The sequence below is a fragment of the Hyaena hyaena genome, unplaced genomic scaffold, assembly GCF_003009895.1.
Source record: "Hyaena hyaena isolate Hyena2069 unplaced genomic scaffold, ASM300989v1 scaffold_209, whole genome shotgun sequence".
NCBI classification, from domain to species: Eukaryota; Metazoa; Chordata; class Mammalia; order Carnivora; family Hyaenidae; genus Hyaena; species Hyaena hyaena.
Window position 1 is genome coordinate 63,052 of NW_024080844.1, and position 288,358 is coordinate 351,409.

Sequence of the window (288,358 nt, forward strand, 5' to 3'; positions counted from 1 at the left end):
AGCAGACTCCATGCTCAGCCTGAAGCCTGATGCAGGGCTCTATCCCATGACCCTAGCTAGGATCATAACCTGAGTGCAAATCAAGAGTTGGCTGCTAGACCGACTGAGCTACCCAATGACCCTAAGAAAATACTCTTATACTCCTTAGATCTCTGGAGGTTTTCCTGTAGTGTCTTCCTTTCTGCAGCCCTACCCTGAAAACTCTAGCCACTGGATTCTCAGCTACTTCTTAGACTCCTACTTCCATTTCCTCGACTGTGAAAGACCATCTGGTGCTGCCTGGGTCCCCTCTCCCTATAGAGTAGCCTGGAGATATTCCTCAAGAAGTAAGCTGGGGTAATGTTAGGGCTTACCTCATTTCTTTCCCATTTCTTGGGGACTACTGTTCTGTGCTACTTGACATCCAATGTCTAAAAGCATTGTTTCAGGGACGCCTGGATGGCTCAGTCAGGTGTGTCCGACTTCAGCTCAGGTTATAATCTCATAGTTCGTGAGTTTGAGCCCTGCGTTGGGCTCTTCTGCCGTCAGCATGGAGCCTAACTCAGATCCTATGTCCCCTCTTTCTCTGCACCTCCCCACTCATCCTCCCTCTCAAAAATAAAAAAAATAAACATTAAAAATGATAAAAGCATTGTTTCACACAGTAAGCCTAATTTTTTAGCGGTTTTATGTGAGAGGGTAAATTTAGTCCATGTTACTCCATTTTGGTCAGAAGTGGAAGGCCCTTGGATTTTTTTTTTTTTTAAGTTCAATTATTTATTTTGAAAGACAGAGTGCACATGCAGAGGAGAGACAGAGAGAGAGAATCCCAAGCAGGCTCTGCACTGTCAGTACAGAGCCTGACCCAGGGCTGGATCCGTGACCTGAGCCAAAATCAAGAGTCAGACGCCTAACCAACTGAGACATCCAGGTGCCCCAGATAGAGTTCATTCTTAAGCAATCTTTTCTGGGGAATGTGTACGACCTTAGCTTGTGTTCTCTAGAAGCAGTGCCTGAAACGGGAATTCTTCTGAAAATGATTCATTTTTTTTCTTTTTTCTAAATGTTTTATTTGTTTCTGAGAGAGAGAGAGAGAAAGAGAGACAGCATGAGCAGGGGAGGGTCAGAGAGACACACACAGAATCTGAAGTTCTAGCTTCCGAAGTTCAGATTCTGAAGCTAGCTCCAGGCTCTGAGCTAGCTGTCAGCACCTGGGTGGCTCAGTCAGTAAAGTGTCCGACATCAGCTCAGGTCATGATCTCACGGTTTGTGGGTTTGAGCCCCATGCCCCACGAAGGGCTCTGTGAAAATGATTCAAAGACTTTTTTTTCTCAGGAGGAGGGGAGGGAGGAAAGCAGGGCAGACCAGGGGAAGACAATGAGGCGAGAATGAGACTTCAACTGGCAATTCAGTTCAGTCTAGGGTTCTGGAGGCGTGGGAGGCAGGTGGAAGGATCGAGGCAGGTTAGGGGTCCAGCTGCAGCACACACAAGGCACCCTCCAGAAAACAAGGCTGTGTTCACGGTCATCACTCGGCAGCCAGGCCACCTGGCCGGGTAAAAGGAATTGGGTTGGGCACCATCAGTATCCACTACAGGTAGTAAGTGTTTCAGCACTTTTGTGTCTGAAAATATCTTTATTTTGCCCTCACGCTTGATTTATACATTGGTTTTAAAATTTTAGGCTAAAAATAGTTTTCCCTCAGAATGTGGTAGGCGTTTTTTCTAATAGTCTCTGGAGTTCCTTACATCACATCGTTCTTAGCCAGCTTGGGCTGCAACATTTGCCTATTTTTTCCCTAGTTACCCAAAATCTATTCCTTAAACCTCTGAAAATTTATTTCATTTTTTAAAAATTTCAATTTGGGGCACCTGGGTGGCTCAGTTGGTTAAGCATCTGACTTCGTTTCGGGTCATGATCTCATGGTTAGTGAGTTTGAGTTTGAGCCCGATGTTGGGCTCTGTGCTGACAGCTTGGAGTCTGGAGCCTGAGCTTTCTTAAAAATAAATAAATGTTAAAATATAAAAATTAAAAATAAATTAAAAATAAATAAAAATAAATACATGAAGATTAAAAATGAAATAATATGTTCAATAACATGAACTTAAACATTTTTTTAATGTTTATTTAATTTTGAGAGAGAGAGAGACAGAGCACAAGCAGGGGAGGGCCAGAGTTAGGGGGAGAGAGAACACGAAGCAGGCTCTGGGCTCTGAGCTGTTAACACAGAGCCCAATATGGGGCTCAAAATCACAGACTGTGAGATCATGGCCTGAGCCGAAGTTAGATGCTTAACCAACTGAGCCATCCAGGCGCCCCTATTTTTAAAAAATTGATAGACTTCGTTGTTTAGAGCGGTTTTAGGTTTACAGGAACACTGAGCAGAGAGGACATAGAACTTCCCTATCTCCCCTCCCTGCCAACAGTTTCTCCTACTTATTAACATACAGCATTAGTGTGGTACATTTGTCATGTTGATGAATGGAGTATTGACACACTGCTGGGAGCCGCACTGGCCTCGCTGGATGACAGTCACGGCAAGGTAATGGCAGCGTTTGCACAGCTCCTGCCATGAGAAATGAAAAACTGGTATCTCCTTCTGCCACTGCTGGAAATGAGCCTGCTGGTATTGACCAGGCCTCACAATATTCCAAATCAGAGCAATATTCCCCATACAGATTCCTCGTAAGGAAAAGCATATTCCTGCCTCTTCAACTGAGATTTTAGATGAAAGCTCTGTGGATGATTGTTGAAACGCTCTTCCTATGGGCCTTGCAGATCCAAGACTTAGATAATAAAGGGGGTCAAGAACACAAGAGTTACAACTGAGCCTGGCCTGGAGACAAAGAGCCAATTTGAGAGTTAAGGAACTTAAGTTAATACTTATACCTTTTCTAACTGGTGATGTATGGCAATCCCTTCCCTAAGGCCTACTTTCCACAAACACCCTCCCTTACACTGGCAGCTGGGATGAGGATCGATAAGAGTAGCTAAAACATAAACCCCAAAACAAAGGCTGACACATTTAGGGCCTCCATGGTGTTTACACATTCAGCATCAGGTCAAAAAGGTTTCCACAAACAACTTATTAACCTGCTCAAAAACATTCATCCTCTTGAGAGCCAGACAGAATGCCTCCTAGCCTATCTGCACACAACTTAACCTATGTCCTAATGTTAGCGTTATTAACTTAGAACAAATAATGTATGTCATCCTGTTTTTCACTAAGAACATCCTGTTGTTTCCTTAGTTGTAAGATTTACTCAACATCACTATGATTGGGGTAATTCTGCAAGAATACTTCCATAAAACCTGTTTCTGTACCCTTTTCAAAGCATCTTATCACAAAGAGTTTCCCATTGTAAAAATTCCTTTTTCTGATGCCATGTTATCGTTTGACCTGTAAATAAAGACACCAAAACCGGAAGTGCAGAGATGCCTGCCTGGTGGTCAGAAAGAATGTCGGGGCTCTCTCACTCTCTCTCGTCGACACCGTCCATCCTTCAGGGACCACTGGACCAGCTGGAGCAGACCTCCAGCAATATACTATTATTAAGTAAAGCCTATAGTTTACATTAGGGCCCCATCTTAGTGTTGTACAGTTCTGTGGGTTTGATATAGGTATAATGCCATGTGTCAACCATTATAGTATTACTTAGAATAGTTGCACTGCCTTAGAAATCCTTATGGGGCTCCACCTATTTATCCCTCCTTCCCTTTTCCCTGAATTCCTGGAAATCACTTATATGTTTACTGTCTCTATATTTTGCTTTTTCCCAAATGTCATATTGTTAGAAAGATACAGTATGTAGCCTTTTAGACTGGCTTCTGACACTTAGCAATAAGCTATCCCCTCAGGGTGTACGGACGTGGAAGGAAGCATGGCTAGCTGGGCACCTCCACAAGTGCTGAAGAAAGGAGGCCTTCATTCCTGAGAGTACTGCGTGAGTGTTGAGTACTTCCCATCGTCCCCCTTCTCCCCACTTCTGCCTTGTCCATTATGCGATTCTGCGTTATCTAAAGTTTTATTCAGCCTTTCTCTCAACTGTATGCTTTACCTATATTAGGAGCCCTGCTTTTCTAGAGGATGCACTTTCTTTGAGAGCTTTTCCTGGTCTTTTGCCTAGAGGCAAATCTTATCATTGCTAGGCTTTTTAGGTATAGCTGAATGGGGCAGGGCTTAATCACAGAGGTCCTGGTTTTGATCTGATAAATGAATACACCTCTGTTCAAGGGGGTTGGGGGGGGGGTGTCAGTGCCCACCTGCCACTGGCATGTATTAGTTCTAGAATTATCATAGTTATTCAAGCAGGAGAGGAGGGAAGAGCCAAAGGAAACATAACTGATTTAATGAGCCATTTATAGTTTTGCTGTACCATCTGTATGTACTTAGACCAACTGTTCCACAGGTAGTTATTTAATTAATTATCATAACTAATGCTAGAAGGCTTCATCATGCTTGGGGCTCTATTGGGGAAAAAAAGGCTTTGTTGCTCTCTGGTAACTTTATCCTTAATATACTTTGTACGTGACCTTGTCTACTCTAGATCTTCATTAGTATGATACACACGTATATCATAAGATCTATATTATAAATATATCCTGGTATAGTATATGCTGCATATATTAGTTAGTTACTATATGTAATATCTAGTGTACACATATGTACATATAGATACAGATATACATATATATTTTAGAAACTCCCCCAATTTTCTTGTTGACTATTGGTCTTCCATTCCGTTGTGTGGTGCTGTTAAGGATTTTTTCCTTTAGGGATTTCATTCATTTCCTTTTCAAGGCATTTGCATCAAGAGAAGAGGTAAATGGGGGCACCTGGGTGGCTTAGTTGGTTGAGCGTCCGACTTTCGCTTAGGTCATGATCTCTTAGTTCGTGGGTTCGAGCCCCACGTGGGGCTCTGTGCTGACTGTCAGCTCAGAGCCTGGAACCTATTTCAGAGTCTGTGTCTCCCTCTCTCTGACCCTCCCCTGCTCACGCTGTCTCTCTCTCTCTCTCTCTCTCTGTCCCTCTCCTAGAAATAAATTAAAAAAAAAGAGAGAGAAGAGGTAAATGTGTGATTTCAGTCTGCCGTCTTGAACTAGCAATCACAAGTTTTTCATTTTAGTCATAAGTTCTGTATTCATTTGTAGAGTAGAATAGGAGGAATAAATGACATGCTGGCTCAACAAACCAAATTTCAAAGCTCCCCAGATTTTCCTGGGTATTTCTCAGGTGAAAGAATCTCTTGGAATATATTATGCTTTAAGTATAAAAAGAATAATGGAAAGAAATTCCTATCAAGGAAACAAGTGCGTTGTTCTGTCATGATATACAAAGAAACGTTCAGTAATGATGTCTAGAGGTGGGTACTTAAATTTACCAGTCAATAGACATTTGTATTGATATGTTATTAAATCAATCAATATTTAATAAGTGTACTAAATGAAGGCAACTGGTCCACTTAATGTCAGAGGCTGAGATGATTCCTACAAGGAAAGAAACATATTTTCTCAGTATCCTGTTTCTCTAAAGACACCATTCAAAGGAATGATTCTATTATAACTGGTTCTTTGGAAGAAGGAAATTCTAATCTGTGTAGATAAGCCAGGTTTACTTCATGTCACCTAATCAACCAAGAAGTAGTCATTTAGCAATATGTAGTCTATACTGCATATGGTAGGCAGATTAAAGCCCTGCCAAAGATGTCCATGCCCAGATCCCTGGAACTGGGTCAATATTATGTTATAAGGCAACGAGGCTTTGCAGATGGAATTTGCTGACTCTTAGAGAGATTACCCTGGATTAGTTGGGTTGGTCCAATTTAATAACATTGGCCCTTAAAATATGGAGAAGGAAGGCAGAAGAGTCAGAGAGATACAGGGTGAGGAGGACTTGATCCACTGTTGCTGGTAAGAAAGGTAAGGGGCCATGTGCCAAGGAATGCAGGTGAATAGAAGCGGAGAATAGTTTTGAGCTGACAGCCAGGAAGGAAACAGACCTGTGACCTCAGTCCTATGACCACATAAAATTCAATTCTGCCAACCACTTGAAGGAGTTAGAGGCAGATTATCCCCCAGAGCTTCCAAAAAGGAAAGCGACTCTGCTGATAACCTTGATTTCAGTCTTGTGAGACTTGGCAGTGAAATCAGCAAGCGTAAATTTTGTGGTTTTGAGCTGCTAAATTTGTGGTAATTTGTTACGGCAGCAACGGAAAGGTAGTATACTTCTATTGACACGGCAGTGGATACCAAGACTGAATTCAGTTTTTAGTATGGGATTCAGCTTATAATGTCCTCAGGTATATTATCAACATTGGTTACATTTTGGTACAAACCAAGTATTTGAGAATGATGTAGTATCATATGATGAAGGAAGGAAGAACAAAGAATGGTGTAGGATACTCAGTTTTTACTTATGACTTTGGTTTAATGATTCAAAACTAATATATGTTCTTATATCAGTTGAACTATTGTCAGAGATCACCCAGATTGAGCAACCCTCAATTTTTGAACATAGGGTGGGGTACCAGCATTTGGGCCAGCAGCTTTACTGCTGGCTTAATTTTTTTCCAACTGAAGGTGAGTTTCTACTATCTCACAATAAATTGATAAGTGCAAATACAGTTGATGAACTGCTGTGATGGTGGATGCCCGAGTCTCAGTATGGGAGGGCTCAACAGGGTGAGAAAAGAAAGACACATTGTTATCTGAGTAAAACAAATTAAAAATAGAAGAATTATCGTATGGACTCAGGAAATAAAAGGAAACATGTCAGAAGGAATCCTTGTTGGGGCACCTGGGGGCTCAGTTGGTTAAGCGTCTGACTCTTGATTTTGGGCCAGGTCACCATCTCACGGTTTGTGAGGTGGAGCCTCTATTTGGGCTCTGTACTGACAGCAAGGAGCCTGCTTGGGATTCTCTCTCCACCATCCACTCTTTTTGCCCCTCACTCCTTTGCTTTCTCCTCTCGCTCCCAGAAAAAAAAAATAAAAAAGAAGAAGGAATCCTTGTTTTATTTGACATCACCTTCAAGGGTTAAAAAGCTCCCAAAGTAATTTCTTTTGTGACCTGATATAAATCCAATTATAATTATCATTACCAAATATTATTCACTCTTGGGGTGCCTGGGTGGCTCAGTCAGTTAAGCGTCCAACTTCGGCTCAGGTCGTGATCTCATGGTTCATGGGTTTGAGCCCCGCGTCGGGCTCTGTGCTGACAGCTAGCTTGGAGACTGAAGCCTGCTTCAGATTCTGTGTCTCCCTCTCTCTCTGACCCTCCCCTGCTCACGCTGTCTCTCTCTCTCAGAAATAAATAAAACATTTAGAGAAAGTTAAAAAACACTATTCACTCTTCATTCATTCTAGATTGTTTGCACAAATTCACTATTCAGTGCTACTTTAGCATTCTCAGTGTCTTTCTTTCTTTCTTTCTTTCTTTCTTTCTTTCTTTCTTTCTTTCTTTTTCTTTCTTTCTTTCTTTCTTTCTTTCTTTCTTTCTTTCTTTCTTTCTTTCTTTCTTTCTCTCTTTCTTTCTTTCTTTCTTTCTTGAGCATTCCCAGTTTCTTAACAGAATTTAGTAACTAATAGGAGTGAGCACTACAGAAGGAGTCTCGGTAGGACTTGCCGGCGATTACATCAGAATGCTCAGGGCACTAGGCAGGAAGAAATATCACACACCAGGAAGGAGTCTTGTTGCAAATTGTAATGAACAATTTACTGTTTTAACCATTTCTTGATTCTAGCTATCTACACTTTCCCAAACTGTTTAGTTATGCTACATTGCATGCATGGTTGGTCAAATCCATGGAGGAAAAGATTTGCAAGGTCTGCTTCCATTTCAACTGGAGGTGTCTTTTTTTTTTTTTTTTTAATCCTTATTACCTGGGTTTCACTTAATGATGACACCAATTGTTCTCTTTAGAATTCATTAGAATTCATTAGATGTCAGTTTGTTTTGGTTTATTACATTTGAGCGCATCTAAACCTACCCATATATTCATAAAATACCTACATATTGCCATACATAGAATGAGCAAATGTTTTTCTAGTCAATGTTGTTTTTTCCCAGACTTTGCATTTTTGTTTGAAACTGACTAACCCTATTCAGTAACTTGCATTTACATTCAAAGCTCCACATAAAATCTTTCACTGTTAAAATACCTCTTGGCGTCTTTGACAACTGCTTTGACTAAAATTGCTAGCAGTAGCTTGTCAAAGAAGTGCTTTAATAAAGAAAATTAACTTCTTTTTTAAAAAGTTTTTTTTAATGTTTATTTATTTTTGAGAGAGAGAGAAACAGAGTGCAGCAGGCGGGAGTGAGGGAGGTACAGAGGGAGAGTGAGACAGATTCCGAAGCAGGCTGTCAGCACAGAGCCTGACATGGGGCTCAAACTCACGAACTGAGAGATCATGACCTGAGCTGAAGTCAGACGCTTAACCCAACTGAGCCACCCAGGCGCCCCAGACATTAACTTACCAAGATATTAGCACTATTAGTTTGCCTTCTTTGAGCAGTGCTTATGATTTTACATAGGAACACTGGGAGAAGAGGATAAAAGCTAAAAATGCAATTCTAGCAATGAAAACCATGTGGTAGACATTTCTGGAAAGGAGATTGTCTACAAACAGTAACTCTTGAGAAATTACAGTTCACCATAGGTAACCATCTACCTCTGATTTTTAATGTCTACATTGGAGCTTTTCATTTTACCGGTAGTTTATAGATTATTATCTCCCAGATGCATTATCATGCTATTACATTACAGAAACTTTTCTCTTTCCTGTCCATTCACACTGACAAAACAATATATTTTCTCCTTTCCCCCCTTCACTTTAGCTTTTTAATACCATGTTTATTTCATACCTTTTTTTAATAAACAGGACAACATCATTAAATTAAAAAATAAACGTAACAGGACGCTGTTATCACTCAGAGATTTGGTTGGACAGCAAACAGGGCTAACAAGTAGCAAAGTCTTCAGGTGACTCAGGCAGAGAAAGCATTTTAGAAAGGATCTTTTTGAGAGATTGGTTACCAAAGGGGAGGACCAGCTAGAGGCAGAAACCAGCGGCCTTATTTCCGTATCATATTTGGATAAGTCACTTTACAAATGTGTCTGGGAAGTTCAATCTTCTTGGTCATTTCATTCCATTGAAACTCCATTACATTTTACTTCAGGATTTTTACAAAAGACTTTGGATATTGTCTTGTCATTTTTGACAATATTAATATTTAACAACACGATGGAATTCTTTCAATGATTAGGGCTTAGTTTTTATTTTACATTTACTTTCATTTTTTTTTTTCTATGTGTTTCTTTTCCTGAGTTGTCTAGCTTCCTGGGTGTGTGTGTGTGTGTGTGTGTGTGTGTGTGTGTGTGTTCTGCCATGCTTCCTCTTTTCTCTTCTGCTTTTCCAGAGCAACTTGCCAGTAGACACTACTAAGGACTGTGTACTTTCAGAATAGTTTTTATACATTTAACTGATAAAGAAGGGAAATTCTATTGCATCACATCCTCTGTCCTCTCAGTTTCCTTTTGCATGTTTAGATTTTACTAAAGCGAGGTTCCAAAGAGGTAATACTAAGCATGGATGATTTCTTCCTAGCAATACCACTATTGTCCCCTCAATAAGCTGCCTGGAAGGAAGAAGCCATTTTACATATTTCTCTTACATTCCTTACAATATCAATCATAGTGTTTCTCAAAGGGTTTGGTTTACTGGGGTGCTGGTAATATTCAGATTCATAGGCCTTGCCCTAGACCTATAAGAAGAACTTCTGGAACCTGAAGTTTCAGTTTTCATGTCCTAAACTTTCTCCTGGGCCTTTCCCTGAATTTTTGGTCACTGCCTGGATATGCATACTTGAATATATTTTCATCCCACTTAATTAATACATCTGAAACTAAAGCACTCACTGGCCATTTCCAAGGCTGACATCATCATGCTATTATGCCTGGATGCATCTTTAGAGTCATTTGTCTTTGTATCCCATCATTTTTTACTTAATCAACTTATGGGCCTTTGTGCGAAGCACTGGGAAAGACAGTGATGAGCAAGACCATGGGTTATGCCCTCAGGGATCTAAAGATTCTTTTACAGAGAGTAATTTAATCCCATAGATATTTTCTCAGAATACTCCCTTATTTTCCTCGCCAGCACCTTCATCTATAATTTCATCACTTATGTTTGAATGCCATCATTTTTTCCCAATTAGTTTCTTTGCTCCGAATCTCCCACCTCTTTTGAAAGATTAATGTGCTGAAAACTTAATCTTTAAAGCAACACTTGGAATATATTTTACCCCTTTGTAATGCTTTCATTGTTTGCAGGTGCTTATAGGTTATTTTCCAAAGTGGGCTGCGAATGCATTTCTGCTGAATAACCATTCCCCCCTATGAAGTAGATGTCTGAATTTGATATAAGCATTTTTACTTATTTTCTGAGCTTATGACTTTAATTACACTTTCTGATTGAGCAAGCCATACTTTTCTCTTAAAGTCCTATCCCTCCCACCCCCCAACATGAAAGACCCTTAGCATTTGCTCTTGTTTCTGTTCAAATAGGTTATTCTATTGCTTTACTCATTAAGCATTTAGTGTGTGTTCTTTGGTAACATTAATTATCTTCCCCTTCCCACCTCAGACCCTCCCCTCCAATATTACTTATCTTTCAATGTACTTTTCTAATTCTTCAATTATTCCTTAAGCTTCCTGAATGCAGGGGCAACGCTTTATGTACTTCTTTATCTCTTCCTTGCCTAGTCCAGGCCAATGTATAGAAAATATTCAATAAATATTCATCAGATTCTTTTCATTCTTTTTTTATTAAAAATTTTTTTAAATGTTTATTTCTGAGAGAGAGAGAGAGAGGGAGAGAGACACAGTGTGAGCAGGGGAGGGTCAGAGAGAGAGGGAGACACAGAATCTGAAACAGGCTCCAGGTTCTGAGCTGTCAGCACAGAGCCCGACGTGGGGCTCAAACCCACAAACCGTGAGATCATGACCTGAGCCGAAGTCGGATGCTCAACTGACTGAGCCACCCAGGTGCCCCAAGAAATATTTCTTAAAATATTTATTTGCTGGAGTCCAGCTCTGGCCAGGTCCAGGGGGCCCTGAAGGATGGACGGTGTCAGTGAGGGAGGGATGGGAGAGGCACGAGATTCTTTCTGGTCACCAGACAGGCCTCTCCGCACTGTATGAGACTCAACTCTATTTTCTGATTTAGTGTTTGGGTGAGGGCACAGAAGTGGCATTCTGATGATAAATTCCTTGATCAGTAAATACTTTCCAGAACATTGATATGCATAGGTGTATGGGGAACAGCCCAGAAGTGGCATTAGCTTAGTAAAGGTAAAAGTTAGCTCTTTGTGAGCAGGGCTCAATAGCCTGTTTATCCCTGAAATGGGAGGTATTAAGAAAAACAGGTCTTTCAGGAACGCAATGTTACTCCCATAACCAGAAAAGAAGTTCCTATGGTAAGTTCCTTCACAAAGTGCAATCAGCATATCAAGGTCAGAATGAATCACTCCAAATACCAATCAACAAGGTGCCTTGGGGGGTTGATGCTCAAACAGAAACAATTAGGTGGGGGTGGATATTGGTCACGATCTGACAGTAAGAGTCTGTGCAATTTACCTTAATCTCACAAGGAGTTTTTTTCTCAACTTATGAATTCAGAAATGGCTCCCAACATTTATTAATGGGGGCACCTGGGTGGCTCAGTCAGCTGAGTGTCTGACTTTAGCTCAGGTCATGATCTCACAGTTTGTGGGTTCAAGCCCCATGTCGGGCTCTGTGCTGATAGCTCAGAGCCTGTAACCTGCTTCAGGTTCTATATCTCCCCCCCACCTCTCTTTCTCTCAAAAATAAATAAATAAATAAAAATTAAAAAAATTTATTAATAAATAAACATTTTGAGACAGCGCATGTGAGTGAGTGGAGGAGGGACAGAGAGAGAGGGAACAGAATCCCAAGCAGGGTCAGCTGTCAGTAAAGACCCTAGTTGGGGCTCCATCTCACCAACTCTGAGATCATGACTGGAGCCAAAATCAAGTTGGATGCTCAACTGACTGAGCCACCCCACAAAATATTTAATAGACACCTATCATGGGCTAGGTATGTTACATGCTGGGAATACAAAGCTGAAGCTTCTAGTCTAATAGAGGAGAATTCTATATAAACCACTAAAATACAATGTTATACATGCAAACATCCTGGGAGCACAAATTAGGGTGTAAATATCTGTGCCCAGGAGTAAGTCTTCACATTTCAGTTGGGTGTTCTGAGTCAAGTTAAACAAGGGGTTGGGTATCGTATTGCTCATACAAGAAGGGTGATCCTTGGAAATCTGATAAGTTTATTTGTTTATCATTATTCTGAGTTAGGAATAGGATGGTAAGCAGCTAAGGCAGAGCTGAGGAGGACAACAGCCTTACGATGGAACACTGCTGGGGTGAATGGCTAGGTCTTACTGCTGGGCTTTCATCCAGGCCCTTCGTTAGTTCTGTCCCTACAGCATGGATAAAGGTACTCAGGGAAAGGCCCCAGCTGTCCGTATGGTCTTCAATACACAGGACAGAATTTTATCTGGGATCTTTCCCTCCAAGAACCATAGGATGACAGAGTTGGAAAGGATACTGAAAATCACCCAGTTGTTTCTAATTTGCATGCCCAGAAATCTTGGGGGTGCTCAAAGTAGCAAGTGAAAATCCGTAATTAAGTTTCGATATTCCCAAAATCTTCCAGAAGCTGCACATTTTTTCGTGGTATTAACTGCCAGGTTTCCTTGGTTTGTGAGAATTATATCAGATACACACTAAATAGAGGTTCCAACTGAGATGTGTTCAGATTAAATTTCTTTTCCCATCATTGTTATGCTTAATTTGGTAAATAATTTTCCAAAATACAAGAGAGCATTGTCGAATAAAATTGGTAACATTTGGCACAACGTTTGTAATTTACAAAGCACCGTTCACCGACTTCATGTTAATTTATTCCTCACGATACTGTGACATAGCTTAACAGCAGAACCCGGACTCCTGGACTCTCGCAGTCCAGTGCTCTTTTCAACAGCTCAGGGCTTCTGGGGTTTTTTCCTTGCGTCCCAGTCTACGGAGCCTTGAAACCGCGACTCTGGAAGCACCTACCGGGCCCCCGCCACTGGGTCACACCCCGGCGACCGCTCCCTCTTCAGGCTGGGAATGCGGCTCGCCCCCAGCTGGCGTGGTGCAGGACTCCGCGCCAGGCCGTCGCCGTTCCCGTGTGGAGCGGAGACCCCAGGCCACCAAGACGGTCAGCACCCAGAGCGCGTGCGCAGAAGCTTCGCGAGCACTTCTCTCTCCCCCTCGCTCGCAAACCATTTGGCCCCCCTGCCATCCGTTCCTCTATCCGCAGCCCTTTCACCCTTTAGGACAGCCTGCCCCCCATTCGTCAGGAGCCGCAGTAGCTGCCGTGGAGCGCGGCCGGCGTTGCTAGGCCGCCGGCGGCGGCGCGCTGCGCGGGTCTGGGCGGCCCGCGGAGTCGTCTCCGCCGCCGCTCCCGCCCCTTCCGCCTCGCGTGTGCGCGCACGGCCGGCCCCCGGCGCGCCCGGGTTGGCTGCGGCGGGGCCCGCGGCGGCGGCGGCGGCGGCGGCGGCGGTCTCGACAGCGGTAGTGGTTTCTCCTCCGCTTTTAGGTTCCTCCGCCCCCTCCCGTCGGACGCTGCCGGGTGCCAGCCTTGAAAAAGCCAACTTTATTGTTCCTCAGCCCCACCTCCCGGCGCGGCGCGCGGCCTCAGGATGCACTGAGGCTGAGCGGAGGGAGGCGGCGGCGGCTCGCGGTCCCTCTCCTCTGAGCGCCCGGCCGGAGGTGGGGGGGAGTCACGATGTCTGGGAGCCGCCAGGCCGGGTCGGGCTCTGCCGGGACCAGCCCTGGCTCCTCGGCGGCCTCCTCGGTGACTTCCGCCTCCTCGTCCTTGTCCTCCTCCCCGTCGCCCCCTTCCGCGGCGGCCGCGGCGGCGGCGTCTGGCGGGGCGGCCCAGGCCGCGGGCTCGGGCGGCCTCGGGGGCCCGGCGCGGCCTGTGCTGGTGGCGGCCGCCGTGTCCGGCAGCGGCGGCGGGGCGGTGTCCGCCGGCCAGTCTCGGCTCAGCTGCGCCGCCAGGCCCAGCGCCGGCGTAGGAGGGAGCAGCTCCAGCCTCGGCAGCGGCAGCAGGAAGCGACCTCTGCTTCCCCCGCTGTGCAACGGGCTCATCAACTCCTACGAGGACAAAAGCAACGACTTCGTGTGGTGAGTTGGAAGAGCATCGCCCTCCCCTGCGCTGAATGGGGAGTTTCTCTTGCTCAGGCTGGTGGGCTCCGGTGGGAGGGTGGTCTGCTTGGTGCCTTGGCGGTGCCTTGGCGGTGCCTGCGGACATCGAGGCTGGTGGTTGATGGGGGAAGATGGGGAGCCCCGAGCCTGAGAGGGTACGGGTCATAAAGGGGACGGTGCTGGAGAGGAGGAAGTGAGGGGAGTCGAGGGAATAATTAAATGAGAGGGGGCGAGAAGGAAGGTCAGACAGATGGTTGTGCGTAAAAGGAGAAAGTTGGGCCTTGGATTTTTCTGGCTATCTGGTGAGTTAGACACCTATAGGTCCAGATTGCTTGTTGAAGTGAATTAAACTTGTAAAGGGAGAGGATTAAGCTTCCCATGGTGGAGTTGGTCAGAGTTTGCTTATTGAAAGTCTGGTAGATGGTGCGCTAGACATGGGTTATAAGCATTTTAAGAAGTAGTAATTCTTGTAAATCTCTCTCCCTGCGTATGTCTGTAAATATCCTCCCACTTCGAAGGGTAGGCCACTTACTTTTAAATCTGCAGTTAAGGCTACTGTAGTCTTAGAATCTGTTCACAAAAAAATTCCACTTGCCACTGGATGTCTTGAAAAAGGGAACCACCACGTGTATTAAATATTCTCCATGTGTCAGAGGTAACTATTAGATTTGCATAACACTATTTGATTTGGAACTTCTGGTTTGAGAAACGCCAGGTATTACACATTTGGCATCATAGTTAGCATCTCGAATGAAACAGTAGTATTCAGTTACGATATTTGGCATAGATGGGTTTTCCTTATTAAGTGCGAGATGGAGTTGATTGTTTTACTGAAAGTGTTTGGGATGTTCATTGAGTTTTGTATCCAGAACCCGATCCAAATGGTAGGATTATGAGAAGGGAATTACTTTTAGCCAAGTGAGAACTGGCAGGATTTTACGCTTTTCCTCTGGAGGAAATTGTTGATGGACTTAGTGTGTTAGTGATGTAGGAAGTTGGCCTGCACTGTCATTATAGGGGAAGTTGATTTACTTCAGGGTGAGGATGACGTGAATTGGCGTCGTTAAGTAAGATAGGGCTAGAAGTTGGAACTGTAGGAAATACATTGATTAGATTTATGTCTAGTTCTTTTTTTTTAAAACATATTTTCTTAAAAAAAATTATTTATTTTGCGAGAGAGAGAATTCCAGGCAGGTTCTGCGCTGTCAGCACAGACCCTGATGTGGGGCTCCAGCTCACAAATGGTGAGATTGTGACCTGAGCTGATATCAAGAGTCAGCTGTCAACCATCTGAGCCACTCAGGCGCTCCTTTTTTTTTAAATGTTTGTTTATTCTGTGAGAGACTCAGCACATGTAGGGGGAGGGTGGTGGGTGGGGGTGGGGGCGGGGAGTGGATCCAGAGTGGATCTCATGCTGATAGCAGAGAGCCTAATGGTGGGCTTGAACTCATGAACCTAGAACTCACTGAGATCGTGACCTGAGGCAAATTTGGTTGTTTAACGACTGACCCACCCAGACATCCTGAAGAATGAAGAAATTCATATTTTTGCTTTGGTCTTAAATTATTCTGGATTCAGAATTAATTCATTTTTCATTGAAATTTGGCCAGAATTGTGACTTATTTATACATCATTTAACCAGTTTATGGTTGAATGGGTCTGAGAGGTGTTTGTGCTCGTATCCAGTTGAGAGTGCCATATGAAGTAGAACCTAATGAAACGAAATAAGCATTTTCAGAATTTGTCTTTTTAGCCACCATTTGCATTTTAATTTTCAGAAGGCTGAGAGAAAACAAATATGCCAGCATTCATCTGGGTATCCTGAAGTAGTGTAGAAGATGTGAGAAGTAAGGGGATCCATCATTCATTGAACAGATACTTGTTTGGTTCACATTGTGTGCGAGGCACCACATGGGTTGCGTTGTACTTACTATTGGCCGTTTTGTAGGGAGTTGGAGAACCACAGAGTAATATAAACAGCTGGCATTGATTTTTTTTTTTTTTTTTTGCAGGGGTTAGGAGAGGTAAGATTATTAAAATTTTTGTTAGTCTGTCACCTACTTTTTAACAATTTGAGTCTATTCCCCCCAAGTCCTAACCTGGAAGTGCCCAGTGAAAGTCTTTAGTTAAAAATTGTGAATATTTCTCTTTCCAAGAATCTCATTAGTCCATTATTTCTCTTTTGGTGAGGTTGAATATTCAGAAGAATTCATTAATAGGAATCTATCTTCCCCATTCTCAAACTAGATTTGTCGTGGCCATCCTTTTGGGGGAAGAAAGGGATTAGGATTAGGCGGAGCCCAAGGAATCTTTTGTCATTTCTAATTGGCTTTGGGTGGTGGTTCTTGTCCTGTATACTTCCAAGGTCAAACTGAACCAACAGAAATTGCTTGATGCTTTTACATGTAAATGAAGCTAATGTTTGAATAATGGTGATAATTCCTTATTCGTCACATTTTAAACATATGTTTACATTTCATTTTGTCCTTAGAACAGTTCTGTGAAGTTATAGAGAACTTCCAACTTTTTTTTTTTTTAATGTTTTATTTATTTCTGAGAGAGAGACAGCGTGAGCAGGGGAGGGTCAGAGAGAGAGGGAGATACAGAATCTGAAGCAGGATCCAGGCTCTGAGCTAGCTGTCCGCACAGAGCCTGATGCAGGGCTGGAATCCATGAACCATGAGATTATGACCTGAGCTGAACCCGCTGAGCCTCCCAGGCGCTCAGAACTTCCAATTTTGATATGATACAAATATAATTGTATTCCTATGGATGCACAGATAAGTAATTTTGTTTCAGATTGGACAGCTAAGGGCAAAATGAGAACTCAGATCTCCCAGTTCTCAATTTAGTGCTTTATTTGTATTTTTTAGCCTATTGCGCTCCCCCTTTTTAAAAAAAGATTTTATTATGGGGCGCCTGGGTCGTTCAGTCGGTTAAGCATCCCGACTTTGGCTCAGGTCATGATACCGTGATGGTTCGTGGATTCGAGCCCTTGGGTCGGGCTCTGTGCTGACAGCTCAGAGCCTGGAGCCTGTTTCAGATTCTATATCTCCCTCACTCTGACCCTCCTCTGCTCACGCTGTTTCTCTCTCTCTCTCTCTCTCTCTCTCTCTCTCTCAGAAATAAATAAAACATTAAAAAAATTTAAAAAGATTTTGTTTTTATGTAATCTCTGCACCCAACTCAGGGTTTGAATGTTCAGTCCCAAAATTTAAGAGTTGCAAGGTCTACCAAGAGTTGCATGGTCCACCAGTTGAGCCAGCCAGGCACCCTTAGCCTGGTGGTTCTTAAATGTGGTAGGTTGGAGGGAAACAGCTGTTTCATAATCACATGAGATATACTGTTTATCCCTGACCACTCCCTGCCACATCCTAAGAGGATATACCGGAATTGGAGGCTTGAGTTGTAGTGTCATTTGCAAAAGCTACCTAGGTGATAATGACCTGTCTTTTCCCTTTTTTGAGAATAGTAAAATCAAATGCCTGATTTTCAGTAACACACATTGGCTTCTCTTGATTTCTATCATATTTGTAAGTAAGTTTATATTTAATTGCGTAATTGATTTTATGGATTTATGGTTTTCACTTAAATATTGTTTTCAAACAAAAGAACTGAAAGTATTAAGTTGCAGATAATCCTTTTTAAAAGTTAGTTATTGTGAGATTAAAGAGCACAAGAGAGAAAGAGAGTTTCAAGCAGGTTCCGCACTGGAACTACACGTAGAGCCTGATTTTGGTCTCGAACTCAAAGACCATGAGATTGTGACCTGAGCCAAAATCAGGAGTCAGACACTTAACCATCTGAGCCACCCAGGTGCCCCAGGTTGCAGATAATTCTGTGTTATAGTTGGAGAATCTGTACTACAGGAGAGAGTAGTATTTAGCTTGAAGTTGGATAAATCTTTAATATTCAAAGGAAAGTCTTTGTTACTTTGATTTTTCTAATTTTTCTTATATGATCTGTTTAACTAAATTAATGAGTCTAAGATGACTTTTTTCTATCACATTAGTCAGACACTCATCCGACTGAGCCACCCAGGTGCCCCAAGTATTTTCTTATTTATTTTTTTAATGTTTATTTTTGACAGAGAGCTAGCCAGCATGAGTGGGGTAGGGGCAGAAAGAGAGAGAGAGACAGAGAGACAGACAGACAGAATCTGAAAGTGGCTCCAGGCTTGGAGCTGTCAGTACAGAACTGGATGCAGGGCTCCAACTCAGGAATGGTGAGATCATAATCTAGACCAAAGTCAGATGCTTAACTGACTAAGCCACCCAGGCGCCCCAGAAATAAGTATTTTCAAGTAGATAGTAAGCCCCCTTGTGGGAAAGTTAATTCTGATCACCTGCCTAATACAGACTAGGTAGGATGTACATTGAATAGATCTGTTAAATAAATATGTGACACTCTTTCTTGTGTCATATTATTGATAATAGACTATCCTGAAGGAACTCACGATTTAATGCAGAGACAGAGACTCATATAATTATAGTACCATATGCTGGCATCGTTCCTTCTGTTAGTACCATGGCAGACGTTATTCTTCTGAATTGACATGTATGTCTGAGTCCTCAACACAGCACTCTAGGAAGCCATTACCTACTAATCACATCTAGCACTAAAGATGAAACCTATCGATCATCCTTGCTATTGTGTTTTCCTAGCTGTCAAAAAGTGAAATAAAATAGGAAAAGTCACATAACATGTCATGAAAAAGACAACTTTGTTTGAACTTTTGGTTACATACTTATATACAGTGTATGTGCAATGTATGTTTTACTGGGTATCAGGGTGAAAAATTTTTGAAAGTCCCTGAATTATGGTGTATAATTTCCCTTGCAACCAAAAAGTAAATGGAAAATTGAGGTGAACTTTTGAAACCATAGTGATATTTTAAAGAGCTGTTAAAGTGTATTCCAACTACAGAAATAAACTGTAGAATTCATTATGTTGTTATTGTAGTAGCATCAGGCAAGAACTTCCTTGAATCTGCAGAACTGAAACTTGATGAATCTTTTGCTTTATAATGCATGAACCATTTGGATGACAGTGATGGCGAATGATATTAAATCATAGAAGTTCATCCTGCTCCTTCTGGCTGTCAGATGGTATGTCATCAGCATCATTGTCAGCAGAAGACTTATTAGGTCAATCAGATGGTAGAGCAAATGAAAGAGAAGATTATGCATATGAAAGACTGATCAACTTGAATTCTGGTCTGTAAATTGAAAGGAAGGTACTGGTGCAGTTCATTACTAAAGAATGTGTTGATTAATAGCTACCTTTTCCTTTTTACAGATCTTCTTTCTTTTTTAAGTTTATTTTTGAGAGAGAGAGAGCGCAAGTGAGCAGGGGAGGGAGAGAGACCATCCTAAGCAGGCTCTGAGCTGTCAGCATGGAGCCCAGGCAGGGCTCAAACCCAGGAACCGTGAAATCATGGCCCCCAAACCTTTTCTGATAATAAACTGACATTACTTATTCTAAAAATTGCTTTCTTTTTTTTTTAAAAAGATTTTATTTTTGTAAGTAATCTCTACACCCAGTGTGGGGTTGGAATCCATGACCTGGAGATCAAGAGTCACATGCCCTAACTACTAAGCCAACTAGGAGCCCCTAAAAATTGTTATTGATGAAAGTAACTGAAGCCTTAAACCTTGTTGCTCATTTTTTCTCCTTGAATGTATATATTGTTACTGGTGTTTTCTTTTTGTTTTGAATACTTACTTTAGCCCGCAGTCCTTTTCCTCAAAGCTGCCGTAGCTTGGGAGAAAAGCTTTAACGGTGGAATTATTCAGTCTTTTCTTTCCTGTTAAAATTTGTACTATATAAAATAAAATGCTTCTTAAATTCTTAACTTGTTTTAATAAGTGGCGTTTCCCCATCTTTGCCCTTCACTTTGCTTGTTCTTTGCCTTCTTTCTTCATACATGTATGTGCCACTTTCTAGATGTATAGGTTCCTACCATCTCACCTAATAGTTTCATTGAGAGTAACGTTTTCTCTTCATATAAGTTAATTGTTCTTCCATTTTTCATAAGTAAGTTTCATGAACTGTTTTTGTCTCTGATTCTATGTAGAGAGAAAGTAGGGTTGTAAAATAGGTGGTCTGATTTCTTTCATTTTAATTCTGGTATTAACTGTGGAAGTCCATCTTTCTGTCTTCCCAGTCTGTGCGGTTTGGGGTGGGTGCTGTTCTTCACCAAATCCCGAGTTGCAACACATGATGCCAGGCCCAAGTGATCTCGTGTATTGAATTCCGTGGCTTCAGTATTACTTCATAGATGGGCATTTTGGCTTTGATGGACGTGTTGAGGCAAAGTGGGTTAAGTAAAAATTACAGATAACTATTTTGGGGACTCTTTTATATACTTCAAATTCAGAGTTAATAAATGCCAAGTCCGCTCTAAAGTGCTTGCTGTACTAACCATTGGCTTGGTATACATACTCCTGATAAAATACATGCTCTACCATAAGCTGTTACTATTTGCAAGGCATTGTTCTTTTTTTTTTTCTTTAATGTTTATTTACTTGGGGGAGGGAGGGGCAGAGAGAGAGGAGGAACTCCAAGTGGGCTGACAGCACAGAGCCCAACATAGGGCTTGAACTCAAACTGTGAGATCATGACCTGAGCTGAAGTTGGATGCTTAATGGACAGAGCCACCCAGGTGTCCCTGCAAGGCATTGTTCTAATGGCTTAACATTACCTATTTAATCTTCAGGATGATTGCTTGATACAGATACTTTCATAATTTCCATTTTATAGATGTGGAAATGAAGATCAGAGAGGTTTTGAAATTGGTTGCAGTTCATATAGTTAATAGTGGTGCTATCAATATTTATATCCAGACATTTTGGCTCAGAGCTGAAGTTAACCACTGTATTACCTTGCCTTTAATTCAGAGGCTGGAGATTTTGTTAAATTTTTTTTTTAATGTTTATTTTTGAGAGACAGACAGAATGTGAGTGGGGGAGGGGCAGAGAGCAAGATGGAGACACAGAATCTGAAGAGGCTCCAGGCTCTGAGCTGTCAGCAGAGAGCCTGATACGGGGCTTGAACTGCAAGATCATGACCTGAGCAGAAGTCAGATGCTTAACCAAATGAGCCACCCAGGCACCCCTGGAGATTTTATTTTTATTTATTTAAAAAAATGTTTTTTAATGCTTTATTTATTTCTAAGAGAGAGAGAGAGAGACAGCGTGAGCAGGGGAGGGTCAGAGAGAGAAGGAGATACAGAATCTGAAACAGGCTCCAGCCTCTGAGCTAGCTGTCAGCACAGAACCCGACATGGGGCTCGAACCCACAAAGTATGAGACCATGACCTGAGCTGAAGTCGGATGCTTAACCGCCTGAGCCACCCAGGCGCCCCTGGAGATTTTGCTTAAAATCAGCTTTATTAAGGTATACTTTGTATACAATAGAAATAACTAGTTTTAATTGTATAGTTTAGTGAGTTTTGATAAGTGAATACATGTGTGTGATCACCACCCTAATCAAGACCTAGAACATTTAATATCACTCTAGAAAGTTCACTTGTGCCAACACTTTGCACTGTATCCTCTCCCCCCACTTCAACGCCTGGCAACCAGTGATTTTTCTAGCACTATAGTTTTGCTTTTCCTACGATTTTGTATTAAGGGAGCTTTCATTCAATATGTAGTCTTTTGTGTAGTCTTTTTTAAAAAAAATCTTTTATTTATTTTTGAGGGGGGAGGGGCAGAAAGAAAGACAGACAGAGGCTCTGAATCTGGCTTTGTGCTGACAGCAGAGAGCCTGATGCAGGGCTTAAACTCACAAATCATGACCTTAGCTGAAGTCAGACATTCAACCTACTGAGCCACCCAGGTGCCCCATAATTTGGGTTAATTTAAATCTATGACTCAATTTGGGAAGATAATGACATTTTAACAATTTTGAATCTTTATCCATGAACATAGTGTATTTCTTCAAATATTTAGGTCTTTAATTTTTCTCAGCAGCGTTTTTATGATTTTGTAGTTTTCAGTGTTTGGAACTTGCATGTAATTTGTTAAACTTAGCCCAAAGTGTTTCATTTATTGATGATGTTGTAAATGTTATTTTAATGTCAACTTCTAATTGTTGCTAATATATAGAAATAACAATTTTATTTATTTTTGAGAGAGATCATGAGAGGGGCATAGAGAGAGGGAGAGAGAGAATCCCAAGCAGGCTCCATGCTGTCGGTTCAGAGCCTGACACGGAACTTGAACTCATGAACCATGCGATCTTGACCTCAGCCAGAATCAAGAGTTGGACACTCAACTGACTGAGCCATGTAGGTGCCCCAATAAAATTTATTTTTGTATGTTACCATTGTATCCCATGATTGATAAATTTACTTAAACAGTTTTTTTTCCAATTTGCATGCCCCACTTACTAATTTTTAAAGCGGTTTTTTTTTGTTTGTTTTTTTTTGGCATTTTCATGAGTGATAACTGGTCTGTGGTGTTCTTGTAAAAAATATATATGTATATATATGTGTGTTTATGTATGTATGTGAAGTTTATCTTATGTATATAAAGGATTTGGTTTTGATATCAGGTGTATTAATTTGCTAGGTTTGCCATAACATAATGGACAGACTGGGTGGTGTAAATAACAGAAATATATTTTCTTACAGTTTGAGGCTAGGAGTCTAAGGTCAGGTATTCGTAGGTTTGGGTTCTTCGGAGACCTCCCTCCTTGTCTTACAGACAGCCACCTTGCTCTGTCTTCACATGGTCACCCCCATGATCTGTGTTGTCTGTATTCTAGTCTCTCTTTTTTTTTTTTTTTTACTGATTTTTAAAAGTTTTATTTATTTGGGGGGTGGGCAGAGAGAGAGGAAGAGAGAGAGATTACCTAAGCAAGCTTTGCACTGCCAGTACAGAGCCCCATGCGGGGCTCAAAACCAAGATCATGACCTGAGCCAGCTGACTGCAACTGAGCCACTCAAGCACCTCTCTAATTTCTTCCTCTCCTTCCTCTTCCTCCTTCTCCTCCATTTTGGTTCTTCCTTTTAATTTTTTAAAAAATTTATTTTGAGAGAAAGTGCAAGTCGGGGAGGAGCAGACACAGAGGGAGAGAGAGAATTCCAAGTAGGCTCCATGCTGTCATTCCAGAGCCTGATGTGGGGCTTGAACACATGAACTATGAAGTGTGATCATGACCTGAGCTGTAATCAAGAGTCACTTAACCGACTGAACCACCTTTTCTATATCTGTTTTAATTAAAGTAGGTTTCTTGTAGATTACATATATTTGAGTTTCCCTTTTTAATTTAATAAGAGGATTTGCCCATTAATTGGTTAGGTAGTTTATATTTTAACAATATTATGATATGGTTGGTTTTGTCTTGCTATTTGCTTTCTGTTTTTCTCTTCTTTTCCTTTTTTGTCTCTTCTTTCTTTCCTTCTTTTGGATTAATTTGGTATTTTTAAGATTTCTATTTTATTTCCACTATTGACTTATTAGTGATAATTGTGTGGGGTGTGCATGTATGTGTGTGTTTGGCATGGAATGCTTGCTCTAGGGTTTACAGTACTCATTTTTTTGGTAATATTTATTTAAAAAATGTTTTTAATGTTTTATTTATTTCTGAGAGAGAAAGAGAGACAGCGTGAGCAGGGGAGGACCAGAGAGAGAGGGAGATAACAGAATCTGAAACAGGCTCCAGGCTCTGAGCTGGCTGTCAGCACAGAGCGCGATGCAGGGCTCGAACCCACGAACTACAGGATCATGACCTGAGCTGAAGTCGGACGCCCAACCAACTGAGCCACCCAGGCTCCCCTATTTAAAAAAAAAAATTTAATGTTTATTTTTGAGAGAGACAGAATGTGAGCAGGGGAGGGGCAGAGAGAGGGAGACACAGAATCTGAAGCAGGCTCCAGGTTCTTAGCTGTCAGCACAGAGCCCGATGCTGGGCTTGAACCCACAAATGGCGAGATCGTGACCTGAAGTCAAGTGCTTAATGGACTGAGCCACCCAAGTGCCCCTAAAATTTTTTTGATTATATTCAATGTAGTGCATGTCCTGTATCTCATTGTGGCTTGGTTTGTTTTCTTATATTGACTAGTGATATTGAACATCTTTTTATGGACTTACTGGCTATTCTGTTACTACTTTTTGAAGGTTGTGTTTTGATCTTCAATAATTAACTTGAGTCAGTCAACAATATACCTTTTCATAGCCAAAGCAAAGTTCAGAGAAAAGTCATTGTCCAGATTTTCACCTTTTGGTTGAATGCAATTTCTGTGCAGGTATGTGTTATTTATAGTTTTGGGCTTTTCATTCAAGAATGGGAGGCTGGGGGTGCCTGGGGGCTCAGGCGGTTAAGTGTCCAACTTTGGCTCAAGTCATGATCTCACAGTTTGTGAGCCCGCATTGGGCTCTGTGCTGACAGTTTGGAGCCTGCTTCAGGTCCTCCATTTCCCTCCCACCTCTGTACTTCCACGATAGGTGCATGTGCACGTGCACTCTCAAAAATAAACATAAAAAAAAAGGAACAGAAAGCTAATTTAATTGGATTATGATTTAAATTCAGTACTGTATTTATAAAATAAAACTTAATCATTAAAACAATTTTTTAAGTAAGTTACTTTAAAAAATGCACATAGGGATACAAAGGATACATCTTGCATGCAGTTTAGAGCTGTCTTTTACCCCTGGATAGTGGGCTAGAGGTGTTGTCCATATAAGATATGGACACCTCACCTGTCTGTACTTCCTTATGATAGAGATTTCTGTTTCTGTGGCCCCTCTTCTGTAGGCATCTGTGTTTTTATTTTGTGTGAACTTGGTATCTTATTCTTCAGCCTATTGGTCTGTGATTGGCCTCTTCTGAAGTGTGATTAAAATAGAGCAATTACGTCATCTTGGAATTGGCTTGAAAGGATGTTTTGGGTCAATCAAGTTTTAGGAATTTGAAATAAGTAAACACCTGAAAGGACTATTTTGATTAAAGTTCTTGATACAGTATTGTTGGAAGGACAGTATTTTGCAAACTAATATCCTTGAGAAGCAGAAGATAGCAGCTGTTAGTCACGTTAATGGTAGAGCACTAGTGAAGATCTGTATTGCTGTGCTGAAGCCTGTAGATCCACTTTGAATCCACCCCTCTAGATCTTATGAGGCCTAGTCCTGGTGTTCCCCAACAAGGCCTTTGTCTTAATTCCTCCACCTATGTTAAATGTATACAAACCGAATGAAAATTTTCCAATTCTAAGCCTTTGATGGTAGTTAGAACTGATGCTCTGCTTGAGGAGGAGTCTTGGCAATGTGTGAAAGGAAAGCGTCCAGGACAAGACTGAGAGTGTATTAGGTAATTTCATGCTGGAGGAATAGTGACACTTCTTGGTCATGTTTGATTTCCTGATCGCAGCTACTTTTTATTTTTTATTTTTCTGGTGAATACCAGAGGTTGGCTCTCCTTTATCTTTTCATGCCTGTTACTTGTATTTTTTGAAAGTTTTAATTAATTAATTTATTTAGAGAGAGATTGCACATGTGTGAGTGTGGGGGAAGGCAGAGAGGGAGAGGGAAGAGTGAATCCCAGGCAGCTCTGTGCTGTCCGCTCGGGGCTTGATTCAGGAACCCTGACCTGGCCCAGCCATGACCTGAGCTGAAATCAAGAGTCAGATGCCTAAGTGACTGAACCACCCAGGTGCCCCACCTGTTAGTGGTTTTAATAATCATGGTCCTTTCTATCCTGGCCCATTGTGGTCTTACCCTTTTAAAATCTCTGCCCCTCAAAATAAATAAACCAACATTTAGGAGAAGAAAGTTGTTTTGAGGCTCCCTTGTCCCCTTTATTTATTTTTGAGAGAGTGGGAAAGCTTGACTAGGGGAGGGGCAGGGAGAGAGAAAAAGAATCCCAAGCAGGCTCTGCACTGCCAGCCTGGAGCTTGACACGGGGCTCGAACCCACGGACCATGAGATCATGACCTGAGTGAGCCCAAGCTGTACGCTTAACTGACTGGGCCACTACTTTTTTTTTTTTTTTTTTTAAGTTTTTAAGTTTGTGTGTCTGTATGTGAACTCTATACCCAGCGTGGGGCTTGAACTCATGACTCTGAGATCAAGAGTTGCATGTTCTGCTTTTATTCGTAGAATATGTGACGTAAGATGTTAAACCCAGGTCTTAATGGAGATAGGTTAGGTAGAAATACCAAATAAATTTAATCTCTACTTTTGAAAAAAATATTTAGTTGTTTCTTTGGGGCATTTTATCCTACCAAGTGAAAGTAGGAAGGTGTGGTGATGGGACAGAGGCTGGAACTGCATGGCCCTCTCTGAAGGTTGCTGTGGAAGATCGCACGCTACTGGTTGAAAGGAGGATTTGCCGTTTATTTTCTCCTTTTCACTCATTTCCTTGTCTTTGAAGGAAATTCTCTGGGGCCAGCTGAAAATAGAGGATGGCTTGGGGATGCTTACATGGCTACTGGTAAAGGGGAAGGAGGAAGCTAGAGAAATTGGAAGTTTTGGATATTTTGAGAGGAAGAAAGAAATATTCCTGTGGCTACTGACTTTTTGCTTGGATGTCTTATTCTCAAAGGATGAACATAAGATTTTGTTTATTTGAAATAATTTTCCTTCTAAGGTTTTCTATGTGCTGATAGTTTCCACATAGTGCTGCATATTGTTTGTTTCCCTTATCTTCTGAGATGGTAGCGTGATGCAAGTGCACTGACTTAGAAACCCTGAAATTTAACTTTAGGCAAATATATGATTGACTTAGAGTCTGTTTTCTTCATAAATTAAGATACAGTAATATTCTATTATAGGATTATGAAGTTTAGATTATAGAATACATGTACAAATATATTGTGAATTATAAAATTACTGAAAAGAATTGTTAAAGTTTGGCATTTGGTACCCAACTATGAAAGTGGTTCTTTGGTTTAGAGAGGATGTAACCACTCTTTATTTTTTTAAACGACTCTAGATTGTACCTTGCTCTGATTATCTTGGTAATGGTATGTTTTTAGTACCTAACCTTTGAAACATTTGAATGGTTTGTTAGTTAGAACCAGAACTGATATGAGGCATTTGAAACATTTTGTTGCAGCATAATGGAGTTCATGTCAGTACCATGATCTACATGGATTGAACAGTGTACTTACTGTTTTATTGAAGAGTTTTGAGACTATATTGTGTACTAGTCAATAAATTTGGATGCTGTTTTTGAAGCAGGGAGATAGAATCCCAAGCAGGCTCCATGCCCAGTGTTGAGGGGGGGCTCGGTCCCATAACCATGACGTCATTCATGACCTGAACCATAACCAAGAGTTGGACCGTTAACCAAATAAGCCACCCAGTACACCCTGCAGTGGTGGTTTTTACATGCAGTTAAATGACATGGATAACCTTTTGGCAACCTTAAGGCTGTGCAGTATAATAATATCTGCCTTTAGTTTTTGTAGGTGGATATGGAAATGTCTTCATAAGAGCTCTTGGATGCTCCATCTTTTTCTTTTAAAGTTAAAAAATTTTTTTAATGTTTATTTTTGAGTGAGAGAGAGAGTGGCAGGGGAATGGTAGAGGGGGAGACACAGAATCCAAAGTGGGCTCCAGGCTCTGAGCTGTCAGCATAGAGCCTGACATGGGGCTTGAACAATGACCTGAGCTCAGCTGGACACTTAACCAACTGAGCTATCCAGGCGTTCTGGATGCTCTGTCTTTTTTTTTTTTTTTTTCCTTTCTATGTTTTAATTTAGATAATATCTGTTGGCCGATCTTTATACATTCATACCTTCTTTCCTTACGTTTCATGTATTGATGAGCCCATGGAAGTAATCCTTTGTGTTTGATGTGTTTCTAAAATTTCTAGCAATTATATTTTACTCTCTAATGAATGCACGTCTTTTGCTATATTTTTAAGCATTGTATTTTTAAGCTATAGGCTTTTAATTGGTCCTTTGTATATCTTCTGTTTTCCTCATTATACTTTTGTGATCCTTTAAATCATTGAGCATATTTGTAATATATGTTTTTAAGTCTTTTCTGCTAATTCTGTTTACTGTCTTTTTGTTTCTCTTGACTGGTTTTCCTCCTTTTTATGGGTCACATTTTCCTGCTGTTGTACATGTCTAGTAATTTTTTTCATTGGCGTGTGGACATTATAAACTTATCATTACTGAATGCTGGATTTTGTTTTCTTCCTCTGCACAGAGTATTGGACTTTGTTCTGGCAGGAAGTAAAGTTCCTTGCAGATCAGTTTGATCCTTTTGAGTATTATATTTTTTAATTAAGTTAATTTTTTGTAATTAAAGTTTTGGTTTTCAGAAAATTATAGATTCACATTCATTTGTTATGAATAAAGTTAAACATTTTTTGAGGGTGGGTTATGAGGAGCCATTTTTCTAGAACTAGTTTAGTTCCACGCTAATGACTCTTCCAGGTTTTCTATTAAATACCCTGTATTTTATTGTTTCTTAGTCATTTTTAACTGATCTTGTTGAGTTTTACCCTGGGCACATATGATTTATTTTCAACAGCAGACTTGAGAACCCTTTGTAGATTTCTAGAATTCTTTGTCTTTGGTGTCCTGCCCTGTAAAGTCTTTTGCCTTTATCTTTACTAGACTCAGTGAGATTGTGGTGCTGTTTGGTTTCTCCCTTCTTCGGCCTGTGAAGGTTTCTGTGAAGGCAAAAAGCTGGGTCTGTGAGATAGTGTTTTCTTCATTTGTTCCCCTTCGCTCAGATCACAGTACCGTGCTGCCTACTGCCCCATCCCTCCTCCCCTTCTTGTTTTCTAAGTGTACACAGCAAGAGGGTGAGTCTGCTTACAGTTAGGTTTTTACCTCAAGCACAGAGTGAGGGGTTTGTGTTTCTCAGTGCCCTTTGGCCCGTTCAAGGCTTTGTTTTGTTTGCTTTGTTTTACTTTGTCATACTTCTTTGATTCTAAACTGAACTTTTTTTTTCTTCTTTTACACTTTGACATATCTGAAGCTTGGATTATGTTTTATAGGTTTTATAATTAAAAAAAATTCCTGTTTGGTAGGTGGTAGTTGTATGTAGCTTCATGTCATTTCATGTGGTTGTGTGAACAGAGAAAAATGCCTGCCTCAAAACTTGAGTTTAGGTTGCAGCAGATTGGGAGAAATTCTCTGAGACAGTTGTGAATTATTGTTTTATTCCCTGTGAACGAAATACTTGTATGTGGGAGTGAAGGGTGGAGGAGGTTCTGGGATGTGGTGAATTAGACATGTTTAGCAACATTCCTAAAGCTGGAGTCAGATGTAGGTTAGCTGGCTAAATGTAAACCTGGCTTAAGATCCCAGTACCAATAAATGTTACCTCACCAAAGTCATGGAGAATATTGTGTGGAAAATCTGGATATCTATAACTTAGTCAAAAGTGATTCAGAAAAGATAGACTTTGAAGAATGAGAATTTTGTAGGAAAATTCTAATTATATGCATGTGCGTATTTTTTTCACAACAGAGGTATATGATAAAACTTGTTTAAAAGAGTGTTTTAGAGAAACATAAAGTTACTATTCATTAGCAGAGTTGTTTCTTTTTTGGTGGTGTAATGTTACACCTTGCTGTGGATGACATTCTTTTTTTTTTTTTTTCCCAATTTTTTGACATTCTTAGATCCTATTGAATAAGAGATTTTCTTCCTTTCCCCATTTCATTTTTTACTCTCTGGACTTCTTGTTGATTTATATATGTCCTTGAATACATGTAACCCTGTGAAATATATTTTCTGGATGTTTTACATTTATATAAGTTGCATTATGCCACAGATCTTTTCATTTCTATTTTCACTTGACAAAGCGTTTAGTCATGTCTCCATGTACCTTTGGTTCATTCCTTCTGACTATTGCATGAAATTTTATAGTGTATATTCAATTCAAGCACATTTTGCTTCTTCATTCCAGTAATTATGAGCATTAGGGCTCCTTCTAATTCCCTGTTGTCCTAAGTGTGTGGTTTGTTGCAGGTATCGTCATGCATGGCTCCACACAAACACACATACACACAAATGCGCAGCTGCGTATGTATATATAAGTACCTATGTACATATGCGTTTATACATTTAAATACATGTGTTACATACATACGTATAATCAAGTATGTGCAGATGTATATATCTTTAGCTATTTACATGTAATCTCAGGAGTGGGATTACTGGGTCGTAAATATATGAATAGTCAATGTAGGTTGCTTGCTAAAATATCTGTTTTTCGTATCTTACCTTACATGTGATATTCCAGTGTTCTAATACCTAATGGCAATAAATTGTTATTTTGTTGTGTTTTATATATTTAAATTTTTTTAGGTTTATTTATTTTGAGTGAGAGAGAGAGCAGGGGAGGGGCAGAGAGACAGGATGAGAGAGAATCCGAAGCAGGCTCTGTATTGTCAGTGTAGAGAGTGATGTGGGCTCGAACTCAGGAACCATGAAATCATGACCTGAGCTGAAATCAAGACTTGGACTCTGCTTAACCGACTGAGCCACCCAGGCACCTCTTTAAAAAAAAATTTTTTTAAATATTTAATTTTGAGAGAGAGAGAGAAAGAGAGACAGAGTGTGAGCAGGGGAGGGGCAGAGAGAGAGAGGGAGACAGAATCTGAAACAGGCTCCAGGCTCCAAGCTGTCAACACAGAGCTTGACACAAGGCTCAAACCCATGAACCGCAAGGTGTGATCAGAGCCAAAGTCGGATGCTTAACTGACTGAGCCACCCAGGTGCCACTCCCCCTTTTTGTTTTTTGCATTTTTTGATTACTACTGAGTTGGAATATTTTTTTCATACACTTGAAAGGCGATGTATTGTCCCCTTCTGTGAATTAGGAATTCACATTTCCCCCTTCTTTTTTTCTTTTAAGATTTTATTTATTTACTATTTGTCTATTTGGGAGAGAGAGAGAGAGCTTGTGAGTGGGGGGGTGAGGGGCAGAGGGAGAGAGAGAATCTTAAGCAGGCTCCACACCTGATGTGGGGGCTCTATCCCATGATCCCTGGGATCGTGACTAGAACTGAAATCAAGAGTCAGATCCTCAACAGACTAAGCCACCCAGGTGCCCCTAAAGATTTTATTATTTTATTGTTTTTAAGTTGTTTTAAAACTTATTTATTTTATTTATTTTGGCAGAGACAGCGTAAGTGGGGGAGAGGTAGAGAGAAGGGGAGAGAGTTGCCAGTGCAGAGCCCGACACAGGGTTCAAACTCACGAAACTGTGAGATCATGACCTGAGCTGAAACCAAGAGTCAGACGCTTAACTGACTGAGCCACCCAGGTGCCCCTAAAGATTTTATTTTTAGGTAATCTCCACACCCAACATGGGGCTCAAGCTCTCAACCCTGAGATGAAGAGTCACGAGCTCCACCAACTGAGCCTGCCAGGTGACCTGGCTGTTGGATTTTCTTTCGTTCTCTTTTTAGGAGTCCTTTGTGTTACATGAACAGTCCCAGTAGGTCTGTAAGCCATTTGTTATTTTTCCCTCTTGTTATGTGATGCCATTGTGTCAGGAGTCCATAAAGAGTTTGAGGGATCTATAAACATTTTTTTTGAGGCATCTGTATAAAGTTTTTGAGGTTGTGTAAAATTTCACGTATCTGTAATGTCTGGCCTGGCTGCCAATTCACATACATGCTGTGCCTGTACTTGGGTTTAGGGCTTCGAGCTCATCTTCCTTGATTGCCGTGGACTGGCGGAGTGGAAGGGTTTCTAAATGGATTGTTTACAGTTTTGCCCAGATCCTACTTTGGATATGTTCTTGCCCCTCAAAATTGGGAAGAGTCAGTGGTGTTTTGTTAGAGTCTTCTGTGTTTTCTATATTTCCTGTGATATTGCATCCCTTTCTTGGGAAGGGGAATGGTTGGTCAGTCCTCATCTTCCTTTGCTCTACCTTTTGCTAGTAGGAATTCCTTAAAGTTTTTAGTTTGGGTGGGTACCACTCTTCCCAAGTTTCTATCACTGGTACAGATTTTTCCATAATCTCTTTCAGTCTATTCTGCTGTTTATTGAATGTTGCATACTGGGAATTGTACTGAGTACTTCACAGATATTTTGTTAATCAGTACAGTGATTGTATGATGTAACTATCATTCCAGTGATACAAATGAGAAAACGGATTAGATTTAACACTTGGCTCAAAGTCAGAAAGTTGTAGGTGGTATAGCTAGGATTAATTTCAGTTGAATTCCCCGTGTTTTTTTTTTTTCCTCACCCCCCTGGAGGTCTTGATCTTTAACCGGGATAAAAAGTTAGTTTTGGTAGGGGTACCTGGTGGGTCAGTCGGTTAAGCATCCAAATTTGGCTCAGGTTATGATCTCACAGTTCCATGAGTTCTATCCCTGCATTGGGCTTTCTGCTGTCAGCGCAGAGCCAGCTTCAGATTCTCTATTATCCCTTTCTCTGCACCTTCCCCCCTCACTCTAACTCAAAAATAAATAAACATTAAAAAAGTTAGCTTTGGTGAAAAGAATGGAAATTTTCTTCTCAGTTTACACGTTACTCAGAAGCCATTCTTTAAATATTTGTTTAAACTGATCTGATGCTAATTTTTAGATACTGCATGCACCTTTTGGTATTAAAGGAACACTGATATGACATGTATGTAGTCCTCTCTCTTTTTTAAATAAACTAATGAGTGCTAGAGTTCTCTGTGAAGTAAACTTATTGTCATTTCTTCCAGTTTACAGGTTAAAAAATATGATTCATTTTCCTGATACCTAATATCTAATCCCTAGCAAACCAAAGATCTGCCTTCAGATTATACCAGAATTTGATCACTTTTCATCAACCCCACTGCCACTACCGTTGTTTAATCCAGCACCATTTCTCAGCTAAATTATTGTAAAAGCTTTTATTTTTACAATTGCTTCCCTTTTGTCGTCTTTTAGTATATATAAGGTAGAGTGATCTGGTTTGTCACTTTGTCAAATTGGACCATTTTTCTGTTTTAAATTGCCCAGCAAATTCTTGTTTTATTCACTGTAAAAGCCAAAGTCCTTAACATGTTTTAAGAGAGGTGTATTTTTTTTTTTTTTTTTTTTTAATATGGCCGTCTATCTATCTCTGGCCTGATCGTTGCTAGTTTCCTACTTGGTTATTCTACTCTACACTGACCACCTGGAGAGTCTGACCATATCAAGAATACTCCTGCCCTGCCTCAGGGCACTTGTACTTGCATTTACTTTTTGGTTGCTATTTTTCCAGATTTCTGCACAGATCATTTCCCTACTACTTTGAAATAGTTCCTCAGATGTCAGCTTCTCATCGAGGCTTCTCTTCCTATTCTGTCTAACCCAATCTAACACTTCCTATCCTCCTCCCTTCCTTAATTTTTTCCTTATCGTTTGTCTCTATCTAACCTTATAGAAGGCCTCTTTATTTATCTTGTTTATTGTCTGTCTTTTCCACTAGATTATAGAACCACGAAGCAATTTTTGTTATTCACTTCTTTGTCTTTGGTATCCATACCAGCGTCTAGTATGTAGTCTCTAACTAATATATAGTTTGTTGAATGTATGAATGTTTAAAAAATTTTGGAATTTCTGAGACAGTATTGATAGATATTTACAGTTGATTTCTTCTAAGTGCTGGGGCCAACCTTAAAATGTTCATTGGTGGCACTAGTAGAAGTCTGGACTAGGAGTCAGTCTCTTAAGACATTTTGCATCTTGCTTCTGAGCCTCAGTTAATACAGCATAACAGAGAGATATGTGGTATTATTACTTAAATTTATAAACATATTTACTTTGGAACAGACAGATCTTTTTCCCCAAACCTTTTTTTTGGTGGTTATTTATTTTTAGAGGGAGTACATGCACGAGTGGGGAGGGGCAGAAAGAGAGAGAGAGAGAGAGAGAGAGAGAAGGAAAGAGAAACCCCAAGCAGGCTCCATGCTGTCAGCACAGCACCTGATGACGCAGGGCTCCATCTCATGAATCCTGAGATTATGATTTGAACTGAAATCAAGAGTCAGATGCTTAACTGACTGAGCTACCCAGGCACCCCTTTTTGCCCCAAATTTTAAACATGCTTTATTAGAAGAGATGTTTAAAAGGTTGGTATGCGGGGTGGGACTCTCGTTTTCGGGTAGGTTATGATCTCATGGTTCTTGGGATCAAACCTTGTGTCAGGCTCTATGCTGATGGAGCACAGAGCCTGCCTGTGATTTTCTGTCTCCTCCCTCGGCTACTTCCCCACTTGTGTGCGCTTGCTCACTTTCTTTCTCTCTCAAAGTAAGTAAATAGCATTTAAAAAAATGCTGCTCTGTGAGACACACTGTTAAGAGAATGGATATATTAGTCACAGATCGGAAGAATATATTTGTAAAAGACATATCTCATAAAGAAGTTTTATCTAAAATATACAAAGAACTCTTAAAACTCAATAAAAAATGGACGAAAGATCTCAACTGACACCTTTCCAGAAAAGATACACAGATGGCAAATAAGCATATGAAAAGATGCTCTACACCATATGTCATCAGGGAAACATAAATCAAAACAACAAGATATCATTATATGCCTGTTAGAACGGCTAGAATTGAGAGGACTGACAACACCAGATGCGAGGAGGATGTGGAGCAACAGGAGCTCTTATTCTTTGCTGGTAGAAATGAAAAAGTGGTATGGCCCCTTTGGAAGACAGTTTGGTGATCTCTTATAAAATGAAACATATTCTTACCGTATAATTTAACTGGGCACCCATTGATATGTACTCGAAGGAGTTGAAAGCTTAAATATACACAGAAACCTGCACTTGGATACTTATACCAGCTTTACTTGTAATTACCAAATCTTGGATGCAACCAAGATGTCCTTCAGTAGATGAATGGATAAATAAACTGTGATACGTTCAGACAGTAGAATATTATTCAGCGTTAAAAAGAAATAAGCGATCAAACCTTGAAAAGACATGGAGAAATCTTAAAAGCTATATTACAAAGTGGAAGAAGCCATTCTGAAAGGGCTGCATACTGTATGATCCCAACTATATGACATTCTGGAACAGACAAAACTATGGAGACAGGACAAAAATCAGTGGTTGTGGGTGAGGAGAGAGAGATGAATAGGCAGAGCAAAGAGGATTTTTATGAGAGTGAGAAATAATCTGTATATTATAATGATGACTATATGTCATTATACTTGTGTTCAAACCCGTAGAATGTACAACATGAAGAGTGAACCATAAGGTAAAGTGTGGAGTTGTTGATTTTGATGTGTCAGTTTAAATTCATCCCTGGGGGAGAGGAGCGGGGAGGTGTACCATTCTGGTGAGTGATGTTGATAATGGCAAAGGCAATGCATGTGTTTGGGTCAGAGAATACACGGGAAATCTCTGTACCTTCCTTTCAGTTTTGTTGTAAACTTAAAACTGCTCTAAAAAACAAAGTTTTTTTTTAAAAAAAGAAGAGGGCATAAACGTTCCTTCCACTCTGGAAGGACATCTGCTTCAGCAGCCAGTGACCAACTGGACCTGTGAAGTAAAACCTTCCTTTCCACATTTGCTCTTCAAAATCCTTCAGCCACAAACGGGGATCACAGAGCCGCCTGCATAGCTCATCCACGTGCTCTAGGAGGGACCCTCAGCCCTGCTTTCTTAACTCCATCAAACAGGAGCAAGATGGGCTTTGTTTCGAAAGAGAAATTACCAAATGCTCGTATTTAGGAGAGCTCTTTTTTCTCATTCCAGCAGAGAGAACTTTTTTTTAATGACTTCACATTTATTTATTTATGCATTCATTCATTCATTTATTATTATTATTTTTTTAAATTTATTTCTGAGAGAGAGAGAGGGACAGACAGACAGACAGACAGCATGAGCAGGGGACGATCAGAGAGAGAAGGAGACACAGAATCCGAAATAGGCTCCAGCCTCTGAGCTAGCTGTCAGCACAGAGCCCGACATGGGGCTCGAACCTACGAACCGTGGGATCATGACCTGAGCTGAAGTTGGTGCTTAACCAACTGAGCCACCCAGTTGCCCCTTATTTATTTTTAATGTTTATTTTTGAGAGAGAGTATGAGCAGGGGAGAGGCAGGCAGACACACACACACACACACACACACACACACACACACACACACACACAATCCAAAGTAGGCTCCATGTTGCAAGCTGCCAGCAGCACAGAGCCTGACATGGGGCTTGAACCCATGAACTGTGAGATTATGACCTGAGCTGAAGTTGGATGCTCAGCCGACTGAGCCACCCAGGTGCCCGTATGATTTCACATTCTAAGATAGTAGTTATGCCCAGGTAATTTTTCTTGAAGAAGTGGGTAGATTTTCATTTCATAATTTAAGTGTCATGTATTATCGGTAGGGATTGGATTTGAATGCCAGTAGCTGAAAACATGATAAATACTGCCTTAAACAAGTGAGGCTTTACTTTTCTTACGTAATGAGAAGTCCAGAGGTAGGCAGTCCATAGTTGATGAAATTGCTCAAGGATGTCATCAAGGAAATAGTAGCCTATTTTCCTAGCTTACCATTTTTGTCTTCTTGGTCAGAAGATGACCGCTGTATCTCTGGAGACTTCATCAGAGGTTTTGGAGGGAAAAAGAGGCAAGGATAAAGGGAGATCTCTTTTTACAAGACTTCTCATTTTTCTGGTAGATAGTGGCCTCTCAGAGACTGATAACAACCTTTTGTTGGCCAGAGCTATGTTGTTATGTTGGTATGACATGGTGTTTAACTTGCAGTATCTGGAATTAGTATAGAATGGTTGTTAAGAGCATGGACCTAAGTTTGAAAATTGGTTGTTACTGCCTAACTATATGACTTTAGCATCTTTGTGCCTCAATTTCCTCATTAAATAGGTCTAGTAATACGTACCTACCAGCACTTTGTTGTTGCAAAGATTAAATGAGCTAGTATTCTTTTTAATGGATACTATTTGTACTCTTTCAAGTATTAGCTATAATTACCATCTTACTTATCTAGAAGAGTTATTGATAATGGAATTGTAAGTTTGTTACTCAGGGAACAAGTTTTTTTTTTTTTTGAAATAGGAAATAAAACAACAGTTGAATTAGGTGCTTTTGAATACAGGGATGGTTGTAAAAGGTGGTAGAACTCTTAAGGAGTCTCGTGACTTGCGTTCTTTAAAATTATAGGTGAGTTAAAGTATTGGAGCCATTTTAATTTACTCATTTAATCAATCTTAGAACTTGATTGCTTAGAACAAATTGTCTAAGTAATTTTGAACAAATTGCCATTTTACCACCAATCCCCTAAAGTACCTTCAACTCAATAGAAATTCTGTTTCATTGATATGATGTTTTGAGGCTTAACCACATATTGAAGTATGATTTTGTTGGTATTGTTACCAGCCTTGCCAATTTATAATCACTCTACTGGAAAAAATGTATCAATTACTTTTCTATTTTCTTTTTAGCCCTATCTGCTTTGATATGATTGAGGAAGCATACATGACGAAATGTGGCCACAGCTTTTGGTAAGATGATTTTATTTAGCAAAATTGTCTTGATTTTTAGCTTGTGTATAAATGTAGCCAGCAAGAAGTTATGTTTTTAAAATAATTTTGGTTATTTTATAATTTATTTGATTGATATATTTTTACAGGTTCAACAGCTCAAGTCAGTAAGCATATGGTTGGTGGGTAATTTCTGTGAAATTTTTTACCATTGCTCTTGCAGATGGATTTTAAGACTTTTGGGTTGATGGTTAGAGAGCTTCGATTACTGTTTTTAGAAAATTGGGGTTGTTGGATAATTAGGTTCAGCATGAAGCACCTTTAACTCTCTTGTGGGGATAGGTGTGAGGCCCAGGAATGGAGTTTAGAAAGTCATTGGAAAAGGATCTAGGGGATTAAAAAGAACTGTTTTCTTCTTTAAGATTTTGCTCAGTATTATCTTTAGTTGTTTAGTCTTACGTATATGCCACATTAATCTGTATATTGAAAAAATGTTGGTAAAATACACATAAATTTTACCATCTCAACCATTTTGAAGTTAAATAACGTTAAGTTTGTTCACACTGTTGTTCAGTTAATCTTCAGAACTTTTTTATCTTGCAAAACTTAAACTATACCCTTACTTGAAGGCTCCTCCCTTTCCCCCTAGCCTCTGTCAGTCACCATTTTACTTTGTTTCTGTGAGTTTGACTGTTGTAGATATTTCATATAAGTGGCATCAATTAGTATTTGTATTTTTGTGACTGGTTTATTTCACCTAGCATCATGTGGCATATGTCAGTTTTCTCCCTTTTTGAGGCTGAATAGTATTCCACTGTGTGTATTATATTTTGTTTATTCATCTATCTGTTAATGAACACTTGGATTGCCTTCACTTCCTAACTCTTGTTAAGAATGGTGCTTTGAGCACTGGTATATAAATGTCTCCTTGAGATCCTTGTTTCAGTTCTTTTGGGTATATACCCAGGAGCAGAATTGCTGTATCATCAGGTAGTTCTATGTTTAATTTTTTGAGGAACCTCCATACTGGTTTCCATAGGTGTTGTACCATTTCATGTTTCCCTGGCAGTACCCAAGAGTTCCAGTTTTCCCACATTCTAGCCAACACTTGTTGGTTGAAGTCAGATACTTAACTGATTGAGCCACCCAGGTCCCCCTCATTTTACTGGGGGGGGGGGCGGAGGGGACAGAAGGAGAGTTAGAATCTTAAGCAGGCTCCATGCTAAGTGTGGAGCCTGACCTGGGGCTTAATCCCCATGACCTTTGGAATATGACCTGAGCTGAAATTAAGAGTCAGATGCTCCACTGACTGAGCCATGCAGGTGCCCCTAGTCTTTCTTTATACCTGGTTGTTGTATATGACCACTGGTCCTGATTTGCCCTTGCTGTTGTTATAGTCTCTTCTTTTTCAAGAATTTTCTGATTATTCACAGAATAATCAGAATTATTCCAAAAATTATTCGATTTTTTTTCTATATGTACTCATCCCTATTTTCAGAGACAGAAAAAGATATTTATGATAAAGGCTCTGTTTATCCTGGTATCTACAGTTACTTATAGAAAAATGAAGAGAAATCAGAAAGTTTGTGTGTGTTGGGGGTAGGTGAATAGAGGGTTTCAGAAAACATTTGAAGAGGTATTTGGATGGTTAAAGTGGCATAGTTTTCTATACATTAGAGGCAGTTCTCAAAAAAATTATGCTTTCAAAGTTAAAAAAAAAAAAGAAAAATATATTTAAACCTTATAAATAGGCATGTACTTAATAGAAGAAATAGCTATCATACATAGAGAAATACTCATTTTTAAAAATTATTAAAGTATAGTTGACATTGTTTTATTAGTTTCTTGTGTGCAACATAGTGATTCAATAATTCTCTACATTACTCAGTACTCACAACAATAAGTGTAGTTACCAGCTGTCATTGCACAATGTTATTATAATATTATGACAGCATTCCCTGTGCTGTTCTTTTCATCTCCATAACTTATTTCATTACTGGAGGTTTGTACCTGTTAGTTCCCTTCACCTGTTTGCCTATCTCCCCCTCCCTCTGGCAACTACCAGTTTGTTCTTTGTATTTATATGAGTCTGTTTCTGTTTGTTTGTTTGTTCATTGGTTTTGTTTTTTAGATTCCACATATAAGTGCAGTCATGGTGTAATTGCCTTTCTTTTGATTTGCTTCACTTAGTATAAAACCCTCTGGGTCCATCCCGTTGCATCCCGTTGTTGCAAAGGGCAAAACTTCAAAATATTCATTCTTCATTAATCAGATATACACTTAGTAGAGGACGTAGGCACCCATTTATGTCAGTACACTCTGGCACAGAATTAATTATAGTTTATTTATATATTTTTTAAATGTTTATTTTTGAGAGAGAGATAGAATGAGAGAGAGAGATGGAGCGTGGGCAGAAGAGGGGCAGAGAGAGGGGGAGACAGAATCCCAAGCAGGCTCCAGGCTCTGAGCTGTCAGCACAGACCCAGGCTTGAGGCTCGACCCTATGAACTGCAAGATGAAGGTGGGCAGTTAACTTACGGAGCCACGCAGGTGCCTGTATTTATATTTAGAGAGAAAGCACGAGAGGGGCAGAGGGAGAGGGAGAGAGAGAGGGAGAATATCTCAAGCAGGCTACCCACTCAGTGCGGGTTCCATCCCACGATTGGATGTCCATGAGTTGGACGCTCAACCGACTGAGTCCCCCAGGTACCCTCTGATTAATAATGATAATAATAATAATTATTATTTTGTTTTTGAGAGAGAGAGTGGGGGAGGAGCAGAGAGAGAGAGGGGGACAGAGGATCTGAAGTGGATTCTGTGCTGATGGCAGAGAGTCCAATATGGGGCTTGAACTCACGAACCATGATAATACCATTAGATTATGACCTGAGCTAGAGTCGGATGCTTAATTGACTGGCCACCCATGCACCCCCTGAATTCTTAACTTTTAATGGCTGGTGTGTGAGTAGCTTTTGAAAACTTCTCAGGTAGACCCAGATATATATCTTTTTATCCTCCCTATTTTGGACACTAGTCTAGATACTTATGCTCCTTTTAGATTCCAAAATATTGCATCTGGGCTGATGATGGTCAAGTAGAGTTAATTTTTTCATGCATTTGATATATTTATTTAGTTCCAATTCTAAGAGGATATTGTGCTAGACATTGAAGGTACAGAGATGAATTAAAACAAAATTTTGCTTTCAATGAACAAATAGAACAGGGGATGACAGACACACAGATCAGTACAAAATAAGATAGTTCCTGTTTCTTAGACTAGGGCAGGTCTGCCCTGGGGTGATAGTGAGGTAGTATCTGCTATAAGATAAACTTGATTCATCTTGTCGTCATGTCAGCTTATACAGTGGTATGTAACTGATGCATTTTCATTTTATAGCATAGACGGATATTGTCAGTGCTGTGTGGAAACATCAGTTGAACTTTTGTTCCTGAGGACAGTTTCTTGCGACTGTGTCCTAGGCTGTTTTTTCTTCTAGGAGTGTGGTAGTAAGCCTACCAACAAGGGACGGGATTAAGATGCTGAAGATAGGAGAGGAGAACATTCTATTGGATTCTGGGATAATTTTGGGAATATTGACAAACTCTCACTGGGTTAACAGCTTAGCTTGTTCTCCTTGTCATATTTGCCTATTTCTAGCTATTATTTCTTTATAAAACCCATTTGGTAAAACTCAAAATGGCCTGCTTATCTGTCAGCCCCTTCTCTCACATTTAATGAGGTTCTCTACTTCATGACTCAGGTTCCCAGTTACTCTACTTCATGACTTGGGTTTTTTCAACTTGCAGATTCTTTTAACGGTTAAATCTTGTCATGTGGGCATATTTTCTGGTAATATTAACTCATTTGTTTTCCCTAAGCAGACTATAAATGTTTTCATGTTGGGAACATGGAATCTTAATATATTGTAATTGTATATCTGCTTTATGCTTCTAAAAGTTTAGTGTATTATTTCCTTCATTGAAATTTCCATGTAGGAAACTTTCTAGCAGATATACAGCCTATCTTGTGGGAATATGGGAATCCTAGCCTTGTCATAGTTGCAAGAGGTGATGTTATTTCTAGAATGCTGTGCAGATTATTTAATATATATTTGAGTGCCTATTATGTGCCAGCCATTTACTCTGATCTTTATGTCCTTGTGCTGTGCCAGAGACCACTGCTACGTTCTCTGTGATGTCTTCTTTTTATTATCTTTAAAGAAACAAATGTGAGGTGAGAAAGCAGTTGATAATTAGAACAGAGAAACCTAATGGATGTAGGTTTCTGTTTTGATAAGGTAGAGTGAAGTAAGTAGATGCACAAATTAAACATTTATAGTAATTTGAATACAGAATAAGAGAGGTGCTATCTTTTTAGGAATCATCTTTATAATCACCCTTGTAAATTCTTACAAATAATTTTTTTTTCTGATTGTAGGAGCAGTACTATTTAACTATAGATACTTGTAGATATCTACAAAGAACAAATTTCCTATAATTATACCATCCAGAGGCATACATTATTAACATAAGGATGAATGTCTTTTTTTGGTTTATTTTAAATGTACACATATGCAGTTTTTTAAAAATAGAAATGAGATTGTACTGTATGCACTATGTTAGAGATGTTTAGTCAGTAGAAACTAATAGTGACTTTTTAAAATGTCAGTTTGATATTTCTCTGTGGTTTAGTAGAACAGTATTTAAGAAGTTTATAATAAGACAATTGTGAAAAGTCACACATTACAGAAACATATAAAGAAGGAAAAATTTCTTGTAATCTTACTTCTCTAGCTATAACTATTAATTAGGTTATTTTTCATGACATATTATGTATTGCAATATGATTTTTTTTCATATATATTGCATTGGATTGATGTTTACAAATTAGTCAATTTAGTCCTAGTGTTTTGGTTGCTTCTAATGGCTATTTACAGATAATCTTGGATACTTTTCTACGTATACATCTCTGCTCATTTCCTTAGGATACATTCCTAGAAATAAAATCATTACATCAAAGGGAATGTGGTAGTTACATTTCCTTCATCAGTACATGAAGTTGTTTATACTAACATGTGCTCCTTAACTTTGACAGTATTTTCTTTATTTTTCCATTCTGTTTGGTAAAAACTACTATATAATTTAAAATCAGTTTTTTTATTCTACTGAAGGTGATGATTTTCTCATGCTTATTGACTAATGTTTCTTATTGATTTTTATATTTTTCTCTTTTCTTTTTTTATTTGAATGTGCTCTTTTTGTATTAATATCAGCACTCCAAGAACATGAATGGTCTGTTTGCTTAACTAAATCATAGGCATTTGCTTTTTTTGGTGTTGTTTGTTATATAATATTTAAATTACATAAACTTAAAAGTTAGTACATTTTTAAACATTCTATATCCAGTTGACTTACTATTCAAGTTCATTTTTAAACAACTTTTGTATACTATTATGTAATAAATGCCTTAGGTGTTCTTCATTATGAAAAAATAGAAGCTGAAATAAATTTGATAACATTACTTGTTTTAAATGAGAAATAGAAGACTGATAGGCATTGTTTTGTGACCAATTTATTTAATTCTTCACTGATTTAATAAAATCTATTTTTTTTTCTTGCTAATAGCTACAAGTGTATTCATCAGAGTTTGGAGGATAATAATAGATGTCCCAAGTGTAACTATGTTGTGGATAATATTGACCATCTGTATCCTAATTTCTTGGGTGAGTCTTTGGAATGATTCTTTATAAAAATATTTGAGCCCCAAAGTGTTTGTTGGCACTAATTTATCCAGAAAACATACTTTAGAGGTAAAGTGAGTCTCTCCCTCCTATTCACCGGGGTGCTCTCCCCAGTCTTTCTTGGGTTCTGGTGTATTTTCCATACCATGTGTTGTTAGTACTATATTTTATTTTTAATTTTCATAAAAAAGAAAAATTGGCAAAACTCTATTTCTTACATAGATGGCTGGACAGAATGTGAGGCTGAAGGGGAATGCAGAGGTCCAGAACACCTGTGTCATGCATTCCTGATGTTTGAGATTCTGGGGCCGAAGTGAGAGTCTGGGGAGGAAAGAGCTTGCAGAAGGAACTTAGGAGAAGGAGAATGCTGAGTGGTAGGATGCTCTGCAGGACTGGATCCAGTGGGCGAGGTTAGACAGAAGGGAGATGAAAGTCCTACAAAGCAGAACCTTTTGTCCCTGAACCTGGAAACATGGATTGATGCTGCTGTGTGGGCTTCTAGAATCACTTTCCTATCAGTTGTTCTAGCTTTGGGAAACTTCTTTTGGAATGGTTAAATACAGAAAGAAATCTAATGTTCTGACAGTTTTGGTGTTTAGTAAGATTTTCAGACAGGATTCTTCAATGAGTTCAAAAGTTAAGTGAATTTCTAAATAGAGCACTGTATACTAGTACGTACTAGTACTAGTACGGAAGAAATTTTAACATGGAGTAAGTACTATATTAGTAGAAAGTGATTTCACACAATAAGTATATATTCTCACATATGTACAGTGAATAGTGAAGTCACAATTACTGATTTTCTAGGTTAGAAATTATCTTGGTGATGATCTAGTTTTTAGCCTTTTTTTATGGATAAAAATTTTTAGTATGGATAATAGGAGTATTTGTTTTGTTTTATTTTAGAGAGAGAGAGAGCACAAGTTGGGGGAGAGGAGCAGAGGCAGAGAGAGAATCTTTTTTTTCTAAATGTTTATTTTGAGAGACAGTTGGGGGAGGGTCAGAGAGAGAGAGTGAGAGCGAGAGCAAGAGGGAGAGGGGGAGAGAGAGAGAGAGAGAGAGAGAGAGGTAGAGAGAGAGAATCCCAAGCAGGGTCTGTGCTTTCAGCGCTGAGCCCAACACAGGGCTCGATCCCATGAAGCATGAGATCATGACGTGAGAGCCAAAAATCAAGTGTCAAAGCTTAACCAGCTGAGCCACCCAGGCACCCAGAGAGTGAAAGGGAGAGGCAGGGAGAGCATGGAGCCTGACTTGGGCCTTGATCCCACAACCCTGGGATAATGACCTGAGCTGAAATCAGGAGTTGGTCGCTCAACTGACTGGGCCACCCAGGCACATCTTGCACCTTTTTAACTGATAGGTTAGGACCCTTTATTTATTATTATTATTTTATTATTATTTTTAAATGTTTATTTTTGAGAGAGAGACAGTGCGAGTGGGGGCGGGGGGCACAGTGAGAGGGAGACAGAATCTGAAGCAGGTTCTAGGCTCTGAGCTGACAGTACAGAGCCTGATGTGGGGCTTGAACCCATGAACTGTGAGATGGTGACCTGAGCTGAAGTTGGTATTATAAATCTGGTTATTTAAAAATAAAACTCTTACCTCTTTTATTCATTCATTTACTTATTTATTTATAAAAGTTTATTATTTAATATGAGAGAAAGACAGAACACACCAGTGGGGGAGGGGCAGAGAGAGAGGGAAACTGAATCCCAAGCAGGCTCTGTGCTGTCAGCACAGAGTCTGACGTGGGGCTTAATCTCATGAATGGTGAGATCATGACCTGAACTGAAATCAAGAGTCACATGCTTAACTGGCTGAGCCACTCAGGTGCCCGAGGATCATAGTTTTTAAAAATATACGTATATAATGGACATATAACATGATGTAAGTTTAAGATTTTTTTCTTTTTCTTTTTAAAGTGTAAGTATTGAGAAGCTTTGCTTATGTAAATAAGTTGACGGGGATTGAAGGAATTTTGTTAACAGTAATGTCACTCAGTTTTGGTTTTTTTTTTAATGTTTTTAAAAATTTATTTCAGAGAGAAAGAGAGAGACAGTGTGAGCAGGGGAGGGTCAGAGAGAGAGGGAGACACAGAATCTGAAACAGGCTCCAGGCTCTGAGCTGTCAGCACAGAGCCCGATGCGGGGCTCGAACCCACGAACCATGGGACCATGACCTGAGCCGAAGTTGGACGCTTAGCCAACTGAGCCACCCAGGTGTCCCAGTGTCACTCAGTTTTTTGACCTCATTCTGAATTAAGAACTTAAGGAAAAAAGCATTTATTGATTTATCCTCTAAAAGAATCTTAATGCTCTCTTAGTTAAAAAGTCAAGTCCTTTTTTCAATTTTAATGAAAGCAAAGCACTGGAAGCCAAACACTAAAGAAAGATTTGCTTTTCTAGTCATTATTATTATACACTTTTTTGTCAAGACAAGTACTTTGATTTTTTCCTTTCCTGACCTAAACACTGCACTATTAGAACCTTTTTCTTCTGACTTTCTCCCATCTCTTCTACCTTTCATAGCATTCTGTTTAGTTCACTCTTCCTGACTTTCCCCCTCCAACACATTCACGATTCTTTCCATCCTACTTGCTTTTGAGAGCTTTCTTTCTTTCTCCTGTTACTGAAAGGCTCATGCGAGGTGAAGTCTCCCTGTCCCTGTCCCCATCGATTATCCCCATTGATTGCTGTCTTCCGCTCCTGCCAAGACTTGCTCCCTAGCTCTCCCTGTCCCTCCATGATGGGAAAGCCCCCTCCAGCTTCCTGCCTCCATCTCTCTCCCTCTCTCAGTCTGTACTTCTCTGTGTATAAAATTTGTAAATTGAATTTTCTTATCTCCCTTATGAATGACTTTATGATTTTGTGAGGGACAACATGAATGGTACGTTTAAAATCCTTTGTGGGCAACGGACGAATGGATCAAGAAGATGTGGTTTATCTATACCATGGAATACTACATGGCAATGAGAAACAATGAAATCTGGCCATGTGTAGCAACATGGATGGACCTTGAGGGTGTTATGCTGAGCGAAATAAGTCAGGCAGAGAAGGACAGATATCATATGTGTGCATGTATAGGAGGATTAGGAGGAACTTAACAGAGGACCAACCGGGAGAAGAAGGGGGGAAATGGTGGGGGAAAGGGAGAGAGGCAAACCATGAGAGACTCTTGAATGCTGACAAAAACTGAGGACTGATGGATGTGGGGGGGAGGGGGGATGGGCATGGAGGAGGGCACTTGTGGGGATGAGCACTGGGTGTTATGTGGAAACTAATTTGACAATAAACTATTTGTAAAAAAAAAAAAAAAAAAATCCTTCTTTGTGGGGCGCCTGGGTGGCTCAGTCAGTTGAGTTTTGGACTTCGGCTCAGGTCATGATCTCACAGTGCATGGGTTCGAGCCCCGTGTCAGGCTCTGTGCTGATGGCTCAGAGCCTAGAGGCTGCTTCAGATTCTGTGCCTCCCTCTCTCTCTGCCCCTCCCCTGCTTGCTCTCTGTCTCTCAAAATAAAGACATAAAAATAAAATAAAATAAAATCCTTATTTGTAAAGCAAGTAAATAACTAAGAATAGGGCACTTGTGATGAGCATCGGGTGTTGTAAGTAAGTGATGAATCACTAGATTCTGCTCCTGATACCAATATTGCAGTGTATGTTAACTAACTAAAATCTAAATTTAAAAAAAGGGAAAAAAAGTAAATTATGTAACATTCTACTGCTAAGCAGTGTCCTAAGTGCTTTGTGTAAACCAACTCATTTAATTTTCAGTCCTATGAAATAGGTACTGTTGTTGCCATACTCATTCTTCAGGTGAGGAAACTAATGCAAAGAAAAGTTGAGTAACTCGTGTAAAGTTATACGGCTTTTATTGGAATTGGAATTTGGTCCCAAGTCGTTGGTCTTAAGAGTATGTGCTTTAGGGGCGCCTGGGTGGTTCAGTCAGTTAAGCGTCCGACTTTGGCTCAGGTCATGATCTCATGGTTTGTGGGTTCGAGCCCCGCGTTGGACTCTGTGCTGACAGCCAGCTCAGAGCCTGGAGTCTGCTTCCAATTCTGTGTCTCCCTTTCTCTCTGACCCTCCCCTGCTCACTCTGTCTCTCCCTCTCTCTCTCTCTCTCTCTCTCTCTCAGAAGTAAATAAAACATTAAAAAAAAAAAGAGTATGTGCTTTAACTATACTGTCTTGCTTTAAAAAGATAGTTGCTAGAATGGAAGTGTTAGCAGTTGAAATGCATAGTTTGTTCTTAGTACTGTGGCTGTTTTAAGGATCCAGGGATTTATAATTATGGATATAGAATGTCCTTAAAGTTCAGTGGTACACAAAATTTCTCAGTAGAATGCAGTGTAGTATACACACAAAGTATTAAAATTTAAGTCAGTTTATATTCAAATGGAGAATTCTGTTACTGAAACATTAAACTTTTATTCGTGTACTTCTCTTTATTCCCACTATGTCATTTCAGGCTCTCCTTTCTCTTCCCTGGATTATAATAGTAGCTTTGTGAGATACATACTAGGCTTCCATCTGTCTACATTTCTAGCCTTAGTTGGTAGGCCATTAATCATTAACGGAATCACCATGACCCTGTGTTTCAACATAAAGATTTTAAGTCATTTTATCTCCTGCTCTTTTATGACATTCCCTCCTCTTTCTCACACCCTTATCTGAAATTTTTTCCACTACTTTTTCTGCCTAGTGAGTCTCTGTGTGCATGTTGTGACCTAATTCTCTTGTCACCTTCTACGTGTAGCCTACTCATTCACACTTTGATTGCTCCTTGTCCTGTGTCCTGTGTAAGGCTGTTTCAGTGATAGTAGTGATTATCACATTATGTTACAATTTCTGCCCCATATATATTTGTCTTCCTACTCAGAGTTGCTTGAGGTTTAGTAGATTGAATGTTATTTATCATTAAAGTGTGGATTCTTAGTGTGGGCTTGATACCTCTCTGGTTGGCTAAGAAATATTAATATTTAATATTAATAGTTGGATTGTGGTATAGTGGGAAATATTATATGGGATTTAATATTTATTAAATTTATTTATTAAATAAATGTATTTTATAATTTATATTAGGTGGGATTTATATCCTAGTTCTCTTATATTCTATGTTACCATGAGTGAGTTCCTGATGCTGTATTTTTCTCATCTCTGAAATGGAGAGGATAACCCATAGGATAATGTCTATAAATTAAGGTGCTAGACTAGTGCTAAACTGGCTTAGTGCTAGCTTCTTTTTCTTTGTCCAGTTCTTGTTGTTTTTGTTTGTTGTTATTAGTTGGCTGTTAAAGAGAGAAGAAAAGAATTTGTAGAATTGGTTAATTTAGTGGTTCAGTGAGAGTATCAAGTTCTCTTTCTGTTCCTCCGTCTCCAGCATATGCGTTGGCTCTTTGACTAGCTCCCCGCAAGACAGCAGCATGGCTCTAAGCGGTCCAGATAGCCAGGCACACCATTGGGCTGGGGCGGGACCTGGCTTTTCTGAAAGCATGCGGCCGCCTGACACTTGGGAGAAAATTATGGTGTTATTTACAAAAAGAGGGGGGAGGATGTTTTTGATAGGTAACTGACAGTGTCTGCCTATAAAATTGGTATATATAGGACAGTAACAAACAAAAAGAACAAATAAAAACGATTAGTGCCTACTTTATAGAATCAGCCAGGTACCATGTGGAGGATGGGGCAGTGTCACACTGTGAAGAATTGTCTCCCTCCAGGTGCTGATCGTGTCACTGAGATACGTACACGAAAACGCACGTTCTACACAATTCTCCTGTGGTAGTGGTGGGAGTGCTAATAGCCGTTGTGGTAGTAGCTGTGGTAAGACGGTTTCAAATTGGATATAAAGTGAAAACCTAGCATTTTCTGCTTAGCATCTTTTAAACTTGGGGGTTTTTAAATTGAAAATCGAACCCATTTAAGCAGAACAATTAGGTGATGCATTTAACAATAATTCAAATTATATGTGCTTTTTGTTTTGTTTCTCTTTTTAGTGAATGAGCTCATTCTCAAACAGAACCAAAGATTTGAGGAAAAGAGGTTCAAATTGGACCACTCAGTGAGTAGCACCGTATGTTTCAACTCTTATTACTATTTTTAATAAATTTCAATTTGTTGTTTTTATTGTTTTAATATTAATTTAAACATTTGTTTTTTGGGGGGGCACCTGGGTGGCTCAGTCAGTTGAGCGTCTGACTTCGGCTCAGGTCATGATCTCACTGCTCATGGGTTTGAGTCCCCCATTGGGCTCTTTGCTGACAGCTCCGAGCCTGGACCCTGTTTGGGATTCTGTATGTTTCCCTCTCTCTGCCCCTCCCATGCTCATGCGCTGTCTCTCTGTTTCTCAATAATAAATGTTAACAAAAATTTTTAAAAAAATGTAATTTTGAGAGAGAGAGCACACAAGTGAGCAAGTGGCAGAGAGAGAACCTCAAGAGGGTCAGAGGGAGAGAAGGAGGGGGGTGGAGAGAGAGCGAGAGAGAGCGAGAGAGCAAAGCAGGGCTCACTTGAAGCAGAGCTTGAGCTCACCTGAAGTGAGACTTCATCTCAAGAACCCTGTGAGATTATGACCTGAGCAGAAGTCAGGTGCTTAATGAATGAGCCACCCAGCTATCAAAGCTTAGTATGTCACTGATTTCTTTTTCAAAGGAAATTTGTTTTAAGTTTATTCTATTTAGTAAAGACTTTGTTAACTACATTGTCCAAAATTTAGTGACCATCTTTTGAAAGGTCTTGTGGGATCCACATTGAATCATTATTGGCTTGTAACACATGACATTTGGAGGATTATATGGCAGTGTGAAACTATGGTTGGTAATTTGGAAAAACTATTGGAAGATTCTGAATTAAGAGAATCAGACCCGAATTATTGAGGGAAATGAGCTTAAATTAATGCCTTACTAAGTACAAAGTTGGCTAGACAAATAATTAAAATGTAAGCACTTATTTATGTATTTATTTATAAAAGTTTATCTTACTTACTTTGAGGAGGGGGAGGGGCAGAGATTGGGAGAGAGAATCCCAAGCAGGGTCCATGCTCTAAGCACAGAACCCAACATGGGGCTTTATCGTGACCAGGGCAGAAATCAAGAGTTGGACACCCAGTTGAGAGAACCACCCAGGCACCTCAAAATCCAAGCACTTATTTTGAAGGGAATTCTACGTTTAACCTTGCTCACTTAATATTTGTCTTGAATATGACTTTTGTATCTGTTACCTAAATTCATTTAAGGGAGAAATAGTGTTTAATTTATCATTAGAAGGCTAGGAGCCACTAGTTAGGAAGGATTAGGTTAGAATATCAAAGTATATTTTTTATATCTGTGTCATAACATATTAGGAAGTAGCAGTTAAGCATTTGTTTTAGACTCTCTGAAACAATCTTCTGGATGTTTCATGTTTCTTCTTTTCTTTATTTTTAGAATGGCCACAGGTGGCAAATATTTCAGGATTTGTTGGGAACTGACCAAGATAACCTTGATTTGGCTAATGTCAACCTTATGTTGGAATTACTAGTGCAAAAGAAGAAACAACTGGAAGCAGTAAGTGGTAGCTGAACTTTAAAAAATATTAAGTGGTGTTTTTTTATTGCACTGAGAAAGATCTAGAAATCCTTAAAAATAATAGGGTAGTGTCTGTTACTCAGTTCATCCAATTTTATTCTGCAAGAAAGAGCATGTGCAAGGTATCACTTCTAACAAATTCCCCATTCCAAGTAAGAGAAAAGACAAATGTTGTTTTTTTTCTTTTTCTTTTTAAAAATATTTTGAGAGAGAATGAGAATGAGTGGGGAAGACAGGCAGAGGGAGAATCCCAAGCAGGCCCTGTGCTCAGTGCAGAGCTTGATGTGGGGCTGGATCCTATGACCGTGAGATCATGATCTGAACCAAAATCAAGAGTCAGACGCCTAACTGACTGAGCCACCTAGATGCCCCTTTTCTTTTTTAAAAAATTTATTTGTTTTGGGAGAGACAGCCAAGCAGGGGAGGGTCAGAGAAAAAGGAAGAGAGAAAATCTTAAGTAGGCCCCTCGCTGTCCGTGCAGAGCCCAGCATGGGGCTCAATCTCAAGAACTGTGAGATCATGACCTGCACAGAAAGCAACAGTCAGATACTTACTGACTGAGCCACCCAGGTGCCCCAACTTAGATTTCTTATATACAACTTACTTGCACTGTCCAGTTTATATTAAGAAAAACTGAGTGATAGGCAAGACATGAGAAAGTGCAGTTTCGTTTTAATGGGAACAATTATATTGGTCATTTTTTTTTATTACTTTCTTTTCTTTTACTTTCATATTACTTGCCATATCTTCCTTTCTTCACATAAGAGATTTAGAAGAGAAAATTGATACTGTTATTTTTATCTACATAAAATACTTTCAGCAAGTGTCCGTTGGTGGCAGCTGTAGTCTGTGGCTTAAATAAAGGAATTTATAGAAAGATGGGAACTAGGACTAAATATATCCTGTTTCATCTAATGAAAGTAAATAAATGTAAAATTGCATTTATTTCATGTAAAAACAGTGTAAAATATGAATTTGCATGTATTAGTCAAGAATGGAATATAATCCATTAGGAGCAACTCCCATCTTAGCACCAGCAGAGTCCCCGTGACCTGGCTTAAAATGAAAAGGAGGGGGTAAAGTAAGTGAGTAGCTGACATACATGAAAAGGAGGAGTTTAACAACCAAACAGCGAGAAGATTAGAAGGATAGCTTCTCTGGAGACTGAGGAAATGAGATCAGGCACTTGAATGTTGTTGGGTCTTTGGTGCCTCTCATGTCTCTTTCTTTGGGACAGGTCTGATTTCCTTTTCTCTGATTTTTATCACATGGTGGATAATATAGTCACTCACACTTTCTTCATTTATATTTATGTTTTGAAAGAAAAAAGGGGGCCTTCCTTTCCAGTTTCAGTTTAAAAATTTCTGTGGCGGATTGTTTATTAACATAGCTTAGATCTGGAGCGCATCTGATAGAATGGGAGTCTTTTCAGTAGGACAAGGGAATAGCTGAGGTGGTGCTTACCAGAATGATTCTCCCATGCTGTGTCTTTTTAAGGGGCAGGGCTGGCAGGAATTTCTCCTGTGTTTTTGGAAGAAGGAGCTTTATTTTTATTTATTTTCTTTTAGTTTTATTGAGATATGATTGACACATAGCACTGTAAGCTTAAGGTATATAGTATAATGCCTTGACATATATGTATTGTGCAGTGATTACCATAGTAAGTTTAGTAACATCCATTATCTCATATAACATCCTTTATCTCATATAGATACAAGAGAAACAAAAAAGGGAAAAAATGTGTTTTTCTTTGTGCTGAAAATTTTTAGGATTTATACTCTTGAGCGGTTTTCAAATATACCATACGGTGGTGTTGACTGTAGTCATCGTGTTGTATATTACATCCTCAGTACTTATTTATCTTATACCTGGAAGTTTGTACCTATTGATCACCTTTGTCCAATCCCCCCATCACCCCCGTTTCTAGTTAGCACAAATCTGATCTCTATGAGTATGGTGGGTTTTGTTTTTAAGATTCCACGTGTAAGTGAGATCAATGTCAGTCAGACTTTCTTCTCTTAGCATAATGCCCTCAAGGCCCATCCATGTTGTTGCAAGTGTAAGATCTACTTTATTCTCATGGCTGAAGAGTATTCCATTGTGTATACACATGCCATGTCTTTATCCATTCATGGTGGTGGACCCTCAGGATGTTTCTGTGTCTTGGTTATTTTGTAAATAATACTGTAGTGTACACAGGGGCTCACGTGTCTCTTCACCACAGTGACTCAGTTGTTTGGATAAAGACTGAGAAGTAGGATTACTGGATCATATGGTAGTACTGTTTTCAGTTTTTATTTTCCTTAAGAAGGCCCAGAAGTTTGATTCAAGGTTCAGAGATGGTGGCCAGGTTGCCCTCCTCGTTGCCCAGCACCTCCTTCTCAGGCATTGGCTGTGTTTTTTTTTGAAAAGTGAGTAAAGTTTCTTTTGTTTTTGTTTATAATTTTTTTTAGTGTTTATTTATTTTGAGAGAGAAAGAGAAAGAGGGAGAGAGAGAACGAGCGAGCAGGGGAGGGCAGAGAGGAGACGGAATCCAAAGCAGGCTCTGAGCTGTCAGCATGGAGCCCGACATGGGGCTTGAACTCATAAACTGTAAGATCACGACCTGAGCCGAAGTCAGATGCTTAACTGACTGAGCCACCCAGGTGCCCTGAGTGAGAGAAGATTCTTAATGTGAACTTCTTTTCAGAATTGCTGTCCCACGGGTTTCCTTATGCCTCTAGCAATAGGGCGTTTGATTTGGTCCTTCTGGTGCTTGTCAGCCACCTTGTGCAGTGAGGGTTTCAGTAGCTTGTATTCAGACTGGTCCTTCTGTATTTCAGGGGTCTGCTCCATCACAGCTCTTATCTCCAGGTACATGGGACCCACCGCCTTGTATACCTGGAAGGCCAGGTGGACCAGAGAAGCCACGCAGCCATTGTGCTTCCTGTGTACCTAGAAGCCTTCCAGCAGTTTTGTGGTGAAAAGCCACAGAACTATTTTCAGTTTTTGAGAAACCTCCATACTGTTGTTTCCCACAGTAGTTTACATTCCCACCACTAGTGCACAGGGGTTCCCTTTTCTCCACATCCTCACCACCATTTGTTAGCTTGTCTCCTTTAGAAAATAGCCATTGTAACAGGTATAAGGTGATATCTTACAGTGGTTTTGATTTGCATTTCCCTAATGATTTGTCGATTATTGGCTGTCAGTGCAGAGTCTGATGTGGGGCTCGATCCAGATCATGACCTGGGCCAAAATCCAGTGTTGGACACTTAACTCCCAGCCACCCTTACTTATTAATTTTTTGATTGGATTCCAGGAATTGTAAATTTTATTTTCTTTAGTGCTGTTTTTTTTTTTTTTTTTACTTTATACATTCCTGAGCTTTGTTCTCGCACAATAAATTACTTGGAAATAGTTGGATTCTCTTGAATCTTTTTTTTTTTTTTAAAGCTTTATTAGGTGGTAACAGAGGAGATTTTTATATAGGCTAATTTTGCCCCACTACCAAAGCAAACTTTCTGAGTATTCATATACATATGTATATGTATGTACATGTATATACATATATATATTTATCTTTGTAATCAGTATATTAAGGAAACATTCACATGTTTCCAGAATTGCTTAATTCTGATATCTAGATTTAAGCTTGTGAACATGATTTTTAAACCTACAATTAAAGTTATTCATCATAATTTGCTATACTAGAAACATTAGATTACAATTACTGCAGAGTATTAGTCAAATGGTTTAAAGTAACACCTTCCTATCTCCTACATGCAAATTAACTTCTCCTCACTGTAAGTTCCCCTGCTCCTGAACTCACTATTCTGAAGCTTATCATGGTCCAAAGAGAAGAGGGGAAAAAAAAGGTGTAATTTGAACTGATGTATATATATTTAAGGAAAAAAAAAAAAAGTGGCGCCGTAGAGGGGAATGCCACTCTATGAGTGCAAGCCCTCTGCTTTAGAAAGGTGTCCCTTCTATCTCTGATACCAGAGGCCAGATTATATAACACACCTTCTTCAAGTAGCTGTTCAGGCAATAGAATAAATGCCAAGGCGGCACGATGAATCCCACTTAATACAACTACAGACCAACACTTCTACAAATTAAGTTCTTTGATGGCCGGTTAAGTACAAGTCTTAACTTCATAGCTTAACAATTAAGGGTTGTACACTGAAATCAGTACATACACTTAGCATTTTAGTCTAGCTGTCTCATGTACATAGCAGTGAAATCAGTTACAAGGTGTGGCCTAACAAATGCTAGGGGAAATTTTTTAAGAAGTAGTTTTATCAACTGTGAAATAGATTGATCACGTACGCTGAAGTCATCATACAGGACAAAGAGCTTTTATATTTGAGTTTAGTCTTCATGTATCAGACACTACTGTAATTGAGTATTCACAACAGTAGGAAGTAGTGAGCTATGATTGTGGTCCTTCACTTACTCACTCCTGCATATAGAAGGCCAGCAGTGTTATTCACTGGCCCTGGTAAGAGGTCTGACACCGAGCACCACCTCCAGGATGACGTTCATCATTCTTATGTGCTTCTCCGTTGTCATGGTGCTGTCTTCCCTAATTTGGATCAAAGTCCACCAGTTCTTCCTGGGCCAATTCATCAGTCTCTTCTACTTCCTCTCAGGTAGGAGTTTTTCCAGCAGAGAGAGTTTGTCAGGAGACAGAAAACCATTCTCAGGAAAGTTTACCTTAAATTCCATGATTAGGTGACCTTTTTCGTATGGTCTACAATTAATTAGCGTGCCTTCATTTAGCACACACACTTGATATCTCCATGCTTGACAGTCTTGCCTGGGATGAGAGGTAATGACGGTGGTTCCATTGTGAAGAGTAGATACTGTCTTTTGAAAGGCACACAGTGCTTCTACCAGCTGTATATCCATACATCTGAAAAGATCTCCTTGCGAGTAAAAACAGCATGGTCCTTCTGATCTAAAACAGTGATAATATGTTCTGGCTCCAGTCCTCATTCTTGGTCTCCTTCACCATGGAATGTTACCTCTGGCCATCTTTAGTGCCTTCGTCAGTATGAACTAGCAGTTGTTTTCTTGAACTGTCATCCTCCCATTGCTGCTTTTATGTCTGCCTGTAGGACTGGCACCCCATGCACAGAGATTGAATTTGTTGAACCATTCCAGGTCCCATCTGGTGGGAAAAGTTTTTTTTTAATTCTTTCTTTTTATAAATGTTTATTTTAAGAGAGAGAACAAGCATGAATGAGCAGGGGAGGGGCAGAGAAAGAGGGAGAGAGCAAATCCCAAGCAGGTGCTATGCTGTCAGTGTAGAGCCCAACCTGGGCTCAATCCCAGGAACCCTGAGATCGTGACCTGAGCCCCTTGAGATCATAAGCTGAGCCACCCAGGTGCCCCTATCTCGTGGATTCTTACTCGAATTCTGGTACCTTGGTAATTGGGACAGCATGTGCCACTCCTTTCCTACCACCTCAGCCTTCATATTTGTTGCAAGTCACATTCTCTTGCAGAGCTAGTTTTCTTGTTGCACCGTTATATAAATTTTGTAAGGTTACAGAGAGCTGATGCACAACGTTTTTACCTCTCCTTTCTCTCAGCATCCTTCCTCCTCCTCCAAAACACATATCAAAGAGGTCCATGGGGGAGCCTAACCGCTACCTGCTCCACCTTCTTTAATGGCCTGTTCTCCTCCTTTGTCATATAATTCCCTTTTCTTTGCATCAGCACTTCATAAGCTTGAAAACTCTGTTTAAGCTTTTCTCCATTTGGATTCTTATCAGGGTGGTACTTCAAAGCCAGTTTCCTGTAAGCTTTTTTCAGTTATTCTTGCGTCAATTATTTGACCCCCCCCCAAAAAAAATCATAGTAAGATAGTAAGTGGTTTTTTCACCATTTTCTTTCTTATTTTTTTATTATTTGTTTATCTTGAGAAAGAGACAGAGTGAGCACGGGAGGGGCAGAGATAGACAAGGAGAGACAAAATCTCAAGCAGGCTCCATGCTGTCAGAGTATATCCCCTAACACGGTACCCAGTCTCATGAACTGTGAGATTATGACTTGAGCCCAAATCAAGAGTCAGATGCTCAATCTACTGAGCTACCCAGGTGCCCCTCTTTTTACCATGATGGGGAGTAGGAAGGAGCACATTGCTGGGCACAGCTCAAGCAGTTGCCACTCCTCCACTTCTCAGTGAGCATTCTGGAAAGTTCCACCCTTTCTTGAGTACTCTGCCTGATGTTTGTGTATTTCAAATTTTTTCTGCCCTGGCTCTTGGGAAAATGTAATATTTCTGGTCTTTCTTTCTTGTCTTCCTTCCTTCCCTCCCTCCCTCCTTCCTTCCTTCCTTCCTTCCTTCCTTCCTTCCTTCCTTCCTTCCTTCCGTTAGCTAACATACAATGTAGTCTTTTAAGCGTTCTCTTTTAAAATTATTTTTTCATGTTTGTTAACATGTCAAGTTAGCTAACATACAGTGTAGTCTTTTAAGTGTTCTCTCTTTTTTAAAATTAGTTTTTCATGTTTGTTAATTTATTTTGAGAAAGATAGAGCATGAGCAGGGGATGGGCAGAGAGGGAGGGGGAGAGAAAGAGAAAGAATTCCAACTGGGCTCTGCGCTGCCAGCGCAGAGCTGGATGCAGAGCTCGAAGTCATGAACTGTGAAATCATGACCTGAGCCAAAATTGAGTCAGATGCTTAACCTACTGAGCCACCTAGGTACCTCTATTCTTCACATTTAAGCACTCTTTTTAATTTTCTGTTTCCTTTATGTATTTTATATTTACATATGAAGTTATAGTTTCAGAAATTTGCCATTTATCTCCTTTCTTGATATTATACTTTGATTTTAATGTTTATTTTATTTTTGAGAGAGAGAGAGAGCGAGCGCTAACGGGAGAGGGGCAGAGAGAGACACACACACAGGATCCGAAGCATGCTCCAGGCTCTGAGCCCTCAGCACATAGCCCGGTGTTGGGCTCAAGCTTGTGAACCGTGACATCATGACCTGAGCTGAAATCAGAAGCTTAACCGACTGAGCCAAGCAGCTGCCCCAAATTATACTTTTAAAGACGAATAAATTGCAGAAGAGGTGCCATTTACTGAATTGAATTCCTATTGTTCTTAGTTGATCCCAGTGTTCCTTTGACCTTGAGGCTTTGGGGGATTTTTTCCCCTCTTTTTCTACAGATCAGTTTTTTCTTAGCTTAGTTACATGTTCTAGTTGATAGACTGAAGCAAAGTATTCAGACTTCGTATTTGGAGGTTAGTTTGTACACATCCTTTGCAAATGAATCAACAGTGTTGGCTGTGTGTGTTGTTTTTGTGTGAAGATGCGGTGTTAGCTCTTTAGCCAAATATTCCGTCGACCATTACAGAGAACCTGTGTAAAAAGTCCTAAGAAAGATGCAGAAGTATATTTGTCATCATTGTTGGGGCACAGAGCCCTGAGGAGTTTATTCTGTGTGATAGTTCAACTTACCTTTCAAGAATGTGCCTAAGCTCCAGTACATACCACTTTTTGGTTAATACCACTTTTGGTTTTGCAGGAAAACAATTCACTTTAAAATTTTCATGATACTATGCTTTAAAAATTGGTTCACTTGTGAAACATTAATTCTGTTAATTGGAATATCCTAATGTGATTGTCTCTTTGATTTGTTCTCCCTTGTCCTTATTATCTTGACTTAAACATTTCATTGATCTATTTTGCCTTTTAAATACGCAAAATATGAAGAGTCCTTCTCTCTCCTCATAGGGATAGACTCTGGGAGTGGGTGGCCATATATTTTCGTGGAATGTGTAATATTCAGGGATTTGTCAAATTTTGACTGGCTTATTCTTATCATCTGGGGATTTTTTTTTTTTTTTTTTTTTTTAAGAGAGGTGGGGAGGGGCAGAGGGAGAGAGAATCTTAAGCAGGCTCCACACTCAATGCAGAGCCAGTTGCAGGGCTCAGTCCCACAACCCTGGGATCATGGCCTGAGCCAAAATCAAGCAGGTTACCTTACTGACTGAGCCACCCAGATGCCCCTGGACACTTGTGAAACAGAGGTTCTTGGAATCTTTTCTAGAGTAACAGAATCAAATATAATTGTCCCTATTTGTTTTTAACAAATGCCCCTAGACAATTCCGTTGCATAACAAGGTAAATGAAAGTTTTATTATTTTTTATTTATTTACTTATTTTTGATTTGGAAGTGATATACTGGTCTTTCTTCTTCTTCTTTTGGAATATATAAGAAATTAGAATTACCTCGGTTAATAAACCATCTCATCTTATTCGATTTTTAGCTTTTGATGCTCTTTTTACATATTCATCAGTTTCACCTGAAATTCCTTGGTTCTTTGTGTGAATTTTAACAGTAACACAAATATTTACAGTTTTATATTTTATACCCAGAAAATGTCAAGCTTATAATTATCTTTTATCTGCTATGTTTGCTCCACTTAACAATTTTTACCAATTTTTACCACTAAGCAATACTTACCTCTCCCCCACTTGATTATATTAAAATATTTGTTTTTAAATGTTTGATTCTGACTGAAATTTTCTATGGAAATATATTTAGTCTCATATCTGTGGGAGTAGGTGATAGCCACAAATAGCAAGTTTCATTTCTAACAGGTATGGATTCCATCCCGTTTATTATGCTGCTTTTGGAGAAAGCGATTTTAGTGTCTAGAAAGTATGTTGATTCCACTATGATTTTTTTTTTATCTTGGTGATTGGAGGAGAAAGCTAGGGCAGATAACAGAATTGCCATTTTCCACAAGTAGTTTTTTTCATATGGTAGATGAGGAATGTAATTTTAAACACCTGTTTCTTAAAATGAGTTTTAGTTTTGGGGAAAATGGCTTAAGTAGAAGTAACAGCCTAATTTAAGTGGATGCATGAAGTTCCACTTAAGTGGAAGTGCATGAAGTGTGGTGTTAAAGAAACTTTGAACTCATAGTCATGTTTTTAAAAGAACAATTATAATTTTCTATTATAGGAATCACATGCAGCCCAACTACAGATCCTTATGGAATTCCTCAAGGTTGCAAGAAGAAATAAGAGAGAGGTATATTACTTTGTGTGTTTTACAAATGTTTTCTTTACTGTTGTTGACTAGTCCCATTTCTCCCCATTTTTGTAAAGGCATTTCATGCTCAGAAGTTTGTTTAAACATTTAAAAAAAACTTTTGAATTGTAGGCAGTTTTCTTATGCTTTGTTATTTTAACTTCTTTTGCCTTTAGAACTTAGTACTTTATTATGATTTTATTTTTATTCTTTATTTTATACTTTTTTGGATACTTAATTACTATTATTTTTAATGTTTACTTATTTATTTTGAGAGAGAGCATGAGCAGGAGAGGTGCATAGATGGGGGGCGGTGGGGAGAGTGACAGAGAGTCCTGAGCAGGCTTTGTGGGGTTTGATCCCATAGGCCTTGAGGTTGTGACCTGGGCCGAGACCAAGACTCAGATGCTTTTTTTTTTTTTTTTTAAATATTTTTTATTTATTTCTAGGGGGGAGAGAGAGAGAGACAGCGTGAGCAGGGAAGGGCCAGAGAGAGAGGGAGACACAGACTCTGAAATAGGCGACTCTGAAATAGGCTCCAGGCTCTGAGCTGGCAGTCAGCACAGAGCCTGACACGGGACTTGAACCCACGAACCGCGAGATCATGACCTAAGTGAAAGTCGGATGCTCAACCGACTAAGCCACCCAGGTGCCCCTGAGATGCTTAACTGACCGAGCCATCCAGGTGCCCCTGCAAATTGGTACTTTAGGGGCGCCTGGGTGGCTCAGTCAGTTAAGTGTCTGACTTCGGCTCAGGTCATGATCTCGTGGTTTGTGGGTTCAAGCCCCGTGTCAGGCTCTGTGCTGACAACTAGCTCGGAGCCTGTTTCAGAGTGTGTATCCCCCTCTCTCTTTCTGACCCTCCCTTGTTCATGCCATCTCTCTCTCTCTCAGAAATAAATAAAACATTAAAATAAATTAAAAAAAAAAGGTACTTTAAAATCCCTTTTTGGATGTATACCGAAAAGTTTTTTGTAGGATTGAATAGAATGACTTAACCTCAAAGCTCTAAAGAATAGAAAATAGGATTACCAAATGACACCCTGGAAAGAGAACTTTGGAAATTTAGATAATAAAGTCTTATGTATTTGTCTTATGGCAAAAATGTATGCTGTGGGGACAAATAGGCGAGAACATAGCTACCTGTTTAGAACTTGGAAATATATCATGCAGGAGAGCTAAAAGGTAATTTTTTATCAACAGTCTAATCAGGATTTTTTCATTTTACATTTATAAAATTCTTCAATCGTTTAACACTTGTACAAAATATGGGAAAATCAAAGGCAAAAATCCTATGCTGTGGGAAGAATGCCAATAAAACTTCAAAAAGCAGTTTTTTCATTTAAATTCTGAACTGTCTTCAAATTTCTTATATTTTTATTTTAAGTTTTCTAAGTAAGATTTTTTTATTCATTTAAAAAATACATGTAATGTCTATTATGTGCCAAGCTCTGGGCCATCTATTTTTGAAAATAAAAAGCTGAGAGATGCTTTTATTTTGATGAAGTACGGTTAGTATGCGTTGTCAGAACCTTATGTTATCTTAGAGTGTTATTTCCTCTTTTTTTGATTATTCATGATATCTATTTTTAACTTTTTCTTACTTTGTTCAAATTGGATTTTTCTGTATTGTTGATACTATTGATAGCTAAATATTCTTTGTCTGGTTTCTGACTTTTTTTTCCCTTAAACTTAAGCTTTGCTGAGCTAATAATTGTGATTTTAATATGTCTATTAACAAAAACATCTTCATGATTAATTTAAAATTTATTCCTCTCTTTTTTGGTGGCTACTTCTTAAACTTTGGTTTGCATAAGAATCACCTGAAGACCTGATAGAATCCAAGTTCTGATTAAGGGGGTGTGTTTTGGAGCCCCATAGTCTGTGTTTCTGGGAAGCTTCAGGTGATAATGTTGTTGGTCCTTGGACCACACTTTGCGTAGCAAAGCTGAAAATTTTGTAATATATGGGAGTAAAATTATTAATTTAATATGTACGCTCAGCATCTTTTTGCTATAGAAAATTCTTTGGAAAAGTGATAGTTTTTCATATTCCATACATACCTCCCAACTTTTTAAGACAGAACATGAAATTGTTTTGCAGTAGTTTCGTATGCTTCTTTCCGCTAAAGTGGAATCATTTAAAATCATTGAATGTGGGATTAAGTACATGAGAAATTACGTGATAATGAATGAGTAAATGATTCAGTTAAGTGTATAGTCCAAACATGAGGGTGTCTGAGGGTTAAATTAAATGGCTGTTCATTATCTGTGTCCTGAATTATTATTAAAAAAATTTTTTTAACGTTTGTTTATTGTGAGACAAAGAGAGACAGAGTGTGAGCGAGGGAGGAGCAGAGAGAGAGAGAGAGAGGGAGGGAGACACAGAATCCAAAGCAGGCTCCAGGCTCTGAGCTGTCAGCACAGAGCCTGATGCAGGGCTTGAACTCCCGGACCGCAGGATCATGACCTGAGCCGAAGTCAGAGGCTTAACCGAGTGAGCCACTCAGGCTTCCATCTGTCCTGAATTATTTAAGGTTTTAATTGGACCCTGAGGTTTTTCACTGCTTTTCTAGAGGTCTATTAATGCTTGCAACAAAATTGTTTGATTTTAAAATGTCTCAGGTAATGACAGGATACAACATATAACTCTAAGAACAACTGTGAAGATTCTGAGACTGTTACCCTACTAGCAAGCTTCCAAGTTAGCCTGGCACACTTTCATTTGTGCGGTCAGTAACGTGGCACTTCTGGACTGGAGATAGAGGGTTTTATTATGGGCACATTTGGTGTGCCTGCTTCATATTTGCATGTTTTCTCTGAACCTCAAGTTTCACCAGGGTGATGTAGAGATGGGCTCAGGCCAAACCTGCACACAGTGCATTTATGTAACAGTTAAGGAACCCAGAGTTTAAGAAATCCCAGTCTTTTAAAGGGTCTGCTGGCAAACCTTTCTAGCCTTTGCCCTGCAGGGAGCTACTATTTTTATCATATTGATTAGAAAACAAATCTGCCTCTGTCCTGGACAAAGTCACTATTTCTTTTCTTTTTTTTTAAATGTTTTATTTATTTCTGAGAGAGGGAGAGAGACAGCATGAGCAGGGGAGGGTCAGAGAGAGATAAGGGGATACAGAATCCAAAACAGGATCCAGGCTCTGAGCTGGCTGTCAGCACAGAGCCTGACGTGGGGCTTGAACCCATGACCATGAGATCATGAACTGAGCTGAAGTCGGACGCTTAACCGACTGAGCCACCCGGGCACCCCCAAAGTCACTATTTCTGTGTTCATGGTAGAAACATCGTTGAAAAGATAATTTGGAACGAATGCTATGACAGGGTGTTCAGAAATGGGAGAGATCAATAGAAAATTATTTTCTAGTAAGTAACTCATCCTTGTGATTTTAATTTTTCCTGTCTCTGATGTGGTGACTAAGGGCCTCTAATAATCTTCTAGGATACTGCTTTTGATCACATAGCTCTTGGCATCAATGTTTTTATATTTTTGTAGTTAAATGTCTGGGTTAATTGTACTGTAGAATTTTACAGCTTGACTTTAGATTGATCCTTGTGATTGAATGATTTCTTTTTCCATTTTGTGCCATATTTTCCTATGGTGGATGATTTAACTGAGAAGTGCACTAGTTCTAAGTACTTCTGGATACTGATGCCTCTTTTGTGCATTGATTATATTGTTGTTTGTACATTCTGGTTTTCTTCCTGTTTGTTTCTTATTGTTGTGCCCATGACTGAGTGATTTTGAGTGTTTCAGGTTTAATTATGTAAGAGACACTGAGGAGTGAGGTTAAAGAAGTTTTAAACATTTGAAAATTTAGTGTTATGTCAGTAGACTTTAAAAATGTATCCGTTACTTTGGTTTAATTTCATAAATTTCTCCATAATTAGAGTCAAGTACAGTAGTGATATGTAATCATAATAAACTTCAGTCTTGGAATTTAGTTGATTAATACCTCATAATTTTGTACAGACAGAATGAAATGAGCAGTTATTTTTCACATCTATTATAAAGTATATTTGCATACCTAATCCTCAGAATGAATATTTGTTAGAGGTCTTATGTCCTGTTGTGTAATTTCTGCTTGAACTTATTCAATCAAAGTATAGGCTCACCAGGAGGCAAACTACTGCTTTTGAATTTATTTTCCTAAGATTAACATTCAGACTTTGAAAATTAACTTTGTGATCTTATACTTCACTTTTATTGGGGTTATGATATGTGTTGGTTTAGATATTGATATATAGCAATCTGAGAAGTTAAATCTGCTTTTCAGATTTAACATATTTATTTACTCCAATATCACATCTTGCTAGTACTTTAGGGCTGTTAGAATCCTACATTTAATTTTCTGTTTTTGAGTTATTTTTCCATACTGACTCTTTTCCACATATTGAGAGAAAGACATAGTAGGCATTTGCATTTGTTATCTATTGCTGTGTAACAAGTTACCATCAAATTGAATGGCTTGAAACATTAAACATTTAATATCTTGGGTCAGGAATTATGGGGGCAATGTAGCTGAGTGCCTTGGCTCAGAGTTTCTAGCAAGCTACTGTCAAGGTGTTGGCCAGGGTAGCAGTTACCTCAGAGTTCGCTTGGAATAGGAATCCTTCCAAGCTCATCCATTGGCTCTTGGAAAGGGATACCAGTATCTTCGCTCATGGGCTTCTCCATTGGTTGCTTACTTACATTGGCTGCTAGCTTCTCTCAGAGGGAGTGAGTGAAAAAGAAAACAGTTTGAAGACAGCAGTTATATAATTTTTAAACTTAAATTTGGAAGTTACAGTATTCTAGCACGTGTGCTATTTTTTGGTCAGTGGAAGCAAATTGTCAGGTCCAGCCCGCCCCAGGAGAGGAAATTATACAAGGGTGTGAATACTAAGTGGGAATCTTTGGAGGCATTCTTAGATTCTGCCTTACACTGAATTGAGTAAATATAAATATTTAAAGTTTTTATTTATTTTTAGAGAGAGGAGTGTGAATGCATGTGAGTGGGGGAGCAGCAGAGAGAAAGGGAGAAAATCCCAAGCAGGGTTCTGTTCTGTCAGCAAAGACTGGAGGTGGAGCTCGACCTCACAAAATGTGAGATCATGACCTGAACAGAAGTCAGAAGTTGGATGCTTACCTGACTGAGCGACCCGGATGCCCCAGTAACTTAATATATTTAAATGAACTAGTTATTCTTTCGTCATGGTTAAGTAGAACAAAAGGGCTCTGGGTTTAATGTAAAAACCAAATTTGTATTAGCATTTAAATAATTGCCTTATATTTCATTTGATTTAGTTTTAAAATATACTTTTGGGGGTGTTTAGGTGGCTCAGTTGGTTGAGTGTCCGACTTAAGCTCAAGTCATTATTTCATGGTTAATGGGTTTGAGCCCTGCGTTGGGCTTCCTGCTGTCAGGGCAGAGTCTGCTGTGGATCCTCTGTTACCTTTTCTCTCTGCCCCTCCCCTGCTCACACATGTGAGCATGCACTCTCTCTTTCTCTCAAAAATAAATAAACATTAAAAATACAAAAAAAATTTCAGAATGTATTTCTGGACATTTATGGTACCTGTTTAATTTACTGTATCAGGACAGCTTTTTAAAAATTCTTTGTTTTTAATGTTTATTTTTTTTGACAGAGAGCGAGAGAGAGCGTGCGCGCGAGCGAGCAGGGGAGGGATAGAGAGGGAGAATCCCAAGCAGGCTCTGCTCTGCCAGTGCAGAGCCCAGTGTGAGGCTTGACCCCATAAACCTTGAGATCATGACCTGAGCCGAAATCAAGTGTTGGACACTTAACCAACGGAGCCACTCAGTTGTGCCAGGTGATTTGTTTTGTTTTGTTTTGTTTTTATTTAGATTCAAGTTAGTTAACAAAATGTGGTATTGGTTTCAGGAGTAGACAGTTTTGATAAGTAAGTGTTAGTTTCCTTTTGGTTTTGTTTGGAATTCCAGTGAATTAATTTTATAGTGTTTTTATATGAATTAAAAAATCCATGAACAAATTTTATAGTTTAAAGATTTATAGAATGGCCATCCACGTAACCACTGTCCTGATTAAACTGTCAGATTATTGCTGGGACTCCGAGAGCTTCTGCCTACCTTTCCAGATTGTAGCTGTCAGTATTCTGATAATGAATCACCTCCCTGTTTTTCTTTATCATTTTGATGCCTAAGTATTTATAAGTCTCTCTTTTTTTTTTTGAACTCTAAAAGATTTACTTCTGCAGCTTGTAATGATTTTTCTGTTCTTGTCTTTGACTCAGTTTTAAGGTTCATCCATATTATATATGGCTGTAGTTGATTAGTTTTGTTGCATAGTATTTTAGTAATTGAATATACCGCATTTTTGTGGTTGATGGGCTTTGGAGTTGTTTTCAGTTTTGGGCTATTCACAGACATGGCTACTATTTTGTGTGTATGCCCAGGCATTTATGCATGCATATCTGTTTGGTATGTATGTAGGAGTGGAGTTGATGAGTTATAGGACATAATATATCTTCAAATTTAGTAGATAACAGACTTCCTAAGTAGTTGTATTAGTTACTCTTCCTACAGATGTTTCATGTGTGTTCTTATTGCACTGTATTCTTGCCAATACTTGGTATCACGATAGACTTTTTTCAGTTTAGCTTATTTTGGGTGTATGTATTGCTATCTCTTTGTAGTTTTAATTGTCATTTCCCTAATGACTAATGAGGTTGGGCACCAGTTAAAGTATGTTTTTTATTGGCTGATTAGATGTTTTGTGTATGTGTAAAGTACTTGTTTAAAGATTTTTTTGCATCTTTTCTATTTGATATTCCTACATTTGTTGTTTATGTATTCTAGATAAAAATTCTTTGGATTATCTATTTATCTCTATCTTTAGTAGATATTTTCTCCCATATAATTGGGCTGCTTATTTCATTACTTTAATGATGTCATTTGACTAACAAGTTTCTATTTTTTTTTGTTTCTTAGAGAGAGAGAGAGAGAGAGAGAGAGTGGCAGCAGGGGAGGGGAGAGAGAGAGAGAGAGAGAGAGAGAGAGAATGCCAAGTAGGCTCTGGGCCATCTCTGCCTGGGGCTTGATCCCAGGAACCTTGAGATCAAGGCCTGAGCCAAAATCAAGAGTCCAGGAGTCAGATGCCTAAACAACTGAGCCACCCAGTGCCCCTGTTTTTAATAGAGTTAAATTTATTGGTCTTTCCTGCCTTTGGAGTTAGATAAAGGAATTTCCCACCTGTAGTCATGAAAACATTTTGCCATATTAAGTATTTAATGCTTTATTTTTTTTATTTTTGACATTCCGATTATAATCTACTGGGGAGTTTGTTATTATGTATAATGGGAAAGATAGGCAACTTTTCATATGGGTATCCACTTGTCCAAGCATCTTTAATTGAAAAGTCCATCTTTCTCCTATTGCTGTAAAGCACGACCTTTGTCATGTATAATGTGTCCCATATATGTGAGAGTCCATATCTAGGCTCGCTTTTCTGCTTCACTGGTCTATTTGTCTGTCTTTTTGCAGAACTATGTTGTGTTAAATACTAGAGTTTTAAATTACTGTTCTTTAGGAAATTCTCAGCTATCTGTGCCTCTTGTTATTTCTATATAAATTTTAAAACTAGCCGGTACATTTACGTGGTAAATCTGCTGTGATTTTTGTTTTTTTTTAAGTTGGGATTACTTTGACTCAATAGATCAATTTGGGAGAGTATATCTATACACAATATACCCATGAATGCAGGATTTTTCTGTATGTAAAATTAGGTCCTTAAGAATGTCCTTTACAATTTTGATATTTTTTAGGGAATTCTTATACACTTTTGTTTTAGATTTGTTATTAGGTCTTCAGTCATTTTTTTTTTTTTAAATACTATTGTAAACAGTGTGTCTTCAGTTTCAGTTTCTTAACTGTTGCTGGTGTATAAAAATATAGTTGATTTTTATAGGTCGTTTTTTTTTTTTGTTATCCAGCAACCTTGTTAAATTCTTATTCTAATAATTTGTAGATTCTTTTATGTCTTTTGTATACACATCGTCATCTGCAAATAATAACAGTGTAGTTTCTTCTTTATGACCCTTATATCTTTTATTTATTTCTCTTGTCTTACTCTGCTGGCTAGGACATCCGGTACAGTGATGAATAGAAGTGGTGATAGCGGGGCATCCTAGTCTTGGTGCTGATCTCAAAGTGAGAGCTTTCGACGTGTCACCATTAGGTATGATGTTTTCTGTAGGTTTTTTTGTAGGTACTTTTTATCGTTCAAGGAAGTGAATTTCTATTCCCAGTTTCCTAAGAGGACTTCCCCCCCCCCTTTAATCATTAGTGGGGAATAAGTATTCTCCAAAACTTTTGTGCATCTGAGAAGATACGTTTTTTCATTCTATTAATGTGAATAATTAAATTGGTTTAACATTAAAGGGTCAATCAGCTTTGCACCTAGGGTGACCATCCATCCTGATTTGCCGAGGCACGTTCTAGTTTTATCACGAAACAGCCTAAATTCTGGGAAACCCCACCAGGATGGTTGTTTGCCCTACTTGCAGTCCTTGTGTAAACCACACGTGGCCATGATGCGCGTCCTCTTCTATAGTGTTTGGTTTGCTGATACTTTGTTTAGGATTTTACATCTATTTTCATTAGTCAGATCATCGTGTAAGTTTTTTCTCACACTGATCTTGTCCAGCTTTGCTATAAAGATTGTTATTTTTATCAAATGAGTTTGGGAATGTACCCTCTTTCTGTTTTCTGGAAGAATTTGTGTAGTCTAGGAAGGGTATTTTTGCCGAAAATGTTTAACGATTTTACTGAAGAAACTCTGGATTTGTTTGTTTGCAGAAAGTTTTAAACTATTGATTCAGTTACTGCACCACTTATGTGCTTATGCAGTTATGCTTATTCTCTTACAGAATAACAGAACAACTCTTATACAGCAGTTATGATTATTCAGTTTTTGTTTTAAATATCACCTGTGACATATTATACTTTTTCTAGTTGTTTATCTAAATTTTCAAATGGATTGGTGTAAGATTGGTCTCAATACTAACATTTGAAAGTCCCCTAAAGTGTTGAGTCATAGCTTTCATTCCTGACTTTCCTTATTGCTGCTTTCCCTATTCCTCTTTTTTTCTTGATCCACTCTTGCCAGGGATGTAATAGTTTTATGAGTCTATCCTTCTATCTAAATAAGCCAACTGTTGGCTTTGTTTCTGTTCTCTGTTTTATTTTTGCTTTCCATTATACTAATTTTTGCACTTTATAATTTCCACTGTTTCACTTTCTTTGGTTTTATTTTATTGTTCCTTTCTAATTTGTTAACTTGGATGTACATATTATGCATACTATTTTTTCTAATACACAGATTTAAGGCCATCATTTTTCTTTGGTTAAATCTGATGATTTTCATATGGTATTTTATTTGTTGTTAAAGAGATCTGTTTTTCATTACAGTTTTTCTTAGGGCTGTGGGTTATTTAGAAGTAAACTTATTAGAGCTCAGTAGGTTAAGCATCTGACTTGATTTCAGCTCATGTCATGATCTCAGGGTTTGTGAGATCAAGCCCCATGTCAGACTTTGCATTGACAGCACAGAGCCTGCTTGGGATTCTCTCTCTCTTAAAAGAAATAAATAAACATATTTAAAAAAAAAGTTAAGTTATTACTTGGACATTGGCGTTTTCTTGTCTTTTTATTACTGATTTCTGTTTTAATTACATTTTTATCAGTAAATAGTTTGTGTTTTATTCCTTTAAATAGGATATCTGCACTGTCACCTGTTGGTTAAATTTTGAAAGATTTTTGTTTGAAAAAGAATGTTTTCTGCAGTCCATGCTGCAATGTAACGTTTGTGAAAATTTTCTGCGTCTTTACTGAGTCTTTGTTTCCTTGTTACATATATTACTGAATAATTATATTTGAGGCGAGTTTCTTAAAGATAGCAGAGATACTTTTATCTGCCAGATTCAGCCTTCGTATATTGAGACCATTTATATTTAATGTAAATGTTCTGGTAAATGCTACCATTTTATTCTTTGTTTTATGTTTCTTTTTTCTGTTGGTTTTTGTTTAATATTTTATATTATTATTTTTTAAATACATAGGTGTGTGTGTGTGTGTGTGTTTATTTTTGAGAGAGAGAGAGCTGAGGAGGGGCAGAGAGAGGAGGAGAGAGGATCCGAAGTGGGCTTTGCAGTGACAGTAGCGAGCCAGATGTGGGGCTCAAACTCACGAACCTGGAGAGCAAGACCTGAGCTGAAATCAAGAGCCTAATGCTTAATCGACTTAGCCACCCAGCACCCCAGTTTTTATTGTTTTTCTTTTCATTTTTTTAAATGCATATTTAATTTTGAGAGAGAGTGAGCAGAGGAGGGGCAGAGAGAGAAAGAGACATAGAATCAGAAGCAGGCTCTAGGCTCTGAGCTATCAGCACAGAGCCCTATGTGGGTCTTGACCTCATGAATTGTGAGATCATGACCTGAGCTGAGGTTGGACCCTTAACTGACTGAGCCACCCAGGTCCCCCTGTTGTTGTTTTTATGTTTTCTTCTTAAGGGTTACCTGAATGCTTCTTAGAATTTTATTTTTATTTATTCATAATAGAGTACATTTCTTTGTATAGATTTTTAAGTGTTGCTGTAGATACTACCTTTTATTTGTAACTTATCACAGTACTGGTGTTGACATCTATTTACATATGTTTTTTTTAAACATTTTTTATTTAAAAAAATTTTTTTTTAGAGAGAGACAGCAAGAGTATCTTAAATAGGTTCTAGGCTGAGCCTGGAACCTCAAGGTGGGTAGGGGTGGGTGGTAGGAGGGTGGGGTGGGGTTGGGCAGTGCTTGAGCTCAGGACCTTGAGATCATGAGCTTAGGTGAAATCAAGAATCATAGGCTCCGTTGACTGAGCCACCCACGCACCCCTCCATTTGGTTTTAAATAGCCATCTCCATATATTGCCTATGGTCCAGTTTCTTTTTTCTTCTCTCTTCTCTTCTCTTCTCTTCTCTACTCTGCTCTGCTCTGCTCTGCTCTGCTCTGCTCTTCTCTTCCTTTTTTGGTCTTGCTTGTTTTATGCTTCTCAACTTAAAAAAAAAATTACATTCAGAAGGCTGAATGAAGGCTTATAATTAAGCCTGCCCACCGTTACAGGATTTAGGTATTAAATATGTGTATGTTTATGGGATGGTGGTATAACTTTAGTTTGGACTTCATATGGCTAAATTTGCTTTACTTTTGGTTATAGCTCTTAGAATATATGTATCTCCATATTCTATATATTTTTAAAGACTTTGTTTCTTTACAGAAGTTTTAGATTTGCAGCAAAAGTGAGAAAGTACAGCAATTTCCCATATACCCACTGCCCTCACATGTGCAGAGGCTTCCCCTATTATCAACATCCCTCACCAGGGGACACCTTTGTTAAAATTCACGAACCTGACATGTTATGATCGCCTAAAGTCTGTTGTTTATTTTGGGGTTCACTCTTGGTTATGTACATTCTTTGGGTTTGGAGAAGTGTATAGTGACATGTATCCATCATTATAATATCATACAGAGTATTTTCATTGCCCTTAAATTCCTCTGTGCTCCATCTATTCATCCCATTCCCTATCACAATCCCTGGCAATCACTGATTTGTTAGTGTTTCCTTAATTTTGCCTTTTCCAGAATGTCATAGAGTTGGAATTCAACACTATTTAGCCTTTCATATTCGGCTTTTTTCCATTTAGTAATATGCATTTAAATTTCCTCCATGTCTTTTTATGGTTTGCAAGCCCATTTCTTCCTTAAAGTTTATTTTTTAATTTATTTTCAGGGAGAAGGAATGTGCAAGTGGGGAAGGGACAGAGACAGAAAGGGGGAGAGAGAATCCCAAGCAGGCTCTGTGCCACCAGTGCAGAGCCCATTGTGGGGCTTGAACTCACGAACTGTGAGATCATCAGCTGAGCCAAAGTTGGACGCTTAACTGACTGAGCCACTCATACAAACCAGAAAGCCCATTTCTTCTTAATGCTGAATAACAGTCCATTGTCTGAATGTGCTGTTTACCCTTTGCCTATTGAAGGACATCTTGGTTGCTTCACAGTGTTAGCAGTTATGAATAACTGTAAATATGGTTCTGGGTGGATATAAGTTTTCATCTCCTTTGGGTAAATACCAAGGAGCATGATTACTGAATCAAATGCTGAGATTATGTTTACTTTTTAAAGAAATTGCCAGACTGTCTTCCAAAGTGGTTGTACCATTTTTCTTTCCCACGAGGAATAAATCGGAGTTCCTATTGCTGCACATTCTTGTCAGCATCTGGTGGTGTCATTGTTCTGGATTTTGGATGGTCTAATAGGTACACACTGGTATCTCCGTATTGTTTTTATATATAGTATATGAAAATTTGCTACTCATGTTTCTGAACCCACGTTTTTTTCCTGGAAGTGTTAACAGTATTGTTTTGTTCAGATTTGAATATGTTAGATGTTTAAAATAGTCTTGGTGACTACAGTTTATTCTAATTATATTAGCTTTTAAGAAACAAAGTAAACACTGAGCTTAACACTTTAGCATATTTTTATCAAATCGTGAGTGTAGGTCAACTGAGTACCAATGACACCTATAAGCCACAAAGCAAATGTCAGTAAAAGGGGGCACTTTATTTTTGAATTATTTTTACATTTTAGTCTTCTGGGATTCTGCAACTTCACTTTTTGTTTGAAACTTCACTTTTTAAATTTAAATGTTTCTGTCAATTTTCTTTGGGTTTTGGTACATCATGCTATGTTGAAAGCAGCCTTAATATAGGTTTAAAACTGAGCTTCAAAGCGTTTCTCCATCATATATATTTATTAATATTTTTAGTAATTCCCAAACTCATGATGATATGGCCTAGGGTGAATTTTGGTTCTCATTCCCAATTTGTAATCAGTTTTCATCCTGGTAATGGTAGGTCATCTTTGTGGACTTTTCTTCATGTCTCCAAAATATTCTCTGACTCTGATTTATACTTTTATTCTAGATCCTGCTGCTCCCAGTTACAAAACATGTTTGAAAGGGGAACTTAGATTAATTCTCCTTTCCACTTCCTTAGAATTGTTGTCCTTTGTCTTTCTTCTATTTTCTGTTACTATAGTGTCTTGTATTGTTTCCTAATGGGAAGACACTTGCTTCTCTTATCACTCTGCTCTCATTCTTCTGGCTACCATATATGTGAGTGATTCTTACGCCAAGCAGTTCTTTAGTTCTCTGTGGACACCAACTGGGTGTCCTCCAATTCAGTTCAATTCTGACCCTGTCTACCTGGAGTTAGCCCAGATCCCACAGGTTAATGGCTTAGTCCCACAAGACTGAGATGCCACCTCAGATGCTAATTGCAAGTTCACCTTGTCACCTATTCTTCTGACTGACTGACTATAAATTGGAGGTTCCTATGACCTCCTCCTTGGGTTTGATAATTTGCTAGAACGGCTCTCAGAACTATGGAAAACAGTTACTTGCTAGGTTACCACTTCATTATAAAAGAATACAACTCAGGAATAGCCAGATGCAAGAGATGCACAGGGCAAGGAGATGGGCAGGGGCCCAGAGCTTCCACATGCTCTCCAGGTGGGCCACCCTCTCAGCATCTCCATGTGCAACAAACCAGAAGCCCTTCAGACCCTCAGTGGAGTTTTAGGAGGCTTCATGACATAGGCTTGACTAAGCTCAGTCTCCAGTCCTTCCCCCTTACCTGGGCAGTGTGTAGTAGGAGGACAGTGCCAACCTAATTACATACTTGGTTCCCTTGGCAACCAGCCCTCCTCTGGAGGCTCCGCAGGAGCGCCAGCCACCGGTCATGTCAGGAAGCATGCAGAAGGACACTTAACCATCAAGCATTTTAGGAGCTGTGTCCGGAAGCCAAGTGGAGACCGATTATGTATTTCTTATTATAAATCACAAAGTGCCCCAGTAACTTAGCTGAACCCCTTCAGAATCTCATCATTAAATGTAAACGTCACAAATTTAATATATGCTAAGTGATTCCCATTTCTCCAACCTTGAAAAAAGTTTTTTGTCTGACACTTTTTCAGTCTTTTTCACATAGGTAGGTTACATCATTTTTTAAAATGTTCTGCATGTATCTATTAGGGCAGCACTTTTACCTTAGTTTAAGTTTTTAGATTTTATAATATTTTTATTTTTATATTCCCAGGTTTTTGTCTGTAAAATTATTCTGTGTTAAAAAAAAAAAAAAACGTAGAATATAATTGAAAACCTCAAACAAAAATTCTACCATTTTCCAGGGAGAACAAATGATATATAATCAGGATATTTATTCTAGTGTGATAGTTATTTTAAATTGAACCATATGAAATTACTGGTTTTGGAAGTAAAAATTGTTGAACATTGGTAGTTTTGTGTAGTTCACTTCATATAGAGCAGCATCCATATATAATAATGTATTATCCAGCAAGAGCTTTTTGGGGCACTAAAAGGATGGGACATTATCTTCAGAGAATAGGACATTAGAGTTTAATAATTTAGGATCTCAGTTGATATTTTTCCTGGTGTTTCAAGTTCAAAAGTGGAATGAAAATAATTAATTTGATCTTATATATTATGTATCATACCAGTGATGTTTGGCTATCTCTGGATGTTGATATTGTAGATGTTTACCTTCAGTTTTCATACATACATACATACATATATGTATATGGTCTTTATTTTACTTTGAGAGAGAGAGACAGAGTGCAAGGGAGGGGCAGAGAGAGAGGGAGACACAGAATCTGAAGCAAGCTCCAGGCTCTGAGCTGTTAGCACAGGGCTCAAACTCAAAAACTGTGACAATCATGACCTGAGCCAAAGTCGGACACTTAACTGACTGAGCCACCCAGGTGCCCCTCACCTTTCTCTTGAATGTAACTTTTTTTTTTATTGTTTATTTATTTTTGAGAGAGAGAGAGGGAGAGACAGAGTATGAAAAGGAGAGGGGCAGAGAGAGGGAGACACAATCCGAAGGAGGCTCCAGGCTCCAGGCTGTCAGCCTAGAGCCCGATGCGGAGCTCCAACTCACAAACCCTGAGATCTGACCTTGAGCTGAAGTTAGATGCTTAACCAACTAAGCCACCCAGGTGACCCTAAATTTAATTTTTAAAGCACTCATACGAAAGACCCCTAGCATTTGTTTAAACAAAGATTTAAAGAGTGGAACATATCAAGGTAATTAATGAAAAAGGTTAATTGGTGACCATGGGATGCTTTGCTGAATTAGAGTTTAGGATCACTGGAGTTGAAAGTATGCATGAACCAAAAGGCAAAAGACAGGAGGCGTCGGTGATGACGGGAATGACTAGGTTGTTTATAGATGGCTAAGACCACTAGAGTGATTTGGCTGCTTAGATTGAACGAGACCAGAGTGGTTTGGAGTAGAAGACTAATTATTGGAAATGGACATGAATGTAGTAGAAATGGTGAGTCCTCTGTGAAACCTGGGGTGTGAGAGTATTTATCAGTTGATCAGCATTTATTTGAAAGAATTCCAAGATAGACTTTGTCTTTGAGGGAGAGCAAAGTTTTGGTTAAGGTGGGAGTATTGAGTGAAAAATTTTACGGTGGAGAAAAATTAATCACAGTGGATGGAAGAATTGAAAGCTTTTGACAAATGGTAATTATGTTTTTTTACGCTCCCTGCCCACGGTTTCTGTGGTAGCGTGCTGTTTTGTCTTCTGGTTTTGTGGCTGTCGCTTTGCATTTCATGATAGTTCATGCAGGGCTACTTCGTCTTCTTTTGCCCATCTCGTAAACGTTGCTGTGCTCCCTGTCATGCAGTGTTTTCCCTCATCTCTGCTGACTATACTGGTTGACTTTGGGTGATTTTATTCATTACCATGCTTCAGATTTATTATTCTCCTTTTTCATAGCTTTTAGATCTTTCTCTGTATTATTTGTTACCCTCCTTTTTCTCTTTTTCCTCACTGTTTTCCCCAGCAGAATTCTGTTAGTCCTTCAAAGCTCAACCTTTCATTGAATTTCAGTTCTAATTTGACCTATCCAGTTGCCTCTTCCCTGTTCCCCAGTTTTCCATCTAGGTTAGGAGCAATCTTATCTTAAATTCTCTGTGCATATCATCATCATCATGTTTACTACGCTATTTCAGTTGTTGGCTTACATGTTTATTTCTCCCCTGGACTGAGTTCCATGAGGGTGAGGGCTATAGTTTTCTATATCCTGTTCTTCCCAGTACTTGTTAGCAATAAGTTATCAATTCTATTACCCATTATGTATGTATTGCCACAGAAGAGAAGGCACTGATGTTAATAAAACCTTAAAAGTCTGCTTACCCCTACCAGTCATTAAAGAAATAAAAGGTTAAATAATGAGGTACTGTTTTCGAGAAATAGTATAGCTTAATGGTTACCAGCATGAGTTCTGGAGCAAGAAGGCCGCTGTGATGTGAACACAAGTTTTGCCACTTATGTGCTGCATGACCTCGGGCAAGTCATTTAACCTTCTGTGCTGCTCTTTTTCCCAGTGTGCAGTAGACCCTGTTTCACATCTTGTGATAAGTGGAAGTATTCATTTTGTTATTTTACATTTTAAAAATTGATTCTATGTGTTTGATTTAGATTAATATAGTCACATATATACTGGTGGTAAAATTTAAATTTGGCAGTTTCACATAATGAAGCTTTCCTATGTTATTCTTTTTGATTGACTAACATCATTTTAATAATCTTTAAAAAAAATCTTTCTTCCTTTTTTTTAATGTTTGTTTTTTGAGAGAGAGAACAAGCGAGCAAGCAAGAAGGGGAAGGGCAGAGAAAAGGGGATCAGAGGATCTGAGATGGGCTCTGCTGACAGCAGTGAGCCGATGTGGGGTCGAACTCATAGACTGGGAGATCATGACCTGAGCCAAAGTCAGATGCTCAACCCACTGATCCATCCAGGTCCCTCTAATAATCTTTTAATAAAAGTTGAAATGCAGGCTCCTGTTCCAGAATTACTCATGCAAATAGCTTAAATCTCTAGTAAGATGAGAATGGTTAAATATATTGTTGAATGTGATTTAGTGTTTAAAATGTTTGCATTTTAATGGCCTGGGAAAAGCTTATGATGCAGTGGCTAAGACATCAGAGATTAAGCATTATTGTAAACATGTTTTAAAAAATGCTTTAGGGGTGCCTAGGTGGCTCAGTCGGTTAAGAGTCCGAGTTTGGTTCAGATCATGAACTCATGATTGGTGAGTTCAAGCTCACCTCAGGCTCTGCACTGACAATGTGGAGCCTGGTTGGGATATCCACCCCCCCCCCCCACCATAAACAAACCAAACACAAAAAAAAAAAGAAGAGAAAGAAAAATACTTAAATTTTTTTTAAATGCCTAAGAGGGAGGGAAATGTTAAGATGCTAACTTGTGATTCCTTTTGGGTGGTGGAATTTGACCTCTGTGAAACTAAGTTTTATTTTTAAAATGGGGTTAACAGTGGACATGCTGACATTAACTACTAACAGATGAGGTAATTGGAAAGTATTTGGGTGTCTTATATTTTTATTAAGTCACGTTGTCTTTTTCATTTGCATCTTAATGAAGTCAATCCTTGTTGCATTAAAGAAGTACAGCATTGTGTTTTCTTAATTATTAAGTTTCTACATTTACTTTTTTAACATACAACTTTCAGCTCTTTTTGTCTACAATTTTTCATCCCTGCAGTCCCTATTAGTGTTCAGTTTTCTAGGAATTATTTTCCAAATGTAAAGTTATTTTATGATTGTGGTGATGCCAATGTGGTTTGGTTTAGGCTTTTTCCCCCTCTTTCTTTTGTCTGCAGCAACTGGAACAGATTCAGAAGGAGCTGAGTGTTTTGGAAGAGGATATTAAAAGAGTGGAAGTAAGAGATCAAGAATTTCTCACATGTCTAGCAATTTTCAGTTCCATGAAATTGTCCCTTTTCCTTTAAATTATTGCATTGTATTTATGTGATTTGTTTTCATTATATAGAAAGGAACAGATGTTACTTTAATTTTAATTTAGACTGTATTTTTATAGAAAATGCATTCTGAACATTTTATCATAAAATGTGTTCTACATTTGTTTTCACTGTTTTATTGCCATAATTATTCTTGGGTAGATTAAAAAAATAATTTTATTGGTATGTTATCAAAGTAACTTAAATCAACTCCCACAAAACCCTCAGTTATCATGAAAATAAGGTCACAATTCTGTTATTAAGTAAATCTTTACGTATCTACCATGCTAAGGTTAGTTTTACAAAGAGTTATGAGAACACATGAGCAACAATTAAGCACTTATAGTATAATAGAATTTACATATGGAAATCCGTGGGAGGATCTTTTGAAGGCTCATAGGCTATTATGATGTGAAGTTATTTTCTGCAGCTACATTTACATTTAGTGTATGTTTTAAATTGTTCACATTTGGTGTAATTTTCTTTTGCTGATATGTAGAACGTGTTAAATGATCTTTGAGTTTAATATTTTGTGGAAATTCAGTATCCCATGTGACATTCCTAACTTGTTACTCCTATGTTTATGTCCGTTGCTTGGCTAGATGATTGAACTGAGCTTGGATTAAACAAGTAATTCTGCCCGATTATCTATCTTTAGTGGCATTTTGAAATTTGCTGCTTTCCCATTAATCAAAAGAGTACATAAAAAAAGACCTGGTTATTGGTATGAGTTAGAGGTGCATAATTTATGCAGTCATAGTTGATTAGGAGGCTTCTTCCTCTAAGTTAATGAGTTAGAATTTCAGTCATTATTTTAAAAAGCTAATATTTGAGTCAAGAGAACAGTTACTTAATGTTTGCAGAGATAGTTTTAAAATAGACACATCCTGTTTTTCTGTACTTTAGAGAGTTGAACCTAATCATCCAGTTACCATACTCTCCTGTGTATCTTAATAATAATCAGTAGGTTCTCATTTGTATTAATGATTAACTTGGTCACTGTTCACATCGTATACTGTACATCTCATTTGAAATATTTACATTTGGCCTTTTCTGCATTTGGTGACTTCATTTGTGGTGAACAATATTTATTAAAGACTTTCGAGTTCTTTAAGAATGTGTACTATAGAAAGAAAGGCTATCTCTTTTTAAATATTCTTACTTTTGTATTCTGAGTAGAGGAAGCTTTGAGAAATTTGGATGTTGAGGCCTAATGGACTAATAAAACCTGGGATTGGAAAGGAATATAATGTATCTCATTTTGATTTACATATCTTCTGTTTGGAGTGTCTGCTATAACACAGATAATTGTGCTTTCAGGAAATGAGTGGCTTGTACTCTCCTGTCAGTGAGGATAGCACAGTGCCTCAGTTTGAAGCTCCTTCTCCATCACACAGGTACAAAACTTCAAACTTGTAATTACTTAGGATTTATATTGCAAAATGCACATATGGTAGTAGTCCTTGGAAGCCTTTTCTATGTAATGTACAAAACCCCTGAGAAATTACTTTTGGTCATGATCTAGAAATGAGATTCAAATGGCCCATCTGTTTCTTTAATGCTTTGAATTTTCATGCCATGAACGTTAGTAGAATAAAGTATTACTATGAATTCACTGTTGGATTAAAAGTTTGGTGAATTTCTTGAAATAATAGTAGTTTTAAATATCTTGTGAATTAAAATGAAATGAACTTAAAACCCTATAATTTGAGAACATGAAATGGTAGGTAATATTAGGGAAACAATGTATAAAATAAAACCTTGGGCTTTCCCCCTAACCTGTTGAATTTTCTTGGGCACATTACTTTTCCCAGTTTGAAAATGAGGGCATTAAGTCTGTTATTTAGATCTCCTTGGTATTTTCTTCATAACACTGCATTGTTAATGTGTTTTCCCTTCTATATGCTGTATTAGAACTGGGATTGTATTTGTCTTACTTGCAATGGTTTCTGTGGGTTTTAGACTAGCAATAGTGACTGGCTTCATTCAGTAAGTATTTGTGAAATGTAGTAAATGTCACTGGTCCCTTTTAGCTCTAAAGTTCTAGTTGATGAACTATGTACTACCTAAAATTTGAATTTGAACTTTTTGGCTTGAATTGTTCAAAGTAAGAGCAATTTTACGTGTTTTTAATTTGCCAGTCCATTTAGGATAATGGTCCAGTGGAAGCTTCTCAGACACACAGTTCTAAGATAACACGTGGATCATCAGGCTGTTTAGTGCCGATATAAGAGATTACACTAACCTTCAAAACCTCTGTCAGTTCAGGAGAGCTCTGGTGTATCTGGGTTGTTATGATGTGCCGGGAGAGGGGCATAGGGAACATTCTAATTAATGAAGGTTCCTGGATATTGGATATTTTCCTCATTAACCATTTATAGAGAATCCTTGTGAGTTCAGGTTGATTCTGGAGTCACTTTAGCTGTATCATTCAGTTTTTTTCCATTATATTTTATTTTCTTTACAACACTTGGGAATGGCTCAGTCTGTGGGATATTGTTACCATTAAGTTTAATGTTCACTTTCTGAAATATGGGATCTTTGTCAATGGAATTTTATGAGAGTGTATGCAGGTAAGCAAAAATCGTCATCTCAGAAAATAATCACTAATAAGCTGACAATTCCCATCGTCCTATTTCTCTCGTTTAATGGTAGCATTTCTTTTTATTGTGTCCATGTCTTTATTATTCAGTCTCTCGCTGATGGGTTTATTAACATGTGGTAATATAGTATTCATTCAATGGGCTGTCTGTGTTGAATGCTTCAGATATGTTGGGCACTTTTCTAGTCATTGGGAGTATGGCTGCCAAAGTCCCTGCCCTTTATTGGAGTTTACCTTTTGGTAGGCATTTGTGTGAGATTGGGGGGATACTATGCAAGCAGATCTATGCAGTGGTAGTAGTACAAAGCATATAAGTAGTATCTTAGGAAGAAAAATTAGGCATATTATGGGTTTGCAACAGGATTCTGTGTCAGTGTGTAAAGTCAGGCTTCTCCAGGGAGGCAATATTTAAGCTGATACATGAATGAAGTGGAAATATGATAGAAAGTCATGAGAGAGTTTTGAGCAGGAACTGATTTGGATTTTAAAATGTTTACTGGGGTACCCATGTGCAGGCCAGAGGAGTGACTGTATCCTTCCCAACCACTCTGACTTTGGAAATGTGGTAGAAAGTTAGGAAGCAAATAACAGTCTCGAAGAGAAGAGGTGGTGCCTTGGATCAGGATTTTATTGGATGAACAGATGAGAAATGGTTGTATTATAAAATAAAATAGCAGATCTTATTAAAGATACAAGATTTCATGAAAACTTGAAACTTTTATGAAACTTTATTTTATGAAAACTTTGTTGAAGAACTTATAAAATCCTGTGCAGTATGCAAAGCTATCGTCGAATGAGGTTCTGGGAGAGTTAACCTGCTTAACAATTGAAGAAGGGAAAACAGGTGTAAACATAGTATTTTCTTCAAAAGAGTGTTTTGATATTTTCTTACAACAAGTAATTTGGATATCAAGGTTTGAGAGAGCATTTGGGAAAAATGATGTAGCCCTTAACTACTCTTGGGGAATGATCCTTAAAATTAAGATATGAAATTAAACATTTTGAAAAGAATGTTATACTATCAATATTTGATGTTTCTTTATTTTTAGGAAATAGCATGTAGTTCCAATTATTGTAACTTTCTTTTCCCATAATTATTAGCTTTATTATTTACAAATTTTTTGATGTTTGTTTATTTTTGAGACAGAGACAGAACGTGAGTGGGGGAGGGGCAGAGAGAGAGAGAGACAGACAGACAGACAGACAGACAGAATCTGAAACAGGCTCCAGGCTCGAGCTGTCAGCCTAGAGCCTGACGTGGGGCTTGAACTTGGGAATGGTGAGATCATGACCTAGGCTGAAATTGGACGCCCAACCAACTGAGCACCCAGGCACACCATATTAGCTTTATTATTTAAATGCTAGACAGCTTTTGTTTCATTCTTCACTGTAATGTGTTTGGTTTCTTTTAAGGCAGGTTTGCCTTAAAAAGCCTTTTTGTAGATTCATTTATTTTCTTTCTCTTTTTTTTTTTAATTTTTTAATGTTTATTTATTTTTGAGAAACAGAGAGAGAGATAGAGCAGGAGCTGGGGAGGAGCACAGAGAGAGGGAGACACAGAATCTGAAGCAGCTCCAGGCTCTGAGCTGTCAGTACAGAGTCTGATGTGGGGCTCAAACTCATGAACTGTGAGATCATGACCTGAGCAGAAGTCAGACCCTTAACCAACTGAGCCACGCAGGCGCTCCCCATTTATTTTCTTCTATAATGAGTACCTCTTTCTATGTCAGGTCATTGAACCCCCTGCATAGATTCTAAGTTAATGATTAGATAATGTATTTAAATGAAAGGAAAAATAAAAGACATATGCATATTCTTCAGCTCCACTTCCCCCCAGATTTTATCTTTTCTATACCATGATTAGCTGTAAGTTTCATATCCTGTGTATTGTCTTTCTGCTGCTTTGTTTAGACCCCCAGTATCACATGGATTCTAGCAGTGGTCTTCTAACTGTCCTCCTCCAGAGGATGCCAGAAATCTGATCATGTTTCTTTCCTGCTTAAAATCCTTCAGTGGCTTTCCACTGCATGTAAGTTGGTTTAGATCCAACTCTTTTGCATGTCTTTCCATAATTTTTTTTTTTTGTATGGTGATTTAAAACCAAATTTAACTCCCCAAACAGGATGTTAAAATATCTTTGCTTATACCTGTTCCTTTTGCCTAGAAACTTCTGGGTTCATCTCTTAAGTAGTTCCCCCTTTCAAGCCCCCGTCCCCAAGAATCTAGCTAAGGGCGAACTTTTTTATTTTTTGATACACTATTTCCCTAAAGACTGAAGGGGAGAAAGGAAGGAGGAAATAGAATTAAACACTTCAAAAAATCCATTTCTGCTTACTTTATTCCTGCTTCTGTGTTATGTGACTAGTTTTTGTATTTCCATGTATTTGTAATTTTGTGATTATTGAGTTTTTCTTCTATTCTTTTATTTTTATACTTACACTCTTATTTTTATATGAGCATTTGTACATAATAGGACTTAAAATGTGTTTTTGAATAAATGTTTATTTAACCTAGAATGTTATTTAATTTTCATTAGTTTGTGAGATTTTGATTGAAGCATGAGGTTTAATATACTTAATAAGTAAACTAATATAATCTTTAAAAAAAATCCCAAACTGTCAGCCAAACTTCATTAGGGTGGGTTTGGGGAGGGGGCTGAGTGTGTGATTTTTCTTTGATAAAATCAGTTGAGTTTTTTAAAAAATCATTTTAAGCCTTCATCCGTTACAAATTTCTCTTATTAGAATTAGTTTAAGCTTAAGATTGCTGTTTTCAGGGCCTTTTCATTCTGCTTTAGATCGTGGGGAAGAAAGTCTCCACAGTTCACAGTGGACTCTAGTTTACTCACTTACTGTTGGATATCTGTATGTGTCAGGTTATGAGTGAATTAGAGAATGGCAGGCAAGCATGGTCTTTCCCTAGTGTTGGATGAGATTGGTCCTTTTGTCTGGTAGTGTCATTGTGAGTGAATATATCCTATCCAGTCTCTTAGAGGATTATTAGTATATGAGACATTTTTAACTATTTAGTTATAACTTTACTAAAATGAAATGTTTTTGTTAAGATTTTCTTAAAAGTCAGTGATGATTTCTATTTGTTTATTTTTTATTTTTAAGAGAGCACAGGCAGGGTGGGGTGGTCACAGAAAGGGGGACAGGGGATCTGAAGCAGGCTCTGCGCTGACAGCAGAGAATCTGATGCGAGGCTTGAACCCACAAACCATGATATCGTGACCTGAGCTGAAGGCAGACACTTAACCAACTGAGCCACCCACATTTTAAAGAGAAGAAATAAATGGGGTTGTTTTTTTTTTTGCAGATTTGTCTGTTATAGTCCTGTATATAGCAATAAATTTTTCCTGGTGAGTAAGATTAAGATCTGATAGAAAATAAATTTTAAACTTTGCAGTTTAAAATAAAATAAAATACCATTAATAAAATACAATACCATTAAAATAAATACCATTTAATAAAATACCATTTAAAGCCTGTAATTTCAGATCTTTTACAAATTTATTTTTATTAAAAAATTTTATGAGCACTGGGTGTTATATGGAAACCAATTTGACAATAAATTATATTAAAATGTTTAAGTGTTTTTTGTTGTTGTTTTTGTTTTTGTTGTTGGAGAAAGAGAGACAGTGTGAGTGGGGAAGGGGCAGAGAGAGGGGGAGAGAGACAATCCCAAGCAAAGCAGGCTCTTTGCTATCAGCATAGAGCACATCTAAGCACAGAGCCTGATGTGGGGCTTGAACCCATGAAATCATGACCTGAGCCGAAACCAAGAGTTGGACACTTAACCAAATGAGCCACCCAGGCAGCCCTTCAAACTGATTTTTAAATATATATTTGGCATGTAGTGTTATCTCACTATACACATTGATGTATCAGGCTTGCAGTCAAAGAAATCTGAAATAAAACACCATAAAATATACCTAGAAATTGCTCTGTTCTCTTGAACTCTAAATATGCAGCTACATAATTTTGTTAATCTTTATACAAATGCTAAAGGATTAGATTTCATTAGTAAAAGGAACAGAGAGATTTTGAATACGTGTTTCCTCCTGTTTAGCACTGTTAGTCCCTGGATGGAGTACACTGCAAGTAGCATATGATCTTTTCTTACCAGTGCACGACTTGTAATCACTGATTATATTTCATCAAAAGAAACCCATTACAGGATTGTGTTAGTTTGTAGCATAAGTGCTTTCAAGAAGGCTCTTTCTTAAATAATTGAGCCTTACTGTAGGAACAGTTAAGGATATGAGGAATTAAGATTTGCTTTTTTTTCTTTTTACAGACTACTGTTAAGACAGTTCCATCTGATTTATTGTATTTTTTTAAAATGTGAGACTGCATGACTAATTTTATATTAATAGAGGAAAAAATTTATTGAATGTTTACCATTTTTCTGCCTTTATACTGAGGACATTCTTATTTAAGTGTCATACCTCTCTGAAGTCTCCTCCTTATTTAATAGGTGGAGAAACTAAAGGACGGATAAGGCCACTGGTAACTTGCCCCGAGTCATTTAGCTGCTCAAAGGTAAAATTCAAACCCACTCTCTGCCCTTAGCAATGCCTCTCATATTGGGGCACCTGGGTGGCTCAATTGGTTAAGCATTTGACTTTGGCTCAGGTCGTGATCTCAGGATTCATGAATTGAGGCCCTGTGCTGGGCTCTGTGCTGACAGCTCAGAGCCTGGAGCCTGCTTTGGATTCTATGTCTCCCTCTCTCTGCCCCTTCCCACTCATGCTATGTCTCTCTTAAAAATAAATATAAAAAAAATTACAAAAAGAATGTCTCGTAACTTTTGAGGTTATTTGAATACTAAAGTAAATAATGATTTTGTGTATTTGTGTAGAGAGAACTGTTTTTTAAAAAAATTTTTTTTAATGTTTACTTATTTTAGAGAGAGAGACAGCATGCAAGCAGGGGAGGGGCGGAGAGAGACAGGGAGACACACAATCCAAAGCAGGCTCCAGGCTTCAGGTTGTCAGCACAGAGCTCAATGTGGGGCTCAAAGTCATAAATCATGAGATCATGACCTGAGCCAAAGTCAGGCACTTAACCGACTGAGCCATCCAGGCGCCCCCAGAGATTAAGCCCCTGTCTTAATCACTACCTCCACTTCCTTAAATTTTATTAAGGTAGACAAGAATACAAACATTTTTTTATAGTAGTATTAAGGAAGAAGAATTTTTTTAAAATGTAAGTAACTGGTTTATCATGATTGATGTATGTTTTGCCATTTTCAGGTGTTAGTGGTCTTCATAGGCTAATTTATTTAAAGATGAGAAGGATGTAGGAGTGAAATGAAAAGACAGAAATGGTAAGAAAGAACTAATACAAAGAAAAAGTTTCAGAGGTTTTTGTAGAAATAGGTAGGAAAATGCACACAGGTTATAACCAAATAAAAAGACCTGATGCAGAAAGCTGGTGATGTTTTGATCGGGGTAGAGAAAGCTGGTGTATAGGTTTTGGACTGTGAGAAAAAGAGTATTGGTATTTTACAACTTATTCCATTCCTCTGGTAATTTTCTTTCACATCAGCTGATCATCTTAACATTTGGGACCTGGAAGGGACTCTCGATAATCTAGAGATTGCTCATGCCCCCTCACCTCACTTTGCAGACGAGGAAACGCAGTGGTCATAGAGGATGTGTCTGAGGGCACAGAGCTCTTCGGTGGCAATAGGATCTCTTCACTGTGACTTAGGTTGCTTGCTTGTGCTTTTTTCCTGATGTTCCATGTAGCTTACGAACCTTCTGAAAATGAAATGGAAGCAAACACATTTGGGTATATACCTGTTTTGTGATTATTCCCTATTGACATTCTTTCACATTCTGTGTTTGTTTAAGTGATAGGGTCCAGAGTAAACTGTTTAAATATTTCCTGATGTTTTGTTTATGGGTGACACATTTATTTGATATCTAAATAAGTTGTTGGCAATAAATATTTTCTTTCCTTAGAAACAAGAGATATTGGATTTAGATATGACATGTTTTAGATTTACTTTTCCTGTTGCCAGAATAATGTAAACTGAAATCCTATTTCTCTCTCTTCATTTTGCAGTAGTATTATTGATTCCACAGAATTCAGCCAACCTCCTGGCTTCAGTGGCGGTTCTCAGGTAAATGATGTATTTAACGGTTTGTTTAATTGGCGCACTGAATGTAATCACCTGAGTTGTAAAATCATAGGTGAGCTTACGGGAATGGCCTGTCACAAGCACAGCTTTTTTGAATGCTGTGGCGTCGATTGGGAATTGGAGACCGCCGGTGCATAAGCGGCTGTTTATGTGGGCACCAGTGAGGAGTTAAACATTTTTTTAAATTCAGTGGTAGTGACATCAGACCTTGAAAGGAGGGAAGTCCTGTAAGAGGCAGTTGTGAATAATCAGCACATTGTTTCTCTCTGGGATAAGATAGTTATATCTATTGATGAGATATTCATTATGTTGAAATGTCAAGGTTTTCTGTGGAAAGTGAACTACATATTTGAGTAAACTGGACTTTACCTTCACCTCTCTTCTAGTTAGTTGTACGATTATTTTTACTTTGACTCTCTCCATCTGTAACTTGGGGATGCTGATATTTGCCAGATCTTATTTTGAGGCTGGACTTTTAAAACTTTTTATATTAAAATAATTTCATACTTAGAGAAAAGTAACCAAAATGATAAAAGGAATTCCTTTGTATCCTTTATCTGGATTATCCAAATGTTAACATTTGATTAAATTTGTTTTCTCATTCTCATTCTCTCTTTTGCTTATGTACACATACTTTTTTTCTCTGTGTTGTTTCAGTAAGGTACATTCATAATGATTCTTTACCTCTAAATACTTCAGTGTGTATTACCTTAAAAACAAGGGTATTGTCTTAAGTAATCACAACATAATTGTAAAACTCAAAGTTAACATAAATACAATGCTGTTATCCAATCCCTGTATCTTACTCAGATTTTATGGAATGTCCTAATATTATACTTCATAGGGAAAGGGAAACATGGAGGTGTCTTTAAATGCATGTTCCTTTGGGGCACCTGGTGGCTCGGTTGGTTACGCTTCTGACTCCATGGTTCATGAGTTTGAGCCCTACATCAGGCTCTGTGCTGACAACTCAGTGACTGCTTGGGATTCTCTCTCTCCCTCTTTCTCTGCCCCTTCCCTGCTCTCTGTCAAAAATAAATAAACTTCTATAAAATTATAAATGCATGTTCATTTGTATATTCACTTTATGTGTTGTGTGGTTATTTTTTTCAAAGTGAAAAGAAAATTCTTTTGGATCATGCAGCTTTTGTTTGTTTTTCTTTTTCTACTACTTAGATGACTACCTCTTACTTTCATAGTTAGTTGGTATAACTACTCTGTACATCCTGCGTTATCTTCATATGCATGCGTGTATTTGGCCTACCATGTTTTAATAGTAAGTTCATAGACTGGTTTGCATCTATTCTTTTTTTCTAAAGTTTATTTGAGAGAGAGAGAGCACACGATCAGTGGAGGGGAGGGAGGGAAGGAGAAGAGAGAATCCCAAGCAGATTCTGCACTGCTTAGCACAGGACTCCATCCCACGAACTGTGAGATCAGGACCTGAGCTGAAATCAAGAGTCAGGCTCTTAACCTGCTGAGCCCCCCAGGTGCCCTGATTTGCATCTACTTCTTTCTTTCTTTCTTTTTAATTTTTTAAGAAATGTCTGTTTATTTTTGAGAGAAACAGAGCATGCATGGGGGAGGGGCAGAGAGGGAAATACAGAATCTGAAGCAGGCTCCAGGCTCTGAGCTGTCAGCACAGAGTCTGACGTGAGGCTTGAACCCACGAACTGTGAGATCATGACCTGAGCCGAAGTCAGATGCTTAACTGACTGAGCCACCCAGGCACCCTTATATCAGGAGAATTTTTAAAGTATTAAGTTAAAATATACCTTAAAAATGAGAGGGAATAGTAGTCTCTGAATCTGGAAACAGGCTTTGCATTCACAGTGGATCTTTATGCTCTCCTTTTGAATATAATTTCACAAAACATCAACGTGAGATACATCCACTCTGTGACTGTGATGAAACAAAAAATAAGATTACTTCATAAACTGTCTAAGCACATACAAAAGAAAGTCACTGTGCAAGCCACAAGAAATACCAAAGACACCTCTGTTGTGGCTAATATGAGCAATTGCTGTTTCTTTACTAATTGCAATTTTACTTTTACTCTGGTCTTCTAGTCTTTTAGGTAAAGTATATTAAAATGCTCAATCACAAATTTATTCCCACTTTTGACAGTATCCAATCCAGAGCCCTTCCCTAAACATTTAATATAAGCCTGTATTTTATACGTTGTCTCTTACCCATAATGTGCTGTATTCTTAGTTGCAGTGAGTAATAAATAAAATTTGTTCAACTAAAGGGGTGTTTCTATTAGTCTTTGGCTGCAGAGTACTGACAGTCTCTTCATAGAGGAATAAGAAAAGATTTTCTAGTATTGCCATTTACATAATATTTATTTAGAATTTCTCACAGTGAGTGAGAAACAATAGAAGTTGGGTGGAAAAGAAAAGCAATCAGAATTGTGTTTTGTTGTTTTAATTTTTAGAGCAGCACTTAAACTATTCTCATGTAATAAAGGAAACCTCTGGTTTGAGATAGTATTCAGAGCCGGTCAACCAACATGTTAATCTCTCCAACCTTCACTCACAAGGAATCCCATTCACCTGTTACTGTCCTCACACTGAAAACTTAAAAGGAATTTATAGAGGATTAATAAAAAACACTTAGGAAGGCTGTGTAACGTGAGTTGCAGTGTGCAGAATAAAAGTGTGCCTAAGGGTGACATAAGCTGGCTCTCCCAGAAGACTCCAGCCTTAGCATCTGCTGGAGAATAGGGACGTGTTGAAGAGGAAATCCTACTAGTGTGTGTGGGATAGAGCAGATAGGACATATTGTGCGGAAGGCCTACCCTTCATTTCTAGCTATGCTCTTCAGAAGAGACAGACCCAAAGCAAATGGCCACACAGTGGATTGAAAATAGGGGAATAGTTAAGGATAAGCGTGGCAAATGTAAAAATTCTAAATAATATAGCAAAACTAAAACTAAAACAACAACAACAAAAGAAAGAAAAGTATATGCTAAAATAGGACTCAGGAAAGAAAGTGTGAAAGACAGATCCAGTTTTTCACATAAGGAAAAGGTATGTTCCCCCAAGTAGTAGTGATTTGTATGATATACTATAAGCATTGGAGTTTATATAAAGCAGAAATTGTTATAATTTTTAGAAAATTGATTAAAACTTAAGCATCGTGAGAGATTTTGAAGTTTATCTCAAGAATTAAAGTAGTGATATTAGTCATTATGTAACCTTATTTTGTACTTACCTATTCATGGACATTAAAGTACTTTACATGTATTAACCACTTAAATTTTCAGAACTTGCCTATGAAATAAGTGTTACTACTATAATTTTTATTGAGGAGGCAATTGTGGCACAGGGAAGTCAAGGAGGTTGCCCAAGGCAGTATGACTAGTAAGAGATTTTAACCCAGGCATTATGGCCTCAGAGCCAGTGCTTTTAAAACTCATTTATTCAACCAGTAGTTTTTGGTTTTTTGTTTTTTTTGTTCTTAGTGCCTGCTCTTTACCAGGCACTATTACCAGGCTCTGGGGATACATTATTGAACAAACACAAAACAAAGATCCCTGCTGTAACCGAGCTTCCATTCTAATTGGAGAAGTACTAATAATAATAAAAGTAGACTACCTTTACACAAAGTGGAGGTGAGGGCCCAAGCCCGTTTATGTATCTCTGGGATTCCCAAGTTCTAGGCAAAGGGTTAACAAGTAAATGAGCCCTGAAGTAGGAGCATGCCTACCATAGTTTAGATTTCCCTTGTGTCTGGAGAGGAGTGGTCAAGGGGGAGAAAAGTAGAAATGAGATAAAACTTAACAGAGCCCACTTGGTCCAGACTTTCTTAGGACATTATAAAGACTCTGTATTTTTTTTTTTTTTTTTTTCTGAGTGAGATCAACTTATGCTTGGTTTAATAGGCACTTGTTTGACTTTAATACTTTGCATTAAAGGGTATACATTATTGATAATAGTCTCGGACCATTGGGAAAAATGAATTGATTCTAAACAGGATAAATTGTATCATCTATACTCTCTGAATCAAAACCCCAAGTAAAGAAATTATGTAGACAGATAATCAGGAAGAGAGTAAACTAGACTCCTGTGAATACCTTTGTGTCAAAGAGTAGTTTCACATGCTGCTACAGGCAATTCAAAAAGTAATGGTAGTGAAAATACTACATATCAAAATTTATGAAATGTCAGAATTGTCCGCAAGAATTTGTATCATTAAATGGACTTGCTTCTAGATGAGAATGAAAACTAAGGAACTTGATATTCAACTCGAAAGTGGGAAAAAGTTAAGATGGTGACTGTAGAGGGACAAATAAAGAAGAGCTCATGGGGTGCCTGGGTGGCTGAGTCAGTTAAGCGTCCAACTTTGGCTCAGGTCATGATTTTACGGTTCATGGGTTCAAGCCCGCATCGGTCTGTGCTGACAGCTATCAGAGCCTGGAGCCTGTCTTCAGATTCTGTGTCTCCTTCTTTGTCTGACCCTCCCCTGCTCACGCTCTCTCTCTCTCTCTCTCTCTCTCTCTCGCTCTCTCGCTCTCTCTCTCAGAAATTTAAAAACAAAAAACAAAAAAACTTAAAAATTAAGAGCTCATATAAAATGTTTCAATATGTATTTGAAATTGACTTATAATATGTAGTAGGTTATTTCAAATAGTGGTTATAAATACTAGTAAAGATGCTCATATAACAGTTTTTAAATGTTCATTTATTTTTGAGAGAGAGCACGAGTGGGAGAGGGGCAGAGAGAAAGGGAGACACAGAACCAGCAGGCTCCAGGCTCTGAGCTGTCAGCACAGAGCCCAACCCGGGGCTTAAACTTCCGAACTGTCAGATCGTGACCTGAGCCGAAGTTGGACGCTTAACCAACTGAGCCACCCGCCAGTGCCCCAGTAAAAATGAGTCTTCAGGAAATATAGAATTTTTAAGAAAAGTTAAAAAGATTAAAGCAATTGTAGAACAATTTGAATAGACCAGTTAGATTAACTATTTAAAAAATAATTTTTGTTTATTTTTGATAGAACATAAAGGGGGGAGGAGAAAAGAAAGAGGGAGACATAGAATCGGAAGCAGGCTCCATAGAGTCTGAGCTGTCAGCACAGAGCCTGACGCGAGGCTCGAACCCACAGACCATGAGATTATATTCTGAGCTGAAGTCAGTCACCCAACTGTTGGGCCACCCAGGCGCCCCAACCATAACTATTAATTTAATATGATCCCATAAGAATCTCCAGAATATTTTGAAGAGTGCAGAGAGTGACCAACTGACTTTAACGTATATTAGGATGAGTAATTTGGAGGTGTGATAATCACCAGGGTGTTTGCCCAGTAAGTTACTGAAATAAATTCTAAGACTGCTGTAACAAAAAGAACACAATAAAATGTAAGATAAAACTAAAAGGTAATTAAGAATTTCCCTGTGGTAAAGGTGGTTATGCAGATCAGCGAAAACGGGGATTAAGCAAATGGTATTGTGATAGCCAGGAAGTCATTTGTGGAAAATCACTTAATTGTGAGAGTCTAGATCATCTCAGTAATGATATAAATCATAACAGGACTATAGAAATGGAGGAAGAAGCCTGTATGTTACATAAACAGAATTTTAAGAATAAACAAAAATTTTAAAAACCGGGGAAGGCTTGTGAGCCTGGGTGGCCCAGTCGGTTAAGCGTCCAACTTCGGCTCAGGTCATGATCTCACGGTTCGTGGGTTTGAGCCCCCCATCAGGCTCTGTGCTGACAGCTCAGAACGTGGAGCCTGTCTTCAGATTCTGTATCTCCCTCTCTCTCTGACCCTCTCCTGCTCATTCTGTCTCTCTTTTACGAAAAAACAAAAAACAAAAAACTGGGAAAGGTATTGTAAGTATGTTGGGTAACTGGTTTATTGCTTCAAAATAATGAAAGCTTTTTTTTTTTTTTTTGCCAATTTCATCTTTTTGATAAAAGCTACAACTGTGGCAAAAGAAAATGGTAAAACAAAGGTGCAAATTGAATTTCACATATGAAATAATATTCATCTTCCCAAATAACAAAAGCAAAATATGAAGTAATATAAGGGTTCCAAAGGAGTCACCTAATATGTGTGGCTCAGGCTGTTTTATTTATTTATTTACTTTTGAGAGGAGAGAGCGAGAGTGGTAGAGGGGCAAGCTCATTTCCATGTTGTTTTGACATGTTTCTATCTATCGTACCTTCTTGCATTCTTAAACAATAAGGTGTTTCAGCATCATCTTGTACTTACCTTGCCACTGTCCATATATCCAAGAAGCCCTATGTTCTTTTAATGGAGAATGTTATCTTAAAAACCAAAATCTGGGTTCTAGGTATGCTTATTGCTCCTAGAGTGTCAGTGCTTGTAGGCTTTCTCAGTGGACAGAGCTAGAAGACACATGTATGTGTATGTATATATTACGTCCTATATACAGATACGTGTGCATTAATTACGTAGTAATTACCTTAAGTGTTTCACTAATGAAAGGACTCACAGTAGTCAAATAGTTTATACTTCTGGAACAGCTTGATTAGGGGGAGTGGATACCACACAGCAAGCAGAAGGAGGATACTCATTGAAGGGGGTATGGTGATTTCAGGTACAGTCGTTGTCGTCGTCTCCCCCCCCACCCCCGTTTATTTTTGTGACACAGTGAGCATGAGCATGGGAGGGGTAGAGAGAGAGGGGTACAGAGGATGAGAAACAGGCTCCATGCTGACAGCAGACAGCCCAATGTGGGCTCGATCTCAAAAACTGTGAGATCATGACCTGAGCTAAAATCCTGACTTGGGTGCTTAACAGACTGAGCCACCCAGGTGACCCCAGGTCCAGTCTTCCAGTCCCTCCCACACTGGGTCACACAGAACTGCTTTGTCTCCCGCTTTAGAACCAGTACTGGCTTGCATTTCAAGCACCTGAGTAACAGGAAATCCAAAGTTGGCTTGTGGTTAGGATCTCTTATTTTAAGTTACTCACATAGGCAATGCATTCTGGTTATAAGACCAGCCTTTATGGGCTTCACTGAAACCAAGTGCAAGTCATAACTTCATTTGTTATTACTAAACAGTGCTGATAGACTAATACATTTTGCTCTAAAACAGCCCACTGACTTACTATTACAGAGTATTGTTTATTTTTGCTTAGTGAATATACTTCACGATGTAGGCAAGAGTGTGGAGATAACCGTGAGCATTTCAGACTAACTGAGATTACTCCATGCTGCTCAGTATAGAATGCATAGTATTTATATAGTTGTATCTATTTTATGTATAACTTGTTTCTCTATATATTTCTGTATCTGTCCACTAATGGATTAATGGATGAATGGATAGAGAACACGTATATGGTATGTTACTAAACCATAAAAAAGAGGAAAATTTGCTACAACATGGATATTTGCTACATCGTGGATAGACCTAAAAGTTATTGTTTAGTGAAATAAGTCAGACAGAGAAATAGAAGTATTATATGACCTTACTAATATGTGGAGTCTTAAAAATAAATATATTAATACATAATGAACTAATAGATACAGAAACAAAATTGGTGGTTGTTAGTGGAATGGGCAAACAGGTGAAGGGGGTCAAAACGTACAAATCTCCAGTTATAAAAGAAATACATTATGCAGATGTAGTATACAGTATGGTGATGATAGTTAATAATACTGTATTCCATATATATAAAAGTTACTAAAAGTAGATCTTGAGTCTCGTCACAAGGAAAAAAAATTTGTAATTATGTATGGTGACAGATGTTAAATAGAGGTTTTGTGATCACTTTACATTATATTCACACATTGAATACCTGAAACTAATGTAATTATGTTATAGTTTAGTTATACTTCAGTTTGAGAAAGTAAAAAAATAATGAGTATCCTTGAGGGAAACTGACTTAGGTAGGTGTGCACATATTTATTTTTACTATGAGTAATGATAGAGAATGTAGTGTTGACCAGTGGGTGCTCTTACCTTGATTTGTGCTCACAGGAAAGTAATTTTATACTAACTTTTGTTTTTGCCTCACAAGTCATACATAAACACAATGAAGACAGCATATAATATCTTCTTATATTTGAATAGCGATTTGACTTCACAGATACCCTGAAAAGGTCTCAGACCCACAGAAGCCTAAAGACCACAAAAGGGGACCAGATTTTGAGAATTGTTGCTCTAAATTATGCAGGTTTCCTCCCTTCAAACCATTTTTCAGATCTATGAAAGAGTGTATGTGTGTGTTTAACCGTTAGTTGTTTTATTATTTTGCAATTGGCTCTTGATCTTATAAAGATTCTTAACTGTATAAATAATAATTAAGTTTTCATTCTACATTGTTTCATTTACAAAATTAGATGGAGGAAGGGTATTTATATATTAAAAATTGGCAAATTTCAGTTAAGCAAATAATACAGAACACTTTCAGCTTCATTTAGAGTAGTGTTCTCTTGGTGGAACTGATAAGGAAATTTGGTATGGTAACATTTCTTTCATTGTACAAACATTGATTTTATTCATCTTTTGAAGATTTCTTTCATTTGTGTTCTTGGCCATTAGTTTATATTACATATATGAAATGGAATATTCAGTTTTAGGAAACTCTCTTTTCAGTTTATTTCCATTCATTGAGAATTAGGGTTCTTTTTGTTAAATTTATGATTTTCAGGGGTGCCTGGGTGGCTCAGGCAGTTAAATGTCTGACTTTGACTTACTCAGGTCATGATCTCATAGTCCGTGGGCTCAAGTCCCTCCTCAGGCTCTGTGCCTGACAGCTCAGAGCCTGGAGCCTGCTTCGAGTTCTGTGACTCTCTGTGCCCCTCTCCTGCTCACACTCTGTTTCTGTCTCTCTCTCAAAAATGAATAAACAAAAGAAAAAATTAAAATAAAAATTAATTGGTCATAATTTACATGCTGACAGTAAATGATTTTTTTGCACTAAATGGTTTTTGCATAGCCATCAGGTTTGGTTTGCTCTATTATCTTGATAGCATGCTTATTACCTTTTAACATTATATGAGAATGTTTTACTTTTAAAAAGTGACCAAATAAAATATTTGCTGCTTCTGTTCTTTTCTGTGGTAAAATTTAATTATCTTTTAGTTTAGTAAATGTGGCCATTTTTATTTAGAGGTAATCTAGAGAAACACAAATGATGAACATTTCCTTTTGATTTTTAGCCATATTTATATGCTACATTTAAGTATAGAGCTTATCCTGAACATGTTCATATTGACAATTTGCCTTATAGATTATCTATAACCATTTCATATTCTCAAACATCTATCCCCTCACATTTAGCACATTTCTGTTCATTTTTATTGAAGTTATTTATAAATTTAATGTGTGTATGAAAGTGAGCTAAGTGATGTATTTTTACCAACAATTATGAAGTAACCTAATTTTGAACGGATCAGAAAGTTTCACTGAAAAAATAAATTCAAGAAAAGCTAAGAGTAGCAAGATAATTGTGAAAAATAAGGTGCTATAAAAACTAGAAAGCAGACCGTTTTCGACTGCTTCTTTGTTTTTTGTTTTTTGTTTTTTTAATATTTTTATTTATTTCTAGGAGAGAGAGAGAGACAGCGTGAGCAGGGGAGGGTCAGAGAGAGAGGGAGACACAGACTCTGAAATAGGCTCCAGGCTCTGAGCTGGCAGTCAGCACAGAGCCCGACGCGGGGCTGGAACCCATGAACCGTGAGATCATGACCTAAGCGAAAGTCGGACGCTTAACTGACTAAGCCACCCAGGCGCCCCTGCTTCTTTGTTTTTTATGTCATATTCTTAATTTTTTGTTATTGTAATCATTCCCATGTTTCAGACAAAAATCTTCAATGTTTTCATTGAACAGATCACTTTTTATTTTTTATTTATTAAAAATTTTTTAATGTTTATTTTTGAGAAGGGGGGGCACATGTTGGGGAAGGGCAGAGAGAAAGAGGACCAGAGGATCTGAAGCGGACTCTTTGCTGATAGCAGAGTCCAATGTGGGGCTGGCTAGAATTCGTGAACTGATAAGTTTATGTGACCTGAGCCTAAGACAGATGCTTAACTGACTGAGCCAGAGCAGATCACTTTTTAAAAAATCTAAGTTCTCAAAATTTATAAACATTATGTTCGTACATACAAAGGAATATATTTCATGAATGTGTAAATTAGAGGCATAATTACAATAAAAGAAACTCTGTGAACTGAGCTGTTAGGCTAATTACTAGAACATTAATGGTACCATTCAAGTTACCCATGTTCTAACAAATTACATCACTCTGCCTCATGTCCAGAGCTAACCACTTTTCTTTTTTTCCTTTAAATTTTTTTTTAATGTTTATTTTAGAGAGAGAGACAGAGACAGATCATGAGCGGGGGAGGGGCAGAGAGTGAGGTAGACTGAGGATCTTAAGCAGGAAGAGATCTGAAAACAGTAGAGAGCCTGATGTGGGGCCATGAGATCATAACCTGAGGTGAAGTTGGACACTTAACCAACTTAACCCAAGATACCCCTCATTATGATAAGTGTAGTCTTAATCTGTCCTTCAGCTATTTCATGTATCTTTCCACCTACCTCCTCTGTGGTAGCCATCAGTTCTCTACAGTTAAGAGTCTGTTTTTCAGTTTGTGTCTTTTTTGTTAATTTGTTTTGTTTCCCAAATTCAGCATGAGTGAAAGCATACTATATTTGTCTTTCTTTGACTGACTTATTTTACTTAGGATTATACTCTGGATCCATCCCTGTTGTTGCAAATGGCAAGATTTCCTTCTTTAGCACGGCTGAATAATATTCTGGGGTGTTGTGTGGGTGTGGGGGTGTACACACCACATCTTTATTCATTTATCGATGGACATTTGGGCTGCTTCCATAATTTGGCTATTGTAAATAATGCTGCAGTAAACAGGGTGCATGTATCTTTTTGAATTGGTGTTTTGGTATTCTTTGGTAAGTACTCAGTAGTGGGATTACTGGGTCATATGGTAGTTCTAGTTTTTTAATTTTCTTAGGAAAATTCTGTTTTCACAGTGGCTGCACCCGTGTGCATTCTCTACAGGAGTGCAAGAGGGTTGCTTTTTCTCCATGTCCTTGTCAACACTTGTTGTTACTTGTGTTTTTGATTTTTGCCATTCTGGCAGTGTGAGGTGACCTCTCATTGCAGTTTTGATTTGCATTTCCCTGATAATCAGTGATGTTAGCATTCTTTTCATTAAACTTAATATCTTAATTACCTTCCTCAACAACATAAGTGCTCCCAGAATGGAAACTTTCTTCACCCTTCTGATTTATATGCTACTTTTTAGTGTATTCATTCTGTCTTATTAAGTCCTATGATTTTGATATTAAAGTTAATGTTGCAAACAATGTTTAAAATCACTTATTTGGTTACATATTTTCTTGCTTTTCATTTTGTGTCTCAGGCCTTCCAGTTTATGTTACTGAATTTCTTAAGTACACAGTCCCACAGTTTTTTAAAGAAATGGCTTATACGCAGTAGTCTTTGTTTTCATTCACATGAAAAAATACTTTGCTCACTTTGTTGCAGGGTACTTTTGTCAAGGTCTGAATTGTAGATTGGAGTTTTTATTTTTCAACTTGAGGATAACCAAAGTTCACTCCTCTAGCTTCTTTTATTGCTCTTAAGTAGTATTTTCCTTGTTTAATTGTCCTGTCAGGTGAGTTATCTTTTCTGTTTGATTTTAAAATCATTTTACTTTTGGGCAAAAACACAGTTTTGCCTTACTGTGTCTAATTATGGATTTCTTTTAAATTATCCTACTTGATAGGAATAATTCCTTTGTATTCACGCCTGTTTTCAGTTTTGGAAAATTGTCAACATAGTTGACAAATAGTTCTTCAGTCTGTTACAGTTTTCTGGGTCTCTTAAGTGCCCATAGTTTCAAACTTAGTATCCATATAGGTTTCTTAACCTCTGTTTCAAGTTTTCTGTGTTCTTATCTTTTATCCTTAATTCTGGTTAATTCCTTTAGATTTACCTTCCAGTTCTCAAGTACTCTTTTCAGTCTGTGAATCTCAGTTTCAGTGATTTTGTCTTTTTAGGAAATTGTCTCCAAGTAAGTGTTGTCCTCTTCATCTTTCCCCTCCTCTGCACCATTATATGTTGCTTAATAGCACTCTTGCTTAACATCACCTCTCTGAGTTCTGTTTCCTGTTTGGTTGTATGTCTGTTGTGTCTTCGGAAATTGTCCTAACTTTCTTGTGATCCAGGCACCACTATAAGATACGATTTTTACATACCGTCGAGTTTTAGCAAAGGTTCACTTTAGAGCATTGTGTTCAGGGTAGCACCTTAATGTTTCTTAATACATTTGCAGTTGTTGGTGAACTTATGTCATCTCATACTCTTGTTATGTGTCACCTCTCTGTTTATGTGCCTCAGACCTAATAGATAATAACCATTTGTGGAAAGAATTGTCTTATCCTTTCATTTTAACGTGGTGTAGGCTGTATAATATATTTAGGATTATAGATTTTTGTTTTTTATAGATTTATATGCCTGTATATTTCATGTTTGCTGTCTTTATCTTATTTAATTATTCTGATGTTCTAATGTGTATGTCAGACTACTTTGTACATATATATTACACCTTACTGCTCCATAATCAGCTTATACTCAGCTTTAAATTATATATTCTGACAATCAAGGATTGTCTCTATTTTTCAAAGAGTAGAGGGCTCCAATATAGGGATGATGAAAAATGAATTAGTTTTCTTTTGAACATTGTTTTCTAACAATTTCTGCATATTAAAATTCTCAAAATTCTAAAATTTAGCATGGCACTTATAATGGAGTATATCTTCATTTAACTTGGAGAGCTGAAATAAACTTATTTCATTCTTGTAAAATTGGCCTTTAGAGCCTGTTTGCATTTAGTTTTAATTTTTTTGGCTGGAAGATAGTTTTATAGCAAACTGTATTCTACAGACTCAGGGCCTATCGTGGCTGGGACCCTCTATCTGCTCCCTCCACCTCCCCCACCCCCCCTTCCAGCCCCATTGGTGATCCCCAGAACTCCCTCCCCTCCAGCCTTTGGTCTGCCCAGTTCCTCTCCCTACCTGTGTACCTCCCTGTTCCCCGAGGTATATGGCTGGACTTCCCCTCCCTTATGTAGTACAGAGGATCCCCAGAAGGTCTGGGCTGAGAGGCAGGACCTGATCTCAGCTCCTCCCTGGCTCCAGAAACCCTGAGCCTATTTGTATATTACAATAAAAATGGAAAAATATGGTCTAAGAGCTATGAGTATTTACCATTTGTAGTTATTTAAATATGCTAAAGTTTCAAATATGCAGTCATTTAGATACTCTGTGCAGAAAAAGACTATCATTTGTTGTAAGTTACAAGTGTCTGTTCTTGTTCCTACTTTAGACAAAGAAACAGCCTTGGTATAACAGCACTTTAGCATCAAGAAGAAAACGGCTCACTGCTCATTTTGAAGACTTGGAACAATGTTACTTTTCTACAAGGATGTCTCGTATATCAGGTACATATTCCGGACTTCTTAAAATATGTCAAATTCCCACTTCACATCCATTTCTAGCTTCTTGTGCTGGATTTATGTGAAGTCCTATTTATAAAGCAAAAGTGTGTATTTTCGACACAGTCTACCAGTGTGTTGTGGAGGTTCTTAGAGATCTTAAAGAACATTGCTTTCCCATAGCTATTTTTGTTCTTTTTCTCTCTGGGAATTTTTTTCCCCCAGATTTTTTTTTTTTTTTGAGAGAGCACGAGCTGGAGAGAGGGAGAGAGAGAATCTTAAGCACTCATGTTCAGCACTGAGCCTGAAGCAGGGTCTTGTACCACATCCCTGGGATCATGACCAAAGTCAAAATGAAGAGTGGGGTGCTCAACTGACTGAGTCACACAAGCACGTCTGTTTGGGAATTTTTAGTCTTTATATAGTTAAACTTTATAAAGTTAAGAAAAAAATCAGTCATGAATATGTTGCTAGGAAAAATAGGTTCTCTTTAGTTGCCTCCTGTTATTAAACATTATTAGGTTCTAAGCACAGTCCTTTTTGCTAAGAATAAAAAGATGAAAGAACTAATTTTTGTTGTCAGGACATATTATAAATTCAGAGGGGAAAGCAACAGGTAAATAATTCTATGTGATATTATATGTTCTATAAGTATGTTAGGGCAATAGAGAGGAATATCCACTAATATAGCCAGGAGTGAAAAATACAGGCCACATTGAAAATGGGGAAGTGGAAGGGAATGGTCACAGTAGGGATTTTAGAATAGTTGTATTTAGTCAAAGCTAGAATTCATTAACTAAATAAGGTATAGAAACATGTTCAAAGTAGAGGAAATAACTTCTGCAAAGTCATGCACACGATAGCATAGGATATTTTCATTGCTTTAAAAAAGTAATATCATTCTGACTTTCAAGTAGTAACCTTTCTCTTTGCTCACCACCAGTGATGTAGGGACATTAATAACAATGCAATTTTTTTCTTTTGAAGATTTATAGGTGATATACCCATAAAATGTAAAAGACAATGCTTGATACAGGTTAGGTGCTCAGGTAACTGATGTCATTGGTAATATAGCTGCTCAAAATTAGGACCACCGAGGGAAAATGTGTGATATTAATTACACATTTTAAAATTTGGCCTTGGTTTTCTTTTGAAGAGGCATATTTGTATTAAAATCTACAAATTGTTTAGAACCTTTAGACAAATTTGCCTTAGGATTGGTGATGGAGGAAAAAGGAGATTTACATAGCATGTTTCCTATGAAGCCTACAAGGGAGCCATGCTTCATTTATAAATGTGTATGAAATTAATGATCAACAGAATTTATAAGATGGAAAACTTTCATTGTATTGCGTGGGAATTAAGGGCCTTATTGAGCCTCTGTAATAGTCTATAAACTGTAATAGGAAGCTGTTATATTGAAAATGGTCTGAGGTGCACTTGGGTGGCTCAGTTGGTTAAATGTCTGACTTCAGTTCAGGTCATGAGTCTGACTTCAGGTCATGATCTCATGGTTTGTGAGTTTGAGCCCCCTGTTGGGCTCTGTGCTGACAGCTCAGAGCCCGGAGCCTGCTTTGTATTCTCTGTCTCCCTCTTTCTTCCCCTCCCCTGCTCATGCTCTCTCTCTTTCAAAAATAAACATAAAAAAAAAATTAAAGAAAATGGTCTGAAGCCTACATTCTGATTGGTAGAGGGTTCATATTAACCATTTTAGGGGTCATTTTTTGGTATGATGCTGAAATACAGCCGCAGGCAAATGGTAGACCTATAAAAGAAAAAAAAGATGTGGGAAAGAGAGATTGGGGAAGCTCTTTATGGGGAAGTTATTAATTTTTAAGTAACTAGCAGCATAGGTGTGCTATGACATAGTAAAGGTAGAATCACAGACCTATTTATTTGGGGGATGTAAACTGGAATGTGGAATAAAGTAAAACCGGGAGGAAGATTACATTTTCATTTTTATTGGAATGGCTGTATTATACTTACAATATGATTTTAGGAGTTTCAAGTTTATCTGACCAAATTTTCACATTGAGTATACATAACAGTACTGAATATGAAGTTCCTCCTAGTGTCCTTGACTGTGAAGAGGAAATTTTAACTTCTACACAAGGAGTACTTGGTGTTTGATTGTCCTTTTGTATATTTTCAAATGAAAATCCACTGCTCTTTCTGACTTTTAATTTTCAACTCTGAAAATGAGAGATGAAGTTTAGGCCTTGGACTCTTAGTTGTTATTGAATGAGAAGGTAAATTGTCAAGTATTAGAAGAAAGAGATGCTGAACACACTTTCAGAAACTAATCTGTAATTAGAGGAGCAAAGGTAATATGTTAGCCCATATGTATGGTTATTGATCATAAACCTACCAAGCAAAATCCTATCATTTTTTAACCAGGTAAAGTGAAATCTAATCCTTATACTTTCAGATGCTAAAATAACTAGTTTTAGTGTTTTCTTTATAACTTCAGTTGGAAGTAGGTGTTACTGAATAAGTATGATGGCCAGAGAAGTTCAGCCACCTTGGAAAGGATTATGACCTTCACAGAATATACATTCTTGAATACTTGTGAATTTTATGTACTTAGGGATTGGTGTCAAAATATGAAAGGATATTTTTACATTAAAGCAATATTTAAACTAATATCTCAGGTATCTTTCCAGTAAGTATTTATTACATTGAATACTCAGTTATATGTAAAAAGAACCATTTAGCTGTTACCTCCAAACCACTTTTAGTACAGCTGATTTGTTTTATTGCAGTAACCCATGCTTTTTTTCTAATTCGCTGAATTTATGGAGAATGGTTTTTGGGGAGCAGGAGCATTAATTTAGTATCATGATATTGCTTGCTAATTGGGTTTGTTTCTTTTGCTGTTTTTAGAATGGAAATAATACAGAGTTGGAACTTTTGGATATAGGTTGTCAGATAGATTTGCTATGTTAGTGTTTAAATCTTTCAAATGTAAACTAACAAAGACAGAAGCTTAGTATCAGAGACAAGTAATTGTTTTTCGTTGTAGTAAGTGTTAGATAAATGTCTTCATGACTACAGTTATCTTCAAGATAACCTAGTATCTCCAGATGAACTGAATCAGGTCTGTCCTGTCTATCCTATAGTATGGTGACTCTTAAGACTTACTGATTCTTATATCTTAATTTCATTATGCCTACTGTTATTTTCAGGGACCTTTAAGAAGGGTAAATCATGAAAGTTTCCCTTGAAAAAGTTGTATGTATGTTTATGTATATGAATGAGAATGAGAAGAAGGTATGAACACACAGTGTTGTAACAATCTTATTTCAGATTTCAGTTAGGAAGCTAAGTAATGTAATTGGATATTTTACTCTTCCTCCTTTGGAGGAAGAAAATACAAGTCCAAACGTAAAACAGTTTTGAAAAATAATGATTTTTGGGGGCACCTGGGTGGCTCAGTTGGTTCAGCATCTGACTTTAGCTCAGATCATGATCTCATGGTTTGTGGGTTTGAGCCCGACGTTGGACTCTGCCCTGACAGTGCAGAGCCTGTTTTGGATTCTCTCCCCCTCTCTGCCCCTCATACTCTTGCTCTCTCTCAGAAATAAATAAATAAACTTAAAAAAAAAAAAAAAAGAAAAATAATGATTTTTTGTTTTCATGTTTTCACTGGAGGCTTGTTTCTAGATTGGAGAATAGATAGCTGTATTTGCAGTCTTTCATTAAGATCATATTGTGATTTAAATTCCACATAATTATGAATAGTTTATTGAAATGTACTTTACTCAGTATTTATATAGTGTTCTGTTGGATGGAATTAATGTTTCTGTATTCTACCAAGATGTTTGAATGAAAGTACTCTTTATTTTTGAGAATAATTGATACATTGCAGCTTCTACTACCTTTTCACAATTGGATTTGAGACACTTCAAAGAATGATGTGAACAAATGTCTCACTTTCTTTTTTACTTAAATAATTACTTTCTTAATGTAAATTATGTTGTAAATTGTGTTTTGATAGTGAATGTGGGCTTGCAGATGTATCCTTGTAAATACGTTCCTTCAAAATTATAAATAGAAAGTCCAGTGTTTCTCCACTGTCACTTTCATTATATTTAGAATATAATTTTTTTTAATATTTTTATTTCTAGGGGAGAGAGAGAGAGAGAGAGAGAGAGAGAGAGAGACAGCGCGAGCAGAGGAGAGTCAGAGAGAGAGGGGGATACAGACTCCGAAATAGGCTCCAGGCTCTGAGCTGGCAGTCAGCACAGAGCCCGATGTGGGGCTCGAACCCACGAACCGCGAGATCATGACCTAAGCGAAAGTCGGATGCTCAACCGACTAAGCCACCCAGGCGCCCCTAGAATGTAATTTTTAATGTGTATATACTGCTCTTTGACTTCCATTGCACTTCAGTTAATTTATTTTGTTTTCTTCATATAGATGATAGTCGAACTGCAAGCCAGTTGGATGAATTTCAGGAATGCTTGTCTAAGTTTACTCGATATAATTCAGTACGACCTTTGGCTACATTGTCCTATGCTAGTGATCTCTATAACGGTTCCAGCATAGTCTCTAGGTAAGTACTGGGCAGTGCTCTCCACTGTTAATCTTACAAGAGTTCTTAGAATTTAATTTGATAAGCAGTTACAGTGTTTGAGTTAAGAGCCTGTATTCTGAAGTCAGGTCACCTGCCAATTTTAGTTCTGTGGTCTTGGGGGCAAGTTTTGGAACCTCTTTAGCCCTCAATGTCTTCATCTTTAAAATGGAATGATTAATAGTATTCACCAAAGAGGGTTGCAGGTTGTATTCTTATAATGTCTTTGTCTGGTTTTTGTGACATGACATGCTCTTTCATAAGAGCTCCCTCATCTTCATTTTTCTGAAAGTTTGTGAACAATTGCTATTACTTCTTCCTTAGGTATTTTGTAGAATTCTCCATCAAAGCCATCTTGGCCTTGAGGTATTTTTTGAGAGAAGAGTTTTAAATATAAATTTAATTTTTAATAGAAATGTAGGGCTAATCAGGTTATTGATTTTTTTACCATGATTGAGCATTATTTTTAGTTTGGGTCTTTAAAAGAGTTTGTCCATTTTATCTAGGTTGTTGAATTTTTTGGCATTCACATGTTCATAATATTCCTTTATTATCTTTCTACTGTCTTTAGATTCTCTATTGATGTTCCTTTTCTTATTGGAATCTTGTTTCTATTTTTTTCCTTAATAGTTTGGTTTGGAAATTTACAAATTTTACAGGTCTTCTCAAATAGCCAGCTCTTGGTTTATTGATATTCTATATTTTTCTGTTTCATTGATTTCTGAGCTTTATTATTTCCTTTTTTTCTCTCTTTAGGTTTAATTTGCTTTTATATTTCTAGTTTCTTAAGGTAGAAATTACAGTAATTGAGTTGAAAGTTGCTTCTCAAATAAAATTGGGCTTTACATAGCTCTACATGCTCTGCTTTAGCTGCATCCCATGAAGTTTGATGTGGTTTCTTTTCTTTTTTCCAGATTTTATTTTTATTTGATAAAATACTTGTAACCTAAAATATGGTGTCCTAACAAGTATACCATTCAGTGGTATTAAATAAATACGTTCATAATATTGTGTAAATGTCCCCAGTATCCATCTCTTTAATACTTGACATCATGTAAAACTGAAACACCATACTCGTTAAACAGTAACTTTTCATTCCCCTTTGCCCTGAATCCTGGCAAGCACCCTTCTCTCTCTATTACTTGACTGCTCTGAGTACCTCCTGTAAAGGGAATCACTTGGTCTTTTTGTGACAGGCTTCTTTCACTCACTTAGTAAAATGTTGTCAGTGATTATCTATGTTGTAGCGTAAGTTAGAATTTTAATTTTTAAAATGAATAACACTCCATTGTATGTATGTATGTATATATGTATGTGTATACCATATGTTGCTGATTTGTTTGTTATGGACACATGGATTGCTTCCATGGTTTTTAAATGTTGTTAATAATGGTGCTTAGGGAATGGGTATGTAGATACCTCATTGAGACCTTGTTTTCAGTTTTTTAAGTCATATACCCAGAAATGGAATTGCTGGATTATATGGTAATACTATTTTTAATTTTTTAAAATGTGTATTTATTTTTGGGGATAGAGAGAGGGAGAGAGTGTGCTTGAGCAAGGGAGGGGCAGAGAGAGAGAGGGAGAGAGAGAGAATCCCAGGAAGTCTCTGTGCTGTCAGCACAGTCTGAGATTATGACCTGAGCTGAGATCAAGACAAGTTCACCTGACTCCCCAAATTATTATTATTTTTTTAATTTTAGAGAGAGCGTGAGCCAGGGAGAGGCATAGAGGGGGAGGGAGGGAGAGAGAGAGAGAGAGAGAGAGGGAGAGAGAGGGAGAGAGAGAGAATCCCAAGCAGGCTTCCTGCTCAATGCAGAGCTCAACACAGGGCTAAATTTCAAGATCCTGGATCATGACCTGAGCTGAAATCAAGAATCAGAAGCTCAACTGCCTGAGCCACCCAGGTGCCCCGGGGCTGTACCATTTTACTATCCCACCAGCAGTGCAAAATGTTCCCAGTTTCTCTGCATTCTTGCTAGCACTTGTTATTTTCTGTTTTTTTTTATAGTCACTATCTTAACAGATGTGAGGTAATATCTCTTAGATTCGCTTTGCATTTCTCCGATGATTAGTGATGTTGAGAATTGTTTCATGTGCTTATTGGCCATTTGTTTATTATATTCTTAGAGAATTTTCTATTTAACTTCTCCACTCAGTTTTGAATCTTGTTATTGCTGTGTTTCAATAGTTCTCTGTAAATTCTGGATAATAATCTCTTATCAGATTTGCACATATTCTCTCTTTTTGCGTGTTGTCCTTTTTATATTGTTGAGACTGTGTATTGATGAGTAAAACTTTAAAATTTCCATGAAGTCTAATTTGTCTGTTTTTCATTTGTTGCCTGTGCTTTTGCTGTCATATCCCAGGAATCACTGTCAATCCAAAGTCATGAAAAGAGTTACAGTTTTTTGCTCTAGATTTAAATTTTTACCCATTTTGAGTTAATCTTTGTGTATGGTTTTAGGCAAAGGTCCAATTTATTCTTTTGTATGTGGATGTGCAGTTTTCTGAGCATCATTTGTTGAAAAACTCCTTTCCCTACTCGGTGATATTGCCACTACACGGGACACCTGGGTGGCTCAGTCAGTTAAGTGTCCAACTTCAACTCAGGTCATGATTTCTCAGTCCATGGTTTGGAGCCCCATGTCAAGCTCTGTGCTGACTGCTCAGAACCTGGAGCCTGCTTCAGATTCTGTATCTCCCTCCCTCTTTCTGCCCTTCCCACTCACGCTGTGTCACTCTCCATCTCTCAAAAATGAATAAATGTTTAAAAAAATGATATTGCCACTCTTGTCAAAGACCATTTGACTTTATATTCAAGGGTTCCCTATGTGTTGCATTGGTGTACATATCTGTTGTTAAGCCACGACCATACTGTTTTGATCATCATAGCTGTGTAGTAAGTTTTGAAATCAGAAAGCATGAGTCCTTTAGCCCTGTTCTTTCAAGATTGTTTTTTCTATTTCTGCAGAAAATGCTTTTGGGATTTTGACAGGGATTGCAATGAATCTCTAGATTGCTTTGGGTAATATTGACATCTTAACAATACATGTAACACCAGTAATCCCTTGGTATCATCAGATTACTTGTTTATGTTCAAATCTCCTAGATAGAATGAAGAAACCTTAAAAAGATGTTTTGATGCAGATCAGAAATTTGGCAATTTTTAGCTTGTTTAATACACAACTACAACTACACATGCTTTGTTATATGCTTGACTGAGGTTTTTATTAATGTATAAGAATATTGATCTTGAAATATAAGTTGTTAGTCAAAGAGACTTGCAATAAACCCTTTATTGTATTCTAGGTGGTTGTTTAACTCAGTAACTGATAAGATAATCATACATTCAATTTTTTTCTATGTGTTGACAATGTGAGGAATGATTTTGAAATGATTAACATTTGATAAATGCAGATTGTGGAGCTTATTTAAGTAATTAAATGGGTGATTATATAACAAAAATCTATTAACCCCTTAATGTCAGCTAGGCCAGGAGTATAACCACGAGTAGGCCAGGTATTGATGCTTGGGTTTAGGAAAGCTTTCAGCTTATTTTGGTGCCTTTATAGAAGTAATATAAGAAAAGCTTTTGGAACAGAATCTTGGATTAACAGTGCAACACTATTATTTAAACTCTTAACTAGTGTAAGAATGTATAATATATGTTTTTATAAGCTTGAGAAATGTAACTTGAATGTGAAATTCCAAAAAGAAAAAAACTATGGAAGTTTATAATATTGGCCTGCTATATATACATTTAACTATAATTATGTGGCTCTACTCAACTAAAAATACAATGGAAATATAAAATGCAGTGCAAGTATAAAGCAAAATATAATGTTTTCTTATAATATAGGTTAATCCCCCTTAGCACTGTAAATTCAACCTGTATCGTGTTGTCTTCTCCATTAAACAGTGAACAAAGGGTGGCCTGGGTGGCCCAGCCAGTCTGTTGAGCATTCGACTTCAGCTCAGGTCATGATTATCTCATGGTTCATGGCTTTCAGCTCCACTTGGGGCTTTGTGCTGACAGCTCTGAGCCTGGAGCCTCTTTCAGATTCTCTGTCTCCCTCTCTGTCTATGCTTCGCCTGCTCAGACTCTCTCTTTCAAAAATCAATAAAAAAATATTCAAAAAAGAACAAAAATCCAAAAACAAAATAGAAATTTCTTTCTTAGCTACAAAGCTTTAAAAAGCAACATTTCTATTTAGAAAATTTAGAATTGGTTATACATTTCTAGGCATTCAAAAAAGAGAAAGAGCCATTTTTTCATTGTTCTTCAAATCCATTTTAGCTTGATTTTAATATAATTCTGTTTTTTTGTTTTTTGTTTTTTTTGCTCTTAAATCTTGATCATGTAAAGACATTATGTCAGAGCGCTTTGTTTTCTGAGGCAGAAGTTCCTGAATACTTAAATGAGATTTCAGTTTGGGAATACCACTTATTGAAGGTGACATTAGTTATATTAAAATATTTCAGATGTTGGTGCCTGGATGGCTCAGTCGGTTCGATTCTTGATTTTGGCCCAGGTCATGATCTCATGGTTTGTGAGATTAAGCCCCACATGAGACTCTGCACTGAGAGTGTGGAGACTTTAGGATTCCCTCTCTCTCTCTCTTGTCCCTCTCATGCCCATGCTCTCGCTGTCTCAAAATAAATACATAAACTTAAAAAGAAAATTCAGTCAAAAATTTAAAAGCTACCTTTTGTTTCATCTTAAAAGAACATCTGTTCTTTTATTTACATTGAATTAACATTTCTGAAAATTTTCTAAATTTGCAGGTTTGTGAGGCAGGATAGATGAAAACTAGTGGGTAGCAACAAGAAGAGCAGTATCCAAAGAAACTTTTTGAAAGTTTCACAGTCCTGGTGATTTTTTTTTTTTTTTTTTTTGCTTTTCCTACTTTCTCATATTTATATACATCATTGATAATAAATTCACCTTGAACGCTTTTAATTTCTCTGAAGGTAGGAAATTTTGAAGAAGAATTTCTTTCGGGAAAAGAGACATTTTAGAGATGACAAATAATGTTGAATTTATATAAATTAATAATGTTGCATTATTTCATTACATTGTATAAGAAATTATTCTTTAAAATTGCATGAAACATATCTAGTGTTGGGCATTCACTGCAGTGAGACTCTCACGGAGAGAAAAGAAACTTGCTTTTCTAAGGTGTTTTCCTTTGCTTATGGATCGTGTTGGGTTATTTGATGTCGTACATATAATTCCACAAGGTGGCAGCATTTGTTTATTCTGACAGTAAGTCAACTATTAGATAGTACACAAGGTATGGAAATTAATGGCTTATAGGGAAGTTCATTCCCATGAATACTAGGTGGTCCTAGGTTAACAACAGCAAATAATGGAAAGAATAGAAACTCATCTTACAAATAACAGTAATGTCACATTTTGCATATTTTAAAAAAATATCTAGTGGCTTCCCGGGAGAAATGGTTTGAAACTACATTGTTTGAACTTACTGACTGCTTAGCAGTGGCTGTTTCTTGAATTCTTGATTTGAATTTTACATACTTAGATTGTTATGGTTAAAATTGTTATACATTCCATCTGTAGTTTAGAGGTTATGGTAACACTTTTGCTTATTTTTTCTCAAATGTTTGAAATAGAATTACAGCAGACTATTTATAAGAAGAAAATGGTTATGTATTGTGGCATTCATTGCTGTCATTAAACTGGTAATGTGTGCAGTGTTTGGTTACTTTTTTTAAGGTAACCTTTGTGAGTACGTTACATGACATTGTATTTCACCAACTCATTTCATTTTTGTATCAAACCTGTGGGATAAAGCGTTGTATTCATCCTGTTGTACAGATTAGGAATTGTGGTAGAGAGAGATTGTCTAACTTGGCAAAGTTCAGCACAATGCTAGTATATGATAGAACTAAGGTTTGAACTGAGATATTCTGGTTTCTGAGTTCTGCTGTTCTCTTAGTCACTTCAGGACCTGTTGAAACACTGAACTTCTGAGACATCCAAAAGAATAAAAGGAATGAATTCTTTTGAGATTCTCATACTTGGTATCCCTGTTACTTTCTTATCCAGTTGGCCTTAATAATGAACATACTTCTGAGTTTTAATTTGATATATATATGACATTAAATGCTGATCTTGCTATAGCTTGAAACTATTCATGTTAAACATTTATTTTTTTGTAATAGCCGATTATAAGGTTAGTTCTTCCTAAATTTCATTATTTAATGATAGTCCGTGCTGATCCAGGTTTAGGGTAATCTTTAATACATTCTGTATTGTAGAATGCTGTGCGTTTTTAATTTGTTCTCAAAAACGGATCTCCAGGTAATTAAATGACTTGTTTTCTAAGGAAACATTATGGCTTTTTAGGACTGCTAATGAACTTTCTCTTTTTTTTCAGAAGATATTTTTGTTAGTGTCCTACAAGTTGTTGGGCTATCTGGGATTAATGAGAAATGAAAGGAATTGAGAATCCAGAAGAAAGGATTTCTTTCCAGAATTTTGCTCAGGCCCAATCTTTTATTTTTTTAAATTTTATATATATTTTAAAGTTTTTTAGTTTATTTTAAGAGAGAGAGAGAGAGAGAGAGAGAGAATGAATGAATCCCAAGCAGGCTCCATGCTGCCAGTGCAGAGCCTGACGTGGGGCTCAATCTCCCAAACCATGAGATCATGATCTGAGCCAATATCCAAAGTCCGATGCTTAACTGACTGAGTCACCCAGGTGCCCAATCTTTTAAAGCAAGAATTTATTATTATTTATTTAATTATTTTTTAAACGTTTATTTATTTTTGAGACAGAGAGAGACAGTACTTGAGCGGGGGAGGAGCAGAGAGAGAGACGGAAACACAGAATCCGAAGCAGGCTCCAGGCTCTGAGCTGTCAGCACAGAGCCCAACACGGGGCTCGAACTCATGGACTGGACCGTGAGATCATGACCTGAACTGAAGTCAGCCGCTTAACTGACTGAGCCACCCAGGTGCCCCTAATTAGAGCAGGAATTTAAAAAGCTGTGTTCTGGGCTTGAAGTTTCATCAGGAAAGAGGTCTCATCTGTCTTAAGTTCTGCAGACTCCCCATTTTTGGCAAATGTTAGGTGCTGAGTAGTAAATACTTGTTGAATGAATACATGAATGACTGGAAAACTCTTTTGCATGCTCTGGGAGGATCTGGAGGCCTCTAGCAGTTGTCCACCTTCACTTTCTTTTCTTTATTTGCTTGCTGATAAGTGTTCCTTTGAAGAAAGTATTCCTAGCCTAAAAAAGTGGTGTGTAAATCACCAGTGACATGCGGCGGAAAAATAGTCTTAACAACTTAAAATGTAGAAGTCTAGAATTGCCAGCAAGTGTTGATGAGTATCCTATATCTATGAGTATTTGAGATACAGGTGAAGAGTGAGATACATATAGTCCAAGCCTACTTACCAGAGCTGCTACATCCATTCCTTTCCTTATAGCTCCTGCCCTAAAATTTTCCTGTTCTCAATTCCTTGTTTTTCTGTTTTCCTTTGCTGTTCCTTAGACTGAGGCTTGTCAGTGGTATAGAATGAAACCATATACTCAAGTCATTTTATACGTTACCTCAGAGAAAGTGTTAATTGGGTAAGCGTTTGAGATTTTAGTAGGCTGGTAAAAGTTTGTCACTAACCAGAATATAAAATGGATGCCTACAACAAAGGTTTAAAATGACAATATTGCCTTTTATGATAAAATTACTTAAACCTGGAAAAGAGTAGTTTGTTCACCTAATGACTCTGTTCACATAATCGAAGTACGAGAATTAGAATGGTTCTGTTTAGTATCCAAGTGATAAAAGTAGGACTAATGGCTGGAAGCTACATGTTAAGGTTAGGGTGAGGAAGGCCTTTGTAGGCAGCAGTGTGTGGAAGTGGGTGGGCCATATACTCTTAGGACTTTAAAAACAAGCTGTAGGGGTTTTTTTCTTTAACACAAAATCTTTCTTGAGTTCTGAAGTCAGTTATTGTATTCACCTATATTTGTCTAGAATAATTATTCTTGTTTTCATTTTTAAAAATTATACTGTATTCATGTCAAGCACTGTAAGTGCTGATAGTACACATAAACTTGATGTACAGATTAGTGGAGAGACAAATCTATAAGCCAGTATATAGAATAAAGCATTGTAAGTGGTATGAAAATATCTACTGGCTGCAGTATGAACAGTGGATTTGAGAGAAGGAAGAGTGGATGCAGGGAGATCAGATATGTAGGTAGTTTTGATTTGTCCTGGCAGCACATGATGCTGGCCTGCGGTGTATGCCAGGAGGGAAACAGGAACATCGATAAAGATGTCTTTAAGGCCTATGTAAGGACTAGGGCAGACAAAACCTAATGATTGGTGGATATAGTCCTTGAAGGAGAGGATGTTAACTTCCAGATTTTTGGTTTGAGTAACTGGGCAGAAAAACATGGGCGTTATTTACAGAGATAGAGACGCTGGAGGAAGAGCAGGTTTGAGGGCAACGAAGCGCATGGAAGATAATCACGTAGAGATTTTTGCATAGGCATGCTAGCTGCACAGAGAAGTGATTTGTACTGTTGATAATGGACACCACGGTTATAGAGTGATAGAGCTCCAGCATTTAAAGGTCATGTAGATGAGGAGAAACCAGTAAAGCCAACGAAGGAAGGAGGTTTTTAGATAAGAATGAAAACCAGGAGAGTGTATTGCCCTGCAAACCAGTCTACAGGGTGAGATCTGGGGAGGAATTTGATCCAAAGTAAAATGAGACTTTTTGCCTTAATTAGGAGGGAGGACACTTTCTCTGAGATAATGAGAAGGAAGAAGAAGAGAATAGATGCAAAGGCAGGCAAGTTTGTAGTTTAGTGACAGGGAGATAAAGGAGCTTTTCTCTGAGAGTTTGCTTTTACTGTGTCATTGCAGAGTGACAGGTAGAAAGGGTGGTTGGTGTTTATGTTTGTAGAAGAAAGAGATACTAGATGATGAAAAGGGTGAGTTTCATGGACCGTGAAATTTAAACAGAATACTGAAGAAGATAAAGGGAGGAGAGGCCCTGAAAGAGGCAAAAAGGAGTGGAATCAGCTGTATGGAAGTGGAGAGTGAAGGGTTGTGGGAGTAGTGGGCAGGCGAAGGCGGGTGTTGTGGAGATTATGGCCAGAGAAGTGTTTGTGTCTTTGGCCCAGAATACCTTCCATCTTTGTACCTGCAGCTCTGGGTAATCTACCTGGAATCTAGTGGGCACACGTGTTTGTTGACTCAATTAGAGCATAAGTGAAAATGCTAGGTAGAAAATAAGTAATAAATGCTTGTGAGGACCAGATAAAATGCTGAGGGAATTGATTAAAGAGGGAGTTCACTTTAGGCAATATATTTGGGTTCCTAGGGGTATTTGAAATGGTGCACTCGGGCTTTTCTTCGGAATTTCTATAGATTATTCTCTCTGCATTTGATTCTTAAGATTGAAAGTGACAGGAGTATGTTTTCTTCTATTTCTTCACTGTGTTCAAAACTATGTCTTTTGTACTTTCTTGCAGGAGCTTGTGGTGGAAGTAGTAATTTTTGTTAAAATCTGAGCTAACCTTGTCCTTGGTTACATTAAACAGAAAATGCTCATTTTGCACCTACTCTGGATAAAATATATGGAGAGGAAATAAGGAAAATTAATTATTCATACATATCAAATTATATAGATTTCCTATATAGGAGAAAGTCTTAGGAAATCTTTACAGTAAAACTACTAATTGGTAATAGGGGCAAAAATGACCAAGTTTTTTTTTTTTTTTTTTTTTTTTTGTAGTATAGTTGGCACACAATGCAATATAGTTAAAGAAATTTTTTTAAATGTTTATTTATTTTTGAGAGAGATGCAGAAGAATGTGAGCAGGAGGAGGGACAGAAAGAGTGGGAGACACAGAATCCAAAACAGGCTCTGGGCGCTGAGCTGTCAGCACATAGCCTGACACAGAGCTCGAACTCACGGACTGCAAAATCATGACCTGAGCTGAAGTCAGATGCTTAACCGACTGAGTCACCCACGTGCCCCTATATGTATAGTTCTAGGTATACGGCATAGTGATTTGACTATTCTTTTATGCTTTGCTCACCACAAGTGTGTCACCATACAGTGCTATTGTAACACCATCGACTGTATATTTCCTGTGCTGTACCTTTCATTCCTTGACATATTCATTTTATAACTGGAAGCTGGTGCCTCCCTCTTCCTTTCCCCTGTTTTGCCCTTCCCTCATCAGTTTGTTCTCTGTATTCGTGGCTCTGTTACTGTTGTTTAGATTCTACATATAAGTGAAACCACATGGTATTTGTCTTTCTCTGACTTATTTCATGTAGCATAATACCATCTGGGTCCATCCATGTATTGCAAATGGTAAGATCTCATTCTTTCCTTATGGCTGATACTCCTATGTATATACATATACACCACATCTTCTTTATCCATTCACCCATGAATGGACATTTGTATCTTGCTATTGTAAATAATGCTTTAATAAACATAGGAGTGCCTGAATCTTTTCGAATTAGTGTTTTCATTTTCTTTCGTTACATACCCAGTAGTGGAATTATCAGATTGTATAGTATTTCTATTTTTTTAATTTTTTGAGGAACTACCATACTGTATTCTGCAGTGGCTGCACCAGTTTGCATTCCCACCAGGAGTGCATGCAGGTTCTTTTTCTCCACATCCTCACCAACACTTGTTATTTTTTCTATTTGATTCTAGCCAACCTGCTAGGTGCCAAATAGTGTCATTGTAGTTTTGATTTGCATTTCCCTGATGATGAGTGATGTGGACTGTCTTTTCATGTGTCTATTGGCCATCTTTATGTCTTTGGGAAAATGTCTATTTATGTTCTCTGCCTGTTTTTAATTGAATTACTTGGTTTTCTTTTTTAGTGCTAAGTTAAAGAAGTTCTTCATACATTTTGGATATTAAGCTCTTGTTGAAAATATCATTTGCAACTATCTTCTCTTATTCAGCAGGTTGTCTTTTTATTTTGTGATGGTTTCCTTCCTTGGGCAAAAGTTTTTTATGTTCGTGTAGTCCCAATAGTTTATTTTTCCTTTGGCTAACTTGCCTGAGGAGACATATCTAGAAAATGTTGCTAAAGCCAATGTCAAAGAAATTACTGCCTGTGTTTTCTTCTAGGAGTTTCGTGGCTTCAGGGCTCACATTTAGGTCTTTAATCTGTTTTGAGTTTATTTTTGTGTATGGTGTGAGAAAGTGGTTCAGTTTCATTCTTCTGCATGTAGCTGTCCAGTTTTCCTAGCACTATTTGTAAAGAACATCAGTTTGAAGGAGTTAAAATCTCATGTAGTTAAAAAAAAATAATTTTCTTTCAGCTATCTAAGCTGAGAAATAGTTTCAATTTATTTCTGATTAAATGAGATGAAAGGGGGAACTTATTTGAATTATTCTAGCATTTTGTGTGGTACATTGTAGTTACCAAGGAAATGTCAGGCAGTGTTCTTATTGTTTCAGATTTCCTAATGTGCTCTAAGGACAGTAGTTCTCAAACTCGAGTGGCCTTCAGATACAGCCGGAGGACTCGTTAAAACATGCTTTCCTGGGCCCTACTCCAGGAGTTTCAGACTCAGTAGGCTGTGATAGGGCCAAGAATTTACATTTCTAATACTTTGCCAGGTGTTACTGATGTTGCCAGTCTGTGCCCACACTCTGAGAATACTATTGCCTTAGGTTAAGAGCTTTTTAAAAAAGAAATTTACTTCTAATAGGACATATTTATAATTTTAATTCTCTAGTAGAAGATCATAATTATTTATTTTTTTTAGTTTATGAATTAAAATAGGGAAGAAAACCATTTAGTTTAGAATTTTCTAGTTAATAAGCTTTATGGGTTGCAATTGTACCAAAATCATTCCTTCTGTTCTTGTCACAGTTGGGTGGGGCTGGGTTGGGGAAGCAGCTTATAACCAGCTGTCCTCAGGACAGAGGTATTAAGCACATAGCTTATTTGCTTTGTCTCTCGCACAGTGATACAGAAACTCTAGCTTAGAAAACTCAGAACAAAGGGGTATCTTGATTTCTCTCAAAATTGTCTTAGTCATTTTCGTGAAAGAATTACATCATGAAAATTGAAATTGAGCTCTTTCATATATAAAGTATTGATATTGCATGCTGATAATTAACCTGCAAAGCTTAGTCCTTAAAAGGAAACCTGCTCTTACTCTGCTGAAGAACCATCTTACTTTGCCATAGAAGGAAGCCATTGGACTGCCAGTAAGGAGGGCACACATTTTGGGGGATTGAGAGACATTTTGAACGTTTTAAAATTGGAAAATCTGTCCTTCAATTTAATCTCATTCTTACACTATTGACTTAATTGGAATTATGTAGGGGATGAAAAATCCTTTTTCTTCTGCCCTTCCAAGTTTTTTATTGGGACCCCCTTACAGAGAAGTTAACAAGAGAAAAACAAACAGAAGTTTATTAATCTGTGTATTTCATATATATATGGGAGAAACCTGGGAAAATGTGTAACTCAAGTGTCTTAGAACTCTGGCTGATGTCAGATCTTTAACAAAGAGCAATAAATCTGTAGAGAAATGAAAGGATAAAGAAAAGCAGTTTTAGATTTCCAAGGGCAGCACGTTATGGGAAGGTAAATATGCTGGAGAGAACTAATTGCATGGGATTTGTTTGCAGATGCTTTTTGTGCCATCTCTGGGCTTACATCCTGCTTTTAGGAAGTAAAAGAGGGAGGGTAGAATGTGGTCTTCCTGCATTTGCTGCTGCTTAATTGTCTTCAGCTCAAAATAATTTTTATGTCAAAGAGGCATAGTTTGGGGTGACATATTCTAGTTTCCTTCAGATAAAAGGCAGTCTGTCTTTTTAATTGCTGTTATGTATTTAGTAGTACTTCACTTGACTGCCACTTAGAAATAACTATGCTATCTATCAGTATACGTAAAACTTACTCTGGTATAAGAGTGTTTTATAATATTCTTAACAAAGTACCATCATTTGCCCTTCAGTGTATTATCATTTACCCCAACTGTGGTAATTTGCCCATATATTGCCTCCATCAGACATATTCATACATTTAACACTTTTTAGGTAAGCTAGGATGTTACTCTAATTTCTCTAGCTACTATTCACAGCAGTGAGTTTCATATTATGCTAACACTTCACCTGTACAGAATTTAATCTCTGGCAATCTCATCAGACTGAAGCACAGTCAATTATCAAGGCTAAAATGAAAAATAAAAAGGCTTTTGTTTTGTTTCAAAACAAAATAAATCCACCAAATTAGTGACTGAAGCTCACGTATTAACAAGTGGCCATTTTCTTGAATTATATTGCAGACCTATTGATTTATTACATATACAGTTCCTGTAATCTTAGTTTTATCTGGTTTGTGTCTCTTCCGGGTATAAGAGGAAGAGAGATTGCAATAGATGGGGTGAAGAAGTGTTAGTTACTAGCCTGACAAAGGGGAAGAAATGATGAAGCTGCAGATTGGAGCTAAAAACTAAAGCAGTTTGGATCTATTTAATATGAGGTCAAGTGGTTTGGAATATCTTAATAGGCCTTGGAATCATGGAGATATAATAGAGTATGGTAACTAGTATTGGCAGGGCTATTGATGATCCTATGCTCAGTACATTCGTATAAAGGTAGTAAAGAATGTGTTACATTTGACAGATTATACTCAGAGGGGATCAAAAGTTGGTTCCAAAAGTCGCTTAACGAACATTTATTAGTACTTACTGTGTCTTAGAGCAGTAGACAGGTGTGTCTAGAAAATGCTATTGTATCTATTATTTTTTAGAAGTAATTTATATATATATATATATATATATATGCATGTATATATATCACCACTGGTACAAATGTAATGTGAAAACATTCATATTTCTTTCTAATTACTTAAAAAAATTTGTACTTGTAAGTTTCAACCTTTGCATTGGTTTTATTTATACAGAAGGAACCATTGTGAATGAGAAAAATACTATTTTTTTGCCTAGTACAGGAATTGGCAAACTGTTGCACATTTGGGTCAAATTTGGCCCAGTACTTTGGTCACTTGAGTGACCCAGGAGTTAAAAATGGTTTTTATCTTTTTAATTGGTTGAAAAAAATCAAAAGAAGAATAGTAAGATGTGTAGTAACATGACTTATAATAATGACACATGAAAATTTTATGAAATTCAGATTTCATTGCATCCATAAATTAAATTTTATTAGAACACAGTCATAATTATTCCTTTACATACTGTTCATTGGCTGATTTTATACTACCAAAGCAGAGCTGAGTATTTTTGAGAGAACTGCACAGTTCCTCTGGCCCATTTACAGAACAGATTTGCTGACTCTTGACCTAGTGGATTTGTTTAGGCTCTAAGGATATACTGCTACACCTGATGACAGTTCTGGTATATTTTTGGATATCAGTGTATCTTATGAAGGAAAATGGCTTCTGTCAGATTTTCTGATCTTTTGACGATTGGCTGACTGTTTTATATGCTGCATCATTGCTTAATACAAACAACCTATCACTGTCCTGTCTGTGGTGAGCACTTAGTCATCGGTTGAATGATAGCTACAGATTTGTAGTCCTTACCTAATAACAAATTTTGGTTCATTCAGCAGAAAGTTTTTTATTTGTGTTTTTAAAAAATTATTTATCAAGTAGAGCTGAAAAATGCCTTGAGATATGACAAAAGCTTATACTATGAGTAGGAGATTTAGCTATATCATACTAATCTTGAAACAGAGATGCTTTTCTACTAATAGTGATTTTTTAAATTGTGTTTCCATTTTCCTTTTTCTCACACACAGGTGGTTTTGTTGGTTGTATAAAAGTTATAAAACTATGTTTTGATCTGTGCTTGAGAGATATTAATATATGGTCATATTATTTACAAATTTAAATTTAGAATTGCAAATTATATAGTTTTTAGGTTACCTGTAGTGAAGTACAGTATACATACAATAGTAGTGTAGAGTTTTAATGTTTACAGTTGTATAAGCCACAATCAAAATATAGAACATTTCCAAAATTTTTTTATTTCCTGCTACTTTGCAGTTAATTCCACCACTTCCTCCTCCAAATTCCTGTCCAGGCCACTATTTATCTGCTGTTATCATGAGAAGAATTTAGTCATTTTGGAGGTCTTTATAAATGCAGTCTTATAGGATGTGCTCTTTTTGTCTCTGACTTCTTCAGCTCAGCGTGTTTTTGAAATTCATCCATGTTGTTGCCTCTATCAGTAGAACAGTTATGTAGTTAATTATTTAGTAATATTCCATTTTACAAATATTCCACAATTTGCTTATCCTTTCATGTGCTGATGGACATTGAGTTGTTTTCAGTTTTTATTACTATGAATAAAGCTACTGTGAATATAAACACACAAGCCGTTTTGGATATTCATATTCATATTTATTCCTTTTGGGTAAACACCTGGCATTGAAATTGCTGGGTTGTATGATCAGTTTGTGCTTAACATTTTAAGAAACCGCTAAACTGCTTTTAAAGCGATTGAGTTATTTTAACATTCCAGCAGTGTAAGAGTTCTAGTTGTCCCAGATCCTCAAAAGTTCTTGACATTGTCAGCCTTTTGATTAGTAGGTTTGTACTAATATTTTCTTTTTGTTTTACTCGGCATTTCTGTTACAACTAATGGTGTTTAATGTGATTATTGGCCATCTGTGTATCTTTTATGAAGCATCTATTCAAATCTTTTGCCTATCATTAAAAAATCAGATCTTACTATCATTGAATGATGAGAGTTTTTATGTGTTCTAGATGCAAGTCCTTTGTCCAATTTATGTAGTGATAGTATTTTCTCCCAGTCTGTGGCATGCCATTTTATTAATAGTGTTTCAAATGACATAAGTATTTGAGGTGCCTGGTAATTCAGTCCATTAAGAGTCCAACTCTTGATTCTGGGTCAGGTCATGGTCTCACAGTTCGTGGGTTCAAGTCCCACATTGGGCTCCACAGTGACAGTGCCAAGCCTGCTTGGGATTCTCTCTCCCCCTTTCCCCCTCTCCCTCTCTCCCCCTCTCCCCCTCTCTTCTTTTCTTCCTCTCTCCCTCTCTCCCCATCCCCCACGCCCCTCCCCGACTCGACTCGTGCTTTCTCTCTCTCTCAAAATAAATAAGCTTAAAAAAAAAAAGACAAATGACATAAGTATTTAATTTTGATGAATTCCATTTCATTAATTTTTTAAATGATTTAAACTCTTGCTGTGTTATAGAAATGTTTGCCTGCTCCAAATGGTGAAAAATATTCTGTTTTCTTTTATATTTAATAGTTTTAGCTTATATAGTTAGGCCTATAATCCATTTCAAATTATTCCAGTTATGGAATGAATATGTCAAGAGGATAAATGGTACAGCATAGGGAATACAGTCAATAGTATTATAATAGTGCTATATGATGATTGATGGTACATAACTTGTGATAAGCATATATATACTTGTGATAAGCACAGCATAACACACAGACTTATTGAATCATGTTGTATACCTGAGACTAATGTAACTGTGAGTCAATTGTACTTCAATTAAAAAAATAAATTCATACATATATGTTCAATTAACTTTCAAAAAAGCTGTCAATGGGAAAGTTCACCTTTTAAACAAATGCTGCTTGGTATAAGTATATAACCCCAACATTTACTTTAAAATCTAAACAAAAATTAACTTTGTCAAATTTCTCTGATAAAAACCACCTATCATAGGATACAGTAATATGCATAGAATAGATGTTTTAGGACAGATGAAGAGTCTACAATTAACTGAAGTATGTATAAATTAAAACTTGCTAGAGACTTAAATGAGAAGAATATGGCAGTCAGAATGTCGATCTTAAAGGTCCTCCAGATCCATTTTTGATATTAACAAAAGTGTTCCAGAATATCGTTTGTCAGATAATGTATTTGTTCCATCTGTTTTGTGATAACCAGAGGGAATGGAAAAGTAAAAGTTATTTCAAGACAGGGATCAGTAAATTAAGACCTGTGAATCAATTCTGACCCATTACTCAGTTTTGTATAGCCCACAAGCTAAGAATAGTTTTATATTTAGTTTTATATTTTTAAAGTACTAAATGAAAAATAAAGAATAAATTTTGTGATGGGTAACTATGTGAAATTCAGATTTCAGTGTCCGTAAATAAAGTTTATTGGTACATTGACACTCTCCTGAACTAAAATTAATAGGTGTTTTGATTTTCCCAATACACACGTTAAAAAAATTATTTCCCTAACTCTAACATAAAGGAAAATAAAAGAATAATTTAAAATAATATATATATATCTTAATATGTAAATTCTTTGCATTAGGCAATATAATGAATAGTCAGATACTTGAACCTACTTATAATGAGTAAATTTGGAACATTTGGTGAATATTAGAAATGCAAGACTAGTTTGTCTTTATGTATAATGGAACTCATTTCTATGTTCAGATAGTTATAGGGTTTTCACTTGCAAAAGGACGAGAGGTATAAATATCTTTGACAAAATATTCTAAGAGAATCAGTATGATCAATCAATAGGACTGGAAGAAGGAGGGCAAAAATAACTTTGTCCTTTACTCAGAGTAGAGACTTAATAGATTGATTGACTCCTTTCTTTCTATAGCAGTTCAGAAAAGTCATAAAAATAGCCACTAGACAGAAATACTACAGTTCTCATTTATGAGAATAACAGAAAGCAGAAAAATCAGATGGTCAAAGATTGTTTTTAATTGAAAATACATCTAAAACAATATATACCACAAAATAAAATAACAGATACAATAGCCAACATATGTGATTGATTAAATATGATAAGCCTCCCATCAGAAGGGAAATATCTTCACATTAGATCACAATATAAAGAATAAATCTGTGCTCTATATAAGAGTTCCTGTGTTTTGGAGCTGTGAATATTGAAAATAAGGTTTAATTCAGGCTAGAGATCATTAAACCTCAATCTCTTTGTCTCTCTCAGTCTCTGTGAGACACACACACACACACACACCCACACCCACACCCACACCCACACCCTTCCTAATGATCAGAATTTAGTCCATGATGAAGTTTAAGTAGTTATAAATATCTTTATAGATTGGAAAATCCCTCTGTTAACTACAAGAGAAAATAAATACATTAGTTGAGTGAGACTTTAAATTAGATTAGATCTTAGTCCATGACAGATTAAGTGGAGCAAAAAAATACAGCAACTATAGCAGCCTTAAATAACATTACTAGCAAGTTAGAACACATATGCCAACATGTATAAAGAATGTAACTTCTTTTAAACTGTCATTTGAATATCAGAAAATGTACAGAATCTAAATCATACATAATATCTCAAATTATAGAAAATTAAAAAAAATTCTCTGATCACTATACAGTAAGACCAGGCACATATAACAAAATTAGAAAACAGGAAAAACCTACCACATGGAAATTTAAAAGCTAATTTGGCAGGTGCCTGGGTGGCCCAGTTGGTTAAGCATCTGGCTCAGGTCATGATCTCACAGTTGATGAGTTCAAGCCCCGCATGGACTCTCTGCTGTCAGGGCAGAGCTCACTCTGGATCCCCTGTTCCCCACCTTTCTGTGTACCTCCCGTACACTTGTGTTATCATTTTCTCTCTCTCTCTCTCTCTCTCTCAGTAAATAAACATTTAAAACGAAACCTAATTTTGCAACCCTAGGGTCAAAGTGGAAATGAAACCACTTTGATGAAACTTCTATATATTAGAACTTATGGGACACAGCTAAAAGTGCTCAAAATAAAATTCCTTGTTTTAAGTACTTAACTGATAAGGAAGCTGTGAAAATAACTTAAGACCCTAAGTTAGAAAAAGAATAAAATAAACTTAAAGAAAATAGAAGGAAAAAAGAATGATTATTAAAGACAGAATTATTCCATTGATGAGCTTCTCAGAACAAACAAAAGATGCAGATAGTTAGCCCAGTCAGGTACAACTAGGAGAAACCATAAATACGTAGAATAAAAAATGAAACTGAGAAAATAATTACAGGTACACTGGTAGGGGGGAAAAAAAAGAGTAAACTACCTTGTTCATGTTTATTGTAAATAAACTTGGAGTCTTGGATGATAAGAATTATTTTCTAGGAAATATAAATGATTTGAACTGATTCTAGAAGACACCAAAAAATCTACTCAGCATAATTACAGTGGGGAAAAATAGGGAGAGTTCTCAAACAGAAAATAATGAACCTAACTGGAAAATTTGAAGATCTGAAAGAATTTTAAAATACTGCTGAGGAAACAAAATTTGAGTAAAGGAAAGACATAGATGCCTAGATGGAAAGACTGTGTATCACAAGAATATCACTTTTCCCTGAACTAATATATAAATTCGACCTGATTGCAAAGAAAATACCATCAGGGTACATTAGAAATAAGTTGGTGCTAAACTTTAAGAATAATATAGTTGCAAAATACCTAGGCACATTCTGAAGGAAGAGATTAGTGAAAAAGCACTCATTTCTACAAGATGTCACAACTTGTTATGATGAATCAGTAATTAAAAAATTTCTTATATAGTTTTATTTATTTTTGAGACTGAGAGAGAGCATGAGTGGGGAAAGGGCATAGAGAGAGAGAGGATCTGAAGCAGGCTCCAGGCTCTGAGCTGTCAGCATAGAGCCTGATGTGGGGCTTGAACCCATAAGCCATGAGACCATGACCTGAGCTGAAGACAGAGGCTCAACCAACTGAATCACCCTTTATTTTTTTTAAATAAAAACAATTTTTATTTTGGGCTCTCGCATTGGGCTCTGTGCTGACAGCTCAGAACCTGATGTGGGGCTTGAACCTACGAGATCATGACCTGAGCCGAAGTCAGATGGTTAACCGACTGAGCCACCCAGGTGCCCCATGATGAATCAGTAATTAAAACCTGTACAAATAAAGAATAGATGATGTCTATAATTATTTCAGATTCTTGTAAGAAGTTCATATATATCATATAAGCTGCATTTCTAGTAAATGGGGAAAAGAGATTATTCAGTAAATGGGGCAACTAGGTAATGGTCTGGAAAATGTAAGTTTATATCTTTTCTGTCATATTTTAAAATAAGTTCCAGTTGGAATGAATATCTGAATGGAACGAAGGTGGAACTTGGTAAGCATTAGAAAAAATAAGTATTAGGATATAAGTTTTAAAAATACCTTATAGAAAAAAAGTCAAGCAGAAGGAGAGAGTGGAGAGCTACAATTTGAAACAGATTAGACAAATGACCTTTGTGATAAGCTAACATTTGAGTCAACACCTGAGGGTAGCGAGGGTGTAAGCCATACATATGTTTGGGAGGAGAGCATTTCCAGGTTCAGGTACCATCGGATGCATTGCGCCCTGTGGTGGGAATAGGTTTGGAATTTCTTAGGTTTACCATGAGGCCAGTATAAGTGGAGGAAAGAGGAGGGGGAGGAGACAAATCTTTCATGCTTTGTAATCAATTTGCCTTTCTTTATGAGGTTGGGTAGGAAACCATTAAAAGATTTTGAACCAAAGTTGTGATGATTTGACTGTTTGAAGATGGACTATAAGGGCCAAGTATGGAAACAGGGATATCCATAGGGAGTCTATTATAATAAGACAGACATGAGATAATGGTAGCTTGGATGAGAGTGGTGGCAGTGTGCTATTGACAAGTGGTTAGCCTCTGTTCTCTATTTTGAAGGTTGAACTGAAAGAGTTGCTGTTAATTAATGAAAGGGATGGGTTTAGCTATTAAGATGCGGAAGCTACTTGGTGGGGAATTCAGAAACTCAGTTTAGGACAGATTAAGATACCTGTTAGATTAAAATTGAAGCTGGCGAAGTAGGCATGAACCAATAGTGCAGAGAGAGGTCTGGCATGTAAGATAAACATTTGAATCATCATCAGTGTATAGATTGAAAGTCATGAGCCTAGATGAAGACCATGTAGATAGAAAGAAGTGATAGAAGGAAACTTGTACTCCAGGCTACTTGAACGTGAAAGTGGAGACGGCTGAAGGAAGAAACAGTGAGTGCAGTCTGTGATGGTGTGGCCAGTGAGGTATGAGAAGAATCAACTCTGTTGAGGAGGGAGATTTCTTTTAAGTCAGCTGTTGCTGATATTCAAGATAAGAATTCAGAGGGGACTATTAGCTTTATCAAACTGATGGTCATTGTTGACCTTGACACAGCATTTCTAGTGCTGAAGATGAAAGCTTGGTTCCAGTAGTTTAAAGAGCATGGGAGGAGAAGAATTGGCACCAGTGAGTATGGATAACTTTGCACAGTTTTGCTATCGGAAAGTAAAGAAATAGGGTGGTAGCTAAAATGGAATAAAGATTATAAGAGATGTTTTGTTTCTGTTTTACTTGAAGAAAACATTGAAAGGCTTAAGGGAAAGAGATAGGAGAGTGGAAAATTAATGATTGAAGAGAGAAGAGGAGAATTGAGAAAGCAATTCCAGATTACGGGTGAGATGAGGTCTAGTACACAAGTAGATGCATTGGTCAGGTGTAGGAGTTTTGATCCTTCCTCAAAGTGAATGGAGAGGTGGCAGAGTGTATCAGAATGTATATGCTGGTAAATGGGGGATGTGGTGGTGGGAGCCTTTGGAAATTATCTTCTTAATCTTTTATATTTTCGCTAAACTGCAGAATGAAACGATCTGAGAGTGACTTTATGAGGAAGGAGATGGAAGAAATTTGTGAAGAATGAAGAAATTATGTACTTTTTTTTACCCAAATGGAAGAATATGTGTACAAGGGAAATTTACCACAAAACTAGGCAGTGTTAAGGCCTCACTTGAAGATAGTGATGATGAATTTAAAATGAGACTGGAGAATATGATTGTATATACTTTTCTCTCACCATATTCTTCTGTGCCAGTTCACGTGTAGAGTGGGTAGAGAGTTAGATTTAACTAGTTAGAGTTTTGCCAAGGAAGTTAGATACAAGAAATAAAAATTAAAAGCAGTGAACGAATGCTGTTGTATATGAGGGAGTTCTTCTAATTATTGACCATGGAATTTATGATGGGTAAAGAAGAAACTGAATATATAAGGGGATGGAGTGATGGTGATACTAAAATCAGTGAAGTTTTAGGTCCCCTTGGGCTTGAAGGTTTGAAGGATTTTTGGACATAAAGGGTCATCTAGCAAGAATGAAGGTGGTTATTAGAAAGCCATATGTCATAGAGTAAAACTGAGATTATGGAGGGAATGAAATTCTTAGTAATGAAAAAGTCTAGGGTATGATTCTGGTTGTGTGGAATGTTAGCAGAATGAACGATCTTTGGAGAAGGAAAGTCAAGAAAATGATAGATGAGGTTGTTCAAGTTAATCATCTGCATGATAATTGAGAAGTAGGACAGAAGCTGGGGTGCCTTGGTGGCTCAGTTGGTTAAGTGTCTGCCTCTTGATTTTGGCTCAGGTCATGATCTCACAGTTCATGGGATTGAGCCCCGCATTGGGCTCTGCACTGACAGCGCAGAGCCTGCTTGGGATCCCCTCTTTCAGCCCCTCCCCTGCTCTCATGCTTGTAGGAGTGGGCTCTCTTTCTCTCTCTCAAAATATATTAATAAACATCAGGGGCACCTGGGTGGGTCAGTTGATTGGTTACGCATCTGACTTAGGCTCAGGCCATGATCTCACAGTTTGTGAGTTCGAGCCCTGCATCAGGCTCTGTGCTGACAGCTCAGAGCCTGGAGCCTGCTTCAGATTCTGTCCCTCCCCCCCTCCCCCCGCCCCTGCCTCTCCCATGCGCATGCTCTGTTTCTGTTTCTCAATAATAAATAAATGTTAAAAAAAATTTTTTTAAATATATAAATAAATATTAAAAAAAAAAAAACAGGGCAAGAGTAGATTTGGAGAGAGTGATAATAAGCTAGAAGTTAACATTTCCAGGAACTCTTGCATTGGTATGACGACGGGGGTGGAGTTATAGAAGTTACAGGAGATTTGGAGCTGGGAGAGAGTGAAAATGGCTGGAAGAAGCTATGTGTAGCATGGAGAACACAAGACTTCATTTCCAGAACTACTTGAACCTTGGAATGTGAGAGGACTTCAAGGAAAGCAGCGTTTTTCAAAGAGCCAGATTCAGTTAGATTAAGAAGGTAAAAGGAACATTTAGAAAAGAAGCTGAGATTATTAAGTGGTATTATCTGCATTGAGAGAGGTTTAGCTTTACTTAAATGTATTAAAATGCATGTAGGGGCACCTGGGTGGCTCAGTCGGTTGAGCATCCGACTTCGGCTTATGATTTCCTAGTTTTTGAGTTTGAGCCCCATGTTGGGCTCTGTGCTGACGGCTCAGAGCCTGGAGCCTGCTTTGAATTTTGTGCCACCTTCTCTCTCTCTGCCCCTACCACTGCTCTTGCTCTCTCTCTCTCTCTCTCTCTCTTAAAAATAAATAAACATTAAAAAACATAAAATGCATGTGACTTTTGATCTAGCACTTCATATTCTAGGTAAATTTAATGATATTCTTGTATGTATGAAAGAAGAACACACACAGGGTATTTTTTGCAGCATTACTTAACACTGAAAGATTAGAAAGAAGTTGGTAAACTGATTAATTTATGATGCATACATATGTTTGAATTATGTACAACCACTGGGGGAAAATGAGGATGCCTTAATATGTACTGATATGAAAAGATTATCAAGATACCGTGAAGGGGTCAAGGGTGTAAGTCATTATGTGTGATTTCATCCCATGTGTTTAATTAATAAAAATAGGGATACACAATTGCTTGTTCATGCACAGGGTAATGCTAATAGGGCACATAGACTGAAATTATTGGCTGCCTCCAGGGAGGGTGGTTGGGTGCTTATTTGGCAAGATTCAGAGGTAAACTCTGGTTTTCTTTGTGCGTGTTTTGAACCATTGCCTGTATATGTTTTTTTTGTTTTTGTTTTTTGTTTTGTTTTGTTTTTAAGTTTTAAGAAGGGATTCAGGCCTGTTTGTAGTGATCTTCAGTAATAATTGGGAGTATGGATTTTACATGATAGTAAATAAGGAGAATTATGTGATCAGAGCTCTGTTTTTGAAAATTTACCTTTTTGGGGCACCTGGGTGGCTCAGTTGGTTAAGCGTCTGACTTCCGCTCTGGTCATGATCTCACGGTTCGTGGGTTCTAGCCCCGCATCGGGCTCTGTGCTGACAGCCAGTTCACAGCCTGGAGCCTATTTCGGATTCTGTGTCTCCCTCTCTGACCCTCCCCTGCTCATGCTGTCTCTCTCTCTCTGTCTCTCTCTCTCTCTCTCTCTCTCTGTCTCTCTCTCTCTCTCTCTCTCAGAAATAAATAAAACATAAAAAAAAAAGAAAATTTACCTCTTTATCAGTTCTTCGGTTGCATTAGAAAACAGGAAAGGCAGGAGTAGCAGACTCTGTATAGAAGCTATTGTACTAGCCCAGGTTAATGTTAATGCGTGCCTAATTCATATTTCTGTGAATTTCTCAAATGTTGTGTTCTGGTTTTTAAATATTCTGTTCCATCAGCTAGGTCAGCATTTGGCAGATAACAGGCATGCTGGGGGTAGGGGCCGCTTGGGTGGCTCAGTCAGTTAAGCACCCAACTTTTGCTTTTTAGCTCGTTATGATCTCACAGTTTGTGAGTTCGAGCCCTAGGTCAGGCTCTGCACCAACAGCACAGAGCCTACTTGGGATTCTCTGTTTCCCTTTTCCTCTCTGCCCTGCCCTTGCTTGCCACATCCTTGCTTGCGCGTGTGCGCTCGCTCTCTCTCTCTCTCTCTCTCTCTCATAAGTAAGTAAATAAACTTAAAAAAATACAACAGGCATGCTGGATATATGATGGGGAGACTATTCATGCATCATCCACTTTCTTCCAGTAGGCCTTAGTGGTTAGTGACTCCTGGATTTCTGTAGCACCTTTCATCCTTATCATTTGGCATTTGCTGATATTGTATTATAATCTTTCCCAGTAATTATAAGTCCTGTGAGACTACCTTACTCTTTTTATGGATGAATATATCATTTGTTACTATCATGTATATAATATAGTATGTGTAATTATGTTATTATTGTTTATTTTGCCTTTGTATATGTTCTTTGAAGGCCAGTGTTTGTGTTCTCATTAAAATGGAAGTTTTGCGTAGTGACTGAGAGCATAGACTCTGGAACCAGATTGCTTGAATTTGAATTATCTAGTGAAGTTTGGGCAAATTATTTAACATCAATATAACTTAGTTTCCTTATGTATACATTGGGAATTTGAAGAGTAAATATATTTTATGTGAAGTGCTTAATGCAGTGCTTTATACATAGTGAGTATTATGTATGGTATGGAAGGTTTAGCTATTATTATTGATTGATTTGATTTAGGAGAAAGTCAGTTGATTAACATCAGTTCTTATTTACTTTACCTGTGTTGTATTCTTTAAAGATCTGCCTATTTCTTTTCATTAAAATGGCCAGTTTTTTTGTTTCCCTCAAATAATAGCAGCCTCCATCTCTTGAGGCACACTTTCATGGTGATGAATTAGACCTCTAACAACTGTGTTCACTTTACATTTTCTTTTGATAACTCGGATTCTAGTGTTAGGGATATTAATCCACTTTGTTACTATTTGGTTTATAATTGTAACAACACTATGACACAGTGGGAGCACTGAAACAATTCCCTTCATGGGGATATTGCCATCTTTGCATTGTTTTGTGCCCCCCCTCTACTAGAGGTATGTGTTAATCAGCTGTCCTGAGCCTTGTGTTGCCTAGAGGCTCAATCACTTGACTGATGGCCCTTTTGACAAACTATTGCTGGTTTCCTACAACTGAATTAACATTTTACATTTGTTTACATAAATCACTTTTTAAAACTGTTGAAACAATTGTTTCAAGTATGAAGGAAAAAGACAGTTTATTTCCATATTGAAAATAAGTCCCCATTAATATTTTTCAAAGCAAATGTTCGTGTATTTTGAAATTTTCAAAAGTTCTGTGAAACTGAATTTATCATTGCGCTTGCTTTAAGATTTACTGGGGATAGGGTGCCAGGGTGGCTAGGTCGCTTAAGTGTCCAACTGTTGATTTCCGCTCAGGTCACGGTCTCACAGTTTGTTAAGTTTTGTATAACAAGCAAAACTTAATACAAAAATTTTTGAATTCAATTGCACAAGCAGGTATATTTCAATGACTTACTTTTCATTTTGTTTTTGTTTCAGTTTAGTCACTGTTTATTATTTTTGTTTGCGTTATCAGACTTATTAATAAAGCAGCTGAAATACTGTATTGTGAAATAAGCCATCCATTTGGAGTAGCTCTGAAAAGCTGTCTGTACCTGGAAACTACATTGTTCATTGATATGTTTTTAGAATCTAATTATGTTTGTTTGGGATCAGATATGATTAAATCTATTAAAGATTGGGAATAAGTGATTCAGTGTTTGGAAGTACCTAAATCCTGAGTCTTAGTAATGTGGAAATACTTTTTTGTGTGTGTGTGTGTTTTTAAAGGTAGCGTTTGTCTTCCTTTCCCTATTATCAATATTTACTAGAGGCACCTGGGTGGCTCAGTCTGTCTCTGACTTTTGGTTTCTGGTCAGGTCATGATCTCCCAGTTAGTGGAATTGAGCCTGTGTCGGACTTTGCGCTGGCAGCACAGAGCCTGCTTGGGATTCTCTCTGTCCCTCCCTTTGCCCCTTCCCCACTTGCTCACTCCCTCTCTCTCTCAAAACAAAACAATGTAAAAAAATTTACTAAAGATAATATTTTTTTTAACTTTTTGATCAGCATTTCTATTAGAATTTTGTTTTTAAATTATAAGAAAATCTCAGTATCCCAGAATATTAAAAAAATTTTGTATAGATCCTTGATATCCCAATATTTAAAAACAAAACATAGCAGAATATAAGAAAAAAACAATAAAGTCAGAAAATAAAGTTAATTTTTTTAGTATGAGAAGTAAGAATTAGCTAATGCAGCTAAATAATGGCCTTTGTTGAAAAAAGAGGTGTTTTGAATAACAGTAGCAACAGAAGAAATAATAGACTTATTAACTTATTTACATCATCAAATCAATTCTTTTGACAGTATTTTTATTTATATGACAGTTTTCTCCCTGCAGTGTCTTTGGACTGTTATTGTAATAATCTAGTGTTGAAATTTAGTTTTTCTTAAAAACTAATAGTTTGGAAATGGCCTATTATTTTTTTCTGATACAGCACTGGAATGCTGTTGATTTATTTAGCCATGTCTGTTTGTAGATGTAGTAAAAGTATTTAGGGATAATTTAACTAGTTCTTCCTTGGGGTCTCACCCATACCCAACCTATTAAGTTAAGGATGGGATTTTAGTTCTGATAACTGTTCTTTGCCAGACACAATAATATTTCTCCTTCAGTGGCATTAGGCTGTGGGTATAAATTGAGTCAGGATAGATGAATAGTTGCATCGATACAGTTATGCTGCATTAGAATCCATAGTGCAGATGACTGCTGAGCCAGCAATTTGGTTTCAGTTGTACAAATAAATACATTGCAGTGCCACATAGTCATATTTTATTGGAGGGAGTATTTGCTGATTTGTGCTATAGTCAGTGACATTGAATGAAATTATTTTAAATGCTAAAAAATAAAGGATTTAAAGGTATATTGAAAAGTGAGCATCTCAGAGTTCTCAGAGTGTTTTGTGTGAAATATTCTGTGTTCCTATTTCTTTTATTCGTCATCCTTAGCTTAACAAGCTTTTTACTAAATTGTTAGCTAATCATTAACTGTCCTGTTGTAACAGGATATCACAGGTAACCCAGAAAGAAAAGTATGCCATGTTGGTATTTATATGCATTTTATGACTACTTGATATATGCAACGTATTAGCATATTGTCTTATCCATTTACTAGCTGATTAACTTAAGGCAAATTGCTTCCCCTCTGACTCTTCGTTTTCTCATGTGTAAAATGTGGACAAAGATAATACCTATCTCATAGGGTTATTATGGGGATTACATGAGTTAATATGTGCAGTAGTTATGCTTAGCAGTCAGTGAATATTAGCTATTATTATTGTGTACTTAATTGTAGATCAGTGAGAATTCTTGTGTATTCTTTGGCCTTATAGCTAATCTTATAGAAAAGATGCTTAACTCTTTGAGAAATAATGGATGTGATGATTCATTTCACATTAGGTTATTTAAGTTTCTTGCTGGTCGTATAACACCTTTGTTGAGGTTCCAAGTTAGGTTCTATTAAGGTGAATAAGGTCTGCTTTTCTTTGAAGTATCTTATTTTGGAGCTTGTATAGAATGTCAGTAAGAGAGGAGTGAATTCCCTAAGGAATTCTAAGAAAAGGGAGATTTTTAGTTTTTCCTTGTTTGTGGCATAAGAAATCTATATTGGGGGCTCATAAATCAGATCATCTTTGGGAGATTAGAAATGGATTGGGGGAACATAATGATAATTTAATGATTCCATTTTTTTATACCTTTGTCATCACCCTTTAATTGCTTCTATAATTCAGTTTGTGTACTAATTTATTTATTAAAGTAACATTAAACACTGAAATTCTGTCATCCTCACAAAGTGGCAGAAGGGAAATAGTTAGAATTAATAAAAAGATTAATTGGTAATTCTCTTTTGACATATTTTTTAATATACCAAACCATTAAATCTTTTGTCACTACTTTTATAATGTAACTTGTTAGTCTTTACAGTTGGGTAAGCTGTAATACGGTTACTAAAGCTGCACTGAAAAACATGTCACGTGTTTAGGAATAAAAGAACAGTCTATATAAGCAAAATTGTGTAGCTATGCACAGCTCCCTACCACTTGTAATTTGATATGTCTTGGATATGTCTATCTGCACATAGGGCCTACTCCAATTTGAGGGCACTTCAAGTAGATCTCTTATTCTTGTAGACAGAATGACTTTAGAAATAGAAAAAACTCTGAACTGTTGTCATTGTAAATGTCACAGGGATAGGCAAATAGTCTTCCTGACCAAATATATACTTGCTTCCATAGTATTGAATTTGACCGAGATTGTGACTATTTTGCAATTGCTGGTGTTACAAAGAAGATTAAAGTCTACGAATATGGCACAGTCATTCAGGATGCCGTGGATATTCATTACCCTGAAAATGAGATGACCTGCAATTCCAAAATCAGGTACTAAGATTATTGTTTTGGGACACAATATAGCATGTGTATAACAATTAGTATCTATAATTAGTATGAGTTTGTTGTTTTACCTTTTGGTGAGACTCCTTATACAGCCTTTTTATGTTTCATATGGTAAGAGTTAGAGTTCATAATGAGTGCATTTCAAACCTGGAATACTGTTAAAAATGTAGGAAACTGGGAATTACTTCAGATCTGCCCCCCCCCGCCCCCCCCCCCCCCAATCTCAAAGGAATCTTAGAATCTGGATTTTTAAAATAACCTTCCTAAGCAATTCTCACAGGCACTGGCTTCAAATGGAATGATACACGGAAAGCATCTAATAATAAATTTATTTAGAACTTTGAACATTTTCTGATTATATTTTACCTGAGTGAATTACATATGTAGTATGTATGTGTATATATGCTCATTTTGTTAATGTTAATAATATAGCACGTATTACAGTATTTATGTAATGTATGTGTTCTAGCTTTCCTTTTCATCTCCTAATTCATTCCTAAAAATGGTAGACTGATAACTTGTGAGCCTGCTCATTTATCAGTGGCACTCGTCATCGAGAATCTGTTATAGTTATGTTATCCTAAGTGGAAAGAAAATAGAAGGAATAAGACATAACTTTATTGAATTCTTATGTGGCAAGCATTTTCCTAAGTGCTTTATCTTAAGTAGACTTAACTGTGAGATATTGCCCCATTTTATATACAAGGAAGCTGAAGTACAGACAGGTTGATTAACTTGCATAAGATCACACAGCTAGTCTCTGGAGGAGGAAGGATTCAAACAGGTAGTTTCTTCACCTTGTAGTGCCACTTATTTATGAAAGGGAGGCTGTAATAGTAATACCTGTTTTATAGGATTATGCTTTAAATAAATCCACACAGTGCACTTAGCACACTACTTGGCCGTTATCAAGATTCCTGTAAGTGTCACTGTAATGAAATGTGGATTAGAGGGTTTACCTTTTATAAACAAGCTTCCTAAGTGATTCTCTCTCAGGCACTGGCTTAAAATCAGATCATACAAGGAACACATCTAATAATAAATTTACTTAGAACTTTGCACATTTTCCAGTTATCATTTTACCTGTTTTACCTGAGTAAATTATGTATGTAATAATATGGTGATACTTTATGGCATGTTGGAGTAAATGGAAGAAACTCTTCAAGGCTGGAAGCTATGAGCTAAGAACTGAACAGATCAGTGTGTAAGCACAAGTGAAGCAATTTGGAACACACAGGTTGTGAAAGTGAACTAAACTACCCCAAACCACAACTGTTAAGTGACAGATCTAGAATTTGAGCTCAGGTCTGTCTAACTCTAAAATTTAGCTCTTTTCTGTTTCAGATTCTGGTTCTCCCTCTCTCTCTGCCCCTCCCCCGCTCATGGTCTGTCTCTCTCTCTCTCTCAAAAATAAATAAACTATAAAAAAATTTTTTTTAAACAAAAAAAAAAATAAAAAAAATTTAGCTCTTTTAGGTCTCCATATAATTTCTCCCAGAAATCCAGTAAGTATATATGTAAACATGCAAATGAACTCTTATAGTTTCTGAAATTTAGCATGAATGTAACCAGTAGAGAACAAAAGACTTTGTTATTTTCATGTGCTTTGAAATAATCTAGGTTAATTGCTTTCAAAGAGGCTTTTTCCTTAATATACATTAGCTTTTATCATATGCTTCCTTCTCATATGTGTCTCACCAAAAGCATACATTTTTAGATGCATTCTCAGTTTTAGATCATTTATAATAGCTGAAATCGTAAATGTTAAAAGCTTAATTCCAACTGTTAAAATTCTTTTAATTGGAATTTCAGTCATAAGCTTATAGATGTGAATACAGAAACCCAATTCAAATTAGTTTATGAGTTTATATGATTCAGCACAACTTGATAAAGAGGCCTGTACAATTTGATTAAGTTTCTGTGTTTCGGCTCTGGCGTGCTTTGTGCCGTGTTGGCTTTCTGTTTTTACTCCTACTAGATACGCTCTACTCATGTATGAAAGATGGCCGGTGGCAACTTTAGGCTTATGTCCATCTTTGGGCTAGCGATCAGTGTGCATGGATAGTGGTAAGCGTCGTGACTTGGTAGTTCAATAGAAAATAGAAAAATCAAATATATATTTGATATATTTTTCCCCAAATGTGTTGTGGGCAGATTAAGGATTATGAAGTCATGTAGACCATTTAAAAAGGGATCTCATCTTTCTGAACACATCAGAATTCTTTGTATTCGTTGTTATTTATTTTTACATGAAGTAAGGCTTAACTATCTTCCTTTCTTTCTTTCAGTTGTATCAGTTGGAGCAGCTACCACAAGAACCTGTTAGCCAGCAGTGATTATGAAGGCACCGTCATCCTGTGGGACGGATTCACAGGACAGAGATCAAAGGTCTATCAGGTAAATAAGGATACTAGTCACTTGTTCTAAGAATCACATTTTTACTTGCTTAATAGTTGGAGGCGTTTATGCGCTTTATCTTTACAAATTTAAAGCCACTGTTTAGCTTTTTACAAATACCTATATGATACCAAATACTGCTTTTTGGAAGCCTCTCTTCAGACTTGTTTTACATTTATAGAATGTGTCAAGTGAATTTCCAAAAGCAATAAAATATGTATATGTAAAAAGTTTGGGAACTACTTTGCATCTCATTTGTTTTCATAGCCTGTTTTCTCTCCCTCCCACCAGAGCAATAAATTGGTATCAAGCTTTTTGCTGTATCTATTTTAACATCTATATTCTGTCTGAGACTACTTTGTCTTCCTTCTGTATCCAGGAACACGAGAAAAGGTGTTGGAGTGTTGACTTTAATTTGATGGATCCTAAACTCTTGGCTTCAGGTTCTGATGATGCAAAAGGTACAGTCTGAATCTCCTCTCCTCCCGTCCCTCACTTTCATACACCCAGCTTAATCCCTTTTACTGCCGAGATACAGATATTTATTAAAACTTGTAGCAATCCTTTGTGATTTTTATTCTAAAAATAATCTAAGCACAAAAATCTGTCTTTTGGAGTGAAAGAAAAATGAATATACTGTACCTTCATTACAATAATGTTTTCTGGATTCATGTCACATGGTGACATTTTTATAACCAATATCTTTATATATACCATCAAATTGAACTTTTTTGCTGAAACATTTAGACATGTCTCTGAAGTTATATTAAATTTCTATTGTATGCTGAAGTTTTTTAATGAAGTATATCATATTTCAAAGAAAAGTTCTCCATTTTTTTCCTGCCAATTTAATTGACCTCTTCTGCTTTTTCTTGAATATCAATCTTTACTATTCATTTTTTTCAGTTATTCTTAATGTTTTGTTTTGGCCTGGTTCTTCTTACCATTAGATTTATAAAGCCCCATTAACAGATTTTTTTAACCTTATAGTTAATAGCCTTAATTTTTTTGTCCTCCTTTTTTGCATGTAACTTCCAAATGAGTGATTAGATAGCAGAGATTGCTCTAGTGTTGAAAAGTATATTTCATAATCATGGTGCCTGCCCTATTAAAAGGGAAATGAACATGACTGGATTTCCCCGCCAAAGTTCAGAAAGTAACAGGTTGTTTACCCTTAGTATGCATAGATTGGAATGCCTTCCTTTTTGATCGTTTTAAGAAACGATCCTTGAATTTCTAAATTATTTAGAGCATCATATGACAGTTGATTGTTGTATGTTGGAATACAGAGTTTCACTAATTAATGTTAATTGTTCTTTTTTTATTAAAATTTTAAAATATTTATTTTTGAGAGAGAGATTGAGGTGGGGGCAGAGAGAGGGACACAAAATCCGAGGCAGGCTGTCAGCACAGAGCCTGATGCGGTTCTCAAACTCACGAACCATGAGATCATGGCCTGAGCCAAAGTTGGATGCTCAAGCAACTGAGCCAACCAAGCACCCCTAAATGGTCTTTTTCATAGTATATTGAAGATAGCCTTTATTGAGTTGAATACTTGTATTTTTGTACTGAACAGTAATATTTATTCAGAGGTCTTGACTGGTCAGAGTCTTTCTCTGAAAAGTAGAAGCCATTTTAAACAATTTAAGTAGGAAAGGATTAAAAAATTTTTTTAATGATTATTTTTGAGAGAGAGAGCAAGAGCGAGCTGGGAAGGGGCAAAGAGAGAGGGAGACACAGAATCTGAAGCAGGTTCCAGGTTCTGAGCTGTCAGCACAGGAGCCTGACATGGGGCTCAAACTCAAAAACTGAGATCATGACCTGAGCTGAAGTTGGATGCCCAACTGATTGAGCCACCCAGGCGCCCCACTAGGAAAGTTATTTATTCATGTTAAATTGTATTAAAATATACATAACATGAAATTAAGCATTTTAACTATTTTTAAGTGTACTGTTCAGTGTCATTAGCTCATAGAACTTTTGTCATATCATGAAGCTGAGACTCTCTACCCATTAAATATAGCTTCCCATTTCCCTTTTACCCAGCCCCTGGCAGTCACCTTTCTACTTTCTGTCTCTATCAATTTGACTGCTCATAACTCCATTTTCTGAGTGGAATCATGCAGTATTTGTCTGTTTGTGACTGGCGTATTTCACTTAGCATAAAGTTGTCAAGGTTCATATGTGTTGTAGCATGTGTCAGAATTTGTTTTTAATTTTTTAATTTTAATTTTCTTCCCAATTTACCATATAGTGCAAGAGTAGATTCCAGTGATTCATCCCCTATGTATAATACCCAGTGTTTATCCCAACAAGTGTCCTCCTTGATGCCCCTTACCCATTTAGCCCACCCCCCCAGCAATCCTCAGTTTGTTCTCTGTATTTAAGAGTCTCTTATGTTTTGTCCCCCTCCTTGTTTTTATATTATTTTTGCTTCCCTTCCCTTATGTTCATCTGTTTTGTATCTTAAAGTTCTCATATGAGTGAAGTCCTATGATACTTGTCTTTCTCTGACTAATTTCAATTCGCATAATAGCCTCTAGTTCCATCCACATAGTTGCAAATGACACAATTTCTTTTACAAGGCTGAATTATAATGTATTCTATGAAGGTATCACATTTTGTTTAACTATTCAGTTCGATGGACAGACATTTGGGTTTCCTCTGCCTTTTAGGCTATTATGAATAATGCTGCTATGAACATGAGTTCATACCTTTCTTTCATTTTTTTTTTTTTTAATGTTTTTTATTTATTTCTGAGATAGAGAGTGTGAGCAGGGGAGGGTCAGAGAGAGAGGGAGACACAGAATCCAAAACAGGCTCCAGGCTCTGAGCTAGCTGTCAGCACAGAGCCCAATGCAGGGCTCGAACCCACGAACCATGAGATCATGACCTGAGCCGAAGTTAGACGCTTAACCGGCTGAGCCACCTGGGCACCCCGACAAACTACTTTCTATGTCCTATTTTTAGTTCTTCTGGGTATATACTCAGAAATGCAATTTCTGGATCATATGGTACTTACTTGTTTAATTTTTTGAGGAAGCATCATTTTGTTTTCCATAGTGTCTGTACCATTTTACCTTTCCACCAGCAGTGCCTAACTTATGCAGTTTCTCCATATCCTCACCAACACCTCTTGTTTCCTTCCTCCCTAGTAATGATTTTAATGGGTGTGAAGTGGTATCTTACTGTGGTTTTCCTTTGCATTGCCCTAATGATAGTGATGTTGAGTGTCTTTTCATGTGCTTATTGGCCATCTGTAAATCTTCTTTGGAGAAATGTTTATTCAAGCCCTATGTCCATTTTTTAATTATGTTGTTTTTTGCTGTTGTTGAATTGTAGGTGTTCTCTGGATAGTATGGATATATATTTTAACACTTTATTTTGGGGCACCTGGGTGGCTCAGTTGGTTAAGCATCCGACTTCGGCTCAGGGTCATGATCTTGCGGTCCGTGACTTCGAGCTCTGCATCGGACTCTGTGCTGACAGCTAGCTTGGAGCCTGGAGCCTGCTTTGGATTCTGTGTCTTCCTCTCTCTCAGCCCCTCCCCTGCTCATGCTCTTTCTCTCTCTTGTCTCTCAAAAGTAAATAAAGGTTAAAAAAAATTTTTATAAAAAAACTATCTCCTACTACTTAAAAAATAACTGTTTATGTATTTTGAGAGAGACCGAGAAAGGGAGAAGACAGAGAATGCCTGTGGGCAGGTAGTTGTGAGGGGTAGAGGAAGAATTCTAATCAGGCTGTACACCATCAGCACAGCGCCCAACATGGGGGCTGAAGCTCACGAACTGTGAGATCATGATGTGAGGTGAAATTAAGAGTTAGACGCTTATTAGCTTTATTGATTGTTTCCTTTACTATGCAGAAGCTTTTTATCTTGATTAGGTCCCAAAAGTTCATTTTTGCTCTTGATTCCCTTGCCTTTGGGGATGTGTCAAGTAAGAAATTGCTGCAACTGACTGAATGGGAAAAGACAGTTGCAAATGACATATCAGATAAAGGGCTAGTATCCAGAATCTACAAGGAACTCCCCAAACTCCACACCCAAAAAACAAATAATCCAGTGAAGAAATGGGCAGAAGACATGAACACACGTCTCCAAAGAGGACATCCAGAAGGCAAACAGACACATGAAATGATGCTCAGCATCCCTCCTCATCAGGGAAATACAGATCAAAACCACACTGAGATACCACCTCATGCCGGTCAGAGTGGTGAAAATGAACAAATCAGGAGACACTAGATGCTGGCGAGGATGTGGAGAAACGGGCATCTTCCTACACTGTTGGTGGGAATGTAAACTGGTACAGCCCCTCTGGAAGACAGTGTGGAGGTTCCTCAAAAAATTAACAGTAGGACTCCCCTATGACCCAGCAATAGCACGGCTAGGAATTTACCCAAGGGATACAGGAGTGCTGATGCATAGGGGCACATGTACACCAGTGTTCATAGCAGCACTCTCTATACTAGTCAAAACATGGAAAGAGCCTAAGTGTCCATCAGCTGATGAATGGATCAAAAAGATGTGGTTTATCTATACAATGGAATACTACATGGCAGTGAGAAAGAATGAAATCTGGCCATTTATAGCAACATGGATGGAGCTCAAGGGTGTTATGCTGAGCGAAATAAGCCAAGCAGAGAAGGACAGATACCATATGTTTGCACGTATAGGTGGATTAGGAGGATCTTAATGGAGGACCATGGGGGAGGGAAGGGGGAAAAATAGTTGGGGAGAGGGTGGGAGCAAACCATGAGAGACTCTTGAATGCTGAGAACAAACTGAGGGCTGATGGGGGTGGGGGAGAAGGGAAGGGGGGTGATGGGCCTGGAGGAGGGCACTTGTGGGGATGAGGACTGGGTATTACATGGAAACCAACTTGGCAATAAACTATTTAAGGGAAAAAAAAAGTTAGACACTTAGCCACCTGAGCCACCCAGGCACCCCTGTATAATCTGGATATTAATCCTCATGAGATACGTGATTTGTTGATAGTGTGCTTTGATGCACAGAAGTCTCTCATATTGATGAAGTCGAAATTACCTAATTTTGTTTATGTTGCCTGTGTCTCATATCCAAGGAGTCATTGCCAAATGTAATGAAGGTTTTGCCCTTGGTTTTCTTCTGAGAGTTTTATAATTTTAGTTCTTACATGTCTTTGATCCATTTTGAGTTGATTTTTGTATATGGTGTAAAGTAAGGGTCTGACTTCATTCTTTTATATATGGAAATCCATTTTTCCTAGTACCACTTATTGAAAAGATTATTCTTCCATCATTGAAAGGTCTAGGCACCTTTCTAAAGGTCAAAAATCATTTGATCGTATCTTCAAAAGTTTATTTCTAGAGTCTTTTCTGTTGCTTGGTCTGTTTGTCTGCCATACTGTTTTGATTACTGTAGCTTTGTTTGTAATCAGGAAGTGTGAGTACTCTATCTGTTTTCTTCTATTTCAAGATTGTTTTAGCTATTTAAGTTCAATGAAGATCCCATATGAATTTTAGGGTGGATTTTATTTTATTATTTCTTTTCTTCTGCTTTCTTTCGTTTTAGTTTGTTCTTTTTCTAGTTTCCTAAGTTGGAAGCTTGGATTATTGATTATAGATCTTTTTTCTTTGGTAATATGCATTTAATGTTATAAATGTCCCTGTTTAAGTGCTTGCATCTCACAAGTTTTGATAACTTTTACTTTAATTTTCATTTATTTCAAAATATATAACTTTTTTGAGATTTCTTATTTCATTTATGTATTATTTAGAAGTGTGTTGTTTAGGGGCGCCTGGGTGGCTCAGTTGGTTGGGCTTCCAACTTCGGCTGAGGTCATGATCTCGCAGGTCATGAGTTCCGGCTCCATGTTGGACTTGCTGCTGTGCACACAGAGCCCACTTCAAATCCTTTGTCCTCCCCTCTCTCTGACCCTCCTCTGCTCACTTGATCTCTCAAAAATAAATAAACATTTTTTAAAAAGTGTGTTGTTTAATCTCTAGGCATTTTGGAATTTTCTAGCTATCTTTCTGTTATTGGCTTCTGGTTTAATTCCATTGTGGTCTAATAGATACATTATTCAATTTCTGTTTTAAGTTTGTTAAGGTATGTTCATAGCCCCAATTGTGGTCTGTCTTGCTGAATGTCTCATGTGAATTTGAGAAGAATGTATACTCTTATTAGATAGTTCATTTTTATTCATTTGAATGATGGCATTTTGAATTCAGCTATTCTACTGATTTCTTACTGCTGGTTCTTTCCATTTCTAATAGAAGGGTATGTATTTTTTAAGATTCTACATTGATTTATGTGTTTCTTTTTTTCCCTATAACCCATTGTCTTGATTTGTAGCTTTGTAGAAACTCTTGAAGTTAAGTAGTCTTCCATCTTATTTTTGAAAATGGTTTTAGCTCTTTACATTTTCTGCTCTTTCATATACATTTTAGAATCTGGTTTGCCAGTACCAATGGAAAATCCTGTTGGGAGTATTGAATCTGTAGATCATTTTGGGGAAAAATTAATATCTTAATATACTCAGACTTCCATTCCATGAACATGGTTTATCTTTCCAATTTTAGACTTAAAAATTTTTTTTCACAGTTTTATAATTTTCAGCATACAAACCCTGCACAATATTATAACTAAATAGTTTAGTGCCATTAAAAATGATGTTTAAAACACATTAGTATTCATTCATTGTTTACTAGTTTACCAAAAAATAATTGATTTTTAAATACAAATTTTATTTCAATAAACTTGCCAAAGTCTCTATTTTTAAGAGATTATGTCTGGAGATTCCTTGGGACTGTCATGTCAGCAAACAGTTGTAGAGGCCACTTGTAGGCAACAGACTTGAGCAATGGAAACTTGAATAATGTAAAAGGGCCCACAGTGACTGCTGCGCTGAATGCAAACAGGCTTATTAGGCAGTCCACCTCAAAATGGCCATAAGCTCTAATTGACCAATGGACTACATACAGTCAGGCACAGTTACCAAAAAAGGAAAATGCTGTATGTTCTAATACCTCCTCACTGCCCCCAGAATTACAACCCCCACCCCCCACCCCGCCTTCAGGTAGATAGTCTCTCATTTGCTGTCCTGCCTGCGGCTTCCTTGCAATGAAGCCTCTTTTTTATTCGGCCTTGGGTGAACTCTTTCACTGTTTGTGCCACTGACCTCCACCTGATTAGGTTGCCTCACAAGAGCCACTAATGCTTTTTTGTTTCCAAAGTGTGTCCATTTCTTTTTTCTTTCTTTCCTACGTTTCCCTTGCTTTATTGTACTTGCAAGAATTTTCAGAATGTTGGTGTAAAGAGTGGTGACAGCAAACATAGAGAATGCTTATAGTCTTTCAACATTAATAGGATATTATTAGGTTAGGGTTTTATTGGACATGTTTTGTCAGGTTAAGGAAGTTCTCTTCCCTGTTTGCCAAGAATATTTATCATGAATGGATGTTGAAGTTTGTCATGATTTTTCTGTATCTCTTGAGATGATTATGTTGTTCTCCTCCTCCTCTTCCTCCTCCTCCTCTTCCTTTTTTTGTTAATATCCTGAGCTTTAATGATCTATTTTCATATCTTGAAGTAGTCTTATATTCCCAGAACAAACCACATTTTGGCCATGATGTATTATCTATTTTCTGTATTGCTATGTTTGATTTGCTAAATTTATTTTTTTGAAGATTCTTGCATCTATATTCATGAGAAGTATTGGCCTTTATTTTTCTATTCTTGTAATGTTTTTTTTGTGGCTTTTGTGTCAGGATAATACTGGTCTTATAAAATGATTTCTCATGTTTTGCGGGAGGTATAGATGGAAGTGATTGTTTAGAATTACCATTGTTTGGTTCATAAGTCTTTCGTATAATTTGTTGTTGAAGCTTTCTGGGCCTGGAGTTTTCTTTATTTGAAGGTTTTATAAGATATATATTTAAAAAAATTTTTTTAATGTTTATTTACTTTTGAGAGAGAGAGAGAGAGAGAGAATGAGAGAATGAATTGGGGTGGGGCAGAGAGAGAGAGAGGGAGATAACAGAATCTGAAGCAAGCACCAGGCTCGAACCCACAATCCGTAAGATCGTGACCTGAGCCAAAGTCAGATGCTTAACCAGATGAGCCACCCAGGTGCCCCTGTTTGAAGGTTTCAGTAAGAATTTATTTTTTTTAAATAAAGATGTAGTTGACATACCATGTTACACTAGTTTCAGGTGTACAACATACTGATTCAATAAGTCTATGTTCTGTTGTGCTCACCACAAAGGTAGCTACTATTGTTATGCAATGCTGTTACCGTACCATTGACTGTCCCCTGTGGTATACCTTTTATCTCTGTGACATAAGAATTTATTTCTTTAGTAGATGTAGGATTATTCAGTTCGTCTTGTTTCTTCTTGAATGAGCGTTGGTAGTTTATATCTTTTTGGAATTGGTATTTTGTGTTCTCTCTGGTCTATTATATATGTAGGTCAGTGTGGCATCAAGTTTGTCAGTTTTAATGATCTTTTTCAAATATCTAACTTTTGATTTTATTGATTTTTTTCTTTTTCTAGCTTTAGTTTCATTTGATGTTTGTTCATTAACTTTTAAAATTTGCTTTGAGTGTGACTTCCTTTTTTTACTGTTTTGCTAAGTTTGAGGTTTATGTCATTATTTGAGCCTTTTTATCTTTTCTAATATAAATATTTACTGGTATATATTTCCCTTTAAGTACTACTACAGCTGATCCCTCAAATTTTCATATTATGTATCTGCTTATTCATTTATTTTTTTTTAATGTTTTATTTCTGAGAGGGAGAGAGAGAGAGAAAGTGTGAGCAGGGGAGGGTCAGAGAGAGAGGGAAACACAAAATCTGAAGCAGGCTCCAGGCTCTGAGCTAGCTGTCAGTACAGAGCCTGACGTGGGGCTCGAGCCAATGAACCGTGAGATTATGACCTGAGCTGAAGTTGGACGCTCAGCCGACTGAGTCGCCCAGGCGCCCCTATTCATTCACTTTTAAAAGTACATCTAATTTCTTTTGTGATTCTCATGTTTAGCTAAGAATTATTTTTAAATGTGTTCTACCATTTTCAACTTTGCTTAAAGTTTTCAGAAATCTTTTGGTTTTGATTTATAGGTTAATTCTAGTAAGAACATATTTTATATAACTTTAATTCTTTTGAATTTGTTATGATTTCTTTTATGGTCTAGAATATGATTTGCCTTGGTAAATATCCAAGTGCATTAAAAAGAATTAGTATTCTCCAGTGGAGTGTTCTGCAATGTCAATTAAGTCAAGCTTGTTGATAGTGGGGTTTTTTTTGGTTTTCTATATTTTTGCTGTGTGTGTGTGTGTGTGTGTGTGTGTGTGTGTGTTCTGTCTCCTTGTTCTGTTGATTATTAAGAATATTAAAATCTGGGGGGACCTGGGTGGCTCAGTTGGTTGAGTGTGTGACTTCAGCTCAGGTCACGATCTCATGGATTGTGGGTTTGGGCCACACATTGGTATCGCTGCTGAGAGCACAGAGTCTGCTTTGGATCCTCTGCCCCCTTCTCTGTCTCCCCTCCTCTGCTTGTACTCTCCCTTAAAAATAAATAAAAATATTTAGAGGTTTCTAGATGGGTCAATTAGCCAGTGTCCAATATCAGCTCAGGCCATGATCTCACAGTGAAATTTATGGGTTTGAGCCCCCATGTCTGGCTCTGTGCTGACAGCTCAGAGCCTGGAGCCCGCTTCCAGTTCTGTGTCTCCTTTTCTGTCTCCTCCTGCCCCTCTCTTGCTCATTCATTTTTTTTCTTTCTCTCTCATAAATAAACATTAAAAATATTAAAAATAAATAAAAATATTAAAAAATGTTGAAATCTGATATTATTTCTTCTTTCAGTTATGGAAGGCTATTGTTTTGCCTCTTTTTTTGTTGTTTTGATTTTTTGAAGTGGTATTGTTAGGGTTCTCTAAGCATTTAGAATTGTTATCTTGGTGAATTGACCCTTTTATCAATGTATAATGTCACTTTTTATCCCTTTTAATATTCTTCTGAATCTACTTTGTTAGATATTCAGCAAAGCAGTAATCTTTTTCCTCTCCTCTGAGATTCCATTTATATGTTAGACCTTTTCATTTTGTCTTATAAGTCCCCTTGACTGTTTTTTCCATGTCAATATCTTTTCTCTTCTTTACATTAAGTAATTTGTCTTCTTTCAGTTCAGGAACTCTTTTATCCTTTAATCTCCAGTTTGATATTGATTCAGTTCAAAACTCTTTTATGCAAATTACTGTATTTTTCCTAAAATTTTCATTTGATTCTTATTTAATAGTTCCAGTATTTTTACTGAGTATTTCTCTCTCCATTAATTTTAAATGTATTTGTTTACCTTTTACCCCCAGGGAGCACCGTAACAATAGTTGCTTTAAAATCTGTTTCATAATTCCAACATCTAGATTTTACAGTCGGTTTTTGTTGATGGTATCTTTGAAAATCCTTCACCTTTTCCTGGATTTATGTACATTGAGTAATTGGTGGGTTATATCTTGGGCATTTTGAGTATTACATTTTGTAAGACTCTGGGTTCTGTTCAGATTTTCAGGAGAATGTTTTTTGTTTTGTTTTGTTTGTTTACGTAGGTGATCGGCAGTTTAGATTCCCATCTTTCTGTATGAGTGAGAGTTACATTTTCAGGGTGGTTTTCAGAGCCTCTGGTGTGCTACATTGGTTTATTTCATGCATACGCCATTCAGGGGTTAATCTGGAAATTGAGATGTCTTTTCAGTTGTAGTTCAGAGCACAAGGTCTTTGTTAATACTCCTTTGTGTCCATCTTGCATGTATAAGACTTAGGCTTGTTCATACACAGAATATGGGATCTTCTCCAGTGCTTTCCTTTCTAGGTTTCTCCCACACTCTTTGTTTCCCTTTTTTACTGAGGCTTTGGCAAGAAAGTTGGGGTTTCTCTCTTTTTATGACCACAGAAGTGAAGTATGTGTAGGAATAGTAGCCTGCCATAGTGCTGTAGCTCTGTGATGGAATCCCACCGTAGAGAAACGCTGAGAGAGAAAAAGAATAAAACGAAAGAAAAAATAAAGATTACTCTCAACCTGTGGCTTGCAGAAGTGTCTTTTGCCAATCTTATGGTCAGAAACACAGGGATTTTCCTCAGTTTTTGCTCATTGAGGTTCTGACTTTGGCTTGCATAGGAGAAAAGAAATGGTACTTTCACCCCTGTATTGGTTACTTCTTTTATGTTTTGAATTTCCTTTACATAATGACTGTTTTTCTTTACTTTTCAGATTCCTCAAACCTTTCTGTTTTATTTTTGTTACTGATACTGACCTCCCAGTAAATTCATAGTGAGAGAGATTGGCTATAGTGGACTTACTCTGCCTTGATTGGTACTAAAAGTCCCAAATGCATTATGCCCATCTCAAAATATTTAGTGTTGTGTAAATGTATTTATCACCCTTTGACTGTTTGCTGATTTTTACTTATAAATCTTGGTTATAAAATACTGCCTTTGTGATTATAGTAAGAATAGTTTAAATTGCTTCTAATGTATTTTCCACATAATTATTATTATTTATTGTTAGTATTTTATATATTTTATATTTTTAACATTTTATATATTTTGTACTTAGTAATATCCATTTATTAATGGATACTTTTTAAAACATAAATAAATACTGAGTCCTAATAAGTGGCATTTTTTGTATTCATCCTGTTACTTATTTAAATGCTATGTATTTTTAAAATAGTTTACTTTCACATATATATGCACTTACTTTATGTTAAACATGAATGTTGTAGGCTTATAGATTGTAGTATTCTTCAGAATACTTGTAGTATAGGCTTGGATTGGTAACACTTGTATAGGCTTGTACTTGTAATAATTGTAACAAGGCTTGTAGTATTGCTGTGTAACAAGTTAATCATAAAAGAATATTGTGAACTAATTTATAAGTTATTTAGGAGAAATAGGTTTTTCTTTTTAAATACATAAAGTAAAAATCATTTGCAATGAATTATCGTATTGAATTAGAATAAACATATTCTTTAAAGGGTTTTTTAACCCACAAATATGAATTTGAAGAGTATTTGGTTTTAGTATAGCACTGTTTAAAGGTTTTTATTTATTCCAGAGTTTCATAGCTGTACACATTAATATGAAAGTGTTTAAATTCATTAATATGAATTTAAAGTCTTACGAAATTAAAAAAAAATTTAGTTAACTCATACTAAGTGAAATACTTTTTTAAATCAAAGGACTAAAAAATAAACTGGAATATAATAAATAGTATTATCATAAGTAGTATTATCTGCCCTATAATTTATAATTTAGATAGTTACCTTTCCTAAAAGCTTTAAATTTACTAAGTGTAATATCTCCTGTATCCAAATGAAAGTAAAAGGGTTATGTTAGGCAAAATCCCAAATGTCCCCAGTGGTCTTTGTCTCCTGGTATCCCCATGCTTATGTAGTTCCCTTCCTCCCCATTGCTCCAGTCTGTGTGATTGGTAAGATACTACAGAAGTGAAGGTATGTCACCTTTTTTTTAAAGTTCCTTTATTTATTTTTGAGGGGTTGAGGAAACCATGTGTGGAACTGTGCAAAAGAGAAGGGGAGGGGCAGAGAGAGACAGACAATCCCAAGTAGGCTGCATGAGCCTGCTATCAGCACAGAACCCGACTCAGGGCTTGAACCCATGAACCATGAGCTCATGACTTGAGCCAAAATCAAGCAGACACTCAATCGACTGAGCCACCCAGTCGATTGAAATTTCACTTCTGAAGTTAGTTTATATAAAACATGTAGCCTTTATCTTCATTCTCCATTTAGTCATTTTGGTGAATATAGAGACGCTAGCAGTATCGTCACAAGCCCAAATTGTGGGGAACTGAATTGTCCTACCGAGAGCCATGTTGAGCGAGTGAGTGTGGAAGTGGATCTTCTAGTTCAGCTGAATGGAGACCTCTGATGCTTGAGACTCTGAGCAAAACCCCCCAGCTGAGCTGCTCAGAGATTCTGGACAATCAGAAACTGTGTGACAGTAAATTTTGTTGTGTTAATTAAGTTCCTAAGTTTTGGGGCAGTTTGCTTTGCAACAGTAGGCAACTTAATATAACAAAGCCTGTTTTCTCTATTTGCTCAAGTTCAAAAGAAAAACTTCTCTTTGGTAAATCAGTACTTGTAGCTGCATCTAATTTTTCCTTTTCTCGATACTTGGCCTTTTGTACTCTGTACCTGTCTGTCCAAGTCTCCTTCTTCTTATAAGGATATCATTCATTGGGTTTAGGGTCCATCCTAATCCAGTATGACTTCATTTTAACTTGTTTACATATGCAAAGACCTTATTTACAAATTAAGACATTCAGAGGTACCTGCGGTTATGAATACAACATATCCTTTTGGGGAACACAGTTTAACTGACAACACCTGTTTTGTTTAATGATCAGTAATAAAATAAAATGTATCATTCTTTCTTTTCTATGCTGTAAATATTCCATATATCTTTAAGCCTTAATTATTGTTGTAGCTCAGTTATATTGACTTCTAGTATCTTTTACATTGAAAATTGTAATCGTGATGTTTACCATTGTGACTTATTTATTTAAATTTTAGTTAGTTAACCTAACAGTGATTTGTTTCAAGAATTCTGTGATTCATCACATACAACAAGCACTACTCATCACAGGTGCCCTCCTTAATACCTATCACCCATCTGGCCCATCTCCCACCCACCTCCCTCTATAAACCATCATTATTAAGAGTCTCTTGTGGTTTCTCTTTTCTCCCCCCGCCCCTCATGTGTTCATTGTTTTGTTTCTTAAATTCCACAAATAAATGAAATCACATGTATTTGTCTTTCTCTAAGTGACTTATTTCACTTAGCATAATACATTCTAGCTCCATCCACGTCATTGTAAATGGCAAGATTTCATCCTCTTTGATGGCTGCATAATATTCCACTTCATATATACCACATTTTCTTTATCCATTTTTCAGTTGATGGATATTTGGGCTCTCTTCATAGTTTGGCTATTGTCATTGTGATTTATTTTTAAAATGTTAGTGATTACTCCATTGAGAAAATTACCATGAAATAAAAAAAGACTTTCTAATTTAAATGTTATTTTGTTCTAGTTCATTCTTATACTTAACTTATTTTTAATTCTCATAAAACACTGATCTATAACATTTGTTTATAAAGGGTGTAGTTATTAGTAGTGGGATTATGGGAACAGTAGGTGCTCCACGGATATTTGTTGTAGATTAACTTTGGCTTGCTTTGTTGTTAGGGTACAATCCTACTCTGGATATTCTAACCTATAAATGCAATATTTGACCTGTAGATTTTTAGGTTCAGGTAGCCATTTCATCTCAGAATTGTATATCTGAATTCCCTGGACAATTATATATTGATTGAAATAGCACAATGATTCCTATTACAAATTACATGAAATAAATCAAATATTACTATTTAAAACTCTTACTCTTTTATTTGAATATTGAGTGTATTATTTTCATCTTAGAAGGCTAATAAATTCATTAGGGTGTAAATAACTTTTTTAGTGGTTAATTTTTATTCTCAGAGTCTACATATTAAGAAATGTTGTATGGAATTCCGCTCATAAAAGAAATTATCCTATTTACACAGGAAAGAATCTCTGTTCTTATGAAATACCATTTTTTATCTTATTATTTTTTTATTTTACTCCTATTACCATATTAGTATTCCTGAAAAGACTTTAGGGGCACCTGGGTGGCTAGTCAGTTGAGTATCTATCTCTTGATTTTATATCAGTCTCCTTGCTAATTGTGGAGTCTGCTTGGGAGTGCCCACCTGCCTCCCCCGCCTTCCCTCCCACCCCTCTGTCCTTTTCCCCTGCTCATGCTTGTGCTCTCTCTAAAATGAAATAAAATGTTTAAAAAAGATTCTAAAATTTTACTCCATCCTAATACTAGTTTTCAGCCCTAAATGCACATTAGAGTCACCCAAAGAGCTTATAAAAAAACAGCAATACCCATTGGGGTGCCTGGGTTGCTCAGCTGGTTAAGCGATCAACTCTTAGTTTCAACTCAGGTCATGATCTCATGGTTTGTGGGTTTGAGCCCTGCATTGGCTCTGCACTGACTGTGGAGCCTGCTTGGGAGTCCCTCTCTCTTTCCCTCTCTCAAATAAACCTAAAAAAACAAAACAAAACAAAAAAAACACAATACCTGGACCCTAACTGATACCCAGTTCAGGGTAGAACATTGGTGTCCACTGAAAAGATGGATAGGAAGATTTTTATTGTTACTGTTTATTATTCTAATGTGTAACCGGTGTTATAACCAATATCTTGAAAATCTATTTTATTTGTGTATTCTATTGTCTGTGAAGACATTTTTGTTTAAAAACAATATAATGGGGGTGCCTGGGTGGTTCATTCAGTTGAGCATCTAGCTCTTGATTTTGGCTCATGTCATGATCCTCATGGCCATGGGATGGAGCCCCATTTTGGGCTTTCCCTGGGCATGGAGCCTCTCTCTCTTTCTCTCCCTCTGCCCCTTCAATCAATCAATCAATCAGTCAGTCAGTCAATCATGGATGCTCTGGTATCTTATGAGACAATAGCTCACCTTTCTCTTTCTGCTTTCAGATCTGACCTGCTCTAATCAATCAGCTTGCCATTCTTTAATGATTATAAATTTCAGTATATACCATTGGAATAGACTAAATATCAAATATTGAAACAAATATTTAAAGTTTAGCTAAATAATTTCATAATATTACTTTAAACATTTAAGTCATGTAACTGAGTTCCTATATAAAATTTTCAAATCATGAAATTCTATTTTTTTTAATATTTATTTCTTTGAAAGAGAGAGAGAGAGCATGAGTGGGTGAGGAGTAGAGAGGGAAAGGAAGAATCCCATGCAAGTCCCACAGTCAGCTCAGAGCCCAGCTTGGCGTTCGATCCCATGACCATGAGATCATGACCTGAGCCATAATCAAGAGTCAGACACTTAACCAACTGAGCCACCCAGGCATCCCTAAATCATGTAATTCTCAGTTGAAATAAAAAATAAGAACTGCTTCTAGGTACTTTAAATTGCATTTGTATTTGTGTGTGTGTGTGTGTGTGTGTGTGTATATATAAAATGTGTGTGTGTATATATTATGTATATATAATATATATAATATATACATTATATATATATATATAATATGACTATGTGAGTGTGTGTGTGTGTGTGTGTGTGTAGGAGTGGGTGCCTATATGATTCGTCTTCCAACCCGTGACACTTTTGAGAAACACACACACAGCAGTTTTTTAAGTAGGCTCTGTGCCCAAGGTGGGGCTTGAGCTCACAACCCTGACATTAAGAGTCACATGCTCTACCCGGTGAGTCAACCAAATCCCATCCCCCACCCCCCATGCACGCTATTTAAAAAATACTAAAACAAATACACATGTATCTCCATATTGCTTTTTTTTTTTTTTAGCCATCTTTTATGCCTTAGATATGGGATCATGTTACCTATCAGTATACACTGATTTTCTCTGTTGTTTTCTGACTTGGAAACTATGCTCCTTTGGTTTCACTACATTGTTCTATTACTCAGTCATTCAGTTTAAACAGTATTGGTTCTCCTAAACTAAAATGCTTTGGATTAATACGAAAAGGCAACTGTAGCAATAAGTAAACTTGATAGTTTACAGAAGCATTTGCTAATGCATTGTTTAATTCTTTTCATTTTTGTTTGTCCTTTATTCTTAGTGAAGCTGTGGTCTACCAACCTGGACAACTCAGTGGCCAGCATTGAGGCAAAGGCTAATGTGTGCTGTGTTAAATTCAGCCCCTCTTCTAGATACCATTTGGCTTTTGGCTGTGCAGGTAAGAAATTAAAGCAGTTTTGTCTTTTGATGTTGGCTGAGTATTGTGCCTGGCATAAAAGACCATATTTTAAAATGAATAACTTTCCGTCTAGGTTTAAATTTTGTTTTTGTTATTAGTCTCTAAGTTAGAAGTACGCAGTGTACCATCATTACTTGTTTATTGCTGTTTAATTTCAGTATTCTGTCACCCATATTTAATACAGAAAGATGGGTTTGTAGATTCTTTTTGTTGTTACTCTAAGTCTTTATATACATGAACTACTGTTTATTCACCAACTTAGGTCATAATGATGTTTAAATGATTAAGCTATATTGTATAGACACAGGAATCCATTTTTAATTAAAGGAAATCTATTCTCTCCTTCAACAATTTTATGTGTGTAAACACACACACACACACACACACACACACACGTATGTATAGTACTATGCACAAATACCCATATAGGGATAGTGAATAAGACAGATAAAATCTTGCACCATGGAATGCATGTTAACATAGGAAGTATTTAAAACCATGTTAGCTGTTAATATCATAGCATGTTATTTTTTGATAACTTTTTTTTAATAGTTTATTGTCAAGTTGGTTTCCATATAACACCCAGTGCTCATCCCCACAAGTGCCCTCTTCCATGCCCATCATCCCCCTTCCCCTCCCCCCACCCCCATCAGCCCTCAGTTTGTTCTGATAACATATTTTTCTTAACTAGGGTGACCCAACTGTCTGGCTTTGCCAGCCCTAGTTTACACTTGTACTGTCATAATTAATAGTAGTGCCTTCTTTCTTTTTCAAAATGTTATGGGTTGGAAGATAAATCATCTGATTGCCTTACTCCTTTGTCTTCTGTATTTGTTCCTCCCCCTTAAATATTTACTAAAACAATAACAGTAAACACCTATAATTTAACTTCTGCATTAGGAAATCTCCTTGATTCTTTTTTTTATTGATAATCTCAGGCTTTTTTTAAAAGATGAGCTTAGCACCGTATCATGAACACAGAATTACTCTTTAAAAGAAGAAAAAGCACAATTAAAAAAAATTTTTTTAAATGTTTGTTTATTTTTGAGAGAGAGAAAGACAGAGCACGAGTTGGGGGAGGCCAGAGAGAGAGAGAGGGAGACACAGAATCTGAAACAGGCTCAACGCTCTGAGCTATTAACACAGAGCCCAACGTAGGGCTCGGACTCAGGCACAGTGTGATCATGACCTAGGCCAAAGTCAGACAATTAACTGACTGAGCCATCCGGGCATCCCAGATAAAAGCACAATTTAAATCTTATTTATTATGATAACTTTTCCTTATTTCCACTTATTATTTATTCACTAATATACTGACATAATTTCATTGTTAGATTCTAGTAGGTTATGGTCTAACATGTATATGTAGGTCGAATTCTCTATTAGCATACAGAATTTTCTTTGAACCTACCACTTCATTGTTAAATCCTTTTTCTATCACTGACTATGCGAGTTGGTTAACTCATCTTATACTAAATAGAGAGAGTCCTATCTTATGAGGATCATGAAAGGAAGATGTTACATGTAAAGCTCTTATAAGATGGTATTCAATAATTGTTTAGTTATTTTCATTTTTAATATTTTACCATGCATTTAATTAAAATGGTTTGAGTTTTACTGTTATCTTGTATTTTATATATACATTAACCATTGGCCATCATTAATGAATAGAAGTTATTATCAATATTTAATATGTATAAATACCAGATATTAACAGTTTCAAATTTTTTCATTCCTGGTCAAGGGAAACATACCTTATTTTTATTATTATTTTTTAAGTTTATTTATTTAAGTGATCTCTACACCCAATGCGGGGTCAGACTCACAACCTTGAGAGGAGAGGTTGCACGCTCTTCTCACTGAGCCAGTCAGGCACTCCTAGGGAAACCTACTTTCATGTATGTATGTATGTATGTATGTATGTATGTATGTATGTGTTTATGTATTTACTTACGTACTTAATTACGTACGTACTTACTTTCTTACGTACTTACGTACGTACTTATTTCCATCCAAGTTAGCATATAGTGCCACAATGATTTCACAAGTAGATTCTGTAATGCCCCTTACCTATTTAGCCCTTCCCCCCTCCCACAACCCCTCCAGCAACCCTGTTCTCTAGATTTAAGAGTCTATTATGTTGTGCCCCCCTTCCTGTTTTTATATTATTTTTGCTTCCTTTCCCCTATGTTCATCTGTTTTGTATCTTAAATTCCTCATATGAGTGAAGTCATATATTTGTCTTCCTCTGACTGACTAATTTCACTTAGCACAATACTTTCTAGTTCCATCCACATAGTTACAAATGGCAAGATTTCATTCTTTTTGATTGCTGAGTAATACTCCATTGTGTGTGTGTGTGTGTGTGTACACATATCTTCTTTATCCCTTCATCCATCGATGGACATTTGGGCTCTTTCCATACTTTGGCTATGGTCAGTAGCACTGCTGTACACATTGGGGTGCAGGTGCCCCTTCGAAACAGCACACTTGTGTTAGGGAAACCTACTTTTAAAAATGCTTTGCTATCTAGGGGCTGTTTGCTCCTACTGTTTTAAATTTTCATGTATTTCTTACTTAATTTTTGCATTTACTTTTCCATGTGTGCTTTAAGATTATATTTTTCCAATTCTAGAAGAATTCTTTTGGGATTCTCTTCTGAATTACATTATATATTTACTTGTTAATTTTGGAACTACTGGCATTATTAAGATAGTACATCTTCCCACATAGTTAGAAAGGGCATTTTTCTGTTTGGATTATTTTCTATCTTACAGTGAGATTTTAATAGTTTACTTCATTTAGGTTCAAGGTTTTTCTGGTTAGTTTTTTTCTATGTATGTTATAATTTTTGTTACTATTTTAAATAAAATACTTTTTCAATTCCTTATTTTAAGTATTGTTTCTAAGAGAAGATAAAAATTTGTTGATATTTGGGTGTTTGTATTTTATGTAGGAACCTTATAAATTTTTCCTATTTAATCTAGTAGCTTTTTAGTAAAGTCTTTCAGCTATTTATACTTGATAGTAGCCAAACATGATATTTGTATTTCTTCTTTTCAAATGATTTATTGCATTCTCTTCTTACAAGGCAGTATTCCATGATACTAGTGATAGTTATTTTCTCATCTGTTTCATTTAGTTGACTGGGCTTCAGTCTTTTACTTGTTAGGATATCCACTTTTGGAAAGTTGTCTGTATTAAATTCAAATAATTCATTTAACTCTTTCTTAGGAGCAACTTAGTATTTTATCAAGTGCTTTTTAGTCAAAATTGATACACTCATATGGTTTAATTTGTTGATGTAATGGATTATGTATTTACATTTTCTGATAATCGGATTATATTTTATTTCTAGAATAAATCTTGCTTGAGCATAGTGTGGAATTCTTTTGACAAGTTGCTGTGTTTATCACTGGTACTTTTACACATGCAGTCATAAATTGGTCTATAATTCGCTGTGTTTTTGTCTTAACCATTTTAATTATTTTATAATTTTTGGTATACAAGTCTTAAACTTGCCTTATTAAATTTATTCCTGAATATTTTATTAGTTTTATTTTTTTGATAATTTTTTGCACATTTTCATTAAAATTCCAGTTAACATGCAGTGTTTTGTTACTTTAAATGTATTGTGAATGGAATTGTTTTCTTTATTTTTGACTTTTGTTTGTTGCTAGAGTACAGAAATACAGTTAATTTTCACCTATTGATCTTGCATCCTGCAATTGTGCTGCTCTTTTGTATTTTTTTCTCTTAATTTTACTGTGGATTTTTGGGGATTTTCTATATTTAGGATTCATGCTATCTCTGTATTAAAATAATTTTATTTCTTCCTTTATTAATATCTTTTTGCTTATTTGCATGAGGTTAAAGCTCATGTACAATGTTAAGTTGAAATGGCAGAAGAGACTTCCTGGGGTGCCTGGGTGGCTCAGTCGGTCGTGTCCAACTTTGGCTCAGGTCATGATCTCGTGTTTTGTGGGTTTGAGCCCCGCGTCGGGCTCTGTGCTGACAGCTCGCTCAGAGCCTGGAGCCTGTTTCAGATTCTGTGTCTCCCTCTCTCTCTGACCCTCCCCTGCTCATGCTGTGTCTCTCTCTCTCTCAGAAATAGATAAAACATTAAAAAAATTTTTTTTTAAGAGAGGGGATTTCCTTACCTTATGGGGAAAGTATTCAGTCCTTCACAATTAGGTATCCTATTAGCTGTGAGATTTTTGTAGATGCCCTTTATCAGATTGATTAAATTTTCTATTCCTAGTTTGCCAGGAGTATTTATTATGAATGAGTTTTAGATTTTGTTGAATGTTTTTTCTCTGTCTACTGAGATGATGTAGTTTATGTCCTTAATATGGAATAGTTCATTATTGTTATTTTTGTTTTAAATGTTAAACCATTCTTCCATTCCTGGCAAAAATCTCTTAGCTTTAGTGTAAAATCCTTTTTTATGTTGTAGGATTGAGTTTGCTAATATTTTAAGTATTTTTTAGATATTTGTAACTTTCTTATGTTTTGCAGCTTTGATAGTGAGGTACAGTTGGCCTTAATGTGTTGGGAACTGTTTCTGTCTTTGCTGAATGAGTTTGTAAAGCTTTGGTATTTCTTCTTTAAATATTTGATGAAATTTATCAGTGAAAATATCTGGACTTGGACTTCATGAGAATATTTTAAATTCCTAAGATTTTCTCTTTTCTTGAATTCATTTTTGGTAATTGTTGTCTTTCTAGGAATTTGTTCAGTTTTTCAAATTTGTTGTGATTATGGTGTTGATAGCATTCTCTTATAGTCCTTTCAATTTCTATAGTCTCAATAGTAATGTTCATTCTTGCATTCCTAACTGGCATTGTGTCTTCTCTCTTTTTTCTTTTTGGTAAGTCTAGTTTAATTGTCAGTTTTTTCAAGGTGTGTGTGTGTGTGTGTGTGAGAGAGAGAGAGAGAGAGAGAGAGAGAGAGAGAGAGAGAGAGAGAGATGTCAGGCCAGAATATCATATATTTCCACTGTTCTTAATGTTGTTACCTAAGCTTACTTGTTGGAAAGGTTAGAGATCTGTAGACTAAGCCTCTTATCAGTAGACCAGGAGAGCTATTCTTTTTGTCATCCTTTTAAGATCAAGTTCTGTTGAGTTCATGAATGTAAAATTGTTGCTGTAATCAAGGGATCAGAAATCTTTCACTGTAATGGATACAAAGCTGGAGACTGGATATTGAAATATTATATCAGAAAACCTTCACATTTTTACAATGTAAATTTCTTTGCAACAGAAATATCCAAAGCAGGATGACCACCAAGTTGCTACCTTTCAGATCTTACATAAGTGCATCTCAGTGCTGGAAATCGATTCACATCTGAAAGCACAACTGCCAGAGTATCTGGGCAATATAGTTATAACATTCCATCCTGCACAGGCTTAAAAAAGATGGTCATCAGCCCTGTCCAGCACAGTGCAGTTTCATATGAGTGTAAGGAGTTAGTTTTTCTGGCTTTGAAATAGGTGTTTAGTATCTGAGCAAGGCATTAATGAATCCAGTTGTCCACACTGCCTTTAATGTATTTTTTATTGATTGAAAAATGCTTTTAATCTTAAAAGCTTATATTACTAGAAAACAATGACTGGTGTTGCATCATCTTCATTTAAAATTGTAGCATTTCTTAGGATATAGACTGTTATCCAAATGTTTCTCTTTAAACTGTGAAACATCACTTTAGCCGTATTGTTTATTTTACCACTGAGAGAACTACAGAGTCACATTCATGAGATTGCTGAATAAATATAATTTGAGATGATGAATTTGACATTAGGAGTGGGCTGTACACTTTTAAACATTGCTTTTGGAGTTACCAGAAATAGATGATAAGTAAGTAAACTACCCAAGAACTACATTTTTCCTCCCCTGTTGCAAGGGCAGTATGGGCCCTACTTGGGTTATGATGCATTGTGCTAATTCTAAGACACTTTCCTACCTACCTTCATTTAGATCTGATATTTTCATTTGATACAAGTAGTACATTTCTCTCTCTCTTTTACTTTCATTTTGCTTTTTTTTTTTTTTTTTTACTTTTTTTTTTTTTTTAAGATGTCTAGTTTTTGAGAGAGAGAGGGAGGGATCAAGGGAAAGAGAGAGAACGAGTGGGGGAGGGGCAGAGAGAGAGGGAGACACAGAATCTGANTTGTGCTAATTCTAAGACACTTTCCTACCTACCTTCATTTAGATCTGATATTTTCATTTGATACAAGTAGTACATTTCTCTCTCTCTTTTACTTTTTTTTTTTTTTTTTTTTTTTTTTACCTTTTATCATGTTATAGAAAGATGTCTAGTTTTTGAGAGAGAGAGGGAGGGATCAAGGGAAAGAGAGAGAACGAGTGGGGGAGGGGCAGAGAGAGAGGGAGACACAGAATCTGAAACAGGCTTCAGGCTCTGAGCTGTCAGTACAGAGCCCGACACGGGATTTGAACCTGAGAACCACTATATCATGACCTGAGCCTAAGTCAGATGCTCTGACTGACCCACCCAGGCACTTCTGTTTTTGTTTTCTTTTTTCTTAATTGGAGACTATAGCATGAAAAATTTCTTGGGTTATACTAAATATTCACAAGCATTTCTTTTAAAATATCAAGTCCTAAGTCATGGCCCCCTTGAAAATAGATTAGGAATTTTAAACTACTTATTTTGTGGTTAATATTGAGAACATGTTTTGAATCTATTCCACACTATTTAAAAATCTTTTCTTAAGCAGTGAGATTATCTGGAGAATGTTTTTCACCAAAATAGAAAATAATACTTAAAATTTTTTTAAATGTTTGTACTTATTTTTGAGAGAGAGAGAGAAAGAGACAGAGCATGAGCAGAGGAGGGATAGAGAGAGGAGAAACAGAATCTGAAGCAGACTTCAGGCTCTGAGCTGTCAGTATAAAGCCTGACACAGAGCTTGAACTCAAGAATCGCAAGATCATGACCTGAGGTCAAGCCAGACACTTAACCGACTGAGCCACCCAGGTACCCCCAGAGTATATTTTTAATGTATAGGTGAAAGTGTTTATCTATTGTCTTCAACTTGATTACTACATGATATTTTCTTATTGAGTAGAAAGATAGACCTGTATGCTCTAAAACACATACAAGTTTAGAGTATCTTTAGATTTCCATTCTATTGCCCCCACCCCAAAGTATAATTAGTTCCTTTCAATTTAAGAAGCTGGTATTTAGTTTACAGCGGCATGAAACCTAATTTAATTCATTTTTTAGAAATAACATGGAGAAACTTGAGTAAGGTAGATAAGTAAGGGCTTGAGGTGTCTTTTATAATTTCCCATGTTCTTTAAGTACTGGGAAAAGTTTTAGGCTTGGTAGTTGATAAATATGCTGACCTTTATTTCATACAGCACCTGCCAGTGGGGTGACATTTTTTCCTTCACAGTTAACTGAATTAAGTTTCTGAATATTTAACAAATTTGGATTTAGTGTCATAGCATTCATGACCAGCATTATAAGAATAATAGGTGGGGAAATGAATGTTAAAGACATTTTATTTTCAACTTTTCAAATAACTTATGCAAGTGGGGGGAGGATAGAGAGAGAGGGAGAATCCCAAGCAGACTCCGCATCGCCAGCACAGAGCCAGATGTGGGGCTTGAACCCACGACACTGTGAGATTGTAACTTGAGCTGAAATCAAGAGTTGGATACTTAACCTACTGAGTCACCCAGGCATCCCTAGTAGATCTTTCACCTATTTATGTTTCTTGCCTTCCAGCCTGTAAGTAGCAGTGTAGCTACAAGGTATTTTAAAGAACAGACTTCAAAGGAAATTTTATATTTATAATAAATGCAGTGAGATATTTAAAGTTAGGCATCTATTCAGCTATTACTAATTTAATAGATATGATCATTCCATTTTTGAAACTGATATTGAATAAGCATTATACACACTTGGGAAGTATGAAATAAATGACATAATTTCTCAGGAAGCTAATAAGTAATAAAACCAAAGTACAAAATCCAAACTGCTATTGTGGCCAGGGGGAAGGATTAGAATATTTGGTTTATCCAAGAGAACAGGAAAGTAGGATCAAATATTTGTGGGTAATTAAATGGGGTAATTAAAAAACAGAAAATAAGCTGATAGAAATTCAGATATATCTAATAGTAAATGGAAATGTCTTATTTGCTTCAAGTAAAAGTCAGGGATTAACAGTCGCTTGGGAGCTTGTTAAGGATGCAAATTCTAACACGCTGACCAAGACCTACTGAATCAGAAGTTTTGATAGACTCTAGGAACCTTTATTTAAATTTTTGGACAGTCTCCCCAGATGAATCTAATGGACTCTGAAGTTTGATAATCTTTGCCAGAAATACGTATTTAAATAATAGGTGTAGTAGCGTTGTTTTCACATTCATACTGTGAAACATAATTCAGCAGTGAGAATGAAGTGTAGCTCCATGAATCCATGTGGATGGATAATCAGCATACAGGTTGAATGAAAGGAAGTCACAGAAGAATGTACGGTGTAATTCTGTTTATGAACATGCAAAACAAACTGTTGTTTAGGAATATATTCATCGACTACAGGAATATATAATTCAACCATAAAGAAGAGAAAGGGAAATTATTATTATATCTTTAAGTACAGTGCTTACCTGTCAAATGGAGAAGAAATGTGATGTACAGAAGGCTGTTAGGGTTCAGGAATAACTAGTTGACTAGTTACAAGGAAGTTGAAACTTCACATACATGGTATAGACTGTTCTATATGCTGGCTGTTTTTCCAAGTCACAAAGAAAGTTTTTTAAAAAGATGGAAAAAATGTAAACTAATTCAAACAAATGCAAAAAATTTAGTGTATAAACATTTATAGAAAGTACCATTAAATAGTTTCTTTCCTTGGTGACTTTTAAAGATATTTCCATGGAAACTTCTTAAAGTTGACTGATATTTTGGCAGTTGTAAGCAAACAGATACACTAGTCTCTTGCAAGTTTTTCTTTGTGAAAGATTGAGACTTCATCAGAACGATTCAGTTTTTGTTGTTTTCATTCACAGTGGTTCACCAAGTTTTCAGGTTGAGATATATCATTTATGTTTTTTCTTTGTAAGCACCTACAGTTAGCGTGAGTTATATTTAAGGAAATGATTACAAATAGCCCAATGCCAGAATGAAACAAGATTACCAATGCTTATTCAAATATAGACTCAATAGTCAAATATAGACTCAATAGGGAGGAAGGTTTTTACGTCCTGATATATGATTCACTGAAAGGATTCTAGAAAAAGTGTTCTTCCTCATTGAAGTTTTACAAAATTGACTTCTACGTATGGCTTACTATTATAGATTATTGAAAATTGGTCATATGAAATATGTTAAATATTTCGAAAAACCCATATTAGAAAATTGAAATTCTCTTTCTGAATTTAAACATTTATTTGGTATTTTCTCATTCTGTTTGTAAGGTTAGATTTTTTAAACATCCTTTACACAGTAGAGTGATGAATGATAATTTACAGATTATTTCCTAAGTGAGAAAATGAGAATGAAGTTCAAAGAAGATGCTGTATATTATAAAGAGCTGCTGCAGAAAATATAAAATTTAGCCACTAGTATCTGAGTTACAGATATTCCTTACACAGATATTGTGTTTAAAATATTATCTTAATGGGCTTAATTGAATTAAATCACCTGTGACCAGATTCCTTCCACCCCTTGCGATCCTAGCATAAAATAGCACGTATAGATTGCCATGTCAGGTTATAAACTGGGAGCTTGAAAGCTTGTCTGAGTCATCTTTCTTTCCATTGAGTGATTATGTCTCATCTTTTTGTTACCTTCAATGCATAAATACCATGCTTGCCCCTGTTAATACTTTAAGAGTCACTTTTTCTATTAGTGATTCTGAATTAATCTTAAGGTGTATAAAGACTCCACATTATAGAGTCTACTAATTTTATTTTAACAACAGAGCCAATTTAATTAGTCTCTTTTAATCAATATTAAGCTACTGTATGATGCTGAAAGATTGGTTTTAGATTTTAATGTTGATAGTAAAGTGCATTAATGGTCTTAGTTCTTTACTCCTCCCTGTATCTATGTGCTTTACCATAAACTAGTACTTTCCTACTGTGGGAAACAACCCCACCCTTGACTCTGTTTGACCAGTGATATGCTTTGGCCCCTTTGCCATTACCATGAGGAGAACATGCTCAAGTCAGCTGCTGGTCCCAGGGGGGAGGAAGAAAGATACTTGGAGCAGTATCTACTTATTATCCCAGCCAAATCATTCAACCTCCAGACACATAAACAAGCTGAACTGAAATCAGCCAACCCTAAACCATCCCTCATTTGTTGAGAATAAATGACGATTGTATGCTACTAAATTTTACTAAACTTTACACAGCAGTTCTATGATAGTGGCTGATTAACACAGTTTCTCTGAAGTTGTATGATATTGAATGAATAAAGGCCATTTCTCTATATAATTATCAAGGCTCTAATCATCTTTTGTCTATAAAAAATCATTACATTTAGAGTAGCAATGTACACATACCCTATTATATCACCTTCAAATGGCTTCCACTTGTTGAAAGCACAGAAAAAAATCAACATCAAATTACTCTAGTGCCTTTATATACATGCTTTAAAAAATCTTCATGTGTGGAAAGATACACTTAAATAGTTGCATGTAATGTAAAACAAAAGTCTTCAAACTGGAGTAAGAACACCCTGATGGAACACTAAAAGTATCCCAAATGTGTGTAGAAACGTAACAGATTTAAGAAAATACAGTTTGAGATCCCCGAATTTCATGTGCCAGTTGGTATGCCTGACATTGACACCTGAGGTGTCATGCCTGTTGACCTTTTGACTTCAGCTTTTCCAATAGCTTTTTTCCTGTTTTCCCAAAGAAAGACATACCTCACATCCTCATGAATCTGAATATGGTACCTTGTTCCAGGTTTTCTGTCAAAATCTCAGGATTCTCAAAGGGACGATTCAAAATGTCATTATTAGAGTAATTTCCTGTCATTCTTTCTCATATAGATATTTCTGTTAAGAGTGAAACATGGCATTCGAGAAAGTATATTTTATACTCTGCTATAGTGCTTTTACTTTAGAATTTGGTTGAGTGCAGCAGTGGAAGTGGAAGAGTATCATTGTTCCTACTCTTAAGTATCACTGGTGGAAGCAAACCCAAGAACTCATTGGCCCCAGGTATTATTGAATGTGGATCTTCTGATTCCTTTGGGTACCCTGTTTGTCCATTTATCTGTCACAGAATCATAATTCGAAAAAAGTGTGGTATTGTAGGACTGCATATTAACACTTTAATTTGAATTCAAAAAGATAATCTGGCAGAATAAATCTAGTCGTTTTTAACATGTAAGTTGGTAAACGAAATCTACACTATCAGGTTTTGACAAAAATATATGCAAACCATGAAATAACACAAAAGCACAAAGCAAAAATAGTGCACCCAGAACACTTTGTTGGCTAAATTATATTAAAATTGCAGTATTTGGGGTTTTTGTAATCTTTCTTAGAATATGGTAATAACAGGTATGATTTTTTTTTTAATTTTGAGAGAATGAGCATGCACACACACACATGTGTGTGAGAGTGGGGAAGGGGCAGAGAGAGACGGGGAGAGAGAGAATCCCAAGCAGGCTCTGCACTGTCATTGAGGAGTCCAGTGTCGGGCTCAAACTCATGAACTGTGAGATCATGACCTGAGCCAAAATCAGGAGTCAGATGCTTACCTCACTGAGCTTCCCAGACATCCCAATAACAGGTATAATTAGTACTGATCCATACTCCACTATCTGCAGTATCAAAAATCCAGAAAGCTTCAAAATTAATTGCTCATTTGGTGACATCAGATACCAAGCACATATATATATATATATATATACGTGTGTGTGTGTATATATATATATATATACACATATAATTTTTCAGAAGTTTTCCAACAATAATATCAATGTGTGTGATTACAGGATGCTGACACAAACCTTAATGGGAATGTTGCATAATATGAAGCATATTTCCTGTCAAAGTTAGAAAAATTCAGAATTGTAAAACTTATATGCTCCAGCTACTTGGGATAAAGGGTTGGGGTCCTGTATATTTGATTTGATACTGGTAAAAGCATTTTAGTATTTTGTAAGAATTGTGCTTTTCAATTACTCTTAATTACTAAGTAACAAGGTTACAGATTTTGCATTCAGTAAAATAGAAAGGTGGTCTAATCAAAATGATAAATCATTAAAAGTGTTTTTTTGATGATAGATTACTATGAAATTTTTGACATAAACTTGGGATTTTAAAAAATTGAGAAAACTTTCCATTTCTATGACTGTCTATAGAAATAAATGAATCTGAGGGATAGAATTAATGCTAGACAATAAGGATAGAATTCTAAGAGTGTTCAATATTTATTTATAATTATCAGAACAGAATGGGGACAGAGGGCACAGGGAGAGGGGATGCCACAACTCTCTTATGAAAACACATTTCCAATAAAATGTTACTTTTGTTTAATATAATTATCAAAGTGTGTTGTATTTTCTATCAGGTGTGTGCAACTAATAATTTAATGATATTTCATACGAAAAGAATTTCTTAGTGCATTTTGGTCACAGGAAATGAAATTAATGTTCTTTTTTCTTTAAGAGAAGAGAGAATAAGAAACTTAGTATAAAAAGCATGAAATCAGCTGGTTAAATTTTATTTTGCAAGGAGAATATCTATGTAAATTCAAGGAAAAGATTATGTAAAGTTTTCCATTATTAAAGAATAGCTTATTCATGTATTTTTTTTAAAGGATGATGTTACATATCAAATTACTATGGTATTTAGATTTCATTAGATACACTTAATTTATATTTTAAAATGTCACCACATTTTATAGTGACACCACAGCACAAATATATTACAAATGACAACTCTTGTAAATATTTAAATATGTGATGAAAACTTTTAGACACTGACTTAAAATTTATGAGGCTGTAGTTTCGTACTATTCTTTTAGGCAAAAAAGTAGGGGTCTATGAGTCCACCTGGTTAATTGGGGGGTAGATGAAAGTGGATAGTTCTAGATGGTAGAGAGTCAACGGCTATTACTGGTCAAAAATTAGGTGCTAGCTAAATGCTTTAATTGATGGATTAGTTTTTAAATAAGTTATTGCACACTGTTCAATGAAAAAATAAAGTATTTTATACTGTAAAGAAATATATTTTCATGACATAAAGAAAGGAGTTGTGGTAAGATCCGGGATTTTGTTTAGAAATTCATACAGGATTCTGGAAACCAGGACTCTTCTTCTATAATAGAACTCTCTGTGGCTATAGAAAGAAGTTGAGCATCTCAGAAACTTCTTTTTTTTGCCTGTACATGTTTGCTTATGCTCTGTCTCTCTGTCTCTATCTGTCTCTGTCTCTCTGTCTCTCTCTCTAGCGTTTTCTTTTACTCTCTGAACTTTTTCCTTCCTTTTTTTGTCTCTTCTCTTCCTCTTCTTTCTTCTCACTTCTCTTTGTCTTTTCCTCCACTCTTCCTTACCTCCTTCCTTCCCCTCTTCTGTCAGTTGCCTCTTTCTCTGTCTCCTCCTCTTCTTCCTCTTCCTCTTCTTTTTTTTTTTTTCCTCTTTAGGTCTACCTTCCATTCTGCAGGTCACTCTCAAACCCATGTTTGTGTCTCTTCCCCTCAATTCACACATATATTTCCTGATTTATTTTCCTCAGTACCAGCTCACTCTAGTTCTTGCTAACCCTCCTGTCAGTTCTTTACCATGCTAGGAAACCTAGGTAAAGGCCTTTTTCAGATTACTAATCCAATAAAAATATCTGAGATTTTGCAGACAAAATAAAGTTATTCACCTTCCATTAACACAGAATTGATTACCTTGTATTTATTCTTTTCCCCACTCGTTTCATCAGACTCGTTTCATCTAACTGGCTATATAGAGATACTGATGTCAGTGTGACAACCAACTGATTGTGAGACCAAGTTTGCCAAAATATGTATAAAATTTTCTAGCCAGGATACTTTAAAAATGCTACTACGGTGTGAACACGGAAAGATTGAGCTGTTACTATCATAGACTGGTGTGAGTGAAATGGAACACTGCACTAGGCAGAATCGATGTAATAAATTTTTTTTAAGTATGCAAGAATTTAGAATGTGTGTTTCATAAATATGATAAGAAAATACTATCAAAAGATAGGCACATTGAGAGTTCTGCTTTGTATATAGCAAACCACCAGAAAATGTTACTCTCATCTTAAAAACAGAAAAAGCTGTATGAGCTACAAAATTATAACTTTTCTTGACCCCTGTCAGAGAGCTGAGGTCACAAGGCATGGGAACTGAATTCCAAGGAATGACAAGCCCCTCCAAGGAAGGATGGGACACATGAAGTATTCACCATTTGCAGACCACAGGAGGAAGAAGTAGCCACCATAGAAGCTGGTAAGAAGAAATGAGCTAAAATTTTAATGCATTCTTAAAGGCCAAGTGTGGGTTGGCATATCTGTGTAGGATAACTGGAAGCCTGAAACACAAGGGGAGAGCCACTTATTCATGTGCTCTTCTCCATGTCCCTCCACTGGCTGCTAACAAGAAGGAATGGGTAAGGGCAGTAGCCTGCATCAGGCACGCAGGAGTTCACAGAGTGACCAGTCCTACCAAGAGACCAGCACAGAACATCGCCTGTTACTCCGGATTCTCTTCTTATATGGAGCAGAAACTTTAAGCTATTGGAAGGGGAGCAAGAAATCTTCTTGGGCCCATGATCCTGCATGAGTACACAGCAGAGATCAACTACCACTGATGAAGTGGCATGAAACTCTCTCTTGCCTAAAACATGCACAAGATATTATGTAGAGTTTAGCTGCCATGATGTTGAGGGATTGCAATGCTAAGAAGGCCCCACATTGGAAGCTCAGGCATGTGAACCTTCCTAAGACTCTGATGGACCAGAAGAATGGAGATCCCCTGCTACAAACTGAATCCTGCTACAAAAAACAAAAAAATAAAAACCACCAAAGAAAAACAAAACAAGTTAAGACCCTTGTACCACTGAGGGAGGGACAGTAGCATGGAGAAAGATTCTCTCTTAAGCTAATATGCAGGAACTGATAAAAAGGTTAAGAGTAGAACAGGAATACAGAGAAGAATTTCTGTTGACTGGGATCCACACTAACCACAAGGTGATGCTAGCTCATGACTGGAAAGATTTGAAGCCTGTGATACACTTAATGGCAAGCTTTACAACTGAAACTGAAATGCAGTTTAACCGCTGACTTTGATCCCTTCACATGAATGGCCTTACAGAAAAAGAGGTATATTTATTTCCAAGCAGAAATACCACTTCTGTTCTGTACATGATCTCTTATGTTTAATAAAAAAAAAAAGTATGTGACATGCAAACAAGTAAAAGTAAGCATTCCATTACCAAATTCAGAAGAAATCCGTAGATTTATAGATGACCCATATGGGTAGGATATGAGACGGAAATTTTTAAATAACTGATTATTATGTTAAAGGATCTAGTGGGAAAGATAGACAATATGCTTGAAAAGATGAAGAGTTTTCAGTTGAGAGGTGGAAAGTATTTTTTAAAAGTGAAATGGAAATATTAAAACGTAAACCTTGATATTAAAAATGAGGAATTCTTAGATGTGCTCATTAGCAGATTGGATATAATCTAAGAAAAATCTAAATAAACTTGAAGGCGGGTCAATAAAAATCATCCAAAATGAAGCATCAAGAAAAGAGTGGGACGGAAAAACAGAGCACAGTATCCAAAATTTATTGGATAATAAAGCACACTTGTAGTTGGCATTGTAGAAGCAGGAGAGAAAAAAAAAATTGGGGGGGGGGGGGACGATAAAGACCAGAAATTTTCCAAGACTGATAAAAGATAACAAATCACTTATACCGGAAGCTCACGGAGCTTCGAAGAGGATAAAATCAGAAACGGACCAAAAATACTTAGTTATATCATAGTCAAAATACTGAAAGCAAAGTGAAATTGTGAAGGCAGTGAAGAAATATGGGAGAAATCTATATAAAATGGAATGCAGTATAAAAATTATAGCCGACTTCTCATCATGAACTATGCATGCCAAGAACCAGTGGAACCACTGACACATTTAAAGTGCTAAAAGAGGGGCACCTGGGTGCCTCAGTCAGCTGAGCGTCCAATTCTTGATTTGGGCTCAGGTCAGGATCTCACAGTGGTGAGGTTGAGCCCTGGGGTGGGGTTACATGCTGGTGCGGAACCCACTTAGATTCTCTCTCTCTGGACCCCTCCCCCCCACTTGCACATATATGCAGTCACTCTCTTAAATAAAATGAAGTGCTAAAAGAAATTTAACCCAGCGTTCTATATCCAGCCAAAAAAATCTTTGACAAATGAAGACAAAGATTTTTTTCCCAAACAACCAAAAGCTAGTTGAGGGGACTCAGCACCTGATGGATAGAAGATGGTAGCCCTACTTATATAGGCAGATGGGTGGACACGTAAGTTTAGGTGGACGATGAATGGATGCAAAAAGATAGATCTGAAAATGGCAAAAAATGGCAAAAATAGAAACAAAACCAGCCACTTGATTTCATGTAACTCTGGAATACTGGAGTCTGATAAAAGCTTGTTAGAAGATACATGGAAAGGGAGCATCAGCCATAGGAAGCTTTGGTCATGTGCAACATCCATGAGATTGCAGTTAAGTGAGACTTCACTACACCTGGATCCTCAGTAGAATGGTATGATACTGACCAGCATAAGCACAGATACTCAGTGGACTATGTACTCTGCAGTTCTACTTACAGATCTTCTTATACAATGTGAAATATATATCTAAATATATATATAGATGTTTCAGTCCCTGGAAGGAAAGTACATACCTATTATTTAGAGGAGCTTGACCTCATAACCATTCTTTAAAAAAAAAAAATTTTTTTTCTCTGTCACACTTAATCAGGGTGCCTGAAATCCTTTGCATTAGAGTTAATAGCATTCATTTATTAACTTCAGAAACACATTTAAAAAATATATTTATTACTGTGCATACAAAAATAAAAATAATCTACTTTTTCAGGATGTCACAGCTTGTTAGATAAGACAGACAAATTACAATATATTGTGAAAAATAACATTAGAACAATCATTTTTTTTAAATCTGAGAAACTGAAAAATTGTATCTGGATGCTATCTCAAACCTACCAAATTATAGTCTTCAGAAAGGGCACCAAACATTTGTGTTTTGAGATTATTCCTCAGCCATTTCATGTCTACCCCTCCCCCTTACCCTGGGACTGTAGAAACTGTACTAAAGACATTTATAGGGGTTGTCTCTGTGGCTCAGTTGGTTAAGCATCTGACTCTTGATTACTGCTCATGTCATGATCTCTCCGTTTGTGGAATAGAGCTCCGTGTTGGGCTCTGAGCTGACAGCAAAGAGCCTGCTTGGGATTTTCTCACATTCTCTCTCCCTCTCTCCCTCTCTCCCTCTCTCCCTCTCTCCCCCTCTCCCCCTCTCCCCCTCTCCCCCTCCCCCCCTCCCTCCCTCCCTCCCTCCTACCCCGTCACATGGATATGTGTGTGTGCATGTGCCCACTTGCACATGCACTCTCTCTTTCTCAAAATAAATAAACTTAAAAAATATACTGACAAGTTTCTGAATTGGTAGAGCAAGAATTTAGAAATGTAGATGTAGGCCTTTTATATGTCACAGTAAGAAAGCTTTGTTGTCTCATGAACATAACAGCCTTAAAACATTGGATCTCTTTTAACAGCATTTAGCAAAACATAAGGCTCAGATCTGTCCAGTAAAAGAGAAACAATTCTTATGAACTGTTATTGAGATAATAGGATATATTTTGATTTTTCTAAATAGCATAAAGAGGCAATTAAGTAGACTGAGCCCTAAATCTGCATTATCTTTTGCACTTAAATTCTCCATTTTAGTTTCCATGCAAGAATATGGTTGAAAAATGAATCTGTTATATTACTGCCTACAAAGACTTAATAATTCTAACACATTGTTTAAAATACAGGTCTCTATGCTCCCTGGGTCAAATGAAAATGCCCTTGGAAATGGAGAGCAGTTGTGAAAACACACCAGAAAATTAGTTACCTGACCTGAGTTGACAGTTAATCAGTTTTTTATTTTGAATCTTCCTTCAAATGGTTATGTCAAAGAAAGTAATAAGATAACTCAGAAGGCAGTTCTGATTCTAACAATATGATGGGCTAAATAAACAAAATCCTCCGTTAACAAACATTTTCTTTATTTTAGATAAACATTATTTTAGATAAATGTGTAAAATACTGTTTTAGGTGCATAGCTTATAAAGTATTAAACTCACAAAGGATCAGAAAGAGAGTAGCATATCAAAACCAGAGAACTGAAGGTGTGAGCTGAAGTTATATTGCCTTGTTAGTTAATAGTAGTGAGAGAAAGGTGCTGGCCTCAGGGACCTAGATATCAAAGAGTTAGTGGGAAGGGAAAGGTGGTATGGACCTGCCTAGAGTGTTGGCATTGCCCGTTTATTCATCTATCTAAATGGAGAAATCTCCAGAAACTTTGTCTCAGTCTGAGCTCTGAGTGGTGGACAGGAATTGTTTTAATGCCTTTCCAGTAATGAAAAAAAAAATTAAGTGTATCTGATGCTCATTAGTCACTATTCAGCATTATTTGCCTTTTGACTTTTTAAAGCAAAAGTGTGTGAAAGGAGATTAAAGTAAAGCCGATCAGTGAAGATTGAACAAATTAGCACAAAATCAATGTTCAGATACTTTTGCAGCTGCTTAGTTTGGCTGTGTAAACTTAGCAAATGAGGCCAAGTTGAGCAAATAATTTTGTACTACATTTTGAGTTATGGATTTAAGTGCTTTTGTTTCTAGTGTGTACATGCCAGATTTTATATTTCTAAAATTGAGATTTCAACATTTGGAGGACATTGCCTTTAGATTTAGATTTTTGATGTTTGGACGACTTTATAATATTCTAATTTTTTAAAATATCGCCAAGAGGAAAATAAGTCTTTAAATTTCCCTAGTAATTCATATTTTATTATACAGAAACTAAGCAGGCAGACTGTGAGAACAGGAATCTTTGCCTACAGTTTGTGCTTATTTAATATCTTATAAGCTCTGAATATTTCAGATTGTGTGGTTTATGTTTACCTCTAATCTTTATTGCAGTAAAATAATAAAACTATGTATTCCAAGAGTAGTTTGTTGTGTATATATTTACAGATAAATTCAAATAAACACAAATTAAAAATCTTTTTTCTATTATTTGGTTTTGATATTTGGATTTGGAGGAGGGGTAATTGTAATTTGTAAAAGTTTTTGTTTGCCTCTGAGCTTTGGAATTCATTAATACACTCTTTCCCTGAAGACAAAAAAAAAAAAAAAAAAGTATGGAAAACTAAAAACATTTTTTTCTTACTGATCAATAGAGCCAATTAATTTCTAATTATTTCTTTTTAATTTCTTAATTTTTATTTTTAAGTTTGTTTATTTTGAAGGGGGTGTGGAATAGAGAGAGAATCCCAGACAGGCTCCACACTGTTGGCATGGAGCCCAATGCAGGGCTTGAACCCAGGAACCATGAGATCATGACCTGAGCTGAAGCCAAGAGATCGAGCCGCCAAGGTGCCCCTCAAATTATATTTCTCTAGATTCTTCAGGAATTGAGAGGAGGAAAGAAAGCCCAGGCAGATAGGGAGAAAGAGGCTTAATACAGAGGCTTCCTCTTCCTACTTGGGCTGTAACCAGAGAAGCTCTGCTTTAATCCGTTTTGTATCCTGGGGTTTCAAATAAGTTAGGCAAAGAAGGACTTCCTTATAAGTGGTTCTGTTACTTTTTTTTTTTTTTTTTCTAATTAAGTCTTTTTAAACAAATGTTTTGGGAAAATATACATAACTGAGACATTTTTTTAGAGCAGTTTGAGGTTCACAGCAAATTGAGAGGAAGATACAGAGATTTTCCCATACATCTCCTACTTACACACATGCATACCTTCCCTCATGCTCAACATCCCTTTCCAGAGAAGTACATTTGTTACCATTATTGAACCTACATTGACATGTCATAATTACCCAAAGTCCATTGTTTGTTTACCTTAAGCTTCATTCTTGGTGTTGTCCATTCTGTGGATTTGAGAAATGTATAATGACATGGATTCATCATTATTGCATCATACAGTATTTTTGCTACTCTAAGAATACTCTGTGCCCCACCTTTGAGAGCTTTATCAAGCTCTCAGAAATAAATCTGACAGAACTGTGGAGGAGTCCTGTGAGTGGGTCTCCCTGGAGTTTTTAACTCTCAGACTGTTCACACTGAATCTCTAGCAGTTCATCAGTTACAGTTCAGATTTTATATCCAGACACTGTTTTCCATGAGAATTTCTCCTCATGAGTCAGGGCTTATTCATTCATTCATTCACCTGTCTCTTCAATCTTGAGTGCAGCCCTTAGACCTTGGCCATCACCTCTCTTAGGAATCTCGAAAGAGTTGTTGAGTTTTCAATCTGTTCACCTTTTATTTGTTATTAAGATAAAGTAACTTCAAAGTGCTTTATATATGGAATTGGAAATTGTTTTTGTTTGTTTTTAACTACTGATTTAATGATTGTGGCTTAATCTAATATACAGATAGGTAATTGCTACTTGTGTGATGCATTGCTCACACTTGTATGTCTTTTGGAGATTGGTAAGAATTAGAGGGGTATTTCATAAAGGCTAACTTATACTGTGCTAAAGTTAGTATGTCTAAGGTTTTATTTAGGCTGAAACCCGAGCTGATTGTATTTGGTAAAAAATAAGCAATGACAAATTGCTGATTCTTTCTAAAATGATGAGCAGAGATCTAACAACCAAATTCAGAGTAGGTGTTAAAAAGAAATGCTTCCAAAGTATTCTGTATGCATTTGTATTATGTAGCTTATACTTGCTTGATCCTTCTCTTTCCAAAGATCAGCTTTCTTTCAGATCTCTAATGTGGTATATTAGGATATCAGTGAAGGCTTAAAGGCAGTAAAAAAATAATGTAATTATTGTTTTTAAAATCAGTGTTGTTATCAGTAACTTGTGGACCTATGTATTTATTTTCATCTTCTTTTAAATTTTTTCTTTTTTTAATTAAGTAAACTCTACCGCCAACATGGGGCTCAAACTCACAACCCTGAGATCGGGAGTCACATGCTCTACTGATTGAGCCACCAGACGCCCCTGGACCTGTGTATTTTTAAATACTCAGAGGTGATTTGCCCTGCCTAAGGAAAACTTTGTAAGATTTCTCCAGCTTACTTTCCAACCCCAGCCCCATCATAGTGATATCCAAAAGCTAGGACACTGAAAACTTTTATAAGCTCACAAGTATCTGGGAAGCCTGAAAATAGAATTCTGAATTTCAGTCTGATTTCCCACTGGCCATTTTGTATATGGACTGAACCTGTTTTCTTTGTAGGCTTCCTTTTTGGAACATGATCTAGAATGGCTATGTCCTAAACTGCACTTAAAAACTTTAACTTCTCAGTTGTAGTTGTTTTATTGTAACTTTAGTAAAGGTAATGAACACTTCATTAAATATTAAGTTCAATAAGATATTTCTACAGTATTCTGAAGAGATTATTTTCATCTTATCATTTTAGCATATTAATAATAATTACCTTATTAATGGTGAAACACTTTATTTGTGGTATCCCTACAGGAAAATTATTATTATTATTTTTTTTTTACAAATAGTTTATTGTCAAATTAGTTTCCACATAACACTCAGTGCTCATCCCCACAAGTGTCCTCCTCCATGCCCATCCCCCCCTCCCCCCCACATCCATCAGTCCTCAGTTTTTGTCAGCATTCAAGAGTCTCTCATGGTTTGCCTCTCTCCCTTTCCCCCACCATTTTCCCCCTTCTCCCCCTTGTTCCTCCGTCAAGTTCCTCCTAATCCTCCTATACGTGCAAACATATGATATTTGTCCTTCTCTGCCTGACTTATTTCGCTCAGCATAACACCCTCAAGGTCCATCCATGTTGCTACACATGGCCAGATTTCATTGTTTCTCATTGCCATGTAGTATTCCATGGTAGAGATAAACCACATCTTCTTGATCCATTCATCTGTTGATGGACACTTAGGCTCTTTCCATGTTTTAGCTATTGTGGAGAGTGCTGCTATGAACATTGGGGTACATGTGCTCCTCCTACAGGAAAATTATTAATTTTACTGGCACTTATTCTCCGATGGTATTCTCTGTTGGTATTCCTCTTAATGGTTGTCTATGTAACATAATCTGGTTAAAATAAAAGAAACAAATTTTCTTTACATTGACAAAGCCATGAGGGCATTTAACTGAGAAATTAAATTTGGCCACATCATAGGTACAAACGTTATGTACTTCCTGATGTGATGCAGTAGGAAGGAACACAATCTTTATAGTATTCTTGTCAAAAATACTTAATATGAATGTAATAAAGAGAAAACATTCAGACATGTGGAACTGTCTGCACAACAACTACCTGAGATGCTTCAAAAATAACATTGTTAGGAAGTTGTTCTACAGGAAACAACAAAGAGAAAAAGAAATTGAATATAGTGAGTGACCCCTGAACAAAATGAAATAAATAGCTATTTGGGATTTTTTAAACAGCTGGGATATTTGAATATAGGATGTGTACTAAATTATATTCTTAACAATATTTCTTAAATATAACATAACTGGTATTATGGAAATTCCTGTTTGTAGAAGGTAGGTGCTGATGTTTTTATAGATAAAATATTGGTATTATGGAAATTCTTGTTTGTAGAAGGTAGGTGCTGATGTTTTTATAGATAAATATCCTGATATTTGAAACGTACTTACAAATGGTTCATGAAGGAAAAAGAAGTCTGTGTGTTTATTTGTAAAGGAAAAGATAAAACAAATAGGGTAACAATATTTACATTTGGTGAGTCTAGATCAAAAAGTACAAAGTGATTCAGTTTATTGCTCTTCCAACTTTTCTGCAGGTTTGAAAATTTTGAAAGTAAGAAGTTAGGGGGAAATAAAAGGAATAGAAATGTGATCATATACTAAATCCTCAAACTATTAAGAATATTTTTAAATTACGGTGACACTTCAGAAAGGCTTTCCCTTCGTAAAAGAAAGAAAATTACTGAGGACTCCTCCCCTCTAATATAAACTTTTTATCATAATGTTACGAAAGTATATATACAAAAATAAAACTACAGATCACTTTCATATGTTCCTAGCTCTCAAGCAACTTATAGTCAGATTCTAATTAGATTCAGTAAAAATACAAACCTGAAAAGAGAAAATAGCATGGTGACATAATAACAATAGATGGCCTAGTATATGTTTTGCTGAAGATAGGTCACTACTGCACATAGTAAGCTGGTTCTGAGTATTGTAGTGCAGTTTCCTTTGAGATCGCCAAGTCTGTAGGAGCACTGCCCGGTTTATACTTAGTCTTTCTCCATGACTTTTCTTATCCCAGCTACTGTAAAATCTTTTTGCCGTACACAGTGAGATAATTTGACCTTTACTTAGATCCCTACATTTTTAATATATTGCTTCTTCTTTTGTTTTTAGTAACCTGAGAATAAGATAGTATTTCTTATACTGTACCGCGCTGTTTTTGTAATATCAAATTATTTTCAATTGATAAAATAACCAGAAATTAATGGCTTACTTTATAAAAATATGTTTCAATTTTGAATTGTTAATGCAGAAGATAAGTTTGGTGGAGCACCTGAGTGGCTCAGTCGGATAAGCGTCCGACTTCGGCTCAGGTCATGATCTCATGGTTCGTGGGTTCGAGCCCCACGTCGGGCTCTGTGCTGACAGCTAGCTCAGAGCCTGGAGCCTGTTTCGGATTCTGTACCTCCCTCTCTCTCTGACCCTCCCCTGCTCATGCTGTCTTTCTCTCAGAAATAAATAAAACAAAAAAATTTTTAAAAAGAGAAATTTGGTCTTTGTTACTGATACATTTGACCTGAGCACAGCACTTGAAACTGGACTTTTTTCCCCCATTTTTACTTTAACTCTTGCCAGATTACAGCTGTACACTTTTATCTCCACAGCATAAGCTGATTGCTATCATTTGAGGTGATCACTTAATGCAGTTACAATAATAAACAAAAAACAAAATGTGGGAATACACTTTCATATAAGCAACAGAAATACAGGCAAATGTATAAAAAATGAGCTAACTCTGTGGTATATAATACTTGAAAACCAGTAGTCTTGTAGCCAGTATTGGGAAAAAATTGGTTCAGGAGCTTCTCAGAAAGCCCCAATTCCAGATTATTGTCACTATCCGACCTGACTTAGAACTCCCTGGAGACAGCCACATTCACGTGGTGTTTTTTATGTTTGGCCTGACTCAGAGTCTCCATGGGAATAGAAGTCTGTATCACAATTGTCTAAGCTGTGTTACCAGGTGGGACAAACAGAAGTCCAGTCAAAAATTTAAAAAGAAGATCTGGACAACTAAACAGCCACAGGGGCTTTGGAAAAGCTCTAAAGTGTTCCTGGAATGGAGAATGCTTTCAGGGCAGTGTAATTATCTGGGAAAAATTGGAGAGGGCTCCAGGTACTTACCTGCAAAGACCAACAGATTTGTAAGTTGCCTGAGCTTTGAAAGGATGCCTGAACACACAGGTGCCCTTGGCAAAGGGTAGTAGACGTACTGGCTCAGAATGCTTATGAAAATTTTGTGGCTACCCAGTGATACTAACCCAAGAGCAGCCTTTACTTAGCTAGGTTTAAAAAAATAACAAAATTTTTAAAAAAGAAAGCCAAGTTTGGGGCACCTGGGTGACTCAGTTGCTTAAATGTCATGATTTGACAGCTCATGAGTTTGAGCCCCATGTTGGGCTCTGTGCTGACAGCTCAGAGCCTGGAGCCTGCTTCAGATTCTGTGTCTCCCTCTCCCTCTGCTACTCCCCAACTCATGCTCTCTCGTTCTCTCTCTCGCTCGCTCGCTCGCTCAAAAATAAATAAACATTAGGAAAAAAAAAAAAAAAAGGAACCAAGTAAGACTTAGGTGGTTCCATACAACAGGGATTTACAGACTAGAGCCACTTATGGAAAAGTCTCTAGACTGATAAGTGGCAACAACACCACCAACAAAAGTCCCAAGAGAGGGAGGTAGGACCTGATTCCAGAGTTATATTTTATTATTTAAAATGTCTACTTTTTATAAAAAAAAACAAACAAAAAACTATGGGATGTGCAAAGAAGCAGGAAGAGTTAGTAGAAACTATCACAGATGTTCGGCTTACTTAGAGACTTTCAAGCAGCTGTTATAAAAGTATTCAATGAATTAAACCATAATTAAGGAATGAAAGGGAAATATAAAAAATATGTCTCACCAAATGGAGACTATTAAGAAAAATAGAAGAAAAACAAATAGAGATATTGCAGTTGAAAAGTACAACAACTGCAATGAAAAATTCACTAGAGGGACTCCTAAGCAAATTTGAGTTGGCAGAAGAATTCATGGACTTGGGAGTTAGGTCAGTAGTGATTATACAGGCTAAGAATGGAGAGAAATGAACAGAGCCTTGGAAACCTGTGAGACACCAGTAAGCATGCCAGCGTAAACAGACTCTTAGGAAATAAGGGACTAGGAAAAGGGATGGAACAATATTTAAGGAAAAAGTAGCCAAAGCCTTTCTAAATTGTATGAAAAACATCAGTTTACGCACCCATGAGGCTCAGTGAGCTCAAAGTAGGATAAACTTAATGACATGCACACCTAAACACCTCAAATTCAAACTACTGAAAGCCAAAGGCTGGGAGAGAATCTTGGAAGACAGCAATAGAAAAGCAATTCAACACATAAAGATCCTCATTAAGATTAACAGTTTGTCATCAGAAACCATGAGAGCCAGAAGGCAGTGTGATATATTCTAAATGCTGAACGAAAGATTGTCAGAAGAGTTTTATATCCAGCAAACAAATCCATGAAAAAAATAGAGTTTAAGTCATTCAGGATAAACATAAACTGAGCAAGTTCTTTTGTAGCATGCCTACCATACAAGAAATACTACAGACAGTCCTTAAGGCTGAAGGGAAAGGATATGAGGTAGTAATGAAAATCCATGTAGAGCAATAAAAAACATTAGGTAAAGATAGTTTAAATGTATTTTTGGTAACAGTTCTAACTGACTTAAAAGGCAACTGAGTAAAACAGGAGTTCTAAAATTGTGTTCATGGGCTTATTACCCTAAAACAATGTAGTATGTATGTCCCTATAGCACAGAGGATGGGGTGGGAAGGGGAGGGGATGAGCTATATCGGAGCAAAACTTCCACATAATATTCAAATGAACTTAGTGATGATCTGAACTAGATTTTCTTAAATTCACATGCTAATTATAATCTATAATCCCCAGAAAACCACTATGAAAATAATGGTTAATAATAGTGGTTAATAATAATGGTTAATAATAGCTCCTAAAAAATATAATAAGAAAACAGCAACAAAGAAACAAAAGTGTTATCCTGGAGAGTAGCTATTTAATACAAAAAAGGCTAAGGGAGAAATATAGAAACAAAAAAGATGTAGGAGAAACAATATAATTGCAGGTATGAATCATATAATATAAATAATTGTTAAATGTAAGTGGATTAAACACTCCATGATGCAGAGATTGGCAGAATGGATGGAAAAAAAATAGGAAACAATGACATACTGTCTATAAGATACACTTTAGATTCAAAAACACAAATAGATTAAAAGTAAAAAGATGGAAAAAGATGTTTCATGCAAATGGTAGCTGAGAAGCAGCTGAGATAGCTGTATTTAAATCAGACAAGATAGACTGCAAGTAAAACGGTGCTAGAAACAAAGCAAGCCATTTTATAATGATAGAAGGATAAATTCAGCAGCAAGATATAAAGTGATCATTATATATGTACACTTAAGCTATTTTGAAATACATGAAGCTGTGATTTATAGACTTGCAGGGAGAAATAGACAATTCAATGAAAGTAGTTGGAAGACTTAAGTTCTTTACTCTCAATAATTGGTGGAACAACTGGACGGAAAAGCAGCCCGTGTGCAGAATACCTGCATGGTGGTATCAGTGTCACCAAACAGTCACATGTAGGACTCATTCCACTCAACAACCGTAGAGTGAATATACATGCTTTTCCAGCAAACATGGAATGTTCTACAGGATAGATCTTATATGAGGTAATATAATATATGTTAATCAACTTGAAATATATTTCATATCAATTTGAAGTAGCAAAAATCATCTTCTCTGACTAAGATGGAATTATATTAGAAATCGACATTTAATTAATTAATTTGGGAAATCCATAGATATTTGGAAATTTCTGAATAACACTTCAGTCAAAGAAGAAATGAGGGAAATCAGGAAGTATTTTGAAGTGAATGTATATGAAAACATACATCAAAACCTGTGCTAGCAGCTGAAGCAGTGCTTAGAAGAAATGTCTTTCTTCAGTGTTTATATTAAAAAAGAGAAAGATCTTAATAATCTAAGCTCTCACCATAAAAATCTAGAATAAAGTAACAAACCAAGCCAAAGACGAGCAGAAGGAAGGAAATAATAGGGTAGAAACTATGAAATAGTAAACAAAAAAGGTAGAGAAAATGAGTAAAACTAAAAGTTGGATTTTTGAAAAGAGCAGCAAAATTGGGAAACCTTTAAGGTAGACAAAAAAAGGTCACGAAAATTAAGAATGAAAGAAGGGAAACTACCACTGACCTTTCATATATTAAAAAAGTTACAGCAGAACACTAGGAACAACTGTATGCCAAGTTAATAACATAGATGAAGTGAAAAAATTCTAAAACATCACCTATTACAAAAATTGGCTCAGGGGAAGTGGAAAATTTGAATCGACCTATGAAAAGGAAAGAAATTGAGTTGTAACTAATAATCTTCCTACAAAGAAAAGCAGAGGCCCAGATCTCTTCACTGGTAAATTTTTTCAAATGGTAAAAATTTATTCTAGTACTTCAGATTCTTTCCTGAAGACTTTTCAAAACCAGAAGCCCAAAATATCACATGAATCAAAAAAGAGACCAGTATTCCTCAAGAATATAGATGCAAATTCCCTGAATAAAATTCATGCAAACCAAATTCAGTGGCATATTTAAAAGGTTATACACTATGTCAGTGTGAGATTTATCCCAGGAGTATGAGATTTAGTCAACATCCAAGAATCAATTAATGTGATAAACCATACTAATAAAGAGCTAAAACCACACAATCATCCCAATAAAGACAGAAAAGGCATTTGACAAAACTCCATACCTATTGATGATTAAAATGCTTAACAAGTAAATTGCAGGAAACTTCCTCAATCTGACAGACGGTTTCTGAGAAGAACCACAAGTGAATGTCATAGTTACAAGTGAAAGATGAATACTTCCCCTTACAATTAGGAGCAAGGCAAGGATATTCACTTTTTGCCTTTGTGGCTTAAAACTGTACTGGAGATTCTAGCTAATACTACCAGGGGAGCAAAGGAAATAAAAGATGTCCTGATCTGAAAGAAAATATTAAACTGGCTTTATTTGCGGTGACATCATCCCATATGTAGAAAATTTTAAGGAATCTTAAAAAAAATGGGAAAAAGGATTAGAACTAATAATTGTTAGCTGGCTCACAGAATCGGTATGAAAAATAGTCTTTCTATCCATGACCGATGTACAATCCAAAATAACAATATGATTCTGTTCAGAATAACATCAAAAAGAATAAAATACTTAAGGAATAAATTTATTAAAGTCAGCGCAAGGCTTATACACTGGACATTATAAAAATTAAATAAGATAAATGCAGAGACAGTGTGTTTATAGATTGGATGACTTAATATAGTTTAGATGGTAATTCTCCTGAAATTGACCTGTAGATTCAACTCAGTCACTGTAAAACTTCCAGCAGGCTGTTTTCCAAGAAATGATAAACTAATCCTAAAATTTATATGGAAATGCTAAAGGACAGGAATTATCAAAACAACAAAATTGTAGAACTTTTTCTACTGAATTTCAGAATTCTAAAGCTGCAGTTTTGGAGCACCTGGCTGGTTCAGTCAGACATGAGACTCTTGATCTTGGGGTTCAAGTCCCACATTGAGTATAGAAATTACTTAAAAACAAAATCTTCAAGAGCTAGAACAAACAATCTTAAATTTTGTATGGAACCAGAAAAGACCCCAATTAGCCAAAGCAATCCTGAAAAAGAAAACCAAAGCTGGAGGCATCACAATTCTGGACTTGAAGATGTATTACAAAACTGTAATCATCAAGGCAGTATGGTACTGGCACAGAAACACATACATAGATCAGTGGAACAGAATAGAGAACCTAGAAATAGATCTACAAACATATGGCCAACTGATCTTTGACAAAGCAGGAAAGAATATCCAACAGGATAAAGACAGTCTCTTCAGCAAATGGTACTGGGAAAACTGGACAGCAATATGCAGAATGAAATTGGACCATTTTCTTATGCCATACACAAATGTAATCATCAAGGCAGTATGGTACTGGCACAGAAACACATACATAGATCAGTGGAACAGAATAGAGAACCTAGAAATAGATCTACAAACATATGGCCAACTGATCTTTGACAAAGCAGGAAAGAATATCCAACAGGATAAAGACAGTCTCTTCAGCAAATGGTACTGGGAAAACTGGACCACAACATCTAGAAGAATGCACCTGGACCACTTTCTTACACCGTACACAAAAATAAACTCAAAATGGATGAAAGACCTAAACGTAAGACAGGAAGCCATCAAAATCCTAGAGGAGACAGCAGGCAAAAACCTCTTTGACTTTGACCACAGCAACTTCTTACTCAACACATCTCCAGAGGTAAGGGAAACCAAAGCAAAAATGAACTATTGGAACCTCATCAAAATTAAAATCTTACAGTGAAGGAAACAATCAGCAAGTCTAAAAGGCCACCGATGGAATGGGAGAAGATATTTGCAAATAATATATCAGATAAAGGGTTAGTATCCAAAATCTATAAACAACTTACCAAACTCAACAGCCAAAAACAAATAATCCAGTGAAGAAATGGGCGAAAGACATCAATAGACCCCTCTACACAGAAACATCCAGATGGCTAACAGATACATGAAAAAATGCTCAACATCACTTATCATCAAGGAAATACAAATCAGAGCCACAATTAGAAACCAGCTCACACCTGTCAGAATGGCTAAAATTAACAATTCGGGCAATAACAGATGTTGGCAGGGATGCAGAGAAAGAGGAACTCTTTTGCACTGTTGGTGCTAATGCAAACTGGTGCAGCCACTCTGGAAAACAGTATGGAGGTTCCTAAAAAAATTAAAAATAGAATTACCCTATGGCCCACCAATTTCACTACTAGGTATTTATCCACGGGATGCAGGTATGCTTTTTCGAAGGGGCACATGCACCCCAATGTTTATAGCAGTGCTGTCGAAATAGCCAAAGTATGGAAAGAGCCCAAATGTCCATCGATGGATGAATGGATAAAGAAGATGTGGTATATGTATACAATAGAGTTACTTGGCCATCAGAAAGAATGAAATCTTGCCATTTGCAACTACATGGATGGAACTAGAGGGTGTTATGCTAAGCGAAATTAGTGAGGGAAAGATAAATATATAATTTCACTAATTTGTGGAATTTAAGACACAAAACAGATGAACATAAGGGAAGAGAAGTAAAAATCATATGAAAACAGGAAGAGGGACAAAACATAAGAGCCTCTTTAATATAGAGAACAAACTGAGGGTTACTGGAGGAGTTGTCAGTAAGGGGATGGGCTAAAAGGGCAAGGGTACATTAAGAAGAACATTTGTTGGGCAGAACACATGAACAGACACTTCTCCAAAGAGGACATCCAGATGGCCAACAGACACATGAAACAGTGCTCAACATCCCTTATCATCAGGGAAATACAGATCAAAACCACACTAAGATACCAACTCACGCCAGTCAGAGTGGCTAAAATGAACAAATCAGAAGACTCTAGATGCTGGCGAGGATGTGGAGAAATGGACACCCTCCTACACTGTTGGTGGGAATGTAAACTGGTGCAGCCCCTCTGGAGAACAGTGTGGAGGTTCCTCAAAAAATTAACAATAGAACTCCCCCATATCCCAGCAATAGCTCTGCTAGGAATTTACCCAAGGGACACAGAGTGCTGACGCATAGGGGCACGTGTACCCCAATGTTCATAACAGCACTCTCAACAATAGCCAAATCATGGAGAGAGCCTAAATTTGCATCAACTGACGAATGGATCAAGAAGATATGGCTTATCTAGACAATGGCATACTACATGGCAATGAGAAAGAATGAAATCTGGCCATGTGTAGCAAAATGGATGGAACTTGGGGGTGTTATGCTGAGCGAAATAAGTCAGGCAGAGAAAGACAGCTACCATATTTTGCACGTATAGGTGGATTAGGAGGAACTAAACAGAGGACCATGGGGGAGAAGGGGAAAAATAGTTGGGGAGAGGGTGGGAGACAAACCAGGAGAGACTCTTGAATGCTGAGAACAAACTGAGGGCTGATGGGGGTGGGGGAGAGGGGAAGGGGAGTGATGGGCATGGAGGAGGGCACTTGTTGGGATGAACACTGAGTGTTATATGGAAACCAACTTGACAATAAACTATTTAAGAAAAAAGAAAATGATTTGACAAAAAAAACCACATTTGTTGGGATGAGCACTGGGTGTTATATGAAGGGGATGAATAATTGGATTCTACTCCTGAAATCATTATTATACATATGCTAATTAACTTGGATGTAAATTTAAAAAAAAACAACAACCACAGTATCTTAGAAACGCTGGCTGGCCCAATCGGTTAAGCATCAGACTCTTCTTTTCTTCTCAGGTCACCATTTCACAGTAGTTAGGGTCCTGCATCCCTTTCTGCGCCAAAAGTGTGGAGCCTGCTTGAGATTTCTTTCTCCCTCCCTCTCTGCCCCTCCCTTGCTTTTGTGTGTGCTTAAGTGCCAGCGCTGTCTCTCTACCCTCTGTCACTCAAAAAAAAATTTTTTTTTAATCTTAAAATAAAAGTTACAGTTATACAAGACTTTGTTGTGCTGGCAGAAGTAAAACATATGTAGATCAGTTGATTAGAGTTAATCAAGAAGTCAAGGGGTGCCTGGGTGGCTCAGTCAGTTGAGCGTCCGACTTCGGCTCAGGTCATGATCTCAGGGTGCATGGGTCCGAGCCCTGCGTTGGGCTCTATGCTGGCAGCTAGCTCAGAGTCTGGAGCCTGTTTTAGATTCTGTGTCTCCCTCTTTCTCTGACCTCCCCCTGCTCATGCTGTCTCTCTCAGAAATAAATAAAACATTAAAAAAATAAAAAAGTAGAATCAAGAAGTCAATTCCTTTTCAATAAGGGTATTACAGTAGTTCATTAGAGAAGAGGTTTGTTCTCAGATTATGCCTGGACAACTGGATGCATCTCCATCCACATGCAAAAAGATGAACTTTGGCTTCTACTTCACCATATAGAAAAATAAACTAAAAAAAACCCATACATGTAAGACTTAAAACAATCAAACTTAGAAAAAAATAAAGGGACTCTTGGGTTGCTTAGTTGGTTAAGTGGCCAACTCTTGATATCAGCTCAGGTCATGATATCATGGTTTGTGGGTTTGAGCCTTGGGTCATGCTTCACACTGCTTGTGGGGAATCTGTTTGGGATTCTCTGCCTCTACCCTACTCATGCTCTTTCCCTCTTCCTCCCCTCCACTCCCACCCACCCAGTAAATAATTAAACTTTAAAAAAAAATTTTTGAGGAAAGGTCTCTAAGACCTTGGATTAGTCAAAGTGTTTTATGAGTTCATAAAAGAAAGAAAATGATAAGTTGGACCTTATCCAAACTCAAAGCTTTGGGGCCCTGGGTGGGTCAGTTGGATAAGTGCCCAGCTTTGGCTCAGGTCATGATCTCTTGGTCTTTGTGTTTGAGCCCCACGTCGGGCTCTGTGCTGTGCTTCAAAGCCTGAAGCCTGCTTCAAATAAATTCTGTGTTTCCCTCTGTCTCTGCACCTCTCTTGCTGTACTCTGTCTCTCTGTCTCTCTCTCAAAGTGCAAAGCTTCTGTGCTTCAAAATAAACTGTTAAGCAAATAAAAAAGGCAAGCAACAGAATGGTTGAAAATATTTGTAAAACCTTTGTTTTATAAAAGTCGTATCCAGAATTTTCCAAGAACTCCCGTAAAGAAACTGGAACCATCATATGTTGCTGGTAGGAATGTAACATGGTAAAGTCAACAGTTTGTTAGTTTCTTAAAAATACAAAGCTGTCACATGACACAGTAATTACACTTTTTAGATCTCTACCTGGGACCCAAATCCATGTCCTCACAAAGACTGGAATGTGATTGTTCATAGCAACATTAGTTTCTTAACCAAAGAGTGGAAACAAATATCCTTCAGCAGGTGAGTGGGTAGGCAAAATGTGGTATATCCATATAGTGGATACTATTCAGCAGTAGCAAGGAATGAACTGTCGGGATGGGACACCTGGGTGGCTCAGTCAGTTAAAGTGTCCAGCTCTTGGTTTCAGCTCAGGTCATGATCTAAATTCCTGAGTTCAAGCCCCACATTGGGCTCTGTGCTGACAGTTTTAAACCTGCTTGGGATTCTGTGTTCTTCCCCTCCATCTCTGCCCCTTCCCTGCTCATGTTCTCTCTCATTCAAAAATAGTAAGCATTAAAAAAAAAAAAAAAAGCTTGACCTGTTAAAATATGGATGAACTTTAAAAACACTATATGAAGTGTAAAAAGCCATACATAGAAGCCATGTATTATGGGACTCCATGTCTATAGAATACCCAGAAAAGGTAAATTATAGAGAAAGTTAGATAATTGTGATTGCCTAGGTCAGTGGGAGATAAATGAGCATGAGGGATCTTACTGGGACGAGGAAGATGTTCTAAATCTGATTTGTGGAGATCGTCACACCACTGGCTTAAGTTACTAAAAATGATTGACTTGGATACTTACCATAAGTTGGTTTTATTATATGCAAAATGTGTCTCAAGAAAGTATTTTCTCAAAAGCAAATGTGGGAGGGGCGCCTGGGTGGCTTAGTCAGTTAAGCGTCCGAGTTTCACTTAGGTCATGATCTCGTGGATTCGAGCCCCGCGTCGGGCTCTGTGCTGACTGCCAGCTCAGAGCCTGGAGCCTGTTTCAGTCTGTAACTCCCTCTCTCTCTGACCCTCCCCTGCTCACGCTGTCTCTCTCTCTCTCTTTCTCTCTCTCTCTCTCTCTCCTAGAAATAAATTAAAAAAAAAAGCAAATGTGGGAAATAAAATTAGATAGCGTTGTCTTTAACCAGAAGCCTAAACTGTTATATTACCTTTTTTAAATAAGTTCATCTAAAATATGAGGATATTTAAATTTTTTTCAGTTACTTTGAAGCTTTAATACTCTGATTCTAGAGCCAGGATCACTGGAAATAGCAGCCTAACTCCCTTTCATACTGACATTGGCATATGTGTATAATATACTTTTTTATGCAGTCATATTTTCCTAGATTCAAAACAGAAAACCCACTATATTTTCCTGGTCTTTACAAATGAATCATAGCATCTAGTTTACTGCTGTTACAGGTTTGGTATTGTTCCTGAAGCATTTGATGAAAGACACTAAAACCAGCTAAAGTTAGCTTTGCTTCCCATTCTCCATTTACTACATTTTTCTTTTTTATTGTGTTTTATTTTGTTTGTTTTAGATCACTGTGTCCACTACTATGATCTTCGTAACACTAAACAGCCAATCATGGTATTCAAAGGACACCGAAAAGCAGTGTCTTACGCAAAGTTTGTGAGTGGTGAGGAAATTGTGTCTGCGTGAGTATCACTCTTCGGAGGTTGAACTTAACATGGAGCTCTGTCGTCATTGGCCAGTTTTATAATGTCACTGTGGGTATCTGTAAAGAGTGACACGGTGCTATATGCCTATATGCACTTTTTCATAAATAGTTGATTTTTATAATTTGTCTAATTAAAATACATGTATATTATGGTTTGTATTTCTCACTTTTATATGCTATTTATGAATAACATCTTGATGATATTAGTTTTTAATGCACACACACCCCCTTTCAACATTTGAACTTCAGATTGGATTTCAGCCACTACTTCTCCATAAGAGAAAATCAACATAGTCAATATGGTACAATGAGAAATATTTCATTTATTAACATCAATTAATATGTTATTGTATGTTTATCTGCATTGCAGTACAGTATAGTATTATTTTTGATTTTAAGTAATATTTGGTTGATTCTGTGTTACTTGATGTCCCTATGGTTTCAAGCTGAGTTTGAAATATGTTTTGAAAAGAACCAAGCATGGTTGCTTATATTTGACAAATACCCTTTGAGAAGCCTTACTGTAGAGAATTATACTGTAAGCTTTTATTTTGTTCGAAGGTTAACAAGAGGCCAGCCAGATAAAGTAAATCTTGGTTGCTAACATATCACTGACAAAGTTCTTCTAACAAAGGCGGCCCTTTCTTTCTATCATTCATTGCATACTTCTTTTTATTTTATGTTACCTTAGTAAATACCCTTTCTTAATTTCTCTCTTTTTCATATCTATTATTTCTTTTCATGCTTACTGTTTTCTTCTTTTCACTTAGTTTTTTTTTTTTTTTTTTTTCCTTCACTTACTTTCTAATCTCTAATCTTAGGAGATTATTAATGACAATGCCTTGGTATTAAACACTTGGCACCTCCCTCCTCATCTTCTGTACTAGTTGCTCTAGATAAGAAGTTGGTAATTTGAGTTGACTTAAGCAAGGCAATTTGAACTAAGTTACAAACATGGGGGGAAAAGTGAGAACTGAGGTTTCCAAGGGAAGGTAACATAGGTAATTAGTTCACAAACCTAAATTGGTGTTAACCAATCAAAATGTATCCCATCTTTAGGAGTAGTAATGGGCAGTAAATAACTAAAATTTTATTCAGGTTCAAATGTGGATAGTACAATATGGCAGAAATCTTTTCAGTTTTGATTTATAAATGTTAAATGAATTTCAGCTAGCTGCAATACATGTATACTTATTTGTCTAAATTGGGAAATTTTAGTTGATCTTATTATGTGGATATGTTGTTTGTATTTTTCACCAATCTCTTGACCTTCTTAGGTTTTATCAGTCATGATTTTTTTTTCTTGAACATATTTACGGGTTAGAACTTTTTAGAATAAGTTTATCCACAAGTGTATTTGGAAATATTAAAAAGTAATATTAAAATATACATATTGCTACAACCTCTGATTCTTGGCCAATAAAAAAATATATATATTTACATATACATAAAAAATATTTAATGCAACATTGTGAAGCAAAAAACTAAATTTAATGTATTTTTTTTTTTTAATGGTTTACTTATTTCTGAGAGAGAGAGACAGCGTGAGCAGGGGAGGGTCAGAGAGAGAGGGAGTCACAGACTGAAACAGGCTCCAGGCTCTGAGCTGGCAGTCAGCACAGAGCCCGACGCGGGGCTCAAACCCACGAACCGCGAGATCATGACCTAAGCGAAAGTCGGACGCTTAACCGACTAAGCCACCCAGGCGCCCCTCAAAAAACTAAATTTAAAACAACATAAATTTCTACTGAAAAATTGATGAGAAGTAATAGAGAAGTATTTAAAGAGCTGGAGTTCGGCCTCTGCAGTAAGACAGTTTCAATCTTGGCCCTGCTATTTACTAACTGGTATCTTGAAATTGTCCTTAACCTTCTCATTCTCAGTTGCCTCGTCTCTAAAATGAAGCTAATTATAGAAATGACATTGTGTGTCCTTAAATGAAGTACTGAATGTAAAACAGTCAGCATGGTGCCCTATTCTGTGAATGTTACAGTAAGAGAAAACATGATTTATTATGTAGTCATTACCAAAGATATCAAAGTATATTTTACAGAAAAATTATAAAGCAAATTACTGAATAAGAGATAAGCAATTTACAACATAATATGTATGGTATGATTGGATTTATCTAACAAAAAAAGAAAAAACATGGTATCTTACTCAACTTCTAAGACTGTATGATAGGTCTCTGTATGATAGGATTACCAGTGATCTTTATATTCAATTATTTTTTGGTAAATACCTGCATTTGCACATTATTTCAGTAAATGAATTATTTTATATAAACCATTCCAGTCATTAATAGTATTCTACCCCTTAGGTAGAACTAAACTGTCAAAATCATTTAAATTTAGTATACCAATACAGTTCAACAGTTGAAGGGTAAATCAGGTGGCACAGATTGTATCCCTAAAATTAAGCACAATTCCCAGTGGAACTTTGTTATTTGATGATTGTGGTATGATGGTATTGATGACTAATGTTTATTAGTAAGCACTTCCTATAATGTCCAGGGACTACTGAAAGCTTTTTAAATGAATTTAGTTTTCATATCTGATAGAATTCATCTAATTCAATAATGTAGCAGTCATTGTATTTCACATAACTAATGAACAATACTGAGGCCAGAAAGGTTATATAACTTTCCCAAGGTCAAAAACAAATTGATGGTATATTGAGCATTAGAACTCAGAAAATCTGGCTCCAGAGTCTGCATTCTAAACCACCAAACTGGATTGCTTCTTCTTAGTAGTGATGAGTTTCAGATGATGAGATCTTAAATGCATTCTAATTTTTTGTGTTTACCACAGTTCAACAGACAGCCAACTGAAGCTGTGGAATGTAGGGAAACCATATTGTCTACGTTCCTTCAAGGGTCACATCAATGAAAAAAACTTTGTAGGCCTCGCTTCCAATGGTGATTACATTGCTTGTGGTACGTAAAACCATCTTTTCCTGGAGCTTTCTAAAAGGAATTTGTCACTGAAATTGCATTCAATGGACATAGACTACATACCAAGTCAGGAACTGATCTGTATGCTCAGAAAGTAGCATATTGAATTAGATTGTTCTGGAAGAAGCATTAGTTCTTCCTTCTTCACTGAGCCCAAATCCTGTCCACATGAAATAGCATGAGACTGTTAAATATGTTTTGTAATTGTTCTTCATTGTGACATAATTTCTGTTGATATTACATAAAAGGAAATATTAATTTCTGTTAACGGCCTAATTTCAGAGACATTGTCTTAAGCTTGCTACTCATTTTGCTCTGTAGAGTGCTCTCTTTAGGAAGCAGTTTTAGATAGTCTTCATCTATTATTCTAGGGTTTTTGTCTTTTGTAATTTATACAAATTTAAATAAGAAAAGTCATATTAGATTTTGTTCAGATGCTACATGCACCTAATGCCTGAATATATGAACTTTCATGAATTCTTTCAAGTGACTTGGACTTTATTTAGTGAAGTTGTATATAACCTAAACCCTTCCAGAACAAATCTCTTGCAATTATTCTACTGTGATAGCCTGCTCAAAAATATAGGTTTCTAGACTGCTCGTCTAATACAGTAATATTTTTATTGGAGAATGGGACATAAGTTTTCTATGTTATTAAAATCTGCCTTTGTAAGTGCTATAACTTTCTTTTTCCTCTTAGATAGAAATCTTTCTAAATATCATTTAAGATTCATGGTATAATAACAAGTTTTTATTCTTTTTTACACCTCTGCTATTATAAGTGGGTTTTTGCAATAATTTCAGCCTTACAGTTATCAGTGTTGTATTATTTAACAATTATTATTTCTTTAGATTTGTAAAGTGTAGCTTTTCTTTATGAATCTTTTTCTCACATGATTCCCAGGAAATCCTGTGCTCTAGTCTTCCAAATTCAACCATAAAAGATTTGTCTTTGAGCTTAAACATTGAATAATAATTACCTTATGAATGTGATATCCTAATTCTGAGTTCTACCATTCTAAACAATGATTTATTTAAAAAATTTTTTTCAGGAAGCGAGAACAATTCTCTTTACCTGTACTATAAAGGACTTTCTAAGACTTTGCTAACTTTTAAGTTTGATACGGTCAAAAGTGTTCTGGATAAAGACCGAAAAGAAGATGATACAAATGAATTTGTTAGTGCTGTGTGCTGGAGGGCATTGCCGGATGGGGTAAGTTTTCATACCAGTTTTTTTCACCTTGATGTCTTGTAACACTTTATATATACACATATATATTCACATGTGTGAACTTTTTAAAGCTTAAAATACAAATCGATACGTGATAACACATTTTCTTTCTTGCTTAGTATTGCATCGTCACAGGAAACAGGCATTTTAGGTAGTGATTGAAACGTCACCAATGGAATGGTGTCATACTGATATAATGTCTCCCCTGTGTAGCCGTAGCATCCTGTGCATATCTCTATTTTAGCATTAGCACATCGTCTCTTTATATCTCGTCTAGAAGACAGGAAATTTCTAGAGTATACAGTGTGTCTTGTTTTCCTTAATGACCATTTGAAGTACATACTCAATAAACATTGAGCTCAACCTGGTATTAGCAAGAAAAAAACTTGATGTAGGTAAAGGAGAGTGCCCTATGTGTACACCTAATTAAACACTATTTCAGAGCAAAATTCCTCCCTACAAAATACACTTCTATAAGAATGTTTAAGGGGTGCCTGGATGGCTCAGTCGGTTAAGTGTCCAACTTCAGCTCAGGTCATGATCTCATGGTTTGTGGGTTTGAGCTCCATGTTGGGCTCTGTGCTGACAGCTCAGAGCCTGGAGCTATTTCAGATTCTGTGTCTCCCTTTCCCACTTGTGTTCTGCCTCTCCCTCTCTCAAAAATAAATAAACATTAAAAAAATTTTTTAAAAAAGAAGAATGTTTAAATACACTTAATTCCTTAATAAGAAAGTTGCATTTCCAGGTTGCAAAAAATAAATCAATAAGAACAGTTTTCTGAAACTTGTCACTTACTCTTACATTTTAAAATATAAATGTTCTCATAAGTTATGTGAAGAAATAATTGTTTTTATTATCTTGATTAGTCACTCACTAATATCATCTTTAAAAAAATAGCTCTTTGGGTGCTTCCTTGGTTGGTTTTATTTTTGATCACAAAATTCTTAACTTGATGGGTACTTTAGGAATTCTGAGTTTCAGGTACTATTTAACTTTAATTAGATATATTCCATTCCTATCTTATTTAAAGTTCTGTGACTCAACTTCCAGTCTTAGCAATGGCAGACTAAGTGATTTGTATTAACCTTCCCCCTAAATAGAACTAGAAAAGTTGGACCAAGTATATTTATTTTAAAAACAATAACAGAAACCTATCTGAAGGCATTGGAATGTGAACAAGATAGAAAAGAATTACCAGCCTAGGAATGTGAACCTGGCTTTTGAGCATGCTTCTCTTCTGGGAGCATTTTCCAGTCTTGGTGTAGTGACTGAGAGCATTTCTGGTAGCTTCACAGGTACACAAGAATTGGGGTCTAGTGTTCACCACCGTGGAGGTGAACTCACTTTGGTTCAGGTCCCCAGAGGGCTCTAGTCTTGGGTAAAGCACTAGAAGATAACCTCTCACTGTGATTGCAGCTCAACTTCCAATCATACCTGTCCTGAAATTAAATAAAATGATTCTGTATTGGTAGTTAAATTAAAATTAAATCCTCTTTGAAAGAAGATCTTCTGGAGAAAATCATCTAAAGACTTTTTTATTTTATTTTTCAAAAGCCCAGTTACAGTAACTAGGTTTCAATAAAAGACATGCATAGGACAAGGCAGGACGTTATCAATGAGTTCCGCATAAGCAGTGGACAATGGAAACAAAATCACAGCAGCTCCGGACACTGGAATTGTCAGACATAGGTTGGAAATAACCATGCTGACAAAGAAAAGACAAGAGTGAAAATTTTAGCTGGGACATAAAAAGCCATTTTAAAAAATGAAAATCCTAGGGAAGTGGAAAATTATAATTATTAAAACTAAGAAGTCAGTGGATGGAGTGTACAAAAGGTAAGACAGTTGGAAAGAAAATCAATGAACTTTTATATGTAAGTTAGGAGAAAATTTACAGAAGGAAGTATGGAGAGACAAATATGAAGAAAAAACACAGAAAAGATAAAGGATGAAGTAAGAAAGTTTAACATACTCAATAGGAAACCTAAAATGAGAGAAAAGAAATCATGCAATTAAGCAAATATTAGAAAGGATTATTGTTGATAACTTCACAAAATTGATGAAAGACATCAAGGCAGAGATCCAGTGAGCCCTTGTGCCGCAAAGAATAATTCTACAATGTGAGTAAAGATTTAATATTATACTGAGACCATGAAGAGACTTAGGCTTACCTGAAAACCTGACCTTGAGTCTGCCTTCTCATAGTAACACTTGGCGGAAACGTGCTGAGTTATGACAAACATGGAATGTTCTTGCTAGAGACTAGTTATCTCTTAAACTTGCTGTGAAAGCCCACCGGTGGTATTGTGTCTAGACTCAGAGACCCGTGAGTTGGCATATTGGCCATACGTCTATCCAAAGTGAATGATGAGAGACTGACAGGAAACCAAGGCAGAGTCTCTGTGTCTAGAACCACACGCACCATAACTGTCCTTGGCAGCCGTGTGAACCGTGTGTGCAGTTCGGGAGAGGTGAAGAAGCTTTGCGTGTGTGTAGTTGCTTGGCCTCCTGCTGAGTTTGCAGATGTTGTGCATCCTGGATTTCCTATCCCATATACCTCTGTAAACTAATTAACCCAGTGCAAGACTAAAGCCACTTGTGTCTGATCCTGTGACCCCTGCTATTAGGACAGGCACCCTTTGACATGTCATAATAAAACTGCTATAAATAAAATGCAAAGGGAGATTATTGAAGTAAGACAGAGAAAAAGTACTGTTTTAAAAAGACCAGCTATTAGATTGACAACCAATTTCTCATGAAGCAACAGAACCCAGAAGTAGTAGAGCCAGGTGTTCGTGTGTAAAGGGACATAAATACCTGCCAGTCTCATTTCTCTACCCAGTGAACATCTCTCAAGACACAGGTAACATAAAGACACTTTTAGATAAATAAATATGAAGCATTTGCTACCAGTAGACCTGCACTAAAGAAAACCTGAAACGATCTTTTTACGGTGGTGGGAGGAAAAGATGCAGAAGATGAAGATGAAGGTCCCAGATGCAGAAAGGAATGGAAAAAGATGAAGGAATAGTAATGGTGAAAAGGAAGAGAAGTGGGAATATGCAGTAAATCTAAATGCATATTGACTATATACAGCAGTGATGCCTCATTGGATTTAATAAGCACATAGAATTAAATATTTGACAATAATAACGTAAGCCAGAAAGATACATGTAATTAAGGTGTTCTCAGGTCTTTGCCTTGTCAGGGAAGGAGAAAACTGATTACTATTAGACTGAAAAGGATGCATACTGTAGTTCATAGGATAACCTTTAAGTAAGTTCTTAAAGTGTGCTACCTAGACCAGAAAAGTTCTCTAACTCACACCATTATCAGTCCAGATTTATTTTAAATTTGATTTTTATTTTTTATTTTTTTAATTTAATTTTATTTTTTTTATTTCTAGGAGAGAGAGAGAAACAGCATGAGCAGGGGAGGGTCAGAGAGAGAGGGAGACACAGACTCTGAAACAGGCTCCAGGCTCTGAGCTGGCAGTCAGCACAGAGCCCAACGCAGGGCTCGAACCCACGAACCGCGAGATCATGACCTAGGGAAAGTCGGACACTTAACCGACTAAGCCACCCAGGCGCCCCAAATTTGATTTTTATAGAACAGCAACTTCGATTAGGCACGAAAAATAACTCCGTTTCATTATTTTAGATGAGGCAGAAAGTGCGAGAGAGTCTTTTGTTTACTTATTCAACAGATATTTATTATGTGCAGTCACAGTTCTAGATACAGAAGATAAATTTGAACAAGACTGTAAGAGAAATTCTGGCCCTCTTAGGAGACTTAAAATTTTTATGTGCCAGAGGAGACAAAAAACAAAATAAATAAGTTATTATATTTGAAGGTGACAAATGACCTGGAGGAAAAGAAAGCAGGAGATTGGGACAGAGAGACCTGGGGTAGAGAGCCATGGTGCTCAGCTGTGGCAGCATAGTCGCCTGAGTAGCTGACGAAGAGCAAAGACTAGGACATGAAGCCGGAATCCACACTTAAATGTGGAAGAGTATCTCGGGTGGAGTAAACAGTTCAGAGGCCTTGACGTTAAGAAAGTGTTAGGTGTTAAGGGAACAGAAAGAAGGCCAGCATTGCTGCACCACAGTGAGCTGGGTGGCAAAGAAGAACCATTTCAACAGAGCATCATTTTCCAAAGTCTGGCCTTGGATTTTTACCAGCTGGGAGTTGGGAGCATTATAGGTTTGGAGCAAAGGAATGATACAATCTGACTTGAATTTTTTGAAAATCAGTTTGGCTATATTGTAGAGAATAGACTGTGAGATGTTAGGAATGGAGGCAGGAAGGCTGTTGGAATAATCCAGCTAAGATAAAACACGGGTATACTAGTGAGAAGCAGTCAGATCCTGTTCATATTGTGAATGTGGAACCAACAAATGCACGTAGAGAGTGAAGAGAAAAGTCTAGGATACACTGAGGTTTTTTTTCCCCCCAAATAACTTTAGGAGCGTAGTTGCCAGTAATTGAGGGGAAGTGTCTGAGAGGAGAATAGGGGTTGACTTTTACACTAGCTGTTTAAGTTACTAAAAATACAAAGTAGAGATGCAAAGTTTGAGATGTACTTGCCTTGTAAGTAGATAGACCAAGTTTGGAGTTCACAGCAGATTGTGGGGCCAGAGATGGAAATTGGGAGCTATAAGCTTATGACATTTAATTAGAGATTAGAAGCAGTATGAATACCCTATTTTGGAGGGCACTTTAGTGTTCAGTGATTGAAGCAACAAGGAGGAATCAACAAAGACTTAGAGTAGTTATTGGGACGCCTGGTTGGCTCTGTCGGTGAGGTGGCTGCCTTCAGCTCAGGGCATGATCTCATGGTTCGTGAGTTTGAGCCCCATGTTGTGCTCTCTGCTGTGAGCACAGAGCCCACTTCATATCCTCTGTCCCCCTTTTTCTGCCCCTCCCTCGCTTATGTATCTCCCCTCCCCCTCCCCTCCCTTCCCTCCCTCCTCTCCTCCCCCTCGTCTCCTCCCCCTCCTCTCCTCTCCTCAATGAATGAGTGAATGAGTGAATGAATGAATGAATAAAAGAGTGGTTATGGTAAGAAAACTTGTGCCTGGGAAGCCAATGAAAATTTTTCAAGGAGGAATTGATTGGCTTTGTCAAATGCTACTCAAATAAGTGAGATGAATACAAAATGAAAGGAGTAAAAGTGTGATGGAGAGTGATTGTAAGAAAAAAAAAGGAAGGAGAAATTGGAGGTAGTGAAATACAGAGATCTGCTTTGGGGTATAGTAACATAATACCATGTTTAATCTCACCTAGATTACTTAGTTTCTTACAATATGAAATACCTGTCTCTAAAGAGGCCAGACATTTCATTGTCTTTCTGTGCTTTATTTTGATCATAAGAAAGAGATCAATTTAAGGACACTTATAATATAGCTGAATTTTGAAAGTATTTTTAGTTTTTAGACAAATACGAGTGGTATATCAATTTACTGAATGAACTAAAATGACATAAAATGACCTAAAAATCTTCAATTAATGATATAATACAAAAACTGCATGTGATTTTCTGTTATTTATGGCAGTAATTTAGTTATAGAGAATGGTTGAGAAATTAACAATGGGGGTAGAGGGAAAGGCACAAATACAAATTAGATATATCTTTTTAGGACAGTATCTCAGTTTTTATTTTATGTTTTCTTTAAATTTTTTAATGTTTTATTTTATTTTATTTTTGAGAGAGAGAGACAGTGGATGAACTGGGGAGGGGCAGAGAGAGGGAGACACAGCATCTGAAGCAGGTTCCAGACTCTGAGCTGTCAGCACAGAGCCCGACGTGGAGCTCAAACTCACAAACCACGAGACCATGACCTGAGCCAAAGTCAGATGCTTAAATGACTGAGCCACCTAGGAGCCCCAAGACAGAAAATCTCTAATGTTACTTTTAATTTCAGGGACAATACTTTGTCCTTTGTCTATTTTTATTCCTTCCTGTATTTTCCTTGTGTCTAAAAGTACTTTTACTCAGTCACTTTTGGGGTTGCTGACAGATTCTTCTGTCCTTTCTTCTTAGCTTCGTCTTGCAAAAGTAATGGCTCTGGCATTCTTACTAAAATGCAAAAATCTCCAGTATATTTAATATTCAAAGGAATTTTAAGCTGTTTCATTTGAACTCTAGTGAAAATACTTTGTTTTTTTAAAAGAATTTTCACATGCAGTTTAGGTCCTCTCAAGAATAGAAATGGTAATGATTCTCTTATCTACTGAAGAATGCACAATTGTTTATTTTATATTTGTTTTTAGTTTGTTATTTTAATTCACTTGAAGACATTTCAACTAAGGTAACCTCAGTGGTTTAGAGTTACTGATATAAAGATGTTCTGTTGTTGCCAAATTACTAGTCTTTTCCCTCCCAGGTCTAAATCTTATTATTTGCATTGCCAAATTCATTAGTAATTTTCATGATATTTAAAATATGAATTTGTGAGAGAAATAACTATTAGGAATAACATCATTTTACCTTTGTTTAGGATTTGGAATTTAATTTCCTCATTGGTCGTTTTTTTAAATATAAATGAGGAGAACTTGATTGATCATATGTTTAACTTTCTGTAATGAAAGAGCTTTACTATCTACTTACTTGAAGAAACAGTTGTAAATTCTAGAACTTTTTAAGTGTACTGTACCTGTATAGGATTGTATATCCAAATATCTTCCATTTGAATGATTATACAATCTTTGAAATAAATGTGGTTTGCTGCATTTACATAGGTAGCAGTCAGCTTTATACTTTTGAATATAGAAAATTGAGGGTCTTAATAGTCTGTCATTTCAGTTCATTTTCTAACTCTACTTTGAAAGGTACACCATAATTTATTTGGTACTGTGTGCAGATGTAATAAAATTTGCTGAAATTTCTTGGATATAGCCGTTATGTAGATTAATAAAGCTTCTTTGGTAATCAGGTCTATGTCAAGTCTAGTTTCAACCTTTCTTTCTGAAATACACTATTTATTCACAATTTTTGGCAGGCATTAATGTGGACTAACATAAATTTTGTTTTCTTTCTCCCTCCGTCCCTCCCTTCCTTTCTTTGACATCTCTAAATCCTCAAATTAAAGGAGTGTGTATGCCTAAAAGGCAGTAGTGATATGGCCAGAATAATTCACTAACTAAATAATTATCTTTAACTAATATGGAGTTCATTTAGAGAAAAATTTTTGCAATTTTAAGAGGGTGTGGGGGGGGTCAGTGTGAATTTCCTCGGCAAGCATTTTGCTAGAGTGTAATATCAACTTGGAACATTATCTCTTGGGTTTTTTACTAAATGATTATTATAGTAGCTCATTACTCAAAGAAACAATTAGAAATGAATATATGGGGGAGTGCCTGGGTGACGCAGTTGGTTAAGTGACCAGCTCTTGATTTTGGCTCAGATCATGATCTCATGGTTCCTGAGGTCAAGCCCTGCATTGGACTCTGGGCTGATAGCATAGAGCCTGCTTGAGATTCTCTCTCTCCCTTTCTCTCTGCCCCTCTCCCACTCATGCATGCTCACCTTCTCTCTTTCTCTCTCTCTCTCTCTCTCTCTCTCTCTCTCAAAAATAAACATAAAAATAGAAATGAATACATGTATATATTAGAGAATTTACAAAAAAACAAAGAAAAAATGGCTATTGTCATTTTTTTCCAGGAATAACCAATAGTAACATTTTCTGTTAATGGGTACTATTTTTTAAATAAAATTGAGTATTTTATAAATTACCATGTAGTCTCCTTTTTTTTTCATGTATTCTTCACCTTTTGCCTTTATCATGAACATTTTCCAGGTCTAAATGTATTTTGAAAAGAGTATTTCCAGTGACTGCGTATTATTCTATTCTAAAGTTTCACCATAACTGGCATACCATTGCTTTGTTAAAGATATTAATGTTTACTTTTTACTACTATGTAACTTTATTACTTGGAATACTTCTTACATATTTTTGCAGTAAATCTTTAAATTTCAGATTAGTTCTTTGGACAAGAACCTTCAAGATTTGTCCATTTAAAGAAAATGAATACTTTTAAAGCTTTTGATTACAATTAGTTTGCCTTCCAGAAAAGTTTTCTTACATTGCTTTTGTGCGCAGAAGCCATGTGCACAGAAACATGGGATGTAATGCCAGTATCTTTGCCATTTTGAAATATTTTGTTAAGTAAATACGTACTCATTTTTAATTGTTTCCATAAGCAATTTTCTAAAACCTTAACTTTTGACTTTTACATATTGTATCCTTACATACTGAAAATTGTCTTTTTTAATAGAAATTCTTGATTGAAAGGGAAATATCATACAGAATTGAGATTTTGTTTTATAATCAGTCCTTTGGCAGTTTGGTGTTGGTAATTCAAGTCTTTTCCACTGTCTCTCATACCCTACAAGCTAAGATAAATTTGAGACAGTACTATTTATTCTTGGTTTCTGTTATATCTTTTTTTATTATTATTACTCCTTTATTCAGAGATTGCAGCTAGGTAAAGGAGATCACAGGTGTTCTGTATCTGTGGGTCCTTCTGTTGACATGACCCTTTAAAACTAGTGGAATAAAATATAAATTGACTCAAGAATGTAAATGACTGTTTCTATTCTTATCTGATCATAGCTATTTAAAGGGAAACCGTATTTTTGTGTTGGAAGCAGATCCTAAGCACATTGTAACTCCCTGAGACAGTAGGGGGCCCTCATCATTTTTTTATCAGTTCTGAATCACATTATACATACTTATCTAGTCTTGGGTCACCAATTCTAAATGGATATCTAATGAGAAAAGGCGGTACTTGTAGAGGACACTTAACACCTCGTTAGCTCTTCAAAAGTTATTAAAAAATGTATACTCTACTCTGTCCTCAGGGAAAGCATTGATTATTAAGGATGGATATTTTCTTTTGTGGCCTGAAACACCAGGAATCATAATGAAAGTTTCTGTAACTCTAGAATGAAGGATGTTGGGACAAGGATTTTCCTAATTTCCCTCCCTTGAAATAAAGTCCAGGGGAATCTGTTCAAAGTTATAGTTATGTAGGTGAGAGCTTCTTTTTCAGTCATAAAATACATTTTTTTATATTCTTATTTCTAATAAATAAGACTTTATATAATGAAACACCTTTTTTTAAGTGTTTTTAACTAAAACACTTAAAGAGATCTTTTTTTTTTCTTAAATAGTTTATTGTCAAGTTGGTTTCCATATAACGCCCAGTGCTCATCCCCACAAGTGTCCTCCTCCATGCCCATCACTCCCCTTCCCCTCTCCCCCACCCCCATCAGCCCTCAGTTTATTCTCAGCATTCAAGAGTCTCTCATGGTTTGCCTCCTTCCCTCTCCCCAACTATTTTTTCCCTTCCTCTCCCTCATGGTCCTCTATTAGCTTCCTCCTAATCCACCTATATGTGCAAACATAAGGTATCTGTCCTTCTGTGCCTGACTTATTTCGCTCAGCATAACACCCTCTAGCTCCATCCATTGTTGCTACACATGGCCAGATTTCATTCTTTCTCATTGCCATGTAGTATGCCATTGTCTAGATAAACCACATCTTCTTGATCCATTCATCAGTTGATGGACACTTAGGCTCTCTCCATGATTTGGCTATTGTTGAGAGTGTGGCTGTAAACATTGAGGTACATGGGCCTCTGTGTATCAGCACTCCTGTGTCCCTTGGGTAAATTCCTAGCAGTGTTATTGCTGGGTTATAGGGGAGTTCTATTGTTAATTTTTTGAGGAACCTTCATACTGTTTTCCAGAGGCATTGCACCAGTTTACATTCCTACCAACAGTGTAGTAGGGTGCCCGTTTCTCCACATCCTCGCCAGCATCTAGAGTCTCCTGATTTGTTCATTTTCTCCACTCTGACTGACATAAGGTGGTATCTCAGTGTGGTTTTGATTTGTATTTCCCTGATGAGGAGGGATGCTGAGCATTGTTTCATGTGTCTTTTGGCCATCTGGATGTCCTCTTTGGAGAAGTGTCTGTTCATGTCTTCTGCCCATTTCTTCACTGGATTATTTGTTTTTTGGGTGTGGAGTTTGGTGAGTTCCTTCTAGATTTTGGTTACTAGTCCTTTATCTGATATATCATTTGCAACTATCTTTTCCCATTCCATCAGTTGCCTATTAGTTTTATTGATTCCTTTGCTGTGCAGAAGCTTTTTATCTTGATCGGTCCCAGTAGTTCATTTTTGCTCTTGATTGCCTTGCCTTTGGGGATGTGTAGAGTAAGAAATTGCTACGGTTGAGGTCAAGGAGGTTTGTTTTCCTGCTTTCTCTTCTAGGGTTTTGATGGTTTCCTGTCTCACATTCAGGTCCTTTATCCATTTTGAGTTTATTTTTGTGTATGGTGTGAGAAAGTGGTCTAGTTTCATTCTTCTGCATGTTGCTGTACAGTTCTCCCAGCACCATCTGTTAAAGAGGCTGTCTTTTTTCCATTGGATACTCCTTCCTGCTTTGTCAAAGATTAGTTGGCCATACATTTGTGGGTCCAATTCTGAGTTCTCTATTCTATTCTATTGGTATATGTGTCAGTTTTTGTGCCAAGAGATCTTTTCTTTACCTAAATCTTTGATGATTCCTATCCATTAAAAATATTTACTGAATAGGGGCTCCTGGGTGGCTCAGTTGGTTGAGCATCTTCAGCTTCGGCCATGATCTCATCATTTTCAAGTTTGAACCCCACTTTGGGCTCTGTGTAAATAGTCATCTTGAAGTCTGGAGACTGCTTCAGATTGTGTGTCTCCCTCTCTCTCTGCTCCTCCCCCAATTGTGCTCTGTCTCTCTCTCTCTCTCTTTCAAAAATAAAATATAAAAAAAATTTGTTGCATAAGTTAATATACTACCTTGTAGTATTATTTGTATTCATGTCTCTTATCCTCTGCTCACCTATAAATTCCTTGAGAAAAGGCATCCTACTGTGTTGAACAAGAGCATAGACAATGGAACCAGGCCACCTAGGTTCAATCACATTTTCTAAATAGTGGCTTTGTACCTTGCTCAAGTCCCTCAGCTGTCCTGTGCTTCAATTTCTTCATCAATATTTAAAAATATTTTTTTAAAGTAGGCTTCACACTCACTCTGGGCTTGAACTCTTATCCTGAGATTAAGAGTCACATACTCTAAAGACCGAGCCAGCCAGGTGCCCCCTCCTCATCTATAAAGCGCTGATGATAATAATAACCTATCTATTAGGATTATTATAAAGTTAAAGTAAGTTAATATATATAAAGAGTTTAGAATAGCTTTTGGCACAGAGTAAGAGCTATATAAATGTTTGATAATACTGTCATTCAATTTTAATTATCCTTAGCAGTAAGTAAATTGTTTGCACATAATTTGTAATTAGTATATGATTTTCGTAATGAATGATACAGTCTTCAGGCTTGTCCTTTATCTTGTTTGTTGCATAATTAATTAAATACTAATTTTGGAACCAAAGAGTAGTGCTGGGAGATACTTCTGACATCTAATAGACTCCCTTGAAACTCAGTGGTAATATCAAGATTACATCAGTTTAAGAAAACTAGTTTTCCTGACATCAGCATTCATGGATACCTATGTAATTATTTCATAATTACCAATTTGCCCCTTGGGATAACTTTCAGGCTTTTGCATATTTCAAGAGCAATGAAATTTTTAGTGCATGCACTATAGGGAAGTGCATACAACTATAGGGAAGTTAAGTTAGCTTAATATTTTTGTTTAGAGCCTATTCTTCCCTTTCTACATTGCTACTATTTTATAATTTATTCTTCTTTCAAAAAGACTTAACATTTATTTTTCCAATGTATATGTTTTTATCTAAGAGGTAGGCACCCTCTCTGGCTTAGTAAACACTGTTCAAAGCAGTTGATTGCATAAAACTAAAGCACATGTAAAAAGCCATTCTGCTTTCATTAAAGTGCAGAATGCGTCTATAATAATATCATTTATACCAGTAATTCTGAAACCTGACCGATTATCAGAATCACCATGGGGTCTTAGGGAAAAAAAAAAAATATATATATATATATATATATATATATACACACACACATATATATATATGTATATATAACAAAACGGATCTATTCTTAGACCTATGAAGCCCTGTTTAGGAGGAGGAAGGAAGCAGGGTAGAGACTTAGATTAAAAACTTCCCCAGGCCTTCTTGGAAAATTATATGAATATTCAAGTTTGGGAACAGATGATCTGTGTTACCACTATAAAGAGATTTGTTAGACATAATAACCAAAAGGCAAAAATAGCATCTGCTAACAAGGTAATAATTATAATTATGAATATCTAATATCTGTTAGATTTTGCTACTCCATTACACCCTTGGGAAAAGACACAAATAAAAAATGTAGTCTTTTTAATCAACCTTTAATACATATTAGCTTTGCACACTTCTAAGCTGTTTCTGATCCTGAATTCTTCAGTGAACATGGAGAAGACAGCATGGGAGCTTCTTTTTCTTTCTTCTTTCCTTTCTTCATTTCTGTTTCTCTTTTCCTTTTATCTTTCCTTTCCTTTCTTCTTTTCTCTAGCTGGATGATTTATAACACTTTAGAAAATTTTCCTGACTGGACGAGGGCCAATGTGAATGAACTCTTGTCTTGGGCGTGGAAAGAAAGAAGATACTGAGCATGGACCCTGACTTCCAGGAAGACTGTGGCTCACACCTCCTAAGTGCTCCACTCTTCCCTCAGTGTGCAGACTAGAGTGGGGTGGGGAGGTAGGAAAGGTGCTGGGAAACTGAAGCAAAGCTGTAATTTGTTTCTTCTCTAAGTGAATTACATGACGTGTAAATATTCCTTAACCTTAATGTCCACTACTGTATGGACAGCTTCTGTGAAAACATTTGTTGCATTAGATATTTTATGGTGAATATTGTAATGCAGTCAACAAAATATTATTTAGCAGGTCTGCTCATCAACATTTTAAATATATTATGATTGTTATTTTTTATGTACTGTAATGGAATTTGACCTACATTAGAATGGTTCCTATAATTTTTCTCATTAAACAAGTTTTTTGAAATAGTATTTGTCCTTCTAAAGTATGCCCATTTTGAAACCTAGAGTCAACAGAAATCTTTAAGCTATTTGGTTTTTGTTTTTTTCTTTTACTTTATATAACGGAAAAAAGAAATACATTAATTTGAGAGTACATCCTGAATTATCCCATTAATCTATAAATAACTTAAAAAATAAGGGGGGCGCCTGGGTGGCTCAGTCAGTTGAGCATCTGACTTTGGCTCAGGTCATGATCTCACGGTTTGTGAATTTAAGCCCTACATCTGGCTTGCTCCTGTCTGCACAGAACCCATTTGGGATCCTCTGTCCCCCTCTCTCCCTGCCCCTCCCCTGCTCATGCTCTCTCTCTCAAAAATAAACAAACATTAAAAAATATATGTGTAAATAATTTTTTCAGTGCTACCCCACCACAGTTAAAATTGTCTAAAATATTTTGAGATTGGAAGGGATTTAACTTCGGTTTCTAAATGTTTATCTTTGGATAGTTCCTACCAAATTTCTATATTAGTAATAGTAGAAAGCCAAAGAGTGAATATTGACTATCCTTTCTTTGACTTAAAAGTTTTTAATGAACACTACATAAGTTGGTTTTCTATGCTAACATGTATGTATGAAGTATCATGATTATTTATTTTCTAATTGAATAAGAATATACTTAGCTGTTAGTTAAAGCAGAATTTACCAACGACAGCGACTGTTTATGAGAAAAATGTTTCCTGCTATTTCAAACTTGCATCCTATGTGGGGAAAAGAAATCTATGCTTGTATCTTACTTCTCTAGTCTCACATTAATTCCTGCTGTTCTCATGACAGCTCTCTGTTGATGTGAACCCCTCAGGGTTTTGTGCCTTTCAGATCTCCCTTATTTCCACTATTTCTTAAATCACATTTTATGCATTTTTTCAAATAAAACTATCAGAAGTTGGACTTTGTTATTTCCAGAATGGTAGAAAGTTATTATTGCTGAACATAGAAATAATTTGATTATATAGATTGACGCAATCTATTATAATTGCTGTAAGGAAGCTATTTCATTTTGGGCCTGTTTTTATTAGTCTTTCTTTACTCTAGATAAGAAAAGAAGATTCACTTGGATAAAAGATTCTTTATTTGAAATGTGATAGCTATCCAGAAGGTAAAGATAACGGCAGATAATTCATCTGGATCATTTGGTTTCAATGACCACAGAGTTTTTACACATTGTTGAGAATTAAATAGACAGTTGATCATGCTAATGTTTGTCTTCAAGGTCTTTTTTGTTTTAACTTTTTAAAAAATCTTTTGATTTCTTTTTGAGAGAGATTGAGAGAGTGCATGTACGCATGCACTCACTCAGGTGGGGGAGGGCAGAGAGGAAGACACAGAATCTGAAGCAGGCTCCACGCTTTGAGCTGTCAGAACAGAGTCCAATGTGGGACTTGAACTTGTGAACCATGAGATCATGGCCTGATCTGAAGCTGGACGCTTAACCAACTGAGCCACACAGGTGCCCTGGTTTTTTTTTTTTTTTTTTTTTTTAATATTTATTTATTTTTGAGGGAGAGACCATGTGTGAGCAGGAGAGGGGGAGAAAGAGAGGCAGAGAATTTGAAAGAGGCTCTAGGCTCCTAGGTGTCAGCATAGAGCCCAACGCAGGGCTCAAATTCATGAACCATAAGATCGTGACCTTAGTCGAAATTGGATGCTTAACTGACTGAGCTACCCAGGCACCCCTGTCTTCAAGGTCTTCAACTCTGATAGAAATAGGAAGCTTTCAGGATAGATTATTTAGGAAGTAAATCTGACTTCAAGATTCAGTTCCTGTTTGTTAATTTACTATTTTAAATCCTAAGTATCTAAAGCTGTGGCTTTGTGACATACCAAGTGTATCTTTGTGAGCTGGCTTTGCAGAGATTGGGAAAGTAAAATAATAGTAGTTGCTTTGCTTTTAGTGTTTTGTTTTTTATACCTCACAACATTCCAAACTTTGGTTTATTTTAGGAGACCCAGGAGTTTATCTTTTTATTTTAAATGTTTACTTTTGAGAGAGAGAGAGAGCATAGAGTGGGGGAGTGCAGAGAAAGGGATACAGAGGATCCAAAGCACTGACTGCAGGGATCCCAGTGGGGGGCTCCAACTCATGAACACGAGATCGGGACTTGAGCTGAAGCTGGTTGCTTAACCAACTGAGCCACCCAGGGGCCTCTATCTTTTTATTTTAAAAAAATTGCTAAAAACTATTGTATCTCTTAGGGATTCTCATGTAGTGTTTTCACCTGATAAATAAGAAGTGAAATATTTTATTTCATGCCAGATTATATAAATGCCTTTGAAATATGTAGTTGAATATATATAATTCTTATTTTTAGCAGCCAAGAATAATTTAAGTTTCACAAGTAATACTCCTGTGCCTTTTCCTATTATTTGTTTCCTAAACAACATACCTGCAATTCATGTGATAATCCTTGATGTTTGTACTAATGGAAGACTATAGTGGTTTGGAGTAATCCAAAATGTCAATGAATAAGAATGGATAATTGTTATAGAAACTTAATGTGGGCATTTATATTTAAAAGCAGTTATTCCGAATTCTGGAAAGAATAAAAGGCAAATTTATGCTTCTCCCAATTAATAAGTTAGCCTTGCAGTTTCAAAAAGGACTTCCATAGAAGTCCTTGTTTTATGAGGAATATATTCATTTTCTCAAAGTTTTCTGTTTTGTAAAGATTTAAGACTTTTTAATTAGAAGTTTTTTATATTTTTCAGGATTTTTAAGATCTGACAGCTATGCTTTCCTTTACGTGGAAAGGATGAATTATTTTAAAATGTTTTTAATGTTTATTTTTTAAATTTTTCTGATTTTTACTTATTTTTGAGAGAGAAAGGGACACAGTGTGTGAGCAGGGGAGGGTCAGAGAGAGAGGGAGACACAGAATCCGAAGTGGGCTACAGGTTCTGAGCTGTCAGCACAGTGCCTGGCACAGGGCTCGAACCCACGAACTCTGAGATCATGCCCTGAGCTGAAGTCGCCCACTCAACAGACTGATGCCCCCATGCACCCTGGAAAGGATGAATTATTGTCAGCGTAACAGGTTCTCGAGGATCCCTTCTGGGGATCTCACTGGACAGTACTGGTAAGAAAAAGCCTGGGTGCCTTGCAGATTTTACACTCTCCCATCTGAATCCTCACCACGTTTAAAAGTAAGTTTCAGTCTTTCTGTAATGAAGAAGCAGAATGAAGATAACTACTTAATTTTGACCAGAGTTGAGATTGTTTTCTAGGTATTAGGGGCATGCTTTTACTCATTTTTTCCTTTTTTTATTCTCTACTTTCCAAATCATCGTTTTAGGGATATGAAGAAAAAAATCAGTTCTCAAGGGCAATAACTTGGGGGTTATTTTGGTTTTTGGTTTTTTGTTATGTCTTTGTTTAAATATATTAACTTTATACTCCCCCATTTGCTATAACTAAAGAGGCGAAACAGCTTTATTTTTTGGTAATATTAGTAAATTGTTTGAAGGTATATTTTTCTATTGGATGAGATTTATCAAAAACATAAATTGCTTTTAAGCTTGTGTGTGTTTTGTGGTTTTTTTAGGTATAAAGATTTACATCAATGTGAGTTATTAAGAGTGAAACTATTTGCCCTGAATCGGTGTGAATAAACCCTTAGGAAGAGATTCTCCCACCCAGTTTAAGGTGCCATGGTTCTTACTGTGTGATAGATAAGTGGCAGTTACTTTTTTTTTTAATGTTTCATTTATTTCTGAGAGAGAGACAGCATGAGCAGGAGAGGGTCAGAGAGAGAGGGAGACACAGAATCTGAAACGGGCTCCAGGCTCCGAGCCAGCTGTCAGCACAGAGCCCAACGCGAGGCTCAGACCCACGAACCGTGAGATCATGACCTGAGCTGAAGTCGGATGCTTAACGGACTGAGCCACCCAGGCGCCCCAAGTGGCAATTCCGTTTTAAAATAAGCATGAGGTTTTAGTTCTTTGCATGAACATTTGCATTTGAATTACTCAGTTTTCTCCTATGCTTGCTAAAATATACAAGTGGTATATCAGAGCACTCAAAACCAGTCAGAATAAGCACAGGTTTCCTTTTATGCCTATTGTGATGCCTGACCAAGCCTAAACTTGGCTTCTGCATTTGGATCCTCTAAATCCAGTTAGATCTTATTCATGGGGCATGGGATGACGTTCCTTTATCCCTTCATCATCTCTGCTGTAGAGTGTTACATTTTCCTCCATTAATAAAGAACTTTCAGGAAATAGAGAATAGGGAAAATTGACCTGTAATGGTAGCATGTAAACAGAACCGCACTTAACGTTTTGACGTTTGTCCTCCAGTCTCCGGCCTACATTTCTTAAATAGTTTTACATTATACGTATATTTTTTATGTGGCTTTTTATACTAATTACATCTAAGCATTTCCTCTCCTTACATCATAATGTTAGTGGAAGTTATTATGAATTACTCTTTTGTCTTTTATTATTAAACATTTAGGCTGCCTCTTAAGTTTTTCATAGTTCATAATGTTTTGGGGCCTATTGTTTTTCCCCTTTGCTCTTGCAATATTTGTAACACAGAATTCTGTAAGTGTGGGAAAACCTAGATGAAAGTGTTCAGAATATTGTTTAGCTTTTGATATCTATTGTGATTTTGATTTCTAAAACACAGACCAGTGTTTACACTATAGTTCCTCTTAACCTTGACAGCACCGATCGTCTGGGATGGGGAGGTAAGGGAAGAGGTGATGAGGTGAGAAGAGGGACGAGGTGTGTGTGTTTTCGTGTAGCACAGTCTTGAGATCTGATTTTTCAGTGTAAACCTTGGTTCTGTTCTTAGCTGTGACGCCCAAGAAAAATTCCTTATCGTTTCTGAGTCTACTTCCTCATTTTTGAAGTGAGTTAATACGAACATTTAAATACCTTAAGGTGTTGTTAGGAAGCAGATGACATTATGCACATGAATGCTCATACGTGTGGTAACTTTTCAGTAAATGGTAGTACTGCTAGTAATAAATTAATATGTAAAAGTTGGAAAATTAATATTTGAGCATCTAATGTGTCCTCCTATCTTGCTTAGTATTTTGAGTAAGTTATGCACATCTATTCCAGGTATATTTCTAGGTAGAAGGAACAGCAGGTACAAAAGCTTAAGAGTATGAAAGAGCCCTGTGTTTGGAGGCTGCTAAGATGTAACAGGACTAGTGGGAGAGGAAACATGAAGTGGTAGATGAAGAGTGATTTTTTTTTTAAAGGATCATTCTAGACTATGTTAAGAACCTTGAACTTTATCTGTGCAACTGTATAAAAGACTTTAAGAAAAGTGCTTTACTTCAACTTTTGATTAGTGGTTTTAGTTTAATTAACAGAAAAACAGATGTGATAGGCAAGAATATAAAGGCATTGGTGATGGAGCTTTACTTCAGTCCAAGAATTTGGGAGATATATTTTAAGAAATTTAATTCCAGGATCTACTATTTCATTAAAGGGATTAAGACTTACAGCAGTTAATTAGCTTTTTTCATTTAGGTAAGTCTCCTAACATATCTGAGTTTTGTTTCCCTTCTTTTAAATTTTATTTTATTAAAAATTTTTTAAAATTTTTATTCATTTTTGGGAGAAAGACACGGAGTGATAGTGGAGCAGGGGCAGAGAGAGACACACACACACACACAACTCCAAGCAGGCTTAAGGCTCCCAGCTGTCAGCACAGAGCTCGATGTGGGGCTCGAACTCATAAACCATGAGATCATGACCTGAGCTGAAGTTGGACGCTCAGCCAGCTGAACCACCCACGCACCTCGATTTCCCTCTTTAATTTGAAGGGGTTGTAGACCAGATTTTCTGTTGCCCAGTGGCCATATGTAAAACCAACTTACATGCTTATAGTAAGACCATATAGTTTACCTGTAGGCCCACTAATACACGAAACTTTGTTTTACCCCAGTGTATACACACTCATGAAAACATTGTGTGAGTAACTCCATGGTTTGCATTATTTCTGTCTTGATTCAGCTTCTAAATTCACAAATAGTATAACTGCCTCTACTCGTGGGTGTGCACTAGCCCCCAGCAGAGAACCCCTCTACCAGTGAGATGTACCTTACCTTAGACGAGAAACCTTATTGATGCTGAAAAAATGCAGAAACAAGCTTTGTAGGGGAATTTTCTTAGACTACTTTTAGAAATCTTTATTGAGCAAATTGTAACACCTTTCAAAGACTATACTTCTAAATATGACTAATTTACAAATAACAGTGCCAAGAAAAACCATATCATTTTTTAAGTCTCCCTAAAACTTGAACTTTTTTGTTCCCATATTCTTTACCAGTTCATTCTTAATGTAATGTTTCTAATACTGTAATTACTACATTATGTTTTGCATTGATTTTGGAAACTTCGCATTATCAGTAAGTTCAGATAGACTCTTAATTATCACAGGTTAATGGGAAGTTATTGTCTTTGAATTTTTATTGCATCTTAATAACATCTGCTTCTCTCATGTTCCTCTAATGAAAAGCTTCTCTTGTAATAACTTAATATGTTGAAGGATTATTATGAGATAGGAAAAATAATAGACTGATGCTTTTTTCCCTTTCTGACATTGTTGTGAAGTTTTGATTGTACAACTTAACCTACATGTGAAATGGAAGCATAGATGCAGTAGCATCTCCATTTTTTAACTGTGTGACTGTAGTCTCACGTTACTAGCTCTGTGAATATTGAAGTACTAAAAGAAATAGAATGGATAGTAATTCTGACACTTCAGACTAGTACTTAGTTGATGTGATTGACTAGTTTTCCTGGACTGAATTCTGTTTTTTTGTTGTTTTTTTTCTTTTTTTTTTTTTAAATTTTTTAATGTTTTATTTATTTCTGAGAGAGAGAGGGACAGTGTGAACAGGGAAGGGTCAGAGAGAGAGGGAGATACAGAATCTGAAACAGGCTCCTGGCTCTGAGCTAGCCGTCAGCACAGAGCCTGATGTGTGGCTCAAACCCACGAACCGTGAGATCATGACCTGAGCCAAAGTTGGATGCTTAACCAACTGAGCCACCCAGGTGTCCCTGAATTCTGTTTTAATAGCTCTTTATTAAATATGTGTTAATTAGATTAGTAGTTGCTTAGTTGCTCCTCTTAACGATCCATTGGGCCTCTTTGATTTGTCTCGTACAAATCAAATTTGTCTAGTACAAAATTTGGAAATCATGTAACCTATTCTACACTGTTTTTTAGGATGTTCTTTGACCCCACTAAAAGCATATGCAAAAGTTTGCCTGTCCATGTGATTATTTTACTAGAGAGCTTATTGCTTTTATTAGATTCCTAAAGGAGATCAAAATATTAATGATTAAAAATTAGTGCTATAAAATGTAGTCTGGCAACTTGGCTTGATAAGGCTATGCATTAAATTATACTAGCAATACCAATTACTGAAAATTATAAATGTTTTCTGATCTCACTTTGAAGTTTACATTAGTTTTTATATAGCTTGGCAAACTTAAAATGAAAGAAAAAGTCACAGAATAAGTGTATAGAAGCTCTTTATTTTAATCCTTTTATGTTTTTCCCTTTACTTCCACTCTAGATTCATGTCACCTAAGAGAGTGAGAAACCTTAGCCAAATCACTTTGCCACTGTTTGCTTTCTCACCTTTTATAAAAGGAAGCAACACCAGATTTACTGCCTCACAGGGTTCTTTAAAACTCAAATGAGATGTTTGGCTGTGAATAAGCATTTTAACCCATATCATATGACATTCACACAAAGTACATCTGTTATATAAAGAACAGACCAATTGTATGAAGAATTCTTGTTAATTTGTTAATACATAGTTAAGAAAAAAGTTCACAGAACTAGAACAAATAGTACCATAATTTGTATGGAATCACACACACACACACACACACACACCAAACAGCTAAAACAATTTTAAGAACAGAGTTGGAGGTCTCATAATCCCAGATTTCAAGATAAAATATAAATGTCGTAATCAAAACAGATCAGTGAAACAGAATAGCAAGCCAAGAAAAGATCACTATGTCAGAAGCTAAACTGACTAAGCCTCCAACTTCTGCTCAGCTCATCTCATGCTTTGGGAGTTTAAGCCCACATTGGGCTCTGTGGTGACAGCTCAGAGCCTGGAACCTGCTTCGGATTCTGTCTCCCTTTCTCTCTCTGCCCCTCCCCTGCTCACGCTCTTTCTCTCTCTCTCAAAAATGAAATAATCTTTTTTTAAAATGTTTTTATTTACTTTTGAGACAGAGAGAGACAGAGCATGAGCGGGGGAGGGGCAGGGAGACAGGGAGACACAGGATCTGAAGCAGCTCCAGGCTCTGAGCTGTCAGCACAGAGCCCGATGCAGGACTCAAACCCACAAACATGAGTCATGACCTGAGCCAAGTTCGGAGGCTTTACCGACTGAGCCACCCAGGCGCCCCCAAAATAAAATAATCTTAAAAAAAAATTTTTTTTTTAAATACAGAGATTAAACTGGCAGTTGCCAGAGGTGAAGTGGGTGGGGGAATGGGTGAAAGACCTAAAAGGGATTAGGAGTATGCATATTGTGATAAGCACTGAGAAATATATAGAATTGATGAATCTCTATATTGTATGCCTGAAACTAATATAATACCATTAGGTTAATTATACTTCAGTTAAAAACAAATTTAAATTACAAAACATCTCATGATTTTTCTATTCTAACAAAATACACATTAAAGAAGAAAAAATAACTCCATAATAATTGCTAACAGTCTGCATATAATCTCACAAATAAAAAGCAAGAACAGGTAAATAAGATTATAAAACCACCTTTTTCCCATCTAAAAATAGTAAATCTGTTTATGGAAATAAAGTTTCAATGATTTTTATGTATATCAGCTACCTTATTAAAGGTATATTTTCTGGAGTTTGCCATGAAGTATTAATATAACTTTGAATAGGTCTAAAATATGTTTAACTTTTAACATGAGCTTTTAGGAATAATTGTTTAGACTAACATATCCCTAATTTGAAATAAAAAGGACTACATCTATAATTTGTTTACGCTTTATCACAGTTTGTTGATAATCAGTATGCCTGGTGGTAGATATGAAAGTATTCATAGGGAATCTAAAAAAAGAATATGAAATAAAATTTTCATGTGATAATGAGTTAGAAATAATAAAAAAGGGTGTAGAACTGTTTAATTACAAGTTTTCTTAAAATTTGCTTATAAATTTAATTATAATTTTTATATTTCTATTTTTCTACTTGGAAAATTATTTGATTGTAGTGTAAATAATTGTCTTATTAACTGTTCTGCATTATCGCCTCAGTATTTTGATGTGTCAGTCTTGAAGACAGAAGTTTCTTACATGGAAAACTTAGTAAGTCAATTGTTAAGGAAATAAGTACAGTATGCAAATTTGCAGTAAGATTCTTTTTGGTAATTTCTGTTGTTCTGTCTTCAGGTTCACTTATTCTTCCCTCAGATTTGTCAAGTCTACTACTGATCATACCATTAAAGGCATTGTTCATTCTGTTACTATGTTTTTGGTTTCTGCCATTTTTGTTTGATTTCCTTCTCAGAGTTTAAGTCTCTTTGCTGAAACTATCTGATCTTATACATTTTCTGCCTTTTAAATTGGGCTCTTTAATGCACTAATGATAGTTATTTTTACATAATGCCAACATCTGTGTCATACTGAATTTAGCTGAATGATCACTTTGTCTCATCAGATTGTTTTCCCCTGAATGCCTTGTCATTTTTGGTTAAAAGCCATACATATTGTACGGGACAGTAGGTACTGAGGGAAATACTGTTTATGCTGTGGGTGAGCCTGTTTTTCATTCTGCCAGACTTCCATTGTGGGGGTTGTGTACATGTAGTCCTGAATGAGGTTGTTTTAAAGTGTGTTGTTCCTATGATTCCCCTCAGTGCACCATAATCTAGTGATACTTTGTGTATAGGGTATTGGCTGCTTTGCCAGAGGATTTTTCTCAGTGTGTTCTCTGCTCGGTGTTTGGTTTGTCCTTTGCACTGTTTCCCTGAACAAATCTGTCTCTTGAAGTAATCCTTGCTATAGTCCTTTTTAATTTTTCTTCTTAGTGCTCGTTTATGTGGCTGGGTGGTTATGAGAGGAAGGATGTTCTTCGAAGTTTTGGTTAATCCTCAGTCCAGGTTTGGTCCTATGAACCTAGGTGTTTAGGTTGTGGACTTCACAGTTCTTTCTGCCCCTCTTCCAAATGTAATGCTGGGCCTAGTGTATGTTCCTGACCTTCCCCTGAGAGTAAGACACTTTGTTTTCTGTTCCTCTCCCTCAACTGCAGTTGGTTTCTACCAGTGCCTACCCCTCCTCCCCAGCCATTTTCTCTACAGACCGATCCTTTTGTTCTTTAGAAGACATAGGAGGTATTTGGATGGCTTTAGGAAATGGGTGGTATTCCCAAGATTTTCTCCAGTCTACCCTGGGAGGGATCATAGAAGAAAAGTTTGGTAAGAGTATACTACGCCCCCTCCCCCAATGTTTATGGCTGCAGGGGCCGCATACTTCTGTGCTAGCCACCGTGTAGCATTTTGTTAAACATTAACTTAATCTTCCTGCTGGCTTGTCCAGCTATTTCTCTTTCAGGTAAACAGATACAGTAAAACCTGGAAACATGTTTGTAATCCATGTACTTGTATATCAAAGCAAAATTCCCCATAAGAAATAATGGAAACTCAGATGATTTGTTCTACAACCTAAAAATATTCATCTAAAAGTTATTAAATACTGTAATACAATACAAAATAATAAACAAAATACAAAATAGTAAGAAAAATAAACACATTAACCTACACTTATCTTTGAAAACCTTTGTAGCTGTTGTGGGAGACAAAAGAGAGGAGGATTGTTGTGTAGAACGACTTCCACTATCACTAATGGAATCACTGCTGTCTGTTGGCTTAATGGAATCTTTTTCTGCATGAGGGCCATTCCATACACTCGTACAGATGTTGACTACAGTACAGAATTAATAAACTCTTGTCAAAAACTGTATTTAATGTAACTGGCAATGAGGCAGCAGACAAAAGGGTCTGCATCTGCAGGCAGCCTGATCTAGAATGAAGCAAAACATTCCTAAGGTTACTCATGTACAGAAAAGCAAGGGACTGTCCATAGGTGCTTTGAAGTGACAAAAAAGTACACTAATGCCAGTTGTGGGCACCTTGCGATGTTCTGAAAAATCACTAATTTCTGCCAAACACTGCAGCCCAACCATTGAGCATGGGAGACAGTCACCCACAATCCCACAGAGAAAGAAAGAGGAGGGAGGGAGACAGGAAACTTTGGCTCAGTTGTGACCATGTGACATTTGGCGTCATGTACTACTTGTATTGCAAGACATTGCTTGTTTATCAAGTTAAAATTTATTAGAAATGTTTGCTCATCTTCTAGAACACTTGCAGAACCAGTTCCTCACAAGCCTGGGTTTCCCCGGACTCTGGTGTTCTCTCTCTCCCTGCAAGTACCCGCTGTTTCTGGTTTTAGATCGTTTTGCCTCTGATTCAGTTCTTTCATAGGTTCCAAAAATGGCATTAATTAGCAGTACTTCAACTTTTTTCTTGTAATCATAGGGGCATTGCTCTTTCCAGCTTTCTCCGTTTCCAAGCTGAGCTCTCTAGGTTTTAACACTTGGCGTTACCTCTACAGATATAAGGGGTTTTAACATTCACATTTCATTATCTTAGACTTCTTGCTATTTAAATTTGTATTGTCAGCATATTTCAGAACTATGTTAACAGTAATAGGCTTTTTATTTCTTATAACATTTTAGGGATAATTACCTTTAGCAAAAAATGGTTTATAATGTACATTCATCTATAACCATCACTCCCTGCCATACCTCATGTAGTCATTTAGTTTAGTGACAGAAGTAATCTCCATTACAAAAGACCAATCAATGTCCGAATTGTTAATAGCAATGAAACCTTCTATTTTGAGATTTGTTTCCGAATGAAAGTCTCAAGACGTTTTTAGCCAGGGACAAGAATTTTTGAAGTGTGAGGAAAATATTTATGGTATCTAAAAGTTGTGATGTGACAGGATCTTAACCATTAAGATTTTTAATTATTTAGTCTCAAGTAAGGAATGTTTCTAGAAAGTTTGCCTGGCTTCTTACATGTAACTGACAGTTGTGAAGACACATTTATGCCAATTTGGTATTCTACTTAGGAATCAAGGGGATTTCCATGGAAATTCAGACAATGTAGACTATTGCTATGATTTACTACAACATGAAAAATGTTGGATTGTTTTCAATTTTATTAAATGCAATCCTATTCTTCAGTATTCCATAAATTTAAAATCAAATCTATTTAAGTACAGAGTTTTGACCATTAAAGAATGGAGTCTTAGAAATTGGGTATGTGTCTAAGCACAAATCTGATGTCATTTTTCTTTTAATTTTGAATCCATGCTCTGTTTTGTCCCCTGCTACTCTGTCACATACCATCATGTCCTGATGATGAGTATAGAATGAAATCTAAGCTTCTTTATGTGACGCTTAACACCCTCTTATCAAACCCCACCCACTTCTTCAGCCTGATCACCTGCCACTTACATAGGCACATTTTACACTCTCTTCAAACACACCATGATGGTTAACTTGTTTTTTTTTTTTTTTTTTTTTAACCCTTGTGCCTTTGACCTTGCTGCTCACTGTGCCGACACACCCTTTTCTGTCCTGTTACATATTGTAATGTCATTAGGTAGGGAGTCTTTTAAGTACAGTGCTGAGTTTTGTAACTACAGAAGAAGTAGAGTGTTGAATAGATGACTACCATTAGATTCCTTACCTTTTGGCCATTGTAGTAATGAATTTTTTTTTTTAATTTTTTTTGTTTGTTTTTTATTTATTTTTGAGACAGAGCATGAGTGGGGGAGGGGCAGAGAGCGAGGGAGTCACAGAATCCGAAACAGGCCACCAGTCTCCGAGCTGTCCGCACAGAATCCGACGCGGGGCTCAAACCCACAGAACCGTGAGATCATGACCTGAGCTGAAGTTGGACGCTTAACCGACTGAGACACCCAGGCACCCCTGTAGTAATGAATTCTATCACATTTCTAATGGGGTGTCCTCCAACCTTTTTGAATACTTCTGGTGACAAGCAGCTCCTGCTTCACAAGGAAGCCCATTATATTTCCCTGTGACTTCAAGTTTTACAACCTTGGCCCAATAAGAACAGCTCTTACTTCTTCCCATCACCTTAGAAATAGTAAATATTAGAAAATGTGTAATATTTAAGAACTTGTAACTCCACATGCAGTAAAAGTCAATACCTTCTAGTTTTCATTGTGTTAACCCACTCTACCTCAGTCTTATTGAATCCTTTGCAAGGATAATGTCAGTTGAAAATAGAGGTGAAGAGGCCCTTTCTTGCCCTGTAGCTGTGTGCCAGTAGTTCTGTTGCATCAATTGTTTTTCATCAATTTTATAAGACCATGAATATGGTGACTGATATATTCAGACAGTCATACTTCAGGCAGCTGCCTTTTAATTGTAAAGAATTAGGTTATAATGTTTTGATAACTACCACTTTTTTGCCGTGTATAATACTCCATTTCCTTTTTGGTTAGATACTTTACTTTGTTTCCTTTGAGTCTTCATAAAATTCTGTGAAGGGCCTAACATTACCTGCCTTGTAGTTGAAGAAATTGAGTCTCCCAGAAGGTGAGGCAGTGCTATGGCAGCACCAAAATGCACTGCGGGGCCCCGTGTACATTCATTGCTGTCTGTCCTGTGTTATGTGGTACCCCGGGAGCAGGACAGAACTCTCGAGACAGTTTTGCCAGAGTATTCTGGAGGATTGTGCAAAGAGCACCCATAGAAATGCCCAGCTGATGGGCCGCGGCCCCTGGATCTGCGGTGCGTACCACGCAGTTGTTTTCTGCCAGCTGTGTGATTGCAAGCACATTGTTCACGAGCTTTATTCAGGAGAGCATCCAGGGTCCAGAGGGATTGAAGCTGTGGGCATCTGAGATCATATTGGGTTGTTGTGTGGCAAGGAAAATTAAATTGATTACGGCTGGATAATGAGAAGGGAGAAGAGTTTGGAAACCATTGCGAATGAAGGGAAGGTGGCGAATGAGTTTTTGGGGGTGTATCTCAGCTCTCCTTCCCTTGTACATGTTCTTTACAGTCTTTATGCCTAGGTAACGATCACTTTGACTTTATATGGTTTCATGGTTCTTTTTCCATTATCTGTCTGAATCCTGTTTTTTTTTTCCCTATAGTTTATTTGAATGCATTAAAGTGTATTTAAATGAGAATCTGATGCAGTCGGGAAGTTGCTGTAGGAAAGACTGGATAACAAAAGCTTCTTAATAATGAAGCGCACCAAAAATGGAACCTGCAGGACCAACCACATGGACAAATGGAAAAATGCCTTTGTCCGCACATTGCAGCGATCCTGCGTAAACATGGCGGTCTCTGTCTGGCGTAGGGCAGCTGACTGGGTCCGATCGTCCCTCATACAGCCTTGAAACCAGCTTTCCAGTTTCTTTAGGGTCTGTGACCGTTAAGTGTGCTAGATTTAATAGACAACCAAGTGAGGCTACTTTGCATCTGTCTTAACTGGTGTTTAGATATTTTATGGTCTTAAAAGTAGGTTTCATTTGTTTGATTAAGGCAGGGGAATGAATATAGAAATACTATTTTTATGAGCGACCACACTGGCTTAACTAATCAGGGTTATCAGTAGAGGCCAGTCCGTATTTTAGAGATGAAGAAGCCAATCAGAGGTAGCTTCCATGAAGTTTTTTTCAGGAAGAATTGACTTGTCATTAAGAAAGTGACTGTTCCAAAATACAGTTTATGTAATTTTTTATGTCTGTAACAAATTTCAGGAATGACCGTTAATGGGGAAAAGCTAGCTACTAAGTATTAACTTCTTAGCACTAAATTTGAAATCTTGGGTTTTTTCACGGTGTGTGTTCTGTCCACAGGGGAGGGAGCTGCAGTGGCATTGCTAATGCCCTGAGGTGTGGTGCTCAGCACAAGCGCTGCAAGCAGGCCACAGCTGGGTCTATTTATAGCTAATGGTGTGAGGATCTGTCCTTTTTCATGGTTCTGAAATCCCCATGTATTTCTTACTCTGAGCAATATTGTTGAATAGCTTTATTTTTCTAAACTCTTTAGAAGTCATGAGTCTACTCTGGTCTTCATTTTGATGAACCATTTTAAGATTTTGTGCTCACCTGTATTATTTGTGCTCTGCTTATTTACGTGAGAAATTCAAATCTAGATTCAAGACCCTTCACTAAAATGACCTCTAACTAAAAATTCTGAACACAAATACTACTGAGGCGTAATTCAAAAGGGAAAGGAATGTCTTATGACTGCATCTATCTCTGGATGGTTTACAAATATATTTGAGAGGCATCCCTACCACGCTATTGTTTTCTAGGGTGTTTGAGCCAAGGCCAAGAAATACAGCGTGTAGCCTGATGTCCTTAAATCCTTTGCAGTGCTTCCGTCACTTTGAACCTCCTTGCTACCATTTTCTTGTTTCATCTTCCATGTAGCCCTGTGTGTGCTCTCACCCTTTTGCTGCCAGATCCTATATGCCCCTTACTCCTCCGCAGACTCCAGTAAATCTAGTAGGTGACAGCTGGCTTCTACTCAAACCAGATATATGAATATAGGAATCAAGTGATCCTCATATATGACAAATCAAAACTGAGATAGTAATTAGAGATGGATTTATTTGAATATGAAGGCAAGTACGTATTTTGTAGACTGCACTAGGACCATCAGTTATACATCCTTCCTTGCTCTTTGAGGTTTTGTGGAAGCTCACAATGTGATCTTCACAATATAAACTTAAATCCCGTTAGAAGGTGGAATATGCACTGTCACTTTACTCTTATACTTAAAGACTAGATGGAATTGTAACTACTTTTATGGCCAAGGATATGCTAAAATCAGGGACAGTCACATAAGCAATGGTATAGTTCTAGTAGTTTTCTTCTGCTAGGTTGGTGCCTGTTCCTGTTGTTAAATAGTTTTAATACCCACCCCTGAGAACAGTATGCTCTTATTGTGAACACGGGTTCCTTTGGATACCAAATATAAAAAGGTCTTAACAGAAAAAAGTAAGGTTTTTTTTTTAATTCTGTTTTTAATATTTTATTTATTTCTGAGAGAGAAAGAGAGAGAGAGAGTGAGAGAGACAGCGTGAGCAGGAGAGGGTCAAAGAGAGAGGGAGGTACGGAATCTGAAACAGGCTCAAGGCTCTGAGCTGGCTGTCAGCACAGAGCCCAACACGGGGCTCGAATCCACGAACCATGAGATCATGACCTGAACCAAAGTCAGATGGTTAGCCTACTGAGCCACCCAGGCTCCCGCCTCACATTTTTATATACTTTCTTTATTAATATTTATTTAAGGAAGGATATGAAATTCAGCCACCTTTCTCACTGTTCTGTGTCCTCTAGGGAGTTGTATTTGCAGATACTTTGTGTTGTACATAGTGATTTACCAGTTTTACCAGTTTTAGTGTTTGTCTGAAGGATTTAAATGGATGTACAGTTTTAACTTAGTGGACACTTTCAGAAGAAAATTCAGTGCTTGCAGTACAAACTATTGAAGACAGACCATTCACATTAATTTTTACTATCTTAACTGCAGCTCTTGGCTTTTAGAAGACAAATGTGAATAGTATTTCACTGCACTTTGCATCTGCCCTGTCACTAATAGTGTTCTAGCACTTGACAGGAAGACTCAAGTCTTAAAGATCATATGTCTTAGCTCTGTTTTTCCCCCAGTAAAATCTTCAAAGAACTTGCCTTCCTTAGTTTTACAGCACAGACCATAAAGTTGTTTTGGAGGAGAAAATGTTTTCTGAAATTTTTGAGATTTTTATTTGGCAAGGTCGTGCTTTTAAACATCTCCGGGGAAGGGCAGGTATGTGTCATTTATAACTTCTGTCTTATGGTAGTGTTCTGATGAAGACTACTAGAGTCAGATTGTGAGATTTGCTTCCTGTTGCCACTAAATACTAGCTTTGAGCCTTTGGGTGGGCTGCTTTCTGTACCTCTGTTTCTCTTCTGTGAAATCAAAATAATAGTATCGTCCACATAATATTGTGGAACAAGATTAGAAAATATATGAGAACTATTGAGATAGATGAGAAACTCAAGGTTCATGACCAGTCAAGAAATAAATGTTGCAGGGGTGCCTGGGTGGCTTGGTCGGTTAAGTGTCTGACTTCAGCTCAGGTCACGATCTTGTGGTCTGTGACTTCGAGCCCCACATCGGGTTCTGTGCTGACAGCTCATAGCCTGGGGCCTGCTTCAGATTCTGTCTCTCTCTCTCTCTCTCTCTCTCTCTCTCTGCCCCTCCCTTGCTCACTGTCTCACTCTCAAAACTGAATAAATGTTAAAAAAATAATAATAAATAAATAATAAATTTTGCTGTCATTATCTTCAACACTTTCTACACTAATCCATATAACTGAACAACTTACTTGTTTTTAACTCATTAGATATTAATTTTGCAGTATATAAAACATTCCTAAATATATAATATATATTTAGATGGTTTACAACCCAATATAAATATTTATAAACAACTGTGGTATAAGCCTGAATGAAAGAAATCTGTATAAGAGAAATATCCTTGAAAGTATTGACACTAGAGGGGGAGAGATTACTTCTAATTGGGAGAATTATAGAAGACTTCATGAAGATACTGGCTCTTCTGCTGGACTTCATAAAGCAGGGTTTCAGAAGGCTTGGGACACAGGTAAAGGACATGCCTGAACAGAAGACCATAAACCAGCATCTGTTTAGTACCGGCCAGGCCTCATATACTAAATGGTATCTTAATTCAAAATCATCACCATAAGTCTTGTAAGCTATATACTTTTGATCTCTGTTTACAAGTAAAATTAAAGGTTAGAGAAGTTAACTGGTTTACCCAAGATAACACAACTAAAAAAGGAGTAGTAGAGTTAGAATTTGAATCCAGGTGTACCTGGCTCTTTTTGCTACACTGCCTTCAGGCTGCAGAACAGTGTGAACAAAGGTATAGATGAGAGAAACTGCAATGGATGTTTCAGAAACTTGTCATTGAGTAATCTAAGTAAAGAAAGGGGGATAGGAACTCTGTTGGAGAATGACAGAGGTTCCAGATTACATAGTCTTGAATGCCATTCTGAAAAAAGAAGTGTAGGCTTTCCTCCTTCCCTCCCCCACTGCTTTCCTTCCTTCCTTCACGCCCAGCTTGGAGCCCAAGGTGGGGCTTAAACTAGGACCCTGAGATCTAGACCTGAACTGAGATCAAGAGTCGGATTCTTAACTGTCTGAATCACCCAGTGTAGGCTTTCTTATGTAGACATTAGTAAGCTCCTAAAGCCCATTGTCCAGGGAGATGAAAGTATCACATGAGAATATTTTCATGGCAGTGTATAGAGTGCATTATACTGAGAAGAGATTGAATGTGTAGTTATGTAGGGAATTAAATAATTGATACTTTTTTCTGCATTCAGTTTCCTTTTAAAAATATTTGAAAGTTGGCCTCACATATTATAAACACGTTTATTTTATTTTAAAGTGAGTATGGGGTGCCGCGGTGGCTTAGTCAGTTAAGAGGTCAACTCTTGATTTTGGCTCAGGTCATGATCACAAGGTTGTGAGATTGAGCCCCTTGTTGGGTTCTGTGCTGAGTGTGGAGCCTGCTTAAGATTCTCTCTCTTTCCCTCTCCCTCTTCCACTCTCCCCTTCCCACTGCTTGTGCTTGCTCTATTTTTTTTTAATTTTTTTTAATGTTTTATTTATTTCTGAGAGAGAGGGACAGCATGAACAGGGAAGGGTCAGAGAGAGAGGGAGACACAGAATCCGAAACAGGCTCAGGCTCTGAGCTGGCAGTCCGCACAAAGCCCGATGCAAGGCTCGAACCCACGAACCGCAAGATCACGAACTGCCCCTTGTGCTTGCCCACTCTCATGAGTGCTCGCTTGCGCTCTCTCTCTCTCTCTCTCTCTCATGAATGAGTGAGTGTATTTCTGTATATTCATTTTAAGAAAACAACTTTTGGGGGTATCTGGCTGGCTCAATCAGAGCATATAACTCTTGATCCTTGGGGTGTGAGTTCAAGCCCTATGTTGAGTGTGGAGCCTACTTAGAACAAAAAAGCTTAAAAAACACAGCTTTTGAGCTGTATTTGAGGATACAGTTACTGACTCCCACTGACTAGCATATAACCTATTTTTTCTTTTTGCAAGAATTTCACTTGCTTAATAGATGTGGATTGAAGAATCTTATTAAAGGATAGGATTACAGACAATGACTCTAGGTGCCTGGGAGGTGTGAGAGGGGTATGAGACATCGCTGAGGGAACAGAACACTATTAGAAAAATTAATTCTGTCTTTTCCTTGCCGTTGACTCCTTGTTATCCATAAATAACATTCTTACTCTAGTTTTGAGAGAGTTTGTTTGCATGTTTACCTTAGCCCATTCTCATCTAATCAGCTAATACACACAAGCTGACTCAGTTCTCTTCACTCCCAGCACCTTCCCCCGCCCCTCGCATTTGCATGACCATGGTCCTTTGTCTAAAATATCCTTTATCTTTTCTCTTGAGAAATTTCAACTTTTTCATGTTCTGTTTGTGGTCTTATGTATGAAGCCTTTCTATCTCTCTCTCCCAGGTAGAGGATCACTTCCTTATTGCTTCCTCAGTTGCCCCTCTGAACTCTATATTTCTTACAAGAATATAGTAGTTTTCTACTTAAACCTCCATTTCCCCTCCCAGTCTCTAAGCTCAATATCGGACATCGTGTCTTCCTCATCTTCAGAACCCAGTACACAGCATGATACCTTGCATGTAATATCTATGTATAGCATATTTTTATCCACATGTTTAACTTAATTTGATTTTAAGGATACAGATAGTCTTACTTAGTCAGGTCCATTTCATCCTGAAGACCAATTAGTAATATGTGCAGAGTATGGAAGTGAGCTCTGTGGAGTTGCTTTTTCTGTAAGGGAAACCTGGAGACCTTTTAGGTGATCAAGAGGCTTAGAAATGAATGTACAATATGGCTTGTCACTTTAACAAGGATGAAACCCCAAGTTAGAAGTAGGGTTGTTTGTTACCTGCACCTCAAACCAGATAAAGGGAGAGTAGAATCACCAGATAGAAAACTTATGATTCTTTTACATCTTGAGAACGCTCTGAAGAGGTGCTTGATCTACCATACAGTGGAAGTTCACAGTAATGATGCTAGTTTATCTGGAAAGATTTCATTTCTGATCATGGTGGTTGCTTCAGGGACTCAGAACAGGGGAACGAGATACTTTTCCCTTATTCTGTTGTACTGTTTGAATTTTTTCTCACATACGTATATTGCCAGTTCATGTAAACCAGTAAGTATTAGTGTCACAATGATCCCTGAAGAATGGTATGTTATTGTCCCCATTTTTTAATCCAGCAGTTTACTAAACTCTCTTAATTTTAATTATCCATTTCTACATTCTTGAGATATTATATGTAGGTAACAATATGATCCACAAGTGATGAAAATTCAACGTATACTTTTCTAATTTTATACCTAATTTCAATTGATTTTGCTTTATTATTTTGCCAGGACCTCTATCTAGTATCATGTTGAATGGAAGGATGATAACTGGCATCTTCATCTTGTTACTCACTACAGGGAAGAGTTTTGAATATGTCACAATTATGTATAATTTCTGCTGTAAGATTTTTGTAGAAACCTTACAAGGAAGTTTCCTTCACTTTTCAGGTTGTGAACAGTTCTTATCATAAATGAAATTGGAGTATATTGCTTTCTTTTGTACCTATTGAAGATGATGTAATAATTATTGTTTAAACATGGATATAGATAATTTTTAGAAACTTTTTTATTTAATTTTGTTTAAATTTACATCCAAGTTAGGTAGCATATAGCGCAACAGTGATTTCAGGAAGATCCCTAAGGCCCCTCACCCATTTAGCCCATCTCCCCTCCCACAACCCCTCCAGTAACCCTCTGTTTGTTCTCCGTATTTTAGAGTCTCTTATGTTCTTGTCGCCCTCCCTGTTTTTATATTATTTTTGCTTCCCTTCCCTTATGTTTATCTGTTTTGTACCTTAAAGTCCTTATATGAATGAAGTCCTATGATATTTGTTTTTCTCTGACTGATTAATTTCACTTAACGTAATAACCTCTAGTTCCACTCACATAGTTGCAAATGGCAAGATTTCCTTCTTTCTGATGGCCGAGTAATACTGTAGTGTATATATATATACCACATCTTCTTTATCCATTCATCCATCGATGGACATTTGGGCTCTTTCCATACTTTGGCTATTGTCGATAGTGCTGCCATAACCATTGGGGTGCATGTGCCCCTTTGAAACAGCATACCTGTATCCCTTGGATAAATACCTAGTAGTGCAATTGCTCGGTCATAGGATAGTTCTATTTTTAATTTTTTGAGGAACCTCCACACTGTTTTCAAGAGTGGCTGCACCAGTTTGCATTCCCACCAGCAGTGCAACAGAGATCCTCTTTCTCTGCATCCTCACCAACATCTGTTGTTGCCCGAGGATGAATTTTTTTTCTAATATTAAATCAATCTTACCTCATTGGAATAAGCCCAGCTTTGTCAAGATGTATTATTCATATATGTTCATATTTATATATATTCATGTTAAAATTGACCTGCTGCTATTTCATTTGGGACTTTTTCCATCTATTTTCATGAATAACATTGGCCTATAATCTTCTTGTCTTGCATTGTTCTTGTCACATTTTATTTATTTGTTTTGAGAGAGAGATAGCATGAACAAGTGGGGAAGGGGCAGAAGGAGAGGGAGAGAATCCCAAGTAGGTTCTGAGCTGTCGATGCAGACCCCAGTGTTGGGCTCTAACTCACAAACTGTGAGATCATGACTCAAGCCAAAACCAAGAGTTGGACACTTAATGGACTGAACCACCCAGGCATCCCTGTTCTTGTTCTTGTCACATTTTGATTGCCTGATTAAGTTTCATGAAACAGTTTAAGGAGTCTTCTTTTTCTGTGGACAAATATGTGTGATATTGGAAGTACTCTGTTCTTGAATATTTGATTGAACTTTAGATAAAATCATGTAAACCTGAGGTAAAAAATAATTTAACAATTGATTTTCTTTTTTTATGCCTATAGGATGATTCATGTTTTTTATTTCTTCTTGCTCTCTTTTGGTCAGTTTTTTAATAAGAATTTTTCTCTTTGGTTTAAATATTCAAATTTGTTAACATAAAATTATTTCCACTTTTTTCCTACAAAATTATTTATTCTCATTCTGAGAGGAGAAATCAGTTTAACATTACGCTTAACATTTGGGAAAAAGTAAGAAAGGGGCTATATTCTGATTTTGTTTAATAAGTATCTTTCCTTTGGTTAAAAAAAAATGCTTATCATTGTGAATACCAAGGCTTACATGTAAAACCATTCTTATTTTATGAGGGTCCATGAACATAGTATGTCTGTCCATCTATTTAGGTGTTCTTTGATATCTTTCATCATTGTTTTATAATTTTCAGTGTGTAGGTCTTATGCATATTTTAGCCTTTAAGTGGTTCATTTTTTAATTTTTTATAACATTTATTTATTTTTGAGAGGCAGAGCATGAACGGGGGAGGGGCAGAGAGAGGAGACACAGAATCTGAAGCAGGCTCCACGCTCTGAGCTGGCAGCATAGAGTGTAATGTAGGGCTCAAACTCATGGACCATGAGATCATGACCTGAGCTGAATTTGGAGGCTTAACCAACTGAGCCACCCAGGTGCCCCAAGTGGTTCATCTATTTGAAGTCATTATAAATGGTATTTTTAAAAATCCATTTATTAATTATTCATTGCTAATTTATAGAAATACTGTGTATTGGTTTTCATATAATGACATCATATCTGACAACCCTGCTAGATCAGTTTATTAGTTTTAGCAGCTTTTTGGAAGATTTGTTAATGTTTTCTACATAAGCCATCATGTCATTTACAACTCAAGATGACTTATTCATTTCTCATGTGTGTACCTTTACTTTCTTCTTTTGATTATTATATGGGGTAGGACCTCTAATACAGTGTTAAATAGGAGTGGTGAAAGCTAGCATGCTCCCATTGCTTCCGCCTGAAGGAGAAAGAGTTCAGCATTTCACCATTAAATATGATGTTAGCTAAAAGTTTTTCATAGGAATTCCTTGTCACCTTGAGGGAATTCCTTTGTTCTTAGTTTGGTGAGAGTTTTTTTATTATGAATCGGTATTAAATTCTGTTAAATGCGTTTTCTGTGTCAATTATGACTACATGAGTTTTCTGTTTAAAATGGTGAATTATATTTACTGATTTTATTTTTATAGGTTAAGCCAACCAGAATATCTGAATAAATCCCACTTGGACATGAATAAAAATAAGAATAAATATTATTCTTTTTGTATATGACAAAATTCTGTTAACTTGTATATTTTTTTATGTAATGCCTTTTTTTTTTTTTTTTAAGAATGTTTATTTTGAGAGAGCATGTGAGAGTGAGCTGGGAAGGGGCAGAGAGAGGGGGAGAGAAAGAATCCCAAGCAGGCTCCACACTGTCAGCACAGAGCCTGACACATGGCTCTATCCCACGAACTGTGAGATCATGACATGAGCCGAAATCAAAAGTGGGGCATTCAACCAACTGGGTGTCCCTGTTGACTGGTATTTTGTTAAAGGTTTTTATATCTATCTATGAATGGAATGATTTTTTTTCTCTGACTTTGACTTAGTTTGTAAGTGTTCCTTTTTCTTCTGTCTTCTATCATATTTGGGAATTTGCATATTTCATAGAATTTATACATTATAGTACCTGGGAGTTTTCTTGGCATAAAGTTTTTTGTGTTTATTCTCTATCCTTTTAATAACTGTAGGATGCTAGTGATATCCCCTCATTCATTTCAGATATTCTTAACTTACATATTCTTATCTTTTTTTGTAGAGATTTATCAATTTTATTTCATTCACTAGTTTTTGTTTATAATAATTTTAACTAGTTTTATCTCATAAATTCTGCTTTTTATTATCATCATGTTTATGTTTGTCTAATTTGCTTTTGTCTTAAGCTGCATGTTACTATATCATTATTATCATAAACCTTTCTGCTTTATTCTTAAAAGCATTTAGTGGTATAATTTTCTAAGTGCTGTTGGTGCTACATTATACAAATTTTGATATGTTTTCAGTGTCAATATAATTTCTCATTTCCTTATGAGTTCTTATTTGAGCCCTGGGTTATTTAAGTTTTTAAATTAACAAATATTTAGAGATTTTTTTTTGTTAGGTATCTTCTTTTTATTTTATACTTTGGTTCTGTTTGGTCAGAGAACATAGTTGCATAATTTTGGTCTTTTAAGTTTATTGAGCTTTGTTTAATGAATGGTCTGGCATATTGTCTGTCTTGGTGAGTAGGTCACATGCACTTGAAAAGAGCATATAGGAGCGTCTTGGTGGCTCAGTTGGTTAAGCATCTGACTCTTGATTTCAGCTCAAATGTGGTCTCATGGTTTGTGGGCTTGCGCCCTGTGTCAGGCTCTGTGCTGACAGTGTGGAGCCTGCTTGGGATTCTCTCTCTCGCTCTCGCTCTCTCTCTCGCTCTCTCGCTCTCTCTCTCTCTTTCTCTTTCTCTTTCTCTCTCTCTTTCTCTTTCTCTTTCTCTTTCTCTTTCTCTTTCTCTTTCTCTTTCTCTTTCTCTTTCTCTTTCTCTTTCTCTTTCTCTCTCTGCTTGGGATTCTCTCTTTCTCTTCCCCACTTGCTCTCTGTATCTCTTTCTCTCTCTCAAAATAAATAAACATTAAAAAAAAGAAAAGAATGTGTATTTTTTGCCATCTAAGTTAGATTTATATAAATATTAATTTGTTCAATTTGTTTTGGTAGTATTATTCAAATCTTTTATATCTTTGATCTTCTGTCTGCTTATTCTTTGAATTATTGACAAAAGAGTGTTGAAGTCTCCAAACACTAGGGTGGACTTACCTGTTCCATTCAGTTCTATCAGTTTTGCTTTGTGTATTTTGAAGCTCAATTTTAGATATATATGCATTTAGGCTTTTTTAAATTAATTGACCCTTATTTAACTATAAAATGTCCCCTTTTATCCCTGGTCATACTCTTTGTCCTGACATCTACTTTTTATGATATTAGTAGAGCCATTCGCATTCCTGTATTAGTGTTTGCATGGGATATTTTTATCCCCTTTTACTTTGTATCTTTAAAATTTTTTTTTAATGTTTTTTTATTTTTGAGAGAAAGGGAGACACAGAATCCGAATCAGGCTCCAGGCTCCAGCGCGGGTTTGAGCCCATGAACCATGAAATCATGACCCGAGCCGAAGTCAGATGCTTAATCGACTAAGCCACGCAGGAAGCTCTGTATCTTTTTTTTTTTTTTTTAATGTGTGTTTTATGGACAGCATAGAACTGGTCTGGTTCTTTCATCAAGTCTTAACAGTCTCTGCCTTTTCATTTCAGTACAGTATTTAGACCATTTACATTTATCAGTATGATTGAATATTTGCCTACCATCTTGCTATTTGTTTTCTATTTATTCTATGTGTTCTGTGTCCCCATGTTCCTCATTTCCATTCCTTTTTGTAATTTATTTTGGCCCTTTTACTAGTTTATTAGCTATACTATTTCTTTACTTTTCTAGTGGTTTCTCTAAGATTTATAATATTAATATTTAACTTGCCACAGTCTGTCTGCAGATACCATTTTAGGCATTATGAACGGTATACTTCTGCTCTCTTGTTTCATCCTGTGTACTTTTGCTGTCACACCTGTTACTTCTCTGTATAATAACCATAATGAATTGTTATTATTTTTGCCTTAAACAGGTAGTTATCTGTTTAGAAGCTTAAAAAACAAGAGAACAAATATCTTTTATCATTACCCATATATTGATCATTTACAGCACTCTTCATCTTTCTGTTTAGATCTGAATTTTCATGTGGTATAAGAACTTTAACCACTTCTTGGAGTGCTGATCTGCTGCTATCTCAGCTTTAGTTTTTTGAAAATAATCTTTTACTTCTGCATAATATTTCTAGGTTGACAGTTTTCTTCTTTCATTGCCTTAAAGATGCTGTCTGATTGGCTTGCAATGCTTCTAATGACAAATTGGTGGTGGTCTTGTTCCTCTGTATGTAATGTCTTTTTTTCCTCTGACAGTTTTCAAGATTTTCTCTTTCTTAACACATTTTTAGCAGTTTATGATTTGCCTTGATGCAGTGGTATTTGTGGGCATTTTATATAAGATTTTCAGATTTGGAAATTTTTTAGCCTTCTGTCTTCATATAAATTTTCTGTCCCTACTCCATTCAGAATTCCAATTACACATTTATTAGATTGCATATTGTCCTGTTGGTTACATAAATGCTGTTTTTTTTAAATCTTCCCAGTCTTTTTCCCTTCTTTTTCAATTTCAATTTTCTTTTTCGCCATGTCAAATTTATTGGTGGTTTAGTCTCCACTGTTTCATCCATTGTTGTGTCCATCCAGTGAAGTTTTTTTTTTTTTTTTACAAATAGTTTATTGTCAAATTAGTTTCCACATTTTTTTTTTTTTTTTTTTTACAAATAGTTTAGATCCAGTGAAGTTTTAATTTGAGAAACTATAGTTTGCAGGTGGAGAATTCCACTTGGTTTTTATAATTGTGTCTTCCATTTCTCTTAAGTTCACTGTTTCTGTTAAATACTTGAGTATGGTTATATCTGCTTTATAAACCTTCTGCGGCTTCCATTGTCTATCAACTCTGGATCTGTTTCTATTCATTGATTCTCCCCCCCCAGTTATAGATCATGCTTTTTGCCTCTTCAGTGCTCAACATGGCTGGCATTTTATTTTAAAATAAAATCCCAGTTACTATTTTTTAAATTTTTATTGTGGAGAAAAAGCGCAAGGTGGGGAGAGGGGCAGGAGCAGAGGGAATAAGAAAGAGAATCTCAACAAGGCTCAGCATGCTCAGCATGCAGCCCTGACACAGGGCTTGATCCCATGACCCTAGGATCCTTACTGAGCCATCCAGGTGCCCCATTGGCTGGTATTTTAATTTTATTTAGCAAGTAAAAGCAATCAGTCGAGCCCGAATTTACATACATTAGGGCTCTAGCAGATTTTAGCTGCAGCTAAGAATTACTGGTTACTCAATATACACACAAGAATTACTCAAAACTACAGTAATAATCTTGTACTTATAATTTCCATATCTCTGTGCTGAAGTAAAATACCTGGTTTTCTTTTTCTGTTGCATGCAGAAGTTACTTTATCTTAAGCCAGTATCAGGCTGGCTGAAAGACAGTTTAATCCTAAATCCCTTTCAAAGTTCATGGTCTTCGGAGAGGGGGCATACTGAGATGTAAAACTATTATTTCTTTCATTGTTTGCTAATTTGATAGTTTTGAGTGCTTCTAAGAATTCTTAGGAAACCCTTTCACCTATATGTTAGTCCTAAAAGCCTGTTACAACTGGGCAACTCTGTAGGCTTATTTGTAAATGAGATGTGTATCTATTTCCACAGGCAGAGATGTTAGAGCTAACCCTCTGGTACTGTTTAATATGGCAACATCTATTAATCCCATGATAGTCCTGAGGTTACAGACAGCTTTGTTTATTCATTTTGGATAGTTAACAGATAACTTCCTTCTTGGGTTTAGCATAGTAATTGTATAGACTTCAGACTCCTCTTATGCGGTGATCTTAACTAGATTATATTCTCTTATTTTTGTTAAGCCAAATTTTTCAAACTGTATCATAATATACCATGCTTTTCCAAGATTTCCTTCCACCAAGAATTAGAAGTTTGAATTATATAATTTATAATGTCTCTAACTGGTAGAAGTACATCTCCCCCCACTCACACACACCCCCACCCTTCCCCCAGTGTGAGTCCTTATCTCCACCAGGTTTCTCTGCCTTCTTCCTTTGTATTAAAGGTGACTAGGGGCACCTGAGTGGCTCAGTTGGTTGTGTGTCTGACTCGATCTCAGCTCAGGTCTTAATCTCAGGATTGTGACTTCATGCCCAGTGTTGGGCTCCATGCTGGATGTGTAGCCTATTTAAAAAAAAAAAAAAAAAATCAAAGGTGACTGGAACCAAAATGGCAGAAAGAGAGCAAGCTCTGGGCTATAAATTTCTTATCATCCTGACATTGTGTGTTCCCAGGGCAGAGGGAGCAGTTCTTGGTGACTGCAGCATCAAATGAATTGGTGGCAGTTGCTTTCTTAGACACTGGAGTTTTTTCCTCAAGCGGAGATTAGATTGGTCAGTGCTATTTGTAGCTTCATTTCTGGAAGGTGTTCACAGAAGAATCATTTCTGGGACCGCTGGTGGCAGTTGTGATATCACATAACTTGTTTAAAATTCTTGCTAGAAAGGAATCCGTATGATCCTACACAGTGCTGCTTCTGTCTTGTGAGGCATGCAGAGAAATTCTGCCATGTGACCAGCACAGAGGGAGCTCTTATATTGCTTAAGGAGACCCCAAACTCAATACAGGTCACTAGAAGAGTAAATAAATCCCAAATTTGTCTTCCTGCCCTATCACCCTACCCCCATATGGAAGTATTAATTCTATGCTCATTTAGTCCCAGAAGTAACCCATAATTCCCCAAAATAAATACTGAAACTAATTTAATACTGAATACTCTATTACTTGTGTTACTATTTTTACTTGTGTTACTATTTTTAAAAATACATGTGCTGATTTAAGGGGAAAACCTCAGCTAAGAAAATACCAGTGTAGGAGAGGAAAAAGTTTTCTTTAACCCACTTAGGTAGGGTCCCCGGCTAGGTCTAAAAACTAGGCAAGACCGATTAACAGGAGAAAACCATACACATTTATCTAATAGATGTTTTACATGGCATGGGAGCCTTTATAAGGAAATGAAGACCCACAGAGACAGACCTGGGTATTTTATGCTAGGTGTCATACAGAGTGGGTAGTGGTGTAGAAATGTGGATAGGTTAAGCAGTATGAGGTAATTGTTGAAAATTGGGGGTAATGTGCCAAGTCCTGTTTGCTCAGATTCCCTTTAGGTATCCCTTTGTCTTTGGAGATAGGGACACTTGTTTACTCTGGGTATAGGGAAGGCCTCTCACATGAGGGTTTTATGAGCTGTTTCAGGAAAGAAGGGTGAAGTGAGTGAGAGAGCAGAGTGACTTCCCTGCTTCTGCTGTTTTCTTAAACTCTTTCAGCTTAAAATATTCAAATATGGCAAGGTGCCATATTTGGGGGTTGACCTGAACCCCATCATCAGAATTTCCCATGCTCACCCCCAGAGAATGACCATTGTTGGTGTTACATCCAAGGAATATTCTTATCCGCAAAATTTTGGGCATAGTGAAAGAAAGTATTTACTCTTACACCAGTAGCACCAAGACAAGCATTTTTCAAAAGTAACTTGACCTGGAAATTAATATATAAAAATGTACAAGTTTATACAGCACAGATTTCTTCTATCAAAGAAACTAAAGTTTAACTCCTATTGGCTAAAGTAAGTTTCCCAGCATACAAATCAATTTCTTTCTTCTCTTTATCACTGTGTCATGAAGCTTGTAGGCCTGATATAGGCAGAGCCTGTCTTTCATTGAGGTTTGGCCACTTTTACCTGCTTCTCATAGGTATTATTTGGACTTGGTCTTTCCATCAGCTGTGTGGCCTCTATGTCGGTTTTGAGTCTGTTTGTCTCCTTTTAGCAGCATACTCTGAAAAGCAAAAAGACTTCTATACACTTCCAAGTTCTAGAACCCTACTAAACTCTCTGTTTCCAGTAGGAGGCATGTCCCAACTCTTAATGAGATTCTCTATAGTAAACTCAGTCTTGTTCATTCCTTTTCCTGCTCTTCCTTCTCTTAAGAGAAATGTTTTTTTCTAAGACTTACAATATAAAAAAATGTATTACCACATAAATTCTATTAAATTAATCACCACAATTATTAGAAATACATGTACTGGGGTACCTGGGTAGCTCAGTCGGTTAAGCATCTGACTCTTGGTTTTGGCTCAGGTCATGATCTCATGGTTCATGAGTTCAAGCCCCACATCAGGCTCTGTGCTGATAGTTCAGAGCCTACTTGGGATTCTAGTTCTCTCTCTTCCCCTCCCCCACTTGCTCACATGCTCTCTCTCTCTCTCTCAATAGAAATAAAAATAAACTTTAAAAAAAAATTTAAAATGCATCTACTGAATGAATAATTAAAAGGAAAGATGGCCTTTCTTCTGACAGATGAATATTCACCTTTTTTTTTTGCTGTTTTCCTGATATGAAATCAGTATCCATAGAAATTTATGCCAGAGATGTTGACCAGCATTTACATCAATTACTGGTGTTCTGTCTGGAGAGGATTTTCCATGGAAAGGATTATGCACTTTGTTTTTCTCAAATTATTATCATTTTTTATTTTATTTCAGTCTTTGTTTCTCTTGGGCTCCCTTCCAGTGGCAATCTCTTTTTCTCTTTGTTTTCTTTACATTTGAAAGTTACCTACACTGCTTCCAATTTTATTTTTCTTCTTCAAACTTAATCCTCAAAAGAGGCGATTTTGTGTTTAAAATTCGTAGTTAAAACATGTTAACATTGGTTATCCACTTCAGATTCTATTGATGTCTTAGCAGGAAGTGAAGACAGAAAGATGAAGAGGAAATTACTCTCTTGGACTGCCCTCCAGGAAATCCTTCTCTGTACTCTAAAAGTTCTTATTCTTTTCTAGGAGTCCAATGTGCTGATTGCTGCTAACAGTCAGGGTACAATTAAGGTAAGCTACCTTATACATCTTCATTTCAAACTTCAGATCCATTTTTAGACTATAACCGACTACAACTGTAACACAGAAATACAGAGTTACACTAAGCCTTAGAGATCATTTCAAGTCATGGGTCTCTGTCCGTGTGGAAATGGCTTTGGTTGACAGGGAAAGGAATAGGTAGCGTGCAACTATGGAAAAGACTTGTTAGAGGTTATATGAATGCTGAATGGATTGATAGCTGGTCACAGTGAAAAACAGATGAGGACTATTAAGTATTTACTGTGGGCCAGGCACTGTTACTTTATAACCACAAGTCCAAGATACAGCAGAGGACGCTGAGATTTTCACCAGATTTAAAGATATCTGGTCACATTTTAGTTTTTTCTTCCCTGACAAGTAGGGTTTTCCTCAGTCACCAAGGGAAGAAAAGGTATTTCAGTGTTCCGCTGAAAAGTGATCGTGTAATCATTCCACTAGTGTAATTTGGAAATTTAAACGTCTCTTGGCACAGTCTCATCACAAAAGTATACATAGCTTTCCATGTACTTTCCTTTGTAGTTAGGAGCTCAAGGAAGTAATGTTCTCTGATTATACTATTTGATATTTAGCACGTGGGCATGACACACTAGATGTAAATCCTGAGCTAGACGGTAAACTTGTTAAACCAAACACCCTTTTGGAAGAAGGTTTTAGTACATGGGTTTGATTAGCGCTAATTCTATGGTGCCAGTTGTTTCCACATACCCTCTGCTGATCTAGAAATCTCAGGAAGTGATCTTTAAAAATAATCTGTATCTCTTTCTTCTGCCACTTAACATTCATTTTGCCGTGGCTTCCTCCCTCTCCTCCTGAATGGAGAGTGACCTGGCCACCAAGGGAGCCGATCCAAGCCTCACACATTGTCCTGTGGAGGTGAACTAAGCACACTCAGCACTGTCAGCTGCACAGACTAATTTGTGTGGTGCACTCCTTCTACAGCTAGTTTCTCTATTTGGAAAGCCTCACCAGAGAGCCATGGACAACTTAAATGGAAGCCAGGCTTTGAACTGATCAGTATTATGTTCAGGAATCTCAAGCAAGATGGTAGAAGGTCTTGGAATCTCTGTTTTAAGTGGCTTTCTGCAGTCTCTCAGTTTCTCCTTATCTTATTCTCATGGCAAGGCATGGATTGAAAAAGCTGCGCCTTAGTCTTCAACCAGTTTGGCCTTTAAGGCAATTGCGATTGCTAACGTATTTGCAGATAGCTCGAAGCCATGCGTGTACTTAGAGAATCTCGGTGACAAATCTCAGATTTTGTTCAAGAACATTAGCCTCTTTTGTTAAATAGCCTGCTTGCCAAATAGAAAGACAAAAAGCATCATGGAAGCACAGGAGTAAGTTAAGACAGTACAGCCGGAAGGGAGAGTTACTCCTTTTATTCTTTCCCACCTAGAACTGCAGTCTCCATCTAACATAATCCTTTTGACAGTGGCTTATAATAGTCCCTTCTTAGACATTTCTTCCACTGTTTCAAAAACTGACCATCGCTGCTGCTGATTATTTTCAGCATTAGCAGTATCACAGCTTTCTTGGATGACAAAATAATCACACAGTATTTTGACATCAAATGATTGACTAGAAAATGAATGAAGCAATGGGAAAAGGCAAGATTTTAGGTTCCATATACCTTGATCACTGGAAACTGTACGTCAGTAGAAGAGAGAATAGATGACAATCCTAGCAGCAATTCTTAAAATTTTCTTAAGAATATTGAGATACCAGCATCAGTTTCAAAAACATGATATACATGCTGTGCATCAGTCTGTTCATTTGTCTGTATGTTTTATGGCGTTTACCTTGAAGGATCCTTGGTTAACTGTGGAGATAGCCAATGTGAAAGAGTTCTTGCAACTGTTGGATTGAAAGGAACAAAGGATCAGTGTCTAATCCCTTCAAATTCTTTAGCATTTTAGCAGTTGGGAAAAGTTTTCTTGACTTGGCTCTCCATTTACAATCCAGTAAAGATTCATTATACCGTTTCCATATTTTAAAATTATTTTATTAAGCTGATCCTTTTTCCTCCCAATTAGGTGCTGGAGCTGGTATGAAGGGTTTACTCAAGTTAATTTGTATTTGATCCTGCTGAACTACATCTGCAGCTGACAATGAGAGAAGACAGAAACTGTCCTGTGACGTCTTTCCCCCACGTTATCATGGGTTTTGGATTTGTTTTGAATATTTTTTCTTTTCCTATTTTTTTTCTCCTTCATGCCATTTGGGACATTGGGAATACCCAGTGAGCTCTCCACCATCAATGTAACTCTATGGACTTTGCTGCTGTTGGTGGTGTGGTTATCTAATTTTTGTGATAGGGAAACAAATTCTTTTGAATAAAAATAAATAACAAAAAATAATAAAGTTTATTGAGCCACAGTTGAGCTGGGGAAGTCTTTTTCAAAGATGGGAAGATAAATAATCTTTTCAAGAAGTACCACGCATGAACTATAGAATAGTGTACCAGTGAATAATTTATAAGGTCCATGTTTCTCAACCTGTTTGGAATTCTGCGTATCAACATAAATGGAAAGTATGTGGATTCTTTCCTGTGAATTTAATGTGTATAGTAGGTGGGAAGATGAATAACTTTACCTTATGAATTCCTTTCTTCATTCTCTGATCAGATTTATATCACCAGCAATTACCATACTTCAGTCTCTCTAGATCTGGCCAAGAATCTAAAATTTTGACCGATTGAGACCACATTCAGATACAAAGGGATTGGGGCACCTGGCTGGCTCAGTCAGTAGAGCATGAGACTCTTGATCTCGGGGTCATGAGTTTGTGTCCCACATTGGGTGCAGAGATTATTTAAGTAAGTTAATTACTTTAAAAAAAAAAAAAAAAAAAAAAGGGAGTATCAGTCTCTGGCACCTACTTCTGTCTTTGCCTTTGAAATGTTACCTATATATATTGTAAGCCCTAAATGCAGACAAACCAACTTAATTTTGTAAAATCATAGCTATCAGATAGTCATAGGTGTTATACCATCCTCGGCTGAGCAGTGACTTTGAGCAGGGTTCAATAAACTTTCTGTAAAGGGGGCCAGATAGGAAATATGTTAGGCTTTGCAGATCGTGTGGTCTCTGCCATTGTAGCAGGAAAGCAGCCACAGACCGAGCAGGGAGAGAATTTGAAGGCCTGTTACCCAAATTTCCAAGCCATAGAATATCATCTGAGACCATCTAGTCAATTTCATGCTGTTTGCAATTTGTAAAAAGGAAGAAATTAGTAGTTTGAATAGCAGGTCAAGCAAAAGTAATGTGAAGTTTTCTGTTTGAGCTACTTTGAAAGTGTGAACAATTTTTAGAAAAAGATATAAACAGAATTCATACCCCACACATAGTTTATAAAAATAGACACTTGGAGAAGTTTCATATGAATAAATATATGAATGATAAGGGTAATCAGAATATCTCGCTGTATCCCTCTACTCAAAATTATTGGGTCCACATGTCATTATTTGAATCCTTCTGGTCAAATGCATTGTGGAAGTTAGAATATTTTGAATTTTAGAAAAGTCATAGACTACATATACTATATATTACATGACACCATCCAACAAAGTCTGAAGCAATAGACTCTGTTACTGAACACATTAATATTTCTGTAGCAAAATGTATGAATGTTAACATTATATGAGAGTAATTGACACTAAAAATAGTCTTATATCAATTCAGGACAGTTTCTACCACCAAATGAGCTCACCTCAAACTTAGGTGAAATTTTTCAGTTTTCAGAACTTCAAGACAATTATATCCTACTAATTTGGGGGAGTTAAGCACCCGATAAACTTTTGGACTCCATTTGGAGAGGAAAGGTCACTATCATTCAAAAGTTCACACCTGTCAACCAGAACAATGTTAGGCAGCCTTCATTTCTAAGATTAATGAATGACCTTTTGCCAAGATGTAGAAAGAATATTCAGAGATAGATTCTTCACTTAAATATATGTCCAGAAAATCATCAGAATGGGAAACAAAGAATTAATGCCCCTTTGAATGCATTTAAATAAAAGATTATGGTTTTTAATTTGGTCTGACTTTTGTTACGTTTTATTTCAAGCTGTCAACATTGTAAGGTCATGTTAATTTCCATGTGTTTGGAAGGATGCAATAAGTTACCTTTATTATAGTTCTCAAGGGACTAAATTTTTAAATAAATCATTATTTTTAAAAGGCAGTGCTTTATTTAAATTTGTGTTTAAACTTTTTTTTGTCAGTGAGAACCCATTTTTAAATTTGAGTTAGTCTTTGAAGGATGTCAGCATCAAACTATATCACTAGTTCTTGGAAAAATGACACAATAAAAGCTTCACGGTAATGTCCATTTTAACACCAAAAGAACTTCTAACTTAAGAATATTATGGGTCTTCATGTTTCAATCTGTGTTTCAGTGGATTTGTAGGGGTTTGTCGGGCCTAGTTAATTTTATTTTCAGGGACATAGCTCATACATAAGAAACATTAAAGATTGAAGAACTTTGTAAAATTCTTGTCAACAGCGGAGCCACTAGACATCAAAAACATTCTGGTACTGAGCCACAACTTCAGCAAGATTAAGCAAGGAAGAGTTGAGCCTCGGGATGAGTTTGCAGAACTGTAGAAGTATCCAGAAGGTATGTATAGCCTTTGAGGGCATGGTTAGGAATTTGAATTTTGTTGTAGAAGCAGTTAATGTGGGAACAGGGGGAGGAGTGGTTAAGAGGAATAACATGATTTCCTTTATGGTGAATGGACAGATGGGAGCTAGAGTGCAGTTAGGAAGGTGATCTGATCAGTCCCAGAGTTACTGGTGGCTTCCGCTAGGGTGGTAGCGTGATCCAACCTAAAAACTTATTTCAGCTTGATGGAGTTCACCAGTCTTAATTCCTGTATCTCCGAAGATTCTTGGTTAATTTTTAAAGTCATTTTCTCATCATAATTTGTGGCAACAAAGAATACAACTCAGCAAATAGATTTCTTCGGTGGTTACGCAGTTAACCACAGGTGTGGCTCTTGGGAACCTCATGGCTAAAATATCTGTGTGCTGTTTTGGGAACACCATTTCTGTAATCTCCGAACTAGAAGGTACCTAGTTCTACACACATTAAACACAGCAGTAACACCTCATAGTTCCCCCCAGAGCAGTTCCTTTCCAACCCCTCTGTGGCTTCTGGTTTCTGTGAGACACTCATATCTTTGGGGTAAAGAGAAAACCATAGTGATTGTTCTAGAAGTGTTTGTTGAGATCCTGCTTTGTGTGAGGCACTGTGTACTACATACAAGGCATATAAAATAAAATCTCCCTACCCTCCAAAAGCAGATCGTCCAGTGGGAGAGACAGTCAGTAGACAGGGCAGAAGTCCCTTAAGTGTACCTAGGTGGGAGATTAAGGGCTGGAAGGAAGGGTGGTTATCAGGGATTTTTTTTTTCCTGAAGGAAGTAAACAGCTGAATTCTGAAGAGCAAGTAAGAGTTCAGCTATAGGAGGCAAAGGAACATTCATAGACCAAGGGAAACAAGGAAACTGGTCCAGTTAGTGACCAAAGCTGAGACAATTTGAGCAATAAAATAAACTAGGATTATAGATTATAACCCAACAGATGAATATGTATGAGAATTTACTGCTATAAATAAATTCTCGAATAAACAAATGGAGAGAAGTGAGAAATTTCTCTCACAGAATCCCAAATTGCATTCCACCTTAAGGGAATGGGATATAATTACTTACTCCTTAAGTATAAGCTGTGTACCGTGACTTGCTTTCAGAGAAAACAAACAGGTTTTTTGGTTTTTTTTTTTTAATGTTTACTTATTTTGAGAGAAAGTGGTGGAGGGGCAAAGAGAGAGAGAAGCCCAAGCAGCCTCCACACTAGTAGTGCAGAGCCCCACATGGAGCTTGATCTCGGGATCCTGAGATCATGATCTGAGCCAAAATCAAGTCAGACGCTTAACAGACCAAGTCCACCCTGCCCAACTGAGTCACCCAGGCACCCTGAGTAAGTTGGTGTTTTTTTTTTTAAGTTTTTATGTGAATTCCAGTTAGCATATAGTGTAATATTTTACTCAGATGTACAGTATAGTGGTTCAGTAGTTCTATACATCACTCAGTGCTCATCGTGACAGGTGCACTCTTTAATCCCCTTCACCTATTTCACCCATCCCCCTTCCCCTCTGGTAACCATCTGTTTGTTCTCTGTGGTTAAGAGTACAATACGGAAAGAAGGGAAAAAAGTAATTTGACAATGTAGAAACTGGATAATCACTACCTTAGCCAGGTGATCAGTGCCAGCATCAAAAGTTGTATAATATTGGAGCGCCTACATGGCTCAGTCGGTTAAGCGTCAGACTCTTGATTTTGGCTCAGGTCATGATCTCACAGTTCATGAGTTCAAACCCTGAATCAGGCTCTGTGCTGAGAGCATGGAGCTTGCTTGGGATTGTGTCTCTTTCTCTCTCTGCCCCTTCTCCATTAGTGCGCATGCTCTCTTTCAAAAAAAAAAAAAATTTTTTTTTTAAAGTTCTATCATGTTGATGGTACTCTTGATATGTTGTAATGAAAATGGCACTTTAACTCTGGTTTTCCTCCCCAAAATTCATAACCCCAGCCAAAATGAGAAAAATGCTAGGTAAATCTGTTGAAGGACATCCTACTCAATAAGCGGTACCCCTCAAAACAAGGTAAGTGAGAAGCTGTCACAGCCATGAGGAGGTGAGGCGACATGACGACATGTGATGTGACAGACTGAATGGGATCGTGAAGCAGGAAAGGGGATTACATAAAAACTACAGAAATAAAAATATGAGCTTTCACTGGTATTAATATGTGAGAATTGATTTATTATTGTAACAAATGGCCCACACTAACGTGATGTTAATAATCGGGAAATCGGTGTAGGATATATGAGAATTCTTATTTTCTTTGCAGTTTTTCTGTAACTCTAAAAAAAAATAACTGTTCTAAAATAAAAAGTTTACCAAAAATAAAAGACATGAGGATAGATTCAAAGTACAAAGTACAAGACAGGAGTGCCAGCTAACGCTGAAGTACACCGAGGGTGATGCATGATCTGTTCTGCTGTCACTTAAAAAAGAGGCGAATGTGGAGTTTAGAGGAGGTTTGAGTTACAGTCTCAACTTTGACTAAGAAATTGTATAACTTTGCAAGGACAGGAAACCTCTATGTACCTGGTATTTAACTTTAAATTCTACTTGCTGAGGGGTGCCTGGCTGGCTCAGTCAGAAGAGCATGCGACTCTTGGGATGGTGAGTTCAAGCCCCACGTTGGGCATAGAACTTACATTAAAAAATATAATAATAAATTCTACTTACTAAGCATCATGCTCTCATCTCAGTTAATGGATTTTATTACACATTCCTTAGTCACTCAGATATCAGACTGCCTGCCATTATTCATTTCTTTCACCTGAGACCTTTACAGCTCCTCAGTGTGAGAATCAAGAAATCTTTCCATTTGTATCTGGTTTCAATTTGTTCTCGGTTCTCTGGGAGTCATTGGTCCTTGATCAGTTTGAGAAGCAAATTCCCTATAGTACCCAGCTTCTGGAAGAGATCTTGCGTTGGACCTGGGTGGGGATTCTCATGAATTCTAAGTTCAAGTTCCCCAAAATGGGAACAGTCCAGCTTAGCCAATTTTTGTTTAGATATTATTTATTTTTAAGTAATATTGACACCCCATGCAGAGCTCGAATTCCCACCCCCAAGATCAAGAGTCACATGCCCTACCGACTGAGCCAGCCAGGCACCCTCACTTGAGCCAATTATTGTGCAAAACGTTTGCCTTGTCCCTGAAGATGATTTTAGGGCTTTGCCTGTGTGCACTGCTTTCATCCTATGGTGAGTGCTCATCTGTGATCAGCGATTTAGGAGCCTTTTGGAAGAACCACATAAAAAAAGAGTCTTCAGCAATTTCAGGAAAAAGAACCAAGACAAATATAAGCAATACTCTAAAGATTCACCGTTAGTTTTATAGACCCAAAAGATTGTTTTATCTTAGAAACTTTTCTGCATGGGCATCAGTGCGAGAGCAGCCTAGTAACTCCATTCACTCCAACAGTCTGTGATGGATACGGGCTGTTGCTCAGAAGAGATGATCATATAGCCACTTGGGTATGGTGGCTCTATTCATTCAACAAAAACTTGAGTGCCTAATTTGAAGTAGTATCTTCCAGGCTAAGGGGAAGCAAACTTTCTGTGAAGGGCCAGATAGTGACTATTCTAGGCTTTTTGAGCCATATTGTCTCTGTCACAACTACTGAACTCCGTCACTGTAGCCTATACAAGCTGCCCTAGACATTTCACAAAATGTAAAAGAATGAATGTGGCTGGGTTCCAATGATACTTCATGAATGGACACTGAAATTTGAATTTCATTTCATTGTCATGTGTCCCAATATTTTTAAAACATTATTTTCGGGGCGCCTGGGTGGCTTAGTCAGTTAAGTGTCCAACTTTGGCCCAGGTCATGGTCTCATGGTTTGTGGGTTCGAGCCCCGTGTCGTGCTCTGTGCTGACAGCCAGCTCAGAGCTTGGAGCCTGCTTCAGAGTCTGTCTCCCTCTATCTCTGACCCTCCCCTGCTCACGCCGTCTCTCTCTCTCTCTCTCAGAAGTTAATAAAAACATTAAAAACATTATTTTCCAGGCATTTGCAAGTGTAAAAACTGCTCACCGCACACGAGCCGTACAAGAACATTCCCGGGCTGGATTTGACTGAGAGCCTGTAGCTTGCTGACCTCCAGGTGTTCCCCCTACAGCAGGGGCAGGAATAAAAGTATTTCTGCAACAAGGCTGTTCCCTTTCCATAATGCTGTGTCTCCAGCACAGGAACGTGGGAGACCATTTCGAAGGGCACACCCATGACCAAAAGCTTCTTTGCGTGGAGTTGTGTGGCCATTTCCATAGGCAGGTGCACAAGCAGTGTGGAAGCGAATGTGCCTTTTCAGAGAACCACGGGGCTCTCTCTTCTGCTAAAGCCCATTAATCAGCGAGATGTTCTAGACATTTTATTGTTTCTGTGGAGTATGACGGCCTCTACCAGGCTACGCCGCTTGAACACAGAGACTGGAGAGGTTTGGGGTAGAGATGGTCTTCACTGAATATCCTTGAAAGGCTTGTGCTTACGATAGCCTGCTAAGTGGGTGTGGGACGGCACAGGGTAGTTTGCAAGGCTGGCTTTCCCTCCTCTTTCCTTTCTGGTTATTTCATCCTGAGCTACTGAAATTTCCTTTCTGAATATAAAAGAAGGCTTCTCAAGTTCAGAACCTGGAACCCAGCTGATGGGTTTTTGTTTGTTTTTGTTTTTGTTTTTTTGCTGTGTATGACTGAGTCTCTGTAAGTATTCATACATATTTTATGGCCAATGCCTGAACTCTGGCTAATTTGGAAGGGTAAAATTTGGAAAGATGCAACAGAATTGGTTTTTTTCCTATATTACCCAAATTAGCCACTGTTAAAAGCCAGCCTGGTTAATAAGCACTTTATATTTTTTCAATATTTTTCACGTTTAAAGGCCACGCTCCAGTCAGTCCTCACTCCCCCTTCCCATATTCTGTTCAGCCAATCCCAGGAGAGACTTCTCATGGGCCCTGTGGCTCCCTTGGGAAAGGCAGCGTTCTATTCATAGAACTGGGCTACGGTGTCCCCGGTGTTATTGAATTGCAAAGCTTTGCGGTACAGTTGCAACGATATATCTTTTCTGGAAAGGCCTCTGGCACTCGGGGAGATTAAAAAGTGCTCCAAGAATACAGGGTAGCATTAGCATATGCATATTAAAATTTTAGTTGCTCCTCTTAATTTTTTTTCCATTATGAAGAATAATGAAGTATAAAAATATAAAAATTGCAAGCAACCAAAGAATGAAAGGTGGAAAGGTTAGATGCGCTGTTTTGGAAGTTCAGTGGGTCCATAAAATGGCATTATCCCCTTGTGCCCTCCGAACATGGCATCTGCCTGAGAGCTGACCTGCCAAAGGCCACGGTCACGGCTACCACAGAATGCTAGCTTAGGAAAATAGCCGAAGTGAAAATTCTGAAATGTCTCTGCCTGCCAGGTGCCCAGGGTGTTCTCTCCCTAGAGAAGATTAGACCAGGATCACCTCTGCTGGGGCCTTTCCAGTCGTCCTGCTCTGCACAGGCAGCCAGAGGGGACAGGAAATGGGGACCGCAGGCAAGAGAAGGGATTGGTTATCAGGGAAACCGATCACATCCATAGGGCCACCAGCAGAGGCCAGAACAGTTTTCCAGTCTCGGTCCCCCAGGAAGTGTTCCCGTTTTCCAGCATCTGCCCACCCTCCCGGTGGTCTCCGTGCCCTGTAACAAAGCTTCAGCTCAGAGGAAGAACGTGTCTCCCTCCCCCGCTTCTCCTGGGTATATGAGGGTAAGCAGTCTAGTGGGACCAGTTGTTTATGTAACTGCACTCTTGCTTCTCCATTCTCTGGGACTGTCCAGGCAACCTTGACTTCAGTTTCACCTCTCCTCAGGGCTAAGGAAGTAGGGCCAGGAATTTGGACCGAAACCTGGGTCTCGGGCGCCTGGGTGGTTCCATCTGTTCAGCATCCGACTTTTGATTTTGGCTCAGGTCATGATATGGTTCGGAGTTTGAGCCCCATGTCAAGCTCTGTGCTGACAGCGCGGAGAAAGCTTGGGATTCTCTCACTCTTGCCCTTTGCCCTTCTTCCCCTCAAAATAACTAAATCTAAAAAAAGAATAAAAAAAAAAAAAAAAAAGAAATCCAGGCCTCACGACCTCAGCCTCAGTATATTACTTCTTCCTTCTCAGAACCAAAAGACTAATCCCCAGGTCTCTGCAAAGCAATCAGTGAAAGAAACGTCCTACTCAGTATAGGACTTAGCCACATACAGCAGCACCACAAGGTGGTCTGGTAGTGTCTACTTAAATGCTTCTAGCTTTTGAGAGAGCTCACTGGGTCCTGGGACATTCCTAACTGGCTGGTTCCAATTGCTAGGAAGTTTTTTCCCCCTGAGATGGAGGAGAAATCTCAGTGTTCCTTCCTCACCCCTAGCAGGCTGAGTTCTTACTGTGGACATCAGACAGTACAGAGCATGATCCCTTCGTGAAGCTTTAGGGGTAAGATGTGCACATGTGGAAATAATTTTCATGTCATATACTACTCCTGTGCGATAAGCATTATTTTTTAAACAGGATGAAAACAGATTCAGAGAGGTTAAATTGGGGGTTGGGTCAGCTGGCTGGCTCAGTTGGTAGAGCGTGTGACTCTTGATCTCAGGGTTGTGAGTTTGATCCCCACATTGGGTATGAAGCCTACTTTTTAAAAAAAAGAAAAATAAAATCTTTAAAAAAAAGAAAGGTTAAATTAATTACTGCACATGTTATAGTGAAGACATCATTAAAGGGCAGATTCGAGTGCTAAATGGGTTGTATAGAGGATGTGAGATCTAAGTGGCATTCTAGAAATAATCAAATCATATCATAGTTTAGTTGCACTGACCAAAGAGATGCTCAGTTACACAGCTGAGACTTATCTTCAAGGAAGACAATGTGTGCACATCTTGACCCTGTTCAGACAGTTAGGTCTGATGATGCATTAATTATATTCTTTATCCGATAGTTTATAGGAGGAAGGACTTCAAATAAGCAAATGGAAGAACTCAGGACCTATCAGGTTGCTGAAAATGTGCCACCCACAGAGATGGGTGACATCTCCATCCTGGGAGGTCATCAGAGGTGGGGTCACTGGTCCTGAGTGGTTTGGACATTCAGCTGCCAGAAGGCAGGGGCCTGGATGGTATCACTCCTCTCGGATCAGATAATCCTAACGCACTGATTGAGACTGAGAGAACAGGTGAATATTTGCACTGTAAGAACAAATACCAATTAAACCTAACAGGTTTAAGCCTTCCTGTCAGAAGCAAGAGGAAAGGCTTCTTCCTCTTTTTCTTTCAGAATTTCTTTCTCTGTCCTTTTTTAGCTACATCTAAGTCTTCATAACGGCTAAAAAGGGCTCTTGCCAATCTCAAAACTCAGGAATTCAAGAACTAAGGTTACTTGCTCTTTCACAGAAACCTCCTTTCTGCTCCTCCTGCCTCAGTTTATCCCTCCTGCGTCTCCTGAGAAGGGCTGGATGTGATCTTGTAGACAGTGTTTCTCTTCCTCAGTGGGTTTCCCCTGGAAGGACACGATTTTCTGGCTGTTAATGCGTTCCCTGCCCTGTCTGAGGATGCACAATTATGTGACTGCTGGCCGAGCCCTGAGTCCACCTCACGTCCTGGACGAAGTTCCACTTCAAGTGTCCCTTTTCTCACACAGGCCGCACAGCTGGAAAGGCAGAGACCTTAAAGCACAATGATGGAGACTATGGGACTGAGATCCCCATATGCAGGCAGCAGCGTGGACAGAAGTTGCATTAGTTCCTGGGAAATAGACAAAGAAAAGGGGACGCAGGCTGAGAGGTACAAAGATGGGAAAAGACGCCAAGGTGCCATGTCATCCCCTCTCGTTCCCATCCTAACATGAGGAAAACCAGCCCTTCCTAGTCGGGCCTCTAGCAGAGCCGATGGTGTGGGGGACCTACCCAGGTCCCTCGTGCACAGAGGGAATTTTAAGAGTGCTGTGCCTTCTCCTCTCCTGATATCATTCGTCTAAAGGGTCCCCGCCCACCGGAACCCTGGGAAGATCCACCAGAGTCTGCAGAAACCCTGCAACCTGTTTTCAGTCTACATCCCAGACCCAGGCTGCTGCCGGGAATGCCACAACCAGCACATTCCACTTTGGTGGAACCAGCTCATCATGGCCTGGGAGATGGTTGAGGAGAGGAGTCGACTGTCCGCTACTCCCTACAGCCATGGAAGAGCGAGGTGTGTTAGAGACCCCTCGAGAGGGCTTGCTAGTGGCAGGATTCTGTCTTTTTCTGACAGAAGTGAGCTGGGGAAGGTGCCGTGGTGAATGGGGAACTTGGGTGAGTCCTCCGTTGATTTCCATCAGCGGTTTGCTGACACGTTCTCAGACTTGACTGGCGCGGACCTGGGGCAGATCAAGATTGAGCCCTGCTCCTAACAACCCTTGTCTGGGCTCTCGTGCCGACTCTCCAAACCCATACGAAGGAGAAGGTAGTAGGAGTGGTAGGATGGCAAGGACAGACTGTTGCTCAACCGCTAGCAGCAGCTACTGAATTTGGGTATAATCTAGAGAAAGACAAAGAAGGAAAGAAGAGATTGAAGAATGCATTGGCTGTTTAGTTAGAACTCTTTCTTTCAATGTTTTTTTTATTTGAGAGAAAGAAAGAGTGAGTGTGAGTGGGGGAGAGGGGCAGAGAGAGAGAAGAGAGAGAGAGGAGAAAGAGAGGAGAGAGAGAGAGAGAGAGAGAGAGAGAGAGAGAGAAAGAGAGAGAGAGAATAGACAATACTAAGTAGGCTCCATGCTCAGAACAGAGCCCAACACGGAGCTCTGATCAGATGCTCGGGGCACCTGGGTGGGCTGAGCGTCGGACTTCTGCTCAGGTCATGATCTTGCGGGTTGTGAGTTTGGCCCTGAGTCGGGCTCTGTGCTGACAGCTCGGAGCCTGGAGCCGGCTTCAAATTCTGTGTCTCCCTCTCTCTCTGCCTCTCCCCTGCTCGCACTCTCTCTCTCTCAAAACTGAATAAATGTTTAAAAAATAAATAAAAATAAAAGAGTCAGATGCTCAACTGACTGAGCCACCCAGACCCCCTAGTTAGAACTCTTTACTAAAGCAAACAGTCCCTCCCCTGGCCAACCTATGAAGACAGCAAAAGAAGAGGAGAAACTTGCAGGTCATGATTGCACAGTGCCAGGGTGCTGGAGGGAGTGGAGAAGGGACTCTGGAGGTGACAGCGACAGGTTAAACAGGACAAAACCCAGAGTCAGGAGACACTTGGCTCAGATGGATAGATTGAGGGAATCTTGGAAGGGAGGGCTGGTGAACCCTCTGTCAGTATCTTTCATTCGGGTTCATCTATCCTTGCCCTTTCTGGTAGATGTTAGTGCTACCTATTCCTCAGCTTCCTTGGAAGTTTCCCCCTTTCCAGCTGACAACAGAGTTATTGGCATTTTGGGTTCATACTCTTGTTCCTTTTCCTCTGTGATGCCCACACAGATGGGGCTCTTGTTGGAAAGCAGGAGCACTGTCTTTGCCTGCCTGCCTTCCCTCCTCCCTCCGTCCCTTCCTCCCTTCCTTCCCTCCTTCCTTCCTCTCTTTCCTCCCTCCCTCCCTCCCTCCCTCCTTCCTTCCCTCTATGCTCAATGTGGGGCTTTAACTCATAACCCTGAGATCAAGGGTCACATGCTCTACCGCCTGAGCCAGGTGCCTTTTTTCTGTTTGTTTTTGTGTTTTTAGTAAGGAGGGCTTCCTTTCTCCCAACTCTCCAGCGGGGGAGAGATCTGCTGCGCCAGTAAAGGTTACTGTATCTGTACTCCGGATGGAGTGCTCCTGGAGCACCCTGAAAGGGAAAAAAAAAAGCCTCTGAATTGATGACGATGCTCCTTCTGGAAGAAAACGGGGATAACAGCCAGGGGCAGACTCATACCATGCCGGAAAAGCACCCAAACTGAAACAAATAGATTGCTTTGCACCCTAGGAATTAGTGGGATTGGATTAACTCAAGATCTAGAGCCAGTAAAAATAGTTTACAAGAAAGGTAAGTATGATCATGTGAACATAATATCCTTTCCCAAGGGCTCAGTTAGAGGGAAAAAGCCAGTTACTAAAGGAGGAGAAAATGGGGGGAAATTAAAAAGGAACATTCACCCTGTAATATTCTTCTACTTCCAGTAAAGAAGGAAAGTAAATTTGATAAAGACGGTCAACCACTCTATAGATTTGGAAAAGGAGTGAGAAATAAATGCATTTTGCATTTGTCGTGTGAACCCCTGGGGTCTCCAACCCCAAAAACCGTCCTGACTTTGATACCATCGTCCGCAAAGTATCCTTCTCGGATGCATCTGTGTTCTGTTTTTCTTTAGTGGACAAGTCTAAAGTTTTATTTGCTTTTACTTGTGAGGGAGCCCAGTATTTATGGCAAAGAATTCCTCAAAGACTTCAAGTCTCCCTCTACTATCTTCTCTAGTCCTTTAGGGGAAAACTTGGAAAAAGGTTTTCCGCCAGAAGGCTCTGTGGCCACACAACACGCAGACTTGCTGCCAGCCTCAGAAATGAAAGCGCAACGCAGGCTGACTTTGGCTTTACTGCCATCTCCTTGCTTCACGGGGGCATAATGCCTCCTTCGACAAACTTCAAGGTTACCAAGCCGAAGTAAATATTTAGGGCGTCTATTGTCTGCTGAAGGCCATTAAATGTTACATTCTGGAAGTCAGCAAAATTTGCGTATAAAACCACCTGCTACAGAGAAACGGACTTAGGCAACTTGGGGGACAAGCAGGGCACCGCAGACAGCGGAGCCCAGCCTTTGTCAAGTGCGCACCATCTCAGGCAGCAGTTGTGTGGCACCTCTGCAACCCCTGGTCCTTGAGTCTGGGGACGCTTTCGAACACTGAAATTAGCTTCGCCCCTCCCCAGCTTTGGGGATTCCAGATCTTGAGAAACCTTTCCACTTGTTTGGTCAGGAAAATATAAAGGTGTTGCTAATGGAGCGTCAACTCAAAAATTGGACTAGACCGTAGACCGAACGGTATTTCTCCGTTCTTCCAGATGCTGTGGTCCTGGGGGTGCCTGGGTGCCTCTGAGTGATGGAAGCCGAGGTAGCCCCCGTTCTATGGAAAGACCAAGCTCTCACGGTGGCCCTGCAGGTCCCATATGCTACGCCAGGGATCTTACAGGTACATCTGTCACTAAGCGTGCCATCAACCCATGAGCAAGCGTCATTACCCAGGCCTGATCCCGTGTTTGGCAGGGGCAGTCTCCCAAGCCCCACTATTCTCTGTGAGATTTCGGTCAAGAAGATGGTCGTGATTGTACCATAGTAATAGAAGATTCGAGGCCTCAGCCAGATTTCCCCGAAACCAAATGCTTGGAGGATCATTGCCAACTTGTTTCTTGGGGGATGGAGATAAAGGAAGTTTCCAAAGGAATTTTTATATGTTAAAGTAGACTTACAGGATTCTGAAGGGTCCGGCCAAGATTGCCTTTCGCCCTTAGCAAAGCTTCTTCATTGAGGCAGCTGAGTTCCTTGAGGAAGGTCACTCTCCTTTTCTCAATGACTTAGCAATGGGCTGTAGCTTATAAGGAAATAGCATTTTTTTCTTTTGCCTTTGTTTCCAATATCAAAGGTACTCAATATACACCCAAGTGCCCAAACTCTAGTTTGACATACACACATGTATACACACACATTAACTGGTTTGTAAAGGATGATGTAGTAAAGGAAAAGAAAAGCATCTAATTAATAGAGAAACCATTAGAAACCGCAAAAGAAGACTGGGTCTAACGTCACCTGGCTAACACTGGTATCTACATTCTCTCTCGTCCCATAACGGATGAATAAACAAAGGTGAATGATTCCTCTACTTAAAGGCAATTTCCCCAAGGCCCCTGGCTGGCTCAGTCTGTTGATCTTGCGGTTGTGAGTTTGAGCCCCACTGGGTGCAGAGATTACTTAAGGAAATAAAAAAGTTATATCCTCAAGGCAAATGCCATACTGAGTTTTAAAATTCATCCTTACATTAATTTGTAATCCTAGTAATTGCTTTGTTTGCATTTTACTGTGGGCTCCCTGGATATGTAGGCAACTGGCTGTGGCCCAGGGAAAAGGCTGGAATGTTATTATTTTGTGGTAACACGGGGAAGAAATCATAAGGGCAACTGCAAATTAAAAATAAGCAGCTCAACTCTCCTTGTTGAAAATAAGGGAAAAGAAACCTTTTGTTTTAATTTTTTTTCAGTCTTTTCCAGATGTGTGTGTGTGTGTGTGTGTGTGTATATATATATATATATATATATATATACACATATATATATATTATAATGGCTACTTCCGTCTCTTGTCTTGTCTCTCAACTCAGGAATGTTTCTTCTTCCAGGACCTGGGAGCCATTTTTTTTTTTTTTGAAATGCAAACATCCAGGGAGCTAGTGCCCTCCACCCTCCACTTCCTGTGGGAGGGCAACTTCCGTGGGTGCCTTCCTCCAATTTGCAAAATCACCTTCCATCCTAAAGAATGAGAGGTTAGTTTCTCTTCCGGATAAAGCCAACACAAGCGGTCTCCCTAATTACTGGCATAAAGTGAGGGCGAGGTCATGTGTGACCCAGGGGTCGGGCCCTCTCCATGGAGAACCAGTGATTGACTATCTCACGTATTTTGTGGGCTGTGTCTGCTTGGCTAGATAAGGGGGGATTCGTCTCCGTCTCTGGGCTCCCTCAGCAGACTGCCCGCAATGCACGTTGCATTCGGGCTTAATGCTTCTTCAATAATAGAAGCGTTCTCCTGCTCTGCTACCTTTGTGAAGAGGATTTTGGGCTCAGGAGATCTTACTTTTAATTATACTACGTTTTTAATGTTAATGATAATTATACTCCCCCAACACTCTCCAAAGTCATCAGCAAATATGTCCTCTGTGGTGTCACCATAGTCGTACACATCCTGGTGGGAAAGGTGTGATTTCCACCGCAGCAGCCCTGCGGTGGTGTGGCCGAGGCGACTGATCCAGCCGCCGGGCCCCAGTCGCCCCTACTCTTGGCAGCCCCCCAGCCAACAGGTGGCTCTAAGGCATGGTCCTTGCCCAGCTTCGACAAAGGAGCTGGCTTGGCACTGTCTTCTTTATCTCTCTTTTTGTATCTTCGGATTCTGTTAGGATTTACCAGAACAGCCTTGTCCGGCTCATTCTGCCGACCTTAGGTGTGAGGTATATTTTCTTTCCACGGGCAGGACCAGGCTCCCCGAAGTTCCTGGAGTCCAAAGGCTTGACCGATGGCAGTCTGCCCATGCCTCCTCTGGGAGCTATGGCAGCCCCAATTTCCTTGGTCTCTCACCAAGTTGGGTTTATGCTGAACTATAATGGCTCCTCCTGAAATGAAAATCTATGTAGGTATGTGCATTTGCGTGTCCCCTTCCTTCCCTCATTTTTAAAAAAGATTTGTTTATTTTCGAGAGAGAGACAGACAGAGTGCAAGGGGGGAGGGGCAGAGAGAGAGGAAGACACAGAATTCAAAGCAGGCTTCAGGCTCTGAGCTGTCAGCACAGAGCCTGTCGCAGGACCCAAATTCACAAGATCATGACCTGAGCCAAAGCCGGATACTCAACCAACTGAGCCACCCAGGCGCTCTCCTTCCTTCCCTCAATTAGAGACTTTTCTTCAAAGGGTCCGGCTATGACCCTTTGACAGAAAGGGACATGACCTTTTTGTCACCTCCTCGCTGGTGCACCTTTGTCCCATCTCTCCTAGTTTGTCCAAATATATTTGCTTTCAAAGGGTTAGTTTCCAAATATACTAAAAACTGATACAACTCAACACCCAAAACCAAAGGATCCAATTTATTTTTTTTTTTAATTTTTTTTAATGTTTTATTTATTTCTAGGAGAGAGAGAGAGAGACAGCATGAGCAGGGGAGGGTCAGAGAGAGAGGGAGTCACAGATTGAAACAGGCTCCAGGCTCTGAGCCGGCAGTCAACACAGAGCCCGACGCGGGGCTCGAACCCACGAACCGCGAGATCATGACCTAAGTGAAAGTCGGACACTTAACCGAGTAAGCCACCCAGGCGCCCCCCAAAGGATCCAATTTAAAAATGGGCAGAAGACACGAACAGACATTTCTCCAAAGAAGACATCCAGATGCCCAACAGACACATGAAAAGATGCTCACCATCACTTGCCATCAGGGAAATGCACATCAAAACCACAGTGAGATATCGCCTCACACCTGTCAGAATGGCTCAAATCAACAGCTTAAGAAACAAGCATTGGGGAGGATGTGGAGGAAAAGGAACCCTCTCCCCCTCCCCTGCACTATTGACTGGAATGCGTGCTGGTGCAGCCACTGTGGGAAGCAGTTCCCTGGCAATCACACTACTGAGTTTTTACCCCCAAAATACAAAGACACTAATTCTAAGGGATACACACTGCTATGTTTTTCGCAGCGTTATTTACAACAGTCAAATTATGGAAGCTGCCCAGGTGTCCATCGACAGATAATGGATAAGGAAGAGGTGGCATATATAGAGAATGGAATATTATTCAGCCATAAGTAAGAGTGAGATCCTGCCATTTGCAACAATGTGGATGAATCTAGAGAGAGTTATGCTAAGTGAAATAAGTCAGAGAAAGACAAATACCATATGAATTCAACCATATGTGGAATTTAAGAAACAAAACAAATGAGCAAAGAAAAGAGAGAGAGAGAGAGAGAGAGAGAAAGCCCAAGAACACTCAACTGTAGAGAACAAACTGATGGTCTGCAGAGGGGAGGTGGGTGGGGGATGGGTGACATAGGTGAAGGGATTAAGGGTACACTATCATAATGGGCACTGAGTGATGTGTGGAATTTGAATCACTATCTTGTACACCTGAAACTAATAGAACTCTATGTTAACTGTAATGGAATTTAAAACAAAATTATCGTTTTTTAAAAAGACACTTGCTTTCTCAGCTTGATTTTCAAAGTCCTCATAAAATGGGCAAGCCATGCCTTTTTGCCTGATTCTGCAACGGCCCCTTGCTCTGACACCCGTGCTTCTAGCACCCCGCACTGGCACACAACAGGCACCGAGCTATTTGCTGGATAAATAGATCCCGGCCTCTGTATCGACCACCCTAGAACATCCTTGAATCTCCCACTGCGAAGCCGTCTGCCGGGAATGCCCTCTCACTGTGGTAACCCGCCGTGATTTCATGCCGTCCCCCCACCAGCCTCCTCCCCGTTCCCTCTCCACCCCCCTCCTCTCCGTCCCCCCCACCTCCTCCCTGTTCCCTCCCCACCCCCCTCCTCTCCGTCCCCCCACCTCCTCCCCGTTCCCTCCCCACCCCCCTCCTCTCCCTCCCCCCCCACCTCCTCCCCGTTCCCTCCCCACCCCCCTCCTCTCCGTCCCCCCCACCTCCTCCCCGTTCCCTCCCCGTTCCCTCCCCGCCCCCTCTCCTCGCCATACTCCACCCCTACCCCACTCCACGTGCTTCCACGGGACCCTGAGACATGTGCGGGCATCAAGGCACCGCGGGTCTGCCTCAGTGGTGATGCACGCGAGTCCTCTCCGCACTGGAGCCACACCAGGGCTCATCTGCGGCTGATCCATCTTTAAATCTAATGTGTGCCTGCACCTGGCAGGTCACTGTTTGAACTGAAGTCTGTGTCCTTCCCTTGTGGCAAGAGGGGGGAACAGACGGAGCCCCCCACCCTCCAGGCCCTCATCAGCTCCCTCCACACACCCCCTCTCCCATCCTGCAGCATCCTGATCAGGAGCTGCCCCTGAGGCACATAAATATTTACAGGCTGGGTTATTTATAGACCAGAGGAGCATGACTGTCCTGCTTCAAGCCCTTTGCTTGAGCTCTTCGGTGTGAGGAAGCCACCAAGGTAGCCCTCCCACCATCATGCTCCTCAGGGGCCCCTGGAGGCTCTGGCAAGCCCCAGCCTGCAGCGCTGGCCACTGTGGGCCCTGAGTCTTACCCCCCCCCCCACCCCGGTGTGCTGGTGACGCTGCCCGGTACCCCAGAGCCCGAAGCTCACCTGGGGGCCGAGGCAGGGTGTGCGATACCTCGACCAGCAGATCACCAGGTCCCAGCCATGACCACATTTTAAATCAACTCGGCGGGTGAGACTGGGCTGCCCACCAGCTTCTTATTAGAGGCAGAGCTTTGCAGCTTAAGGAACAGATACCTGCGGGTGCCTGGGTGGCTCAGTCAGTTGAGCATCCGACTTTGGCTCAGGTCATGGTCTCCTGGTTTGTGGGTTTGAGCCCAGTGTCGGGCCCTGTGCTGACAGCTCAGAGCCTGGAGCCTGTTTCAGATTCTATGTCTCCTCTCTCTCTCTCCCTCCCCTGCTCCTGCTGCCTCAATCCCTCTCAAAAAAAAAAAAAAAAAAAAGAAAAAAAAAGAGAACAGATACCTGCTTTGCAGAGGCCCTAAGGAAACATTTAGTCTGACACTCAGGCCAGTCAGTATTCCCAAGTCCCTTCTTTTCCTTCTTTTCAGGCATTCTGGAGCCCAGAGCGGGAGGAGGGACAGGAAGTGGGCAAGGACTGACAGACAGGCCACGACCCTATACTTCACACACATAACAAGGCCTTGCTTTTGCATAATAATTATTTCTAGAACTTTCCTACATGTCCAGCACTGTGTTGAATACTTTACATACATTATTTAACTCTCAAAGGAAAAGAAAAAAAAAACACAAAGTGGGTGAGTTCCATGTGTGAGCGGTTGCACAGTGTGAAGCTGGGTCGTGTGCAACTCTGTGTGTGTGTTACACCACAATTTATTAAGTACCATAAAGTGTCTGCTGGGGTACATGCTTTGGGTCTCTATTTTATTTATTTATTTATTTATTTATTTATTTACTTACTTATTTACTTAATTGATTTTTAAATTTTTATTCATTTTTGAGAGAGAGAGTCAGAGTGTGAGCAGGGGAGGGGCAGGGAGAGAGGGAGACATAGAATCCGAAGCAGGTTCTAGGCTCCCAGCTGTCAGCACAAAGCCCGACGCAGGCTCAAACTCACCAATGGCGAGATGGTGACCTGAGCGGAAGTTAGACACTCAACGGACTGAGCCACCCAGGAGCCCCTGGGTCTCTATTTTAAAGAAACCAAGTAAGCTTAATCCCTGAGTCCAAATTCTTAATACCCAATTCCTTTGTTGTTTTTTTTTTAAAGTATCTATTCAGAAAGTGACTCATAATCCCTTGTCCATCCCTCGAGAGCGCTGGAAGGTTTTTTTTAATGTTTATTTATTTATTTATTAATATAATTTTTTAATATTTTTTATTTATTTCTAGGAGAGAGAGAGAGAGAGAGAGAGCGTGAGCAGAGGAGGGTCAGAGAGAGAGAGGGAGTCACAGACTGAAACAGGCTCCAGGCTCTGAGCTGGCAGTCAGCACAGAGCCCGACGCGGGGCTCGAACCCACGAACCGCGAGATCATGACCTAAGCGAAAGTCGGACGCTTAACCGACTAAGCCACCCAGGCACCCCAATGTTTATTTATTTTTGAAAGAGAGGGATGGAGAGTAAGCAGGAGAGGGGCAGAGGGAGGCAGACACAGAATCTGAAGCAGGCTCCAGGATCTGAAGCTGTCAGCACAGAGCTGGATGGAGGACTTGAACCCACGAACCATGAGATCAGGACCTGGGCCAAAGCTGGATGCTTATCCGACTGAGCCACCCAGGCGCGCATGGGAGGTTTTGAATATGGACTCTTGGGCCTAGAACCAGAAGGGTCCTACTGTGTTTGGTAGAGCAAGGGATTCATAAAGGTCTTTGTCCTCAAGCTAGTAAGGCAGGCGGGCAGGACCCCTGTCGGGTCCTAGAGGCTGGAGCTCATTTAACGGGACGAGTTAAGTGGAGGGATGACTTGGGGGGGGGCCCTGACATCCCTCCTGCCAGCCACATGGACCAAGTCATTGGTGCCACCAGAATTCTATCCATCGATCAAGTGCCCATTATGACTGACATGGGTGGGCAAGAACTCAAGTGTTAGCTACTGTTTGTCTTTCTGGGGCTGGGTGTTTCTTTCCATGCAGTGTACTCAACAGGCTTTGTATTCTCAGGCATTTTAGGGCTAGACCTTAAACTTCACAGAGTGGGCTGGTGGGCTCTCACTCATGGAGGCTGATTTCCCAGCAGACCACTACTGAGCCAATGCCTCCAAGCCGCAGAGCCCCTCCAGGTCCCCCGGGGTGGGTGAGTGACCCTGGCAAGTGCCCAGGCTGACTGAGGCACCACAGCCGGTGATGTGCAGCTTGCATGGAGAGAGATCTGACAAGCTCCTCACCCGCCGGCCCTTGCTTAACCTTGACCATGCTCCCAAAGCAGATGCCGTTATTCATGGTGAGAAGGCAGCCAAAATAGGCCTGATGGGGGCAGGTGGGTTATAAATAGGAAGGAAGTGGATCTGATGTCATGTGATCGACAGTAGTCTGAGTACCTGTTGCCAATTGGCCCATCTGCAGACATTCTGATTCAATACATGTCAAGAGAATATGGTCCTGGGCTCCCTGCTGGGAAGCTACCCTGCGCTCAGGAAGAATCGGACTTGGAATCCTGGCTTCACCAGGTCCTGGGGTCTCTGCATGAGTTAAGACTACCTTAACCTCACTGAGCTTTAATTTTTACATCTATACCATTGGGCTAATAATCTTCCAGGGTTGTCTGAGAGTCAAAAGCCAAAGGAAAGAAGGGGGCGGTTCAGTAGTGCATGAATGAATTCTCTGGGCTTCTCTAACCTGTAAGCTTTCCTAGGAATACCTTGAAATTTCACACATAACTAGCGACCTATTAGAGCTGCTGAGGAGGTGGGGAGAGAGGAGTCGACCTTGACCTGTACCTAGGAGTCACGGATGACCTGTACCTAGGAGTCACGGACACTTGAAAACTGAACAAGAAGAAAGCAGGGGCATCTCTGGAATTTCAGTGTAGTTCAGTGGGGAAAGATTGTTTTTTTAATAATCATTCAGTGTGCAGGGCAACCTGTAAAGGAGATTGTCTGTTGGGTAAAACGAGGGAGCAGGCAGAACACAGAGGTATTTAATCAACCTTGGTGGTGGATTGGCTGCTCCTGCCACAGGGCCTTGGAAACTGGCTGCTCTTCTGCCTCAAAACTATTCCATCAGATACCCGAATGGGTGCCCCCTTCAGACCTCTGTTCAAACTCCACCTTCTCAGAAAGGCCTTCCTTGGCCAATCTTATGTAAGAGTCCCTCACACACACACTCTCTCTCCTTTATCTTGCTTCATCTTCCTTCATAGTTAATGTCCCTATCCAGGGCATGTGCGCGCATGAGCGCGTACACACACACACACACACACACACACACACACACACACACTTCTTTCTTGTCAGTGTGTTGTCTGTCTCCCACCACTGGAATGTAAGCTTCCTGAGGGCAAAGACTGGGTGTCTTTTGCTCACGACTGTATCCTTAGCATCCAGAACAGGACCAAGGCTATAGTAGGAGTTCCAGAAAACGTGTTAAAGAGTTGCTTCCCATGTAGGTGTTTCCTACCGGGAACTCCGTGAGTCATATTCTCACAGGCATCTTGCGAGCTTCAGCTGGGTGTTAGCCTGTCCTCATCTGGTTTGCCAGTCTTACCCTCTTAATGTCATATCATCCTTGGGAAGTCAGACTTGCTGTCCGCTTCTATTAAGAGAACGATGGGGTCAGTTTCTGATTCCGCGACAGACAGCCAGGAGGGACCCGAGCTGAGAAATCCAGCCCTCCGGGCTCATTTCCCACCAAACGCCACACTCTGCCTGGAGCGGTCCGTACAGGCAGGCGCTGTGTTTATCACTTTGTTTTCTTGGCCCGGCGCGCTGACTGTTGTACTAGACACGCAGCAGACACTCAAACCCGTTCGTGGATGAGCACACGGCTCCTTGGCATCACAAGCCAGGGAGTCTGTTCGAGTCCCGCTGTGGCCACCCCTCTGTGCCTGCCCCGCCCACACTGCTGGCTCCTTCCTCCAGAGCAAGGCTGTGGACGCGACACCCGCGGGAGGTTTCCCCACCGCCCGCAGGACAGAATTCCTTGCCCCCAACACTCGAGCGTGCAAGCACACACACGCACACACACTCACGCACACACACACATGGGCACATTCCTAGTGTTTCAGAGCACCTTCCATCAACTGAAACTAGCAAATGAGATCTTCAAGATCAGCTTGTCACCGGGGCAGGTTAGCATGCACTTGGCCCTGGGGAATAGCTAGTCAGGGCGGAGGAGGAACAAGAAGAAAACCTGCCTGGCAGGGAGGCTCTTTCCTCCACACCCTGAGGCCCCCTCATTGGCCCCTCAAGGCTTCATGGAAGGAGAGGGATGAGTCAGGGCTCCCCTGGTCAGGGCACTTCCTGGGGGAGGGGATCACTTCCTCCTTCCTCCCTCTTGCCAAGGCTCAGGATCCCGGGGCAGAGGAGAGAGCAGGTCAGGTCCGCAGGCCCAGGACACGTCCTGGCTCACGCTTCTCCTGAGTCCCACTGACCCCGTGAAAGAAACCATCTTCTCCACCCATGTCAGGACCACCAACCAAGCTGTGGTTTGGTTACTCTTGGGCCAACCGCCCAGTCTGGTTGAGTCACCTGTGGAGTGGGGGTGGGGCAAGGGCAGAATCTGGAGAGTTCCAGCTCGGGTGTGCCCGTCCCTCCTGGCGCTGGGCCTCCCACCCAGTCCACCACCATCCCCCTCCTCCGCCCCCAGCCTCCCCCAGCTCCCTCCCCTCTCTCCTAGATTTAAGAAGAGGCGATTCTGAGCACTTGTCCACAATCTCCCAGGGTAAGGCCTTTTCTCCAGACTTCAAAACAGGGAAAGAGCCGTCTCAAAGTACAGCAGGACGCCAAGCACGCCTGGCTCCGATGTTTAATACTCACTGAGGTCTGCTCCATTTACAACTCCCAGGTGTCTGGGAGCGGCACAGTCTACAAGCACTGGATTCAAACCAATCATCAGGGCCATTCCGTCCAGGAGCGCTTGGCTACCTTAGGGGACCGGCAGCACCATGCGAGTCTGCTCAGGAGCACAGAAGCCCAGCCGGGGAGCACTACGCCTCTCGGGACTCAGGAGGCCCCCGTGGCTGCTGCCTGCCCTGCCCTCTCACCACAGCTCTGGGTGGACTCATTACGGGCCACTTGGAGCTCCCCCTTAGCACCCCAGTAGTTCCTAGGTGATCCCCACCCTCACCCCAGATGGCCTTCTCCCTGGACAAGCAGAGCCACACAGCTGTTCCCCACACCCCCTGGAGCAGCCTCCCCTCTCTCACCCACTGAGAAAAGGCACCAGAGTGGTCGAGAGTGATTTCGTTGCACAGACCAGCCTCAGTGGGCTCCAGCTTCTTACAAAGCAAATGGGTGTGTGTCTGAAATAGCTCACAATTTAAAAAACATCATTGCTACCTTGGGTTCTTAAACTGTTTTTAGTAGCTGTTCATTTGAGACACAGTTCACAAAGCCGAAGCCTCGCTCTTTGGTTGAGAAAGATGCTGGAGAGGATTTCTGTGCCCCAGGGACAGACAAGATACTGCAGGGGCCGCATTCCACCTCTGAGTCCTCATACTCAAACACAAGGTGCAGGGGACGCCTGGGTGGCTTAGTCGGTTAAGCGTCCGACTTCAGCTCAGGTCATGATCTCACGGTTCGTGGGTTCAGGCCCCGCGTTGGGCTCTGTGCTGACTGCCAGCTCAGAGCCTGGATCCTGTTTCGGATTCTGTATCTCCCTCTCTCTCTGACCCTCCCTTGCTCACGCTGTCTCTCTCTCTCTCTCAAAAATAAATAAAACATTAAAAAAAAAAACCCACGAGTTGTAGGTGATAACAGAGAATAAAGACAGTGCCTGCCCTTGAGGCTGCTGCTTCACACTGGAAGTGTGAAGTTTAGTGGGAGGTGTCCTCCCTGCCCCCCATCCCCCACCATATATAATTCAAGTTAAGCAATGCTATGCCATGAAACAACAAATAACAAAACATAATTTTCTGCTACAAATCAAATAGGTTCTTGGATGGGAGCTCTGACTGTGCTGGATACACACTTTTCCCCCAGGAATCCAGTGCTGGTCTAGGCGGGGTTTCCCGAGGGTAGGATTGGGGGCTCCAAAGTCCCGTGAATCATAGCAGTTCACCTTACTTGGGGCCTGGCTTGTACCATGTGCTCCTTACCTCTCTGGGGAATAGAGTTGAACCGATCATTCCTGAGTGGTTGGAGTTGATGTTGGGGGGGACATGGGCTGAGAAGCCCCCTTTCCCATCAGAAGTCCATTTTTTTTCTCATTTCTGGAAGTGCCATGGGGAAGGGGGAGTTACAGATGGGCACCTGTCTTTAACTCACTGGCACATTGGCTGGGCACCTCCTATCAAGGCATGATGCGGCCGGGCTCACCATGGATCATTGCCACAGTTCAGTTTGAAGCAGGAGCAGATTCAACGTCTTTATCCACCCACCTGCTTTCCTACTTTTTGTGGCTTCGTATCTTTGAGTTTTGAAGGCTTTTGAATCATTCAGCCTCCTCCTACAGAGGCAGCACCTTAAGCTCTTACTAACTTATGCTTTAGGTACGATCACCCCAGCTGGGGTTGGAAGAAATAGCAATGGGCACAAGATAGCGAGCCTAACCCAAACTCTATTTCCAACTAGTGCCCTTTCCTATGAAAGGGGCCATGCAACGAGGTTCTAGGCTGATGAGACATAGAAGGAACTCCGCTGTGCGAGTCTTGATCCTTTCTGTGATTCCTCTTGCTGTGAATAAATAAGGGTTTGATGGCTGGTACTTCAGCAGCCATTTGGCAGAGGGAGTGATTGAGAGAACCTCAGAAACTTTAGCTCTGACCTTAAAGCCCTGACTGCATGATGCTTCTGAATCAGCACCAGCAGCAACTGTCTGCCTCTAGACCTACTGAGAAAAAGAAACCCCTAATTAAGCTTCTATCATGTGGTTGCCATTATTTTTAACTGAAGCCTTACTGACGAATATACATAGGAGGAAATGTACTCCCATAGCCATGCTTGCCAGTAGGAACCCCAAATCGCCATTCCCGCAGTAGCTCTGGCTTGAGACATGCTGGAGGAAGGACAGAGTCCTAAATGGCTCAGATCCCTGCCTTCAGACATAGTTTCCAGACCACCCTGGTGTTCTGGGTGCCTGGGAAATAGCTGGTGGCCAGCGATGTGAGCAACCCTAGGGCGCTTCTGGTCCAGTTTCTGAGCGGTGCCGATTAGCAACCACTGTAACACTGACTTTCTCTTCTTGAAGTTGTTGACAGGAGGTATGTAGACCAGAGCAAAAATTCTTAAAAATCTTTTCCTCTTATAAGGACTTACTTCACACTCTGGGGTTCATTTTCTCATGCCCAGATCTCTTGAGGTCAGTGGGGGGGAGAGAGAGTCTACATTTACCCCTAAGTGTGACGCTCATCCCTGTCCCCATTGGGCTGTTCTGTGTGCCCCCTGTTACCAGCTGGCCAGGGGATGACTGTGCCCACGGCAGAGCCAGCGTTCTCTCTGTAGTGGTAGGAGATGAGACAGCCAGGGCTTGCCTCCCCTAAGGCTGCGGGAGGAAGGACAGAAGAGCCGAGAGGAGGAGCGGAAGGAGGGAGCTCTGCTCCTCCAGGGAGAGCAGGGCACGTCCACACTGCGGGCTTCTGCTTCCTTTCCCTTAAAACCAGACATCAGGCTGGCTCCCGTCTAAGGGCCCTTTCTGAGTTTTCAGTGCCTGGATGTATCTCCTGGGGGCCCTGCCTAACATGATCTCTTTTCTCTTTTCTCCAAGATTGAGAAAGGTGATGGAGACAGTGTGGCACTGGCTTTGGCACTGGAACGAATGGAGCCAAGCCCTGACTCCTCCACTTACTGTGTGACTTAGGGCAAGTTCCTTCACTTCTCTGTGCCTTGCCACAGGCTTGGCATGGCTGCAGGGGTGGGAAGTGCTGTATTCAGCAGGAATGGAGTGGGCTGAGCGTTGGACAGGCCAGAGATAGGAAATCTCTTTACAGAACCCAAACGGCCACATTTTGAAGGCTTACCACGCAAGCCCTAATCCCCAGGAGGGAAAATGCTCTGTACAAACGCACTTAAGAAAGCCATAAGGTTGTCCGTGGGGCCTTATTTAAATAACCGATTTATCTTGATTCTGCCATCTAATGTAACTCGTCAAAACCTGAAGACGGTTTAGGAGGAAAATAGTAGACAGGAGGAGGGACACAGGGGGTCCCAGGAAGCCCCTAGGCTCCTTCTGTGACCACTGGGAGCGAGGACGCCCCAGCCGTGGCCCCTGAGGTCAGCGGTGTCTGGGGCGAGGTGGGGACGCGCCTTCACGCCCTAGTCATCAGGAGCTTCGGGTGCCGGCCAGGGGACAAGGCAGACTGGACCTGACCCTCACAGGGTGCACGTTCCCACAAGAGGAAGCATGATGAAGGAGCGGATGCCCATACCCTCGGTAATCAATGTGATAGGGGAATAAGAGGGTGATGTTGGGGGCTAATAAGGCCGGGAGCTCAAGCAACTTAAAATTAGCGAGTGGGGAGAAGGGGTGGTTTTCTGAAGGGGTGTCCCCTGAAGAATCAAGATCTGGAAGAGAAGAGGGAGTGACCTTAGGAAAATTCAGGAAAGAACTTTCCAGGCCCAGCAAATGACCAGTGTCAAGGCCCTGAGGCAGGAATAAGCCCGTGGGGCTGAGGCAAAGATGGCTGGCTGATAGATGAGCTCCTCCAGAGCTTCCAGAGGACAGGGGCCCTTCAGGGACAGCTCCGGACTGTGACCCCTCCCCCCGCCCTCATGCATCCTCAGCCCCTCCCTCCTCACAGGGTCCTTCCCTCTGTATCTAATTGTCCTCAGATGGTCCCACACCCGGAGAAGCAAACACCATGACCAGATCACTCTACTTTTGCCTCTGCTCTATTTTCCTTCTCCTTATGGCCACACTTCTTGAAAATATCGCCTAGGGGGCGCCTGGGGGGCTCAGTTGGTTAAACATCTGACTTCCGCTCAGGTCATGATCTTGCAGTTCATGAGCTCGAGCCCCACATCGCGCTCTGTGCTGACAGCTGAGAGCCTGGAGCCTGCTTCCAATTCTGTCTCCCTCTCTCTCTGTCCTTTCCCTGCTTGTGCTCTGTCTCTCTCCCTCTCAAAAATAAATAAACATTTGAAAAAAAGAAAAAAAAAAAGAAAAGAAAAGTCGCCCGTCCCCTGGATCTCTGTTCTCCTCTCCCCTCCGTGCCCTCCAGGCCAGGACGCAAGCAGTAGACAGCATGGCTACATCTGACACGTGCCTTCAAAGCTCGCCCTCTCAGCCTCTCACCTTCTGGAATGTTCCTTCTGACCACGGCTCGGAGGCCCCCGCTTGTATCCAGCACTCTGACTGAGGGCATAGCCATGTGGGATACTTGCGCTGTCTCCACCGCCACTGGCTCGTCAGCCCCGTGATCGGGACCCGTACCCTGGTCTCTAGGCGGTTCCCTGGAACACAGTCAGTGCTCAACAAATGTTTGCTAAATGATGTCCTAGAAGTCAGGCTGTTTGTTTCAGGAGCTTGCCTTATACTGGGAGAGAGACCGCTGCAAGCGCAGTGCTACAAATGTAGCGCTTAGTGTCAGAAGCGGTACATCTTGCACAGGCGCCGGGGTGCAGGGAAGGAGCCCTGGTGCACGAGTAATTGGACTGGTTCCGGAAGTGACAGGCCGGTTCCGAGGAGAGGCTGCCGGCGGTGACAGTGGACCAAGCGTCCCCCGGCCACACAGTGCCGGCAGCTGCCAAGTGCTCGACTCAGAATGTAAATGTAGCTGCGTTTGTATGAATAAATACACACTTCGACGGTTCTCTGGGACCTGGTGAAAGCCGACTGGGATGATAGCCAGGGCTTAGAGGAGCTTTCTGGCTTCTTCCTGAAGGTTCCTGGGCCCTGAGAGTGACATGGGCCTGGAGGGATCACGAGGACAAGGAAACGGTGTATCAGTAGTAAATAGTACTGGCAGGTCGACAACAATAACAGCAATGTCGGCTGAATGCTCCGTGCCTGGACCCGTCCTACATGCTTCTTCGTCCACTGCATCATCACGGTAGCCACTCCTGTCTCCCCTTGCGAAGGCTGGGGGGCCGGCCCCCAGGAGTCTTCTCTGAAGCCTCAGTTCGTGTGAGAACCTGGGTGACAGCAGAGGCTGTTACAGTGACTGAGGGTAAATTGATTCAAGCCGGAGGATATGGTGACTTGAACTTGGAGTCAATTTAAGGAAAAAACATGATATTCTGGAATTCAGACTCCCCATACACATTCACTAGGGCTACCCGTTCTTTTTTTCATGTTTTTCAAGCATTTTATTTTATTTATTTATTTTTTAATATAGTTTATTGTCAAGTTGGTTTCCATATAACACCCAGTGCTCATCCCCACAAGTGCCCTCCTCCACGCCCATCACCCCCCTCCCCCCCCCCCCCCCCCCCCCCCCCCCCCCATTTGTTCTCAGCCTTCAAGAGTCTCTCATGGTTTGCCTCCCTCCCTCTCCCCCACAATTTAAACCCTTCTTCTCCCCCAAAATCATCAATTAAGTTCCTCCTAATCCTCCTATAAATGCAAACAAATGATATATGTCCTTCTCTGCCTGACTTATTTCGCTCAGCATAACACCCTCAAGGTCCATCCATGTTGCTACACATGGCCAGATTTCATTCTTTCTCATTGCCATGTAGTATTCCATCGTATAGATAAACCACATTTTCTTAATCCATTTGTTCGTTGATGGACATTTAGGCTCTTTCCATGTTTTGGCTATTGTTGAGAGTGCTGCTATGAACATCGGGGTGCATGTGCCCCTATGCATCAGCACTCCTGTATCCCTTGGGGTTACCTATTCTTTTGGCTTCACTTTGTCCCAGCCTGACCTGGAGGGAGACCCTCTGGGAGCAGAAGTGCTTCCTTCCCTCCCAGAGGGGTGGCTGGGAGGGGTTGTTCGTGACTTAGCCTTTGTCCCGGGGGGCCATCCCTGGCCTGGGGAAGGGGTGGCAGCTGCTTCATGGACCGGCACCAGGTATGAGTCCTGTGTCCAGAGCCCCACCTCCCCCCAGAACGGCCCTGGCACAGTGTCTCTAAGGCCACTAGGGGCAATGTCAGCCTGCGGTTTCCGATGAGAAACTGAGCAGGCCCACCTTCTACCAGTTCAGGCTGCCCCTCCCCAGTCCAGCCCCCTGCCTGCTGGTCATCCAGCCTCAGCTTGAATACTTCCCAGATTAGGGAGCTCACTGCTTGACAGGCTCGGCTGTCAGATGTTCTGAATGCTCAAAAGTTATTTCTTAAAAATTTTTTGTGTGTGTGATAGAGAGAGATTGAGTGTGCAGGGGAGAGAGGGGCAAAGGGAGAGTAAAAGAGAAAATCTGAAGCAGAAATTAAGCCCAGCACAGAGCACGGAGCCCTACGCGGGTCTCCATCTCACGAGCCTGGGATCATAACCTGAGCTGAAATCAAGAGTTGGACGCTTAACTGACTGAGCCACCCAGGCACCCCAACACCTGTCCTCTTAATGACACTGCATCCCTGTACTTGGGGCCGTGATGGGATGTCACATACCTCATGATACAACACAGGGGGACCACAAGGACAGTGATTTCACATGTGACCTGTTCGACCACTTTGCCAATAACCACCACCATTACTGGAGCTCGGCTGCCGTGGGATGGTCCTGGGCTGCACATCAGGCACCCCTTACCCCAGGCAACTGTCAAGGCAACCCACAAGCTAGCCATACAAAGTTCCATGTTATGGATGAGAAAAGTGAGGCTCAGAGAGGTTCAGCAAGTTATCCAAGATCACACAGCCAGGACGAGAGAGCAGGGTTGAGACTCAGATCTGAATAACTTCTAAGCCTATGCTTATGTCACTGTCCTACCTTTCAGGAAGCGTGATCTGGCTCACTGTGTATTTGAGGTCTTTTCAAAAAAACTTTTTGTTTTAATGTTTAGTTAGTTTTAAGAGACAGAGGGCAAACGGGGGAGGGGCAGAAAGAGAGGAGACACAGAATCTAAAGCAGCCTCTAGGCCCTGAGCTGTCAGCACAGAGCCCGTTGAGCCCTTTATAAACTGAGCTTCAATACAGCAGAGTTGCAGCAAACCTTGCTGTGCTTGGACTTCTCCACACAAGGCTCAGAGACAGGCTTTTCCCCCCTTAGGGTGTGTGAAAGACATGCCTTCTCAGCCCATTGTGCAGACTGAGCAATTGAGGCACAGACACGGGAGCCCACAGGCTGGGCGAGGATAAAGGACCAGAAGTCATCCCCTGGAGTGGCAGGGAGCCTGTGGAAGGCCAGGGAAAATGAGGGCATCCAGGGGAGGGTGTCCGCAGAGGGCAGGTCTCCTTGCAGCTCGGCCCCTGAGAGCTCCCGGCATCCGGGCCAGCCACCTCCCACTCTGTGCCCTGGTCAGGAGCACCCTGTGTCCAGGCCGTGCCAGCCCGGCTCCCACCGCCCTCCTCCCCAGCCACGCGCGCCCAAGGCCATCACGTGCTCCTCCGAACTCTCCTGCAATTAGAATTTCAATAACTCATTTGGCAATTAATCATATCCTGCCTTGTGACATCTCGTCTATTCCGCGTTGAGCTGTTATTTAGAAGTGCGATTGTTTCACTTCCCATGAGCAGCATATGCCGCCCTGCTAATCTAGTTGGGGTTTTGTTGTTTATTTCCCGGCAGTCAATCAAACCAGGAGGAGCAGCTGGAGGCCCACGCTGCGGGGTGTGGGGCGGGCAGGGACCCTCACCGAACAGGCGGTGGGAGCGGAGGGTCAGGGGCCCTTCGGACAACAGCGTCTTGGAGGGTTAGCCTGTCACTCCCCTCAGCCTGGTTCCCTGCTTATGAAACTGCTCTGGATACAAACAGTCCCGGGAATTTTCCATGCATCTGTACAGTCTACTTGACGGCGGTACATTTCCTGTGGGCAGGGACCATTCATTCTGTTTTCACAAAGACTGCTTAACATGATGTGGCAAACTCTGAAATTAGACAGAGCCCTGCCACCTTGTAGCTGGAGGCCCCAGGGAAGCCACTCATTTCGCTTCCCTTGGCCTCAGTTTCCCCATTGCTAAGATGGGGTTCAAACGCCTCTCTTAGGAGACCGGCATGGGGATCATGAAACAAACACACAGGCTCTCTCTGTGGATTCTGGGTGCCTTATGAGTATCAACGCCTTTATCTTCACAAAAACTCTTTAAAGTAGATTCTTCATTATCTCCACTTCACACAGAGATTCAGGGGCGAGGAGCAGAAGTGTGGAGGGGGTGCTCCAGGGAACATGGGGGGGCCCAGGAATAATCACGAAGGCATGAGTTCATGCCTGTGGGTGTCTGGGTATGGATGAGAGAGAGGTGGATGGGAGCAGGGACCGGCTGTGGAGGAGGGAGGAGGTGTCTCTGAATGTTCCTCAGAAGTTTCCAGGCTTCAGGTCTGACCTGGGTAGCGGAAAGCGGCATCTGGGAATGTTCCGGGCTTAAGTGAACTCCAAGATCAATGAATCTGCTTGAGATGAACTTGACCAGGGAGGAGAGGAGCAGAGTTCTGGGGAAAGTGAAATGAAGGGAATGTGGCTGGAGAGGGTTTTTCGGAGCTCCTTGCTTTTTGAGCCCCAGATCCTTCCTCCCAGAGCCAAGGACCAGAAGGGGCCATGGTGATATACCGAGGGGGTAGGCTGTGCACACCAAACATAATGAGGTGTGGGGACTGCACAAGCACGAAGGTCATCTTTTGCCTGCGAAAGGCCCCACTGCTTTTAGATGCTCTCCTGGTACCGAGGCCAGCTTGGGAGCAGTGTCCCCGTGTCTGCTCTGCCCTCGGGATCAGAAGTGCTGGATCTTCCCTTCCCCAAATGCAGCAACTGAACCAGACAAGCAGACAGGGACTGTCACCACCTGCTGGGTGCTAGACAGGAGCAGATGGGCTCTCTGAGGAGGAAGAGAAGGGGTTAAGAGGAGGAGAGGGAGAAGAAGAGGGGAGGGGAGAGGGTCTGGGGGAGAAGGGAGGGAGAGGGTGGGGGGAAGACAGGAAGAAAGAGGGAGAGAGAGGGGAGCTAGAGGGGGGAAGACACAAGCCCTTGTCTTCTGGGGGCTTACAGTCAGGTGGGGGCTGGTGAACCTCAAGCATCTGGAGCAGCATCTGAAAGAAAACACCACACAGCCTGGTACGCCCCCTCCCCCCCACCCCCTCGTGATTGAGAAGCACTTAAATAGGAAGGCAGGCTCTGGAGAGAACCAGGGGGCTGGAGTCAGGAGGAAGCCGGGGGCCGTGTGTGTTTAGAGCTTCTTGCCTCCTGTGATTCTCCAGGAAAGTGATGTCTCACATCCCAGGTGTGGTCCAGTCATGGGTGAGGGGCACCGTGGCACTCACCCAGGGTCAAGGGTCACCACCTCCCAGAAGACGAGCTATTCTCTAGGCTCTTCTACTGACCAGCTAGTGATGCTGGAAACTTGCAGAACTTTTCTGAGCCCGCCTCCACCGAACTCAAAGGCCATCGTGGAGACGGTATGAGATGCTGGATGGGAAATGCCACTTTAATGTCTCCGCGAGCGGCTCTTAGATGCTCGACGTCTGCCGTGGACGTCTCCTCCCAGCGTCCACCTGTCCGTACTCGCCATCTCACTTGGGCGGCCAACACGCCTCTCTCCTTGTTCTTTCTGCGTGTCGTGGACACACAACGTTGCATTAGCTTGAGGCGTACGTACAGCTTGGTGATTGGATGAGCTCGTAAGTTACACCGTGCTCACCCCCTGGGAAACTGCCATCTGTCCTGTTACAGCCCTGTGACAACACCACTGTGCCGGGCCTTCCTTCCCTGTGACTCATCCCATAACTGGAAGCCTGAGGCTCCCACTCCTTTTCACCCCTTCCCCTCCCCCCGGCACCACCATTTTGTTCTCTGTATTTATAGGTCTGGCTCTGTTTTCAACAGTCATCTTAATGGACTCAAAATTACCCCCTAATATCCTTCTCCAAACCTGCTCTACCTCCTAGGTGCTGGACCCAAATCCATAGAAATGTCACTGACTCTTCTTTTTTTATTGCACCCCTGTATCTGAGCCACCAGCAAATCCTATTGGCTCTGACTTTCCCAGTACATCCAGAATCAGAGAGTCACTGTCCCGGCCACCAGGACCCGAGCTGCCATGGGCTCTTCCCCAGGCTTCTGGTGTAGCTTCTCAGCCTGCCCCCCACCCGTCCTCACCCCCTTGGGTGTACTCCGTGAAGCGGATGCCTGTTTCACACGCGCACCGGATCATGAGCCTCCTAGAACCGTCCGAGGGCCCCACAGCACTCTGAGCAACAGCAGTGATTAGAGCAGCCCACAGGCCAGCGGCTCTGGCCTCTCCTCTCCTCTGGCCTCACCTCTGCTAGTCAGCTCTGGCACACAGGCCTCCTAGAGCTATGGCAGGGGCCCCACCCACTCCAGCCCCAGGCCTGTGCACTTGCCCCGCCCTCAGTCTGGATGGCTCTGCCCGACACCTGCAGGACTTGAGTTTTCACTCTCCCATAACTAAACTTCCTCTACCCCACCCCCACCCCCAGGACTCCCCTTCCTCTCTGTTTTCGTTTTCTCCAGAATGCTTTGTGCTTCTAATGGATTATATAACTTATTTATTCCCCCCTCTACTGCCTCCATCCCATAATGCTTAAGAATTTTGTCTGTTCCCCGCCCCCACCCCCACCGCCATATCCCTGGTTTTTAGAACAGTGTCTGACATGTAGGTGGCTTTTGGGACACGCCTGAGGGAATGAATGAATGAATGAATGAATGATGGGTGATTGGGCCCCCTGACCCCAGCCATGCTGGGGGGGTTGGTGTGAAGGCACTGCAGGCCTGGGAGGGAGGGCAGGTTGGCTACATTAAAAGCCCCGCTTGCTACTGCTAAAACCCCGAGGTGTTTCTATCACGGTCTTTATCAAAAGGCCACATCTCTCCCCTTCCAGCACCACCGGCTCAGGATCCGTAAAACACAGCAGCGCCTTGGGTCTGCAGGGGCCTCATCCCTTCGGGCAGATGCTGGCCAGGCCAAGGCGGCTAGATCTGCACCCCTGCTGGCAGCAGGAGGCCTGGGAGGCGGATGGTTTCCTGTTGGGGGGGGGGCAGCACGGAGCAGAGACGTCGTCTGTCCCTCTGCCAGGCCTGAAAGCAGGGCCCTGGCGGGGGGCCGGGGGGGTCGGGGAGGCTAGCGGAGGCCAGCTGTAGATTGGGCCACCCGGAAGGCTCAGGGGGCGGGCACGGGGCGGGGAGAAAGGGGGAGGGAGATGGGGAGACGTCTCCCCTGCGCAGGTGAGGCGGTGCACTGGGGCCATTCTAAGTGGAGAGCCAGCCTCCCAGAACAAAGGAAACAGCTCTTCAAAGAGACAGGGAGGGAGGTGGGGGGAGGGAGAAAAACACAAACGCCGGCAGCAAGCAGCCCGCAAGCGCACACACACCCCTCATCTCATCCTAAAAACATTCCAAACAGGTTCCAGAGCTGTCCTTGGAAGGGGTGTTTGAAATATATCCATATTTCCCTGAAATTCTGTCAGATCTCTCAGGAAAGGGCTCTGCTGGAACAGACCATCCTGGGCCTTCCTTTCATGAACGTTGAAAATGGAATTTTGACAAGACAAAGCCAAACATAACCAGTGACAATTGCTCTTGGAGGCCCTTCCGGATTTTCTCTTCCTCCGGATCCCTCTGTGCACCCCTCCCCCCACTGCTCCTTCACCCTCACCAGCTGCATTCCCCTCATTCCCCAGGGACCACCTTGGCTTCTGGAAGCTTAGAGAGCTTTCCTTTCATTTCGTGGGCTCAGGAGCCTGAGGAGGGAGGGAGACTGGGGACAAGCCCAAGTTCAGGAGTGGAAACACAGAGCTGGAGGGCCACCTTCCTCAGCCCCTAACCATGTGCGGCCTCAGTCTTCTCATCCATACAATGGTAATGATGTGCCACTGCGTGGGGCCATGGGGAGGATTTGAGGAGCCAATGGATGTCCTTGAGAAAGGCTCTGAGGACTCTTCCTCCTGAGCTTGGAGGTGATCCCAGAAGGCTTCCCAGTAGCCTTTGGTACCTGGGCCATGGTCCCCTGGGGTCACTGCAATGCCCTCTTAAAATTTCTGTTTCACTCAAGTTCTAAATGAAGGAGAGGTGGGCTTGGAGCGGGTAAAGAAGAAGAGCGTAGGGGGGAGGGGAAGGAGTTTGGGGCTGTTGACACGGAGGGAAGAGACGGAGACAGATGTGGACTAAGAGGCCCCTCTGTGTCAGATGCCTCGCGAAATCTTACCCATCCCTCCAAACCTCTCTGCCGGGAAGTCAACACCATCACCCCATATTCCAGAAAAGGGAGCCAGAGCTCAGGCTGGAAAGGATTTGCCTAGAACGACAGAGCCAGGGGTCCATTCAGGTCCTGCTCCCACACCTGTCTTCCACGGACTGCTGTGTGATGTCAGGCGCATTGCCTCCTGTCTTGTCTCTGGGATTTCTTCCCTGCACATGTAAAGCAAGAAGGGTGGACTGGAGTTGAAAAGCACAGGCGTGAGGCTTTATTACGGGGCAGATTATGCACTGTCAGGACATTCAGGGCCCATCCCCAAGGGGGGATTCTGCAGCACTGAGGCAGGCTGGTCCTCTAGCCAGTGAGATGTACTAGAAATGATGTGTGCTGGGTCCAGGCAGAGGCCTGGGGAGCCGTTACCGGTCCCACCCGGGCCTCTTCCTTGGCCAGGAGGGACTGCTCTCTTTCAGCCGTGGTCCTGGAGTGAAGACAGTGTGGAACCAAGCTCTGCAGACCCTCCGTGAACATGACTGTGAGCAAGACCGACCTCTTGGCTGTTGTGAATCATGAAGATGCAGGGTCATTTGTTACCCCCTCTGGACTTGGCTTTAATGGAAAGGTAGCATGAGGAAAGGAGGAGGGGGAGAGGGAAGATAACATCTTGGGGACTGATTCTGCCCCTCTCTGAGAAAATGAGGAGCCCATCGAGGGACCCGGAAGTGCCCCAGTGTTACCCCACAGTATAAATGGCTCTCTGACTTCCCTGAACTCCTACTGATCTTCCAGAACAGGATGTACAAATGCTGGGGGTGGTGAGGTGCTAATGTCCTAATGAACAATGGTAAGATGGTTGACATCAGCGAACTGGGTAAGAAAAGAGGAAAGAAATAGACAAGAGACACATATTTAAGAGGATGTAGTGAGAGGTTTCTTCTGTGTCTGTCTTTTTTTAAGTTTATTTATTCTGAGAGACAGAGAGTGGGGGAGGTGCAGAGAGAGTGGGGGAGAGAGAATCCCAAGCAGGCTCTACACTGTCATCTCGGAGCCCAGTGCGGGGCTCGAACCCATGAACCACAAGATCATGACCTGAGCCGAAACCAAGAGTCGGATGCTTAACTGACCAAGCCACCGGGTTTCCCTCTTCTGTGTCTAACAGGAAACACTACTTTGAGGGCAGCAGGGTCTCCTGACACCTGCTGAGGGTGGCCCTCCGATTTGACAAGGGAGGAAGCTGAGGACCTGGGAGGCTAAGTGACTTGTACGGGATCACACTGTGAGCGAGTGGAGACGTGGGCCGGGGCCTGGAGAGTGCTGGCCTGGGATGGAACTTCCTGTGTCCTTTTAGCGATCAACAGTGAAAATTCTCCCAAAGGAAAGGGAAGGTTCACTTGGAGGCTGGCAAGGAAGGTGAGAGCTGGGGCCCGGATGCCCCCTGCCCACTGGGAAAGCAAGGTCACCAGCAGGAAGGTTAGGGACAGCCCACCAGGTTGCCCAGCAGGTGAGCGTGAGGACTGAGAAGGGCATGCGCCCCGGGAGGAGAAAGGTCAGGACCCCTTAACAACAGCACAGCTACCCTGTGTTGAGGCCTCGTAGGCACAGGCTTCGGATTACCCACTTTCCATGTTTCATCTCATGTGGATCCTGTACCACAGCCGGAAGATTCTTGGTTTTGACATGAGTCACTTGAGGCCGGGGGAAGTTAGACAACTTGCCAAGATCTCACAGCTTGTAAGTGGCAGAGCTGAGCTTTGCACCCGCACCCTGTCAGGGTGACCTTGCCGAGGGAGGCAGTGGAGACAGGCTGGGGGCAGAGGGCCAGCACGGGGAAGTGGGAGGGGGTTACTCCGCGTAGGCCACCCCAGCCCAGGCCCTGACCCACAATGGTTGTCAGAGTCTCAGCCAGCAGCTTCCAGCCCAGGCCTCCCAGAGCTCAAGGCCACTGCCAGACTAACCTGGGTCCCTTTGTCATATTGCCTTGTGTGGCGTGACGGTGCCCCACCTCCCAGCAGCAGCTGAGGAATGCATCAGGGCTGCCGGTGTGGCCTTGGCTGTGTGGAAAGATCCACAGATCCCTGGAGCCCCCGAGCCACCTGCCTGGAACAGATGTCAGCCCGCAGATCCACCAGGACAGGCTCTAGCAGGGAGGGCCTAGGCCATGGGAGAGCGCGACAGAAACTGGCTTCGGCCCAACGCACGTTTGTGGCCAGACTTTTCCTCCCAACTAATAAACAAACAACCATTATTTTTCTCTGGCCAAATGGAAGCAAGCCTCACAGCGCTCGGCAAGAGAGCAATAATAGCAGGTTATTGACAGACAGGGAGAACTTAATAAGCCACAGACCGATGAGGGCCCGAGATTGATGAGGGCTGCGCTATCGATCATCGGAAGCCCCCGCCGGCCTTCCCCGAAGGGCTCCCCACACTCTGTTTTCTGTCCTGGGCAGGCTCGGGCAGCTGCCTCAGCAATTAGCTGGGCGGTGGGGAGGGCTGGGCCCCATCCCCCCAAATTCGGAGGGGAAGGAACGTATCTGTCATCGTGAGGAGCATGAGGACAATCGAAACCCGCGGTTTCAACCACAGATGCTGGACACACAAGCCACAGTTCTGTTTTTCTTCTATAGCAGTGCAAAAATAGCAAATGTCACCGAGATAGAAAACACTGACCACAGATGTAGCGCCCCCTCCCGGCCCCCCAGTCTTATCTTTAGTAGCCAGAGCCTGATCCTCTGAAGGAAACTCCCTGTTGGCTGGCTGAGCCCAGGGTCCTCAGAGCACTGTATAACTGGAAGGTGGAGGTGCAGAAGGAAGGAGGTGATGCTGCCCACCCCAGTCTGCAGAGCATTGAATGACAAAGCCAGGGGGAGCCAGGTGGAGGTCCATGGCATCCCGGGGTTTCAGTCAACCCCTAAAATAGTAGATAAAAGCTTGCACATGTGGTGCCTAGCATTTATGAGATTTGCAAAGGAGTCAGTGCCACCTGAGTCCTGGAATGTCAGCCAGTATTCGCTTTACTGACGTGGGTGCTTCCTGCACAGCCGTGGGAAAAGACCCCTCAGTCTCACTTGCCACCACCCTCTCTCTGTCTCCACTGCCCAGTGAGCGGCGGCACACTTTGGGTTCCGAACACGGGGTGCCTCATGCTCAGCGAAGGAAGGGGAGGGGGCCCCATCCACTGGTGGGAGAGCCCTGCTCCATCCATTGCCAGTCCTCAGCACATGCGAGGGGACCATTGGCCCCACAGGAGCCGCTCCTGCGTCCCCACGTGGCCCTAAGTTGGAGGGCCACCGGGACCGCCCCCCCCCCGCCCCTATGAGTGTCCAGCCTCACTCACACTGTGGCCAGGCAGGGCCTCTGCTGTGTGGCCTGCGGGCAGTGATCCTGGGTGGCTCTGAAGATGCCGAGGAGGACAGACAGGTTCAATTGTGACCTTCTAGAGTCTCCAGAAGTGAGTCACCAGGATGGTTAGACGGCCCACAGATGGTCCTGGGCAGGAGGAGGGGGGGTGGAGGCAGAGGAGGCAGAATTAGCCCCGGGGGCTTCCAGCCCCATGTTGGAAGGAAGAGGTCCCCAAGCCCATCTGAGGACCGGCTTAGCAGTGGAGGTGGGGGGTGGGGGGATGCTGGTGAATGCCCCAGGGAGGAGGGTTCACACTTCCCCAGCAGGAGCGGAAGGGGAAGACTCTCTGGTGTCCTGGCAAACCCTGCTCCCCCGCTCAGCCCACCCCAGAGGCAATGGACAGCAGTCCACAGGTGGAGCAGGAGCTGCCATTTTCCCCGGAACCGGGGAGCAGGGGCAAAAGCATCCTCCAAAACAAAGCGTATCACCCCAGGCACGGGGAGCAGCGTCCAGTGACCTCCCTCCATCCTTGCTGGGGGCGGACAGCAGGAGAAGGAGCAGGCTGCCGAGTTCCAGGAGGCTTCCCAGGGACAGCCACCGCACCCGGGGAAGACTCGAGCGGGGAGACACCGCGGCCACCTGGCCAGCAAACCCCAGGTGAGCACAGGGGGTGTGGTTCCACTGGTCCCACAGGCTTGTGAGGCCGGGGCCACCAGGACACATGTCACAGCAGGGTCCTCTCTCCGCTTCCCACCAGAAAACCGAAGGACATCTGATGGGGCTCCCAGGGAGGGAGAAAAAGAAGGAAGTGCTTTCAAGCTTCACGCTAGACGAGCCCATCAGCTGGGCACTTGCTCTCTTCCGTCTGTGCTTCAGTCCCAGCCACCAGCGGTCATTAATCATAAAGGTGCTGGAACTTCACAGTTCTGACACTTTGTAGCAGGCTGAACCTTGCGATTTGGGCAGTTTGGTAACATTTGAATTCGTACACTGTTGTGACTTAGACACACAGGTCCCCTGCCCCCACCTGTGTCCCTCCACATGGTCTGAAACCATCGTCATCAGAATCCCTCCCCCAACTTCTACTCTTGTCTCAACTGCACAGAGGGCGTGCTGTACCCCAGAGTCAGACTCATCCCTACCAGCCTCATTCCCAAACCCGAGGTCCGGGGTGTGGTTCAAGAAACTGACAAAGAGGTCCAGAGTCAGGCCAAGGCTTGACAGTCTTTCCTCATGTCCAGTTCTTGCCCTGGGCTCTTGCCCCGATTCCTAGATGCCACCAGGGTGTTCAGCAGGTGACCTGGTCTGTGACACACGGGGCCGTGCGGGCAAGGAAACTGTAGACCGTGTCAATGCCTTTGGGTACAGCCACGGCCACATTGGGCATGAAGACAAATGGAAACTGAGCATCTGAGCCTCGGGAACCAAAGCACAAAGAAAAGAATAATCAGCATCCTTCCGATTGCTCTTCCCTTCGGTGCTTGAGAGGCCCAGACACAGGTGCCCGCATCACACACAGGCCACTCTCCTCACCGGATGCAGGGAGTGAGGCTGAGCAGGGCACCCAGATGTGTGTAAGTCAAGTCAGGGCCTCCGGAGAGAGCTGTGACCAAATATGACCCACTTAACGTTTCTAGTCATGTCTCTCTCCTCGGTTATTGTCTTATCAAAGATTTATATCTGTCTCATAAGCATTGTTCAATCCTCGGTCTCTCGTGAGGCCTGAAGACAAGAATTGACATTTCTTCAATGTAAATAGGAAATATTACAGAATGAGTTGAGCTCAGTTTTTTAAAAAATTGCTTTCTTGACTTTTAACCCTGTAGTCTTGCTGACTATTTAATTCTGCCCGTGGTGGCTGAGGAGCAAGCCTGTGATTTCTGTGACGTGACACTGGCCTTTCGAGGCAGACCATCTAGTTCAGGTCTGCCGGTCTGAGTCGCGAAATGAACCCCAGAGTTCCAAGAGGGTGGGTGGGGGGCCTCGAGGGAGGCATGCGGTTGGGGGCAGGGGCAGCGGCCCCAGCCTGGGAATGGGTCTCCCCTCCCCCTCCCCCCCCCCCGAATCCGAGGCCTTTCCCAGGGAAGCAGAGGTGGGGGCAGGAGCTGAGTGTGGCAATTGCTTTTCGCCCTTCATTGGACACTTGCTCTGTGCCGTTTCAGAAACATTAGCTCTTGTGATGCTCACAGCCGCGTGGGGCTGGACCGATGAGCCCCCAGTTGGATGGCAAACACGGAGACATCTGGAGGCTAAGGGTCTTGCTGGGGCCACAGGGCTCCACAGTCACCTTGATCGTGGTCCTAGGAAACAAAGACTCTCCCCTTGCCCATCGGGAGCCTGGTCAGGTGCTGGTTTTCACATCTCCGGTGGGGAGCTAGATCCGGGGGGCGGGACTGATGGAGGGTAGAGAGGGTGTGTGTGTGTGTGTGTGTGTGTGTGTGTGTGTGCGCATGCGTGTGCACGTGGAAGCATGCAGGCTCTGCTGAGGAGCAAGACAACAGGAGAGGGGGTTGAAGGGTGAGATGGGGAGGAGGAGAGGTGAGGGCCACTCCCCTCCCCCTTCTCCTGCCTCCCTTCCTTCTCCTCGCCTCCATGCCCGTGGCCTTCTCCTTCCCTTCCCCTCACTTCCTCTCTGTCCCTCAGCTGTCACCCCTGCCCTAGGCCATCTCTGGGGTGTTGGGGAGGGGGTGAAACAGCAGCCGGAATGGCTCTGAGACACCCCCCGTTCCACTCCCAGGTGGTGGAGGCCACCCAGAATGTGCTGAGAACAAGGGCTCCCTTCTTCAATGAGCCCCAAGCCTGGTGCGGCTGGCTTCCAGAAACTCGCAGAAACTCACTGAAAACTTTTCAGGCTGATGAAGCAGGTAAAGTGTGGTGTGTGTGCGTGCGCGTGTGTGGTTGCCCTGCGCAAGAAGGGTGAGCGGGTGCAGGCTGGCGTGAGTGCCCATATGTGCTTGTGCTTCTGTGTGCATTGGCCCATAGGTGCACGTATGTGCGCGTGTGCGTGTGTGTGTATGTGCGTGTGTGTATAGCTTACCCCCGGACAAGCTCACCCAGGTTACCTTCAGAACAGGGCCGGCCTGGCGCACTTCAAGTGTCATTCAGCGGCCTTCCTGCCCTCTGCAGCCTTGTTTGCAGAGACATACAAAGGGGGAGCTGCCAGCTGACCTGAGGAAAGAACGTTGGTTTCTTTGCTTTTCCAAGGATTTCCCCCTTTCCTCGTCTGGCTCCGCTTCCCCAAATCAAATCATCATGGCGTGCAGGTTTCTAGGCCTCCTGGAGGGAGAGCAGTCAAGGGGACAGTGAGCATTGCCCCGCCTGGGCCTTGCCCTTCCTGTGCCCCCCTTCTGTCCCCCCTCCCCCCTGCTCCAGGACAGTGACTGTGTCTTCTGTTTGCTTCCTTCCTCCCTGCTCTCAGGCCCAGCCAAGCTGTGCCGCACAGCCAGTGTGTGTGGCCGTCGGGGAGGCGTTTTGGGGCTGACCCCTGGCCTTGCTCAGAGTCCAGGACTCCTTGGGGCCCCGGGCCTGTGCTTCTGACAGGAGGGGCTATTTCTGGGTCGAGGACAGAGCTACTGAGGCCGACTGGGAGGGTATTTATAGAGTCAACCTTGGAGAATAGGGATGCTCATATCCCTGGAACCTTCCCTTGGTTAGAGGTTTCTAAAGATAGAGCCGGGTGGCATCTGGTATGAGACAAGGTACACTAATTCCTTTTAAATCCACCAAGAACGTTCTCCGAATAAATGCTGACGAGCTTTCTCGGGGCTGATTCTTCCCTTCCATCCTGCCTCTCGACTGTCATGGGTGGGGAACTGTCCACTGCCAGGGAGACTGAGGGAGCCAGCAGGAAGGGACAGGGTGACCTGACATCTCTGTGATGGAACCCGGCCAAGGGCTAGACTCGGCAGCAGGGGAAGAGAGATGACGGCAGTTCACCTGTTTTGTCATTTGTGAGTTCTGTGCTCAGGGACACGGGCAGTATGGCAATTAATCCCTGCACTGTCTCTAGGAAGTAGGTGTTATAACACCCATTTTGCAGATGAAGAAACCAAGGTTCAGGAACTTGCCTAAAATTGCTCTAAATTGGCGAAGTTACGGTGCTCCTCACCCAGCTTGGCTCAGGACGCTGAGGAGGAAGGCTGGACATGAGTGGCATTTGTCTTCAGATTTAAGATGTGCATTGAGGTCCGTGATCCCTGAAGCTTGTGGGTTTCAAGGCTGTGCTTGGTGACTATCCCCTCTCATCTTTTGCCCTGAAATGAGAATAATTTCTGCAAACCAGGCCCGGTCAGGCACAGCTTCTAGGGAGTGGCAGACTCCCCCTCTTACCAAGCTGTGGGGCCCCTTCAGTGGCCGTATGAAATGTCCCCGTCCCCACTCCCTGTCCATCCCCTTGACAAAAAGCGATATAAAACGAGTGGATGGATATTTGTGGACATCGCCTCTGTCTCGTGAGAGACACGGGGCTCTGCCTGTTCCCACCGCTTGGCAATCCTGTGATTCATGGGCTTTCTCTGCTGCTCACAGATGAGGAGGGAAGCAGGGCTTGGAGAGGTTAAGTAAGTTGTCTCAGTGTCCCACAGATAGGGAGAGGCCCAGCCGGGGCGCCGACCCCTGGACCACCTGCCTCGAGTAGCACCTATCGACTTTCTGGTTGCAGCAGAAATCCACGGAGACCGGATTCAGTTGCTGCCTGGTTCGTTTGGTATTTTGGCCGATTCTTGATCGACCACTCCACACCTGACAGCATCGCCTGTACAGTGGGTAATGGGATCTGATGGTTAAGGTGACCCTTGCTCAGCCAAGCCACAGCTCATCCATCCGGATTTCGAGCACAGGCTGCCTTCCGGCTCAGGCGGAGGGAGGTGTGGGGAGGGGTGTGGGGAGGGGGGCTCATCTCAGGCCGGGAGGCGGGGCCGGGCATCGAACTCCCGTGTTTGGACATGGAGCTGGGTGGCCAGGGCTGCTGGGGTAGGGTGGCTGGAGGCCTGCTTCTCCCAAAGTCCTTGACATTTGACATCCATGTGGCTTCTCGGGACTTCTGGGAAGCCAGGAGGGAGAGGCCAGGGCAGCAGGACCACCCAAGAGGAAGGGAACTTGGGGTCTGCAGCTCTCTGGCTGAGAATGTTCCAATCTTTCCCTTCTGAAACTCTACTCATCCTTAGGGGCCTGTGTGAGTCTCCCTTCTTCTGGAAAACTCCTCATTTCTCTACCTAAGAGCATACCTGTTGTGTGCTTTACACATTCTGGAACTACGAGATCAATGAACTTCAGAGAACATAGTCGTTTTCGTAGTCGGCTCTGCAGTTCCTTCTGCATCGTCCCTACTGCGTCCTCTCTGCCTCCCTACCTCTCAAAGCAGCTGTTCCCAGATGAGACAGCGCTAAGCATTTGAACATTTCTTGGCCTCTGGTGGCCCATCACTGAGGCCTGCCCTCTGAATCTGGCCCATTGGAAGCCTCCAGATCCTTAAAGAAAACTCTTAGGGCCAGGTCTTCTCTTTCCCAAACGAGACTGGAAGAACCTCAGCAAAACCCAAGAAGTGTGCTTCCTGGAGGCAGCGCCTTCAGAGGGCCAGTGCCAAACGAGGCCATTTGCAGGTACATCAAGGCACAGCTATTCAAAAAGTTTAAATGACATCATATTATCAGCAACTCACAGACACTAGGATAGTCCCATTAGCACTGAAAAAATTACCAAGTTTCATTAAAAGCACGATCAAGCTTAGAAACACACACACTTACCAGCCTTTGTTGAAAAAGCCCCTTTCTTGCTGAGGTATTACATCTGCTGGCTGGAGGCTTGTCAGAGCTCGGGGGTCATGGGACCGGCGGTGGTCCGTCCTGGGGCACAGGCCCCTGCAGCGGTACCCAGAGGCCAGCAGGATTGGTGGCCACATGCCTCTTGGTCTTGCGGGGAGAAGCTGGTGTGGGAGCCACACAGGGCTGGGGGGGTGTGGGAGTGGGAGGGAGGGTTGTGGGGACCTTGTTGCCGCCTGCGCCCTCTGGCTGCCTCAGTTAACCCCCGGCCCCTCTTGGGGAGGGGGTCCTCATTAATCCCCGGGTTATAAAGGAAGGACTGAACTCAGCGAAAGGAAAGCACAAGGTACAGCAGGTCTGTTTACTCCAAACCCACTTGGGCCCTCGCTTGTTCATTCTCTTTCTGTTCCACGCATGAAACTCGCAGGTCCCGGGAGACTGTGTGATGTCTGAGGCCCAGACCGTGCCTGTCACCCCTCCCACTCTCACCGCCCACCGCCCCGGACAGGGTGGGTGAACCGGGGGCACTCGGGGAAACCCCACCCACTACAGCGGTGCCCAGCACTGCGAGACCCCTGCGGTGCACAGGGAGGGGAAGCGGGACGTGTTCCTTACTCATCCCGCTGCTCTGTGGCTGCAGATCCCCGTCCCCACGCCCAGGTGCCCAGGGCCTCCAGAGTGCGCAGAAAATGTCCCCGAGCCTCCAGAGTGGGCAGGAAATGTCCCCGAGCCTCCAGAGTGGGCAGGAAATGTCCCCGAGCCTCCAGAGTGGGCAGGAAATGTCCCCGAGCCTCCAGAGTGGGCAGAAAATTTCCCTGAGCTTCCGGAGTAGGCAGGAAATGTCGCTGTCTCCTTCCCCTGCTGGATGTCCGGGTGATCAACTTAATAAGGAGAGGATACCCGTCCCCCACTCCACTCCTCAGGGACTGGAGAGGAGGCTCTTTGAAGAACGGTACTACGGATAGTGGTATTGTTCTTATTAAGAGTCATAGTAATGATCTTAGCAGCCCCTGGTTTTACTGGGGCCCAATTGTCCCCTCAGCCTGGCCCTGGCCCCAAGGCTGTGACCCCTTGTGCTTACCTGTGCCCTCTGCTTGTGGAAATGAGCCAGACTGTTCAGAAGCATCTGGGGTTGTAATTAAAGGTCACAGGAGGAAGCAGATTTAACACTCAGCTCTGTCGTCCTGCGTGCCCCATTTCTTTTCTCGTCCCTGGCCACCCCCAGCCCACCGTGGTTGTGTGTTTGCTGTGATTTAGAGAAGAACAAACGTCGGCCCAAGGCCTGGTGATTCTGCATCGGTCTCAGTGGAGCAGGGGGAGGATCTTGTCACACAAATATCCCCATGGTCCCAAGGAAGCCAGCGCAGGGGGTTGCCAGGGTGGGGCCCCAACGTGGGGGTGAGCGCTCGAGGTGGAGGGGCAGAAGCCGTGAGAACCTAACAGTCCGGAGCTGTGGTGCTCAAGTTTGAGTGCAAATCACAGTTGATCGGGCTGCTTGATAAAAATGCACATTCCGGGGACCCTTGTCCTTGTCTCTGTGAAGAACCTCGACTCTTCCCCTGAGATTTTGCTCCATTGTGGCCCTTTGGCGACACCGTCTTGGGGGCCCCCAGACAGAGCTGTTCTGTTCACACTGCCCCTACAGCACTTACATGTTTCTACGGTCCGTTAGCTGGGCAGGGACCCGGCTGGGAGGTGGTCACGTCTGGGGCTCATGTTTTTTAGATGCCGATTTTGGAATGGCCACCATGTGCCAAGGTCTGTGCAGAGACCTTGATATGTATTACCTCACTCAGTAATCCTTGCAACAGCATCTAGTGCCATTTTAGCAATGAGGAGACTGAAGCTTAGCCCAACAGAATACAGGGTGGGGGCTCAGAGCCAGGTCTGTGGGATTTCTGGACCTGCAATCTAACCACTACCCCATTCAGCAAGGATCACTGGAGGCGGCAAGTGTTTGGGGAATGAGGGAGTGAGGGCTGTATGGGTGCGATTTGAATGACATGCTAGCCCCGAGCTGTAGGTGGGAGGTGATCGTAGGGACATATTAAGAACAGAGAATAGCACATAACGGAAAGGAAGGAAAAATAAGATATAAACAGAGAGGGAGGCTAACCATAAAAGATTCTTTTTTTAAAATGTTTATTTTTGAGAGAGAGAGAGAGAGAGCGATAGTGAGAGAGAGAGAGCACTAGCAAGAGAGAGAGAGCACACAAGCAGGGGAGGGGCAGAGAGAGAGGGAGACACAGAATCTGAAGCAGGCTGCGGGCTCTGAGCTGTCAGCACAGAGCCCAACATGGGGTTTGAACCCACAAACCTTGAGATCATAACTCGAGCCGAGATTGGATGCTTAACCCACAGAGCCACCCAGGTGTCCCAAGAGACTCTGAAATACAGAGAACAAACTGAGGGTTGCTGGAGGGGAGGTGGGAGGGGGTGGGCCAGATGAGGGATGGGCATAAGGAGGGCACTTGTGGGATGAGCACTGGGTGTTACAGATAAGTGATGGATGAATCACTAAATTCTACTCCTGGAACCATTATTATACTATGTGTTAACTAACTTGGTTTTAGACAAATTAAAAAACAAACAAACAAACAAACAGAATGGCATGCTCTGGTTTTAGGCACTAAGCCAAGGCCCTGAGTCTGGGAGCCAGTGGAGGTGAGAGGGAGGTGAACCTGGTGGATAGTGATGTTTTGAGTGGACATTCCAGCCTCGTCTCTGCAGAATGACCTTCTGGAGAGCAGGGCCTAGTTTGTGTTCTCACTTTCTTTTCTTTTTTCCTAAGTAAGCTCTAGGTGCAATGTGGGGCTTGAACTCCCCACCCTGAGATCAAGAGTCACACGCGCTGCTGGCAAAGCTGGCCAGGCAGGCACCCCTGTGTTCTCACTTTCTAAACCCCACTCTTGGGGAAAAAAGTGGGTGCTTAGTGGATACCTGCTCCATTCATTCATTAGATCATTGTTTTCATTCGTCCGTTCATTCATGGAGGCCAGTCCTTGCTTCCACGGCCGGCTCTCTCTCACAGGGTTCCCCTCGCCCTCACTCCCAGCCTCCCTTCAGGAGAAATATCTCACAGGCCCTGCTGTCGAGGGGACTTCCTGTCTCGAGCCTCGTTCAGCCTGTGTAAAACCCCACATCGGGCTTGGTTCTTCAAGTCCCTCTGCCTCTGACTTCTCCAGCCTAAGACCCAGCCGGGGCACGGGCTTGCCTGGCTGGCTCTCGGGGACGCCACACCGCTGGCCTTCCGGGACGGTCTGTGGCCATCAGAACCGCATCCCAGTGTCCCTGCCTCCTGCCTCCGGCAGGTGACTCCTATAGCAGCTGGGGGAGCGAGCTGCTGCTCGGCCCAGACAGCCGGGCATTGGAAATTATTCAGGAATAACAAACAGGCCAGAAACATTTGCATAAGGAATCATGCAGAACAATACATGTTATTTAAACCATCTCTGGTTGGCAACAGAAGCAAAAAGCAGCTGAGATAAATCTGCAATGCAAATCAGCCTTATTTGGAGCAGAGGCTCAGCTTGTTTGGGGGTGGGGGGCACTGCCAGAGATGGGGAGAAAAGAAAGCACCATTGTCTCCACTGCCCCCCCAACTACGCCTTCTCTGCCTGCCTACATTTTCTCATTTCTCTCCTTCCCTCCCTTCTTCAGAGATTAATGGAAACAATTTGTCTTCTAATGTGACTACAGCTTATGAATTCTTTGTCTCCCTCTAATCCTTTAAATTACCCACATAATAAAATATGTATCCAGTGATTTCAGGTCATAATTTGATCTTCCAGGGAAGGTGGGGAGGGGGGTAGGTGAGCTGAAGCGGGCCCTTCTCATGGTTTGCTCCTCCTCTCCATTTGTCTTTATTTGCCATCCATTTTTTTGTTGTGTGTTGTTTGCTTAACGATCTTCCTCTTGCTTCCTCTCGGCACTCTGCCCCTCACCCCTGCCTTACTTCCTGAGTGTGCCTGGGGTCCAGGTGTGAAGGGGCAGTGCGGGACGGGGGACAAGGGTGGGCTCCTTCTCAACACCAGCTGAAGGTTCCTGACTTCCCAGGGGCAGCCGGTCCTGGAGGACCTAAGGTCCAGGTCGCCCCAGTCCTGTGGGGCTTAACAAGGTGACAGGTCCACAGTCTGCAGTCTGGGGTTCCTGCTCATGGGCATAACATCACAGGGCAGCTCCGGCTAAATGCACACACCAGTCCTTTCAGGAAGTGTCTGGCAAGCTCACCACCATCCCCCTGGGATCCCCAGGGCTGGCCGCCCTCAAAGCCATTTAAGAGGGGCCTTCCCCACTACGCACCCGAGAGAGGTGGCCCCGGCACCGCGGACCCTGGTGGGCCCCGGGCCAGGTACCCTCCCCAGCCCTGCGGGGGGTCCATGTGGCAGTCATGGAGGCACCTCCTCTGGGTCGCAGCATGGGATCCTGCATCTCTTGGCCTGCATTCTTGGTGACTAGCCCTGGGCCATGGCAGGCCTGCCTGGAATGGAAGTCTTTTTGTAACCTGCACGGAAGCAGGAAGCATCAAGCATCGTGGTAAGGACAGGCTTGGCCCTGACCTCACTGCCACTCCACTTTACGCTGAGATCACGTCCTAGTCCCCAGAGTGGCCTTGACCTTGCTCCGGTAACTCTGGCCCCGCCCCCGTGTGGAGGGTGCACATCTGGTCTACTGAGCAGGCGGCATCACAGATGAACGCAGGCTCCGGTGTGCTGAGAATCTTCCCCAGTCTCCTTTGGTGATCCCTCCGTTTCAACCAACACCCCCATCTGCACACCACCGCACGGTCACCAGAAGCCCCTCTGTGTTGCGGGGTCACTGGAGAAGTGATCACAGAGCATTGCACAATGAGAAGCACTCTGCTGGGTAGGGGAGGCCCCGTGAGGCTGGCGCTTCCTTGAGGCAGAGAAGGGAGGGACCCTCGCCCTCAAGGGCTGGAAGAGAGAAGAAGGCAGAGCAGGGGCTCAGCTTGGAGCCATGGCAGGGGGGGTTGGGGGCAGGAGGGTCACAGCCCAGGCGGAAGGTGAAGCCAGGACTAACTAGTCAGACCCTCACTCTCCTATCCGTAGAATCCAGAAAACAGAGCCGTTTTATGCAACTCATTTGGAGGCAAAACCTGCCTGAACTAAGGCTATTTATAGCCTTTTATTTATCCCCACTTGGCGTGAATATTCATGGCTCTCCCTGCAGAAGTATTAATGTGCCTGATTGCTGGGAGTTGGCCCAGACCTGGCTGGGATGTTCTATACACCAGAGGGGATAAGTAGCCTGTCACCTCCCTAAAATCAGAAACCTTCCAAATTCTGGAACACATCAGGCCTAGGGGTTGGGGGTTAGGGGGGTGGGGGCCATGAGGCCTGGGAAAGCATGTTGAGAGTATGGGTGGCTTTGGGCACAGAAAGGCCAGGCTGGGTGGGCGGGCAGTTTGAAGGCAGCCTGATAGGAGCAGGCAATGAGAGAGAGTCGGGACAGAGGGGCCGAGGGTGG

General features: G+C 39.4%; 1 protein-coding gene, 1 non-coding gene and 1 pseudogene across 4 annotated transcripts; 2 read left to right on the top strand and 1 right to left on the bottom strand.

Moving 5' to 3' along the window:
• Positions 1 to 13,756: 13,756 nt before the first annotated feature.
• Positions 13,757 to 239,990, top strand: COP1 (COP1 E3 ubiquitin ligase). 3 transcript variants are annotated; one of them, XM_039242351.1, is made up of 20 exons: positions 13,757 to 14,240; positions 37,621 to 37,680; positions 43,285 to 43,382; positions 49,394 to 49,470; positions 50,822 to 50,941; positions 59,932 to 60,000; positions 77,786 to 77,845; positions 79,244 to 79,320; positions 86,600 to 86,657; positions 100,008 to 100,122; positions 104,536 to 104,671; positions 133,640 to 133,783; positions 136,087 to 136,195; positions 136,575 to 136,656; positions 152,915 to 153,031; positions 187,804 to 187,921; positions 190,755 to 190,879; positions 191,950 to 192,110; positions 235,887 to 235,931; positions 237,992 to 239,990. In XM_039242351.1, the coding sequence occupies exons 1-20, from the start codon at positions 13,840 to 13,842 to the stop codon at positions 238,007 to 238,009; spliced, it is 2,190 nt and encodes a 729-aa protein (XP_039098282.1). In that variant the 5' UTR covers positions 13,757 to 13,839; the 3' UTR covers positions 238,010 to 239,990. The 3 variants fall into 3 exon arrangements, with proteins under 3 accessions (XP_039098282.1, XP_039098283.1, XP_039098284.1); XM_039242352.1 differs by having other exon boundaries at positions 49,394 to 49,458; XM_039242353.1 differs by lacking the exons at positions 187,804 to 187,921; positions 190,755 to 190,879; positions 191,950 to 192,110; positions 235,887 to 235,931; positions 237,992 to 239,990 and adding an exon at positions 167,380 to 167,508.
• LOC120238568 lies at positions 55,530 to 56,758 on the bottom strand (annotated as a pseudogene).
• On the top strand, positions 219,503 to 219,638 carry LOC120238594. The gene has a single exon (XR_005530263.1).
• Positions 239,991 to 288,358: the final 48,368 nt, after the last annotated feature.

What these genes read in the sequence shown, in the direction of transcription:
- COP1 (XM_039242351.1), top strand. Translation starts at nt 13,840, where the DNA reads ATGTCTGGGAGCCGCCAGGCCGGGTCGGGCTCTGCCGGGACCAGCCCT. An exon ending in AAAAGCAACGACTTCGTGTG is followed by an intron (nt 14,241 to 37,620) that starts GTGAGTTGGAAG and finishes TTTTCTTTTTAG; the next exon opens with CCCTATCTGCTTTGATATGA. An exon ending in AAATGTGGCCACAGCTTTTG is followed by an intron (nt 37,681 to 43,284) that starts GTAAGATGATTT and finishes TCTTGCTAATAG; the next exon opens with CTACAAGTGTATTCATCAGA.